The sequence below is a fragment of the Loxodonta africana genome, chromosome 22 (assembly GCF_030014295.1).
Source record: "Loxodonta africana isolate mLoxAfr1 chromosome 22, mLoxAfr1.hap2, whole genome shotgun sequence".
Taxonomy (NCBI): domain Eukaryota; kingdom Metazoa; phylum Chordata; class Mammalia; order Proboscidea; family Elephantidae; genus Loxodonta; species Loxodonta africana.
Window position 1 is genome coordinate 74,423,884 of NC_087363.1, and position 288,358 is coordinate 74,712,241.

Here is a 288,358-nt window from a genome sequence, read left to right on the forward strand (position 1 = left end):
CTTAAGGCAGAACCTTCTGGTGTGGTGAGGAGCCGCAGGAGGCCAGTGTGGCCAAGGTGGTGCCTGGGTGGAACAGTGGGGAGGTTAGAGAAGTAGGCAAAGCCAGGACGGGGCCTTCAGGAACAGTCGCAAAGACCTTGGGCCTGGCTCTTAGTGTAATGGGAGCCAATGTTGGGCTTTGAGCAGCAGTGCCCTGACCTGACTTATACTTCAGAAGGGTCCCTCTGGTCTCTCTATGAGAATAGCCTGCGTACCCCAACAAGATATGGAGAAGTCCTAACCCTGTACCAGTGAGCACAACCCTGTTTGTAAGTAGGATCTTTGAAGATGTGATCAGCTGAGTTAACACGAGTCATACTGCAGGAGGGTGGCACTAATCTAGTAACAGTGTCCTTATGAAAGGAGAGGACAGATGCTGCAGCCGCAGGCCAAGGAACACCTGGTGTAACCAAACAATGGTTCTTGTCCTGTCCTCAGCCAATCAAAATAAGACGGACACCACACCACCAGTTGTAAGGGAAACATAAAGTGGAAATTTATTTTCTGTGGAGGCAAGGAGCAACGCGGGGTCTAGCGACCATAAGGCCACGTGCTCGCTGTCTGAGCGGGTTGGGGAGCTTTTCATTTCCAATGGCATCTGGAGGTTGGGTCTAGTGCCCCAACTCTCCGCCCTTAGACTTCCCATGTCCACATTTGGAGGTCCTGATGTTGAATCATATTGGTGATGTTCAGGTCCAAGGACAGATTGAGGACACAGCTCTTCAGGTCCTGCACATGCTCCAAAATCTTGGTTTGTGCATGTGTGGGATTCTGGCACCAAATTCAAACTGCAGTTAGGGCCGCAGCATGGTCGGGCCAAACAGCAGTCAGAAACTGCAGCTTGGCGGGCTGCAAGGGAGGGGACCGTGGCCTAGAGAGGGGAAGTCTCAGCGGAGGTTTCACTGGGACCATCAGAAACTAGAGAGACAGGAAAGGGTCTTCCCTAGAGCCTTCAGAGAGCAGGGCCCTGCTGGAACCCTGAATTCAGACTTCAAGCCACCAGAAATGTGACAGAATAAATTTCTATTGTTTTAAGCCACCTAGTGTGTGGTACTTGGCTAGGCAGCCTTAGGAAACAAGTGCAAGGAGGCCAGAGTCAAAGCAGATGGACCAGTTATGAAGCGACAGCCACGGTCCATGTGGGCAGGCAGAGGCACCTGGTGGAGGTGCAGCAGCAGAGGTAGTGAGAAGGGGTCAGATTTGCTGTTGGCTCTGGAGCTGGACCTGCCAGGCTTGGACTACAAATTAGATGTAGGACACCAGGAGAGAGGAGTTGGGGAAGAAACTGACTGAAGGGTGGTATCATTTACTGAAGCACCATTTGAGAAGAATTCTGGGGTCATGGCCGTGCTATCAAGAAAGAGGGTCCTGATCAATTAATGCTGTCTGTAATGGGCCCAGGAAGAGTCATTGCGGAGCATGTGCCAAGTACTTGCCTTTGCTGATGGGGAAAGATCCTGAGCTTTGGCACCTGACAGAGCTGAGGTTCCATCCTACCTGCTCCCCACTTCCTCCACCTACCCCCCACATGCTGGTTGTATGACTCGGTTGAGCCACGTAATCTTTCTCCATCTCAATTTCCTCCTTTGTAAAATGAGCACTGTTCAGTTACACAAGATGCTCTCCACAAAGTGTGTTTTTTTCCAGCCAACCGATCAAATTGTACAGAGACTTATCCTCGAGAATGCAGACACCAATTTCAGTTTCATCATGTTCTGAGATCGAGCTGTGTTATCAACTCATCAGTGGATATCAAAGCTGTGCCCTCTGGGAATCTGGGGGCTGTTTGAAAAATGCTGAGGCAGGGGATCAACTTTGAGGGCTGCGTGGCTGTGGAACCTCTTGAAAATGTCCTGCTGAGGAATACCATTCACCTCAGGCCAGGGCCTTCACAGACAACGGAAATAGAAGTGGGATATTCCACATGACTGGAGGTAAAGCTCTGGGTGCAGGCAACAAGGAGCTGCTCCTGCTAATTGGGGAGATTGTGAGTTGCCTACAGATTGTTGTGGAAAGAACACCTCAAGGTTAGGTATGAGTCTAAATTCCCTCCTGTGCTGCCAGAACAGGAGACAGGATGTGTTTCTTTTGCAAGGTCTTGGTTTCGAAAGTCACAAGGCTCTCATGTGACAGGCTGTGACAGGGCAGAAAGGAAGGATGGAAGATGTGATCTCATAAGTCAGAGCTTGGGGGAGTCAAGGGAAGGCTCTGCTCTTCCAAGTCTGTTGTCCAAACCTCTTCCTGAGATTCTGACTCACTGGAGCCACAGTTTTCTAAAGTGGAATCTTGGAGTTTTCTTAAGAGACTCCAAGAAGGGCCTGGAGACTCATGTCCAATATTGTTCCAGGCACTGCAGGATAATTACTCATTCAAATTCTTATTTATTGAACACCATCTCTGTGCTCAGCTTTGCGCTAACCAGGAAGATAACTTAGGATCCACATAATCATAACAACATTCACCTCTAACAGGTTGTAAGGAGTAGTTAGATGGGTAGTAAAAGTGATTAACGCACTTGGCCGATTAACCACAAGGTTGGCAATTTGAGTCCACCCAGAGGCATATTGAAAGAAAGACCTAGTGATCTAGTTCCAAAAAGTCAGCCGTTGAAATCCTATGGAGCCACACCTTAGACCCAAAGACGCAAATAAGTTGAAAATGAAAGGATGAAAAAAATTCCATGCAAATAATAACAGAAAGAGAGCTGGGGTGGCAATAGTAACATCAGAAAAAGTGCACTTTAAAACAAAACCTGTTAGAAGAGATAAAGATGGACGTTATATAATGATAAAAGGGTCAATTAATCAAGAAGATTTAACAATCATAAATATATATGCACCTAACATCAGAGAACCTAAACATATAAAGCAAACACTGATAGAATCAAAGGGAGAAATAATTAGCTCTACAATAATACTTGGAAACTTCAATACACTACCTTCAATATTGGACAGAACATTTAGAAAGATCAACAATGAAACGGAGGACCTCAATGACGCTACAAACCAAATAGACTTAAACAGACATATATAGAACACTCTACCCAACAACAGCACAATATACATTCTACTCCAGTGTACATGGATCATTATCCAGGATAGACTATATGTTAGGTCACAAAGCAAGTCTTAATAAATTTAAAAAGATCGAAATCATAAAAAGATTTTCTCTAACCACAGTGAAGTGAAACTAGAAATAAATAACAGGAGAAAAAAAATAGAAAATGCACAAACATATGGCTATTAAACAACACACTATTAAGCAACCAATGGGTCAAGAAAGAAATCAAAAGGGAAATCACAAATTTCTTAGAGTCAAAGGATAAATGAAAGCACAACATACCAAAACGTATGGGATGCAGCAAAGGCAGTACTCAAAAGAAAACTTACAGCATTAGAAGCCTACATGAAAAAAGAACAAAGACCTCAAATCAACAGCCTAACTTGACAACGCCAAGAACTAGAAAGAGAAGATCAAACCAAGCCTAAATCTACCAGAAGGCAAGAACAGTGATCAAAGAATGAATAAATAAAATAAAAAACAGAAAAACAATAAAGGGAATCAATAAAGATAGAAGTTGGTTCTTTGAAAAGATCAATAAAATTGACAGACATTTAGCTAGACTGACAAAGGAAAAAAAAAAAAAAAACAGAAGAGATACAAATAGCCAAAATGAGAAATGAGAGGGGACATTACAACTGGCCCAAAAGAAATAAAGAAAATTATAAAAGGATATTATGAACAACTGTACAGCAACAAACTAGATAACCTAGACGAAATGGACAAATTCTTAGAAGTAAGCAACCTAAACGGACTCAAGACAAAATAGAAAGTCTCAATAGACCCATAACAAATGAAGAGATCAAATCAGTAACAAAAACCTCCCAACATAAAAAAAATGTCCTGGAGCAGATGGCTTCACTGGGGAATTCTACCAAACATTTAGAGAAGAATTGACACCAATATTGTTTAAACTCTTCCAAAAGATAGAGAAGGAAGGAACGCTCCCTAATTCATTCTATGAAGCAAACATAACCCTGACAGCCAAGCGAAAGACACTACAAAAAAAAAAAAAACTACAGGCCAATATCTTTTATGAATATAGATGCAAAATCCTCAACAAAATACTAGCAACCAGAGATCCAATGGCATGTTAAAAGAATTATATACCATAACCAAGTGGACTATTTGCAATATTAGAAAATCAAGTAACGTAATACACCACATCAATAGAACACAGGAAGAGAACCACATGATCATCTTTATGGATGCAGAAAAAGCATTTGATAAAATCTAAAACACTTTCTTGATGAAAACCTCGAGAAGATGAAATAGAAGGGAAATTCCTCAGTATGATTCAGGACATATATGAAAAGCCAACAGCCAGCATTTTACTTAAGTGAGAAAAACTGAGAGCTTCCCCCTTGAAATCAGGAACAAGACAAGGGTACCCACTCTCACCACTTCTATTTCATATTGTATTAGAAGTCCTAGCCAGAGCAAAAAGACAAGAAAAAGAAATAAAATGTATCCAGATTAGAAAAGAAAATTAAAATTATCTCTATTCAAGGGTGATATGATCTTATATACATAAAAAATCCCAACGAGTTCACAAGAAAACTTTTAGAGCTAATAGAGGGAGTTAGCAAAGTTGCAGGGTATAAGATCAGCAAATAAAAATCACTCGGGTTTCTATACACCAGCAATGAGAAATCTGGAAAGAAAATTAGGGAAACAAATCCATTTACAATAGTATCTAAGAGAATAAAATACCTAGGAATAAATCTAACCAGAGATATGCAGGACTTATACAATAAAAACTATAAAACACTGCTAAAAGAAATTAAAGAAGACTTGAAAAAATAGAAAGAAATTCTATGTTCATGGATTGGAAGACTTAATAGTGTTAATACTACCTGTTAGAGATTGGACTGTGTCCCCCCAAAATATGTGTTGTAAATCCTAACCTCTATGTCTGTGGTTATAATCCCATTTGGGAATGTGTTGTCTTTGTTATGTTGATGAGGCAGGATTAGGGTAGGGTGTGTCTAAAGTCAACCTCTTTTGAGATATAAAAGAGATTTAAACAAGCAAGCAAAAGAAGCAGAGATAAGGTAAGATAGATGCCAAGACACATGGAGATCTCCAAGGAACCAGGGAGCAGAAGCTGAAGAGACAAGGATCTTCCTCCAGGGTCAACAGGGAGAGAAAGCCTTCCCTTAGAGCCGGCACCCTAAATTAGAACTTCTAGCCTAAACTACGAGAAAATAAATTTCTGTTTGTTAAAGCCACCCACTGGTGGTATTTCTGTTATAACCCAGTAACCCAGTGCCGTCAAGTCGATCCTGACTCATAGGGACCCTACAGGACGGAGTATAACTGCCCTATGGAGTTTCCAAGGAGCGCCTGGCAGATAGCAGCACTAAATAACCAAGACAAAATTTGGTACCAGGAGTGGGGGTGCTGCTCTACGAAATACCTAAAATGTGGAAGTGGTTTTGGAATTGGGTAGTAGGTAGAGGCTGGAATAATTTTAAAATACCTAATAGTAAAAGCTTAGATTGCCTTGAAGAGACTGTTGGTAGAATTTACAGATGTCAAAGGCAATTCTGGTGAGGGCTCAGAAGGAAGTGAGAAGAGCTATAGAGAAAGTCTCTATCATCTTAGAGAACACATATGGGACCAGCAGCAGAATGTTGCTAGAAATACGGATGTTAAATGTGCTTCTGGTGAGCCTTTGAAAGAAAATGATGAACACGTGATTGGACAATGGAGGAAGGGTGATGCTTTTTATACAGTGGCAAAGAACTTGCCTGAATTATGTTCAAACATTTGGTGGAAGGTAGAACTTATAAGTGATGAACTTGGACATCTGGCTGAGGGGATTTCTAAACAAGATCTTAAAGGTGCCACGTGGGTTCTTCTTGCCGCTTATAGTAAAATGCAAGAGGAAAGAGATGGACTTAAAAATGAACTGTGCAAAATGAAAACAGAACTCAAAGATCTGGAAAATTCTCCTGTACAAACTAAGGACACATGACCTAAAATGTTCGTCAAGGATGCGGCTACACTATCTTCTGTTAAGGAGACTAAGCCTGTAACTGATGGATCTAACCACCTGCCACAGCAGAAAACCTATTGACTTAGACAGAAGGGGACAAAGAAAGAACAAAAGGAGGGAACACTGTCTGGCTCTTGGTGTTCTACAGGCAGGAAACAGGCCAAAGGGGCTGCCTTACTTTTATGCAAATAATGGGTGCCTTCTTCATTTGTTTGCTGGCCGCGCCCTCCCCCATGACGTATTTTCCTATGTGTCGCTAAGCTAATTTTTTTGCAGCAACATGTGAAAGAAGATTGGCATGGTGGTGCTTGTGAGGGCGCCTTGCAGGGTGGGGGGTTGCGCAGCTCACAAACAAACACAGAAAAGAACCATCTTTGGAGAAGCTCAGAGATCAGCAGAACTGTTGGAAGGAGCATGGGAACCAGAGTGCCTCAATCTCAAAGGTGAGGTCACAGCCTCTGGGGCCTCAAAAGGTGGGGCCATGGCCTCCAGATCTTCACCAACTCAGTTCCAGAGTGTGGGGCTGCCATTCAGTTTGGCCAAGAGGATGGGGCTGCTGTCCAAAGCTGAGGGGATGGGATTACCATGGACAAGGGGCAGAAGAATGGGGCTTGGCAGGGCTGAGGGGGTGGGGTTGTCTCTCACATGTACTAGGAGAATGTGGCTACCCAAAGCCAAGGGAGCAGAGTTGCCATCCCAGTGAGCCTGGATGAGGGAAGTCCAGGGCTGAGGGGCCTCCACCCTGAATCCAGAGAGTGTGGCAAACACCCAGAATCTGGAGGACAGGGCCATTGCCCAGATGATCTCAGCTAACAGAGGATGATTTCCAAGCCTTGAGAGCTAATTGTTCTGCTGGGTTTTAGATTTATTTGGTGCCCCTTATCCCTTCTTTCCCTCCAATTTCTCCCACTTGTAATGGAAATGTATACTTTGTACCTGTTCCACCATTGTATTTTGGTATATTTCACAGGTTCGTATATTTCACAGGTTCTCAGATGGAGAGGAATTTTGTCCCAGGAGGGAGTCTGCCTAACGTCTAATCCATGTTTGATTTAGATGATTCAGAACATGAGATTTTGGTCTTAGGGTTGATTTCAGACATTTGGAATGATGTGATGGGGTGAATGTGTTTTGCATGTGGCAAGAACATGCACTTTGGGGGGCCAAAGTGTGGCATGTTATGGACTGAATTGTGTCCCCCAAAAATATGTGTTGCAAATCCTAACTTCTATGCTTATAGTTAAAATCCCACTTGGGAATGGGTTGTCTGTTATGTTAATGAGGCAGGATAAGTGAAGGATGTGTCTTAAGTCAATCTCTTGACATATAAAAGAAATTAAACATGCAGAGATGGTGTAAGATAGATGCCAAGAAACATGGAGATCTCCAAGGAACGAGGAAGCAGAAGCTGAAGAGACAAAGATCTTCCTCCAGAGCCAAAAGAGAGAGAAAGCCTTCCCCTAGAGCTGGCACTGAGAAAATAAATTTCTGTTTGTCAAAGCCATCCACTCTTGTTTTTCCGTTATAGTAGCACTATAGATTCAATGCAACCTATAGATTCAATGCAATCTTGATCAAAATTCCAATACCCTTCTTTACAAACATAGAAAAACCAATCCTCAACTTTACATGGAACGGCAAGAGGCCCTGAGCAGCTAAAGCAGTGTTGAAAGAGAAGAACAAAGTAGAAGGACTTACACTTCCTGATTTCAAAACATGCTCTACAGCTATTGTAATCAAAACTGCCTGGTACTGGTATAATGAGAGACACATAGACCAATGGAATAGAATTGAGGGTCCAGAAATAAACTCACACATCAATGGTCAACTGATTTTTGACAGGGGTGTTAAGTCTGTTCAATAGGGGAAGAAGAATCTCTTCAATAAATGGTGTTGAAAAAATCGGATTTCCACATGTAGAAAAATGAAACACGACTCATGCCTCACACCGTACACAAAAACAAATCCAAAATGGATTAAGGACCTAAATGTGAAAACTAAACCCATAAAATTCTTAGGAGAAAAAGCAGGGGCAATGCTCTTAGGCCTAGCTTTTAACAATGGATTATCTAATAGAACAACAAAAGCACAAATAGCAAAAGACAAAATAAATAAATGGTGGGACCTCGTAAGAATTTAAAACTTTATTAAAAGACTTTATCAAAAAAGTGAAAAAACAAGCTTCCGACTGGGAGACTGTCTTAGTCATCTAGTGCTGCTCTAACAAATACCACAAGCAGATGGTTTTATCAAAGAGAAATTTATTTTCTCACAGTCTAGTAGGCTAGAAGTCCAAATTCAGGGTGTCAGCTTCAGGGGAAGGCTTTCTCTCTCTCTGTTGCCTCTGGAGGAAGGCCCTTCTCGTCAATCTTCCCCTGTACTAGGAGCTTCTCCACGTAGGAACCCCAGGTGCAAAGGACGCGCTTGGCTCCCTGTGCTGCTTTCTTGGTGGTATGAGGTTGCCCCTCTCTGTTTGCTCCTTTCCTTTTTATCTCTTGAGAGATACAAGGTGGTGCAGGCCACACCTCAGGGAAACTCCCTTTACATTGGGTCAGGGATGTGACCCGGTAAGGGCATTACAATCCCACCCTAATCCTTTTAACATAAAATTACAATCATAAAATGGAGGACAACCACGGATTACTGGGAATAAGGGCCCAACCAAGTTGACACATATTTTTGGGGGACACATTTCAATCCATGACAGATACTATCTTCAGAAACCACATATTTGATAAGAATCTAATGACCAAAATATACATAAAACTTTGACAACAGCAAAAGACAGAAAACCCAATCAAAAAATGGACAAAGGCCTTGAATAGACATTTCACCAAGGAGGACATTCAAATGGCCACCAAACACATGAAAAGATGCTCAGTGTCATTAGCCATCAGGGAGATGCAAATTTAGAGAAAAAAAAAAATCCAGTGGAGCACAGTGCTACTCTGACACACATGCATCGCCATGAGTCAGAGTCAAATTGACAGCAACTGGCTCTGATTAACAGGTTATAAGACACTTCCACATACATGCCCTCATCTGACCCTCTGGGTGAGATGAGGTAGTTAATGCTATATCTCTTTTCCAGAAGAGGAGAGTGAAGGCCAAAAAGTACTGTCCTTGTTCCCAACAGCAGGAGTGACAGAACCCAGGCCAGCCCTGCACAGAACCCTCTGTGCCACCCCATGCTGCCTTCAACAATGCACGGGAAACACTTAGCTGCTTGCCCAGGCTGCCGGCACTCACTGTGACATTTTGGTGTGTTCCCGGGTGCAGGTTTTCAATGGACTGAAATATTAGTCTGGGCTCAGTTAATCTGTGAACCTCTGGAGAACTAGGATAGACGGAGAAGGAAACTCCTAAGCCTAAAGAAAAGCCACATGAAGACAGAAGCATTTACCCCTGTGTGTTATTCATGTTGTGTCTCAGATTATAGTAAAGGACACCTCAACAATGGCAGCTCCAGGACAAGGCAGAAGGATATGATCTTGTCAGGAAGTTTGAGATGGGGGAGGAAAGGATCGGGAGCAGAAGAAGAAAAACAAGGATGGAAATGTCCTGCAGGTTCTAGAGTGTTTGTACATAAGTTAAAATCCATAGCACCTGTCCAGAGTGTAGCCTTAATTGGGGAAGAGAGTGGTATGGGCGGGAGGCAACTGGCTATACAACAAGAGGAATGTAACCAATGTCACTAAATAATACATATAAAATTGTTGAATTAGTCAATGTCTTATGTTTTGTTATGTAGATTTTTACCACATTAAAAAAAAAAAAAAAAAAAACATAGCTTGGAACCAGGTAGACACAAGTTTATTAGCCCTCTGATCTTAGGTAAATGACTCAACCTCTTTGAGCCTCAGTTTCCCCCTCTGTAGAATAAAGAGGACTGTTGTGAAGACTCATGATAATGAATCTTAAACACCTGCCCACAGCCCTGTTCTGTACATGGCAGCTGTTGCTATTAAGATGGGATTCCACAGAGCCTCGGTTACAGAGGAGGTCATTTGCTCCTTTCCTGGAGGAGGTGGACTGAGGCAGCTGGGTGCCAGCCACTCATCCTGCAGGCTCCTGGCAGTGGCACACCCCAGTGAATCAGAAAGTTGCAGCCAACAAGGTGGAACCTCAAACTTGATGACCTAATGGATTGTCTGTAATTGCTCTAGGACTTCTGTGCATGCAGCCTCGAGCTCTCAAGCTCAGGACACATCCAGAGGTGGGCGTCTATCATGAGCCTGTCATCAGGAAGCAATTTGCCAAATAGTCGCCAGGAGCATCTCTTTGTGGGCATGGGATTCTCAGCTTTGACATTACCCCTGACAAATGCTCAGGTCTCTTCATCCCCTAAAATTCTTTATGCCCCCCCCCCATTTCCAGGAAGTACCTTCTTCTTTAAGGCCTGAATAACCTGGTGCTTATTCTCTAGACTCCCCAGGAAATACCAGGTAACCCCACCTCCTGTTCACACTGCAAGCACTGTGCTTAGCATGTCATAATTACCTGCTTACCTGTCAATCCCCACCTGAGTGACTACTCCTCGAGGGCAGGGTCCAAGTCTTACTCATTCTGTATCCCCCGGGCCTAACACAGTACCTGGCAGTGTTAGATTTCAATAAACATGAACCCATTGAGGTCAAGCAGATTCTGACTAACAGTGACCCTATACGACAGAGTAGAACTGCCCCATAGGGTTTCAAGGCTAAAATCTTTACAAAAGCAGACTGCCACATCTTTCTCCTGCTAAGCAGTTAGTGACTACAAACTGAATGATAGTTTAGGTTACTAGTTATCAGCCCAGCTCTTAACCACTGAGCCACCAGGGCTCCTTGTTGAATAAACAAGGAGGGACCTAATAGAGCTTGATGGAAGAAAGGCTGATAAATAGAAGGAAACAATGGTTACAACTTGGGATCTTTGTCTAAGGCAATTTGGTTGTGGTAGTTCAGAGCAGACAAGGAGGGAATGTAGGACGATCCCTTATTAGTCCCAAATTTTTGACAGAAGCTCATCTTCCAAATTTGGGGAAAATAAATCAGAATTCCAGAGGTGGGGTCAAGATGGTGGAGTAGTCAGATGCTTCCAGTGAACCCTCTTGCAACAAAGACCAAAAAAAAAAAACAAGTGAAATGATTATATTTATGACAAGCTAGAAGCCCTGAACATCAAAAGCAAAGGTAGAAAACAGACTGAGCAGCAGGAAGAGGGAGAGATGGTTCAGAAGTGGTGAGGAGTTGCCAGACATGAATTGCTGGGAACCCTCAGGCACCATTCTGGGAGTGAGTGCAGCAGGCTGGTGGTAGCGTTTGGCCACATTTTCTTCAAGGAGAAACAGCCAGCTGCACAGCCTACTCATACCTCCAGAACCAGAGAAGCACAGCACTCTCGACAAAAGCTAAGTACTTGTGTATATCTTACTGTGCACCCACCCCCCAAGCCGGCTTCAGTGGCTGTTGGTTTCCCTGGGCCTGAGATAGGTCCTACTGAGTGCTCTGAGCCATTCTCTAGGCCTTGGAGAAGGAATAAATTCACAACTGGGGGAAAAGATAACCTGTCAGGTCCAGTAACCTGGGGAGCTCAGGACAGAAGCAGCTCCTGTTCAGACATAAGTGGTCCATGAAGAATAGGCCCTAATTGGCAGACTGCAACTGTTTCAGCTGTGTGGTGGAGAGGTGGGTGTTTGATGTTTCACACCACTTTGCCTATTAAACAGGGTCCTCACCTACCCACATCAGGACTGTTGGCTCCACTCAGGTCACCCAGGCACCCACAACAGGGGTCCAAGGACAACTGGTACCTCCCAGTCCTTACAATCAAAAACATTGGGTGCCCATGGTCCTCTGCAGAACCCACCCACTGGTGCCCTCTAGGGAAAAGGGAGGCATTTTCCTCACAGTCACTCTGGGGACTCTTGTCAGCCCCCTTGCTTATTCAGAGGTGACCCCCTGCTGCAACAAGATAGCAATACCTAATCCAATCACCCCTGATCTTCTAAGATTGTAGGACACAGCCTTTACCACACACTTCATAACCAAATACCTTGATGCCTGAATACATACAAGAAAAGTGAATGGGCTCCTAGACTGATATACCTGATGACAGCTCTAGACATCTGGTGACAGGATGTTAGAGCTTCAAAGGCAAAAATAATCAAGCTAGCTCACTCAAGCCACCTATTTGGGCATATCAAAACAAAACAAAGAAGCTAGGATACAGTAAGCAAACATAAAATAAACTAATACAATCACTTATAGATGTCTCAGAGACAACAGCCAATATCAAATCACATAAAGAAGCAGACGATGATTGCTTCAACAAGCTCTCAAAACAAAGAATCAAGGGATCTTCTGGATGAGGTGCCTCCCTGGAATTACCAGATGCAGAATACAAAAGATTAATATACAGAACTCTTCAAGACATCAGGAATGAGATCAGGAAGGAGATCAGGCCATATGCAAAACAAGCCAAGGAACACACAAATAAAGCAGTTGAAGAAATTAAAAAGGTTATTCCAGAACATAATTAAAAAATTTAATAAGCTGCAAGAATCCATAGAGAGATAGCAATAAGAAATTCAGAAAATTAACAACAAAATTACAGAATTAGAAAACTCAGTAGAAAGGCAGAGGAACAGAATTGAGGAAGGGAAGGCAGATTTGGTGAGACTGAAGATAAAACATTAGGCATGAATATATTCGAAAAAAGATCAGATAAAATAATTTAAGTAAAAAAAGAAACCCTAAGAATCATGTGGGACTCTATCAAGAGAGATAATCTATGAGTGACTGGAGTCCCAGAACAGAGAGGGATAACAGAAAACACAGAGAGAATTGTTGAATATTTGTTGGCAAAAAACTTCCCTGGTATTGTGAAAGATGAGAAGATGTTCATTGAACTCCACATAAGGTAGATGTTAAAAGAAAGTCACCAAGACATATTATAATCGAACTAGCCAAAACCAAAGATAAAGAGAGAATTTTAAGAGCAGCTAGGTATATATAATTAGGGATTAACAAAAAGTCACCTACAAAGGAGAGTCAGTAGGAATAAACTCGGACTACTCGGCAGAAACCATGAAGGCAAGAAGGCAACGGGATGACTTATATAAAGCACTGAAGGGAAAAAATTGCCAGCCAAGAATCATATATATAGCATAGCTGTCTCTCAAATATAAAGGGAAACTAGGACACTCCAGAAAAACAGAAGTTTAGGGAATCCGTAAAAGCCAAACCCAAACTACAAAAAATACTAAAGGGAGTTCTCTGGTTAGAAAATCTATAATATCAGATATCAACCAAAGACACTGAACTGATCAATGTCAACCCAGATATGGAAATCACAAAAATAAATGAAAATTAAAAAAGAACACTCAAAACAGGGAAACGGCAAAGTCATTACGTAAAAGAAGACATCATTAAAACAATAAAGAGGGAATAAGAAATGTAGTCATAGGTCTTTCATACGGAGAGGAAGACAAGGCAAAATAAAAAAATAAAAGTTAGCTTCAGCCTTAGAAAAATAAGGGGAAATATTAAGGTAACCACAAAGGAGACTAACAATCCCACCCATCAAAATAAAACACAAGAAAAAAATAGAGACTCAGCAGAAACAAAATTAAAAACAATGGATAAGAAGATAATACATAAAGACAAGCAACTCAGCACAAAAAATTAAGTGGGAAAAAGAAATTGTCAACAACACACAAACAAAGACTTAAAAATGACAGCACTGAACTCATGCCTATCCATAATGATGCTAAATGTATATGGACTAAATGAATCAATAAAGAGACAGAGAGAGGCAGAATGGATAAAAACACATGATCTGTCTACATGGTGCCTACAAGAGACACACTTTAGACTTGGAGACACGAACAAGCTAAAACTCAAAGGATGGAAAAAATATATCAAGCAAACAACAATCAAAAAAGAGCAGGAGTGGCAATATTAATTTCTGACAAAATAGAATTTAAATTTAAATCCAGCACAAAGGATAAGGAAGGACATTACATAATGATTGAACGGACAATATACCAGGAGGATATAGCCATATTAAATATTTATGCACGCAATGACAGGGCAGCAAGACACATAAAACAAACTCTAACAGCAATAAAGAGTGAGATAGACAGCTCCACAATAACAGTAGGAAACTGCAAAACACCACTTTTGGTGAAGGACAGAACATCCAGAAAGAAGCTCAATAAAGACACAGAAGATCTAAATGCCACAATCTACCAACTTGACCTCACAGACATATACAGAACACTCGCACCCAACAGCAGCCAAGTATACTTTCTTTTCCCACCTGCATGGAACATTCTCCAAAATAGACCATGTATTAGGTCATAAAGCAAGCCTTAGCAGAATCCAAAACATCAAAATATTACAAAGCATCTTCTCTGACCATAAGGCCATAAAAGTGGAAATTAATAACAGAAAAAGCAGGGAAAAGAAATCAAACACTCGGAAAATGAACAATACCCTGCTCAAAAATGACTGTGTTATAGAAGACATCAAGGATGGAATAAAAAAATTCATAGAATCCAATAAGAATGAAAATGCTTCCTATCAGAACCTTTGGGACACAGCGAAAGCAGTACTCAGAGGTCAATTTATATCACTAAATGCACACATACCAAAAGAAAAAAGGGCCAAAATGAAAGAATTATCCCTACAACTTGAACAAATAGAAAGAGAGCAACAAAAGAAACTCTCAGGCACCAGAAGAAAGCAAATAATAAAAACTAGAGCAGAATTAAATGAAATAGAGAACAGAAAAAAAAATTGAAAGAGTTAACAAGGCCAAAAGGTGGTTCTTTGAAAAAAATCAACAAAACTGATAAACCACTGGCCAAACTAACAAAAGAAAAACAGGAGAGGAAGCAAATAACCCAAATAAGGAATGAGATGGGCGATATTACAACAGACCGAACTGAAATTAAAAGAATCATATCAGATTACTATGAAAAACTGTACTGTAACAAATTTGAAAACCTAGAAGAAATGGATGATTCCTAGAAACACACTACTTACCTAAACTAATACAAACAGAGGTGGAACAACCAAATAAACCTTTAACAAAAGAAGAGATTGAAAAGGTAATAAAAAAACTCCCAACAAAAAAAGCCCTGGCCCAGACTGCTTCACTGCAGAGTCCTACCAAACGTTCAGAGAAGAGTTAACACCACTACTACTAAAGGTATTTCAGAGCATAGAAAAAGACGGAATACTCCCAAACTCCTTCTATGAAGCCAGCATATCCCTGATACCAAAACCAGATAAAGACACCACAAAAAAAAGAAAATTACAGACCTATATCCCTCATGAACTTAGATGCAGAAGTCCTCAACAAATTCTGGCCAATAGAACTCAACAACGTATCAAAAAAATAATTCACCACGACCAAGTGGGATTTATACCAGGCATTAAGGGATGGTTTAACATTAGAAAAACAATTAATGTAATCCGTCATATAAATAAAACAAAAGACAAGAACCACATGATCTTATTAATTGATGCAGAAAAGGCATTTGACAAAGTTCAACACCCATTCATGATAAAAACTCTCAGCAAAACAGGAATAGAAGGAAAACTCCTCAACATAATGAAGGGCATTTATGCAAAGCCTACAGCCAACATCATCCTAAATGGAGAGAGCCTGAAAACATTCCCCTTGAGATCCAGAACCAGACAAGGATGCCCTTTATTACCACTCTTATTCAACACTGTGCTAGGGGTCCTAGTCAGAGCAACTAGGCTAGATAAAGCAATAAAGGGCATCCAGATTGGTAACCAAAAAAAAAAAAAAAAAAACCAAACCCAGTGCCGTCGAGTCAATTCCGACTCATAACGACCCTACAGGACAGAGTAGAACTGCCCCATAGAGTTTCCAAGGAGCACCTGGAGGATTTGAAATGCCGGCCCTTTGGTTTAGCAGCCGTAGCACTTAACCACTACACCACCAGGGTTTCCCCAGATTGGTAAGGAAGAAGTAAAATTCTCTCTACTTGCAGATGACGTGATCTTATACACAGAAAACTCTAAAGAACCCTCAAGAAAACTACTGAAACTAATAGAAGAATTCAGCAGAGTATCAGGACACAAGATAAACATACAAAAATCAGTTGGGTTCTTCTATGCCAACAAAAAGGACATCAAAGAGGAAATCACCAAATCAATACCATTTACAGTAGCCCCCAAGAATATAAAATACTTAGGAATAAATCTTACCAGAGACATAAAAACCCTAAACAAGGAAAACTACAAGACACTACTTACTGCAAGAAACCAAAAGATAACTACATAAGTGGAAAAACATACTTTGCTCATGGATAGAAGACTTAACATTGTAAAAATGTCTATTCTACCAAAAGCCATCTATAGATACAATGCAAATTCTAAGGACATTTTTTAATGAGTTGGAGAAACAAATCACCAACTTCATATTTAAGGGAAAGAGGCCCCGTATAAGTAAAGCATTACTGAAAAAAAAGAACAAAGTGGGAGCCCTCACTCTACCTGATTTTAGAACCTATTATACCGCCATAGTAGTTAAAACAGCCTGGTACTGGTACAACAACAGATACATAGACCAATGGAACAGAATTGAGAATCCAGACATAAATCCATCCACATATGAGCAGCTGATATTTGACACAGGCTTAAAGTCAGTTAAATGGGGAAAAGACAGTCTCTTTAACAAATGGTGCTGGCATAACTGGATATCCATCTGCAAAAAAAATGAAACAAGACCCATACCTCACACCATGCACAAAAAAGAGCTCAAAATGGATCAAAGTCCTAAAGATAAAATCTAAAATGATAAAGATCATGGAAGAAAAAACAGGAATAATGCTAGGAGTCCTAATACATGGCAAAAACAGTATACAAAACATTACCAACAATGCAGAAGACAAACTAGGTAATTGGGAGCTCCTAAAAATCAAACACCTATGCTCATCCAAAGACTTCACCAAAAGAGTAAAAAGATTATCTACAGACTGGGAAAAAGTTTTTAGCTATGACATTTCTGATCAGTGTCTGATTTCTAAAATCTACACAATACTGTAAAAACTCGACTACAAAAAGACAAATAACCCAATTAAAAAATGGGCAAAGGATATGAACAGGCAGTTCACTAAAGAAGGCATTCAAGTAGCTAACAGATACATGAGGAAATGGTCACAATCTTTAGCCATTAGAGAAATGCAGATCAAAACTACAATGAGATTCCATCTCACACCAGCAATGCTGGCATTAATCCAAAAAACACAAAATAATAAGTGTTGGAGAGGTTGTGGAGAGACTGGAACACTTACACACTGCTGGTCGGAATGTAAAATGGTACAACTGCTTTGGAAATCTATTTGGCACTTCCTTAAAATACTAGAAATAGAACCACCACAGGGTCCAGCAATCCCACTCCTTGAAATATATCCTAGAGAAATAAGAGCCTTCATACAAACAGATATATGCACACCCATGTTCATTGCAGCACTGTTTACAATAGCAAAAAGATGGAAGCAACCAAAGTGCCCATCAATGGATGAATGGTTAAATAAATTATGGTATATTCACACAGTGGAATACTACTCATTGAGAAAAAACAATGATGAATCAGTGAAACATTGATAATATGGAGGAATCTGGAAGGCATTACGCCGAGTGAAAGTAACCAGTTGCAAAAGAACAAATATTGTATGAGACCACTATTATAAGAACTCAAAAAATAGTTTGAACAGAGAAGAAAATATTCTTTGATGGTTATGAGAGTGGGGAAGGAGGGAGGGAGAGGGGATTTCTCTAACTAGATAGTAGATAAGAAGTATTTTAGGTGAAGGGAAAGACAACACACAATACAGGAGAGGTCAGCACAACTGGACTAAACCAAAAGGAAAGAAGTTTCCTGAATAAACTGAAAGCTTCGAAGGCCAGCATAACAGAGGTGGGGTTTTGGGTACCATGGTTTCAGGGGACATCTAAGTCAATTGGCATATAAAATCTATTAAGAAAATATTCTGCATCCCACTTTGAAGAGTGGCTTCTGGGGTCTTAAATGCTAGCAAGCAGCCATCTAAGATGCATCAATTGGTCTCAACCCACCTGGAGCAAAGGAGAATGAAGAACACCAAAGACACAAGGTAATTATGAGCCCAAGAGACAGAAAAGACCACATAAATCAAAGACTACATCAGCCTGAGACCAGAAGAACTAGATGGTGCCTGGCTACAACCGATGATGTCCCTGACAGGGAACACAACAGAGAAGCCCTGAGGGAGCAGGAGAGCAGGAGGATGCAGACCTCAAATTCTTGTAAAAAGACCAGACTTAATGGTCTGACTGAGACTAGAAGGACCCCAGAGGTCATGGTCCCCAGGCCTTCTGTTAGCCCAAGATGGGAGCCATTCCCAAAACCAACTGTTCAGACAGGGATTTGACTAGACTATGGGACAGAAGATGATACTGGTGAAGAGTGAGTTTCTTGGACCAAGTAGACACATAAGACTATGCTGGCATCTCCTGTCTGGAGGGGAGAGAGGGTCAGAAGCTGGCTGCATGGACACGGAAATAGAGAGTGGAGGGAAGGAGTGTGTTGTCTCATTATGGGGCGGGCAACTAGGAGTATACAGCAAAGTGTATATAAATTTTTGTACGAGAGACTGACTTGATTTGTAATCGTTCACTTAAAGCACAATGAGAGTTAAAAAAAAAAAACAAACCCAGAATTCCAAGGAATTAACAGAAATTCCCACAAATCATAAGTTAGTTTATATTTTAATATGATCTTCATTTTTGTGTTTTTAAGTAATACTAACTATAATAATAATTATAGTCGACTCGACGGCACTGGGTGGGTTTATAATAATAATGAGTTATTTTTCTGTAATAGGGTCGTACTAAAAGTTTCAGAGCTTTTCTTTTAAAAAAAAATAAAAACAAATTCATGGTTCACTATAATTTAAAACATATCTGGCCAGGAGCTGATTAATTTTCTTTAGCTCTCTTAGAATACTTCCAATATTTTTCACACTCTTTATTCATCATTATGGATACCTAAAAATTTTTGTTGAAAGAGAAATATTAAGTTTGGTAGTATTTACAAAGATCTGGAACCTGTGAAAAATATTCAAAGACTAGAAAACACCAGCAAATATTATTGGGTAGTATTCTAACTCTGTAATGTCTGGATCTGCTGGCAAGGTTAACAGGCTTATACAAAATCATGTGCTGAAATTGCCAATTTAAGGATTTCAAAAACTTGTTATTTCTTGAAATACCACTCATAGGATTTATATGACAGGTTAAGATTACTAATACTTTATTTGCAAGAATGATTCACCGTTAGCATCAAACAGGGTCAGAATCACAAACTTATATCATGGAAACAGCTACAAACAAACCAGATCATGACCCGGGCTCTCCTACAGGATACCGTTCCGGTTCCAAACATGTCGATTCTGCACGTCCAGGTTTCCTCCTCTTGCTTTTGACTTGACACCATGGCATTCCTTTGAACCAGAAATGTCCTTATGTTGATTGTTATGTTTTAATTTTTGTGGGAGAATTATTATTATGGATTGAATTGTGTCCCCCCACCTTTCAAAATGTGTATTGGAAACCTACCCCTATACCTGTGGATGTGATCTAGTCTAATGTAATGTTAAGACCTTCCATAACGCAACCTAATGTAATGTGATCAGTCAGTTGAGGTCATACCCATGTAGGGTGGATCCTAAACCGGATCAGTCCTGAGTTCAGAAGAGAGCAGCATAGTCACAGAGACAAGCAGGAACACACGGGAGGCCAGCAAGGGTACGCAGACACCATGTGAGCACCCTGTACAAGTGGAGGAGACAGGGGAGCCCAGGACTACCTACAAGAAAGGAATTGACAAGGCTGAGACCCTGATTTGGACTTTTCACGTCCAAAATTTGTGAGAAAATAAATTTCTGCTTTTTAAAGCCACACACTTGTGGTATTTCTGTTACAGCAGTACTAGAAAACTAAGACAAATATATATACTTCCCAAGAATGCTAGGAAGGAGTTTCTGTATGGAAGCATGTCTTAGTGATGAAGCCTAGCCACCAGGGCAGGCCAGGGCTCGGGTAACGAAGCAGGGTGCAGGGCTTATCAGGAGAACACCGACCCCAGGCAAAGGGCTGGCAGAGGTCACATACACTGAGTTGGCACAAATGGTAGAGACTAGGCAAGCTGTTCAACCAGGTACTGCTCAACTAAGTGACTTAAAAGTCCTTTCCTTAGGATCAGTCAAGCAAGTGGGTACCACTGGGACCATCTACTGGGGACAGGAAGAAATAACTAGAAGTGCTGTTTATATTTCTTTCTATCAAAAAATAAGAGTTTCCATGCATTGCTGGTGAAAACGTAAAATGGGGCAGCCACTGCAGAAAATGGTTCGGCTGTTCCTCAAAAAGTTAAACCTAGAATTACCACGTGACCCAGCAATTTCATTCCTAGGTATTTCTGAAGAACTGAGATCAGGGACTCAAGTGTATACCTGTACAGCAGTGTTCACTGCAGCACTCTTCACAATAGCCAAAAGGTGGAAACAACTCAAGTATTCAACAGATTAGTGGATAGACAAAATGTGGTACACACATACAGTGGAACATTATTCAGCCCTAAAAGAAAATGAAGTCCTGGTACATGCCACAACACGGATGAGCCTTGAAAAGACTATGCTGAGTGAAATAAGTCAGACACAAAAGGGCAAATATTGTGTGAAGCCACTTAAATAAAATTTTTAGACTAGGCAAAGGATTATAAGTTACCAGGGGCTGGGGGAGAGGAAAAAGGGGGCTTATTACTTCAGGGGGACCAAGTTTCTATTTGGGGTGATGAAAAGCACCTGGAAATGGATAGTGGTGTTGGTTGCACGATATGGTGAATATAACTAATGTCACTGACTTATACACTTAAAAACGGTTAAAATGGCAAATGCTTTATATATATATGTATGTATATATATATAAAACCACAATAAATTTTTTAAAAGAGAGATAAAACTTTAATCCTTATCCATATTTAATATATAGATACCCCAAAACCCAGTGCCGTCGAGTCAATTCCGACTCAAGATAGACCATAGTATAGATTTTATAACACACACACGTATACCTCATGGTATACAAACAAATATTTTTATTGATTGGGGTCTCCAGTCTGGAAAGTTTGGAGATGGCTGATCATATCAGGAGCACCGGACCCCAGCCACCAGGCTAGGGAGGGGTCATAGCCTGGCACAGGCAGGACATGGCAACAGGGCCAAGGCTGACTGGAGCAACAGAAGAAGAAGGAGAGTCAGGAATAGGAAGAGGAAATGGAATGTGTGGCTAATTGCCTCCATGAACAACTGTGTCCTTTGCCATGAAACCAGAAGAACCGGATGGTGCCCAGCTACCATTACTGAACATTTTAATCAAAGCTTCTATAGAAGAATCCTGATCAACAGAAAAAATGCAGAACAGACATTCAAATTCTCATGGACTCCAGATTTTCTGGAGCTGTGGAGGCTAAACGAACCCCAAAACTATTGCCCTGAGATGATCTTTAAACCTTAAACCCAAAATATCTCCTTAAGTCTTCTTAAAACCAAACAACAGTTTAGTTCAATTACTAAAAAACGTGTGCCTTGAGCATTGTGCTTGAATGTGGTGCAGTGAATTACTTAATATGACCCTTCTAGCCAGTCTTTGTAACTCCCACCAAAAGACTAGGTAGGACTATGAAAATACGGTGCTTGTAGCCCACCAAGGGGATTGGTCAGTTTTGCCATCTCACTAGTTTTAAAGGGAGACATGGGGGAGAGAGAGAGAGGAGCTGTAACAAGGAAGACAGAGAAGACAGAAGTGGCAGCAGAACCAGGACAGAGAGGGAGAGCTGTAACACGGGAGACGGCGAGATGCATTGGCAGAAAAAGGCGGCAGCAGAACCAGGAGACAGTACAGTGGGCTTCCCGGCCCATGGAGTGAGAAAGCTGAGTGCCTCTGGCAGGAGGCTAGCTAGCAGAGTAGGGTGCCTCCAGGCGCTTGGTGGAGCTAGGTTTGCCAATTCACAGAGCTAGGGCTGAGTGCCTTCAGGCTGAGGCTTACTGAGAACTTACTGGCAGAGCTAAAATAGCTTTGTAACACTTACCTGAGCACTGCAGAGGCCAGGCCAAGGGCCAGAGAGAGGTCTGCCTGCGCCACGGCTGAGAAGAAGCTGTCCTGATGGAAGAACTGTCTCCTGAGTGTTCCTAAACCTGAACTGTAACTGTTTTTTCCCTAATAAACCCTGTAAACGTGAGTATTGTCTGTGAGTTCTGTTTGGCAATTGCATTCAATTACAAAACTCAGCAGAGAAGTAGAGAGTGCTGTGGGAGGGATGGCTGGTGTCAGAGTCCATAAGTATGGTGGAGAGAGGAAGCATGTCTGACCCCTGCCTCGTAGGAATTGGCCTTGGGCTGTTGATATTGATTCTCCTCCCTTTTGAAGTTAGAGAGATTAGATGCCTCCACCAGGACATTTTTACAGCGCTTGTTTAAGAACTGTCTTCATGGGATCAAAATGACACCAGCAAATGGAAAGATCAGATGGAAATCTTAGGGGACAGCAAGTTTATGTTAATGGGGGAGAAACAACTCAGAAAGGAGGGTGAGAATGGTTGTACAACTTGAAGAATGTAATCAATGTCACTGAATTGTATGTGTAGAAACTGTTTAATTGGTGTATGTTTTGCTACATATATTCTCAACAACAACAACAACAACAAAATTAATTAATTAAATTAAATTGAAAAGAAGAGAAAGAGCCCAGGCAAAGAGAAAACCCTGGGGCAGGCAAAGTAACTGCAAGTTTGTTCTTATCAGGACTGGGTGGTATCTCTAGGTGGAGTCATCAGTGCCTTCCACAAAGGCAGGGGCTTGAAAGACCGCTGATCAAAGGGAAGGGAGGTTATCAAGGGGTACAGCTTTACCCACAGGAAGTTATAAAAAGTGAGCTTTTGTTTTAGTAGGACACACTCAGAGATTCTTGGTCTGTAATTTTTGATGGAACAGTTAACCTCCTAGTCAGGCCAGGACCCCAGTCCCTTTGCAAGTTCATTTCTGACACCTTGGGAAAGACAAAGTATTCCCATGACCCATCTTCTTTCACCAGTTGGTGCCCATGCAGCTAGTCTGTCCGCAATCCTCAAGTTCTCACATTTTTGTTTTTGTTAAGGGCCTACTGTGTAGAGTTTACTGACCTTGGCAGGGCTGACCTTTGGCAAAATTGTGAAGCAGAGTTTGTCTCCTTGGTGACCTTAAGCCTATATCCTCCAACTCATGGCGACCCCGTGTGTCAGAGGAGAACTGTGCGCCATAGGGTTTTCAGTGACTGATTTTTCAGAAGTAGGTCACAAAACCTTTCTTCTGAGGCACCTCTGGTTGGACTTGAACCTCCAACCTTTTTGTTAGCAGCTGAGAACTTTAACCCACTTGCACCACCCAGGCACTCCCCCTTCTAGAACTCCTGACCCTTTCCCTAGACAGACATTCACCATCTCCTGCTCGCCTAGTCCTCTCAGGAGAAAGATACACACACTTGCACCATGGCATCACAGACTGAATGAGGCACCCTTTCCGGACATGCTTACATTTTAAAGGAAGCCCAAGGAAGGACAGTGCTTACCCTAAAGGTGCCAAGAACTGTGAAGGGTCTGAGTTTTTACCCTCCTTACAGCTAACAAGTTACTTGCTACAGCTTCATGGATGCTAACAGAGGACACAAGACACCTGTCAGACGTGATGTCTTTATTACAGCAATAGCAGTGGCTAAAGTAACAGCATTTTCTTAAGCTGAGTTTCCTGGGTCCCAGTTCCCACTGGGTGATGTGAAGAGGGCCAGGAAACACAGTGGACTGAATTGCAGGAGAGGCTTTAAGAACCTGAATCTTTTATAATAGGAGCAAGAATGTCTGCCCTTTATCTTCCAAGGGTATTTTCTGTACAAACATCCTTGAAAAGACAGTCTGGCACAAAAGGCAGTCAGTGCCTCTTCTCACAAGATGTACAGAAATTCGAGATCCATGGAGAGCTGCCTCCCATCAAAATGAACCAATTGGTATTAGCTGTTAAATTGAAATGATTTATAGATTTTTGTTAGGCAGTAGACTAGGGTAGAGATTTGGGAGAAAGGTCCATGAGTGGTCAAGACTGGTCCAAGGCAGGACAGAACACTCAACCCCTGCAGCCTCACACAGACTTACAAAGAACCAGAAGATGGACTCCCTGGACGTCAGACTGCCACTGGGTAGATGGGGCGGGGGGAGGGGGGATGCATAAAAATAAATGGAAGTGGGTGTCACTTCTGCTGATTCAACACCTCTGGAAAGACAGATTTGCAGGTCCCAGGCAAAACTAAGGGTTAGAAAAAGTAGAGTCTTACTGTGGAATCCCTGTCTGTCCCTCACTTTCCTCCACCAAGGATTTATCCCTGCTGGCACAGTGGTTGAGAGCTATGGCTGCTAACCAAAAGGTCGGCAGTTTAAATCCACCAGCTGCTCCTTGGAAACCCTATGGGGCAGTTCTACTCTGCCTACAGGGTCCCTATGGAGCCCTGGTGGTGCAGTGATTAAGAACTCAGGCTAACCAAAAGGTTGGCAGTTTGAATCAACCAGGTGCTCCTTGGAAACCCTATGGGGCAGTTCCACTCTTGCTATGAGTCAGAATCTGCTTGAACAGCAGTGGGTATCAATGGGTCTAAGGGTTCATCACATCCAGATGTTTCCCTGGAAAATCTGAGCCCTGAGTGCCACGCCCCACCCAGACCTGTTCTCCTGGAAATGTCCTGGGATCCTCCCTGCCCCATGGAACTGTGTCTGCCCTGAACATACCCGTCTGTCTGAGTGAGGTGGCAGCGTGTACTTGTTCACACCAGTGTATAAATGACTGAGAGCCCTTTGCAGGTGCTGGTAGCACTAAGGAAGAGTCAGTCCCTGGAATGGGCCATTCAGAAGGATTTTTTTCAGGGGCACTTGGAGATATCTCCTGGGAGGTGGTTGTACCTGTAACTGTTCAGCAGAAGTAGCTGCCTGTTCCCTGGCCCACCAGGAGCTGAATGAGAGAGCACAGGCAGGTGTGATGAGGGAAGTGCTCCCCAAGCAGTTTTGTACCTGAGGGAGAAAGGGCAGGAGACTGGAGAGGGTGGAGACCTGGTGGTGGGGAGGGATGAGTCACATAGGGAACAGCAGCAGGCTTGCTCTACATGCTAGAAGCTGGCCCCAGGGACAGCGTGAGTGCTGCTCAACAGTCAAGTCCTTTGAAGCAAGGGCCACCTGAAAGGGCTCCTGTACCCAACTATCACCTCCATCTGCTGGCCTGTTCGCTGAAATCCCCACCATCAATCATGCTTTGAGTTAAGGCATCAAAGGCTCCCAGCTAAAATGCAATTGTGTTCTCTGGAAAGAACACAGCCTGGCTGGGATACCTGAGCCTTAGTTGGCTTACCTGGAGAGGCAGCCAGGATATCAGGTTCCAGAAAACACATCTGACAGGAAGTCTAAGGGAACAGACTGGAGGGTCAGAAACACCATCTACCTGGTATGCGAGCTGAAAGCAAACAGGTGAGCCCTCCACACCTGCTGCCCCCAAGATGAAAGGGGAGGAGCTCAGGTGATGGTGCAGAGGTTACAGGCTGGTGGTCAGCAGCCTGGTCTCCAGGGCCTGAGTGCTGGCTCCACCACGAGCTGAGTATGTAACCGAAGGTGAGGACAATGAAGAGTCTGTGTTTGCCATTTATTCTTTGCAATGTGCCCAGATCTTTCCTGTTGGAAGCCCAAGAGTAAGACTTCTTACTCCGTGTGACTGGCATTTCTAAGAACGATATTGAGGCCTTTGATCCAGCTGCTTGCAGAGGGGATAAATGATGGGGGGAGGGGAGAGGACAGTGGGTGGGATGGAGGGGAAGGGTTAGAGGCACGGTAGAGGACAGGGACTGGGTGGAGGGGAAAGGGTGGGGGTGGAGAGGAAAAGATGGGGTTAGAGGGCAGGGGGTGGGGTGGAGGGGAAGGGATAGAGGCAGGGTAGAGGACAGGGACTGGGTGGAGGTGAAAGGATGGGGTTAGAGGGCAGGGGTGGGGTGAAGGGCAGAGAGTAGGGGTGGAGAAGGGGAAGGGATGTGAGTGGAGGTCAGGGGAGCCAGTAAGGATGCCAAGGGGTCTCTTCCCAGGGTGTCATACCACCCAGACAAGGCCCAGAAAGACAAGATAGAAAGAACAGAGTCAAAACAGATCTGGAAATTAAAATGACTGACTAAGAACTGGAGATAGAGGTAGAGTAACTGCAGTGGAAGTTGGAATTGTGAAGGAAAAAGGAATGGCAATTTGGAGCAACTCCTAAGTGAGGGTCTTGAGTACTGCACTAGGCACACTCTCTTTCATTTATTCTCAAAGCAACCCAGTGAGGTATCAGTCTCCTCACCTTGCAGAGGGGGAATTCAGGCTTCGGAGCTTAAACGACTTGCCTGTGGTCACCACTGGACTTCTTCACTACAGGAGCAAGGAGGTGGGAAGAAGGGGTAGGGAGTAGCTTGAAGTTATATTTGCAAAATACACTCCCTAGTTTCACCATGACCTTGTGAAGGACCCTGATGGTACAGTGGTTAAGCACTTGGTTGCTAACTGAAGGGTTGGCAGTTCAAATTCACCAGCCACTTCTCAACAGAAAGATGTGGCAGTCCACTTTCTGTAAAGAATTACGAACTTGGCAACCCTATGTGGCAGTTCTACTCTGTCCTACAGAGGTTTGGAATCGAACCCACAGCAACAGGTTTGGTTTTTTTGGTTTTGTGTTTATTTGTGACTCTGGGGTGCTAAGGGATATCTGACTGGAACCAGATTCTCCCATGTACTCCTTAGCCTGCCCCTGTGCCATAGTAGGTGGAAGGACTGTGACTTCAATCCAGGTATTTTGGAGAATTCTTGCTTAAAGCGTGGGCAATTAGGCATCACTAGAAATAAAAATGCACATCTCCTTTGTCTCAAACATCCACATCTAGCAATTTATGCTACAGATGTCCTTGGTCACTTGTTCTCAGAGTAAATATAAGGGTATTTCCTGCAGGACTCTGCAAGAGACCAGCTAATTGCCCACAGGCAGGGGCAGGTTAAGTGGACTGTGTTTTCCATATAAGAAGCACAACAATGTATTGATCGGAAGGATTGCCAGGACATACCGTTATTAAAAAAAAAAAAAAAATTTTTTTTTTTTACCGTTATAGGGAATACAGAAAAATAAAAACTGTATTTTTACACAAGCGATGCATGGTTTCTATGTTTATTTGCCAACTGCACTCTCCCCTAGCAAGGCATTTTCCTAAGCAAGCTATACTAATTTATTTTTACACATGTCTTAGTCATCTAGTGCTGCTATAACAGAAATACCATAAGTGGGTGGCTTTGACAAACAGAAATTTATTCTCTCACTGTCTAGTAGGCTACAAGTCCAAATTCAGAGTGTCGGCTCAAGGCCCTCTTGTCAATCTTCCACCTGACTAGGAGCTTCTCCGAGCAAGGACCCTGGGTCCAAATGACGTGCTCTGCTCCCAGCGCTGCTTTCTTGGTGGTCTGAGGTCCCCAACACTCTGCTTCTTTCTCTCTCTCTCTTTTTTTTTTTTTTTAATCTCTTTTAAGATAAAAGGTGGTGCAGCCAGGAGAATATAATACTCTAAAATACATAAAACAAACTGTAACAGCATTGAAAAGAGAGATAGACAGCTCCACAATAATAGTAGGAGACGATAACACACCACTTTCGGGGAGGACAGAACATCCAGAAAGAAGCTCAATAAAGACACAGAAGATTTAAATGCCACAATCAAATAACTCAACCTCATAGACATATACAGAACACTCCACTGATACCCGCCAAGTTTACTTTCTTTTCCAATGCACATGGAACATACTCCAGAATAGACCACATATTAGGCCATAAAGCAAGTCTGAACAGAATCCAAAGCATCGAAATATTACGAAGCATCTTTTCTGGCCATAAAACCATAAAAGTAGAAATCAATAACAGAAAAGACAAGGAAAAAAAAATCAAAACACATGGAAACTGAGCAACACCTTGCTCAAAAACTACTGGATTATAGAAGAAATTAAGGATGGAATAAAGAAATTCACAGAAGCAAATGAGAATGAAAACACTTTCTACCAGAACCTTTGGGAAACAGCAAAAGCAGTTCTCAGAGGTCAATTTATAGCAATAAATACACACATCCAAAAAGAAAGGGCCCAAATCAAAACATTAACCCTACAACTCCAATAGAAAAAGAGCAGCAAAAGAAGCCCTCACGCACCAGAAGAAAGCAAATAATAAAAGATAAGAGCAGAATTAAATGAAATAGAAAAACAATGGAAAGTGTTAACAGGACCAAAAGCTGATTCTGTGAAAAGATCAACAGAATTGATAAACCATTGGCCAAACTGACAAAAGAAAAACAGGAGAGGAAGCAAATAACCTGAATAAGATATGAGATGGGTGGTGTCACAACAGACACAACTGAAATTAAAAGAATCATAACAGAATATGAAAAATTGTACTCTAACAAATTTGAAAACCTAGAGGAAACTGACAAATTTCTAGAAACACACTACCTACCTAAACTAACACAAACGGAGGTAAAACAACAAACTAAACCTACAAGAAAAGAAGAGATTGAAATGGTAAAACTCCCAGCAACAACAACACAAAAAAGCCCTAGTCCTGACGACTTCACTGGAGAGTTCTACCAAACTTTCAGAGAACACTTAACACCACTACTACTAAAGGTATTTTGGAGCATAGAAAAGGATGGAAAACTCCCAAACTCATTCTGTGAAGCAAGCATAACCTTTACACCAAAACCACGTGAAGATACCACAAAGAAAATTACAGATCAATATCCCTCATGAACATAGATGCAAAAGTCCTCAACAAAATTCTAGCCAATAGAATTCAACAACATACCAAAAAAAAATAATTCACCATGACCAAGTGGGATTCATACCAGGTATGCAGGGATGGTTCAATATTAGAAAAACAATCAGTGTAGTCCATCATATAAAGAACACAAAAGACAAGAACCGCATAATCTTATCAATTCATGCAGAAAAGTCATTTGACAAAGTCCAACACCTATTCATGATAAAAAAAAACTCTCAGCAAGACAGGAAAAGAAGGGAAATTCCTCAAGATAATAAAGGGCATTTATACAAAGCCAACAGGCAGCATCATCCTAAATGGAGACAGTCTGAAAGCATTTCCCTTGAGAAGGATGCCCTTTATCACCACTTTTATTTAACATTGTGCTGGAGGTCCTAGCCAGCGCAATTAGGCTAGATAAAAGGAAATGAAGGGTATCCATATTGTTAAGGAGGAAGTAAAAGTACCTCTATTTGCAGATGACATGATCTTATACACTGAAAATCCCAAAGAATCTACAAGAAAATTACTGTAACTAATAGAAGGGTTCAGCAGAGTATCAGGATACAAGATAAACATACAAAAATCAGTTGAATTCCTCTACACCAACAAAGAGAACTCCGAAGAGGAAATCGCCGAATTGGTACCATTTACGATAGTCCTCAAAAAGATAAAATACTTAGGAATAAATCCAACCAGAGATGTAAAAGACCTACAAAAAGAAAACTACAAGACACTACTGCAAGAAACCTACATAAGTGAAAAAACAAACTCACGGATAAGAAGACTCAACACTGCGAAGATGTCTATTCTTCCCAAAGCAATCTACAGATACAACGCAATCCCTATCCAAATTCCAATGGCATTTTTTAATGAGATGGAGAAACAAATCACCAACTTCATTTGGAAAGGGAAGAGGCCCCAGACAAGTAAAGCATTACTGAAAAAGAAGATCAAAGTGGGAGGCCTCACACTACCCGATTTTAGAACCTATTATACTGCCACAGTTGTCAAAACAGCCTGGTACTGGTACAACAACGGAGACATACAACAATGGAACAGAATTGAGAATCCAGATGTAAATTCATCCACATATGAGCAGCTGATATTTGACAAAGGCCCAAAGTCCCTTAAATGGGGAAAAGACAGTCTCTCTAACAAATGCTGTTAGCATAACTGCATATCCATCTGCAAAAAAATGAAACAAGACCCATACCTCACACCATGCACAAAAACTAACTCAAAATGGATCAAAAACCTAAATATAAAATCTAAAACAATAAAGGTCATGGAAGAAAAAGTAGGGACACTGTTAGGAGCCTTAATACATGGCATAAACAAAATATAAAACATTACTAACAATGCACAAACACCAGAAGAGAAACTAGATAACTGGGAGCTCCTAAAAATCAAACACTTATACTCATCCAAAGGCTTCACCAAAAGTGTAAAAAGACAAACTACACACCGGGAAAAAAAATTTGGCTACAACAAATCTGATCAGCATCTAATCTCTAAAATCTATAAGATACTACAAAACCTCAACCACAAAAAGACAAATAACTCAATTAAAAGATGGGCAAAGGATATGAACAGGCACTTCACTAAAGAAGACATTCAGGCAGCTAACAGATACATGAGGAAATGCTCATGATCATTAGCCATTAAAAAACCAAAAACCAAACCCATTACCGTCAAGTCGATTCCGACTCATAAGTGCAAATTAAAACTACAATGGATATCATCTCACCCCAACAAGGCTAGCATTAATCCAAACAACACAAAAATAATAAATGTTGGAGAGGTTGTGGAGAGACTGGAACAGATACACTGCTGGTGGAAAAGTAAAATGGTACAACCACTTTGGAAATCGATTCGGCGCTTCCTTAAAAAGCTAGAAATAAAACTACCACAGGATCCACCAATCCCACTCCTTGGAATATATCCTAGAGAAATAAGAGCCATCACACAATAGATATATGCACACCCATGTTCATTGTAGCACTGTTTACAATAGCAAAAAGATGGAAACAACCTAGGTGCCCATCAGCGGATGAATGGATAAATAAATTATGGTATATTTACACAATGGAATACTATGCAACAATAAAGAACAACGATGAATCTGAGAAACATCTCATAACACGGATGAATCTAGAAGGCATTATGCTGAGTGAAATTAGTCAGTTGCAAAAGGACAAATATTTTATGAGGCCACTATTATAAGAACCCAAGAAAAAGTTTAAACACAGAAGAAAACATTCTTTGAGGGTTAGGAGTAGGAGAGGGAGAGAGAGGGGTATTCACTAACTAGGTAGTAGGCAAGAATTATCTTAGGTGAAGGGAAGGACAGCATCTAATACAGGGGAAGTCAGCACAACTGGACTAAAGCAAAAGCTAAGAAGTTTCCTGAATAAAACCAAACACTTCAAGGGACAGAGTAGCAGGGGCGGGGCTCTGGGGACCATGGTTTCAGGGGACATCTAGGTCAATCGGCATAACAAAGTTTGTTAAGAAAATGTTCTGCATCCCAATTTGGAGAGTGGCGTCTGGGGTCTTAAAAGCTAGCAAGTGGCCATCTAAGATGCATCAATTAGTCCCAACCCATCTGGAGCAGAGGAGAATGAAGAACACCAAAAACACAAGGAGAATAGGAGCCCAAGAGACAGAAACGGCCACATAAACCAGAGACTCCGTCAGCCTGAGACCAGAAGAACTAGAAGGTGCCCAGCTACCACCAATGACCTCCCTCAGGGAACACAACAGAGTCCCTGACAGAGCAGGACAAAAGTGGGGAGCACAACTCAAATTCTAGTAAAAAGATCAGACTTAATGGCCTGACTGAGACCGGAGCGACCCCGGAAGACATGGCCCCCAGATTCTCTGTTAACCCAAAACTAAAACCATTCCCGAAGCCAACTCTTCAGACAAAGATTAGACTGGAGTATAAGACACAAAATGATACTTGTGAAGAGTATGCTTCTTAGCTCAAGTGGACACATGAGACTAAATAGGCAGCTTCTGTCCAGATATGAGATGAGAAGGCAGAGAGGGAGAGGAGCTGGTTGAATAGTGTTGTAGGAGAAAAAATATCACAAAGTTTAGTAAAGCAAAAAGAAAGTTTTATTTGGTATATATTCAAAAAGACAAAATTGTAAAGTGGACAAGCATGTTTCTAAAGCCATGTCTACCTGAGTCCAAGGAAATATTACAAAATAAGCAAAATTGGGAAGACAGACAAGCATGCTGCCACAGCCATGTCTGCCCGAGTCCAAGGAAAGTTACAGTCATCAGTATATAGTAACGTTATAAATGGCGTCTTAGTTATCTAGTGCTGCTATAACAGAAGTCCCACAAGGGGTTTTAACAGCGAGAAATTTATTCTCTCACAGTCTAGTAGGTTACAAGTCCAAATTCTGGGTGTCAGCTCCAGGGGAAGGCTTTCTTTCTTTGTCGGCTCTGGAGGAAGGTCCTTGTCCTCAATCTCCCCCTGGCCGAAGAGCTTCTTAGGGGCAGGGACCCTGGGTCCAAAGGACACACTCTGCTCCTGGTGCTGCTTTCTTGGTGGTATGAGGTCCTCCATTCTCTGCTTCCCTTTCCTTTTATCTCTTGAGAGATAAAAGGTGGTACAGGCCACACCCCAGGGAAACTCCCTTTACCTTGGATCACAGAGGTGACCTGTGTAAGGGTGGTGTTACAATCCCACCCTAATCCTCTTAACATAAAATTACAATCACAAAATGGAGGACAACCACCCATGGCCTAACCAAGTTAATGCGCAGATTCTGGGGGACGTAATTCAATCCGCGACAAATGGGCAAAACCACTGAAAGCCTTATCTTTTCACAGGTTGGCTAGAAACGGTGATCTTACATTTTGAATTGCCTTTCTTAACAATCATTGGTACAGGTTTCAGTAATGACAGTCAGGAGGGTCTTTTCATTTGTCCAGCAAATTTCTATTCACTAAATGTTAACAGAAAAAGTAAGAGTAGAAAGTCTTTTGTGTTCTGGTTTATGTGTAAGTTTCCCTAAAAGATATTTTCCAAGATTATCCTATGTATTGTCTTTATCTCAGGGCCCAGTTAATGTATCCTTATGAGTCCTTGTGAGCCCAGATCCAGCTGGGTCATATTCTCTATGTTCGAGGACAGGGAATAATGACTCCGATATTATTTCCTAAATCAATGGACGTGGAAAATGCAGGGTCGAAGGGAGTGCGCTCTCACATTATAGGGAGAGCAACTAGCGTCACATAACAATGCGTGTATAAATTTTTGTATGAGAAACTAACTTGAGCTGTAAACTTTCATTTAAAGCACAATAAAAGAAAAGGTGGTGCAGGCCACACTCCACGGAAACTCCCTTGTCGTGGATTGAATTATGTCCCCCCCAAAATGCATGTATCAGTATGGCTGGGCCATGATTCCTGGTACTGTGTGATTTTCGTATGTGTTGTAAATCCTGCCTCTATGATGTTAATGAGGGAGAAGGGCAAGAGTTGTGTTAGTAAGGCAGGACTCAATCTACAAGATTGAATTGTGTCAACCTCTTGAGATATAAATTGGGGCAATCTCTTGAGATATAAAAGAGAGAAGTGAGCAGAGAGACAGGAGGACCTCACGCCACAAAGAAAGCAGTGCTGGGAGCAGAGCACGTCCTTTGGACCCAGGGTCCTTGCACAGAGAAGCTCCTAGTCTGGGGGAAGTTTGATGAGAAGGCCAGCAGAGAGAGAAAGGCTTCCCTTGGAGCTGACACCCTGAATTTGGACTTTCAGCCTACTTTACTGAGAAGAAATAAATTTCTCTTTGCTAAAGCCACCCACTTGTGGTATTTCTATAAAAGCAGCACTAGATGACTAAGACATCCCTTTACATTGGATCAGGGATGTGACCTTAGTAAGGGTGTTACAATCCCACCCTAATACTCTTTAACACAAAATTACAATCACAAAATGGAGGACAACTACACGATACTGGGAACCATGGCCTAGCCAAGTTGACACATATTTTGGGGGGCCACAATTCAATCCATGACACAGCAACATATAACAAAATTGGGGTAGCGATGTTTATGAAAATACTTCGTGGGGGGCGGGTGAGAGAGGTACAGCTGGCAAACAAATGTAGAATGTGCACATTATTTGCATTAAAAAAACTCACTGAAATTTGAATGTAAGGTTTATTTTGAGCAATTTTTCTATATGCGTATAGGGAGACCATTTTGATCACAGAAAAAGCAAGTGGCTGGAAGAAGGTATGTACAGTAACACAGGTGTAACAAAGGCGTAGTAGGTAGGACCAGGGTGCCAATGAGCAGTTTCTATTGGCCACCACAATTTCCGTCACCAGCTGTGAGAGACCATTCAGCAATTAACACTAATTGCCCTACGTGCTATTTTCCATGGATAGGCCCCTGACAGTGGAACTTATAAAGAGAAGAGCAGGGAGAAATATAGAAAATCAACCGCTGGCTAATCTTAACATGATTGCTTGGGCTCTGCCTTGCCCCTTTACTGAGATCACTGATACGAGTTTACTTTTTATTGTGCTTTGCTTTATTGCACTTTGCAGGTAATGCATTTTTTACAAATTGAAGGTTTGTGGCAACCGTGTGTTGAACAAGTCTATAGGCACCATTTTTCCAACAGCACGTGCTCACTTCATGTTTCTGTGTCACATTTTGGTAATTCCTGCAATATTTCAAACTTTTTCATTATTATTATATCTCTTACGGTGATCAGTGACCTTTGATGTTACTATTGTAATTATTTCGGGGTGTCACAAACTGTGTGCATATAAGACAGCAAACTTAATTGATAAATGCTGTGTGTGTTCTGACTGCTAGGCCTATTCTCTGAGACAGGACAACATCGAAATTAGGCCAGTTAATAACCTGACAATAGCCTCCAAGTGTTCAAGTGAAAGGAAGAGCCACATGTCTCTCACTTTAAATCAAAAAGCTAGAAATGATCAAGCTTAGTGAAGAAGGCACGTTGAAAGTCAAGACAGGCCGAAAGTTGGGCCTCTTAGGCCAAACAGTTAGCCAAGTCGTGAATGCAGAGGAAAAGTTCTTGGAGGAAATTAAAAGTGCTGCTCCAGCAAACACACGAATGATAAGAAAGAGACACTGCCTCATTGCTGATACGGAGAAAGTTTTAGCGGTCTGCATAGAAGATCAAACCAGCCACAACATTCCCTCAAACCGAAGCCTAATTCAGAGCAAGGCCCTAACTCTCTTCAATTCTCTGAGAGGTGGGGGAGCTGCAGAAGGAAAATTTGAAGCTAGCAGAGGTTGGTTGATGAAGTTTAGGGAAAGAAGCTGCCTCCGTAACATAAAATGTCAAAGCGAAGCAGCAAGGCTGATGTAGAGGCTGCAGCAAGTTATCCAGGAGATCTAGCTAAGACGACAGGTGAAGGCGGCTGCAGGAAGCAACCGATTTTCAATATAGATGAAACAGACATGTTGGAAGAAGATGCCATCTAGGACTTTCATAGTTAGAAAGAAGAAGTCAATGCCTGACTTCAAAGCTTCAAAGGACAGGCTGACAACCTTGTTAGGGGCTAATGCAGCTGGTGATTTTAAGTTGGAGTCAACGCTCATTTACGCTTCTGAAAATCCTAGGGCCCTTAAGAATTATGCTAAATCTACTCTGCCTGTGCTCTATAAATGGAACAACAGAGCCTGGATGACAGTCCATCTGTTTACAACACGGTTTACTGAATATTTTAAGCCTACTGTTTTGGGGTTTAAAACTACTACTCAGAAAAAAAGCTTCCTTTCAAAATATTGCTCATTGACAATGCACCTGGTCACCCAAGCGCTCTGATGGAGATGTATAAGAAGATTAATGTTGTTTCATGCCTGCTAACACAATAACCAATCTGCAGTTCATGGGTCAAGGAATAATTTCAACTTTCAAGTCTTATTATTTACGAAATGCATTTCCTGAGGCTACAGCTGCCATCAATAGTGATCCCTCTGATGGATCTGGGCAAAGTAAATTGAAAACCTTCTGGAAAGGATTCACAACTCTAGATGTCATTAAGAACATTCATGATTCACAGTCCCATTGTTGCCATTGCCCTTGAGTAGATTCCAACTCATAGTGACCCTGTAGCAACCCCATGAGAGGAGGTCAAAATGTCAGTATTAACAGAAGTTTGGAAGAAGTTGATTCCAACCTTCATAGATGACTTTGAGGAATTCGAGACTTTAGGGGAGGAAGTAACTGCCTATGTGGTAGAAGTAGCAAGAGAACTAGAATTTAAAAGGGAGCATGAAGACATGATTGAATTAATGCAATCTCATGATAAAACTGTAACAAATGAAGAGTTGCTTCTTATGGATAAGCAAAGAAAGTGGTTTCTTGAGATGGAATCTACTCATGGTGAAGATGCTGTGAACATTGCTGAAATGACTTACCAGGTAGAAACCCCAGGTTCTTACTCGGCATGACTCATACTGGCCAATAAATGAGAGACTGAGGCAGGAGAACAAGAAAAGCAACTTTATTTCATTGTACAAGGAAATGGAGTCAGTCGGTGCTTACTGCTGCCAAGACTCCTTGCCAATGGCAGGCAGGCAGGCAGGCAGGTTATTTTTAAAAGGGTTAACAAGTAGAGAGTTCATACAAGTTATATCAGCAACATTCTTAATCATGCTACACAGGCGCAATGGGGTTTACATATAACCTCCAAGCAAAAGCAGGACTCAAATGTGAAGCTGAGGGGTGGGGAGCCCTTCAAGGCAGATTACACAAAGAATAAATTAACCTTTCAGCTCAGAAATCAGAAGTTGTTTTATATTTTATTTGTGATGTTAAAGCTCCTAAAAATCTCATAAATGAAACCATTAAACTTCAGTCAGATAAAAGTTTTGACCGTATCAAATAAATTTCTTTTTAATAAACTTCTTAACCGTTGTCTTTGTTGCATACATCTTATAGGGCATCCCTTTAAATGGCAAAAACGAACACATTCATAAGCAGACCCAAATATACACATATCCACATCCTTTCTTTTGTGGTATAAAAAGCAAAAGTATATAAGAACTCAATTTAACATCAATAAGTTACTTAAAATTTCTTAGAAATTACTTTAAGCCTGTGTACCATAAAACATAAAACTGTTGTTAAAAGTCTGTTTAAACATTCTAAGTTTTCATTCAACTTTTACTGTTTCTCATATTTTCCCAATCTAATTTTAGCCCTTAAAGATTTTATCAAACTGGCTTTAGAAATCACAAAATCTCTGCTGAACTGACCAATTCATTGATGTGGATATAACCTTAAGCGTCTGTTTAGGGTAGAAAACATTCTCCCAGGCCATTTCGTGTGTGTCTCCTTGTGATTCCTATTTGACCTTGGAAACTGAGGGCTTTGGAACCCTGATGTTGTCCCACTCTATTTTTTGACTCCACGTAGAAGATAAGATTAGGCCATTCTGATTCATTTACATATGTTTAAATTGATCGAGGCATTTTGAAAGGCTATCTACCCAGTAAATACCAAAGCTCTTTAGCAATTTTATGAATGAATCCATCAATTCTTGGCCAGCAGACTGGAGGCTGGAAGGGGGGGTCATCCCAATTCATTTACATATATTTAAATTGATCCAGGGATTTTGAAAAGCAAAAGGTAACTAATTTTTTTTCACTTTTATTATTCTCTTAGAAAGCAGTTCTGCTTTCTCTTTTTCACCGCCTTTTTTCTACCCAGTAAATACCAAAGTCTTTTAGCATTTTTTTTCTTTTTCATAATTTGGAACTGTTTTACTTTAAGACAAAATTATTCTTTTTCTTTAAATAAAACACATTGCATATAATGTCTAGCTTAAGTTACTTAGAAAGGCTTTGTTTTTGTGATTGACTTAAAGTTTTTCAATATAGCTACTAAAAATCTAAACCATAAGACAGGCACAAGACACAGTTTTTCTTGGATGAGGAATGAACTGACGTTCTAAGACAGCCTTACCAAAAAACAAACAGCAGTTCTCAGCCATAACCTCCAACCTGATACAAGACAGAAACTCAGACAACTGTCTAGACCAGAGGCAAGCTCCAAGAGCAAAAGGAGACAGAAAGGTCACGTAAACTCACTGAACAATACCGCGTAAAACAAGGATATGTATATAGCAATTTTTGGTAAGATTGACTCAATTTAAGAGAAAAAACAGGTTCTAGATAAAACTTACTAACTTGCCAGAACCTCAGCTGGAGGACTATTAGACCTTTTGACAAGCAAAGTTCCTCAAAGAGGAAGAGCCAACACAAATGGGAGCTCATTTTCCCAAAGTAGTCACTGAAATTCCAAATGACTCCTAGTACACTCAGTTTATAGTGTTTTTAAATATGAACCCCAAACCAGCGTCTTCGCAGTAGGGGGAAATCCAAGCCCATTTATTGAAGATGTTAAGCTCTAAGGTTCAAGTTTTTGGTTTCCTTTTTTTTTTTTTAACTTAATTCATTCTGATGGCTACGAACCTAGTCTCTTATTTTAGACCTTAAATATACTAGTTCCTCCAATTGGAAAGTATCTACCCATGATTTTAATTTTAACATTGTGATTCTTCATTGAGAAACTATATCATAAAATCCTGGTGGCATAGTGGTTAAGAGCTATGGCTGCTCACCAAAAGGTCAGCAGTTCAAATCCACCATTCGCTCCTTGGAAACCCTATGGGGCAGTTCTACCGTGTCCTATAGGGTTGCTATGAGTCAGAATCAACTCGACAGCAACAGGTTTCGTTGTTTTTTTTTTTTTTTTTTTAATCATAAAATAGTCACGGAACTACCACTTCTGCCTTCGAATGTGGCAAAACAGAGCATTATTTTCCAGGTTTTCTCTGAGCCACGGAAAGAAACCTAATGAGGAACACCGAGGGGTTTGGACAGTGTTTCATCTAGACCAATGTGTACCTTCGTTGCGCAAGTGTTTTCTTGTGGGTGGCAGGCAGCCTAGCACGCTAGCCTGTCTTGCGGCCCCCTTATCCTGTCATGGAAGTCTTTAAAATCCATTATGAGCCCTGGCGACCAGCCTCATGGCCTTTATTGGTTGACATGCGCCCGAATTTTTGCAGCTTATAGTTGCTCAGAGCTCTCTGAAAACAGAATTACCTCTTCAATGTTTGAAACACCCAAATCTGGACCCAAACTGCAGTTCACCGTTGATTACTAGATATCACTCTTAAAACAAACAAGCAAAAATCTAAGAAAGATTCTCCTTTATAAACAACCAGGTTTTCAAACAAATATGCTGAATGAAACTTAAGAAAACACGAGAAAAAGAACAAAAAGAATAAGCAAAGGCTTGTTTTCTGAGAGCACTCACCCCGTGTGTGGAAGGGACATGGGGTGGGGACACCTGGGTTCGGAAGATGGGACCTCTCTGTGCTAGTTTCTGCTCCACAGTCCAGGTCTCCTTGAGATCAGCCAGGTTTGTGGTTCTAGATTCTCTGCAGCAAGTAACTCTTGTAGGGTGAAGCAAAAAGAAAGGTTTTATTTGCCATATATTCAAAAGGCAAAAGTGGGAGGCAGAGAAGCGTGCTGCCAGAGCCCTGTCTTTCAGAGTCTCTGTTCCCAGTTCTTTTGATGCATCTTAGTGGGCCCCATTTGGGGATCCCTTGAACATTCTCCATTCTCTAGATACACACACTTACACACTCACACAACCTAATCCCGTGCACAACTTAACAGGTACCTGAGCCCTTCATGCCCTCGGTGGTCAATTCCTCCTGCTTCTTTGGACTCTTCTAAGGGCTTACCTAGGAATTACCTCCCAAAATATGTCAGAATCCTAACCCCAGCAACTGTGGATGAAACTCTATTTAAAAATAATGTTTTCTTTGCTATGTTAATTAGATGTTAATTACCCATGTAGGGTGGTTTCTAAATCTAATCACTTCTGAGTTATAAAAAGACCTAATCAGACCCAGAGATAAAAACGCATGAGCACCTGGGAAAGAGATGCTCTGTGAGAATTCTCTATAAGCCGAGGAACCAAGGAAGCCAGGACCACCTCCAAGGAAGGAATCGTGACCGATTTGGACTTTTAGCCTCTAGAACTGTGAGAAAATAAGTTGCTGTTCTTTAAAGCCACCTACTTACTTATGGTGTTTGTTACAGATAGATTAGTAAGGTAAAAAGTATCCAGCAAAACATAGCAGGTTTTTGAGTTGGAACCCTAGACTTGCCCCTCATTTAGCTTTCTCTTTTTGCACATTTAAGGATGTAACCAAAGACTGATGTAGAAAATGACCACAAGGCAGGGTGAGGGATCACTAGGTGGTTCAGGTTATATCTCTGTAACTCTTGGTACTTTCATTGGTTCATTCTCTAAATTAATTACATTTACTCACTCACTATCACTTATTTTGATTATTTAAAAAGGAAAATTCCATTGGCTATGCACTGTGAGGGTCCTTAAACCATGGCCCATGGGCCAAATCCAGCCATGGCCTATTTTTTGTACAATGCTCAAGCCAAGAATGATATTTACATTTTCAAATAGCTGTAAAAAAAAAAAACCAAAAAACAAACAAGGAAGACTAGGTGACAGAAACCATGTGTAGCCCCAAAAGCTTAAAATATTTTCTATCTAGCCCTTTACAGAAAAAGTTTGCCCACTTTGCCTTGTACAGTTAGCACGCAGGGAGATCACAGAGTAAGGTGGAACTAGGACCTGGAGGAAGGGTCATTTTCTGAGAGTTAAACTGGTAAGAGAGCAAAGGATGACATTATAAGGGATGGTCTGTAATTACCTGACTAAGAAGCTTCGGGAAACACCCAAATCCAAAATTCAATGAAGATGACTAAAATTAGAATATAACAAAGAAACGTGTGTTCTAAGCAACTGTCTAGAAAAATTACTTAACAAGAATTTGTGTGGCAGTGTGGCGAGTTAATAAAAGTATTGGATAAACATTAAGAAATATAGCCAGTAATTCAGACCACTATTTTAATTTAAAAACAACACAGCTGTATATGTTATGGAGTAGAATACAACTTCTATGTGAATTAAACTCATTTCTCTACTTTAAGAAGAAATCTTACAGTATTTCTTCTTTGCTGACACGGTCTCAATGGAAAAGTTTGAGAATTTTTGCTTCAAAAAAAGTAGGGTGATCTTCAAGGAGTCCAGAAAAGAAGGCAAAGAAGTTTTGTCAGTGTTAATGCAGTCTCACCCAAAGGAGAGCTAGTGAATATTCCCATAAAGAAAGAGGTGGACTCTGTTGGGGGGCAGTAATGACTCATCAGATCTTCCATAATCTGACAGAGCACTCTTCAAAACTGTGTGCAGTTCTAAGAACAAAACCAAAATCAACAATAATAATCAGCAGAATTATGCAGTTCTGTTTGCTTGGGGCTGTGCTCACCAAGAAACCCTGATTACGAAGATGGCTTCTCAGAAATCTTGATACCAGGAAGTGGCTGCTCTCTGATTAGTAGAGAGCTGTGATTCGGCCACTCTAAGAGCACTGGCAGCATGGTTGACATCTGAATGTTTTGAGTGGTTTTCCTTTTCATCTGTTTATGGGGTTTTGGCTTTTTTTTTGTTTTTGGTCTGTTTTATTTTTATTTCTAGTTTTTAAAATACGTTCATATAAGAGATAAAATGTATGTTCATTAGGAATAATTCAAATAATCCACAACGTATAGAGCAGAAAAGCACCTGGGCTACAATACAGCCCCTTCAGTCCTTCTCCTTGGTGACCACTGGTAACAGTTTCACACCAAACGGAAATCTATATGTCTAACTTAGACATACATACGCTCCCCTCACGACTTGCCTTTTCACCTAACAATATTTCATGAACTACCTTCCAAGCCCTGGGTGATGCGAAGGGTTAACACGCTCAGCGGCTAACCAAAACGTTGGTGGTTCAAGTCCACTCACAGGCATCTTGGAAGAAAGGCCTAGCAATCTATTTCCCAAAAAAATCAGCCATTGAAAACCCTATGGAGCACAGTTCTACTCTGACACACACGGCGTCACCCTGAGTCGGAATCAACTCCAGGAGAACTGGTTTACCTTCCAAGCCGTAACATATTGACCCACTCACTGTTCTTTTCAATGGCTGCATATTCAGAGGCTTATCTACAGAAAATAGCACCAAAAACAAACAAACAAACCAACCAAACCCAGTGCCCTCAAGTTGATTCTGACTCATTAGCACAGCGGCAAGCAAAGCACTGAGATTGCCCTCCTGCAGGGGCAAAGTGAGGAAAATGAACACCCAGGGGCAATCTCTAAGTTGCCCCCCACCCAATTCAACCACCCAGGAATAATCTCCCTGCCCCTCAATTTGAAGAGGAATAGACATTGATGGCAGTGAGTGGTCTGGAAGAAACGCCTTCCCCCTTCTTGTCCAGCTGCCTCAGCCAGGCATCTTTCATATTTGTGGCACCTCAGAATGTCACCCAGCACCTCATCTGGTGCCCCCTTGGACTTGTGCCCAGAGGCAAGTGCGCCTCCCTGCCCCCCTCACTTCACCTCTGTGCCCATGTCCAAATCTCTGACACCCATCTTTTAGATACCTGTACCATAATATCGGCTCAAAAATACATTTCGAGCTCATTAATCTTGATATGTTATGGAGCTAGATGAAAACGATAACTACACCTTCTTCGCTCTCACTGATGAAAATTGGTCTATGATGTGCTCAAAGTCATTTTTTTTTTTCAGTTTCTTCTCTTTCTACACTCAGCAGAGCAAGATCACACAGTCTGCCTTGATCCGTGGAGGCTCTCAAATATGAAAGTATTAGATTTGTGTAAGGGAATTAAGAAATGAGGTACCTGGTAAACCTGAAATGGCTGGCTCAAGGTCTGGGTTAGATTCCCTTTTGTTAGTCTATGGAGACCTAATCATATAGCTCAAGAAATGTTTCTTCTCTGTGATAAAGCTAAGGGTGTAGAAAGAATGTCTCTGAGAGAAGACCTTGACACTGAATGGCACCGAGCCTTATCTAAATCTCCTACACAAGACCCAGAAAAAGTTCAGCTGGGGCAGGCTGTTTCTAAAGAAGGAATGTCCAGTAATTATGATTTAACTACCCTGTGAGTCCTCCTCCTGGCAAGTACCCTTGCGATTACCACACTGTAACCAATCTAAGAAAAAGACATATGTCCTTTTAAGTCAATCCCCTCTGAGCCCCAGACTCAGGATGTCTTGCCTTACAATGATCTAAGCCTGTAACTACCAATCAAATAATGGCTTGCAGTGATTTAAGTTTGTAACTGCCATTCAAGTGGTGTACTTCAAGTTCTTTGTTCTCCGCTTATAAAATGTCTCCGCAGCTTCACCATTTTGGATTGCTGGATTTCACCGTATGGAATTCAGTCTCACCACGGCTTGAGTTGTCTCTTTACTTTCAATAAGCCTTTCAATTTCATTTCAATCAGAGTACGGGTTATTAGTCTAGTACATTTCTCACTTGCTGAATGACGTCTCACAGCTGGCGATGGAAACTGCTACTGTTAATAGAAACTGCTCAGGGGCACCACCTTGAGCAACACACGTGACTTTGCCCACTTGTGCAGGTATATATGAAGAGTGAATTCAAATGGTCAAAAGGTATGCATATTTTTCTCTGAAAACTGATTGATACATCTCATACATACATGTGTTACTAATTTCAAATACACATAAATGCTCCTGTGCCTAATAAAATTCAAATTGTTTAAAAGCAAAAAAAGAAAAAGGAGGAAGGAAGGGAGAGAAAGGAAGGAAGGAGGGAAGGAGGGAGGGAAGGAAGGAAGGAGGGAGGGAGGGAGGGAGGGAGGGAGGGAGGGAGGGAGGGAAGGAAGGAAGGAAGGAAGGAAGGAAGGAAGGAAGGAAGGAAGGAAGGAAGGAAGGAAGGAAGGAAGGAAGGAAGGAAGGAAGGAAAAGAAAGATCCCACTTACATGAAATGTCCGCAATAGGCAACTCTATAAGGGCAGAAATTAGATGAGTTGTTGCTGGGGGCTAGAGAAGACAGGAATGAGGAGTAACTACTAATAGGTACAGGGTGTCTTTTGGGGGTGATAAGAATGTTCTGGAATTAGATAATGGTGACAGTTGCACAGCTCAGTGAATACGCTAAAAGCCAGTGAATTATACACTTTGAAAAAGTGAATTTTAAGGCATGTGAACTATATCTCAATTAAAAACAGTAAAAAAAATTTCAAAAACCAAAACCAAACCCACTGCCATCAAGTCAATTCCGACTCATAGTGACCCCACAGGACAGAGTTGAATTGCCCCGTAAGGTTTCCAAGGAGTGGCTGGTGGATTCAAATAGGCAACCTTTTGGTTAGCGGCTGAGCTCATAACCACTGCACCACCAGGGCTCCAAGAATTTGAAAAGGTAACGCGTATTTAAAATGTTGATGGATGTTGCTTAATTGTCCTCCAAAAGGCTGCGCCAATTTATTCTTGGCCAACATTGCAGAGAAGCCCTGGTGGCACAGTGGTTAAGAGCTTGGCTGCTAACCACAAGGTTGGCAGTTGGAATCTACCAGGTTGCTCCTTGGAAAACCCTAAGGGGCAGTTCTACTTGGTCCTATAGAGTCTCTGTGAGTCGGAATCCACTCCGCGGTAACAGGTTTTTTAACATTGCAGAACAGTGTTTTCCAGCACTCTCAGAACCCCGGGTATTAGCAATATTTATAGTCTTTGCCAGCCTGTTCAGTGAAAAAAAACCTTACATGAAGTTTGAGAGACCTTTTATTTATTTATTTATATCTGTCACTTGCATTTCTTCTTTCGTGAACCTTACTAGATTCTCTCCCGTTGGGCTAATGGGACTCGGGCCTGGGAGCCTGAGTCAGGACACAGTCAAAAGTGGGACTCCACTCTCCACTGCGAGGTCAAGTCCCCCAGCCAGCGGTAGGCCACCCGGCACTGCTGCCAGAGGCCTGTCAGAGGTCTGCAGGCGTCCCTTCTGATGCCTTTCTTTCTGTCTCACCCTGTCAGCTGGTTGTACGGCGCCTATTCATCTAGCGACAGTGTTACAGAGCAGGGCTTCCCAGCTCGGGACTAATCCCTGCCTAGGTTCTTACCGTCTTCTGATCAAGAATGACCAGGAGGGGCTCAGAAGCTCCACACAAACAAAGCTTTATCAGGAAAAGGCTCACGAGGGAGAGAGATGGAGTGGGGTTTTCACCCACACTAGCCTCCAGTCTCTCCCTGAATGAAGGATTTCTTAGGACTTATAAAAAGGCATTATCTTTATTCATTAGATGGGTGGAGATTTTCAGGTGAAGGGGACGAATTATGAAAATCATATATGCACACACAGTTGGAATTCAAGATGGATTTCCTCACAGAGGTTGCTGGAACTAAAATGGTGTCTGTCACAAAGGCTGCTGGGATGTTGAACAGGACAGGATTTTGCTCATGCATGATATCTCTGGGTCTTGGTTCGAGTCTCGGCGAGGGATCCTTGTTCATGATTATCTCATGTGGAAGGTCATTCATAGGTTACTTTGATTTTTACTGTGCATGCTCTGCACCTGGTGGGGGACTTGAAAAACAACTCAGGGGGGTTATCAGAAATTTATAGCTGGTCAAGCATGTAGAGATAGGAAATATGGCCCTTTATCTTGTCTAAGCACCTAGTTAGTCACAAGTAGTCCTCGAGTGCCAGCAGTAAAAGTTATATGGTGGTCTGCACTTAGGTTTAAATTCCAAGAATACTGAGTCAAAGGCCTTTTAATTATAGCCAGCCTGATCTCTTGCCTGTCTCAATAGGACCTGCGGTGTTTTCAGGTGCCGTCTTTGCCTTTGCCTTGCTCTCATGACTTATTCTGCCTGGTAATCTTGTTCTGGGTGTGTTCCAGGACGTGTCGAAGTATCTTTGAGTCAGTTCACTGAAACGTAAACCACCCGTTGCTGTCCAGTTGATTCTGACTCAGTACAAGGTAGGTTTTGTTAACTCAATTATGTTGCCGGAATCGAATAAGGTTCTTGCCTCTCACTGGTCAAGAATGAGCGGGTAAGGCATGAAGAGTTCCACACAAGCAAAACTTTGTTGAAGAGGCTTGCAAGTGGAGACGAGAAGGCCTAAAGCTACGCTTACCCCAATCTCACAGAACAAAAGACTTGCCTGGGTTTTTAAAAGTTTTGGGGCAGGAAAAATTCATGTTTATTCATAGGCCTATGTGGGGATATGCTAACTACGGTGCATGCGCAGCAGCTTTCAAAGATGGCTTCTGTCCCAGGGGCCTCTGGGATTTGTAGCAGGACTTATTATAGGGTGTGGTGCCTGCACAATCTCTCGCTTCCCAAGTTTGATTCCTCAGCTGCAGCCCCTCACTGCCCCAGGTGGAAGGTCGCACAGCAGTCACAGGTGGATGTTCTGTGCATGTCCCTGGGGCTGGTTTTATACAGATGCTTCTGAAAGACAACTTTAAAGAAGTTTCCAGGTTGTTTTCTAACATCCTGCCCCATTGTTCTAGGGAATGGCTTTGTTTCTGGCCCTGGCTGATTTCCTATTACTTTGTTACTTTAATTTGTTTATGTGAATTGCAGATTTGGGGTCCCCTCTGTTCCCTGTCTTAATTATACCTGCAGCTTGGGGGTGTAAAGAGCCTGCAGGGGCCAGGAGGCTGGGGTGAGGGGGCGCCTGCTCACAGGTAGGGTGGTCTCAAGTGGGCAGAGTAACACACCTAGGCACAAAGGTGATTAAGATAAAATAAAGCAAGGAAAACATAAAGGTAAAGTTGAAAATAAAATGAGGTGAAAATAATATGGGTTGCTTTTATCTGAAGAATTTCTGGCACCCCACAGAGAAAGGAACGTGACTGAGCAGTCAGTGGTGGAGGTGGTGAGCCACACCTGGGGGCTTGTCCTGGGCTCCACACCAGTGCCCTCCCACCCCCGCAAATGGGAAAGCTCTCAGGTGCCCAGGCCCCGCCCTCAGTCTTGCTGCCTCTGCTTACTCTTTGGACTGATTTCCACATTCAGGTTTAATGGGGCCCAACAACAATGAAAACTGTTGCCATGGAGTAATTCTGACTCAGCAACCCTGAAAACTGTTGCCATGGAGTAATTCTGACTCAGCAACCCTATAGGACAGAGTACAACTGCCCCGTAGGGTTTCCAAGGCTATGATCTTTATGGAAGCAAACTGCCACACCTTCCTCCCCCTGGTGAGGCTGGTGGTTTCAAATCACCGACCTTTTGGTTAGCAGACCAGCGCTTTAACCCCTGCGTCACCAAGGCTCCTCTGAACAGCAATGAGATGACGCTAAAAGCCAGGGTGTTGGAGCTCCAGTTTTGTAGAAATTGCGTCAGAATGACGGGTTATGCTTTCATAAAATGGGGCAAGAATTAGGTCTCTAAGAGCTGGTGTCGGTGCACTCATTTTGATTCTCGATTCCTCCTCCAATGAGAACAATGGGGTCCTTGTCTCTGCTCCAGCAAGCACCAGGTCTATTTCTCCAAGCTGAAATCCAAAAAATGCTTCTGCCACAAAATATTACTGTTCATTTGAATTTCCAAAAGGTGTTTAAATAAGGAAACTTAAAGATAATTTCCCCTACCTGCTGGCTAAGCCCACGTGAATAACTTCCTCTGAAAACATGCCTAGGCTACTGCTTTTGCTGACCCTCAGCCATGAACTGCATTTTGTTGACTGACCTTGTGAGATGACAGGGCATTTTACTTGGCATTCTTCCCAACTCTGTTCAGGGTCTGGTTCTGACCCGGGCCCTTGAGTTCACCTTTATCTCTAACTAGATCCCAAAGTCCAGGCCTCACGAGGCTATTTGCTTGCTGTTACCATTACTGAGATGCTATCTTAGATCATAGTTCGTAACCTCCAATAACACTTTCACAGAGGCGGTTCTCAAAGTACAGCCCCAGACTACCAGCATCAGCAGGATCTGGGGACTTACTAGAAAGGAAAATTATTAGCTCCCATCCCCAGCCCCCTCAGACCTAATCAATCCTAAACTCTAGGGGTGGGATCCAGTAATGTTTGTTTTTTACAAGCCCGCCAGGTGATTCTGATGCCAAGTAAAGTTGAGGAACCAGTGACAGAGAGAATAGGAGAGATACCTGGCACCTGGAACCAAGAAAGCACTTTTCATTTTCAAAGAGTGAGATGGTCACAACATCAATGACTATTATTATAATTTTTATTCTATATGCATCTTGCTTTCATTTTGTAAGGTAACATCCTTGAGGTAAATGTTTGAAAAATCGGTAATGAAGGAAGACCTACTGTACTAGAGTGACCTATATAGAGGGCTGTTATAAACGGTGTGGTATTGGCACAGACCCAGGCAGATAATGAACAGAATAAAATGAAGAAATCACCCACATTTACACAGGAATTTCACATATAAAGGCATCATTTTAAATTAGTGAGGGAAAAATGTTGAGATAACTGGCAATTTAGAAAAGAAAACTGACTCTCTGCTTCCTTCCTTACCTTAAAATAAATACCAGACTGAGCAAAGCTTTAAATAAATAATGTCATAAAACTACAAGATGTGTTGTAGGGGAAAAACAAAACATCGTAAAGTTTGGTAAAGCAAAAAGAAAGTTTTATTCGGGATATATTCAAAAAGGCAAAAGCGGGAAGCAGGCAAGCATGCTGCCAGAGTGGCCCCAATACTCCCCGTTATGCTTTCTCCTGTTTCAAAATAGGCGACTGAGAGCTTGACCTAACTAACGCCATAATGAACCTATTGGTTCTTCTCCTTCCTCTGCCTGCCTCCTCCTTCACTTACCTCTGTTAATGACTTTGCTTGAACCTAATGCTAATGACTTGTTCTTTGATCTGAAACAAATAACTTTTGTTCTGTCCAGGGCCATCTGTGACTTTCAACCACTCCACATAGAGATTAGAGCCCAAGTATCTGATATGTGTATCTTTAGCCTGAAAAAGAGATGTCCGGCATGTATCTTTCTAGTCTGATAGTCTTTTGCCACTATTTTGTAATGAAAAATTCCTCCGGCCATCTGCAGACTACAAAGACACTTCTAACCCTTGTAAGATTCTATATAAGCTCTAATATAAAATCGCTCTTTGAGACTCCAGAGAGATAGCCTGTGTTGCTGTCAGGTCCCCAGTTATGTATACATCTCCTTAATAAACTTTCTCACTCTATCTGACTTGGAGTACATTTCATTGGCTCGGCTGCTCCAAGGCACAGACCCTAATCAGGTAACGGAAATATTACAGAATAAGCAAGAATGGGGAAACAGACGAGCACGCTGCCACAGCCAGGTCTGCCCGAGTCCAGAGAGTATCACAGAGTCACCAGTATATGTTAATGCTGCAAAATGGGCAAAACCATTGAAAGCTTCTCCTTTTCACAGATTGGCTAGAAACTGTGATCCTACGTTTTAGATTGGCCCTCTCAACAATCATTGGTACAGATTTCAGTAATGACAGTCAGGAGGGTCTTCACTGCTCCGATAAATTTTCTATTCACTAAATGCTAATAGAAAAAGATAAGAGTGGAAAGTCTTTTCTGTTCTGGCTTATGTGAAAGGTTCCCTAAAAGATATTTTCCAAGATTATTTTAGCTATTGTCTTTATATCTCAGGGCCTAGTTGATGCGAATCCTATGCTCAAGGACAGGGAATAATGACTCCAACATTATTTCCTAAATTGGATGAAAACATGGTGAATATTTTGATAATCTTCAGGTAGGGATGGTTTTCATAAGGATCACATGAAACTCAGAAGTCATAAAGAAAAAACTTGATGAATTTGAATACTTGAAAACTACGAACTTCTTCATGGGGTGAGCAGACTGGGACTAGGCAAAGAAAGAAAAGAAAAAATCTTACAAGGGGAGACAGAGAATTAGTGTTTGTTATATGGAGAGAGCTCCTGCCCAGCAGTAACAACAACAAAAGGAATATCCCAACTGACAAATCAGCAAGGGGCTCAGTAGCAGTTCACAAAGTAGGCAACCAGAAATAAACACGACAAATGTTCAACCTCCCTAAGAATCAAAGTTCAGGGAAAGCAACAGAATGATATTTTTCCCCCATCCGATTGCTGGAGATTAAGAGGAACAAAATTGCACAAGGAAAACAGTGTAAGGGACTAGGCTTTTCCATGCATTGCTCTGTGGGAATGTAAATTAGGATGATGTTGAGGGCAAGCAATCTGACAATATGTATTAAAATAAAAAATGCATGTGTTTTTCCCCCTAGCAATTCTGCTTAGGAATTTATCCTAAGGATATAGTAAAAGATAAATTATAAAAGAGGATATAATCATCACTCTCAGATATAAAATGAACATGTGTCAGAGATTTTATTTAACTCATTAATATGTTACAACCAATTCAAAAGAAAATTCCAACAATGATGTACATGTAATTCCGAAATGAATTTTCTAATAGAAGTAAAATAGATTTATCTACAGAACGATAATCAATTGCCTTCCACTGGGCAAATGCATATTGCATTTCTATGACAAGAGTTATTGGCATTATCAACAATTTTTTACAATTATAGATCCGTAAAATAGCTCAAAACAATTAAAGGTCAAAATAGCTCTGGTGAGTGAGCTAGACAGGACACAAAGTAATTTTTTTCACCCGTTTCTAAATCTTTTACAGTATTTCCTGACAGATGAGCTCTCACTAGATTCAAAAGACAGATACAGAATATATTCTAAAAGAAAAGAAGTCTAGAAACAGCTTAAATGTTCATCAATAGGAAACTGGCTTAATAAATTTTACAATAAAATACTCAGTAGCCATTAAAAACAGACGACATCATAACGATGATTGCTGTTACTTACTGAGCATTTACTTGGTGCTAGGCACGTTCCTTGGAGTCCCTGGGTAGTGCAAATGGCTAACTCCCTGGGATGCTAACCAAAAGGTTGGAGATTTGAGTCCACCCAAAAGTGCTCAGCAGGAAACCGTGGTGATCTACTTTTGAAAAATCAGCCATGGAAAACCCTGTGGAGCACAGTTCTACTCTGACACACATGGGGTCACCATGAGTCAGAACAGAATGGTTGGTTGGAACAAAGCTAGAAAGACTGAGTATGGAAAAGTGGAATGAAAGCATGGCTTAATCAGGTAATAGACCAGAGAATGTTCTATTTTGAGGTCACCCTATTTTCAGGAGGGGCTGTTAAGAAGGAGTTGTTGGTCAAAATCCAGGGACCTGGAAAAAGAAGAGAATCAAAATTTGGTTAACAAGCATTTTGTTCCAATTGATCAGTGAAGACAAGCGGTTCAGCTGATCATTTATGAGGCAAAGAATGGGACTTTGGAGGTTCTGTGGTATCTTTGAGTCTTACTGAAGTCATATGAACTCATATTCCTTAAGTAAGCCATTTCCCAGAACACAAAAAAGTAGGTAAATTTCTTAAGATTTGCTGTTTTCTACGAGCACAGAGCTCAGGTAAAACTCAGCATCATCACCGCTGTGCCCCAGTTTTCTCCATCTCAGGAACTGGTACCACCAAGCACTTATTAGTTCAAGTTAAAAATCTAGGAATCATCATTTATTCTTTCATTCCCCTTGCCATCATCCAATCCATCAACAAATCTACTTCCGGATACTTCTCCATTCTGTCCATGCTTTTCATCCCTACAGCCCCTAACCCATGCCAACACCCACCATCATCCACCCACCATCATCCCATCATCTCTCTCCTGAACTACAGTGATGGGCTCATCACTGGCACCCCAGCTGCACTCTTAGAATTGAATCACTTTACATTCCTATACTTAATCCTAACTTTTCTTGGGATTACAAGGTATTTCCTACAGTATTAGTTAGTATCGAGTCAGCTGTGAGTAATAGAGACCCACAATAAGCGTGAGCTAAACGGGCTAGCAGTTTATGTCTCTCTCATGGCAGAAGTCTGGAAGTAGGTAGTCTTAATGTAGTGGCTCTGCTCCATGAAGTCCTTATGGGCTCAGGCTCCTCCAGCTCATTGCTGTATCATCCTGAAGATATAGAACAGTGAGGGCAGAGCTTCAGCCATCACATCTATTTTTCAGGAAGCAGCTGGCGAAGGATCAAAGAAGAAAATCGGAGCCAACTGTGTACATAGGCATCTTTTAAAGAAAATAATAGAAATCTGCCACATTACACTTCCATTTGTGTCACATTGGCCTAAACCTCATTACATAATCATGCTTAGCTGCAAAAAGTGCTGGGCTCTAGTATTTATTTTGAATAGTCAAAAACCTAGAACTAGGGATTTTAGTTTTATGAAACAAAGGGAAAATGGGCATTGAGGGACACTGGCAGTTTCTGCTGTATCCACTATGGAAAAAATTGTGTCTTCTAACTCAAGTAGGTTGAGGTTTCCATCCCAGTGCTTAACCAGAAAGACCCATTGTCAGGGCACAAGAGCGACCTGCCACCTGAGGGAGTACACTGAAAAGGATTTCAATTTCTTCCAGCTCTTCCTGGAATTCTAACCCTTCAATCCCCTCAAGGTTGTAGTTAACGTCCTTCACAATTTCAGTTTATTTGCAACTATCTGGCTCTTACCCATTGCTGTTTAGTTGATTCCGACTCATGGCAACCTTATAGGACAGAGTAGAACTGCCCCATAGAGTTTCCAACAAGCAGTTGGTGGATTTGAACTGCCAACCCTTTAGTTAGCAGCTGAGCTCTGTTCTGTGGTACATAGGTTGCTATGAGTTGGAGCCAACTCAACGGCACCTAACAACAACAATGACGTAAATATTTGCCAATTGATGAGGTGGGGAGTTCAAGAAAGAGGAAGATGCAGGAGAAAGTGTAAGGGAAGGCTGAGACCCACACTGAAAATATGATTATAGATGTGAAATGTTGTTGTTGTTGTTAGATGCCATGGAATCGGTTCCAACTCATATTGACCCTATACATACATACAACAGAACAAAACACTGTCTGGTCCTTTGCCATCCTCAAAATCGTTGCTATGTTTGTGCCCTTTGTTACAGCCACTGTGTCAATCCATCTCACTAACAGTCTTCCTCTTTTTCCCTGACCCTCTACTTTGCCAAGCATGATGTTCTCCAAGGACTGGTCCCTCCTGATAATATGTCCAAAATATGTGAGACAAAGTCTTGCCATCCTCGCTTCTAAACAGCATGAAGGGTAAGGAATGTAAAATTGGTACAGTGGTCAAAATTCTGTAACTTGGTGTAATGACAGTAGGTTTTCTTGCCTGGCAGTTTAGTTAATAATGGTACTGAGGCCAGACAGAATGGGAGCCATTGTTACGTTTTCATTAACAGGAAAAAGAAACACATGGCATCATTGGCAAGCTAGGGATGAGGACATTATGATTTCATTTCTTATGAATGAAAAACGTAATTGCCATGATTTTCCAACTTTAAAACTATTTTTACTCTGAAGCAAAAAAAAAAAAAAAGTACCAGATTAAGACAAAATGAAAGCTTGCTTTATTTTACATCTTATTTAAATTATGACTGTCTTAAATTGGAATTCTTATTTGTTCGGCAATGTTAGTTTTTCTGATGTAAGAGTTTCTGATAAGCTATCAGTGAAATTTATTTGTTATGCCCAGATATGGAAAGATTCCTTTCAGAATCACTCTGCAATTTATATAGTATTCTAAAGGATGAAAGCAAATTTCACATGTACTTTCCATACCCTTTGCTATTTCTAAAAATAACAAGCTTTGTGTAGATGTCTAACACACATTACATTAAGCAAGTACAAAATGTCTGTCAATCTTACATATTAAAGCTGTTCTTAGGTGCTGTTGATTCTCCACTCATAGTGACCCAGTGTGACAGAGTAGAGCTGCCCCCATATGCCTTTCTAGGCTATAATCTTTTCTGGAGCAGATTGCCAGGTCTTTCTCACGTAAAGCGGCTGGGGGGTTCAGAATGCCAACCTTTCAGTTAGCAGCCCAGTGCTTAACTGCTTGCTCCAGCAGGACTCCTTACATAATAAGGTAAGGAATACTTAATCTCATACATTTATCCCCGGGTAGGATTTCCTGTAAGTAAACCTTCTGAGCCTAATTGTCTGAGTTATATGTGGGGCTCATGTGACCACAACTAGAGAAGCCATTCCTTAAATATCTCCCAGGAAGCCCATTGTCTGTCAACCTATTTCCTCTGGCATGGCCGGCCACCCCAGCCTCAGCATCCTGCGGAGGGGTGGGGGGTGTGTGTGTGACAGGTCTCTCTTTTCATGAAGGTAACACAACCAAAGTCTTTGTGGGAAGGTTGCAGTTACTGGTCAACATTTCTCTGAATCAAAATGAATTGGAGGCAGGTGGAAGGGAGCAAATTAAAAAAAAAAAAAAAGCATGCCAGAAGTGGGTTATCAAGGGCAGCCTATGTGCTTTTTCTGCTGGCTGCTGGCTCTGTGCACAAGGACCCGAAAGAGGGCTCAGGACTCAGCACTGTTCCATCGTGGGGCAGCACAATTGCTAGAAAGTTACTTTGTATGTTGAACTTGTTGCCCGGTGGAAAACCCCAGGTTCTCCTTGGCGTGACTTGTTACAGCCAAGAAACTAGAGGCCGAGGTGAGAGATCAGAATGATGCCTTTATTTCACTGTGCAAGGAGAAGAGCAATCAGAGCTGTTGCCTCTAAGACTGCTTGCAGGCAGCTTGGGGAGGAGGGCTTTTACAGAGAGCAGAATGCAAATTCATCATGAATGTTCAGGATTGACCTTCATGCAGGCACTCTGAGCTTGGGGATGACTAGTCATTTTCTCTAGATAAGGGTTGGATCACCTGGGATGGAGAAAAAGGTGGATTTTCCTTTATCAGCAGATTAAGTCTTCCAGAGGCGGGGTGCTTCTCTGTAGTTTTCGCTTAATTAGTTAATACCAGAAAAACCAAACCCATTGCCGTCAGTTGATTCTGACTCTTCACTTAAAATGCCGAGATTGTATTGAAAACCTGCTAAAACCAGTTGAGGCCATTATGGCCCATTCTGTGGTTATCTTGTCAAGGACAATTTTAGAAGAATGTGCAACTTATTATGTTCAGAGTGGGAGGATAAGCCAGGGCAGGTGTCTTAGAAGGGTTGGGCTCTGAGGCTGTCTGCCTCAAACTCAAATCGGCATCCCTGGAGCCTTCACCCAGGGTCCCAGTTCTACTTCTACAGCCTATAGGACCATCAGTCTCTCACATAGGGCCAGCTGTCCTTTGGATATTCGAAAGCTTTTCACCCAAGTCCTCTCTTCTCCAGGTTAAACAACCTTGATCCTTGCTAGCCTCTGTACTATTGGTAAAAATAATCAAAACTCACCAAAACTGAAACATAAGGTTTACACTGAGCAGTTGTTCTGTATGTATATAGGGAAAACTTTCTGATTCCCCCTAAAAAGCAAATGGCTCAAAGTAACTAGTTACAACCAAACTTATAAAGAGGAGGGACAGGATTAGAAGATCAACCATTGGCTAATCTTAACAAAATTGATCGAACCCTCCCTTGGCCCTTTGACTGAAATCAGCCAATATCAGGTCAAAAGGTAGCCTCTGGCCCTTCAGCTGCCTGCAGCCAGGATACCTTTCGAAATTTAAATTAAGTAAGCCTGGCTTCAAAGAGAAAAGAAATGGTTAGCAAGTTTGAGTAAAAAAAAAAAAAAAAAAACTACTGGCAGGATTTGGTCAGGAATGTTTACAGTTAATATTTGGTTTCGTGGGTAAGAAAAACCTTAAAATCGAAGTCAGATGTCTGTTATTAATTTTTCTATTTAACATTTCCCCACTCTTGATCGTGATTTAAATAGAATCTTTGATCAACTAAGTGTTGGCCAGGTACCATTTGAGCTTCTTCCTGTCTCATAGGTATGGCTTTATGAGGTACCTTTTTGTGAAACATGTATCATTTCAGTTGGTTCCTTAACTTCTTTTCTTCATTGTCAGGTTGAATGGAGACTATTTATTGTACCTTAGATGGTCACTCACAAGCTTTTAAACCCTGATGCCAAGCAACTTACCATCCCTGACCCCGATCCCCTTGGCCGTTCTCCTGGGGACACGTGCCGGTTTCCCAGTATTCCTCAGACAGTCGGGAGCTCCCTGAGCCTGTGGTACTCTTCTAAAGAAGTAACTAGCCCCTCTGGTGTCCAAGTTGAGCTAAGCTGTTTTCCAAGAATATATTCATTCAATGAATCATCCACTCATTTATTCAATATTTATTCAGCACCTGCTCTGTATCTAAGGCTGTAGTAGGCATTGCAGATTCAATTGTGAACCAAGTGGTCTAAGGAAAAATACAAATGGAAATAAAAGGGTTTACATTTCCCTGGTAGAATTAGGGGAAGGAGTTCCTCTCCATTACTTTCTTTAGAATTCACTCTAGATAACTTGGAAATTCTTTGTCTCTTTGAAAAGTATGTAAATCTAGGTTCTGGCAGCCTCCTCTTTGAAATGTAACTTCAGGTAACCCTCTTCTACCTTCCTGCTTTTCCTGACAGGAGATTAGCATAAACTCGGGTGGCCCGGCCCTATCTCTCACCAGAAAGATTAGAAAATTAATAATTGTCTTGAAAATATGAATGTAATGGCTTATATCCCCTTAGCTATACAATGGTGAGAAGCAGTTTTTCATTCTTTTGGAATCTAGGTTTCTGGGTTACATGGACACGAGTGTCATGGATAGAGTTATGTCCTCCTACAAATGTGTGTATCAACTTGGTTAGGCCATGATTCCCAGTATTGTGTGGTTGTCCTCCATTTTGTGATTGTAATTTTATGTTGAGAGGATTAGGGTGGGATTGTAACACCACCCTTACTCAGGTCACCTCTCTAATCCATTGTAAAGGGGGCTTCCCTGGGGTGTGGCCACCACCTTTTCTCTCTCAAGAGATAAAAGGAAAGGGAAGCAAGCAGAGAGTTGGGGACCTCATACCTCATACCACCAAGAAAGCAGCACCAGGAGCAGAGTGCGTCCTGCGCCCGAGAAGCTCCTCAACCAGGGGAAGATTGAGGACAAAGGCCTTCCTCCAGAGCCAACAGAAAGAGAAAGCCTTCCCCTGGAGATGACACCCTGAATTTGCACTTCTAGCTACTAAAAAAACTGTGACAAAATTAATTTCTCCTTGTTAAAGCCATCCTCTTGCGGTGTTTCTGTTATAGCAGCACTAGAGAACCAAGACAATGAGGGTGACTCCACCCAGACCACCATTACTCTGCAGCGCTCTTTCAAAGCTTGAACTTTGAGCAGACTAACAACAACAACAACAAAAAACCCATTGCCAGGGAGTCAACTCTGACTCATACTAACAATATGCAGGAGGACAAATAGAGCTACCAGTAGAATTTCCAAGGCTGTAATCTTTACAAAAGTCAACTTCTAAACTTTCTCCCATGGAAAACCTACAACCTTTCAGGGGCATTTTGCTTTCTTGAGAAATTATCTACTTGTGGTCAGTTTCCAGAAGAAGAAACTTCAGAGTGGGAAAATAAGCTGTGTTTAAGGGTAAATTTTTTTTTATTATGTAAAAACATTATTCCCCAGCCATTTTATTTTCCATGGCAGTGTTGATGAGATGGGGTATAAGAATCTTTGGAAGTTTTTTTCTCTTTTGAACACTCTGACTCTAGTTAGAAGTATTGCCTGATTTGTAAATCATATATTAAACTAAATCAATTTACTTTATTGGCTTAATATGATTTTTGTTTTAACAAAGGTTAAGATTCCTTTCTGTTTTTGTAATCTCTTTAGCCGACTGCCTGTGATACAGCACATTCTAGTTTAGTATTTGTTGTTATTGTTGTTAGATGCCATTGCGTTGGTTCTGACTCATAGTGACCCTATGTACAACAAAAGGAAACATTGCCCGGTCCTGCGCTGTCCTCACAATTGTTGTTATGCCTAAACCCCTTGTTGAAGCCACTGAGTCAATCCATCTCATTGAGGGTCTTCCTCTTTTTGGCTGACCTTGTACTCTACCAAGCATGATGTCCTTTCTCCAAGGACTAATCCCTCCTTATAACATGTCCAAAGTATGTGAGATGTAGTCTTGTCATCCTTGCTTCTAAGGAACGTTTTGGCTGTACTTCTTCCGAGACAGGTTTGTTCATTCTTTTGGCAGTCCGTAGTATATTCAATATTCTTCACCAACACCATAATTCAAAGGTGTCACTTCTTCTTCGGTCTTCCTTACTCATTGTCCAGCTTTCACATGCATATAAGGTGATTGAAAACACCTTGGCTTGGGTCAGGCATGCCTCAGCCTTCAAGGGTGATATCTTTGCTTTTCAACACTTTAAAGAGGTCTTTTGCAGCTGATTTTGCCCAATGCAATGCCGTCTTTTGATTTCTTGACTGCTGCTTCCATGGCTGTTGACTGTGGATCCAAGTAAAATGAAATCCTTGACAACTTCAATCCTTTCTCCATTTATCATGATGCTGCTTGTTGGTCTAGTTGTGAGGATTTTTGTTTATGTGAGGTGCAATCCATACTGAAAGCTGTGGTCTTTGATCTTTGTCAGTAAGTGTTTCAAGTCCTCTTCACTTTCAACAAGCAAGGTTGTATCATCTGTATAACGCAAGTTGTTAACGAGTCTTCCTCTAATCTTGATGCCCCATTCTTCTCCACATAGCCCAGCTTCTCGTATTATTTGCTCAGCATACAGATTAAATAAGTATGGTGAGATGATACAACCCTGACACATACCTTTGCTGACTTTAAACCACTCAGTATCCCCTTGTTCTGTTCGAATGACTGCCTCTTGATCCATGTACAGGTTCCTCATGAGCACAATTAAGTATTCCAGAATTTCCTTTTTTTTGCAATGTTATCCATAATTTGTTATGATCCACACAGTCAAATGCCTTTGCATAGTCAATAAAACACAGGTAACTATCTCTCTGGTATTCTCTGCTTTCAGCCACGATCCATCTGACATCAGCAATGATACCCTGGCTCCACATCTTCCGAATCCGGCTTGAATTTCTGGCAGTTTAATGCTTATTCGTTAGTAAAACTTTTTTTTCTCGTCTATTTTTGTGGAGAGGTTTTCTGGCTTGAGAGTGGATTTCATTTTTAATAACTTTTTCCCAACAGCGGACATGATCTCTGTCCTCAAAGAACTTTAAATTTGTTGGGTAGATTGATTGGAAAGCGAGGCGAAAGGTTAGAACTGAAGGGATACATAAGAAGAGTGTGGTATCAAAGTCCCATAAGAAACAGCACACTGAGATTAAGAACAGACTGTTGTTGTTAGCTGTTTATCAAGTTGGCCCTTGTGATTACTAGGTTTTCACGAGCTGATTTTCAGAAGTAAATCGTCAGGCCTTCCTTTTTAGACCATCTTAGTCTAGAAGCTTCGCTGAAACCTTTTCAGCATCAGAGCAGGGCACAAGCCTCCACTGACAGATGGATGGTAGCTATATATGAGGTATGTCTTAGTGTAAACACTAGACTGATGCTCCAATAGAAATTAAAACAAGATTTTTATTGAAGGAATGATTTCATTCTGCAGAATGGATAAACACGTGGCATTCAACACAGACTGCAATGTGTTTTCTGCCTTGTAGTTATAACAGCAGGGTATTTAACAGGCAGAGTAAACAAATGCAAATGGTTTTGCATCAAAGAGCTTGCGGGGGAAGGAAAGAGAAATTTACAAAGGATTGTCAAACTATAAATTTTCTTAGCATTAACTTCTAGCCTAACACAAATCTAATACTCCTGATTAAGTTGACTAAGGCAGTATTTCTAAAGTGAGATATATAAAAATTCTTGATGTGGGGACTTAGCAATGGATTACAGGCTGAGTTAAGCCTAGTTGGAGTCCTTGAAATGTAAAAATGACCATAAGTTAGCAAAAAGTGAAGATTAAATAAAGTCTAAATCTGAGAACTTTTGAAATATTAACATCGCTCATCCGATTAAGAGGGAAGTGAGTTAGGGTCCTGGCATTCACAGTGAATTCCCTGAAAGCAGTTAAGATCATAAGTTTATTCACATAAGTTAAAGCCCAAATCTCTGTACTCTTTGTGTTACAGTCATGACTCTTCTAGTTGTGATCTGTCTCCTAATTTTTAACAAACTTAGTCTCTACCTAGTTTCAAATTTGCAATGAACCAGCAGAGATACAATGAAAAAATCCCAATTAGTGAAAATTACTTTGAGAGTCAGGATGTGGAATTAAGGCTTGACGTATACCTATCTTGGAAACCCTGGTGGCAGTAGTGGTTAAGTGCTACAGCTGCTAACCAAAGGGTCAGCAGTTCAAATCCGCCAGGCGCTCCTTGGAAACTCTATGGGGCAGTCCTACTCTGTCCTATGGGGTCACTATGACTCGGAATCGACTCGACGGCACTGGGTTTGGTTTTGGTTTCGTATACCTATCTTGGTTATAAAGCTATTTATAGGTTCTAACTTCATTTAATATTATCATCCCTATTCTCTAACCTCCTGTTAACCAAGGCGCCTTCTCTGGGGCCAGCTGCAAAAACATTGTTGACGGGTACCAAGCAATTCTTTATCCAGGTTAGAAATTCTGACACCTGCCTTCTTTGTTTTTCAAGCAGTAAAACTTTGACAAAAAGCTGAATGGTTTCTTTAAAAGAGTAGAAATGAAAATCTTAGTTTAATCCAGAATGGAGTTTTAATTTAGGTCTGAAGTCACTCAATTCAGATGTGCCAGCACCTCAATTTCTAGGAATCAAACTCAGGTCCCCTGCATAAAAAAAGGACGGGTAGAATTCTACCATTGATCCACCAATGCCACCATAGTCTGAGGAGGGTTTATTTACAAAGGGACTAATTACTGAGGTGTGCGCTGGGTGTGGGAATAGTGCAGGAACCTGGGGTTAGCAAAAGCACACTGTCATACACCTGGCCCAAGGGGATAAAGAGAAGGAGAGGGTACTGGCATCCCAAAGAGCAACCCTTTGAACAAAAGCAGTGTCCTTCTTCCTTAAGAGCACAGCCAACTTGAGGTGACCCCATATAAGAAAGAACCAGGCAATTAAGTATTTTGCCTTTCTTTCCTCCCCCTTCCAAATCACAGCTCTCCATTGAATGGACCCAAGGTGTTCTTCCTCCTCTACTTCCTCCTCTTCTTCTCCCTCTTTTCTTTTCTTCTTGAAATTTTTGAAAACTTTATTTCCAATTTTAAAAGCAATACATGTTTATTGCAGAAGACCTAAAAAATACAAAAAATAGAAAAGAAGAAAGTAAAAATCAGCTGCAATCTCATGAATCAAAGGTAACAATGATTAATACAGGCATACCTTGTTTTATTGCTATTTGCAGACATTGCGTTTTTTACAAATTGAAGGTTTGTGGCAACCCTGTGTTGAGCAACTCTATCAGTGCCATCTTTCCAACAACATTCACTCACTTCATGTTTCTGTGTCACCTTTTGGTAATTTTCGCAATATTCCAAATTTTTCATCATTATTATATATGTTATGGTGATCTGTGATCAGTGATCTTTGATGTTACTGTTGCAATTGTTTTGGGGTGCCAAAAACCATGCCCATATAAGGTGATGAACTTAATCAATAAATGTTGTGTGTGTTCCAACTGGTCCACTCACTGGCCATTTCCTCCATCTCTCTCATGAGCACAATTAAGTGTTCTGAAATTCCCGTTCTTCGCAGTGTTATCCATAGTTTGTTATGATCCACACAGTCAAATGCCTTTGCGTAGTCAATAAAACACAGGTAAACATCCTTCTGGTATTCTCTGCTTTCAGCCAGGATCCATCTAACATCAGCAATGATATCCCTGGTTCCACATCCTCTTCTGAAACTGGCCTGAATTTCTGGCAGTTCCCTGTCGATATACTGCTGCAGCCATTTTTGAATGATCTTCAGCAAAATTTTGCTTGCGTGTGATATTAATGATATTGTTCTGTAATTTCCACATTCGGTTGGATCACCTTTCTTGGGAGTAGGAATAAATATGGATCTCTTCCAGTCAGTTGGCCAGGAAGCTGTCTTCCATATTTCTTGGCATAGATGAGTGAGCACCTCCAGCGCTGCATCTGTTTGTTGAAACATCTCAATTGATATTCCATCAATTCCTGGAGCCTTGTTTTTCACCAGTGCCTTCAGAGCAGCTTGGACTTCGTCCTTCAGTACCATCGGTTCCTGACCATATGCCACCTCTTGAAATGGTTGAACATTGACTAATTCTTTTTGGTATAATGACTCTGTGTATTCCTTCTATCTTCTTTTGATGCTTCCTGTGTCGTTTAATATTTTCCCTATGGAATCCCTTTACTATTGCAACTTGAGGCTTGAATTTTTTCTTCAGTTCTTTGAGCTTGAGAAACGTTGAACTTGTTCTTCCCTTTTGGTTTTCCATCTCCAGCTCTTTGCACATGTCATTATAATACTTTGTCTTCTCGAGAGGCCCTTTGAAATCTTCTGTTCAGTTCTTTTACTTCATCAATTCTTCCTTTTGCTTTAGCTGCTCAACGCTCAAGAGCAAGTTTCAGAGTCTCCTCTGACATCCATCTTGGCCTTTTCTTTCTTTTCGGTCTTTTCAGTGACCTCTTGCTTTCTTCATGGATGATGTCCTTGATGTCATTTCACAACTCAGCTGGTCTGCAGTCACTTGTGTTCAATACATCAAATCTATTCTTGAGATGGTCTCTAAATTCAGGTGGGATATACTCAAGGTCATATTTTGGCTCTCATGGACTTGCTCTGATTTTCTTCAGTTTCAGCTTGAACTTGCATATGAGCAATTGATGGTCTGTTCCACAGTCGGCCCCTGGCCTTGTTCTGACTGATGATGTTGAGCTTTTCCATCGTCTCTTTCCACAGATGTAGTCAATTTGATTTCTGTGTGTTCCATCTGGTGAGGTCCATGTGTGTAGTTGCCATTTATGTTGGTGAAAGAAGGTATTTGAAATGAAGAAGTCGTTGGTCTTGCAAAATTCTATCATTTGATCTCCAGCATTGTTTCTATTACCAAGGCCATATTTTCCAACTACTGATCCTTCTTCTTTGTTTCCAACTTTCGCATTCCAATCGTCAGTAATTATCAATGCATCTTGATTGCATGTTCGACCAATTTCAGACTGTAGCAGCTGATAAAAATCTTCTATTTCTTCATCTTTGGCCCTAGTGGTTGGTGTGTAAATTTGAATAATTTTTAGATTATAGGTATAAAACTCTGTGACCTGCATTTTTCAATCAAGAGTCCTACTAATATGTGCTGAAATGCTGTTACTTTAGCATGTCACCTCTTAGACTACTGAGGAAATCTGGCCATAACCACCCCAACCAAGAGAGCAGACTTAGGATCATCAGTAATGACAGAACCAGTAATGACACAGTAATGACACAATATGCCTGTACTAATGGCAGTGTGGAGGTGTTTACCCTCCTTTAACTTCACAAGGGGGGAGGAGAATCAAGATCAACAGCTCAAGACTGATTCCTATGAGGTGGAGGTCAGACGTACCTCCTCTCACCAGTCTTTTTATCAACACTGGCACCAGTCATCCTTCCTATGGCACTCTACTCCACTGCTTGGTTCAATAATTTATTTATTTTTCACAAATAAGATCTTTTATTTGTCACCATTAAAAATCTGAATTTTAAACAGATTCTTGAACAGGTGATTCATAGCCATCAGCTCTTTCAACTTTAGCACCTGTCTCCTCTCCAGTAGCTTTTCGAGAACTACTACCTTCACCGTGAAGCTCCATGAGCTTTCTGAATTCAAACTTGGGCTTCTTCAGCATTTAGTTTTCTAACAAACACATCGTGGAGAGGATAAATAGATTGGCAAGACTTTTCTATGTCTTTCCTAATACTGTCTGAAATCAATTTGTAGACCACTTTCAAGTCATTTGTCTGCACTTCTCTGGGCATGATTTCCATCATTTTCTTCCGGGTTTGGCGGACTTGGTGCTGAGCATAAGAAGTCTTCTGAATCTGATTGTTGCATTTTTTAGTAGAGCCAACACAGAATGGATGAAGCAAATTACCATCGGTAGTCTTGACATCAACATGAGCTTCAGTCATGGTCTGCCATTTTTTGACCATGGAGCACATTTTGTCATTGGTAAGATCCATGCCATGGAAGTTGGTCAGGCAGTTTTTACCCTGAACATCCTCAGTAATTAGCTTGAATTTTCTAAATGTAACTTCATTACTGTGCAGGTTGGCAAGGCTCGCTTCACCCTTGAGACTATCAGATGCAATTTTTATACCTTGAGTTCTTGTGACTAGTGTTTTCCCAAAATTTCTTATATTAAACATAGTTGGTGCTTTCACATCATACCAATCTTTCTTAGAAAATGTATCAACCACTTTCTTCTTGGCTCCTTTTTGGCCACCTTTTGTAAGGTGCTTGTTCTTGCTGATTGCCATGGTGCTGCTCAGAAAGCCAAAAGGGTCAACAATTTATTGCAACGGCTACACAGAACTCACAGATCATACTTACAGTTATGGGGCTTATTATGGAAATAAAAAGTTACAATTCAGGATCAGGAACAGCAGGCTACAACCTGGAATCAGGATCAGGAAGCATGTAGGCAAAGTCGCCCTTCCTCAGTTCAGGACAGCACTCTCAGCTCCTCCTGGCCATACAGGGCTCCTTTCAGCCCCCTGAGGACAAGCTCCTCTTGGCCTCCTCAGTACAGGCTCCTCTCTGCCCCCTCAGGACAAGTGCCTCTGGGTCCCCTTAGGACAGGCCCTCAGCCTTTACTTGGGCCTAGCCTCTCCCCTGCTCGGTCAAGGGTAACAAAGCTCTTTTGCTCCACCAGTAAGTGCCCAGAGGCACCCTTTTCTGCCAGGAAGTCTTCTGCCTGAAGGCTTTCAGTCTTCTCACTCCATGGCCTGCCAAACAATTTAACCTGAATTTAATCAGGAGGAAACAATCAGAAAAATTCTGAGTATGGGGCTTTCGACGAGAGGACTTGCCTACACTCTTCACAAAAGTCAACGTTATGAAAAACAAGAGGCAGGGGTGGGGACTATTCTAGATTAAAAAAGACAGAAGAGACTTAGCCAAATACAATGCATGAACCTTGACAAGATCCTGTGTGTGTGTGTATACATACATACATGCATATAACCTGTCACTGTCGAGTAGATTCCAACTCATAGTGACCCTATATGACAGAGTAGAACCACTCCATTGGATTCCCAAGGAGCGCCTGGTGGGTTCAAACTGCTGACCCTTTGGCTAGCAGCCATAGCACTTAACCATTATGCCACCAGGGTTTCCATGTGTTCTCTCGTGCACGAGTGCATGTGTGTATGTATATACATGTATGTATATGTGTGTATGTACATGTGTGTGTGTATATATATATGGAAACCCTGGTGGCATAGTGATTAAGAGCTATGGCTGCTAACCAGAAGGTCGGCAGCTCAAATCCACAAGGTGCTCTTTGGAAACCCTATGGGGCAGTTCTACTCTTCCTTTAGGAAGAAGTACAACCAGAATGCTCCTTAGAAGCAAGGTTGGAGAGACTACGTCTTACATACTTTGGACATATTTTCAGGAGGGATCAGTCCCTGGAGAAGGACATTATGCTTGGCAAAGCACAGGGTGAGCGGAAAACAGGAAGACCCTCAACGAGGTGGATTGACAGTGGCTGCAACAATGGGCTCAAGCATAGCAATGATCGTAAGGATGGTGCAGGACCTGGCAATATTTCGTTCTGTTGTGCATAGAGTTGCTACGAGTCAGAACCGACTCAACGGCACCTAACAACAGCAATGTACATTTTTGAGACAATTAGGGAAATTTTTTTAATAGATTACATACCTGATTGTATTATTGAACTAATGTTCGTTTAGGAGTAATAATAGCATTCAGATTATGTGGGGAATTGTCTTATTCTTAGGAGATATATGCTAAAATATTTAAGGATGACATATCATGATATCTGTAACCTACTTTCAAATGTTTCAGCAAAGAAATAAAGAGAAGGAAAAACAAAGCTATGGGAGAAAATGGTAACAACTGAGGTGATGGGTTTATATGTGTTAATTTTACCATTTTTTAATTTTTCTGTAGGTTTGAAAAATTAGACAGTAATAGGGAGGGGAATGTTGAGTGTTGGGAGGGAAGGTTTTTTGAGCAATGGCCCAATTAGTCCAAGATGGCTTATTTGAGTCATGGACACTGATTGCCTCTACTGCCCAGCATGCCCCTCCACCAACATCCTGTTTACCACTTTGGGAAGTTTGTCAGTGCCTGCTAAATTGCTTCCCATGGAGAAACACTGTCCCGTGTCTATGGATTTCACTTCTAATTCTAGACTGCCATTTTGCAGGGCTTAAATTCAACTAGAAAAAAGAGCTTCCCAGATTTATCTAGGCTTCAAAAAAGTTGGGAAAATGTGGGCAATATCTAATAGTTTACGGGGGGAAAAAAAGAAAAAGAAAAAGCAATCTAGCCACTCTGGAGGTGAATTTTTCTCAAAAGAACAAGGACTTGCAGAAGCTTTCAAGAGCAGCAAAGGATTTATTTTAGCTTTGGTCACAGAATTTTCACGTACTTTCACTCACTTACCATTTGTGATGGTTACAGTTGTGTGTCCACTTGGCTGGGCCCTGATTCTCAGTGGTTTGGCAGTAAAGTAATGATGTAGTTTGGCAGTTATGTAATGATGTAGTCATCCTCTATGATGTGATCTGATGTGACCAGCCAATCAGTTGTAAGGGGAGTTTCCTTGAGGGTGTGGCCTAAATCCAATATATATATATGGACATTCTGGAAAAGCTGGCTTGCTTACTCTAGATCTTGTATCTGGTTCGCCACCATCTGACCTCTGGCTCTTGGGACCTGAGCCAGCAGCCTACTGTATTGCCTGCCAATCTTAGATTCATCAGCCTCTGCAGCCCTCGAGCCAAGCCACCTGCCATCTGACCTGCTGATCTTGGGTTCATGAGCCCCTGCAACTATGTAAATCAGGAGAAGCCTCCAGCCTGACCACCTAACTCACAGACGGTGCTTGCCAGCCTCTACAAAGCTATTTCCTTGATATAAATCTCCCCCCATACATATATATATGTATAAACGTATATGTGTATTATACACACATATATATACATGTACATACATACATATATATATTTATCTGCTTCACTGGTTTTGCTTCTCTAGAGAACCCAGCCTAAAACATCATTCTCGAGATTTAAAAACTAAACTGATAGATAACTGTTCTGAGACAAGTAGATTTCAGTTTTGTTGTTATTCTCAGCTGAGTGTCCTTTTGGACTCTGAAGTAAAAGAACAAACCAGTTCTGAATTCCTTGGGTATTAAGTGATTTCCTTGCATGCCCCTTCCTACCTGCTCCACTGCTTCCCAATTCTGAGAAAGAATCAAGAAAATGCCTAGGGAAACTTCTTGTAAATATCACTGGATCTCAGTTTTCTCATTTGTAAAATAAAATATCTGAATTTGATGATCTCTAAGGCCTCTTTTTGCTTAAACTTTGACTGATTCTGTATTAGGTTGAACATACAGAACCAACTTTGTCTGTGGTCTACGGCGGGAAGTGCGAAGGAACTGGTTAGGGACTTGCCGTGTTTCAGCATTTTTATTAAAATCCCACATGCCTAAGGTTATATGCATTTGTTGATTAAAATTTCCTTCTGGAGATATTTCCAAAGACACAGAGAAGGAAATTAACATATTCAGAGACAACCTGAACACACGGCTTAGTAAATAGTTCTTTAACATGGTACCTTGCTTGCTAGGTGATACATATGATTAATCCAAAAATGAGGTTTTTCCATGAATGCCAGAGATAGCTTTCTAAAATGTAAATCTGAGCAATTTGATCTCATGCTTAAAATCCTTCTGTGATTGCCATCATTTGCAGGACAAAATGCAAACAAACTGTAAAAATGTCATTCATGATATAATCAATTCTGTCCTTCACTGGTTCTGAATTTCTTGGCATTCAATAAATGTTGTTTAACTGAAGAAATGTATAAATGACTGTTATGGATTGAATTGTGTTTCCCAAAAATGTGTATCAACTTGGCTAGACCATAATTCCCAGTATTATGTAAATATCCACCATTTTGTCATCGATGTGATTTTCCTATGTGTTGTAAATCCTAACCTCTATAACACTAATGAGGAAACCCTGGTGGCGTAGTGATTAAAAGCTAAGTCCACTAATCAAAAGGTCGGCAGTTTAAATCTACCAGGCACCCCTTGGAAACTCTATGGGACAGTTCTACTCTGTCCTACAGAGTTGCTATAAGTTGGAATCCACTTGAGGACAACGGGTTTAGTTTTTTCTCTTTAATAATGTCGATGATGCAGGATTAGAGACAGTTATGATAAAGAGGCAGGTCTCAATGTACAAGATTTGTTGTACATTGAGTCAGTCTTTTTTGAGATATAAAAAAGAGACGTGAGCAGAGAGACAACTGGTTGGGGAGGCTCAATACCACCAAGAAAGAAGTGCGAGGAGCAGCGCATCCTTTGGACCCAGGGTCCCTGCACTGAGAAGCTCCTAGGCCAGTGGAAAATTGATGACAGCGACATTCCCCTAGAGCCGACAGAGAAAGAAAGCCTTCCCCTTGAGCTGGCACCCGGAATTCAGACTTCTAGCCTCCTAGACTGTGAGAGAATAAATTTCTCTCTGTTAAAGCCCTCCACTTGTGGTATATCTGTTATGGTGGCGCTAGATGACTAAGACAATGTCTAAAGGAAAGGAAACCAAATTCACTGCATCCTGGACTTCTCTGAACACACCACTGATGTCACAGCCACTTAGAATTTTTTGAATTGGCAGGATGTTTAACAATCCTCTAGTGCAAGCCTTTTTGCTTGACTTTCCTTTAAAATATTCCTGACAAATAATAGTTTATTGTTTACTTGAATACCTGCGATGGTAGGGACCACATTATTTCATAAGACAACCCATTCTATCTGGAGGAAGCTTTGATAGGATTTATTATAAACACCCTGCCACCCATTTGTCAGTTTGTCCTACTGTGGTGACCTGAGCATTGCTTTGATGCTGGGAGATGTGCCATCAGTATTTCAAATAGTAGCAGGGTCACCCAGGTGGACAGGTTTCAACATTCTTCCAGACTAAGATAGACAGAAAGAAAGACCTGGTGATCTACTTCTGAAAATTAGCCAATGAAAACCTTATGGATCGCAAGAGAACATTGTCAGACGCCCTTGTTTTGGACACATCATAGGGAGGGATCAAATTGCTGGAGGAGGACATCATGTTTGGTGAAGGAGAGGGCCAGCAAGGGTTTGGGAGTTCCTCAGTGAGACGAATTAGCACAATAGCTGTAAAGATTGACTCGAACATGCCAGCAGTCTTGAGCATGATGCAGGGCTGGGCAATGTTTCATTCTGTTGGCATCACAAGTAGGTGTGGGGTGTGCAGACTGCAGCAGGTGACTGTCCATAAAGTTTTTGTGCAGCATTTCATCAGAAATTTATTGTTTCTTATAAAATATACCTGTAGTTAGTTATAATAACAAAAACATGTCTCATAAGCCCAGCTTACATGTATCAATATACCTACAAGGCTAAAACTCTATGCTAATTTAGTTTTCGAACCTTATAACGAGCTCTGGTCAGAGCTGTCATTGTTATCCAATTACAGTGATACCTGGAATCGTGTGGTTTCGTCTGCATGTGCTACAAGTACACGCTGTTGTTTTCATTGCCGCTGGTGTTTTTATAGTCACTGATGTCAAATTTTCTGGTGTTTTAGCTGCAATACTGTGATAACTAGTATTTGTGAACTTATATCAATAACTTTTCTGATAATGAAGTAGTAATTAAAGGAAAGGAAGAAGAGTATTTATGAGCAACATTAGTACAGAAAACATTACTAAGGATTCTGTATAGTCTATTACGGGTGAATGTCCATGGGTGGGGGGGTGACACCATGAGTTACCACACTGGGTGATACCAGCTGTTGTGATGCCGCTAGCTGTACATAAGGTCTCCATGAGTAGGAGTGGACTTAATGGCAGCCATCTACTTACATATCTACTTACCTGTCTTATCTATCTCATACACCATTGCTCCTCTGTAAAGGGCCCCCTATCTCTGCTCCTTCCCCTGGCCCTCAGGGGCCAGAGCAGGGGTCTGGTGGGTTGCTCGTGGTGGCAGTTCCTAAGTGAGGATTTGAAGACCAGAGAGAGGGGTTAAGAGCAAGACCCACACTACGAGCAAAGCCAGTCCAAGAGACAAGAAGTCAGCACTGAGCTTGCAGAGTAAGTACTGTGTTCACAACTGGAGAAGATAAACTAAGGTACCAAAGCCAGGGAGATAGCTGAAGCAAACAGGAAGGTGGAAAGACGGGGAAATGGGTCAGCTACAGAACAAGCACCAGGTGCTGAGCTGCTTGTTTCACTGAAGGTTCCCCCTGCCACCACACACACGTACATTTTTGTTCCGATACTTCAGGTTCTAGGAGGTTGAAGGAGACAGCACATCCTGAATGTGCTTTGGGCTAAAACTTCTGTGAGGAGCACTAAGAACTCCAGTCACATAGACGACAATTTACCTTAGTGGTCACTGAAGTCAGGCAGTCTGCACCTGCAAAAATGTTTTCATCTCTTATAAATAGTTCTTCCTTTGTTTAGTAGGATTCTGAGGATGGTAAGCATTCTCAGCTCCCTCTTCTGTGTTGATTTTTCCTCCCTTTTCAAGTCCTTTCATATATTCAGTGATTTATTTTTCAAAAACAAGAATAAGAACATCAACCAAGGTGCTCATCAACAGATGAATGGATAAATAAATTATGGTATATTCACACAGTGGAATACTATGCTTTGATAAAGAACAATGATGAATCCGTGGAACATTTCATAACATGGAGGAATCTGGAAGGCATTATGCTGAGTGAAATTAGTCAATCAGCTGCAAAGGAGTAAACATTGTATGAGACCGCTATTAAAAGAACTTGAAAAACAGTTTAAACAGGGAAAAAAATATTCTTTGGTGGTTATGAGAGTGGGAAGGGAGGAAGGGAAAGGGGTCCTCACTAATTAGACAGTAGATAAGAACTATTTAAGGTGAAGGGAAAGACAACACACAATACAGGAGAGGTCAGCAAAACTGGCCTAAAACAAAAGCAAAGAAGTTCCCTGAATAAACTGAATGCTTCGAAGGCCAGCGTAGCAGGGGTGGGGGTTTGGGGACTGTGGTTTCAGGGGACATCTAAGCCAATTGACATAATAAAAACTACTAAGAAAACATTCTGCATCCCACTTTGGAGAGTGGCGTCTGGGGTCTTAAACGCTAGCAAGCAGCCATCTAAGATGCATCAACTAGTTTCAACCCACCTGGAGCAAAGGAGAATGAAGAAAACCAAAGACACAAGGTAATTATGAGCCCAAGAGACAGACAGGGCCACATAAATCAGAGACTACATCAGCCTGAGACCAGAAGAACTAGATAGGGAACACAACAGACAATCCCTGAGGGAGCAGGAGAGCAGGAGGATGCAGACCTCAAGCTCTCGTAAAAAGACCAGACTTAATGGTCTGACTGAGACTAGAGGGACCCCAGAGGTCATGGTCCCCAGGCCTTCTGTTAGCCCAAGACAGGAACCATTCCCAAAGCCAACTTTTCAGACAGGGATTGGACTGGACTATGGGATAGAAAATGATACTGATGAGGAGTGAGCTTCTTGGATCAAGGGCACACATGAGACTATGTGGGCAGCTCCTGTCTGGAGGGGAGATGAGAGGGCAGAGGGGGTCAAAAGCTGACTGAATGGACAAAAAAATACAGAGCGGAGGGAAGGAGTGTGCTGTCTCATTAGAGGGAGAGCAGGTAGGAGTATACAGCAAGGCGTATATTAGTTTTTGTATGAGAGACTGACTTGGTTTATAAACTTTCACTTAAAGCACAATAAAAATTAAAAAAAAAAAAAAAGAACATCCTATGTAAAGAGATTCTCCATCAAGGCAGCCTACACAGGCAAGTTACCTTTTCTTTGAGGGATTCCCACATGAAAATGGCACATAACTCAAATATTTCATAATTGAAGATTAATCCTTACCAATGTTTAGTTTATAAGCTAAAGAGCCACAACCTGTAGAAATAGTGTAACATAATAGTTACTATTAATTTGGCTTAATGGCTTTGAAATTGTGCAATTTTGGGAAGTTTTTATTTTTCTTAATGGTACGAGAGAATCCTAAGGTGGCCCTCAAGATTCCAGTCCTTGATGTATACACCCTCATCTTCAAAGTCAGCAATGGAGAACTCATACTTTGAATCTCTCTTGCTGGGAAGAGCCCTGTCCCTTTTATGGGCTCACATGATTATGTCGGCCCACCAAGGATAATCTCCCTATTTTAAGGTAAGCTGACTTGGGACGTTCATTGCATCTGAAAAATCTCTTCACAGCAGAACTTAATGTTTATACAGTTTGATGAATTTTGACAAATGGATACACCTGTATAACCATCACCACGATCAAGACAGAATATTTTCATCACCCCAAAAAGTTTCTCATGCCATTTGCAGTCAATCCTTCCCACTCCCACCCGAGGCAAACGCAAAGCTGTTTTCTATCACTGTAGATTAGTTTTCTCTATTCTGGAATTTCATATGAATGAAATCATACAGCGTGTAGTCTTTTTTGTCTGGCTTCTTTGAGCTCAGCATAATGATTTTGAGATTCACCAATGATATTGCAAGTATCAGTAGTTTATTTATTTTAATGGTTGAATATATTCTTGAAATGTAGTGTTGTCAGAAGACACCCAGTCTGCTGGCTCGAAGCTCGTACTGCTACCACAGTCTCGTTTTGTCTCTTGCTGTCTCCATTGTTACACTATCTTTGTCTCCTAAGCCTAGCAGGTACTTAGCACAGGGATACTGAGTCCAAAGGATGTGCTTCCTCTCAACTCTTCTTCTTGATGGTAGTGATGTCCTCCTCAATCTCTGTGCGATTGGTCCTTTTATAAGCCTACTCCTCCCCCCAAGATGACAAACCGACCAATCCTTTCTGTAGGCGAAGGGAAAGACAGTTTGCTTAGTAATAGATCAATCTCTGCAAGAGTTTTATGCACCTTATTCGCATAGTAAACTTCCAATCCCTTTCAAGATTGTGGTCTAGCAAATCATCTTGGCAGAACTACAGACCCAGGCCTAGAAAGGCCATATATAGAGAACCCTGTTGCACTGCAATTCTATTGGTATTCATTTATGAATAGGAACTCTGGTTGTTTCCAAAACTGCTTTCTAGAGTAGTTGTGTAATTTTGCATTGCTACCAGCAATGTATGTGTGTTCTAGTTGGTCCTCAACGTTGTCCACATTTGGTGTTGTCAGTCTGTTTAGTTTTAGTCATTCCAGTGGGTGTGTAGTATTTTCTCATGATTTTAATTTACATTTTCCTAAAGACAAGACTAAAGATGTTAAGCATCTTTTCATGCACTTATTTGCCAAATGTGTACTTCTTTGGTGAGGCATCTGTTCATATCTTTTGCCTATTTTTTAAAAAACTTGGATAGTTATTACTGAGTTTTGAGAGTTCTTTATGTATTCTGGAGCCCTGGTGGCACATTAGTTAAGAGCCTGGCTGCTGACCAAAAGGTTGGCAACTCAAATTCACCAACTGCTTCTTAGAAACTCTTTGGGGCACTTCTACTGTGTCCTGTAGGGTCACTACGAGTCAAAATCAACTCGACAGCAACTTTTTATTTTTTTTTTTAGTGTATTCTGGATACAATTCCTTTGTCAGATATATATATTGTGGGCATATTTTTTCCCAGTCTTTATCAAGAGCCAGGTGTTGAGGTGATAATTAGAAAAATGAGCCAAACTGAAAGTAACAATTAAGCCTTTATTCACTTAAACTGTGCTAATGTAAGAAAGAGGACAAAAAGAGAGGAGTAATGCCAGGGTTCCCTTAATGTTCCTTATTTCTTCACGGAACAGCACCAGACAAAAGCCAGATGAGTCATTACAGACAAGGGAATCCTCTCACTGCCAAGGGTGACTGGAATAAAAGGGTCATACTGTTTTATAGCTCTAGGGACTGGGAGCACAGAGAGAGAGAACTAGGAGACAGAAAAGTAATGAGTCTGAACAGAGAAAGGTGTCTTCAAGGCTCTCAGCCCCCATAAGGAAGTCTCAGCAGAGGTGCCTGAAGAGCATCTCAGCAAAAGCTCCTGCCCACCCCTTATAAGAAAGCCTCAGAATGATTGGCCCAGGCTAGGAGCACAGATATGAGTATGAGCGTGGCCAGCTTCGCACATCCTTGACTGTAGCTGCCTCCAGAGACTACAATGTATTGGCTGTGTACCAAAGCTGGTGTGGCCTGGGCAGCTCCACAAACCCCTATCCCTGCTTCCTTCCCCATATAACCTACCAGGTGAGGCCTTTGTGATTGCCTATGGATGGGCCTTAAAGATCACCACAGGATTTTGACCTGGAGTTAGACAATTTAGTCCCTGACTTGTCTTTTTATTTTCATAACTGTTTTTTGAAGAGCAATTTTTAAAAAATTTTGCTGTAGCCCAGTTTATTAAGTTTTTGTTTTTTTTTTTTTCTTTTATGGCCAATGCTTTCTATATCCTGTATAAAAAAACTCTACCAAGAAATCTCAAAGATCTCCTGTTTTCTTCTAGAAGTTTTGTAGTATTGTTTTTATATTTAGGCCTGTGATCCATTTTGAGTTAATTTATGTATATGATGTGAGGTATAGTTTTTTTTTGTTGTTGTTTTTTTGATGGATAGCCAGTTGTTCTAATATTTTGTTGGAAAGCCTATCCTCTTCCCATTCATTTACCTTTGCACCTTTGTTGAAAATAAATTGAGCATATATCACATCATTTCCCATTATTTCAAATTCACATAATTCAAGGTTGTATAAAATATGATTATGTTGAACCTACACAAATTAATTTGCAAACTACAAACATATCAAAAAACCACCAAACCCATTGCTGTCACATCAATTCCAACTCACAGCGACCCTATAGGATAGAATAGAACTGCCCCATAGGGTTTCCAAGGAACAGTTGGTGGATTCAAACTGCTGAGTTCTTAGCAGCCAAATTCTTAACCACTGTGTCACCAGGGCTCCAACTACAAACATAGATGAAGTTAATTTATTTATAATATGTAATTCATCTGTAAATTGTATGTTGCCTTATGTTATGAGGCAGGACAGCGCAGGAACTGAGCACAACCTTTAGAGTCAGACAGAACCGGTTTCTGAGTTCTAACTCAGAATAACCATGAACATATTGTTTATTCTGCACCGCTGTTTTTACTACTACAAATTAGGTATAATAATAGTAGCTACCTTGTGAAGTTGTTGTGAGGATTGAGATGACGTATATGAAGTGCTTAATATAGGACTTGATACATAATAAACTCTATACAAGTGTTTACATTTGTTTTTACCTTCCTTATTATATTATATATATTGAAACCCTGGTGGCGTAGTGGTTAAGTGCTACAGCTGCTAACCAAAGGGTTGGCAGTTCGAATCCACCAGGCGCTCCTTAGAAACTCTACGGGGCAGTTCTACTCTGTCCTATAGGGTCGCTGTGAGTCAGAATTGACTCGACAGCACTGGGTATTATATTATAAACACCATGAGGGCATAGTGGTTAAGTGCTACAGCTGCTAACTCAGGGGTCAGCAGTTCAAATCCCACCAGGCGCTCCTTGGAAACTCTATGGGGCAGTTCCACTATGTTCTATAGGGTCGCCATGAGTCGGAATCGACTCGACAGTGGTGGTTTTTTTTCAGGGTAAAGACTGTTTATCTATTCCTCATAACTCCATGAGTTGTTCAGTATATTGTTCTATACACAATATAAAGTTGAAAGATAATTGGTAACCCATTGACTTCTGCTCGTTTTCTATCTTTGGTTTTGGGGTATTTTCAAAATACTTGCCAGAGATCAGTTTTGTTCCCAAAGCTTAGTATTTGTTAAAACGTCCTCCATATTTTTGTTGTTGTTGTTAGTTTCTAATGAAATACTTGCTATCTTTTTCTGGGACAACATTCTTGACCAACTCATTATAATACATCCTTGAGCTCTAGATTTTTATCTTGCCAATTGAAAACTCAATTGATCATGACTGATATTCTCTGTTTCTCATGTTTTCCAAATTGGCATTCACTGTCATTTTAATAATCATCATAATAATAATGGTAGTAAGTATATAAATTTTATGTCAAAGAAGAAAATCTTGGATTCTCTTAGGAGTGAATAAAAGGAGTTTTATTGAGGAAAAATATAGCTCGAGCTGGGCAGCACTAAGTAAAAGTATACTCATAGTTTAATCAAGTTGACACATATTTTTGGGGGACACAATTCAATCCATGACATAAACCTCTCCTCCCTCTCTCCTGAATCATTTGAAGTAAGCTGCAGACAAGTGACATTGTATCTCCGGCATGCATTGTCACTCTACCATCGTCACAATCAAGATTCAATAAGATTAGCAAATATACAGACAATATTTAAATTTACCCGCTGCCCTAACAATGACCGCCAATGCTGGGCTTTTTTTTTCTGTTGAAGATGCAGTCAAGGGTCATTGAGGGCCTTGTTTCATGTCCTGTTACTTTCCTTTAACTTAGGTCCGCTTCTCTGCCTTTTTTTTTTTTTTTGTCTTTCATGACATTGATATTTCATAGACTTGACCTCAATCTGTATTTGTCTGTCAATTTTCTATTCTTAATTTCCATAGAACCATTCTTACTAACACAGTATTATTCTAAGGGACCTAAAAGAGATGCATAATTTAGATAATGATTTCTTTATATATATATAAAGAAATCTGTAAGGAAACCCTGGTGGCATAGTGGTTTAGAGCTACAGCTGCTAACCAAAAGATCAGCAGTTCAAATCCACCAGGTGCTCCTTGGAAACTTTATGGGGCTGTTCTACTTTGTCCTATCAGGTTGATGGCAACTTTTTTTTTTTTTTTTAATAATTTGTAAGGAAAAATACAAATTGAAAATAAAAGGTCTTGATTCTCCCCGTTGAAAATAAGGAAAGAGGGTTCCTTCCTCCCTTGTTCTTTCAGAATTCACTTTAGATAACTGTAATTGTAAATCTTTGTCTCTTTGAAAAGTATATAAACATGAGAGGTCCCTTCAATGATCTGGCATCTTCCTCTTTGAAATGGAACTTTAGGTGATTCTCCCCTACCTTCTTATTTCCTGGAAGCAGATTAGCATCACTTCAGGTATCCTGGCATAAAGACAGTATTCAATTAGCAATCGTATCCTAAATATGAATGTAATGAGTTGTATTCACTCAGCTGTTAAAGGATAATATTTCTTTCTGTTTTTGCAATCTCTTCAGCAGATTACTTGAGATGGATCGCATTCTAGTTTAATACTTCAATAATAAGACTTCATTCTGTTCTATTTTTGTGGAGAAGTTTGCAGAGTTGGGAGTAGATATCGTTTTTAGTAACTCTTGCCCAACACATAAAATTTGCCATTTTAACCATTTTAAGTGTACAATTCAGTGGCATTAGGTATAGTAACAATGTCGTTTAACCATCACCACTGGTTTAATCCTCTCTTTTTTAAATGCACCTAAAATTGAAACAGTAAAACCCTCTGCTATTCTGAACCCTAAATCCCTCTCTCCAGGAGCCTTTATGTACTTCTGTTTTTCATACAAAAATAGGCTCATACTATGCTTTCTGTTCTGAGCTCACCAGAGTATGTTGGAACTCTTTCCTTGGCATTACATACAGGTCTGCTTCTTTAGCTTTTATTTTTTGAGTTAATTAAAATTTTTTTGAGTAGGCAGTATAGTAACACAATTTAAAACTTCAAACAATACGAAAAATATTCGTGCGAAGGGAAAGGCAACACACAATACAGGGGAGGTCAGCACAACTGGACTAAACCAAAAGCAAAGAAGTTTCCTGAATAAACTGAATGCTTCAAAGGCCAGTGTAGCAGGGGCAGGGGTTTGGGGACCATGATTTTAGGGGACATCTAAGTCAATTGGCATAATAAAATCTATTAAGAAAACATTCTGCATTCCACTTTGAAGAGTGGCGTCTGGGGTCTTAAACGATAGCAAGCAGCTATCTAAGATGCATCAGTTGGTCTCAACCCACCTGGAGCAAAGGAGAATGAACAACACCAAGGACACAGGGTAATTATGAGCCTAAGAGACAGAAAGGGCCACATAAACCAGAGACTACATCAGCCTGAGACCAGAAGAACTAGATGGTGCCTGGCTACAACCGATGACTGCCCTGACAGGGAATACAACAGAGAACCCCTGAGGGAGCAGGAGAGCAGTGGAATGCAGACCCCAAATTCTCATAAAAAGACCAGACTTAATGGTCTGACTGAGACTAGAAGGACCCCGGTGGTCATGGCTCTCAGACCTTCTGTTGGCCCAGGACAGGAACCATTCCCGAAGCCAACTCTTCAGACATGGATTGGACTGGACAATGGGTTGGTGAGGGATGCTGGTGAGGAGTGAGCTTCATGGATCAGGTGGACACTTGAGACTATGTTGGCATCCCCTGCCTGGAGGGGAGATGAGAGGGTAGAGGGAGTTAGAAGCTGGTGAAATGGACATGAAAAGAGAGTGGAAGGAGAGAGCGGGCTGTCTCATTAGGGGGAAAGTAATTGGGAGTATGTAGCAAGGTGTATATATATATTTTTTTTTAGCAAGGTGTATATAAGCTTTTATGTGAGAGACCAACTTGATTTGTAAACTTTCACTTAAAGCACAATAAAAATTATTAAAAAAAAAAAAGAAAAATATTCGTGAAAATCTCATTTGTACCCAGGGCCCCATCCTTACCATATTTGCAGTCTCCTATTTTTTTTAATCCCCCAGTGGGAAACCCTGGTGGTGTAGTGGTTAAGTGCTATGGCTGCTAACCAAAAGGTCGGCAGTTTGTATCCACCAGGCACTCCTTGGAAACACCGTGGGGGAGTTCTACTCTGTTTTATATGAGTCGGAATTGATTCAAGGGCAGTGAGGTTTTTTTTTTTTTTTTTGGTAACCCACAGTGACTTGGGTATTATTCAAGAGTTTCTTATGCAAATACAAGCTATTCTTATTCTGTTCCCCTTTTGCCAGGAAAGGCAGCATCGTATACACACTGCTTAACATCTTGCCTATTCTTTACTTAGCAATGTATGTACTTGATGGTAAGATAAAATGATTTCTAAGAATATATGTGCAGATGGAATTGAATAATCCTGTAATACGGTGAAAGTTTCTGTTAATGTGTTTAACTAAATTGAAATTACACTATTTCTAACACAAAATGTGGGCAATTTGTTTTGAAGGCAAGAAACCTAAAAAGTAAAGTACATACAACTGTAGATTCTTTAAAGATGATGATGTCTTGGGTACTGTTTTTAAGATTTCTGATTTACCATACATTCCTGTGAGACTTTGAAGGCAGAGTTTTATTAGAGAAATTTATATTAAATATGTATGTGAAATAGCTCATTTCTCATAAAATAAAATGTCATGTGCCTTCCTGGTACCTGTTACTTGAGGGTCTCAAAGAATTATTTCCATTGCCTACATAGAGCACAGTACCAAAAACCACCGCTATCAAGTCGATTTCAACTTATAGCGACCCTGTAGGACAGAGTGGAACTGCCTGATAGAGTTTCCAAGGAGTGCCTGGCAGATTTGAACTGCCGACCTCTTGGTTTAGCAGCTGTAGCACTTAACCACTATGCCACCAGGGTTTCCAAGAAGACATAACCTTATTAAGTGGATGGCTTTAACAAAGAGAAATTTATTTTCTCACAGTCTAGTAGGTTACAAGTCCAAATTCTGGGTGTCATCTCCAGGGAAAGGCTTTCTCTCTCTGTCAGCTCTGAAGGAAGGCGTTTGTCCTCAATCTTCCCCTGGTGGAAGAGCTTCTCAGGGACAAGGACCCTGTGTCCAAAGGACGTGCTCTGGTCCTGGTGTTTCTTTCTTGGTGGTATGAGGTCCCCAACTCTCTGCTTGCTTCCCTTTCATCTCTTGAAAGATAAAAGGTGGTGCAGGCCACACCCCGGGGAAACTCCCTTTACCTTGGATCACAGAAGTGACTTGGGTAAGGGTGGTGTTACAATCCCACCCTAATCCTCTTTAACATAAAATTACAAGCACAAAGTGGAAGACAATCACAGCATACAGGGACTCATGTCCTACCCAAGTTAATACACACATTTTTGGGGGGACATAATTAAATCCATGACAATGATCAAAACCTGGACTTAGCTGGGCTCCTAGATGGTGGCCATGGTAGGCTCTTTAAACTCAGTGCTGGTTTTCCATCACCTGGTTCTACATACCAGGATCTTAATAGTAGAGGTGTTCTTATCAATCACATTGTTGAAATGAGCAGAGTTAATGTATATCAACATTTTAGCCCAAGACTTTCTTTTGCTTTTTAAGTATGTAAGACAATAGCAGATAAGTTTTATCATGCCTAATACTATCAGGATACAGACTAAGAATATTACTATTCCTTGTGATAGTGATCTAGCCCATGTACTTATTCCTGATGATAACCAATCAAATAAATCTGGTGTTTGGAGGGGTATTACAGTGTGTAACAAAAAAATTTGCTGTCTAATTCTATGTATATCATTTTCTACTTCTCCTGTGTTATTTATCAAATGCAACTAGAGGTATTTGCTATCACACAGACTTCTTGGGCTAATAAAAAATCTACGGTTATTCTGTTATCTCATGACACCTTGACTAAAGAGGTCAGAAACTGATCGCTGTTGTGTTCCAACCCACTCCTGCTATTGTGATACATTGATACATTGATACATTTAAGAAATGTATCAATCCTACAGTGATTGATACATTTCTTAAAGATTTTTCTGATTTAACTATACCATAAGTAAGAATTAAAGCTCTTAGAAATGACTAGCCCCACTCTGAGTATCGGCCCAATGAGTTTTCTTCGAACTTTTGTTTTTCAATGTATAACAATTTAACATTACCTTCCCAATATTTACTAGATCATTACTGTGAACATTAAAGGTAATCCTAAAGTTCCCAAAGTGCATTGCCCACACATTTACGGGGAATTTAAACAAGAGATTGCCCATGTAAACCCATCAGTTGGAAAGGGATCATCTAAACTAGTATAGTAGGATCCACCACACAAAAACATATATCCAGGAGTACACGAAGTTTGTCTAGAGGAAAAATGGTCTTATTAGTTTATCTAGACCATTGTTTGACTCGAGGTGACTTTTTAGAAATGAATTTCTTCAAGGCTTAAGGTTCAAAAGGATACCTAAGGGCAAATGGACTAGGTGGTCACCCCAACCAACTTCATGGACCCCAGAAATCTGGATTCCAGGGAAATTAAAACGGTTTCTCAGCCCCAAACATTTAAGGCTATTGGTGGACTTGGGGACTGAACAGAAGCCTCTGCTTGAGGAAATACCAGGAACACAGTGCTCCCTCGTCAGGGTTTGAAAAGTGACCTATGGAACAGAAAAGGAACAGAGTTGCTGAGAAAAGAAATGGTAATTTTTGGTGACCGCACTGTCAAACTTGCTCAGATGTCCAAGCACAAAGAAGCAGCTGTTCAGCTATTCTGAGTTCCTCTGACGGGCAATATCACCCACATCATACATGCCAGGCGTTGCACCACTTTTAGAGGGACTCTTCAGCTTTCTCTTGCTGTTCATACAGCCTTACTTCTGAATATCTGACACCAACGGTTCCTGACCCTTGTCAAATAGTTTATGATCCTTTTTACTTAGGTTCTGACCTATTTCTTATTCTCCCACACCTCACCATGTCCTTCAGAGCTGATGGGTACACAGCCGTTCCCACTAGAAATCTGGCTTCCCCTTGTATTCTCCCTACCCCCGTGCCCATAGCAGTTTTAAAATCAGGTTGCAAATTCTTGCTTTGGAATCAGGCTGCAAAATCAGACTACTCTGTTTGAGAGATGGGATCTATGTCACCACCTCTTGAACCTGGGCAGGCTTATGACTGCTTTGATAAATAGAATATGGTAGAAGTGCTTTTATATGATTCTGCGATTGGCTCGGATATGGCCATGCAGTATACGTCTTGTTTATTGGAACATTTTCTTTTAGAGCCCTGAGCTGCCATGTAAGAAGTCCAATTGCCCTGAGGCCCGCATGATAGAAATGCTACATGTAGGCACTCCAGTGGACAGTTCCTGCTGAGCCAAAACCTTTATCCAACTCACCAAGCCACCAGACATGTTAGTGAAGCTATCCTGGACACTCTTGGCCTGCCCAGCCTCCAGCTGAATACTGCCAAGTGATCTTTGTTGATGCCCCGCTGAATTCTTCCTGAACCACAAAATCATGAGATAATAAAATGGCTGCTGGTTTAAAAAATAAATTAATAAAATAATAAAATCATGACATAATATTATGCATTTGCTGTCTCATATTAGGCAAAAACATAAGAGGAAATACTAACATATAAATTTGAACTCAGAGAGAATCGGGTGCTTCTCTTGATTTTGACATGTTCCATGTAATTTATAACACATCAAGTAAACTTTTTTAGCATTTATCCTTTATAAGGAAACCCTGGTGGCGTAGTGGTTAAGTGCTACAGCTGCTAACCAAAGGGTCAGCAGTTCAAATCTGCCAGGCGCTCCTTGGAAACTCTATGGGGCAGTTCTACTCTGTCCTATAGGGTCACTATGAGTCAGAATCGGCTCGGCGGCACTGGGTTTGGTTTGGGTTTATCCTTTATAAAAAAATTTTTGTGAGTTTCCATAAAGTTTCAAAGTTGTCTGGAGTTTATGATAGGTTACTGGGAAACAATATATAAGGCATGTTTAAAGCCACTCGGCTTGGCTTTCCATTCAGCAATCTCATTCTAATGAGCGCTGAACCTTTGCTTTTCAGAAGGATTACACAAAGAATAAATTAACACTTCAACTCAATAATCAAAGAAAATCTTGTTATATTAATAGCGAGAAACCCAATTCTTTGTTTTATAGGCTATTTAACACTAAAGCTCCTAAAAATCTCATAAATTAAACAATTAAAATTTAGCCATACAGATAAAACTTCTGACCATATCAAATAAATTTCTTTTTAATAAGTCTCTTAAAGTTGTCTTTGTTGCATATCTCTTTAGTACATCCCTTTAAACAGCAAAAATGAAAACACTCATTGAGAGGCCCAAATACGTATATATATATACATATATATATACATCCTTTCTCTGTGTCATGAAAAGCAAAAGTATATAAGTTTAAATTATGGTGACTATCAGTAAGTTACCTAAAAGATATTGGAAATTATTTTAAGCCTATATACCATAAAACATAGTTACTGTTGAAATAAAATTCGTTTAAATACTTTGTCTTCATTCAACTTTTATTATTTCTCATATCTTTCCCCAATTTAATTTTACACCTTAAAGATTTTATCAACTGGTTTTGGAAATCACAATCTTTGCTCAACCCACCAATTCATTGATATGGATATAACATTAAGTCTACGGTTAGGGTTGGAAATACTTTCCTAGGCCATTTCAGGTATGTCTCATATTGATTTCTATCTTTTGGCTTCTTAGAGTTCCCATACATTAGAGAGAAGTTGTTAACAGTTCTTTTACAATTGGGATCCACCCATTTTCTATTAACTATTTTTATAGTAAGGTAGCAATTTTTCTTATTTTCTTTTGCCTAGAAAGGTCTCCACCTAGTTGGAAGGGGTCTTTCAAAAGCTTCCCTGGAGCTATATGACTTCAGAGGCTGGGAGCCCAGGAGGCCTGATCATGCCCTGCCTCCATATTTTTGACTCATTGTAGAAGACAAGATTACCAAAACCAAATCCATTGTCATGGAGTCAATTCTGACTCATAGTGACCCTAAAGGACAGAGTAGAACCCCATAGAGTTTCCAAGGAGTGTCTGGTGGATTCAAACTGTCGACCCTTTGGTTAGAAGCCATAGCTCTTAACCACTGCGCCATCAGGGTTTCCAGAACAGGATTATGTCATTCCAATTCATTTACCTATGTCTAAGGTGGCCTAGGCATTTTGAAAGACAAGAGATAACTAATTTCTTTTCCTTTTATTATAGTCTTGGTAGCAGTTTTGCTCTCTTTATCACAACCTTTCATCTACCCAGTAAATACCAAAGCTCTTTAGCAATTTTGTAAATGAATCCATCAGTTCTTGGCTAGTCTCTTTTTCTCCCCTTCTATGCTTGTCCTAGGCCTCTTTTTCCCCATTATACGACTGCTAGTTTTACTTGAAGACAAAATTATCCTTTTTCCTTAAAACACATTTCATAATATCTAGCTTAAGTTACTTAGAAAGGTTTCACTTTTAAGATTGACATAGTACAGAACAAAGTTTTTCAAAGTAGCTTCTAAAAATCTAAATCACGAGACAGGACAAAAGACACAGTTTTCTGGGATGAGGAAAGAACTGAGGTTTCAATACAGCCTTACAAAACGCAGCAGCTATCAGCCATAACCTCCGACCTGACACAAGACAGAAACTCAGACACAACACTGTAGACCAGAAGCAAGCTCTGAGAACAAAATTAGACAGGAAGACCACATAAACTGTAGGACCAGCTCAAAGAACAAGCTTATACAATACCACACAAAACAAGGATATGGGGAACATAGTTTCTTCAAATATGTGTAGCAATATTTGGTAAGATCAACTAAATTCAACAGAAAAAACAGCTCTTTTTTTTTTAGTTAAAACTTATTAACATGCCAGAGCCTGAGATGAAGGAATATTAGACCTTTTTTCAAAACCTGAGCATCAAACAAAAGTTCTCCAAAAGGAAAGAAAATACAACACAAATGTGAGCACATTTTCTCAAAGTGGAAAGAATTAAAAAAAAAAAAAAAAGAGCAGATTGGAACTCATTTTCTCAAAGTGATCACTGAAATTTGAAATAACTACTAGTATCCTCAGCTTATACTGTTTTTAAATATGAACCCCAAATCAGCATCCTGGTGGGGGGCGAGGAGAGAAGAAATCCAGGCTCATTTATCAAAGATGTTAAGCTCTAAGGCTCAAGGTTTCGGCTTCCTTCTTTTTTAACTTAATTCAGTCTGCTGGTTAGAGACCTAGTCTCTTATTTTAGACTTTAAATATACTAGTTCCTCCAACTGGAAAGTACTTAAATATACTAGTTCCTCCAACTGGAAAGTAGCTACTAATAATTTTAACATTGTGATTCTTTATCGAGAAACTATTTCATAAGATGAAACTCTGGGGGCAGAGTGGTAAAAAAGCTTGGCTGCTTACCAAAAGATTGGCAGTTTGAATCCACCAGCCGCTCCTTGAAAACCCAATAGGGCAGTTCGACTCTGTGCTATAGGGTCACTATGAGCCGGAATCGACTCAAAGGCATTGAATTTTTTTTTTTTAATTTTTATTGTGCTTTAAGTGAAAATTTACAAACCAAGTCAGTCTCTCACACAAAAACTTATATACACCTTGCTACATACTCCCAGTTGCTCCCCACTAATGAGACAGCCCGCCCCCTTCCTCCACTCTCTATTCCCATCCATTCTGCCAGCCTCTAACCCCCTCTACCCTCTTATCTCCGCTCCAGGCAGGAGATGCCAACATAGTCTCAAGCGTGCACCTGATCCAGGAAGCTCACTTCTCACCAGCATCCCTCTCCAACACATTGTCCAGTCCAATACCTGTTTGAAGAGTTGGCTTAGGGAATGGTTCCTGTCCTGGGCCAACAGAAGGTCTGGGGGCCATGACCACCAGGGTTCTTACAGTCTCAGTCAGACCATTAAGTCTGGTCTTTTTACGAGAATTTGGGGTCTGCATCCCACTGCTCTCCTGCTCCCTCAGGGGTTCTCTGTTGTATTCCCTGTCAGGGCAATCATCGGTTGTAGCCAGGCACCATCTAGTTCTTCTGGTCTCAGGCTGATGTAGTCTCTGGTTTATGTGGCCCTTTCTGACTCTTGGGCTTCTAATTGCCTTGTGTCCTTGGTGTTGTTCATTCTCCTTTGATCCAGGTGGGTTGAGACCAATTGATGCCTCTTAGGTGGCCACTTGCTAGCGTTTAAGACCCCAGATGCCCCTCTCCAAGGTGGGGTGCAGAATGTTTTCTTAATAGATTTTATTATGCCAATTGACTTAGATGTCCCCTGAAACCATGGTCCCCAAACCCCTGCCCCTGCTACCCTGGCCTTCAAAGCTTTCAGTTTATTCCAGAAACTTCTTTGCTTTTGGTTTAGTCCAGTTGTGCTGACCTTGCCTGTATTGTGTGCTGTCTTTCCCTTCACCTAAAGTAGTTCTTATCTACTATCTAATTAGTGAATACCCCTTTCCAACTCTCCTTCCCTCCCCCCTCTCATAACCATCACAGAATATTTTCTTCTGTTTAAGCTATTTCTCAAGTTCTTATAATAGTGGTCTTATACAATATTTGTCCTTCTGCAAATGACTAATTTCACTCAGCATAATGCCTTCCAGATTCCTCCATGTTGTGAAATGTTTTGCTGATTCCTTACTGTTCTTTATGGATGCGTAGTATTCCGTTGTGTGAATATACCATAATTTATTTATCCATTCATCCGTTGATGGGCACCTTGGTTGCTTCCATCTTTTTGCTATTGTAAACAGTGCTGCACTGAACATTGGTGTGCACATATCTGTTCCTGTAAAGGCTCTTATTTCTCTAGGATATAATCCAAGAAGTAGAATTGCTGGATCATATGGTAGTTCTATTTCTAGCGTTTTAAGGAAGCACCAAACTTCCCCCACCAGCAGTGTATAAGTGTTCCAATCTCTCCACAACCTCTCCAACATTTATTATTTTGTGTTTTTTGGATTAATGCCAGACTTGTTGGAGTGAGATGGAATCTCATTGTAGTTTTGATTTGCATTTCTCTTGTCTGGTTCCCGAACTCAAGGGGAATGCTTTCAGACTCTGTCCCATACCTGAATGTCTTCTTTAGTGAAGTGTCTGTTCATATCTTTTGCCCATTTTTTAATTCAGTTATTTGTCTTTTTGTAGTTGAGTTTTTGCAGTATCATGTAGATTTTAGAGATCAGGTGCCGATCAGCAATGTCATAGCTAAAAACTTTTTCCCAGTCTGTAGGTATTCGCTTTACTCTTTTGGTGAAGTCTTTGGATGAGCATAGGTGTTTGATTTTTAGGAGCTCCTAACAGTTATCTAGTTTTTCTTCTGCATTGTTAGTAATGTCTTGTATACTGTTTATGCCATGTATTACAGCTCCTAACATTGTCTCTGTTTTTTCTTCCATGATCTTTATCATTTTAGATTTTATATTTAGGTCTTTGACCCATTTTGAGTTAGTTTTTGTGCATGGAGTGAGGTATGGGTCTTGTTTCATTTTTTTGCAGATAGATAACCAGTTATGCCAGCACCATTTGTTAAAAAGACTGTCTTTTCCCCATTTAGCTGTTTTAGGGCTTTTGTCAAATATCAACTGGTCATATGTGGATGGATTTATGTCTGGATTCTCAATTCTGTTCCATTGGTCTATGTATCGGTTGTTGTACCAGTACCAGGCTGTTTTGACTACTGTGGTGGTATAATAGGTTCTAAAATCAGGTAGAGTGAGGCCTCCCACTTTGTTCCTCTTTTTCAGTAATGCTTTACTTCTCTGGGGCCTCTTTCCCTTCCATATGACCTTGGTGATTTGTTTCTCCATCTCACTAAAGAATGTCGTTGGAATTTGGATAAAAATTGCATGAAATGTATAGCTCTGTTTTGGTAGAACAGACATTTTTATAGTGTTAAGTCTTCATATCCATGAGCAAGGTATGTTTTTCCACTTATGTAGGTCTCTTTTGGTTTCTTGCAGATGTGTATTGTAGTTTTCTTTGTGTAAGTCTTTTACATCTCTGGTAAGATTTATTCCTAAGTATTTTATCTTCTTGGGGGCTGCTGTAAATGGTATTGATTTGGTGATTTCCTCTTCGATGTTCTTTTTGTTGGTGTAGAGGAATCCTACTGATTTTTCGTATGTTTGTCTTGTATCCTGATACTCTGCTGAACTCTTCTATATAGTTTCAGTGGTTTTCTTGAGGATTCCTTAGGGTTTTCTGCATATAAGATCACGTCATCTGCAAATAGAGATGCCCCTTATTTCTTTGTCTAGCCTAATTGCTCTGGCTAGGACCTCCAGCACAATGTTGAATAAGAGTGGTGATAAAGGGCATTCTTGTCTGGTTCCCGAACTCAAGGGGAATGCTTTCAGACTCTGTCCAATTAGGATGATGTTGGCTGTTGGCTTTGTATAAACGCCCTTTATTATGTTGAGGAATTTTGCTTCTATTCCTATTTGGCTGAGAGTTTTTATCATGAATGGGTGTTGAACTTTGTCAAATGCCTTTTCTGTATCAATTGATAAAACCAGTGATTCTTGTCTTTTGTTTTATTTATGTAAGGGATTACATTAATTGTTTTTCCAATGTCGAACCATCTCTGCATACCTGGTATGAATCCCACTTGGTCATGGTGAATTATTTTTTTGATATGTTGTTGAGTTCTATTGGCTAGAATTTTGTTGAGGATTTTTGCATCTAAGTTCATGAGGGATATAGGTCTGTAAAATTCTTTTTTTTGTGGTGTCTTTATCTGTTTTTGGTATCAGGGATATGCTGGCTTCATAGAAGAAGTTTGGTAGTATTCCATTCTTTTCTATGCTCTGAAATACCTTTGGTAGTAGTAGTGTTAACTCTTCTCTGAAAGTTTGGTAAAACTCTGCAGTGACGCCGTCCGGGCCAGGGCGTTTTTTTTGTGGGAGGTTTTTTGATTACCTTTTCAATCTCTTCTTTTGTTATTGGTCTATTTAGTTGTTGTACCTCTGTTTGTGTTAGTTTAGGTAGGTAGTATGTTTCTAGGAAATCATCCATTTCTTGTAGGTTTTCAAATTTGTTAGAGTACAGTTTTTCATAGTAATCTGATATGATTCTTTTAATTTCAGTTGGGTCTGTTGTAATATCGGCCATCTCATTTCTTATTTGGGTTATTTGCTTCCTCTCCGGTTTTTCTTTTGTTAGTTTGGCCAATTGTTTATCAATTTTGTTGATTTTTTCCAAGAACCAGCTTTTGGTCTTGTTAATTCTTTCAATTGTTTTTCTGTTTTCTATTTCATTTAGTTCTGCTCTAATTTTTATTATTTGTTTTCTTCTGGTGCCTGAGGGTTTCTTTTGTTGCTGTCTTTCTATTTGTTGAAGTTGTAGGGATAATTCTTTGATTTTGGCCCTTTCTCCTTTTTGGATGCGCGCATTTATTGATAGAAACTGACCTCTGAGCACTGCTTTCACTGTGTCCCAATGGTTCTGACAGGGAGTGTTCTCATTCTTACTGGATTCCATGAATGTGATCCTTGGCTTGTTCTGCGTATTGCCTGATTTCCTTCCTGAAGTCTTGAAGGGTTCTGTATATTAATCTTTTGTATTCTTCATCTGGTAATTCCAGGAAGGTGCTTTCATCTGAAAATCCCCTTGATTGTTTCTTTTGAGAGCTTGTTGAAGCAATTATGGTCTGTTTCCTTATGGGATTTGATATTGATTGTTGTCTCTGAGTCACCTATAGGTTTTTGTATTAGTTTATTTTGTTTGCTTACTGTATCCTAACTTATTGCTTTGTTTTGTTTTGATATGCCCAAATGTTGCTTGAGTGAGTTAGCTCGATTATTTTCCCCTTTGGAGCTCTGACGTCCTGTCCCCAGATGGGTAGAGCTGTTATCAGGTATATCAGTAGGAGTCCACTCACTTTCCTTATATGAATTCAGCCCAGGTGTCCAGGTAGCTGATCCTCAAGTGTGTGGTACTGGCTCTGTCCTACAGTCTTAGAGAGGCAGCGGTGATTGCTGTAGGTACCGGTTCCTGGTTGCAGCAGGATGTCACGTTCTGAGCAAGGCAGGGGGCTGAGAAATGTTTCCCAGGTGTCTCTGAGAAAAGTGTGTCCCTGTTTGCTACAGCGTGCAGGTGGGTGGGTTCTGCAGATGGAACACGTGCACCCAATGTTTTTGGTTTTAAGGACTGGGAGGTACCAGTTATCCTTGAACCCCTGTCGCGGGTGGCTGGATGATCTGAGTGGAGCCACCAGTCCTTAGACCTCTGATGTGGTTAGGTGAGGAACCTGTTTAATAGGCAAAGCAACGTCAAACATCAAACGCCTACCTCTTCTCCGCACAGCTAAAACAGTTGTAGTCTGCCAACAAGGGCCTATTCTACTGAAATAGACCCACACAGGTTCATGCAGGGGGGAAAGGTACTCAAAGTTCACAGACCATTTATGCCTGGACAGGAGCTGCTTCTGTCCTGAGCTCCCCCGGTTAGTAGAGCTGGAAAATTACCTTTTCCCCCAGTTGCAAATTTATTCCTTCTCCAAGGCCAGGAGAATGGCTCTAGCCACTGAACAGGCCCTATCTCAGGCCCAGGGAAGGCAGCCGCTGAAGCTGGCTTAGGAGTGGGGCGGGGTCGGGGGGTCCACAGTAAAATACACACAAGTAATGAGCTTTTGCTGAGAGCACTGTTATTCTCTGGTTCTGGAGGTGTGAGTAGGTTGTGTGGCTGGCTGCTTCTCCCTGAGGAAACCGCAGCCAAATGCTGGTACCAGCCCACCGCAGCCACTCCCGGGAATGGTGCCTGAGGGCTCCTGGTGATTCAGGTCCGGTAACTCCTCTCCACTTCTGAACTGTCTCTTCCTCCCCCTGCTCCTCAGTTCATTTTCTAATCTTGCCTTTGATGCTCAGGGCTCCTAGCTTGTCATAAATATACTCGTTTCACTTGTTTTTTTCAGGTCTTTGTTGTAATAAGGCTCGCCAGAAGCATCTGTCTATTCCGCCATCTTGGCCCCGCCCCCGCAATGGTTTTTTTTTTTTTTTTTAAATATCATAAAACAGGTCAGGAGCTGCCACCCCAACCCTCTGAATTTCATAAAACAGGTCAATGTAAAAACACAAACAAAGACAAAAGTAAAAATACAGGCCCAACAACAACAACAAAAAAATCCAAAGAGCTAAAAGGCATTTTATTTTAGCGGGAGTGTAAGAAGAATACTTCCCCCGATTTTAACTTATTTTAGATCCCTTTGCTTCTAATTTACATCTTGAAAAGTCTAATCTGACCAATTCAAAATTCCCCTATTTAGGTCATTATAACAAATCCTTTTCTTTCATTAAATCATGCCATTTTTCTAAATACTGAATTGAATTAGGCCCAAAATTCTTTAATATCTAGGCAGCATGTGTGCTGGATGGTGAGGCATTAGTTTTGCTTTTCTCTTGGTTATTTCTCATTTTAAATTTGGAAAGGGGAAGAGAAAGATGTTTCAAAACTATTTTCTGGAGCACTATCTTCCAGATTTTCTCTGAGTCACAAAAAGAAACCTAACGAGGAACACCACAGGGTTTGGACAGTGTTTGCTTGGACCAACGTGTACCTTTTGTCACACCACCTTAGCTTGTCAGCGCAGTCTTTAACACTTGTGATGAGCACTGGCAACTGCCCTAATGGCTTTTACTGGTCAATCTTTGAACAAATTTTGCGGCTTATAGTGACCCAGGGCTCTGTGAAAACAGAATTACCTCTTTCATAATTCAAATGCCAGAATCTGGGCACCAAACTGCAGTTCACCAAAAGAGTTGCTAAATGTCACCTTTAACCAAACGATTAAATAAAAATCTAAGATTGTCATTAACAAACAACCGGTTTTCAAACAATACAAAACTAATAAACAAAGGCTCGTTTTCTGAGAGAACTTATCATGTCAATGTCAAAGGGACATGGAGTGCAAATGCCTGGGGTCCAGAAGGCAGGACTTCTCTTTGCTGGCTTCTGCTCCACAGTCCAGTTCTTCTCAAGGTCCACTGGATTCGTTTCTTCATAAAAGTAGCACCATGACTATGCCATTAATTGTCCTAGGGTAAAATCACAACAAAGTTATAATAAAGCAAGAAGAAAGATTTTGTTCAGCATATGTTCCAAGAGGTAAAAGTGGGAAACAGACAATTTTCCTGCCAGAGCCATGTCTGCTGGAGTCTGAAGAATGTTACAGAATCATTAGCATATATTGACATTATAAATGGGTAAAATCATTAAAAGTTTCACCTTTTCACAGATTGGCTAAAAACTGCTAAATCATCGGGATTCTACATTTTGAACTGTCTTTCTTAATAATCACTGGTACAAATTTCAGTCAGGAGGGTCTTTAGGAGTCCAAAAATCTTACTGTTTACAAAATGCTAAGAGAAAAAGATAAAAGTGGAAAATACGTGGGCTTTTTGTGCTCTAAGTGTTTGTTTATGTGAAAGGTTTCCTAAAAGATGTGTTCCAAGACAGTCCTAGCTACTGTTTTTATACCTCAGGGCCCAACTGACGTGTCCTTGTGAGTCTAGCTCCAGCTCAACCACATTCTTTATACTCAGTGATGGGGAATAATGGCTCCAGTTTTAACTCATAAGTCAGCAGCAATTTTAACTCCTAAGTCAGAGTGCTTAACCACTGCACCACCAGGGCTCCTTCCAGTCGACTCTCTACGGTGATTACTCTATCAAAAGCCACCAGCAATTTAATCGCTAACATTTCTCAGCTCTGTTATCCAAGGCTTTTCAGAAGTTCCTTCCTTCTGTGAGGCAATGCACTATTTTCTAGGTTCTTCTGTTGTTTGTTTTTCCTTCGCTAACTTCTCTTTCTCTTCCTTCTGTAAGGCTGACTCTCAAACCTTGATTTGCAGCTTTGGCTGGTCTTTGAAGTTCCAGGCACCTGGTTACAGTGTCTGCCAGATATTTTCAATTAGATCCCCATTGTTTTGATTGAATTGTGTCCCTCCTCCGCAATCCCCAAAATGTGTGTCAGCTTGGCTAGTCCATGATTCCCCACATTGTGTGATCGTCCATCATTTTGTCACCTGATGTGATTTTCCTTTGTGTTATAAACCCTACCTCTATGATGCTTATGTGGTGGGATTAGTGGCAGTTATGTTAATGAGGCAGGACTCAATCTATAAGATTAGGTTGTGTTTTAAGCCAATCTATTTTGAAATATAAAAGAGAGAAGATAGAGAGACAGGGGACTTCATACCACCAAGAAACAAGAGCTAGGAGAATAGTACATCCTTTGGACTCTGGGGTCCCTGTGCTGAGAAGCTCCTTGACCTGGGGAAGATTGATGACAAGGACCTTCTCCAGAGCCGTTGGAGAGAGAAAGGCTTCCCCTGGAGCTGAAACCCTGAATTTGGACTGCTAGCCTCCTAGACTTGAGAGAATAAATTTTTCTGTTAAAGCCATCCACTTGTGGTATTTCTGTTATAGCAGCACTAGATAACTAAGACACCCATTTATCCTCTTTTCCTCCCCCTTCCCATCTCTAATATCTTACCTCTTTTCCTAACAAAACTGGCTCTTCCTCTTAATTACCTACCTTCTATGAATTTAAGCCCTCCTGATTAAAAACCCACCAGGCGCTCCTCAGAAACTCTTTGGGGCAGTTCTACTCTGTCCTATAGGGTCGCTATGAGTTGGAATTGATTCAACGGCAGTGGTGGGTGGGTGGGTTAAAAACCTTAACATTTCGGAGTCCGGTTTTATTTTTCCCTCTCCTTCACCCCCACCATATCTAGTCAAGCATAGATCCTGCAGATTTTTCTTTTATAACCCTGACTGTTGCCAAGTCTTCACAGTCACTGTTTCCTTTAGGTGTCAAATGAAATGTGTCCCTTTTTAAAGTGACTGCAAAAAGCAGACACCTTCCCCTCATCATGCTATGCTTTTAAGGGTTCAGGTGGTCACTTGGCCCTGTTGCTCAGTGCTGGCCTTCCAATAGTCTCATAACTGTGGCTCCCACACATGCACCCTGCCCCTTTATTCTTCAATGACAACCGTTCACACACAAAGGTAACTTTAGATTGTTGTGTGCTGTGGAGTTGATTCTGACTCATATGGACCCTACAGGACAGAACAGAACTGCCCCATACGGTTTCCAAGGCTGTAATCTTTACAGAAGCAGACTGCCATATCTTTCTCCCTTGGAGTGGCTCGTGGGTTCAAACCACCAACCTTTTGTTTAGCAGCCAAGCACTTTAGCCATTCCTCCGCTAGGACTCCTCATTAGGTTTGACAAAGTCATTTTAATTCTCCTAGAATCTAGATTTCCGGGTTCATGCAATGGGGGTGGCCCACCCAGGCCATATGCTCTTAGGTGTCTTTTTGAACTTTGAACCTTTAAGGAACTGTTTTCCTTAAGTGACCTTTGGGTCAAACAACAGCATTGTAAGCAGTTCAGGGAAGACCCCTTTGCCTGAGCTCTTTCACAGAATTATCTTTGTGCAGGTGGCTTCAAGGAGCAGGAACTCCAGGGTCTGTCAAAGGCTGTGTTTTAGGATGTATGGCCTGTCTTTAGTGACTGTGTAACTCTGAAACCGTGCACTGTGCTTTGATGCTGCCTCCTGGAAATTAATATAACAATGGCCTACATCACCTGCTTTCACTGTCCCCTCTTTGGAGCTCCTTTCTGAGTCCTTTAGGTTTAGACTCCGCTGGATTCAAATTGTATCTACTTACAATAAATATATTCAATTACACTAATTTGTGCTGTTTCTCTGTGCATTTATGCTTTTGACAAATTGTAGTGGTTAATAAACTTTCCTGAAGACTTGAGGACATCACAAAAGGAATTAAAAGGTAAAAGAAAAAAACACCTTATGATTGGACATCAGCTATCCCTGCTTCTGAAGGCTCTGGCCCTCTTCTCCAAGCCCCAGACTTTGGCTCATAGTCCACCAGTCCCTAGTTTCTGCTTTCCAAGAAGGAGGTAAGGCCAAAATCAGTTAAAATTCTGGTAACTTTTACAAAGATACTCCTCCACCCACAGAGAAGACAGTCTTTTACCATATTATATAGTCTTTTAGTCTCAATCTCTCTCCTTCAGACTCTGTTGATAGCCCTACCTTTGCACAACCAAAAAAAAAAAAAAAAGAATCTTCCTTCTGAAATAAGAATCCTGTCATCATCCCTAGCACATGGAAACAGCTTAAGTTTTAAAAATAGCATCCTTTATCTTTTTTTTTTTTTTTCGTATCTTGGAAATGATTCTTCTGTCTGGAATTATCCCTATCCACCCACTCTTTCTACTGTTAACTCCTACTTATTTTTCAAAACTCACCAATATTGACCTCTTCTGGAAAGTTTTCCTTGATCCCTGCCCTCCGTCTTTCCTCCCATCCCCACTGTGATCCTGATTTGCCACTCCTCTGTGCCTGAAGTCCTATAGGGTCGCTATGAGTCGGAATCGACTCATGGCAGGGGGTTTGGTGGGTTTTGGTGCCTGGAAGGAGCCCAGGTGGTGCAAGAGTTAAGAACTTAGCTGATAACCAAAACAGTCAGCAGCTCCAACCCACCAGCTGCTCCTTAGAAACCCTATGGGGCAGTTCTACTCTGTCCTGTAGGGTGGCTATGGTTTGGTTTTGTGCCTGGAGCATACAATCCTCACAGCATTTACCATGCAGCACCGTGGTACTGATTTACAAGTCTGCCTTCCTCACAAGACTCTAAGTGCCTCAAGGGAAGGAATCATGTCTTCTTTGACTTATCCCTAGAGCCCAGTATTGTGATGGTATACCACTACCAATTGCCCTGGTGTCCACTCCAACTCATGGCAAACACATGTGTGTCAGAACAGAACTCTGCTCTAGAGGGATTTCAATGGCTGATTTTTCAGAAATAAATTACCGGGCCTTTCTTCCAAGGTGCCTCTGTGTAAACTCAAACCTCCAACCCTTCGGTTAGCAGCTGAGCGCATTAACTGTTTGCACCCCACAGGGACTCTGTGCTGGTGTACAGCAGGTGTTTAATAAATGTTCAGTAAATGGGTAAATGAAAGGTGTTTCGCTGGGTTGCACAGTTGTTAAGCGCTAGGCTGCTAACCTGAAGGGCAGCGATTTGAACCCACCAGCTGCCCTGCAGGAGAAAGATGTGGCAGTCGGCTTCTATAAGGATTTTACAGCCTTGGAAACCCTGTGGGACACTTCTACTACCCTGTGCTATAGGGTCGGCCTCTATGAGCTGGGATCGACCCAACGGCAATACGTTTATGGGATTCTGCAACTTTATTTTGTTAAAAAGGAAAATTAGTAACAAGATATCATACTTGAATTTTAAGGTTTTTCTTATCCATGAAACCAAATATTAACCATAAAAAGCCTCATCCAAACTGCAAAAGCCTGCCAGAAACTGTTCTACAGCAGTGTAAATCTGTCTTATCCTGCTAGAAAGGATAGCTATCAAACCATTACCTCTTAATTTAAATCTCAAAAAGTCTTAGGCTGCAGGTAGGTAACTAAAAAAAAAAAAACAAAAAAAACCCAAACCCATTGCAGTCAAGTCAATAGTGACCGTATAGGACAGTAGAACTGCCCCATAGAGCTTCCAAGAAGCACCTGGTGGACTCAAACTGCTGACCTTTTGGTTAGCGGCCTTAGCTTTTAACCACTATGTCACCAGGGTTTCCACAGGTAAATGGAGGGCCAAATTACTATCAGCCAGGCCAGAGGTAACCTGATATCAGGTGTTCTCAGTAAAGAGGGGAAGGCAGGATTCAGTCAATCACATTAAGATTAGCCAATGATTGATCTTCTGTATTTCTCCCTCCTTTTCTAAGCCTCATTGTACCTAGCTCCTTGGATCCATTTGCTTTTTCTGGAATCAAAATTATCTACCTATATGCATATAGAATAACTGCTCAGAATAAATCTTATGTTCAAATTTTGTTGAGTTTTGATTATTTTTAACATGTTATTTCCCTCATAGTGTATCTTGAGTATGTCTGATGTCAGTGACCACATTGTTATGTTTAAGCACTGAGCACTGTGTATTATTTCATGGTAAGGAGGTATTGATTATTCACAAAGATGTGATCAACACCCTTGTGTGTATTCCCTCCCTCCCCCCACTCCTGCATTTATTTCCTTAGGTAAATTTCTACTAGTGTATCGTTGGATTAAAGGTAAATTTCACAGTTGGGTAAAAATTGCCAAGCTGTCATTCAGGATCTTCACTGGAGGACCCTGGACTCAAGGATGTGCTTGGGCGAAGAGGCTGTCTACAACTTCCCTTATAGTATTTGCTTATTTTCTGGGGAGAGGTCCATACCTTCCACCAGTTTTTCAAAGGGGCCTGTGACACAGAATAGCTATTATATACTGAGCATTTCTATGTGCCAGGCACTGAGCTAAGCACATACAATTAACCTTCACAGCAAGCCTATTATCCCCATTTTACAGGTAAGGAAACAAAGTCGTAAGACAATTACTAGTCTCCCTACTCTTCTATACACCCTGAAAACAACAGATTTGTCATTGTTTGGCTTTGGTCATTTCATACCCTTGCCCAAAAACCGTCGGTGGCTTCCAGTGTCTACAAGGTAAAGTTTAAAGTCCTTAGCCTCAACACAGGCCAAGATACCTTTCTGCCTCCCATTAAACCTGGTTTACCAGTTTCTATTGAGTTGATTCTGACTTATGGTGGCCCCATGTATGTCAGAGTAAAACTGTACTCCTTTTCAAGGATTTTCAAGGGCTGATTTTTGGGAAGTGAGGCACTTCTGGGTGAGTCTGAATAATCAACCTTTCAGTTAAGTAGCCCAGTGCTTAACCCTTTGTGGGACCCAGGACCCTTTGCTGCGATCAAACTGGCACACTCACTCTCTACAGGCCTATTTCGTACTTTTGCACCTTGCCTCATTCATCTTCTCCAAAGTTTTTCACCCCAATTTAAATTGTTCCTGTTCTAGGCCTGCCCCACTGTGAAGCGCTCTTCTTCTCCTTTATTTTACCACCACCATCTGGGCTAACATTAATTTGGGAATAAATATTTTATCTTTTTTTTGAAAGATGTGTTTCATGAAGCCCTGGTGGCGCAGTGGTTAAGAGTTTGGCTGCTAACTAAAAGGCTGGCAGTTGGAATCCACCAGCAGCTCCTTTGAAACCCTATGGGCAGTTCTATTCTGTCCTATAGGGTTGCTATAAGTGGTAATCAACCTGTCAGTGATGGGTCCAGTCTGTTCTAGTTTCTTGAAGAGCTTCTTAAATATAGCCATGTTCTTTAATTTTCAAGGTGTTTATGCCTGTTTTCCCTAACCACCATGTAGATTTCATCAGGACTGGGAACTTGTTTTGTGCTAGTTGACTTTTTTCATAATACAGCTCACCACATAAACAGATGTTTTAATAAATATTTTATTTTGGAGGTGGGAGAAAAAGTTATTTGCAGCTAGCCCACCACTTACTATTTAAAATGCATGTCTCTGTGCTGTCTGCATTTCAAGATTAGCTCACACTTGCTGTAGGGACTTATTTAAATGTGAAATGTCAGATGATAGCACTGTTAACACTCCAAGGGAAATAAAACTCTATCAACCTGTTGTGGCAGATATGGTTACATGTGACAATGCCAAAGTATGCACATATCTAAATGAAATTCCAGGGTCTGCTGAGATTATTTTAGGTTTTATTATGAGATGTCTATACTAAAACCAAGTATCGTTTTATTCCTTTCCATAGACCAGGCATTTACACAAACCATTAAAAAAAAAAATTGACTTAGATTAAAGAAATATTTTTTAGTTTTTTTTTTTGCTCTCATTTGCTAAAAATGATATACAATAAGATATATAATACAGTGAGTGTTTAAGAAAAACAAAAACTGAACAAATAAAGCAATCTTTTGAAGTAGAAAACTTCAACTTTTCATGTTTCTTTTCACGCCTTAGAATCAGAATTTTTAATGATACAGTAAAGCCTGAGATATATGTCTAGCTACGAAAATATACCGAGTTTTCAGGAAATTCAAAATAATTTAAAAACTGCTCCTCTACATTTTGGGTCACAGATTGCTTTCATTTCCTTCCATCGTTTATTGATTTGAGAAAGCTCTAGGTGTTTTCTCTTTGCAAATCACTGAGCTAGACAGTGATCATAAGGAATTTAATAAGTAATTAAGGGAATTCTTGGCAAGTTGACCCGGCTTGGCAGCAAGAAGGCCCGTGCCTAACTATTCATCTTCTTCGCGTGTCTATGGCCTGATTTTTTTTGTTTCCCTCGCCTTCTGGGATTTCTTACACAAGACAACACCAGGGGTTTTTGTCTTGCTTTAGGATTTCCACTCTAGGTGGGGATAACAGAAAAGAAGGCAGGCTAAGAGCGTCTGCAGAGGCTACAGTGAAGACCACCGGTGAAGGAGGAAGGCAAGGAGACAACGCCTTCACCGTTGCAGGAACAGGCTCCGTATTCACTACCAGAACGTTCCATGCTTACATTGGTGCCTCATGGCCTATTTAAACTACAGATTCTCAGGCTTCACTTCCTGGGATCTGATTCAGTAGTTCTGGGGTGAGGACTCCAGGAATCTTAATTTTTAAAAAAAGCACCCAGGAAGTTGAGAACCCGAAGAGCTGATACACTCTTCCCCGGGGAAAACCGGCGTGGAGGAGCCCTGGTTTCTTCTGCTCAACATTGGGGCGGGGTGCTCTCCCGGTGCTTCCTCCGCCCTCCCCAGATCTGGGGAGAAAAGAGCTCTTCAGTTACGACTCTACAGGCGCTCAGCGCTGTCTATCTCAAATTGTTTTTCTTTCTCCTCCCTTCTTTCTGATTTCGTGTCCATCTCGCTGATTAAGTTATAAACCCCCTGCAGGTAAGGTCCCTCTGATGCCTGGCGGCACCCACGCTGTTAGCCCGGCGGCTGTCAGCACACGTTCCATGGGCGACCTGCAGGGGTCAGCACAGCGCCCGAGCCGGGTGGGCCGGGGACCTGCACAGCGGCCAGACCCCGCACGCGCGCTGTTAGCCCGGAGGCTGTCACCACACGTTCCATGGGCGACCTGCAGGGGTCAGCACAGCGCCCGAGTCGGGTGGGCCGGGGACCTGCACAGCGGCCAGACCCCGCACGCGCGCTGTTAGCCCGGCGGCTGTCAGCACACGTTCCACGGCCGACCTGCAGGGGTCAGCACAGCGCCCGAGTCGGGTGGGCCGGGGACCTGCACAGCGGCCAGACCCCGCACGCGCGCTGTTAGCCCGGCGGCTGTCAGCACACGTTCCACGGCCGACCTGCAGGGGTCAGCACAGCGCCCGACCCGGGTGGGGCGGGGACGGCTGATGCCCCGCGTCCTCCCGGCCCGAGCGGGGGCGGGCCGCCTGCCGATTTTCCTGCTAGCCTCCCCTCCCTTTCCTGGTCGCCGCGGCCTCTGCGGGGAGGCGAGGGTTCGGGGCGGTGGGTCCTCTTCACCTTTTCAGAGCCGCCTTTCAGAACCCACCACACACTCCCAATCTGGCGGCGTTGGCCCCGAGGCCGCGTGCTGCACCACGTGCAGTCCTCCAAGCCGACAGATGGCGCCCGCCAGAGAGAGCGCGGAGGAGCCTCCCGAGGACGGGCGAGATAGGGGCGGAGCCGGGGCGAGATCTCAGCCCGAGACCGCGTCTGCGCTGCACGGCTCCGAGGCTTAATGGCCGGGCGGGCGTCGAGCGTGGCCCCGCCCCCGACGCCTGACGCACTTCCTGTTTGTTGGTGGAGAAAGGAGAGAAAGGCCAGCGCGAGGGATCGCCGCCACCGCCTCCGCCCGCACCAACCGTGCCGGACCTGAGAGGAGCCCGCGGGCCGCACTGCCCAGCCTCTGCTGCTCCCTGTCGCTGGCGGCCACCCTCCTCGGGTAAGGGGACGGCTCTCCAGGCTACGGGGCGGTCTGCGGACACGGGCCCTGCTTCCGAGCCCGGGCTCGTGGTGGATTTGACCCGGCGCCTTAGCAACAGTGTGGGGCGGATGGCCCGGGCGTCGGCGCGCCGGCGGACTTGGGCTGCGGGGAGTGGCCGAGGGAAGGCGCTAAAGACGCGGGCTGGAGGCGCTGGCTGCGGTCGGTCTGCGCGGAGGCCCGCCGCCGTCCCCGTCGCCGTCCCCGCCGCCGTCGCCGTCCCCGCCGCCGTCCCCGCCGCCGTCCCCGTCGTCCCCGCCGCCGTCCCCGCCGCCGTCCCCGCGGGCCTCTCCGGTGTCCTTGCTCCTCCGCGGCCCGGCCGTTGGGGGTGGGGCCCGGGCGGCGAACCCGGGCGACGGCGGCCGGGCCCGGACCCTCCGCGGTGCCCTGCTCCCTCTCGCCCTGTTTCCCCGCCTCCGTCCTCTCTCAGCCGAGGCTGGGGACTTGGAGAGCGCAGGCCTGTTGTTTTTAAGCCCGTGCGTAATTGACCCGAAACCCAGAAACTACGCTTTGCGGGAGGAGTAGCAATTCCGGGTGGGGAATGGTGCCGAGGACCGAGAACAGGAAGCAGGTGGTGGGAACGCCGAAACCCCCTTTCCGGAACTTCTGACGGGTTTTTCTAAAGTTTCTTGATGAGCAAACTGTCCTTCAACTGACTTTGTAGGTTGTTTTTTTTTCTTTGATTTCAGAAAACCTGTTCCGTAGTTCGTATAAGGATGCCAACTTTTGCCCAAGTAAGGAAGGAAATCCTGTTGCCACAAAAAGTCCAAGTTGCAAACCTTAGTTGTCTCGAAAGAGCCTTACGGCGGTAGTTTTTTTTTTAAAGGATGCTTTTGTAGTCGTTACTTCCGAATATACATTTCGTTACCAAGTTTCTCATGAACGATAGGAAAGGAAATGACCATTGTAGAAGGCTCGTGTCACCACCCAAGAGCCCGGCTGAAGGTTGCAGCAGATTTGGGAAGAACAGGCTGAGCGATGCTGTTTGTATTTTCAACATTTTTATTTGAATTTGGGATTTTTAGTATGCTTTTATGGTTAGGATCTCTTACGGCAACTTACTGGTTTAGTAGGAAAGTTAGACTAATTGACCACAAAAAGGAACGTTGAACAAAATCCTCACCATTTGAACTTATTTGCTGCTTGTTTTTCAGGCTTGCTCAAACCATTTTTTTAAATACTTATACATGTCAGAAATGATTTAATGCTTTCTGAAAGGAGTTAATTAATTGACCGTGTATGTCTCCCACTATCCCACTTCACCTCCGTGTCGTTCTTTCTGTATTCTTGTTTCCACGGTGGGGAGATTTCTGTTTCTCTGGGTTTAGGAACTGTCTTTTATGTTTCTTTCTACGGTCTGTAATAAGGTGAGCCCTCTTTATACGTGCATTTTATTTAATGAACTGGAAATTTTTGGTTTCCACAGAGTATGAAATTTGGTGTAGTAGCTTATGTAGGTGTGGATGATTTGACAAGAAGTGGGAGGAGAACAAAAGGTGTTGAGAAGTTGGTTTTTTAAGAATGTCTGGCTAGGGAAAATGTGGTACTGTAGCAGATGAGAAAATTGGGAATTTAAGAGCCCTGAGAGCTTCTTCCAAACATCAATTTTTAAAATTTCTTTTTTTTTGAGATTTCAAAGTGTTAGATTGGGGAGGTATTTCTGGCTGTAGGACAGAGACCAACCCGAAGGGCTGGGTGGGAAGTACTGTTTGAGGAATATTGTGAAGACTAAATGACGGATGTGGAATGGTCCCTGTCAGTCCATACCACTTATGGATATGGTGTGATACTTGCAACTGAGTGGCATACGGTAGCTTTTCTATTTAAGCATCTCCCCCCCCCTTTTTTTTAAAGAGTTAGAAGCAGATGTAGGACCAGTCTCTCCTATATTAACTTCATTTTGGAGATTTTCAAACAAACAACTGTAGCCATCATCACCATGGATGGTTTTCAATCTAGAAAACTGTAAAACCAAGTTTAGGGGTGGGATAATCTATCGGCGTTTCTTAACATTACCACATTCTTTTAAAGAGGACACTTCAAAACTTTGTAAATTATTTTTAAATTCAACTTTTCAGGATTGCATCTATGTTACAACATAAGGAATTCCGTTTGTTTATAATCGTTATGATTACATACATACATGTGATGTACAACTTATCTACAGGTGGTTTGTTTTCAGGTTAAACATCGATGTTGGTTAATGCTTAAGGATGATGACAAATTTAAAATTCTTTGATGTCTTTTGGTAAAGAGTAAATGAATATAATTAGGTATTATATTTGTAGGTTGATGTTTTAAGAGATTTCTTATTTTAATGGTAAAAGCTTTTCCACTCCCCTCCATCAGAAATAACGATTCTAGAATTTAGGTTGGTTTTCTGGGTTAAACTGGTGTAGTTTAAATTCCTTTAGGATGCCCATCTAGTGGTGAAAGGCTGGTAACTGCAGGCTTTATTGGTGAATTAGGATGGGATTAGAGAAAAGTGGCAAGATTTTAACAAATGCTGCAGTTCTACCTTGAGTAGAAGTCAAGAGAATTTCAAACTCAGAAAGAAAAAAAAAGGTTAATGAGAGAAGAAGTGAAGTGGGTACAAGTAAGAAGTGATAAAAGTAATAATGTAGGAATGGAAAGACAAAAATAAAGTGTAATTGGAGAAAGTTATGATAAAATAGGTTAGTAAAAATTGAAGTTTTTATTGTATACTGATTATGGTGTTTTGTCAAACTTTATATTTACGGGGAGAGATACAGAATCACAGCAGAGCCCTTTTATGATAATATTCTGCCTGAGAATGAAGTACATTTTAAAAATACCCTTATAAGGTAGGGAAAATTCATCTCTGAGAAAATAATCCAAGTATTTAAATTCCTGAGGGGATACTGTTTGCTCCACAGCAGCAGGTTTTAGTGGCATAGTAGGTGTGCAAGCTAATGAAACTTTGGGAATCAGAACTTATTTTTGAGGGATTTGGGGTAATAATGCCTTTACCTTGAAGGAGTACCCTGTGTATTATGTGTGTATATACCACAGACCCAATATATGCAAGTTAGTTTTTTGTATTTGTAAGATTTGTCTGGACAAAGCAAGAAAGTCAGGTGAGTGGGGCTTGGATCCTTAGGAGCTAAGCATTAAAAAAAGAAAGAAAGAAAGAAAGAAAAAGCATTAGAGATTGTTAATTATTTACAAACTGGGAAGAGAAGGAATTTCATACTCTGGTGGCCAATTACATTGTGAGGACAGAGTTTCTCTTCACTCCAGCAGCATACCTTCTTGGATTAACCAGAGCGTTAGACCACAGGAATATTTTCTGGAGTGGCAGACTGTTTGAATGTAACTATAATGAAGTTAGAATTGATGGACTTAGGCGTCATCATTCATCTCTCCGGAGAAATTATTCCATAGTCATTTGGGTACAGTGCAAGTGAAGGTAACTCCTTGAGAGTAAGAGTAGGTTAGACTATGATAAACTTTGTTCCTTTTCTGACTTCTATTGGATATGCAATAACATTTTAATATTATGCTAATTTGGCCTTAGTCAGGATTCATCCCGGTAAATGGGTTCACACTGTAAGCCAGTATTTCCACCAACCACCTGGGGTGCATGTTTAAAATGCAGGTTCATAGGACTAGTATACTGTTCTGTGAAATAGCATCTTTTGGAATGGGGCCTAGGAATTGGCATTTAACAAGTTTTTTAGTTCATATGCACTAAAGCAGCAGTCTCTGCTTTGTAGACTGTCATCTGTCTAGGTGTTGAGACACTTGGGCTGCCAACAAACAGGCTATCCTTACAATTTAATGTTGCCTTCCCTGTACTTTCCCTGACTTAGTTCTGAGTTTTTGTTATGTCAGTCATATCTCAGTAGAAACGCTATCACCTTATCTCTTTTTCCAGCCCTAGCAACATATGGCACCTAATGGGCATTACAATGTTGAAAAAGTAAACATTAGCAGACAGAGTTAAGGGTTGGCCAGCAGCGATCCCAATAAAGCATGTGTAAGATTTGGTAAAAAAAAAAATTCGGGAAGGCCAACAAGTACCCCAGGTGGTTGATAAAAATATTGGTTTACAATGTGAACCCCGAGTTGCTTGTCCATTTACCAGGATGAAATGGGCAAAGGAAGTAGACAGGTAGTTCACAGGAAATGAAATGAGATGGTTCTTAAACATGAAAAGATGCTTAACTTTGCAAGTGCAAAACAGTGAGAGATCGGGTTTCGTTTGACACGTTGACTGAAATCAAACAATTTAGTGCTGGTTTCTGAGGGTCCAGGAAAACCTGTGGCTCTCCTAACTGGTAGGAGTGTTAATTCGTGCAGCCTTTATGGAAAGTAGTACCTTTTTAAGGAAATTCTTAATTCTTTGATGTGGAAATTTGTACAACTGACCTAGAGATATACTTCCTGGAGACAGGATAGTGTTGAAGAAAGAGTGTAGGCTGTGCACCTGGAGTGCCTAGGTTTGAGTCGTGACTCCTTGCTCCTCCGTGTCAGTTATTTAACCTCGCTGTAACTCGGTTCCCCCGTCCAAGAACTAAGGACGATAGTAGTATCTACTTTGTAAGGCTGTCGTGTGAGAAATAAGTTCTTAGACTAGTGTTTGACACAGAGTAAAGGTTCAGATATTAGCTATTGTAAAGCCATTAAGTTTTGTAAATGTATAAGGGCATTCATTACAGTGTGGCTGGAGATAGCAACAGGTTGATGAACATTTGTTATTTCTAAAAAAAAAGGCTTGTTAGATTACATTTCATTGATACTGTGCAGACTTTAGAGAGAATGAGGCAGCTCTTTATGTGTTGATAAGATGGGGGTGGGGTGCAGGAAACAGGGCAGGAGTACCTTGGAAAGATGTCATTCTGAGAGGGCTAGTAAGAAGCCCAGGCATCAGGTTATGTCCATCAGGAATTTTCGTCTGTTTCCCTCCCCCCCATTATTATTTATAGTCTCTTGAAGAGAAAATACAAACCCACGAGTGTGTGGAATCTAATTCAGCATAAATGTTAGGCTGTGGGATCATAAACCCATTGTTGTCAAGTTGATTCTGACTCATAGCGACCCTATAGGACAGAGTAGAACTGCCCGATAGGATTTCCAAGGAGTGGCCTGGTGAATTTGGACTGCCGACCTTTTGGTTAGCAGCCTATATCTTAATGACTGGGTGACCAGGGCTCTGGGAGTATACCTAATAATAGAATAATAAGAAACAAGATTTGCTCAGGGAAGGTGTTGAGAGAGGGGCCTGGCTGACCAGCCAACTACTTTTAAAGTAGAACCAGAGCAAGGGGCCTTAGTGGTCTGAGGAAGTTCAGTCAGTTCTGGTTCCTTTGTTCTGGGTGTATTTCAGCTCCTAGTTCGGTGAGCTAACAAGATGTTGATGACTGCTTTTCAGGAAGAGGGCAACTAAATGCCTCTATTGAGTTTCATATTTAAATATGAAATCTGTATATCTTAAAGCTGAAACTTGATGCATGCATGATCCTGATGCCCTCTCTTCACCGCTGGGATGAGGTAGACTAAGGGAAGATTGTGTTATCCAGCTTGTGGAGGTTCACAGCTTTGATCTCATCTTTTAGTGTATTGCTGTATGGTTGTAGTGTGTGTGGTAGGTTGAGAATATTTCCAGATGATCAGATTTTAACTATCGATATTTGTAAAACAGGCCCAAACAAACAAAACTCAAACCCACTGCCATCGAGTTGATTCTGACTCAAAGCGATCCTCTATAGAACAGAGTAGAACTACCCCGTAGGTTTTCCAAGGCTGTAAATCTTTATAGAAGCGTGGAGTAGCTAGTGAGTTTGAACTGCCCATCTTTCAGTTAGCAGCCAAGTGCTTTAACCACTGTGCCACCAGGGCTTCTAATGTAAAACAGACAAGGGGGTGGGAAGATTATTCAGGCTGTTAGTGCTGACATTGATACCTCTTTGTCAGTTGCAGAAAAGACTTTAAAATACTACTGTTAATAGTTAACTCTTCCGGTTGTACAGTACTGTGAGATATTAGCTAATGCTAGTATGAAAGCATGATTGGCAGGCATATACAAATATTGTTGGTTTCATATTTACAGTTTTATTTTTGTTTTAATGTATGTAATAGTATTACAGGTATATAATTTATAAATACACAGTAAGGATATATATGTATATGGGAATGTATGCTTAATTTTATTTTGTTGGTATAGCACTCATTTGAGTTTAGATAGCACTGAGCTATATGTGATATGCTTCCTAAAGGTCCTAAGAATGAAGGTCATTAAATTTCTTAGAGGAGATATTTTTTGTTAATGAGGGTTAGGTTATGTAATTCTGTCTTTTAGGTACTAACATTGAGTTCTTTTTGTTTTTTTTAACTTGATTAGGCCTGTTACTTTTATTGGAAATTGCATATATTGACTGACTAGTTTTTCTCAGTTTTCTTTTTCAATTTTTTCATATTGAAGGGATATAAAGAATTGGTTTTCTATAGCTTCCTTAACATACAGTAGGACCTGTTTACTGGAAAGTTGGAGAAAGCTCTAAAGTTGTAGTTAGAAATGCCAATAAGGTAGTTTAAAAAAGAATATCTTCTCCCTTCTCACCCAAACTCCCTTCAAGCCTGTATTGATTTTTTTGGTTTCAAATAGTAATTTAGAACTTAGAGCGGTGCTGTCTCTGCTTTAAAACTCTCTGTGATAGTGGAAATGATTTTTGTCTGTTGTCCAATTTGGCAATCGCTAGCACATGTGCCTATTGAGCACTTGAAATGTGACTAATGTGACTGAATTTTTAATTTAAATTTAAATAGTTACAGTTGGCTAGTGGGTGCTGTTACTGGACGGCACAGTTTTAGGAAGTGCTTTCGTTGAGTACAGTTTGCGGCTGCTTGGAGTTCCTGTGGGTGCCTGTGCTTCTAGATTTTTATGTCTGATCTTTCTTGTGAATATTCTTTCGTAGAAATTACTTTCTTTGGCTCTGTATTTCAAATTGCTAAGGAATCAACTCGACGGCAGTGGGTGGCTTTTTAAGGGGGAAGATGCGTTGGTTTCTGGGTGGAAGATAGGAGCCACTTTTTACTGACAGCACTGCTGAGTAACGGAAGGCAGTGAGTATAGCACCTTAAAGCTCTCTTGATTTTAGGATTTATCCTTGAGGAGAGAAGGCAAATTTACTTTGCCTCTCAGTCCTTCTGAGGGCTTATCTTTTTCCAGTATTACCTACCTTTAGTGTATATCCAGCAAGTTAAGATGAGAGGAATGTAGGTAAAAAGATACTCCTTCCAGGACTGTTTCTTTATTGCTACAGTAGTCATGGATATTGGTAGTCTTTAAGTTTGAGACTGTCCTCTAGTAGAGAGAGAGCTGAAGAACTAGTTCTTATTTGTCCTCACTGACTGACCTGCACTTTTAGGTGGGGATCAAGGATGGTTGGCCTGTCTTGGGGGAGGTAGGTAAAGGCCATTTAAAATTTTTTATTGCTGCAGATGGAATCTGCTTGGAAATAAAAGGGTATATATGATGCTTCACAAAAATATGTCTTAAAGATTAAACTTAGTTTCTGTGGTTGGGGAGATGTTCCAAGTGATATAAAATAATGCTAATTTATACCTGCTTGTAGATCTCTTGGTTAAGCAGGGGTTTGTTTAATGTTGCTTTGGAATGCAGTAGTATTTCTAAAATTTCAGGCTGCTTTTATCATCTCGTGTGCAGTCAGTCGGACACTGAATGTATAATTTATATCATTTTTTAAAAAATACTGTTAACATTTAGAAATGTTGAGTTATATGGGGAAATTACTGGTACAAATCTATAAATGACTTATTTTTGTTAAAAATGACTGGTATCTGACCTCATCTAACTTTACAAGGGGGGAGGAGAGAGAATCAATACATATAGCCCAAGGTTGATTCCTGTGAGCTAGAGTTGGACGTACCTCCACCCTCATAACCCTTTTTACCAATTTTGATACCAGCCAGCCCTCCCATGGTAGTCTCTACTTCTCTGCTGGGATCGTTTATTTGTTGTAATGGCTACACAGAATATAGAGACCATACTCACGATTATGGAATTTATTAGAGAAGTAACAGGTTCAACTCAAGATCAGGATCAACTTGGAGGTAACGGGAACAACTCAGGATACAGTTCTTCGATCAGGACAGCTTCTCAGCTGCTATTGCTGGGCCCCCGCTAGGCCTGGGCTCTGCACTCTCATCCTCTACCCCCACTTGGCCTGGCCTCTACCCCCACTGGGGCAAATGTTACAAGGCTCTTTAGCTCTGCTGATAAGCGCCAGGAGGCACCCCACTCAGCTGCCTCACCGTGTGGGCTGAGAAGCCCACTGCACCATCTAGTGCCTGTCTCCTGGTTCTGTTGCTGTTTCCCTGCCACTGCTTTTTGCCATCCCTGGTCATCTCCGGTGTTAACAGCATTCTGTCTCCTGGGTCTAGGAGGTTCTCAGTACAGGGACCCTGGATCCAAAGGCATGCTCTCTTCTTGGCTACTGATGGTAGTGAGGTTCTCCTCCACCTCTGGGATTGGCTCTTTTTAAACCTAGTGGGATGGCAAAACTGACCAATCCCCTGCAAGGGTTTCATACACCTTATTTGCATTGTCCCGCCACAAGGGTTCCATGCACTTTATTCACATTATTAGAATGCTGTCCAATCCCCTTTGTGGGCCACAAGCACCTTATTTGCATAGTCCCACCTAGTTATTTTGTGGAAGTTACCAGGCCATGGCTAGAAAGGACCATATAAAATAAATACATTGTACTGCAATTTTGTATAAAACTTGGGTTAATCATAAATAATTTTATGGGTTTTGTTAAATTTTGAATTTTTTCATTTATCCGTGATTACTCTGAAGAAATAAAGAGCGATTAACCTCTGGCTAACACTATGTGGAGTTTGTAAATATTTGTGCCAGCCTTACAGATTTCCTAGAAAATGCCTGAGGTGTTTAGTACCTTATTTAGTTCTGTATTTTTGGACCTTAAGGTATTTTCATTTTGTTGTCCTTATTCAGAGCATATTTTTATTTGAGTTTATATTTGAATTTTGTTAGTCATCTTTTTGGCACTTGTTGAAAACTAAAGATAATGTTGAGTTAGATAGTTAAGGACTTGAAGTATTGACGTCCTGTAGCACTGAGCATTTGAATCCTCGCATTTGCAGGGTGGCTTGATGGTGTAGGCTGGTGTGCATTCTGGGACCAGATTTGGGATTTGAATTCTGGTTTTGCTGCATTATTTACTGGAACTTTGGGCAATTTATCCGATCCCTTGAGTCCGTTTCCCCTGTATAGATCATAGAATGAGTCTGTCTTAGCATGTTCTAAAAGCCTTCTTGAATTGGACCTTGTTCTGTCTTCAGCCCCCTTCCCCCATAAGCTTCATACTAAAGTTCTGCCATACTAGCTTCGTGCTCCCCACGTGGTCTGTGTGCTTTCATAATTTTGTCTGTGAATATGCTGTTTTGTCTGAAGTACTTACACATCTCTTCTCTGCTTGGGGAAATTTCTTTCTTTCTTTTTTTCCAGTTCTTCAATAAGATGCAAGTGTGCTTTTAAGTTTTCCTGCCCTGTTTCCTCCATCCCCTCTCCCCAACACTCTGTACATATTTGTCTTACATAATTGTATATGATTAATTTGCTTACATGTCTGTTCTCCCAGTAAATAAGACTTGTCTTCTTTCCAAAGCTAGCATAGTTCTTGTTATAAATAGTAAATTTGTATGATTAAATTCCATCAGAATTACATCACTGTTTTCACGGGGAGTGAATACTTGGATGACAGAATTGATGTCAGAAGGTTTGGATTGGATGGGACAATGGGCCAGCTTAACCAAGATGAAATTTAATGGTGCAAGCTGTAAGCTTCATTAATCTTAAGAGCCTCAGTTGCACAAACCGTAATGGGAAGGCAAGACAGTGACAGCATGTTTAAGAAAGACCTAGGTTTAGCAGGATTTACTGTTGATCATTATATTGTGGTACTCCTCTCAGGAGAGTTAACGTTACCGTACCACTGCACTGGAGAAATAGGGTAGCCTTAATTCTCTTCTCTCTGTGAGAGTCGGACTGTAGCAGGAGTATTGGTGTTGGATTTTGGGTACTAAGAGATTATGAAATTGGAGCTTGTTCAGAGAGGTTGGGTTCTTAAAATAAGGTTCCTGGTGGTGCAAACAGTAAAGCATTCAGTTACTAACCAAAAGGTTGATGGTTCAACCCCCACCCCCACCCCACCAGCAGCTCCCTGGGAGAAAGACCTGGCTATCTGCTCCCATAAAGATTACAGCCTACAACACCCTGTAGAAAATCCTCTGTCACATGCAGCGCTGAGTTGACACCCAGCAACAAGCAGCAGCAGAAGGAGGAACTGCAAAGAAATGTAAGGATATATTAACCCAGACAAGAAAAAATACATCAAGATAAGATCCCCAAATACTGGAAGACAACTATGTGGAAGAGAAACGTGCATCGTGTGACTCTGAACAAGGACCAAAGGGTGAAAACTCCGTGGAGACTCTGCAGTCCAGCATAAGGAAGAATTCTAGTAGCTGTCCAGAATTAAGGGCTTGACATTAAAGATATTTAGTTCCTGCCCCTGGAGTTTATTCAGGCAGGGAAAGGTTGGATAATTAGTGGTAATTGCAGTGGGGATAATTTTTGAGGAAAAGTTAAAACTTGGTGACTTTGAAGGGTCCTTTTATTTATTTAATGTATATTTTTTTATTGTGCTTTAAATAAAAGTTTACAAATCAAGTCAGTCTCTCATACAAAAATTTATATACGCTTTGCTATATACGCCTAATTGCTCTCCCCCTAATGAGACAGCACACTCCTTCCCTCTGCTCTCTCTTTTTAGTGTCCATTTGGCCACCTTCTGACTCCCTGTGGCCTCTCATCTCCCCTTCAGACAGGGGATGCCAACATAGTCTCGTGTCTACTTGATCGATGAAGCTCATTCTTTACCCATATCATTTTCTCATTGTCCAGTCCAATCCTTGTCTGAAGAGTTAGCTTTGGGAATGGTTCCTGTCTTGGGCTACCAGAAGGTCTAGGGATCATGGCCACCAGGCTGTTCTAGTCTCAGTCAGACCATGAAGCCTGGTCTTTTTACGAGAATTTGGGGTCTGCACCTCACTGCTCTCCTGCTCCCTCAGGGGTTCTCTGTTGTGTTCCCTGTCAGGGTAGTCATCGGTTGTAGCTGGGCACCACGTAGTCCTTCTGGTCTCAGGCTGATGTGGTCTCTTGATTTATGTGGCCCTTTCCGCCTCTTGGGCTCATAATTACCTTGTGTCTTTGGTGTTCTTCATTCTCCTTTGCTCCAGGTGGGTTGAGACCAATTGATGCGTCTTACATGGCTGCTTGCTCGCGTTTCAGACCCCAGACGCCCCTGTCCAAAGTGGGATGCAGAATGTTTTCTTAAAAGATTTTGTTACGGCATTTGACTTAGATGTCCCCCAAAAGCGTGGTCCCCAAACCCCTTCATGCTGGCCTTCGAAGCATTCAGTTTATTCAGGAAACTTCTTTGCTTTTGGTTTAGTCCAGGGGCACTGACCTCTCCTGTACTGTGTATTGTCTTTCCCTTCACCTAAAATAGCTCTTATCTACATCTCATTATTGAATACCCTTCTCCTTCCCTCCCTCCGTCCCGTGACCATCAAAGAATATTTTCTTCTCAGTTTAAACTGTTTTTCAAGTTCTTATAATAGCGGTCTTAAACAATATTTGTCCTTTTGCAGCTGCCTAATTTCACTCAGCATAATGCCTTCCAGGTTCCTCCATGTTATGAAATGTTTCACAGATTCCTCACTGTTCTTCATTGATGGATAGTATTCCACTGTGTGAATGTACCATTATTTATCCATTCATATGTGTACGGGCACCTTGGTTGCTTCCATGTTTTTGCTGTTGTAAACAGTGTTGCAGTGAACATGGGTGTGCATATATCTGTTTCAATAAAGGCTCTTATTTCTCTAGCATATATTCCAAGGAGTGGGATTGCTGGATCGTATGGTAGTGCTATTTCTAGTTCTTTAAGGAAAAGCCAAATCGGTTTCCAAAATGGTTGCAGTGTTTTACATTCCCACCAGCAGTGTATAAGTGCTCCAGCCTCTCCACAACCTCTCCAACATTCTTTGGGTTTTTTGGGTTCGTGCCAGCCTTGTGGGAGTGAGATGGAATCTCATTGTAGTTTTGATTTGTATTTTTCTAATGACTAATGATCATGACCATTTCCTCATGTATCTGTTAGCTACCTGAATGTCTTCTTTAGTGAAGTACCTGTTCATACCTTGTGCCCATTTTTTAATTGGGTTATGTGTCTTTTTGTAGTTGAGTTTTTGCAGTATCATGTAGATTTTAGAGATCAGGTACTGATTGGAAATGTCATAGCTATTTCCCAATCTGTAGGTAATCTTTTTACTCTTGGTGAAGTCTTTGGATGACCATAGGTGTTTGATTTTTAGGAGATCCCAGTTACCTACTTTTTCTTCTGCATTGTTAGTAATGTTTTGTATACTGCTTATGCCATGTATTACGGCTCCTAATGTTGTCCCTATTTTTTCTTCCATGATCTTTATTGTTTTAGATTTTATGTTTAGGTCTTTGATCCATTTTGAGTTGGTTTTTGTTCATGGAGTGAGGTATGGGTCTTGTTTCATTTTTTTGCAGATGCATATCCAGTTATGCCAGCACCATTTGTTAAAAGGACTGTGTTTTCCGCATTTAACTGCATTGGGGCCTTTGTCAAATATCAACTGCTCATATGTGGATGGATTTATATCTGGATTCTCAATTCTGTTCCATTGGTCTATGTATCGGTTGTTGTACCAGTACCAGGCTGTTTTGATTACTGTGGTGGTATAATGTCAGGCAGAGTGAGACCTCCCACTTTGTTCTTCTTTTTCAGTAATGCTTTGCTTATCCGGGGCCTCTTGCCGTTCCGTGTGAAGTTGGTGATTTGTTTATCCATCTCATTAAAGAATGTCGTTGGAATTTGGATTGGAATTGCATTAAATCTATAGCTCACTTTTGGTAGAATAGACATTTTTACAATGTTAAGTCTTCCTATCCATGAGCAAGGTATGTTTTTCCACTTATGTAGGTCTCTCTTGGTTTTTTGCAGTAGCCATTCATTCATTCAGCATAATTATGAATAGGTATGAATTTAGTGCCATCATTTTGATGTCTTTTTTTGTGTGTTGTTGACAGTTTCTTTTTCCCACTTAATTTTTTGTGCCGAGTAGTTTATATATTGTTTTTTTCTCTTTTTCATTGTTTTGTGCTGAGTCTCTATTTTTTTCTTGTATTTTATTTTGATGTGTAAGATAGTTTGTCTCCTTTGTGGTTACCTTAATATTTATCCCTCTTTTTCTAAATTTAAACCTAACTTTTGTTTCTTTATATTGCCTCGTCTTCCTCTCCATATGAAAGATCTGTGACTACATTTTGTAGACGCTCTTTAGTGTTTTAATGTTGTCTTCTTTTACCTAATAACGTTGCTGTTGCCTTGTTTTGAGTGTTTTTTTATTTTGATTGATTTTTGTGATTTCCCTTTCTGGGTTGACATCTGATGGCTCTGTCCATTTTTCTCATCTTGGGTTGATACCTCATATTATTTATTTTCTAACCAAAGAACTCCCTTTAGTATTTCTTGTACTTTTGGTTTTTATGAATTCCCTAATTTATTTTTTTTGGTTTTAAACTTCTTTTTATCTGGAAATGTCCTTATTTCACCTTCATATTTGAGAGACAGTTTTGCTGGATAGATGATTCTTGGCTGGCAGTTTTTTTCCTTCAGTTCTTTATATAAGTCATACCATTGCCTTCTTGCCTGCCTGGTTTCTGCCCAGTAGTCTGAGTTTATTCTTATTGACTCTCCTTTGTAGGTGACTTTTTGTTTATCCCTAGCTGCTCTTAAAATTCTGTCTTTATATTTGGTTTTGGCAAGTTTGATTATAATATGTCGTGATTTTCTTTTAAAATCTACCTTATGTGGAGTTCGATGAGCATCTTGGATAGATACCTTCTCATCTTTTACAATATTAGGGAAGCTTTCTGGTAACAAATCTTCAACAATTCTCTCTGTATTTTCTGTTACACCTCCCTATTCTGGGACTCCAACCACTCGTAGGTTATTTCTCTTAATAGAGCCCTATGTGATTCTTAAGGTTTCTTCATTTTTTTTAATTCTGATATCTGATTTTTCTGGAAATATATTGGTGCCAAGTGTTTTGTCTTCAGGTTCAGAAATTCTGCCTTCCACTTCAGTTCTTCTCCTCTGACTTTCTGTTGAATTGTCTACTTCTGGAATTTTGTTGTTAATCTTCTGAAATTCTGATTGCTGTCTGTCTGTAGATTTTTCCAGCTTATTCAGTTTTTCATTATGTTCCTGAATAACCTTTTTAATTTCTTTAACTGCTCCTTCATGATGTCTTGAAGGGTTCTGTATATTAATCTTTTGTATTCTGTCTCTGGTAACTCCAGGAAGGTGCTTTCATCTAGAAGATTCCTGGATTCTCTGTTTTGAGCACTTGTTGAAGCAATCATGGTCTGTTTCTTTATGTGATTTGATATTGACTGTTGTCTCCGAGCCATCTATAAGTTACTGTATTAGCTTATTTTTTGTTTGCTTACTGTATCCTAGCTTATTGCTTTGTTTCATTTTGATATACCCAAATGGGTTGCTTGAGTGAGCTAGCTTGATTATTTTCACCTTTGAAGCTCTGACATCCTGTCATCAGATGGCTAGAGCTGTTATCAGGTATATCAGTCTAGGAGTCCGTTCACCTTTATCGTATGGATTCAGCTCAGGTATCCAGGTAGCTGCTCATCAAGTGTGTGGTACAGGCTCTGTCCTACAGTCTTAGAGGGAGAGGGGTGATTGGTGTAGGTACCAGTATTTGGTTGTGGCAAGGGGTCACGCTCTGAACAAGGCAAGGGGCTGAGAATTGTCCCCCAGATGTCTCTGAGGAAAGTGTGTCCCTCTTTCCTAGAGCGTACAGATGGGTGGGTTCTGCAGGCAGACCATGGGCACCTAAAGTTTTTGGTTGTAAGGTCTGGGAGGTACCAGTTATCCTTGGACCCCTGTCTCGGGTGGCTGGGTGACCTTAGTGGAGCCACCAGTCCTTAGGCATCTGATGTGGGTAGGTAAAAAAGTAAGGACCCTGTTTAATAGGCAAAGTGATGTCAAACATCAATCATCCTCCTCCCCACTGCGCATTTGAAACAGTTATAGTCTGCCAACAAGGGCCTGTTCCCCTGAAATAGGCCCAAACAGGTCCACGCAGAGGGGAAAGGTACTCAAAGTTCACAGACTGTTTATGCCTGGACAGGAGCCGCTTCTGTCCTGAGCTCCCCTGGTTAGTGGAGCTGGCAAACTATCTTTTCCCCCAACTGTGAATTTATTCCTTCTCCAATGCTGGAAGGATGGCTCTAGGTGCTCAGCAGGGCTTTTCTCAGGTCCAGGGAAGTAAATCAACAGCTGCTGAAGCCAGCTTGGGGGTGGGGAGCACAGTAAAAATACAGAGGTGTGAGCAGGCTATGTGGCTGGCTGCTTGTGCCTGAGTAAACGGAAAGGCTAGTACCAGCCCACCGCAGCTGCTGCTGGGAATGGTGCCTGAGGGCTCCTGGTGATTCAAGTCCGCTAACTCCTCTCCACTTCTGAACCATCACTTCCTCCCCCTGCCGCTCATTCGTTTTCTAACTTTGCCTTTGATGTTCAGGGCTCCTAGCTTGTCGTAAATATACTCATTTCACTCGTTTTTTTCTGGTCTTTGTTGTATGAGGGCCCCTGGAAGCATCTGTCTATTTTGCCATCTTGGCCCCGCCTCCTCGAAAGGTCCTTTTATTTACAAGAACTTATGGAAGGCACGCAACATGGCGCTTTTTCCATAGTAGGTACTTGTAGACAAAAACTTTTAACCCTGAGATTCTATGGTAGTTTGCTCATTCCAGACAGTAGTCTGCTTCTTAACTTTACTCCTGTCTGAAGATTATCTGCTTGTTTCTGGTCAGAGTCTTTGATAGAATATTAAAGATCGGGTAAAAAAAAAAAAAGATCGGGTAGCTATTATCAAATAATTAAGGAAGGGACCATTGTCATTTAGAAAAGATTTACTCCAAATCAGGCAATTTGGTATTATAGAAGAGTATTACTTTAAAAAGTGTATATTATTGTGACTTACTATAAACCACTGCAGCTCCCCACATTGATCAGTTAGGTTGAGGCACGATTCACATTCAGTTGTAATTCCAAAGTTTTTCACACTATGAAAATTACTAAATTAATTTAGTGACCAAATTAACTAAGAAAAATGTTGGTAACTGCCTCAGTTTCATGCCTCCTCATTGTTAAGTGTTATCTATATTCATATCCTTATTTTCCTCATTCCCTTGTGTTTCCTTGGTGAGATGTCAGTTGTCTGACAGATAATTCACACATACATGCACTGTGTATGCTCTATTTGCTTTGTTTTTTTAGTCATTGATCCCTCGTTTTCCATTTCAGTAGTTCTAAGTTAAAATGTATTATGGAAATTTTCAAAGACAGCACAAGTTGAGAGTTTATTGTAATGAGCCCTCTGTACCTACCCATTGCCTAGCTAAACAAAATTATCAGCACTTTAGGGTTCTTGTTTAATTTTTTCCTTTTTCAAAATTTGCTGCAGTATTTTAAGTTATTATCCCAGACATTTCATCTGTGAATATCTAACAGTATGTAACTCTAACAGATAGACTTTTAACACCCACAATACCATTATCGTACCTAACGAAATTAACAGTAATTTCTTTAAAATGATCCAACACCAGGTCTATATTCAGAATTTCCTTATATCTGTGCTAAATGTCTTACTAACACACCAATGACCTCAAGACTGTTATGCTAAATGAAAGAAGCCAGACACAGAAGGCTATAATATAGTTCCATTTATGTGAAGGAAGGCAAGTATGTAGAGACAGGAAGGAGATCAGTGGTTGCCTACAGCTAGGGGTGGGAATGGGATGTGACTGCAAATGGGATGATAGAAATGTTCTAAAATTGTTGCACAGTTCCCTAAATATACTAAAGATTATTGAGTTGTGCACTTGAACCAGGCGAATTTATGACATTATGCTTCAATAAAGCTGTTTAACAAAAGCGTCTTGTAATTGGACCGTTGGTATCAGTATCCAGGTTTCACACATTCCATTTCATTGTTAAGTCTCTTAAAAAACCAAAAACCGTTGCCGTTTGTTCCGAGTCATAGGAACCCTATAGGACAGAGTAGAACTGCCCCATACAGTTTCCAAGGAGTGCCTTGTGGATTCAGACTGCCGACCTGTTGGTTAGCAGCTCTAACTCTCAACAGCTACGCCCCCAGGGTTTCTGTTATGTCTCTTAGGGCTCTGAAAGTCTGTTACAGCCCTCTTCCCTGTTTAACATTTAATACTGTTTATCGAAGACATAAATCATTTTTTTCCTAGTAATTTTCACATTCTGGAATTTTGGATTTGACTGGTTGCATTTTTGTGGTGTCATTTGACGCAGTTCTCTGAGTGTTGTATTTTCTGTACATTCTGTACGTTGTATTTTCTGTAACATTGTCCAGGTTAAAAATTTTGACCAGAATGCTTTGTATGTAGTTCTGTTTACTTCAAGTTGCGTCACATCACTAGACACATCACATCCGGTATGTCTTCATCGTAAGACTGATCCGTTGCTCCAGGCTTATTAGTCTGACAGCCTTTCATCTAATGGTTTCAGCATCCATTAATGGTCCTTTCTCAAACTTTAAGCTGCACTGCAGTCACCTGGAGGGCTTCTTAATGCGTGGTGTGCTGGGCCTACCCCAGCGTTGCCGATTCAGGATGTCGGAGGGATGCCGATTGTGCTTTGAGCATCACTGCGTTGGAGTTGCAAAGTAGTAATTTTCCAATCCTATCATTTCTTCTGTATTTCTTAGCTGGAATTCTATAGAAAAGAGTGTTGGCTTATAAAGTATATAGTTTGTACAGGTAAGACAATGTAGTAAATTCTTGATTCTTAATTGCTTTTTTTTTTTAGAATAACATCATGAACTCAGAATTTTTAAAATTTATGTCTTCCAATTCATTGCAATCAATTCTTTTTGATGCTCAGATATTCTTCTTTTAGGTTAGTGGCAGTGCCATCAAGTTTCCTATGTCCTTTTGACAGAGCTATACTTTTTTTTTCTTAACTTACCACGAGATGTCCTAGGCTGATCTTGTACATTTCCTACCGCAGACCTAGCATTAGCCAGTACAGTAAATCTGCTTTCCATCTAGTCCCTAATTGACCTGACAGTACCCTTTACTTCTGGTTTTGTCTAGTGCCGGCTGTATACTGTACCTGTTGTGACACCATCTGCATATTTGTAGGCTTAGGTAGGCTGTCAAGGAAAGGGGATGTGATTAAACTGGGAGAATCCTGTAGATTAATTTGTTCTTTGTATGTGGTAGGTGTGGTGATGTTAATGAGGGTGAAAGTTTTCAGAATCAAGGAGCTTGGAACTCCAGGTCACTAGAGAAAGACCAGGTGTTGGGTGGAAATGGGGAGGAAAATGTTAAATTTTGATCATGTTATATTTGGGTGTCTGTTAGACATCCAAGTAGCTATGTCAAGTAATCATCTCTGTCTTTGTGTCTGAAGCTCCAAAGAGCTTTAAGACCTAGGGTAGAAGCTTAAATTTGGGAGTCATTGCTAAATAGATGGTATTTCAATAATGAGAACTGCTGAAAACCCATGAGTGTAGAATGAGACAGGGCTGGGCCTTGAGTCCTGAGATTCCCTATCATTTCTTCACAGATCTAATTGAGAGGAAGCTGACACAGACAGAAGGAAAACCAGGAAACTGAGATGTGATATGCAAGCCCAAGTGTGTTTAGGGTTTCTGGTGAAGACTGAAAAATACCTGTTGGATGGTAATGCAGAGGTCTTTATTATTGATGTTAAACAGGAGTAAGTTTTAAGATATGAGGTGAGACTACAAAAAAAAAAAAACCCAGAACCCAAACCCGTTGCCATTGAGTTGATTTCGACTCATAGACTAAAAAAAAAAAAAAAGGGGGGGTTAAATCAAGGTGAGGAAGTAGAGACTGTAAATATAAGGAGTTTATTTACAAAAGAAGGGGCAGAAGTTGAAGTTTTTGGCTCTTCAGATGATTGATTTCATTTTCTTTTTTATAGTTTTTTTTGTTGAGTGTGTAGGTAGCAGAACATACCAATTAGCTGTTTCTACATGTACAATTCAGTGACATGGTGATTACATCCTTTTGAGATGTGTAGCCATTCTCACACTCCTTTTCTGAGTTGTTCTTCCCTCATTAATATAAACTCACTGTTCCCTACGTTTTCTTTCTGATCTTTCAAGTTGTTGTCAGTTTGATCCTGTATAAACCAAACCTGTTGCTGTAGAGTCGATTCCGATTCATAGCAACCCTATAGTACAGAGTAGAGCTGCCCTATAGGGTTTACAAGGTTTTAAATCGTGGAAGCAGACTCCCACAGTCTTTGGCCTGAGGAGTGGCTGGTGGCTTTTGGTTAGCAGCTGAATGCTTAACCAGTGTGCCACCAGGGCTCCTTTGATTCCATGTAGATAAATCGTAAAAGAGCACAATGTTCTAGGCAAACCTTACTTACTAGCTAAACTGTTTGGTTTTAAGAACACTTCAGGGAATATTCTTGGTTTGAGGTTTAAAGCTATCTCAGTGCACTAGTTTCGGGGCTTCATCTAGCCTCCATGGCTCTAGAAAGGCAGGATTCTGTGAGGATTTGAAATTCTGTTCAGCATTTACCCTTTTGACCACGATTTTTCTGTAGAATCTTTGATCAAAATGTTCAGTAATCGTAGCCAGGCACTGTCCAGTTCTTCTGGTGTCATGGGCAAGGAGACAGTTGTTCATGGAAGCAATTAGCCATACATTCCATTCCCTCCACCTGCCCTGACTCTCCTTCCTTTGTTGCTCCAGGTGAATACAGAACAATTGTTGTATCTTGAATGGCCATTTGTAAACTTTTAAGACCCCAGCCACTGCACAATGAACTAGGAGGTAAAGTAGAAGCACTAGAGATGTTATTAGGCTGATTAACTGGGATGTCCAATAAAACCATGACCCTGAACCTCCAAACCACTCTTTTTTCGATTTTCCCGTTGTTGTAAATACGTCTATCACACAACTTTTGCCAGTTCAACTTTTTGCAGGTGGACAACTTATTGACAGCAATTACATTAATTGGCTCTGTGACCTTACCCTTAATCAGTGTGATTTTTCCATCACCGTAGACCGAAAGTCAGTACTCCATAAGCAATAATGTCCCCTTTCCCTCTCCTTCCTGCCCCTGGTAACCACTAAGAAACTTTGGCCTCTATACATTTACCTGTTCTTGTCTTTTTATAAGTGAGGTCGTTAATTTTTGTCTTTTTGTGATTGACTTATTTCATGTGGCATAATGTCTTCAAGCTCCATCCATGTTGTGGCATGTATCAAGACTTAATTTATCTTAGTGGCTGAGTAGTGTTCCATCGCATGTATGTACTACATCGCATGTTTTGTTTATCCATTCATCTGTTGATGTGTGTTTAGGTTGTTTCTACCTTTTGGCTGTTGTGAATAATGCCGCAGTCAACATTGGTGTACCGGTATCTGTTTGAGCCTGTTTTGAAGTCTTTTGGGTACGTTCCTACGCTGGAATTGCTGGGTTGTATGGTAGTTCTAGTTTTAGTTTTTTTTAGGAGCCGCCACACTGTTTCCCACTAAGGCTGTACTCTTCTGCATTCCCACTGGCAATGGACAAGGGTTCCAGTTTCCTCACATCCTCACGAACATTTATTTTATTATTTTTTTTCTTTTTTAAATTTTACCCATTCTAGTGGGAGTGAAAGGTGGCTTTGGTTTGCATCTCTCTGATAGCTAATGATGTTGAAGATCTTTTCATGTGTTTGGTGGCCATTTGAATGTCTTCTTTGGTGGAATATCTGTTCAAGCTCTTTGATGATTTTATGGTTGGGTAATTTGTCTTTTGTTGTTGTCGAAGTTTTATATATATTTTGGTCATTAGATTCTTATCAGATGTATGGTTTCTGAGGATATCCTCTCAGTCTGTAACTTGTCTTCACTTTTTTTAGCATAAAGTCTTTTGAGAAACAAAAATTTTAAATTTTTGTGAGGTCCCATTTATTTTGTCTTTTGCTGTTTGTGCTTTTGTTCTTTTTGGTAATCCATTGTGAAAAGCTAGGCCTGACAGCATTGTCGCTGCATTTTCTCCTAAGAATTTTATGGTTTTAGTTTTCGCATTTCGGTCCTTAATCCATTTTGAATTTGTTTTTGCGTATGGTGTGAGGCATGGATTCTGTTTCATTTTTCAGCATGTGGAATTCCTGATTTTCCCAACACCATTTATTTGCCATCGAGAGGACTTGTTAGGTGCTGTCAAGTCGGTTCCAACTCAGAGCGACCCTATGTACAGCAGCACAAAACACTGCCTGGTTCTGTGCCATCCTCACAGTCGTTAATTTCTCTGTTTATCATGATGTTGCCTATTGGTCCAGTTGTGAGAATTTTTGTTTTACGTCGAGGGTGTAATCCATACTGAAGGCTGTGGTCTTTGATCTTTATCAGTAAGTGCTTCAAGCCCTCTTCACTTTGAGCAAGCAAGGCTGTGTCGTCTGTGTATCTACGTATCACGGGTTAATGAGTCTTCCTCCAATCCTGATGCCACGTTCTTGTTCATACAGTCCAGCTTCTTGGATTATTTGCTCAGCATACAGATTGAGTAAGTATGGTGAAAGGATATAACTTTGATGGCACACCTTTCTTGACTTTAGACCACGCAGTATCCTCTTGTTCTGTTGGCGTGACTGCCTCTTTGTCTAAGCACAGGCTCCTCATGAGCACGATTAAGTGTTCTGAAATTCCCATTCTTCACAGTGTTGCCCGTAATTCGTTGTGATCCACACGGTCAAATGCCTTTGCATAGTCTATAAAACATAGGTAAACATCTTTCTGGTGTTCTCTGCTTTCAGCTATGATCGACCCGACATCAGCAATGATAATCTCTTGTTCCATGTCCTCTTCTGAATCAGCTTGAATTTCTGGTAGTTCCCTGTCAATATACTGCTGCAAGCGCTTTTGAATGATCTTCAGCAAAATTTTACTTGTGTGTGATATTAATGATGTTGTTTAATAATTTCCACATTCTGTTGGATCACCTTTCTTTGGAATGGGTACAAATATGGATCTCTTCCAGACGGCTGACCAGGTAGCTGTCTTCCAAATTTCTTGGCGTAGATGAGTGAGTGCTTCCAGCGCTGCATCTGTTCGTTGAAACACCTCATTCATATTCTGTCAATTCCTGGAGCCTTGTTTTTTGCCAATGCCTGCAGTGCAGCTTGGACCCCTTCCTTAAGTACCATCGGTTCCTGATCATACGCTGCCTTCTGAAGTGGTTGAACATTCACCAGTTCTTTTTGGTACAGCGACTTGGTGTGTTCCCTCCATCTTTTTTTGATGCTTCCTGCATTGTTTTCACCATAGAATCCTTCAATATTGCAACTCGAAGCTTGACTTTTCTCTTCAGTTCTTTCAGCTTGAGAAATGCCGAGCATGTTCTTCCCTTTTGTTTTTCTAACTCCAGGTCTTTGCATATGTCATTATAGTACTTTACTGTGTCTGCTTGAGCTGCCCTTTGAAATACTCTCTTCAGCTCTTTTACTTGGCATCATTTCTTCCTTTCACTTTAGCTACTCTGTGTTCAAGAGCAACTTTTCAGAGTCTCTTCTGACATCGGGTTTGGTCTTTTCTTTCTTTCCTGTCTTTTTAATGACCTCTCGGTTCATATATGATGTCTGCGATGTCATTCCACACCCTGTCTGGTCCTCAGTCGTTAGTGTTCAGTACATCAAATTTATTTTTGAGATGATCTGTAAATTCACTTGGGATGTACTCAAGGTTGTACGTTGGCTCTCAAACTTAGAGAAAAAACTAAAAAACCTGTTGCTGTCGAGTCGATTTCAACTCATAGTGACCCTATAGGACAGTAGAACTCCCTTGTAGAGTTTCCAGGGAACACCTGGTGGATTCGAACTGCCAGCCTTTTGGTTAGCCATAGCTCTTGACCACTACACCACCAGGGTTTCCCGAATGGACTTAGATCCTTGTAAATCAGCTGCCCATAGTTGTGTGGGTTCAAATGATTGAATTTATTCATTAAATTTTAATTCTTCTTAGAATGTTACCTTCATTTAATAAAAGTAGCTTAGCAGTTGCGTTACCTGTGTGCCAGGCGCCATTAATTGGTGATGGTATACATATGCTACTTTAGTTAATCCCAGTCAATGACTATCTGATAGAGGATGCATTTTTCAAGTGAGTTTTTTTTTTTTTTTTCCTTTCTTTTTTTCTCCAAAAGGATGATTAAGTAATTACAGCATTCACCCAGCTGGCAAGTTTGACTTAACTCTAAGCCCTTGCTCTTAACCTCTCTGCTGAACTGCCTTGCAGTATCTTGCTGCCAAGGCTACCATAGTCACAGCCACGCACAGGTACATTATTGAAAATATAAGACAGACCGTTCAGATTTGCCAGAGAACGCGTGTTTTGAATTGAGAGCAAAAGCTACTCAACAGTGTCATCTTTCATACTGGGTAATCCCTAGGTACATATGGCTCAGAAGTGGTGGGTCACATACTTGGAATTGGAGATTAGTCCTGAGATTTCTACACTTGTTCTGTTAATAAGAGTGGATTAGCATAGTGTTTTTTCTGTGTTCAGTATTTATAGTGACTTCTGATACTGCTAGGTATTGCAGTTGGTGGTATTACTAACGTGCCACTTCAGAGCCTTCGCAGCCACAGTAACAGCTCAAGAGCGAAAAATACCCTTGCGTATTTATTTAGCCCTTTGAATTAGAGCTAAAGGGACGCTGATTTTTCTGCTGTTACTTGGCAACTTTTGGGTTTTTGTAGTTGGTGGTGAGGTTTTTAGTTCCTGGAAGGTATAAGATTGCTATTGTTTTTAGCTAAGTATCTATCTTACCTTGGCTACCTCTTCTGTTGCTAGTAACTCTGAGATTAAAGTTGCTTGCTGCACTAACCATCCAGAGCTCAACCCTTTATGTTGCACTGTCATTGTAACTACCACGTAGGAAACTTTAATGTTTTGTAACTGATTGACTTTTTAAAAGTTTCTCCAACATGTATGTTGAACACATTCAAACAGTTGAGAAAACTGTGTGAATAACCGTATACTCACAGGTACATTCCACAGTTAGTATTTTGTTCTTTATTAGGTATCTATCAAGATAATTAGATATTAATGTTAAGTTGGAGTAGTTACAAGAAAAAAAAAACCGTATAGTTTATCTTCCTAAATTCTTTTGAGTTCTGGGAATAAATCTATTTAAGACAAAACATTTTGATTTTATAAATGTCAAATCTTGTAGTCCTTTTCATGGTTTCTTAAAGCTTATACCCACCCACCTTATAAGTCCCTTTTATATGTTATTTAAGGTTATGTGTTTCTTAATTTCACTTCAGTGAATCTATCAAATTGATACATATAGTTAAGTCTTTACATCTAAGTACATTGAGGAAACCCTGGTGGCGTAGTGGTTAAGTGCTATGGCGGCTAACCAAGGGTTTGGCAGTTCGGATCCGCCAGGTGCTCCTTGGAAACTCTATGGGGGGCAGTTCTGCTCTGTCCTGTAGGGTTGCTATGAGTTGGAATGGACTCAGCGGCACTGGGTTTGGTTTTTGGTTTAAGTACGTTGAAACTTGTGAGAACCGGAACTCAACGGGACTGCCTTGTTTTTCCAGGTCTCGCAAGTTTTGCACCTTTGACAGGGTGCTGCCTTATTCTTTTTCTTTTGTTTGTTTTAGTGAAAAATATTTGTGCTTTCTGTCTCTGACAGGGTTTTTTTTTTTTTTTTTTTGCCTTACACGGGTTCCAGTTTTTGCAGGTTTTACCGTATATCCTAATTTCCTTTATGGTTTATTTGATCCAAGAGCTTTTTGAAAAACAAGAGTTTGAAGTTTACACAGTTGTTCCTTTGTGCGTTTCTGATATTATTTTTGTTTTTTTGCTTTTGTGAGTGTTCCAGAATTGGTGTGCATGCTCAATTGTACGTGTATGTGCTTGACCCTGTTTTATGTCCATCACAGCAAGCGTATTAGCAGTGCTCAGATTTTTTAGGCTTACTTTGTGTCTGATTTGTCACAATGATGCAGTGATTGTGGGTGTGTGCCTTTTGCCTTGTAACTCTGCTTTTGCTTTAGATGTTCCATGAGGCTGTGTTGGGTTCAGGATTCCCTGTTTTTTCATTGGGAAAAAATTGTTCCTGGTACTGCATGTTGTATTCACGTATGTCCTTCCTGGGGGTTTAGTACTGCTGAACGTTTTTGGTATTTGCCTGGTGAGTCTTTTCCATCCCATTAGCCCGAATTTTGTATGCGACTCTCGGAAACAAGGTAATTTTAAAAGTTCAATTTGAAAATGTCTTTAATATATTTGCAGTTATTGTGTTTAATAAATAATATTTATAGAGCACTTAGAATTGTGCCTGACTACCATATGTTTGTCAAATTAAAAAACACAGCTTCCCTGCCTCCTCCCTCCCCTTTCTGCATTTTGTGTTGTTAGTGCTTGTCCTTAGGATTTTAGCATGCGTGCCATAGCTCTGTCTTCTGCCTCCCAAAGAACGAAGGAACCTTCAAATGAGCTCTCCTTATCCTGTGATTACTAGAACTTTGTTGAATCTTGTTTTAAAACCTCCCCAAGTTGGTCATAATTATGTATCACTTTTTTAAATCACTTAAAAAGAAACTGGTATTTAGGGCTACCAATCTGTTTTAACAGTGTTTTTGCTAACCATTGCTGTTCGGTTACTACATTCTTTAGAAAGGGTTCTTTCAGTAAACTTTGTCTTAAAATATCAGTCTGGTCCTTCCTTTGACTGGTAATTTAGTTACAAATAGAGTTCTAGGTTGATAGTTATTTTCCTCTGCATTTTTCAAGGCTCTTTCTTTATTTGCCTTCTGGCCTCAGTTGTTAAAAATCTATCCCAAAACCTGTTGCAATCAAGTCAATTCCGACTCATACGGCACCCTATATCTTAAAAAAGAAAAAAAAAAGATGTCTGTTATCTAAATAATTGGAGTCCTGATGACACAGTGGTTAAGAGCTACATCTGCTAACCAGAAGATTGGCAGTTCAAATCTACCAGCTTTGGAAACCCTGTGGAGCAGTTCTGCTCTTCCTGTAGGGTCGCTATGAGTCAGAATTGACTCGATGGCAACGGGTTTGATTTTTTTTTTTTTTTTCTAAATGACATTCTTTCGCAGATAGTCTTTATGGTTGCTTTTAATATCTACTATATAAAGTCTCGGAAACCCTGGTGGTGAAGTGGTTAAGTGCTACTAAGAGGTTGACAGTTCAAATCCGCCAGGTGCTCCTTGGAAACTGTACATGGGGCAGTTCTACCCTGTCCTGTTGGGTTGCTATGAGTCGGAATCGACTCGACGGCAGTGGGTTTGGGTTATTATCCTGGGTGGTGGTTAGTTGTTCATGGGGTCGCCATGAGTCGAGGCCAACTTGATAGGAGCTAACAGTAACATTTTCTCTCTGATCTTTCCTTCTGATTTTCTTCAGATTTATGTTGAACCTTCTAATTCTGTATCCATGCCTCAATACATTTGTGTACTCTCCTGGATAATTTCCTCAGGTCTGATTCCGAGATCACAAACTCTGTCTTGTTGCTAGTTGCTGTTGAGCTTCACCAAACGTTGCCTGGTTCTGCGCCATCTTGATAATCATTGGTATGTTCGAGTCTGTTGTTGCATTCGTTGGGTAGTTCCTTCCAACCTAGGAGGCTCATCTGCCACCACTATCTTGGATAAGAGCCTGTTGTGATCCTTAAGGGATTCACTGACCAGTTTTTGGAAATAGAGCGTCAGGCCTTTCTTCTAAGTTTGTCGTCTCTGCTGAAGCTTGTCCACCATGGGCGACCCTGCTGACACTTGAAATACTGGTGGCATAGCTTCCAGCATCATAGCAATACACAAGCTACCACGGTAGGACATTCTCTCATTAGTTCTTTTTAACTTGCTTTAAAATCCCAGTGGTTAGTAATAATTACGATTTTGGATTGTTTTCCTATGACCTGATTGTTTTCTGTTTACCTGTAGCGTAGCTGCTGTTCCTTTGGTTTATCTTAATTACTTTATGCATGCTTCATTTTCTCTTTCAGGTTCTTATTTCAGTTTCGGGGGCGGGGGGGGGGAGTGTTGTAACTTACGCATCCTGAGTTCTTTCTTCGTATTTAGGATTTAGTTATGAGCTTGTCTTTGGCAGAATTTGTGTTTTCTGTGGGAATCTTTGCGACGTGGATTGTGGAGATGTTTCTCCTCCACACCTTTGTTGCGGCACTATCCTGGGGTTAATATTCGTTAATTTTAGGAAAGCTTGGGGCACTGCAGGGTAATGCAGGTAATAAAAGTCAGTTTAGCTTTTAGGGCCTCAGGCTCTCTGGGCTGCCTTCTCCTTTCCTCTTAGTGGTTCAGTGGGAAGAGCTTTTCTTGCCCCTCTTTTTTGGAGTTGCAACCCCGTAAGTCTTGATGAGCCCACGTTTATGTAGGAATCTTAGTTACAGCCACTGGTTTCTTGTGCCTGCAGAGCAGGCCTTCAGCCTGAAACCCCAACGCCCTCCCACTCCTCTGCTTCCCTCTCACACAGATGTACAGGCTACCTCAGGATTACTGCTCTTGCTTGTAATTCCTGTTTGCTTCTGGCCCTTGAGCTCTTTCTGTCTTTTAAAAAATTGCTTTATTGTTGTAAAAATATATATAACAGAACATTTGCCAACTCAACATTTTTTAAGTTTACATTTCAGTGACATTGACTATGTTCGTTACATTGTACAGCCATCACCCACTGTTAACAGAAGGTCAGTGACCCTAAGCAATGAATGACTCCCCCTTTTCTACTCACCTCCCATCATTGGTAGCCGCTTATAAATTTTGGTCTCTACATTTATTTGCTTATTCTATATATTTCCTATTCTTTCTCTCTCATTGGGAGCTAAGTTGTCTCTGCAAGTTTACTTTTTGTAATGTGTCTACATTTCTAGGTACTTGTAGTAGGAAGTCCTGTTAGCTCGCTGTGTGACTTTTGGAGTTAACTGTTTTGGTTTACTAGCTTCTGGATTGGTTAGAAGCGAGTCTGAGCTCTGTATGCTTCTTCCTAATCTGTCGTATAGTAGGTACTAATCTGTCGTGTAGTAGGTACTAATCTGTCGTGTGGTAGGTACTAATCTGTCATGTGGTAGGTACTAATCTGTCGTGCAGTGGTACTGATCTGCCGTGTAGTGGTACTGATCTGCCGTGTAGTAGGTACTGATCTGTCGTGTAGTAGGTACTGATCTGCCGTGTAGTAGGTACTGATCTGCCGTGTAGTAGGTACTGAACTGTTGTGTAGTGGTACTGATGTGCCGTGTAGTAGGTACTGATGTGCCGTGTAGTAGGTACTGAACTGTCGTGTAGTGGTACTGATGTGCCGTGTAGTAGGTACTGATGTGCCGTGTAGTAGGTACTGATCTGCCGTGTAGTAGGTACTGATCTGTCGTGTAGTAGGTACTGATCTGCTGTGTAGTAGGTACTGAACTGTCGTGTAGTGGTACTGATGTGCCGTGTAGTAGGTACTGATGTGCCGTGTAGTAGGTACTGATCTGTCGTATAGTAGGTACTGATCTGCTGTGTAGTAGGTACTGAACTGTCGTGTAGTGGTACTGATGTGCCGTGTAGTAGGTACTGATGTGCCGTGTAGTAGGTACTGATCTGTCGTATAGTAGGTACTGATCTGCTGTGTAGTAGGTACTGAACTGTCGTGTAGTGGTACTGAACTGTCGTGTAGTGGTACTGATGTGCCGTGTAGTAGGTACTGATCTGCCGTGTAGTAGGTACTGATCTGTCGTGTAGTAGGTACTGATCTGCCGTGTAGTAGGTACTGAACTGTCGTGTAGTGGTACTGATCTGTCGTGTAGTAGGTACTGATGTGCCGTGTAGTAGGTACTGAACTGTCGTGTAGTGGTACTGATCTGCCGTGTAGTAGGTACTGATGTGCCGTGTAGTAGGTACTGATCTGCCGTGTAGTAGGTACTGATCTGCCGTGTAGTAGGTACTGATGTGCCGTGTAGTAGGTACTGAACTGTCGTGTAGTAGGTACTGATGTGCCGTGTGGTAGGTACTGATCTGCCGTATAGTAGGTACTGATCTGCCGTGTAGTAGGTACTGAACTGTCGTGTAGTAGGTACTGATCTGCCGTGTAGTAGGTACGGATGTGCCGTGTAGTAGGTACTGATGTGCCGTGTAGTAGGTACTGATGTGCCGTGTAGTAGGTAGTGATCTGCCGTGTAGTAGGTACTGATCTGTCGTGTAGTAGGTACTCTGTAAATGTTCTGGTGTTGTACAGGTGGAAGTGTATATGTGTTTGGAGTCACGATGTAAAATTTATTTGTTACCATAGGTTGCTTCCCAAATCTGGAAAGCATAAATATAATAAAACTGTGCAAAATGGAATAACTCATAATTTTGGCATTATTTGACCTCGACATCATGCAGCCTCAGCAACGTGGTGTATCTGCCTTAAGAATATATGATCTCATGTATTCTTTTGTAATCAGAATATTTCTTTTGAAAATTCCTGGAACCATAGTTTCTGGAAAGGCTACTGAAAGCCTAGCTTCAGTTTGGCTGAGTGGATTTATAACAGAACTTGCTTAATTGGTTGAAGTTATTTTATACTTTTGCATGTAGTAGACCTGTTCTATGGAGTTTCTTGTTCATAGGTTTAATAAAGTGATTTAGCTAGTCAGATTTGAAGAAGTAGGAGAGCTTACACTTTAATACTGCTGCTACCACTTGCCAGCGCTGAAAGGGGCAGCATGTGTGTAGTTCCTGTCTGGTTTATGGGACCAGAGGCTGCAGCCTCTCAAGTAGGGAAACAGAACTGCTTTTTACTGTGTTACCCCGTGACGTAAGAACCAACTGAACCCACCGGAGGTGAAGCAGAATTTGTGCTCCTGTTTTCTGCTGAAGGCATTATCTGTACTAATAACTTGTAATTAGTATTGACAACAGGAAAATATTGTTTTTGTTTGATAAATGGATGGAGAATTTGAGCCAGGGGTAAAATTACACTAATAGCACGGTAGTCAGATTTCCATGTTATCTCCCAGGAAGACAAAGCAGGGGTGTGTGTGAGAAGACTTTTTCTATTTGGGTAGTGAGAGCTACAGAAACCCGGAAGAGTGTCTTTATGTCATTCCCATTTTAAGTTTCCTGAGGACAGGGACAGTGTGTTCATCCTTGTAGACCCAAAGTCTTGCACAATACCTGGCACATGGAACGCGTTGGGCGGATGAGGTAACTGAAGGTCTGCCTGTGTCTAGGAAAACAAAATGAGCCTGCCGGTTAAGTGATCAAGTGGGCAGTGCGTCTCTCTGCCTCAGAGTCACCTGTTAGTTTTATTTAGTTTAGGCTATTATTAGGCTATTTCAGAACTTTTTTCTCCTGTATCAAGAAGGGGTTTAGAGCATGAGACCTGGAACCTGTTGACAGCCTGACAGGGATAATGGTTAGCTAACAAAAATTATTTCTGTCATGTAGGGCCAGTAGTTGCTGAGATGTGGTCCACCTCACCCTTCCTCCATTTCCTACCCTGCACCCATCCCCCATTATGTACTGAAACTTGGCAGTCTTGTCATTGACCAAAGATTTTTAATTACAGGATTCGTTCCAACGATCTGGTAAAACATGGTGGATTACTATGAAGTTTTAGGCGTGCAGAGACATGCCTCACCCGAGGATATTAAAAAGGCGTAAGTAATTTTATTCTTGAAATAATAAATTTTTGTAATTTTACATTGGTAATTGGGTAGTGTAATTTTGTATATTGCCTATTAAATGGTTTTTGATGTATTGTAATAGCCTTTTAATGCCACACAGTTTAATTTTCACTTTAACAGAACATTCATAAATTGACATTTGTATTCTCAAACCTAGGCATAACCTAGTGGAATTCTGTTTCTGCTTTATAAAGTTCAAAAAAATTACTGATCATATGAAGTAATGCAGAAGAACCTGGACACTGGGTTTTGAACTGTGATTGACTCGGTCCTCTTAGGCACCTTTTCTCGTAGTGCGGACCCAGAGCGTAGCACCGTAACTTACTAGGTGTAATTGCTTAAAGATCCAGGCTGCTAGACTGCATCCTAGACCATTTGAATCAATTCTGATTGACATTAAAGCTGGAGAACTACTCATTGCCTGTGGTACCTTAATGTTTCTGACCAGGGCTTGTCTGATTTGAGGAGGGCAAGTCCCGGGTGACAGAACAGTTTGTAGGTTGGCTCTGAAGGTAACTCAGATCTGTTCACTTAGATGTTAATGATAAATATTGAGCGTACAGCAAAAAGGTCATTATTTATATTTTGTAGATTTTAGGCATAGCTAGAGAGACCAATTAATAATCCTGAAAGAAGTGGAAATTAGGTTTTAGTGTATGTTAGAGGAACCAACTTTTTTGTTTTTGTAACAGTCGTTAATCCGGAATGGAGTTTATGTTACTAGACTTAGTGGATCTTCACATGAAAATAAAAGTTTTTTGGGGGGGAACCAAGTAGTTCACTTTAAAATGCTAAATTAGGATGATTTCTGTGTGGGGTAAACTCAGCCAGGGAACCAGTGGAGAATAGCCTATTGACCGGATGCCAGCTCGGCACCATAAATGGATTAGTGCTGTGTCACTAGGAGAGCTTGGGGTTTTCGCACAGAATTGCCTGCTACATATACTTTAAAACCCGTTGCTGTAGAGTCTATTCTGACTCATGGCCACCGCATGTGTGTCACTAGAACTGTGCTCTGAAGGGTTTTCAGCAACTAATTTTCCAGATGTCGGTTGCCAGGCCTTTCTTCCGAGTTGCCTGTGGGTGGACTTGAACCGCTAAACTTTCGTTTAGCAGCCTCTTTAAACCATTGAAACCAGCCAGGGAAGCTGATACATACTTTAGGTCCACACTGATCTCACTAATGTATAACAGTTAATAGCAGATAACAGCTTGGTAGATTGTATGACAGAGAGACAGTTGCAAAATTTTACTATTCTTGACTAAACTAACGAGTAAACGTGCAATATTTTTATTATTAATGCTGTAATAACTTGCCAGAGGTAATTGGAAAGTAGCTTTGGTTACCTGTGAGAGCATATAGGTTGTTCATAGTCTTCAGAATGACTGTGAAGTATGGATTTAGAAAAAGCTGTTAGTGGACAGTTGCATAAATATTGACTTAGACCAGATTTAGTCTTACTGTTTAAAAATGAACAAAATTATAGCCATGGGGTGGTGTGTAATATAGAATGGTTGTGAACTACTGGTTTTGTTACTGCGCTGCCAAGCAAAACTTTGAGAACTGAGGATGTACAAGTCTGTCTCTCCAGAGACACTGAGAATCTTGTGTGAATTTGAATGACAGATGGTGTGGTTTCTTCCCATTGGAGGAGTAGTCTTTTCTCTTTGATGCTGAAGTACTGGCACGTGCAGTCAAAACTTAAGTCTTTAAAAGATGTGATAGTTTTGTACTTACTATATTTTGTGTTCTTGGTTTTTTTAAAAAAATTTAGTAGCCGACCACAGGAGGCACATGACCCTTGGAATCTCGTGTATTTCTTAGTTTTCATACCAGTATGCTAGATGATTGGTACTAGTGCACATAAATTGTTCTTTGTCTTAGTCCTTGTATTACCTGTCATTTTTTTGAGGATTCATGGCACTAGTAGAGGTTTGGTCTGTTACTCCACGTGTAGATGGACTGTAGTATGGGAATAGAATACTGTTTTAGCGTTGAAGGTAACACCTGTAATCGGATCGCAGTGCAGCTGCGTCCAGAAGCCAGAGTTTCTGTTTAAGTGTTGAAAATCAGATTGAGCCCCAACAGCCTTACACTGATAACTGCCCAGTGTTAGAACAGACGGTCGGGCCTGGCATCCTCTCCCCCTTTAAATGTCTGTGTCTTAAGTTGTGCTGATTAGTGGTAGAAGCTTTTTCCTTTTGTATTTGCAAAGCGTGCAATCATTATTTTATGTTGGAACCTTAGAACAGCCTATGACCTTAAAAAAAGTCACAGGTTATTTGCAGAAGTCCGTGTTTTAACTTGTAGACGCGAAAGTGAGTCTTATTGATCTAAAACAGAGATGACTTTTTGACAATGCCGTGGTTGTCAGTTCACATCTGACACAATAGTATATTAAATAATGGTCTGAATTAGGAAGTACATTCTTGGGAATCAGGAAATAAGGATAACGTCAATCATGATTGTATTCTTATTGCTGAAGGTATCCACACCCCGTCTTTCCTGTATACTTATTTAGTCTAATCACCATTGAGTCCATATTGTGGACTTTTGAGTCCTCAAGCATCTTTAACATTTCTCTCTCTCTAGAGTTTTGTTTGCTTGTGTTATGTTTACAATCTGGAGTTTATTTGGGGGGAGAGGGAGATTTTACAGTTAAAGTTGCTATTAATCTCACCAGTTTGCAGCTTTGAAGCCATTTTGTTGCTTAATTCTGTTAGTTTCAGAAGCCCAGTTGATTTTGGAGTTGAAATATGACCAGCACCGTTTACTCTTTACTAGGTACCGTAAATTGGCACTGAAGTGGCATCCTGATAAAAATCCTGAGAATAAGGAAGAAGCAGAGAGAAAATTCAAACAAGTAGCTGAGGCATATGAGGTGTTATCAGATGGTGAGTAATACTGCACTTGTTAAGGGCTCTGACTCGATTGGTGAGAATAGGGAAAGGCTTAGACTCATCCTTAGGACGAGCAGAGCATGTCCAAAAACGATTTCCCCCCACCAACTGAATTTTGGGACCACTGAGAAGAAAGGTTTTTATTTTTCTTTTGAAGATTTGAATCTCATGTTCCTGTGAGCCGTTCGGTAACAGTTAACCATCAGTGTTGGGTTTCCAACAATTTCCCTTAGGACAGATATTTTAAAACAGTGTAAGCTATGCTGGGGTGTGAGGAATAAGGAAGAGAGAAGGTTACATGAATCTTTCTGTCACTGTTCATGTTGGTGGTAGTTCTCTCCCATCCCCCCTTGGTAATATTTGACCCTTCTGACCCCTTTGATCACCATTGCCATACTTCATGCCTTCCTAAAGTAGTGTTTTTTTTTTTTTTTTACTACTTGGAAGGATTCTCTTAACCTCCATTGGAGTAGCACATACTAAATGTTCAGTTTCTATGTCGAAGTGCTTCATTGTATTTAAGTGAGGGTCAAACGCTCATCTGTAAGTGTTCACTCAAAGCACATTACAGCTGCTGAGCGTCAGGGACCTTAAATATGTAACTTACCTTCACAGGCATTCTCTAGTTTTTGGTTTTCCCTAATAAAATTTAAGAGTGTATGTGGATGTGATGATACAACCAAACTGATAGCATAACAGCTTCATAAAATGTACATTACCAATTTGTAACAAACTGTCAACCCAAAACTTTTAATTTTGTATAATGTCAAAAGATAGGAGAAGACTACTAGTGTGGTGTTAACAAGATTTATTCCAAGACCACTGGTAGAAGTAAGGCCAGAAGTAGTGAAGAGAATTCATAAAGTAAAAGAGAGTAGGAAGATGAGAAAAAGCAAAAAAAAAAAAACAAAAAACCAAACCAAAAGCTCCAGTGGCGACATGGCAGAGGGTTTTTGGGAGCATTCGCCCGAGCACCGCCTCATCACCTTGACCAGGTCCCTCCGTCTGAGCCTCAGGGTCACGTGGACTTAACAACACAAAATTAAACGAAACCACGAGGCACTTCTTAAACTTGAACCGAGACTTCTTTTGATACTCATGGTCTTAACTCAAATTTTGGGGGGAGTGAATAGGCTTAAAAAAAAAATATTCCCTGGGCAAAGACATTTTATTTTATTTAAAAAATTTTTTAATTTATTCCTTGGTGGCAGTACATATAGCCAAAAGTACATGCATTCACAGTTGCCACGTGAGCAGTTGTTTATTGTTGGTTACCTACTTCACATTCTGATTCCACCTGTATTGTTTCCTAACCATTAACTTAGGCTCTCTGCCCCTTAAAGTTCTCTTCTGTACGTTGGATTAACTTTGTCAGTTAGCACTCATGGATAATACAAGAGGGCTGTGCTTCAGGCAAACATCATTAATTGGGCTAAACTGTTGTTTAACGATGGCTTTATGGGATAGTTTCAGTTCATGATTTAAGGGTTATCTCTGGGCATATTAGATTCAGGGTTCCCTCAGCCTCAGTGGATCCAGTAAATCTGGTTTCCATATGATTTTTAAAGTTCTGTTCTACGCTTTTCTTCCTTTTGTGCAGGATCCATCTATTGGGTTCTTGATCAGAATGTTCAGTAATGGTAGGTGGGCACCATACATTTCTTCTGGTCTCATGGTAATGGAGGTAATAGTTTATGGAGGCAATTAAACCTGTGATATATTTGCAAGAGACCTTTTAATTAGATTATAGTAGGATGTAAAAATGGCTCAGGGGAGGTGTCTGACCTCCTCTAACTTCGCAGGGAGGAAGGAGAATCGAGATCAGCAGCCCAGGGGCTGATTCCTATAAGGTGGAGTTCAGACATACCTCCTCTCGCCTTCCCTTTTTACCAGTTCTGACAGTTTGGTAATTTGATGCAATGGCCACACAACTCACAGACAGTACTCACAATTATGGGTTTATTAGGCACATAACGGGTTGCAGCTCAGGCTCAGGAACACTCGGTATACTTCTTGCATCAGGACAGCCTCCTCTTTCTCAGCTATGTCTGCAGGCCAGGTCTCTTTCTGGCCCTGGGCCCCTTGCTGCAGCACCCCCCCCCCCCCCGCCCCTCCAACCTCTGCCCTCCTCACACAAGTGCTACAGAGCCAATAAGTGCTTGGAGGCATCTCAGTCTGCCAGCAAACCTCCTGCCCGAAGGCGTTCAGCTTTCTTGCTCTGTGGGCCAGGAAGCCCGTCGCAGTGTCTCCTGCCAGTCTCCTGGTACTGCTGCCGCCATTTCTCTTCCACTGCTTCTCGCCATCTCCGGTGTTACAGCTCCTACTCTCTCTCAGTGTATCCCTTTAAGCCTAGTGGGATGGCAAAACTGACCAGTCTCTTCTTTAGGGTTCCATATGTCTCATTTGCATAGTCTCACCCAGTCATTTAGTGGGAGTTACAGAGACTAGTTGTAAGGGCCATATCAGGTAATTCATTGCACTGCATAGGGGTTTAAATGCATGCAGGAATAGATGTAGTCCTGTTTGAGTTTATCAATACAAGAAGATTCTGCTTTAGCCACCCCCCCCGCCCCCAATTTAATCCTATATAACACAATCATCAGTGATACACAGTGGCAAATAAAAGATTTCAGCAAAAACACTACAACTAGGTAGGTCTACAGAAGTCCATGCTGATCTTCTTCCTGACGAGCTTATCTTGAATATCTTTGCAAGAAGGCCCTGTCACTGTTGCGCATAGAAAAAAGTTTTCACAAAGCCAGCAGGCAGCAGAACTATTTAAAGCCACTGATAAAACCAGACAGCATCTTGAAGGTACCAACTTGGTAACCTTAAGAATTGATAAAACCTCTGCGACCCCCATTTTTTAAACTATAAAATGGAAATTATATCACATATTGGACAAGATGGGCTTATCCTTGACATCAAGGTAGTAAGAGTGAAATGCTGCCGTGCACAGAATGTCTGGAAAAGTGTCTGGCATCTCACAGGGACTCAATGCTGCAAGAACTTCATTTTAATAATCTTAGAAAAGCCTTTCCCAGGATTTAATAAAAAATAATTCTCTTTTATCCTAGTATTAAGCCATAAAGCACTTCTACATAAAGACAGTGTTTTAAAGTAGTAGCAGTAAAAATGACAATAAAAGCATGTTATTTAAGTAGGGCAACGGGGATGAAGAGGGTCAGAATGACTGCGTGTAGACCCCGTGAAGTTCTTTTTGACCTACTTTCCTCCTGAGAACACGCTACATTAGAAAATTAAGGTGGAGCACTGCTCTCTTGTCTAGGCCCTCTAGTGCTGTAGTTTGATTAAGTCTTCACAGCTGTAAAATAGAATTGCCAGGACTAGCAGTCCTAAGCTGAAACTTGTCATAATTTGGTAACTACTGGGTGTGCATACATCTGCCTCCTTCCAGAAAAGTTTTGAGGTAGTTACAGATTAGGTCGTGTTTAAAAGATGGGCGAGATTCTCTGTCTACAAAGTAGAGGATTCCTTAGAAGTCCTTTCTTAATAAGTCGTATAAAAGCTTTTTGAATTTTTTGTTGTAGAGATGCTGATAAACGTGATGTACAGTCATTCACTTGACAAAACTAACTTGCGTCTTGACAAGTTTCCTTATTACCTCAGTGCTCACAGTGTGCCATGTGTTACGTTAGGTGCTTTGTCCGCACTATTCCATTTAAAATCATCTTATTTTCTTCATTTTATAGTTAAGGAAGCTGGCTGACAGTAACTTGTTCACGTCCTCCCTAGTGGACAATAGGCCTGTGTGAATTAAGCCAACAGGTCTCTTAAACTGTCTTTATTCTTCATGTAAGCCACACTGCAGTTGGAAATCCTTCCTGATCATTGTTAGCAGAGGCTGCTAATGGTTATGCTGCCTTTCTCCATAATATATGCCATCTATTAATGTGCTCACAGTACAGGTAAATGTCCTATAGTACACCTGTTTGGGCAGCATAACACCTGTTCAGGCAACATCTGACCACATATACGTCCGTGGTCCCGTAAGGCTATGATAGAGTTCAGAAAACCCGATCAGAGAATGGGAGGTAGTGGATAGTACTTTGCTAGTTACCATAGATCCTGTCTGTCTCTCACTAGCTCTCTGGGTTCCTGACCAGCCCAGGCCCCGGGGGTGGGAGTGCTGGCACCCATCCATGGCTGTCTCTCCCACCACCCTCACCTCAGGCAGGGGCTGCTGCCCTACTGCTGGGTGGTAGCCACCTAGCAGTTGAGTGGGTGGGGCTAGAAGAGTTTAAATTAAAGCTCATTAGGGTGCGGGCAGGAGCCCTGGTGATGCTGAAGTTAAGAGCATGGCTGTTAAGCAAAAAGCAGTTTGAATCCACCAGCCACTCCTTGGAAACCTCATGGGGCAGTTCTGCTGTGTCCTATAAGGTTACTATGAGTTGGACAGCAACGAGTTTGCCCCCCCCCCCTTTTTAGGGGCTGGGGAAGGTGAGCAGGCAGGAAGGAAATAAGGGAGAGGAACCAGGTGTGCATGGAGGCAGGTGGCTGGAAAGTGAGTGCAGACTGTACAGTCACCACATAGGGACCACCGGTGGTGGAACCGAAGTTTTCATGCAGACCCGCAGCACAGGCGGTGGTGGCGTGGGTCCTGGACTCATCCAGCGACCATCCTACACGATTCCCTCCTGTATGTGAGTCTGAATCAGATAACATCCTATTTCACAGAATGTATTGTGGACACTGAGCGACACGACCTGTGCATGAAACAGTAAATCACATTAGAACCAATGTGTATTTTGTTTTGAAAGTCAGGAAGTAAGGAAATGAACATCCAGTGCAGATTAAGACTTCACACTTTCAGATGAGTTTTTTCCACTAGTAGGTCTAGAGCTTGAATGTCACTGGGTTGTCAGAGCTGTTGGCCTAATTTAATGAGTCAGGTGAAAGGTTAGCTGGATAGAATCGGCGATTTCATGATGAAGAAAATCGTGTATGGGTTGTGGGAGAACAGTGTAACACTGTGTAAAAAAATGGAAAACCACTGAAAAGGTGTCGGCATGAGGTGATGCTGGATGACGTCATGTGAGTGAAGGCAGAGGCGTTTAGAAGATGAGAGACCTGCACTGAGTACAGGGAGTGGACGCAAGCTCCAGGTGTATCTACGTGTAGTGAAATAATAGGTCACTATTTACAAAAGGTTTTGCTTTTAGGACGAACCCCATAACCATCATCCAGCTTCAACAATCATTAACACATAACCAACCTTGCTTTATATATTAACACCTTTCCCATTATTTTAAAGGAAACCGCAGACATCTAATTTAATAAAAATTTCCTACACAAACATTGTTGAATCTAAACACAGAAACACTAACTTTTGAAATCTCTTGAAAATGTGGGATTTCCCAATAGCTCAATTTTTTTTTTTTTAGAATTTTTATTGTGTTTTAAGTGAAAGTTTACAAATCAAGTCAGTCTCTCACACAAAAACCCATATACACCTTCCTATATACTCCCAGTTACTGTCCCCCTAATGAGTCACCCCACTCTCTCCCTCCACCCTCTCTTTTTGTGTCCATTCTGCCAGCCTCTACCCCCCTCTACCCTCTCATCTCCCCTCCAGGCAGGAGATGCCAACATAATCTCAAGTGCCTACCTGATCCAAGAAGCTCACTCCTCACCAGCATCCCTCTCCGACCCATTGTCCAGTCCTATCCGTGTCTGAAGAGTTGGCTTAGGGAATGGTTCCTGTCCTGGGCCAAAAGAAGGTCTGGGGGCCATGACGACCGGGGTCCTTCTAGTCTCAGTCAGACCATTAAGTCTGGTCTTTTTATGAGAATTTGGGGTCTGCATCCCACTGCTCTCCTGCTCCCTCAGGGGATCTCTGTTGTGCTCCCTGTCTGGGCAGTTATTGGTTGTAGCCAGACACCGTCTAGTTCTTCTGGTCTCAGGATGATGTAGTCTCTGGTTCATGTGGCCCTTTCTGTCTCTTGGGCTCGTAATCGCCTCGTGTCCTTGGTGTTCTTCATTCTCCTTTGCTCCAGGTGGGTTGAGACCAATTGATGCATCTTAGATGGCTGCTTGCTAGCCTTTAAGACCCCAGACACCACTCTTCAAAGTGGGATGCAGAATGTTTGGTTAATAGATTTTATTATGCCAATTGACTTAGATGTCCCCTGAAACCATGGTCTCCAGACCCCTGCCCCTACTACGCTGGCCTTCGAAGCATTCAGTTTTTTCAGGAAACTTCTTTGCTTTTGGTTTAGTCCAGTTGTGCTGACCTCCCCTGTATTGTGTGCTGTCTTTCCCTTCACCTAAAGTAGTTCTTATCTACTATCTAATTAGTGAATGCCACTTTCCCACCCTCCCTCCTCCCCTGCTCGTAACCACAAAAGAATGTTTTCTTCTCAGTTTAAACTGTTTCTCGAGTTCTTATAATAGCGGTCTTATACGATATTTGTCCTTTTGCAGCTGACTACCTTCACTCAGCATAATGCCTTCCAGGCTCCTCCATGTTATGAAATGTTTCACAGATTCCTCACTGTTCTTTATCGATGCGTAGTATTCCATTGTGTGAATATACCATAATTTATTTATCCATTCATCTGTTGATGGGCACCTTGGTTACTTCCATCTTTTTGCTATTGTAAACAGTGCTGCAATAAACATGGGTGTGCATATATTTGTTTGTGTAAAGGCTCTTATTTCTCTAGGATATATTCCAAGGAGTGGGATTGCTGGATCGTATGGTAGTTCTATTTCTAGCTTTTTCAGGAAGGGCCACATCGATTTCCAAAGTGCTTGTACAATTTGACATTCCCACCAGCAGTGTATAAGTGTTCCAGTCTCGCCACAGCCACTCCAACATTTATTATTTTGTGCTTTTTGGATTAATGCCAGCCTTGTGGGAGTGATATGAAATCTCATTGTAGTTTTGATCTGCATTTCTCTAATGGCTAATGATTGTGAACATTTCCTCATATATCTGTTAGCTACCTGAATGTCTTCTTTAGTGAAGTGTCTATTCATATCTTTTGCCCATTTTTTGATTGGGTTATTTGTCTTTTTGTAGTTGAGTTTTTGCAGTATCATGTAGATTTTAGAGATCAGGCGCTGATCAGCAATGTCATAGCTAAAAACTTTTTTCCCAGTCTGTAGGTAATCTTTTTACTCTTTTGGTGAAGTTTTTGGATGAGCATAGGTGTTTGAGTTTTAGGAACTCCCAGTTATCTAGTTTTTCTTCTGCATTCTTTATAATGTTTTGTATACTGTTTATGCCATGTATTGGGGCTCTTAACATTGTCCCTATTTTTTCTTCCATGATCTTTATCGTCTTAGATTTTATATTTAGGTATTTGATACATTTTGAGTTAATTCTTGTGCATGGAGTGAGGTATGGGTCTTGTTTCATTTTTTTGCAGATGGTTATCCAGTTATGCCAGCACCATTTGTTAAAAAGACTGTCTTTTCCCCATTTAATTGTTTTGTGGCCTTTGTCAAATATCTACTGCTCATATGCAGATGGATTTATGTCTGGATTTTCAATTCTGTTCCATTGGTCTATGTATTTGTTGTCGTACCAGTACCAGGTTGTTTTGAGTACTGTGGCGGTATAATAGGTTCTAAAATCAGATAAAGTTCAAAATTTTAAGAGTATCCTTTGGTTGAGATTTTCGAGTTGGGCTGACATTGAAAACCATGGCAGTTTTTTTTTTTTTTTTTAAGGAAGAAATTCTTTGTGTTTATTTCAGTGGTGAAAAATAATTTTTTTTTTTTAGTTTTTATTGCGCTATAAGTGAAAGTTTACAAATCAAGTCAGTCTCTCATAGAAAAATTTATGTACACTTTGCTGTATACTCCTAATTGCTCTCCCCCTAATGAGACAGCACCCTGCTTCTTTCCACTCTCTATTTTCATGTCCATTCTGCCAGCTTCTGACCCCCTCTGCCCTCTCATCTCCTCTCCAGACAGGAGCTGCCCGCATAGTCTCGTGTGTCTACTTGATCCAAGAAGCTCACTCCTCACCAGTATCATTTTCTATTCCATAGTCCAGTCCAGGAAACCCTGGTGGCGTAATGGTTAAGTGCTACAGCTGCTGACCAAGAGGTCGGCAGTTCTGATCTGCCAGCTGCTCCTTGGAAACTCTGTGAGGCAGTTCTACTCTGTCCTGTAGGGTGGCTATGAGTCGTAATCGACTAGATGGCAGTGGGTTTAGTTTTTGGTTTTAGTCCAGTCCAATCCCTGTCTGAAGAGTTGGCTTTGGGAATGGTTCCTGTCTTGGGCTAACAGAAGGTTTGGGGACCACGACCCCTGGGGCCCTTCTAGTCTCATTCAGACCATTAAGCCGGGTCTTTTTATGAAAATCTGAGGTCTGCATCCCACTGCTCTCCTGTTCTGTCAGGGGCTCTCTGTTGTGTTTCCTGTCAGGGCAGTCATCGGTTGTAGCCAGGCACCGTCTAGTTCTTCTCACCTCAGGATATGTAGTCTCTGGTTTATGTGGCCCTTTCTGTCTCTTGGGCTCATAATTACCTTTTGTCTTTGGTGTTCTTCATTCTCCTTTGATCCAGGTGGTTTGAGACCAATTGATGCATCTTAGATGGCCACTTGCTCGTGTTTAAGACCCCAGACACCACTCTCCAAAGTGGGATGCAGAATGTTTTCTTAATAGATTTTATTATGCCAGTTGACCTAGATGTACCCTGAAACCATGGTCCCCAGTGCCCTGCCCCTGCTACGCTGGCCTTTGAAGTGTTCAGTTTATTCCAGAAACTTCTTTTTGTTGGTTTAGTCCAGTTGTGGTGACCTCACCTGTATTGTGTGTTGTCTTTCCGTTCATCTAAAATAGTTCTTGTCTACTATCTAATTAGTGAAGACCCCTCTCCCGTTCTCCCTCCCCCCGCTCATAAGCGTCAAAGAATATTTTCTTTTCTGTTTAAACTGTTTTTTTTGAGTTTTTATAATAGTGGTCTCCTACAATATTTGTCTTTTTGCAACTGACTGATTTCACTCAGCATAATGCCTTCCAGATTCCTCCATGTTATGAAGTTTTTCACAGATTTATCATTGTTCTTTATTGGTGTGTAATATTCCATTGTGTGACTATACCATAATTTATTTATCCATTCATCCGTTGATGGGCACCTTGGTTGAGTCCATCTTTTTGCTATTGTAAACAGTGCTGCAGTGAACATGGGCGTGCATATACCTGTTCTCGTAAAGGCTCTTATTTCTCTAGGATATATTCCAAGGGGTGGCATTGCTAGATCGTATGATGTTCTATGTCTAGCTTTTTAAGGAAGTGCCAAATCGATTTCCAAAGTGGTTGTACCATTTTACATTCCCACCAGCTGTGTATAAGTATTCCAGTCCCTCCACAGCCTCTCCAACATTTGTTATTTTGTATTTTGGGGGTTATGCCAGCCTTGTTGGAGTGAGATGGGATCTCATTGTAGTTGATTTGCATTTCTCTGATGGCTAATGATCATGCGCATTTCCTCATATATCTGTTAGCTACCCGAATGTTGTCTTTAGTGAAGTGCCTGTTCATATCCTGAAAACGAATTTTAGTTTGAGCAGTTTTCTTAATTTTCCCGTTTGATGGTATTTTTATTTTTTGTTGTACCTTAGATGGTTTACAGAACAAACTAACTGCTCATTAAACAGTACACACATTGTTTTGTGACATTGGTTAACAACCCCACAACATGTCAACACTGCTTTCTCAACCTTGGGTTCCCTATTACCAGCTTTCCTGTCCCCTTTGCCTTCTAACCCTTGCTCCTGGGCCTGTCTAATCTTTGAAGGTTGAACCTCAGGAGTGACTTCATTACTGAACTAAAAGGGTATCTGGGGGACATACTCTTAGGATTTCTGCAGTCTCTGTCAGGCCAGTAAGTCTGGTCTTTTTTTTTTTTTTTTGCAAGTTAGAATTTTGTTCTTCATTCTTCTCCAGCTCTGTCCAGGACCCTCTATAGTGATCATTGTCAGAGCTGGGCACCATCTAGTTGTGCTGGACTCAGTCTGGTGGAGGCCATGGTAGATGTGCTCTATTAGTCCTTTGGGCTAATCTTTCCCTTGTGTCTTTGTTTTTCTTCATTCTCCCTTGCTCCCGAAGGGGTGAGACCAGTGGAGTATCTTAGATGGCCATTCATATCACTTGTAAGACCCCAATTGCTACATACCAAAGTAGAATGTAGAACATTTTCTTTATAAACTATGTTATGCCAGTTAAGCTAGATGTTCCCTGAGACCATGGTCCCCGCACCTCTCAGCCCAGTAATTGGGTCCCTCAGGGAGCTTGGATGTGTCTGTGGAGCTTCCATGATCTTGCCTTGGAACAAGTTGTTCTGGCTTCCGCCAGATCATGTACTGAAGACCGTTCCATCTGACTGGTCTTTATTTTTTGCATGCTTATACAGTATTTCTAGAAACCATGTACCAATAACACTAGAAAAATTGAGAATGAAACAGAAACTTGTTAATTTGGCAGAAACAGAATCTTTAAACTACCATAAAAAGGCTTGTCCTTTTTTTTGAAAGAGGGCATATTTTTCATGTACCTGTAGTCGCCTTTTGGCCCACCTGGGCTATTCCAAGTTATTTTCAAAGGCAGTTTTTGTTTATTAGTTCCCTGGTCACAAAAAATTAGTTTAAGTGGTGTGCCTCTAAAACTTTACCCCACGAACCCATTTATTTTAGTGCAGGTTTTGCAGAATATAGGGTTTTTGGGGAGGGGGGACACACATGGTGTATTAGAAATACTGCTGTGTCTAAGCAGGGCCACATTTAGGTATTCAAGGATGTAAAAAAAAGAACTTGCTGCATTTTGTGTGCTGTCTTGTTAAGCACTTCCCTGGTTCTAAAACTGCCTCATGTGCTTACCTTCCTTACTAGATCATCTGTAGTGAACATGTGAAATTGTTCACTACAGAATACTAAGTAAGCACAAATAAACCCATGCCTACCTTGCTTTTTTTTTTTTTTTACCTTGCTTAGTGGGTCATCTGTCCCTGTCAGGGACTGTAGATTTGAAAAGAGGCTTTGATTCTGTAGGGAGGTGTTGTGCGGTTGGGAGAGAGATACCAGCCATATCTAAAAGCAGAAAGCGTCAGTGGACAGTTAAGCCTTCCATTTGGCTGCTGACTTCCTTAGGGTGATTCAGCCTGTAGGACTTAGGGTTGGCTCCTTCCTTCTCCTGCTTTTTGTGCATCCAGTTTCTACCTTCAACTCGTCATGAAGCAGTAGACCTCAGTTTTGTGCCACAGATCTTTTAAACCGGACTTTGTAGTGAGAAGGTACGCTTCCAGGGTTGTCATAATTTTGTAACTTTGTGACGTGATTTTAATGGGCTCTGTGAAAGGTAGAGTGAAATAACTGATCTGATAAAATATTTTAATATTTGTAATAATTTTCAGAAATTTAAAACACATAAAACTTTCCTAATAGATTCTAAGGAGAGAGGAACATAGGTTCCCCTCCCCCCTTTTTCTTTTAAAGTAAGTGCTGGCCTGACACCTTAAAATTTATTAGTTGTGAAGGAATTTCAAAAAAAGCTGTATTGGTTCTTTGATTTACAACTTGGGAAATACCTTTTCTATTGAATTTTAAGGGAGAAAAACTTAATTTACATCTTGACTTTTTCTTTTAATTATAGCTAAAAAACGGGACATCTATGATAAATACGGCAAAGAAGGGTTAAACGGTGGAGGTGGAGGTACGTAGACCTTACTGAAGGACACTGTGTTTCCTTTATTTGCATATTAGTGATGAGGCGATCTGGAGATAAAAAGCCTTGACAAATCAGTTGAACTTGTTCTGAATTATAAATTAATGAGTTGTATGTTGTGGAAATAAATACAGAAGCAGCCTAGAGAAGGTGGTCTGAATGGGAGGGAGGAGGGAAGAGTTGATAGCGTTTTAAAACCTATTGTTAGACTAGGAACTACGGAATGATGTACTTCCATAGATAGGAACTAATTTCAAGTCTCTAATGTATTGTATTTTGGGTTTATACCCCTAGATCAGTACCTGATGTTAGTCAGAATATTCCTTACAATTTAAAAAACATTCTCGGGCCCCACCTGTACTGAAAAAACGAAAATAATTACCTCTGGGTTAGGGCCTAGACATGTGTAGTTTTGATGAAAAGCTTTCTTGATCTGGTGCCCAGCAGGCCCAGACTGCGACCTTTGCCACGACAGTAGGAAAGTTTTATGAGTGAATATTCATCTGCGTATTTCTTAGAAACCTTCCTAACAAGTTTGTTTTATTTGTGTGTAACACCATGTGCTGATTACAGATTTCAATATGGTGGAAAAGTGTTAACTGTGAAAGGGATTTCTACTAGGAAATTCGGGAACTTTGAAGTCTAAGTATGCTCTTATTAACCCCAAGCACAGATCATGTTATTAACTCAAGGCAGAGCTCATATTTTGAGTTCTAGAGAGCCTCAGAATTATGAAATATTTTCCTTTCTTTAGGTCATGTTTTATTTAGTGTTGTCTAAATAAACAGTTGTTTATAAAACACTGGAATTCACAAACTAAAAATTATGTTGTGTTTGTATAGGTGGAAGTCATTTTGATAGTCCATTTGAGTTTGGCTTCACATTCCGTAATCCAGAGGAGGTCTTCAGGGATTTTTTTGGTGGAAGGGACCCATTTTCATTTGACTTTTTTGGTAAGTCCGTCGCCTGTGTAGTGGCTTACTTGGTGTGTAGCCTACGTAAGGACTGATGATGCCTCTGTTCAGTTATCATTGTATCTTGTCATTAAACTTTCTGTATAGGAGTTGGAAATTCCTTTCTCACCTTCTCCTGAAGATTTTTCTGAATTTACAACTTGCACATAAAAATAATGAAGGTTTTAATGCATTCTTTCTTGTCGTCATGTATGACCCTAATTCAGCTTCCTTTTGCAGTTTCAAATTAGAAAGTGGTGAGGAATTTTATGCTGGTTGCTGTTGAATGTTGTTGCCTGTTGAAAACTGATTTCTGCATGAATTTGCCATGTCATTTTCTTCCTAAAATATTAAGCATCGTAACAGCTATTGCTCAGAAGACATTTGATCTATAAACCTGCTTTTCTTTTTGTAGTTGTGGTGTGCTATGACTATTGAGTTTACAATTCCTGAAAAGAAAGGACAACTGTAGAGCAAAGCAATGGAAGTATTCTTTGATATGCAAATAGTTTAATTAAATGAGATGGTGTTGTGCCTACTGTTTCACACTGGTTGGGAAAATGTATTTTATCATCAACTAAATCTCTTATTTTTAATTCCTGATACAATGTTTTAATATATGTCTCAGACATAGACTGCCAGGAACTCTTAGCTGTTGTTAGAGCTTCCTCTTGTTTTGTTCTTGGCTACTGGAACTGTCAGTGTGTTTAATGCACTGAATGACATTTGGAAGGTCAGGGTTACAATCTGTGTTGCCGCAGCCATTTTTGTCTTGGCTCACTGAGAGGCAAAACACATCCTGTGTCTCCCTCCCTCATTCCCTGGAGCCTGGAGGAAGAGACTCAACACAGCTGCAGCCCCTCAGGAGGGAAAAAAGAAGAGCAATTCTGTCTACAGAGAGTACAGGGAAAGCAGAGTGGAACCTGCCCTGCCTGTCCTAGGCATGAAGAGGAGTTAAGTCACCACTAGATCTGGTAGGTATGAGGCTGTTTAAACAGCGCAGTCCTTTATCTTAGAAGGAGGTTAAAAGAAAATTTCCACATCCTTTATTTTAAGGCATGGCCTGGTGTTTTAAAACAGTACCTTATTGAATTAGGGAAGGGCCGCTAGTATATATTAGCTTTTTCATCAACAAATGTAGTGGCTAAAGCTAAGCAGGGAACGTTGAAGTTGTGGTGTGGGGAATGGGACTGTGTGCAGTCTTATCCGAAGACTCCCTTGCTTTAATTCCAGCTGCCATCAACATAGAAGTATGTTTTGAGAAGGTTCCCTGTAAATATTAATATGATGTGACACATTGCCATATTTGTATCTTCTATCAGTTGGCCTCGTATCCAAGAAATCTTACTCTATGTAAAATGTGAGGAATTTACTGATAGATCTTTCCTGTCTTAAAAATTGCTATTGTGTCTTATTAAAGCCCTTTGCAAATTCCAGTTTTGTTGGTGTTGGGTTGGGGAGGGAGAGCAGTGCTTGTATTGATCTCTTGTGTGTAGATATGAACGTGAGGCTCGTGGTAGCCAGGGGAGGAAGAAGGCCTTACCTTCTCGTTGCACCTTGTTGCTTCAATTCCAGGGCTACACACCTTGGGACGAGTTGTGGGGGCAGCAAAGAGAAATGAAACAGGCTGACTTCTCAAGTTTTTGCCTTTGAGGCTGAGGCCTGGCATTTTGAACATGCTTCATATGATTTTTAAAAATAGAATAAAAGGGAAGAGTCACTCAGTAACTAATATAATCATAACATTTATTTTCCTTGGGAAAAATATCCAACAGGCCAAGGTTCCCGATCAAAAACGATTTTCCTCGAACACGTCTTTCTATAAACAGTATCAATGAGTTACTTCGAGTTGGTTTCCACTCATGGTGCCTCCTGTGTGTCGGATCAGAACTGAGCTCCACAGGGTTGTCAGTGGCTGATTTTTCAGAAATAGGCCCCCAGACCTTTCTTCCCGGGTGCCTCTGGGTGGACTTGAACCACCAGTCTCTCAGTGAGCAGCTGAGTGCATTGCCTGTTTGCACCACCCTATAGAGATCATAATTAGATCTGAATAATAAGGTTTTTCCCACTATAAATTGTTTTACTCTGTTGTACCATACTCTGACATTTCTTTAAGTTGTGAAATTTGTGTACGTAAAGGGAATCTTGATGTGCCCGTGTATTTCTCTTAGAAGGGTTACAAATCGCAGACATTTTGGTGGAGAGCTCTTTTTTGGCTACGCAGAGTCCCATATAGGAGACAATAGTATTATGATTCTTCACTGTTAGGCACTCAGTTTTACGTATTGAGATGCTCAAATTTCAAATTAAAAAAAAAAAACTACACCTTTCCCATATTTTGACTTTCATTAGTTTGGCAGTGATTCTTCTTTAATCCATTTTTGTAGGTGTTCTAGGTGACTACCATTTTCAGGCACTAAGGATTTACACACAGGAAAAGAATCTGCTCCATGGCTGCTCCATGTATGAAGTAACTGTACAACCTGCTGGTGGTATGTTTAGTGGAGATTTCAGTGAATCCAGAACTGGGGGTTGTGTGCCTTTTCAGTGATTCAGCACCCATATCATGTTTGTTCAACCCATTTATAATGTTCATTTATTGTAGCAGATTATTTTTTGGTCTTGATTTTTGTCAGTACCAACTGTTGCCCCTCATGTTCTGACTTTTAAAGTTCAAAACTTGTGAAGTATTTCAGAGCTCTGCTTTGCATTTATCAGAATATAGAATCCTGGGCCTTATTTAAGATCCCCAAATGAAATGGGAGGAAATCTCCAAGAAAACTAACAGGGAAAGAAATTCAGATGTGAAAGGTGTTGCACAGACTGTAAGCAGTTCTGTCTCTGAGCGCCAAGCTGTAAAAAAACAGAGTTGTTATATTGTGGCAAAGAGGTCTTGGCTCTGGAGTTTCTTCTGATGTTGAACCCATCCTTGATATTAGAAACTCCCAGGAGATAGAGTAGAAGTTGATTCTAAAATGAGCACTGAATACAGGCGCCAAAATGTATGGGTATGATCTAACCTTTTGAGGCCAGCTTTGTTTAAATTCTTTCCAAAATACGGCACGTAAAAATGAATGCTTGTCCGAATGTTAATTGGAAAAATCAGTAGAGATTGCACTAATTAAAATCAGGATCATCTTTTCCATTGTGTATAGGGCAGCATTTCTCAGAAAAACTGATACTCAAAGATAGAAAAATAACCTAATATTAGTACCTTTTGATCCCATTAGAGTCATAAGCAGTAATTTTAGTTTGGGAAAATTGTTTGGACATAACATTTTTTCCTGATAGCTTTACATTTTTATATATTTGTTTTCTCCTTTTGGGAAGCCAAAACTAAACTTCATAATGATTTCCACAGAGCCTTTTTATTTTAACACATTTTCTTTTGTAAAGGCTATGATCTTACAAGCCTTGTTGAATGAAAAAGTTAATGTTGAAATGGATAAATATTATGATACATAGATCAAAGGGAAGCATGTTTTTAGAGGGAAATATAATTTAATTGAGGGTGATTATAGTTTGAATTTCTGAGCCATAATTTTAATTTTGACATACTCTCCCAGGGTTCGAGGAACTGACAAGTGAGGAGTTGGAGCCTAGTGAAGAATTAGATCAGCCCGGTTTTGAGGAGACAGTAGAAGACATTTCAAGTGAAGATAACAGTGAGGTTTTGGATGTGATTTCCAGTGAGGAACTTGATATCTGTAGTGAAGATGAACCAAGTGAAGTCAATAGCCAGGGCCAGGGTGAAGTTCTGAGTGAGGAATTGGAGCTTGTGTCCAGTGAGGAAGAAGCTAGTTACGGCGACGTGGAAGAACTCAGTGAAGTGTACGAAGAACTGCTTAGTGAGGAGGAATACAGCACGGCGGAACTTGAGGCGCTACTCGCTTAATAAATTTTAAAAGAAACTGCCCTGAGTGTCTGGTTTATAAGAAATTTTAACTTTTATGAAGTGTATCTAGAATAAAAAAAAAAAAGTTTTATACTAGTGCTTTCATTGATGTTGTGCTTGGTTGGATAGTCCTGCCTGTCTTGGAAATAACCGAAGAAAGCAGAAAGGGGTGGGGGATCCCAGGAAGCATTGAAACAAATGTCCTATATGTTGCCTTTCACTTGGAAGTGAGTACTTACATATCCTGAAAACAGGTTAGTCTTTTAGTCCTTCTAATAGAGTTAGTTTCTGCCCCCCCCCCGCCCCCCGTAGGAGTTGCTAGTTTAAAAGCAGTAGATTTTGAAAGGGAAACCTTGAAAGTTGCCAAAAAGTTAGGTGTTAGAAAATGATAAAATATAGAAGTGGGAAGGGCCTAAGGAGTTGAGGTTAATTCCACACAGGGACTTGGCACCCTGAAGCTGGCACAGTTACTACACGGTGCTACCATGATACCACGACTTATGTTTGTAACAAATGTTTCTTGATCATTTGAGGACAAAGTTTCTCTCTCTCTCTCTCACATATAATTTAAAAGATGGCAAGGGATAGACTTTTAAAGGCAACATAAAACCATAATGTTCTAGACTAGTTTCCAATTAAAGTATTTAAAATAAAAACTTTTGCATATAAATAACATAAAACTTTTCCACGGAGCATATGGTGCTGAGTGAATGAGGGTGACTGGTAAATTCTGCTTTCACTTGGGTTCTCTGCTTGTTCTTATGTAGGAAGTAGTTTAGTTGCCTGACTTCTCCGGTGAGATTTTCTTAGAGACTATAGCAAATTAAGGAGCCCTGGTGGCACAGTGGTTAAGAACTTGGCTGCTGACCAAAAAGTTGGCAGCTCGAAACCACCAGCTGCTCCTTGGAAGCCACAAGGGGCAGTTCTACTCTGTGGCAATGGGTGTGGTTTTGGTATACCCAGTTAAAGTATTGTTCTATGCATAGTTTGAGAACTCTTGCTATTGGAATATGAAACTGGCATTTGAAAATACTTTTTTTTTTTTTTTTTACTTAAAACTGTCCTGACAAGTAACTGAGAATCTGTATGGTGATTCCCAGCCCTTTTTTCAGTGTCTGTTTACTGATTTCAAGGTATTTGTTTCTTCTGACCTCCCCAGAATAGGGAGAGGAAGTGGCTTAGTGAAAAGATCATCAGGAGGATTGTTTTCTTAGCCACGGAAACTGTATTGTTGGCCATCCCCACAGCAAGCTTGAAACTTGTAATAAAATTTTTCATGTAGTTTCTAAAATCAGACTTTCAACCAGTCCCTACATTACAAAATTTCTGTGGCATTTCTTGATTGTCTGTGTCTAGTATCAGCATCTGTATCCTCCCCAAACTGAAGGCGTTATCTAGCAGTTGGTTAATCTGCATTTAATATAATTTGCCTGGTAGTCACTTAGGCAAGAATTTTAGAGAGTATTGTGTAGGTTTTGCTTGATTTTCTGTTGTGGAAATTTAGTTCCTGGTGTTAGGCTTTTTGGGCAAGTTTAGCAAATACCAGTATTTATGCAACTCTCATTCTTATATATCTAGTTATGACCCCAGGAAAGTTGAACAAGAAGTACACAGTGTGAAGGGAATGACTAGGCAGAAGATACAGTGGTAAGAAGAAGGAAATAGTGTCATTTTTAGAGTGTCGTTAGTGGCTGACAAGGCGGCACTGACTCATTGCAACCTTACGTGTAACAACGAAACCTTGCCCAGTGATGCAGCGTCCTCACAATCACCTGTATGTTCCCGTCCATCTGGGGCTGTTGGGCTAACCCGTCTCACCAGGGGCCTCCCTGGGGCTGCTGGGCTAACCCATCTCACCAGGGGCCTCCCTGGGGCTGTTGGGCTAACCCATCTCACCAGGGGCCTCCCTGGGGCTGCTGGGCTAACGCATCTCACCAGGGACCTCCCTGGGGCTGCTGGGCTAACCCGTCTCACCAGGGGCCTCCCTGGGGCTGCTGGGCTAACCCGTCTCACCAGGGGTCTCCCTCACACTTGTTGGCCCTCCTCTTCACTGAATATCACAGCCGCCTCTGTAGCATCCTCACTTCTAAGGAGCATTCTCTTATGTTCTTAGAGTTGGTGTTCATAGCCTCAAGTCTCTACAATGCATGCAGAGTAGAACTGCGTCATAGGGTTTTCAGGGCTGTGCCCTTCGGAAGCAGGCGGCCAGGGCCGTCTTCTAATGCACCCCAGGCAGTTTCTAACAGCCAGCGTTCGGCCAGTAGTGTAGCGCTTAACCAGTTGTACCGCCCAGGGACTCCTGTTCTTGGAGTGGGGAGATAGAAAAAACGCACCTAGTAGGTTCCTTCCATGGAGAAAAGTTACTTCTTTGGGAATGAAGATTCAAATTCTTCCTGAGTCCAGGGCTTCTCATCTAAAATCAGATTTCTTTGGATATTTGAGGAAGTTTAATTTGGATCCAGTATATTTTGGATCCTTGACTTTGGATAGATTTTTGTGACTCTTAGGAAATACAGTGCTCCAACCAGTTGAAGGGTGCAGCGAGAAATTATTATGTTTTGTAACCAAAAATATTGTAAAAGAGTAGAAAATGATGATGATTTAGTGCTCAACAAATATTTGTTACACACCTCCTGTTCAGGGCCAGGCCCTGTCACAGGTGCTGATTTAGCGTGGGGAAATACACACACACACACACACAAAAAATTCCCGCTCTCTTGGAACTTGTCCCTTAGTTTGGTGATATGGTTGTGTTTTTTTCTCACACTTTTGTTTATTCTAGAGTGCTTCCAAATATGTTATGTTCTGCTTATGACTATGTAAACCTGTTACCATTGAGTCGGTTCTGACTTACAGCAACCCTATGTGACTATGTAAGAAATACCATTTTTTAAAATTTAAGTTGTAATAGATGATTGCTTTAATTTTAGTTCATGGTGTTTGGGTTAGTTGGGAGATTACAGAAAGTCTTGTCTGCTGCAGGCTGCATTTGACCTTGACTTTTGAGTATTTGCCCTTTTCTAAGGGTTGCTGCATAGTTTAGCTTTGAAACTCTAGTATAGTTTGTAAACTGCAAATTAGAGTGGGCCTCTACTGTTCGGGTTTTCTTACTGAGATGCCTACTTTAGGGTGGTGGGGTATGAATGGTATTTAAAAACGGTAACTCCATTTTGCTTCTGTGCTTTTGTTTGTTGTGAGGTTAAAACGTTTGATTTGAGTTACTTTTCAGTGGTTATTCTATCAGATTCTCTTTGTAAAATGTAAGAAAATGTATGATTATAAACATCTTTTTTTTTCTTAAGATTTTTTATGTAAGCATTGTTACGTGTTTTGTGCTTTTTTTTTTTTTTTTAAACAGCATTTAGTTCAATGCATTTTATTGTCCTAAGTTTGACATTTATGGACCCCTTCAGGGATTGGGTCCAGAATTTCTGACAGTACAGCAGGATCTTACAGAGTGTACAGAACCATTTGCTATAGGGTGCCTGTAATACTTGCAGACGAGCCCTGATGGCTCGGCTGCTACCAAAGTGATTGGAACCCGCAGCCACTCTGCAGGAGGAAGATGTGTCAGCCTGCTCCCCTAAAGACGATAGTTTTGGAAAAACCCTGTGGGGCAGTTCTACTCTGTCTCATAGGGTTGTTATGAGTCGGAATCGACTTGATGGCAGTAGGTTTGATTTTTTTTTTTTTGGTGGGGGTATAATACTTGAAAGGTAAGTCATATTACAGGAATGTACCTGTTTCAAGCAATTTTTGAATCTCAGGATGTTGTGTTAAGGTATTAAAAACTGCCTAAATACAATTGAAAATCATCAATAATTTTTCTTATATAGGTGGCAGCATATTTGGTTATGTTAAAGTATATTTCTAAAGTATAAAAGTATTAGTTGCCCTTTTAAAACTCAAGAATAATGCATACTCTAAAAATTTGGAAAATGCAGATAGAGTGAAAGGAGGAAAAGTCACCCTTTAGTCTTATCAGCCATTGAAAACCCACTGTTAACATTTTTTTAGATTATAGCTGTGACATGTTATGCTTTTTTTAAAAGCTTAAACTCTATGAAAATTAAAAAAAAAAAAAAAACTTTAAGAAAATTAAAAAAAAATGCATCTTACGTGTTCTGCATTTACTAACTAGTCTTATGCTGGACAATTACGTTTATTTTTCGATTTTCATTATAAATACTTTGAGCTCTTAGTGCAGTAAGTTATTTCCATGTTTGGGATGAATTTAGTTCCCTGAAGTAGAATTGCTGAGTCAAAGGAGTGGTTTATGCTTATTTTTTGATTGTTTTCTTATAGTTGAAGGTTTTTAAAGGTCATGATACATAATGCCAAATTGCTTTTTAAAAGGCCAAAAATCAGTTACCAGCACGTGATACGAAGTTTTCTGTATAACTTGTCTAACAGTGGCAACTTTGAACTACATCATCATAAGTATGGCCGTTATTTTCTTTTTTAAGAATTTGTTTCTTAGCGTTGCCACGCCTTTTAAAAATCTTGATTTTCAGGGTAACTTGTTATTTTAATATTCGAAATTATGTGAGTTAAAATTCAGTAAGTACCTGAATTTTTGAAAGTCATATTTAGGCTACAAAATATCAATTGAGAAATAAGCAAGGTAAAAGAGGGTTATTTTAGTTCAAGGAAGTGTTAACTCAGAAGCCACTGGCTTTACTCTTTATACTTTTAAACCAGCTTTTGAAGTAGTAGTTTCTCTTAAAGAAGTTGTTTCTGTAAGTGTGTCTGAATTTAGCTTACAGCGTAACAATTTCTATGAAAATAATATGTTTAGTAGTGACATCACATGGCACTGGTTTAGGATGCTCGTGAACAACTGTCAAGGATGTAGTTGCCATAGGAACCTGAAGAAAGTGTAACTGGAGGCACTGTCTTAAAAGCAGCCGTAAAAGGGGTTGCAGAAGGGTACACAAGCACTAAGGTTCAGTGTCAATAAAACTTTAGGATGTGCAGTGACGAGGGGTTCCTGTGTGGGTAGTAAGTGGGTAAGGCTGGACATAGAAATGTTAAAATGTCAAGTTCCTTGTAGCGGTGACTTTAGGGTAGAAGAGGAGGAGTGCTGCCCTGTTGGTTTTCATTGTGTTTGTCAGGTTTACATTTATAATCTGGGCAGTGGGTAAGGGTGTTCATTGTCCTCTACCATTTTAATAGATCTGATACATACAGAAAAGTTAAACCACTGTCAGAATTGATATGTAGCAGTGTTTCCGGGGCATGGTAGGTAGTAAATTTAAAAGTTACTTAATAGAATGTTTGGATTTCAGTTGAACTGGCTGAAGTCTTTGTAGCTGCCGGAGAAATTCACAAATTGGTTATATGATTTAACTTCTTCCTGTTCTTACTTTTAAATATTGTTACAATGGGCTGGTGGTGAGACCTGTTTACAAAGTTGCTTATAAAGGGTAGTGCTTACTATGGAACGTGGAGACTAAATTGCAAAAGCTGTAAAATTTTGGTGTTAACATCTTGCTGATAGTAAGTTCTCCTCTTGAAGTAAGTTACCTGTGACTCTTAAAAAAACCTCCGTGCTCTGAGTTTGGTGTAGCAGGTTTAGGCCTCCACATTAGGTTTTCATGCGATACTGATGAACACACCGTCTGCTTCTGCCCTGTCCTTCCTCTTTCAGCTCTTTTAACAAGCCTTCACTAACCACGTTTTCTAAATATTCCCTTCCTTAGAGCTCATTTTCCTTGGTGTAGCATTAAAAACCAAAGAAAACCAAACCCATCGCCATCGAGTCAATTCTGACTCATAGTGATCCTGTAGGAGTTTCCAAGAAGTGTCTGGTGGATTTGAACTGCTGAGCCTTCGGTTAGCAGCCATAGCACTTAACCACTACGCCACCAGGGTTTCCTGATGGAGCTTTAGATATAGCTAAATACCCAATTTCTATTCAAAATAAAAACCAAACCCGATGCCGTCAAGTAAATTCCAACTCATAGCAACCCTGTAGAACTGCCCCATGGGGTTTCCAAGGAGCAGTTGGTAGGTTCGAACTGCTGACCTTTTGGTTAGCAGCCTTGGTTAGCTGTAGCTCTTAACCACTGCACCACCTGGGCTCCTCAATTCAAAACAGCTCTCTTTAAAAGGCCACGTTCTTGCCATTTCTGTTTGATTCCTAGCGTTCCTTAAATTTCCATCTTCCTTTGCTCTCAGCTCATCATTATTCAAGGTTCCTGTGAAGAACAAGTGTACTTAATGGTTTTAGCTTTTATTTTTGTAGCTCGTTTCTAGATTACTATGTCTTTGCTGGCTTTTTTGATAACCTTGCCAGTCGCTGCCAGAAGTGCTCAGGCACTTAAGGTGCTACCTCTTGCATGTCGCTGTTAACTTGTAAACGTCACTTGTCTCATGAATCCCCATTTCTGCTTGGGTTTCAGTGCTTACTGTATGCTAACCTCTTGTGTTTACTCCATCGTTCCCTTGATTATTTAGATGTATCAACTCCCAGGCTCTAGACTCTGCTCCTGGCCAGTTATTTGTGTCATAGGTTGCTTTTCCCTTTCCTCTGAGTATATTTATATTTTACCCATCCATCAGGATTCCCCACTTCTGTTTTCACACAAATCTCCTCACGTAGGAAAATAAAAAGAAGTAGTGGTTTCTATAATTAATATGTTATCAGCAAGTACTTGTTGATTGATAACAGCAACAAAGACAAACTGAACTGCCAGCACTAATCCTCTGTGTATTTTCAGGGGCATTTTGGCATCTCCGGTAGCGATATGATGCTTACTTCTGTCAGTAACTTTCTATTAAAATAACACAAGCACACATTGTGTCTACCAATTAATATGTGTTCAGATTTGACTTCTACTAAAACTTTAAAAAGTTCTTTTTGAGACATCAGACTTACAGAAAAGTAAAAGAAACCCCTAAAATCCTGGACCCAGATTCACCAGTTTATGTTTGTTATGCCACCCTCTCCATGTTGTGTGTATTGCATGTTAGATTAACCCGTTCTTGTGTCTTCTTTCTGAGTTACCGTGGAAAAGCCTTGTGGCCTCAGCAAGATGAGATGACCTGAGTGCACGCCACCTTAACCTTTCCCAGTAGCAGCAGGCACAGTCACTAACGTGACGCCACATGAAAGGCTATATTAAAACATCGCTCTTTCCATGAGTTTCTATGTGTGTATGCACTATCTTAACAGCCTGCTTGTGTATCCTATAATGTCTTCTAGCCTCACTGTAATTAAACTAGTAAGTAAAGGTGTTTGGGGAAGTGGCCTTCGTATATAGCTACGTAACATTAACTTCTCGTTGGAAAGGTTTCTGTTCCTAATGGAGTAGCATGTTCTAAGGCGATAACCCATTTTTCCTTTTCTCAGATCTCCCATGAAAAAAGAAAATTAAAAAGACTTCACAGTATGCATTTATGCTTGTTTGCAGAAGACCCATTTGAGGACTTTTTTGGAAATCGCAGAGGCCCCCGTGGAAGCCGGAGCAGAGGTGGCACAGGATCCTTTTTCTCGGCCTTCAGTGGGTTTCCGTCTTTTGGAGGTGGATTTTCTTCTTTTGATACAGGTACTAAATTCCTAGTTTAATATCTCCTGTATCTGAACAAAAATTGGGTCTTTAAAACTATCCATTTAGTTAGAGAAGATTTGAAGTGTGTCTATTCCTTTTAGTAGACTTGTACATTTGTTGGTATTTTTTGTATTACAAATATGTGCTTAATAAACTACATTTCTTCTTACTCTTCCAAAGAATGTTGCATTTGAAAACTCAATTCTAATCTTACTATTAAAGGGCAAAATGTAACGATTTTTTTTGTTGTTGTTAAAAGTAGTAATGTGTTTTTTTTGATGAGTGCTGAAAAACCCACCTAGCTGATCTCAGTAAACCTGCCCTAAGCGGTGTTTTGGGCCAGTAGCGTAGTAGGAGAACAGGACATGAAGGAGCCAGGTTGGGCTTTAATACTGACTGCACGGTCTCAGTGTGTGAGCAGGCTGGCCGCTGAGCGCTCATTTTCCACACTAGTAAAGTGCAGCAGTTAACGATCGCCGACTATACACACGGTTGTTCGTGGTTAGTGTGTATAAAGGCAGCTTATGACTGGAGTAACATGCGTGTATCACGATAGAATCATTTGCTTCACCTAAAGAATTAGAAACTTGATCTGCTACCTCTGTTTTTGAGGAAGCTGATCCAGTTCTCTTTTACTGGAAGAGTTTTTTTGTTTTTTTTTTCCTCCCTTGATTATCTTGTTTTTAAGTCTTTGTGGTAAGAATTGGCAGTGCATATTATAGATGATGTTCTCTTCGTAATACAGCTGAGATTTTACTCCCTTTCTAATATTGTGCAGATATTTAATATTTAGGTAGTCGGCTCATTTGGTTGGACTTCAATACACAGAGCAGTTTTTGACATACGTTTCACCCAACAAATCTTTTATTAGATGCCATGTCATACACTAATCACAGGGTAAGGGAGAATAACTGAATTTAGTTGGTAAACATATCTGGAAAATAGTGTTTTATTTAAGAAATGACTGGCTAATAAGCGGAGTAGAGTATGTGAGGGTCAAGTGGTCCCTGCCTTCAAGGAGCCTTGTAAACCAGTGTGAGAGCCCAGGCTCACTCCAGACCTGTGCTATGGGGAGTGGCCACCAGCTGCGTGTGGCCATTGAGCGCTTGAAATGCGGCCAGTTACAACTGCGATGTGTTACAGATATAAAATATATGCTGGATCAGCTGGCTTGTGCTTGACTCTGACCTAAGGGTTGGTGGTTCAGACCTGCCCTGCTGTGCTGCAGAAGAAAGATCTGACAACCTGCTTCTGTAAAGATCACAGCCAAGAAAACTGTGGAGCGGTTTTACTCTGTAACACGGGGTCACTGTGTGTCAGAATTGACTGGAGGACAATGCGTTTGGTTCTTTTTGTTGTTAGTGTTACAATTGCAAAATATGTGCTGGGTTTTGAAGATTCAGTAGGAAAAACAGTAACATCTCAATTTTTTATATTACATGTTGAAACAGTATTTTAGATAATATTGGGTTAAAATAAAAGCAACTGTTTTCTCTTTGTATTTTTCAATGAGGCCAGTAGAAAATTTAAAATTACTGCTGTGGCTCATATTATATTTCTTTTGGACATCAGTGGTTGTAGGTAGTGGTTGAGGTTACTGAATCATGTTTAGAGTATTTGGGATATTTGTTTTATATGTAGGTATTTTGGAAGTGGGACAAGTATTAATCTCTTTAAACAAGCCAACTAGCCTTAGAATATCAGAGATGGCCAGATTTAGTGAGAAACAGTGATAAGTGATGACTAATGTAGATTTTTATCCCTTGGAGTCACAATGCAAGGAGAAGGTAAGCAGAAGTTAGGTTTGCCACGTGTGGAGGTGAAGTCACTGTGTAGAATAGAGCTGCTGCATATTGTCATCTCGCTCCAGCTGTAACGCATGGTGCCAAGTAGATTATCCATAAATAGGACAAATCTTTAGAATTTGGAAATGCCAGCAAGTTTCAGCAAAGCACTGGTATGTACAGGAGAAAGAGAGCACAAGAGAATATGACTTAAGAAATAGCTGGTTCTCTGGCTGATTCCCCAGAGTACACATTTAATGGTTCAAAGCAGAATACAGCAGTCTTCTTTCCTTTGGGTACTGTTGCAGTTCAGCTTCAACATGGACTCTTGTGCACTTTTGATCCATTTCTGTACGTGTTTGTTACTCATTGGTTCCATGCACGTCTTTCTTAAATCAGATGATCTACAAAATTTGAAACTCACTGATTGTGTTAAATTAATATTTTCTATATTAGTCTCTAATTGTCTTTCTTTCCTGTTTTCCTACAGGATTTACTTCATTTGGTTCACTGGGTCACGGGGGCATTACTTCATTCTCCTCCACGTCATTTGGTGGCAGTGGGCTGGGCAACTTCAAATCTGTATCAACTTCTACTAAAATGGTTAATGGCAGAAAAATCACTACGAAGAGGTACAGTGGTATTATCTATTTTTAATATTTTAAAATAAGTATTCATTGATGGCCACGTTTGCTTTGCGTGTCGCCGCGAGCTTGCAGACTAGGCTGTACAGTAAACCTGGCGTTATGAGAGCCCTGTCTTTAATGTCTGAGTTAGGCGGCCAGAACTTTTCCTTTTTAATGTTTGCTTAATATTATTCATTAAAAGTAGTCTTTATTTAGGTTCATGTATAGTGTGTAATAAGTTTTCCTGGCATTGTTAGAACGGTAAATACAACTTTTTAAAACTTTTAAATTATTGATTTAGCAGTATCTCTGCATGTATTTAGTCCTCAGCTATGTAGTATTTCAGGCAAAACTTTTTACTGGTGGTATAAATTTATTTTAGGAAAGATTCATTGTCCATAGGTTGGCTTGTTGTGTTTTTCAGCCTGAAAATTAGTTATTTCATGTATGTGTGTGTCCTTTAAAATTCTGGATATGTTCACATATATTTACGTAAAGAAAGGTTTTTAAATGAATTTTATCCTGCAGAATTGTTGAGAACGGTCAAGAGAGAGTAGAAGTTGAAGAAGACGGCCAGTTAAAGTCCTTAACAATAAATGGTAAGGAGCAGCTGCTACGCTTGGATAACAAGTAAATTCAACGCACGCATTTAACAGAAATGTTAAACTCTTACAAGCACCATTTGAGGATTAACAGGAACATTTTTTTGAAGATTTCAAACGAACTCTACTTTCAGTATAATTGTACCTAATCTAAAGTATTTATAAACAGCTCGTCGGAGCACCTATTTGTCATAGACTTTTGAGTTTATTGTTGGGACCACGTTAATAGGACCATTTTTTTTTTGTCTTTAAAATTGTTGTAAATTTATGTATGCACTTTGCTTTTTTATTAAACTTAATTGAAGGTGAACCGTGATTCTTGAGTAGAGCTAGGAGAAAATTGTACACTAACACCAGCATGGATCTTGCTTTTTCCATTTTGTTTGAAATGTGAGCCAAGTAGTTTCAGTCTGCTGTGAAGTTAACATTGCCAGGATGAATCTTCTACAAAAAAAATTGCAGTTTTTTTTTTTTAAACCCCCCCCGCCCCGTATTGAGTAGTGAAAGATATTAATACATTAATAGTAATGACATTTCTGGTTTAATATAAATTAAGGATGTTTTCTAGTTGTGCATGAATGCTGGCAACTTGGCAAGTTTTGAAAATTGTTTAAATATGTAATGTTAAGCTTAGGTTTAAAAGTAAAGCTGGTAAACTGGGTTTTTGTCATTTGCTTAAAAAAAAAAAAAAAAAAGAAAATAAATGCTCATGTGTTTGGTGCACTCTTTCATGAACGGGATCCGTAGCCTTCTTGTGTCTGTGTATGATTTTTGTGCCTGAGGTTCCAGTGTCACTTGACTGGCATTTCATCTCCTCATCGTAAGTGAACGCAGAACGCAATTTACGTGTAGACATTGAATTCAGTGTATTTTGAGAGTGTTTGAAAATTTTCCTATTGATGTTAAGGAGTGACTTGGCAATTTATTAGGGTAACATACCTGTGGGGGTGGGGAAGAAACAGCTTCTTAAAAGTATGTCCTGGTTCTTCGGGATCTGTGACTTGGTGTAAGTTACTTAAGGAGAGTGTACATGGTGAAGTCATGGAATGATTTAGATATGGGCCACAATAAAGGTATGTCTTTTGTTTTTCAGTCTGTAAAATCTGTCATGGTCACCACTGATAATTAGAATTCCAGCTGTAAAGAGTATTAAACTAGATTTCAGTTACGTTTAAACGATACCAGTCTGTTTTATTGTCTTGGAAATAAGCAGTGTGAAAAGCTGCTGGAAGGATGGGAAGTTTCTTTGGTTATACTCAACAGTTTTCTGTCAACTAAGATTGATAAGAAAGGATATGGAAATTGCTGGTCGCAGTGTCGTGTCTTTAAAGAACATGATGTATTTAATAAGATGTTTTAGAAACTGAAAATAAGCAGAAGGTATTTTAAGCAACCTCATAAAAAAAAAACAAAAACCCAGTGCCGTCGAGTGATTCACAATCTCTTAGGAGCTTAAAAAAAGCAGCAGAAGTTGGTATTTGGGGACAGTTGAACTAAAGGGAACAACAGTGAATGGTATCTTAAATACGCTGGACTTAAGAGTAGCTCGTCTCAGCGCCCCACGCCTTTAAGTAAGATAGGTGTTTAGCCATGCCACACATGGGGAAACCAGTAAAAATTTTCTCTGTGTGTAGTGTTGTGAAATCTAGTTTCCCAACTAGACTTTTAGTGCCTACTTTTGCTGGTGATATCAGGGTAGCTTCCTTCTTTGTTACTAAATGAGAAATTCAGGTAGATACCCTAATTAGTAATTAATTCAAGTAGATACCTAATAATACCAAATAGTACTGAAGCTGTTTGGATTTGGAGTTTTATGTTTTTCATTAATGGGTGTGATGAGCCAGTGTTATAGAGCAATCTTGAGATATCACCAAGGAGGAGACCGGGTAAATGAAAAGTGTTTCAAAGGAAAAGAGGGCTGATCTGTCCCATGATTGTTAAAGTACACCAAGAAGCATTTTGCTATAATTTTGATGTTTTTCAACATTTTTTTAACATCCTGCTGTGTTCCAGACGTGGAAATGTTTAATATAACTTTAGCTGTAAACAGTTTACTTAACTCGATGTTGCTGGTAAAAGATGTTTGCCTCTAAGGAATCTTTTTGTGAAGATTTTTTCATTTTTTTGAGGGGAGCATCACAGTCAAATGTTCATCCTTTACGTTTGACAACATTTTCTTTATTCTGCTCTTTTATTGATAAAGAATTTAATTTTACTACATTATTAATAAGGTAGAAAAAGTATTTATGAGGCTTAGTAGTATTATTAAACTTATTAATATTCTATTAACTGAAAAAAACAAAAGGAAACTCAATTTCCAGCTCCTGTGATGTTTTTTTCTGTTGTATATAGGGTTGCTATGAGTCGGAAACGACTCGATGGCACCTAACAGCAACAGCAGCAACATGTTGTTAAGGAACCCTGGCTGTGTGTACAGTGGTTAAAGTGCTCGGCTGTTAACTGAAAGGTCAGCGGTTTGAACCCACCAGCTGCTCCAGTAGGAGGATGTGGCAGTCTGCTTCTGTAGAGATTACATCCTTAGAAACCCTGTGGGGCAGTTATGCTCCATTTGTAGGGTTGCTGTGGGTTGGAATTGACTCAAGGACGATGGGTTTTGGGTTTGATGATGTTAGAAGATGGCTGAATTCTATATTTGGTCAGGGGTGGGGTGGGTTGTGATGGGACGGGGGAGGAAAGGCAGTGTCGAATGCACCATTGCGGAGATTTAAAAAGTTCCTGCTTCCCTGGTTAATGTCTCTTGTTCTTCCCTGCATTTCTTATCACCATGCAACTTAAAGAAAAAAATTAATGTTTGCCTAAAAAATATTTGAATGAATGTGACTTTTGACTTACAATAGGAATACTTATAGTATTTATCATGAGAAACAATTTATCAGTGATGCTGTGTTCGAAACATAGATGGAATTCTTCTTTGGGAATATGATATTTTTACCGCTGTTGAATCTTGTTTCTCTGATTTTGGGGGAAAGAAATCAAAGGGATTGAGTCCAGAGGACTCTAAAAAGAGTTAGGAAATTGTTTTGAGCATTGGTAGCATCATTGAAATAAATGATTGGGAGGAACAGAATTTAATTGAAACGAAAAGTTCTGGTAAATTCGTCCCTTTACTTGGTGTTTTTAAAAATCATGTTGCCATCGTGAATGCCTATGAAAATAGCTCACTCTGAATCCTCAGCCCACACGTGCCTGTATCCAGGTGTGCACAGTCCAAGGGCGGGACCCCACCTCACTGTGAGGTGCTGTCTGTTATATTTGCTTTGTGTTCGCTCCTTTTTGGGAGAGTAGGGTGGACTCCTATTGTTCATTAAAACTGAGACGAATTCTGTTTTAATTTCCCAAAGCGAAGTTTTGAGGGGACGTCAGTTGGTGCGTGTTCCATCTCTATGCTATTCCCCTCTGTCCTGTAACCTCTCCCGGTTGGCTGGATTCAGGGTTCAGTTCTGGGTTTTCCCCATATTCCCATCCTTTTACAAAATAAAAGCCTAAAATCCCAAGGAGTCCAGGTTTGATTTTAGAAACTTAACAACTGTTTATTCATGTCACAAAAGATGTCAGTAGTGGCGTTAATGGTGATTCATTTTTTTTCCTTTGAACCTCTTTTAAGGTGTAGATTTTTAGAAGTTTGTAGAGTTGTCTTTAGAATTTACTAAAGTTATTCTCATATACTGAATTTTCAGAACCTGTGTACATAGTTTGCTGAAGTAGATACTCATTACAGTACGGTAAAATTTGAGGAATACTTTTTGTGGGAAGATTGATTCTTCAAACATAGATGGAATAAAGGGTCTTTTCAGTTCATTTTTGTTGTATTATCTGCTGAAGCTGATTTTGTCTTGATCATCTGCTAGCTTCTGACCTGTCATCACTCTCTTTGAGGGGAATGCTAATCTTTTTTTTTTTTTTTAAGCAGTGTGTCATTAGAGATATTTCCTTTTTCAGAAGATCCAACAGTTACTTAGGATTACTTCTTCTTACCTGCTGTTGCTTCTCAGTGATGACCTAACTTAATTATTAGCAAGTTTAATAACAACGGAAGTAGAAATTATCATTCTGGAGGTTTTCAAATGCAAAATTATGTTCGATGAGTTTTAGCATTTGGTATACTGTGTTCTTTAAAGGGGGGGTTGGACTATAACCCAGATGTACATCTACATTGGTTGGTTTAATGGTGAAGTCCTCTAACAAATAATATTGTACGTTTGCTAAAATTATTAAATTCTTCCTCTATCACCATTTCCTGAGTCTTATTTTGTTTTAGAAGCTTCAAGAACTAATCTACTTTATAAAGCAAGACTTCTGCGCGTATGTTGAATGTGGTCATGTGGGCAATTTTCAGTGCTTGTTTCAACACCACAGAGAATGCTCATCCTAGCAAACGTAGTAACTTGGGGAATGAAATACAGATCTTAGTGCTGAGTTGTGACAAACAGCTGAAATACCACATGCAAAAGTTTCTCTTTTGTGATTGAATTAGGTACTTCATCTTACTATTTGAAAAGAATCAAAGGAGGGAAAGTTACAGAATTTTTAACGAATCTGTGGCTTATCTTAATGGGAAATGTAGAAATCACTGTGACTAGTAACTTCCAGAGACTTGAAAACTCGCCCTGATTTTGGAGTCGAATTAGAAAGAGGGAAGTGTAGCTTGGCACTGAGGGTGGTCTGTCACTGTTAATCTGCTTTTGTAAATCTTTGCTTCCTTGTGCAGTGTGTCAGTTGATCTAGTCAAAACTATTTATTAAAAGTTAACTATATAATCTGGGTTGGTTATGTACTTAGTGGAGAACCCTGACTAGGCCTTTTCCCCTTTTAAACCTCCTGCTCTTGAATTCAGAAAACAGAAGAACCCTGTTTCTGGAGACCAACCCCTCATAAGAATATGGCCAGGAAAGACAGGAAATTTTTGTCTGATTTGTTGCTGCTGTATCCCCGCAATATGTGTCCTTTAAGCTTTCGGTCATATTGCAGAATAAGTCCAGAACAGTGATCATGTCACACCTACTTGTCTCTGTAGTGTTCCCTGGAACATTGACTTGTTACAGTTTATCGAGGAGCACATTACCTCTCATTCTTTAAATATGCCAATTAATGACTAAGTCAGATTTTGGAGGGCTCATGTCATGGTCAGTATTGCAAGGAGATGTGTCTTGATTTATGGCATTTCGCTATTCCTTGGAGAGTATTTATATAGATGATCACATTTTATAGCTGATTATCCTGGTAGGATTGATCTGTTTCTCGTAAAAAGAGAAAAACTCTGTCATCCCATTCTCACCCATTCACTTGTTCTTTCTTCTTTCTGCCGGCCTGTGACCATACACCGTTATTGACGGGCACTTGGGGCATCACTAGAAAATAACCTAGAAAAAAAGAGAGAACAGGCTTTTATTATTAGCAACTTATGGGGAGATTTCAGAGAAGCCTTGGAGCTCTCAGGAAACCCTGGTGGTGTAGTGGTTAAGTGCTGCAGCTGCTAACCAATAGGTCGGCAGTTCGAATCTGCCAGGCGCTCCTTGGAAACTATGGGGCAGTTCTGCTCTGTCTTGTAGGGTCGCTGAGTCGGAATCGACTCGATGGCAGCGGGTTTTGTTTGGAGCTCTAAATATTGCAGAAGCTGTATCGGATCCTTCTTCCTGCCACTTCTATGAATAAGACACTTGTTAGCTTCCTGTGAGATCAGCATTGTACTCAGACCTTTGAGAAAGAAAGTTTCTTCTGCCTCCCAGGAGCTCAGCTGAGTTGGAAAGCGGCAGCATGCCTGATAATGAGGCATGGTTGAATCATACAAGTAAATACTACAGAAGTTGAGTAGAGGAAAGATGGCTTACGTGAGAATGAGAGGCATTTAAGCTAAGTCCTTAAAAGTGGGTGAGAGTTGAGTAGTTAAAAGTGACGGCACTGGTAGGAACAATAGCTTAATAAGTAAAAAGATGACAGCTAGTTAGTGTAAGGCTCATGGGAGAGGTGGCAGATACAGTTTGAATAGTAAAGATGTGGTCATCTCTCCATCCCCAAATGAGCAAAAAGTGAAAATATGTTTTATGGATTTTGTAGCCTGTATGAGACTTGTTTCTGATATATTTCCCCAAAATGTAGAACATCGATGCTAATGAGCCCGAAGCCAAAGCAGAAGACATCTTTCCTGAAACTTTAGGGGTTGCTTTACGTAATGCCAGCAGTCTAATAAAACTAGTAGTATCCAGGATTCAAAGGAAGTGAGTGCTGTTCTCCACGAGTCATTTCAGCAATCCCTTGCACGATCTCTTAGTGGGTCCATGGCCTATTCAGTGGATGCCCACAGTTATACACAAATGAGCTGAGATAATCTAGTCAAGGGCATTGGAAAACATGAAGTGTGCTGTATGAAATGGGATTGAAGGAAAAGGCTCCTTAAGGTCCAGAGAACGGAATCCTGGCCTTCCATTAGCGTGGCGGACTGAATTCCCAGTCCATCGTCTGTGATGGTGGCCGAGATCAATCTACCTAGTCAGTGGCTGGGGACACAGAACTTTGTTTATTGGGTTGATGTATGCACACATTTAGAATTGATGCACAGTCATGTATTACTCACCATGAAGAGTAAGCTCCCAGCAGCAGTGGATTAGAGTGGGACTTTCCTTACACACTTTCTCATGTTACCTGTTAACAGTTTTTAAACTGTGCGTTTCTTCGGGTAATTAGGCTGAGCACCTTGTTTATATGTGTGTTAACCTATATGCCTGTAGGGACCCATTCTGTAATACTTTGTTAAACCTGTGTTGTTGTGTGAAAGTTCTGTGAAGCCGTCATTTATTCTCATAGCTTACTAATACGATAGTCTTTATTTTTCATTATAGACAGATGTCATGTGGGGGGTGGGGGGTAGGGCCCTGGTTTTAATGATGTCTTTCCCACACATGAATATTTCCTCATATTTGCTTTTTACTTTTACCTATGTTCGTTTGCTTCTTTAATTTTCTGAAATGTTCATACGTGTTAAATATCTGACTTATGTCCAGATTTCTTGCCATTGTTATTAGCTATTGAATTTCTGTTAGGGATACGTCTATTTTTGGAGTCTTCAGTTCTTTTTGTTGTTTATTTCTCTGCCACGATCACACTGTATCAATTATAGTAGTTATCTAAAAGGGCAGTTATTTAAAAAAAATCTTGGCTGTTTACATTTATAATTTCAAATTAAATGTTCAGTTAGTTTAAGTACCTCCCCACCATTTCAAATTAATAGTTTAATTTGGGGGAAATCTTGATACTCCAGGAAAAGTATGGTGATGGTTATATTTTTCCTTTTTGAAAAAACTTTTACATGTACATATAAAATCAATGCTGTCTTCATATAGGTGTACACATCTTTGGCCGGTGTTGCTAGTTGAAGCTGGCATCTTTGTGTGTGTTTTCTCAGTTGTTGTTATTGATAATGGCAAGAAAATCAATAAGCCTTTATGTTGCTTTTATCCTTCCACTCTACTATTGGGTTTCTCTGAATTTTTGAGGAGGAAGGGAATATCATACACTTTTTAAACTAGAAAATCCTATTTTTTTTTTTCACTTTACCTCTCATTTTTTCTTACTATTGCTGTCAGGCACTTTGTCTTGCTGATTTTAGTATTGTACTTTGTGACTCTTGCTTTCTTTGAAGAATTAGTTATTGTGTTTAGGACTAGAAATCTCACATTTTACAGTTTTTACCAGAAATAGCTGCTATAATTTACTCATTAACTTCCTGGGCCTTTTTCAAGTAATACTGTAATTCCTTGTCTTTCTGTTTTAAAAAACTACATGGCACTGTGTGGTTCTATTTGCCTTAAATTTTACTTAGAAATTTAGATTGGCCTGATGAGGTACGGCTCATGATCATGTGTTGGTATTTAGAATGTTCTGGTTTCTCAGAGTCAGTTGGGAAGTATTCCATGTGTTTCCGTTCCCAAGACGAGAGTCGACTGGTCTGTGTAGTCACCTGGACAGGACTTATTTTATACTTCTGACCTTTAAATTAAAAAAAAAAAAAAAAAAAAATTTTTTTTTTTAAAATTCTTCTATTACTGGTTTGTTCAGGCTTTCTTGTTTTTATCAGTTTTGTGGTTTATATTTTAATTGAAGTTTTCAATTGATCTGTGAGGGTTAGGGCAATGTGTGGTTATATTCTTTCGGATTCCTTATATTTGTTTTTTTTTATCCTGAGGCTTTTCAAGTCTTAACCTGTTTTATTAGTCCCTCCTGAAGAACTTGAATGAATGTCTAAGTTTTATTTTAAATTCTTACTACTGTTGTTTTTTGGTTAATTGTGCTTCTGCACAATATTTGTAGCTTTTTATTTATAAACATAATAATTTTTACAATTAAAATTGCTTTTGAGTTTGACTTTGGCTATGTTTTGATAGGATTTGCATAGTGGTTCAGAGCTACGGCTGTTGACCCAAAGGTCAGCAGTTCGAATCCACCAGGGGCTCCTGGGAAACCCTATGGGGCAGTTTTTCTCTGTCCGGTAGGGTCATTATGAGTCGGAATCAACTTGATAGCAACAGGTTTTAATGGGTTTTGAGATTGACTTTGGCCATATTTTGATTTTGATATAAAATATTTATTTTTCTGATTTCTAAATTATTTTCTCTTTTATTTCCCTTTTTTTTAATTCAAAACATGGTTTATAAAATATCTATTTCGGGGGTGGGGTAGAGAGTTTGGGGCAGTTTTTATCTTGTCAAGTCTACCTTTGTTGGTTTTTTTCCTATGTACTCCTGTCTAGAATTTTTTTTAATGTTTAAAATATTAATCCATCTAGAATTTTCATGTCTAACTTTTATGAATGACTATTTTCATCCTTTTCCAACTATGACTTAATAATTTTAATAATTTTCTTCTCTTTTGCAGGTTTTTTAGGGGGGGGGAGGAGTTTATCGAGATTACTTATGGTGACTGAGAGTCCCTGGGTGGTGCGAGTGGCTAAAGCCCTTGGCTGCTGACCATAGGTTGGACGTTTGAGTCCACCCAGAGGCTCCTTGGGAGAAAGACCTGGCTGTCTGCTTCCCCAAGATCAGCCACCGAAAGCCTTAGGGAGCACAGTCTCCTCTGACAGACAGGGGTCCCCACGAGTTGCAGTCGACTAGGCAGTGACTGGTTCTTATAGTGAATAAATTTGTTAAGGAATGATGCTGTTTAATTATTTTAAAGGAGGGAGAAACAGCATACCTTGGCCCTTAAATGATCACAGAAAGAACAATTTTGTCTTTACTTTAAGATGTAAACTTAAAAACGTATGGAAGGCGAGGATTTAGCTATTTGTCTTTCCACTAGTTGTACCAGTGTAGGAAATTAAAGCACTAAGCATTCCTGGCGACTGAGGTCCCGCCACTGTAGTGTATAGTGATGTTAAAAGTATAAAACTCGTTGGCCCTCAGGTCACTTCCGACTCACGGCGACCCTGTGTGTGCATAGTAGGACTGCACCATAGGCTTTTCAGAGCTGTCACCTTTTGGAAGCATCCCCAGGCCTTTCTTCCAGGGCACCTTGGGTGCATTTGAGCTGCCAGTCTTTGGTCAATAGTCAAGTGCTTATCCATTTATGCCACCCGGGGTCTCCTGTATCAAGTGTAGCAGATAGCAATATCAAGTGAAAAATCTTGAACATTTAGAATTTGACTTGTAGAATTAACGTTATCTATTTTTGCCACCCCCACCCCATCCCTTATTTTGAGAGGGATAATTCCATAGGAACCTCATTAGGTGAGTGGTCTACTGCCCTGTTCTCTGTGGACACGGGAGCTTAGGAGAGAATTGTTTGCACTGACTGATGCTAGGGTGACTTTGGTCTGCTTGCTTTGTATTATTTTGTTTAAAATAACGACACAAATTCCTTGGCAGACATCTTGCTTTGTCTAAATACTTTTTTTTTTTTTTAAATGTGCTTTTTAGGTGAAAGTTCACAGCTCAAGTTAGTTTCTCATACAGAATTTTGTACACATATTGTTATGTGACCCTAGTTGCTACCCCTGTAATGTGACAGCACACTCCCCCTTTCCACCCCAGGTTTCCCATGTCCATTCAGCCAGCTCCTATCCCTTTCTGCCTTCTCATTCTGCGTCCGGACAGGAGCTGCCTGTTTAGTTTCATGTATCTGCTTGAACTACCACACTCTTCACAAGTATTGTTTTATGTTTATAGTCCAGTCTAATCTTTGTCTGAAGAGTTGGCTTCAGGAATAGTTTTAGTTCTGGGTTAACAGAGAGTCTGGGAGCCATGTTTTCAGGGGCTTCTCCAGTCTCAGTCAGAACATTAAGTCTGGTCTTTTTACGTGAATTCGAGTTCTGCTCCACACTTTCCTCCTGCTCCATCAGGGACTCTGTTGTGGAACTTAAAATCTTCCCTCTCTTTGTCACCAGCAACACACATGCCCACACACTTTTACCATCTTCTAAATTGATCCTGTCCTTCTCAGGCCTGTGTCTCAGCTAAAGGATTGTGTGGCACCTGAGTCATTAGACAAAATTAACTTGGAGTAAGAAGAGGTACAGCGTGAACTGACATGGGTTTCATGTGGTTGTGAGTTGAGAGACCGTGGAGACTGAACTAAAGCCTGGGTGCTTCCAGGGGGTAGTTAACCAGTTCTACCTAGAATCTGTTCCTTTTTGCCCAACATACCGTATTCCACGTCTCCTACCGCTTTCTGGATTTTACGAAGGGAGTCAGTTGGCAGCTATCGTACGGTATCTTACTGTGTCACAGTACCAGAAGAGGGTTGTAAATATAATCCCAGGCTGTGGCTTCATACTTTCTAAAAGGGCTGGAACCTTTTCTTCAGGATATATTATTTTCCTAGTAAATAAAAGCAAAGAGACCAGCTCTGGAAAGAGATGCTGAGAGGTTTCCTCTGAGACTTAGGAACCTCAGACAAGTCAGTTATAAGTGGGTTTTCAGATGTAAACATGAACTATACTGTCTACCTTTTACAGACGAGAAAATGAAGGCCCATATTGCTTCTGCTTGCTTTGATTTTCATCTTAAATTTTCCTCAAACCAAATCAAACTCCCCAAGATAAGATGATAATAACAGCTAACAGTGCTGGGTTCCAGGCACCATGACATTTATCATTGCAACAGTTCTTTTGGGTAGATAGTGGTGTTACACTCATTTTACAGATGATATCGGCACAGAGTGGTTACATGGAATCCAGTCAGTCAGGCTCCAGGGTCCATGCTCTTAATCTCAGGATTCTGCACTGCGTATGTTTTCCCTAAGGACGCTGGTGCCTAAAACCGGCCACGTGCTTCATGAAAAACCCTGTATGGAGTAACTGTAGCTGAGTGTTTATCAGAAAGTTGCTGAACTGCACTGTCTTGTGGTAATAGAACACTTGGCCTAAATCACAAATGAACCTTTGGTGTTTCAGTCAATGCTGGTTGTGTGCAAGCCCCTTGCAAGCTGCTAAAAAGACAGAGACCCAGCCCTGTTCTTCTGTGCAGTCACAGGTAAGGGAGAGGTGATATGTATAAATAACTACATTGAAGAATACATATAAAATGCTAGAGTAGCAAGATTGGGGAGTTCCATTCTCTGGATATTGACAAGGTATTATATACACAAAATCTTAATGTGGATTCTGTATACTACACCTCTGAAGACTTTTCTTTTTGAAGTTGAGAGGGGCTTGGAGAGATGTGCTTCTTCCCAGTCCCCCTTCACTTCTTTCTCAGTCCATTTTTTTCTACTCTGTTCATGTTTCTGCTCCCAAAACTACCATCCGTTATCTACAAAGTCAGAGCCATTTTTAGTTCTTTTTCGTCCTTCATGTAATACTTCCAAGTATATTAACCAATAAATGAACTATGAAAAATTAATTGTAACATCTGTACCATGTAACTATTCTCCTACTCCTATTCACCTGCCTTGCTTTCTTGATTCATCTTCCAGTGAATTCCAGTGAAAATGTTCAGATTTTGTCTATAAAATGGCAGGTAGAATTAAATATTTAAAACCAATTAGGGGACTCTCCTTGTTGACAGGCGCCATTGAGTCAGCTCCAACTCATGGCTGCCTTATGTATAACAGAATGAAATGTTGCCTGGTCTTGTGTCATCTTGGCTTATGAGACACTATAATCTAGTTTCTGCCCACCTTTTGTACCTTCTGTCCCATTCCTTCTGCATACCTACTCTATATTACTTGCATTTAGTCAGACTACTTGCATTTCCCTAACTGGTCCTAGTCTGTACATTTTCACATGGTTTTCCCACATTCTTTTATGTATTGTTTTTCTTCCCCATGCTGGCAAATACATACTTGCATTTCTATACCTCAGCTCATATTTTGGTCTTTATATCACTAGCAGTTGGTCTTCAGCCCTATGTGTCTGCATAGCTTGAGGTAAGTTGCACTTATCCCAATATATTACCATTTTTTGCTTGCATTCATCCACCATTCACTCCAATGAATCTTCTCATGGGCCAGTGATATATTTTGGGATTTGAGTAATCTCAAATTGTGTTAGAGGTATTCGTGATTTGAATAAGTATGGAATTAACGCCCCCACCAAAAAAAGAAAGCAGCGGCAGTGGCCAGCTCCTCTTGAATTGTGCATATTTGGATAAAGTGATTCTGTTTTTATCTATGGAAGTTTGTTTTCATTTGCATATTATCAGCCAGACTCCTCTGCTATATTAGGACTCCATTTGGGGAAAGAACTGAAGCATTTGATAGGAGGGTTGAGCACATGCAACAGCTGCTGGTGCGTGCCTTTAATAGCTTCTAGATGATTTCAGTGTGTTTTGGCTCAGGGCGATACTGGCAGATCTTGTTTTTATTTTTAAGATTTACTGTTACAGGCAGGAGGTTTCCTAGTATATTTAGTTTCCCAAATGAAAAAGATGCTTGAACTGTTGTGACCAACCTAAACTTGAGTAATTTACAAGTTTTATAAGTTCATTTTGCGTAGGAAGAAGCTAGTGTAAATTATACCATAGATAAATCTGTAGGTTGTAGAATTAGAAGTCACTGTTTCTTCTATAATTAATGTGTATTGCTTTTGTAGTACAAAAATTGTTTAAACAATGAGTGGTAAATTTCCAAAAAAGAAGAATGGTTAAGTAAGTTCATGGAATACTGTGGCCAGTTAGAAAAAGTCTACAGAAGGAAGCAGACCGGGTGGCTGGCTCTCAGAAAGTGGATTGTGAGTGATGTCGGGTATGGAAGGGTGAGGCACCAGTGACAACGGGCAATTTTTGTTTTTTTATTAGGGAAATTTTAGATTATGCCAAGAGGAATCTTGTGGCTTTGTGAGACATTTACTTGATTTTTTTAAATGGACATTTGCTGGTATTCCGTTGACAAGTTAGGCAGTAGAATTCTTCAAGAGAAATCTTGCACAAGAAAAATAAAACGTTATGACTAGAACATTTCCTGAATTTGCAGCAATGTATGCCTAGGGATGCCTGTTTCTTCACCGACATGACCTGCCTTCTGTTATCAGGGAGTGATGGAAAGCCTTGGCTGAACTGTCCCCAGTCTGTGAAACAGTGTAGGTATTGCAGCTACGAGGCAGCTTCTCCTTCTCTGAAGCAGCCATATCATTTTAAGGGAGGCTCCCCCCTTGTAATTACTAGGTATTAGACGAATGGTACTACCTAGGTTTTGACTCTAAGATGGTTTTAAGGTAGTTTTGCCAAGGGAATGTGGGCATGGATTTAATTTTTAATATGGATTTTCAAAGTTGTTGTTCGGAAACTGTGTAGTACTTTTGTACCTCCCAGAAAAGTCTTCGTAAAAGTTAAAACAGGGTTTCCGAAGAGCAACAGATGGATTCGAACTGCTGACCTTTTGGTTAGCAGCCAAGCTCATAATCACTGTGCCACCAGGGCTCTGAAATGTTACATATGTTCGTTGTTGATAAGATTTTAATAAGATAGCTTGTTCTTTTTTCGGTTTTACTGTGAGGTGAATTAAAGTGAAAGAAGTGCTGGGAAAGGCCCGAACATTACTCACTGTGGGATAAACATGCCCTGGACCATATTTTAATAGACCATATTTAATAGTTGTTTGTGGCTTAATATGGTTGTGAACTCTGAAATGGACCTGGTAATAATAACCATTGAGTTGTTGAGGGACAAGCTGTTAATCTTTATCATTTTCTTGCAGGCCCAAACCCATCACCCATTGCTGTCAAGTTGATTCTGACTTGTAGCGACTCTATAGGACAGAATAGAACTGGCCCAAAGAGTTTGCAAGGAGCGCCGGGTGGATTCAAACTGCCGACCTTTTGGTTGGTAGCCATAGCACTTAACCCTTACACTACGACGGTTTCCGTGTAGCAGGCAGTTAATTCTTCCAAATGGCTTTTTAGTTCTCAGAGGCCCAGGATCAGCCATGACTTCAGTAACCGTTCTGAATCCCTCAGCACCACTGCTTTGCAGGTAGACCCACTGAATGGCTTTTCTGCATAATATAGGTTACAGTTGTTAACAGCTTCATTTGAAAGGTTAAATTGAAATTTAAAGATGGATGGGTCCTAAAGTTGGCAGTAAGTGAGCCCCTTATGAAAAAAGATGTGGTTGTGATACTGAGTTGGGTAGTCAAGATGTGGTAATTTTTTCTGGAACAATTTAAAAGCTTTTCCTCTTGCCATCCTTTGCCCTTTTTGTTTTAAAGAACTGTAATAATTTTTGTAGCTGATCTAGTGGTGTACATCATCATTTTCAAAGTGAAAAGTAGGATGATCTCTGCTCCAGAGGCGTTGAACTTACCACATGCAGTCCTCGTGAGCATTTTTTTGGGTGAAAGCCCTATTGAAAATGGTGTATTTTCATTACTTTAAACCATCGTTTTTGAAGGCCTAAGATCTGACTCTTCAAATAGACATATAACTTTGATTAGGTGAAATGTCAGTTGGGGCATAATAAAATTATTTCAATTTAGTAAATAATACTTAAACGATCATATGATCATTTTGAGCCCCCTACAGAGTGGCTGAGCCGCTTACTTCAGGCCACACAGGTGGTACGTCCACAGCTAGAGCCCAGGCCCTCCAGCTCCTGGTCCCGGCACTTGTTTCTTTATTGTGTGGTGCTGTGACTGCCAAGATATTTAATTTTTAGGAAGTTAAAAAAGTTTGATAACCTCTTCCTTGTTTTAAAATTGAGGCAAGGTAAACCAATTCTGATTGTATGAGAACAGTTCCTTTCTTAGAAGCTCACCGTTGCATCAGCATTACTTAGAAGCAATTGCGAGTGTGATATACTCTAAATTATTCCCACAGTTACTGTGGGCCATGTAATCACGGGTTCCTTAGCCTCTAAAGGGAGAAATGCTGATTTCCTTGCGGCGTTCTCAGGTTGCTGTGATAACCCACAGCGACATTTCTCTTTAATGGGTCTTTTCCGTTCTTCTAAACTGCTTCAACATACATTGTCACGTTCAACCCTGTTAGCTGCGTATTGTTCTTATTTTAAAGGTAAGGAAAGTGAAACCTCAAAGAAATACGAGACTTCCTCTGATTCTCACCGCTGCCCGTGTGGCTGGGCAGCGTGGCTGCGCGATGCAGCTGCCTCTGATCCTCACTACCAGCCCGTGGCAAGCAGTGCTGCGGACCTGCTGAAGTCACGGCTCCAGCCTCAGCGTTGCCACGAGTGGTGCCGTGTGGTTGCGTTTGTCTACACTCTTGGTACTGCCTACTTTTGATATTTCTTGTTCAGTTCTGTATGACTTACATACCTCCTCCCTTACTGTTAGCTTGTTTAAAATTGCTTGTAATGTAGGCCAGTTTCCATTTGGTGAAAGTGTTATGTGTACTTTTAATTTCTGAAGAAACCAAAGATACTTGGCAGTGAAGCCAGGTGTTATTGATAGGTAATACATACCATCCATTTTAACTTAGAGAATACCAGGAACTTCAGAAGCTCCACCTTTGCCATGGTAGTTGGATGGCACCATCATTCAAGAAGTGTGACGAAAACAGGCATGGAAAGCATCCATGGAATTCTGTGAGTGCTAAATGCAATGAGGCAAGAAGCTCGTCTTCAGTGAACCAGCTTGTAGGATTTGTGTCATTAGGGACAAGATCTCACTTTAAAACAATTGTTTTTATCTTGAAGGAAGTAGAATTTTCAGTCCATTTCTTCAGTAACAGGTGACCTAAAGTGGACATTGTTGATTCTGATTTTAAAAATATGTAATGCTCAGTATGTTGTTGCTTATTTGAACTAAGCTTCTTTTTGGCCAAATAATTTTTGCTTGGTTAGAATAAACAGGTATATTGTCTTAGTTCAGAGCAGCTCATTTTCCTTACTGCAAGATTTTCTTGCCAAGGAAAACCATTTTTGGTTTACATCATATGCACTGTTCTCCTCTGCTGGAGATCAGCAGTTTAGAAACTTAAAAGAACTTCCCATCCCCCTTTTGTCATCAGGCTTTTGGTCTACTTTGTGTTACTGTGCTAACCAAATTAGGAACCAGAATTTTTTTTTTTCTTTGGTAATGGGACTCCTTATGGAAAGATGGTATTTGATGCTGTCTGAATTCTTACTAGCCGGTTCTCGCTGCCAGAGAATCCAGGGAAAGGCTTGTGTTGTTTTGTGGGGGTCCTGGCCAAGCTAAGAGGTCGACGTGGTGACAGCAACTAATTGGATTCTGCTGCTTCAGCGTCTGCAATTTAATAGTAGGTTTCCTTTCTGAGGAAACCCTGGTGGCATAGTGGTTAAGTGCTACAGCTGGTAACCAAAGGGTCGGCAGTTCGAATCCGCCAGGCGCTCCCTGGAAACTATAGGGCAGTTCTACTCTGTCCTGTAGGGTCGCTATGAGTCGGAATTGACTCGACGGCACTGGCTTTGGTTTTTGTTTTCGGTTTTCCGTTCTAAACTTCAGGGTGCATCGCTGGATGCTGGGGTAGGAAGGGGATAAGGGAGCAGAAGAATATAGCAAAGAAATGTAACCCAGCGGCTACATTTTCTAAGCTTATGAGACCATTTGCATTCGTAGGGTTAGGAATTAGTGATTTTTGCTCTATTACATATTATTTTTAAAAGGTGTAGTTTAATGGTTATTTGTTTAAATATCAAACGGTAGTTTACCTATACCTTTATATGGTTTGAAACCTTCCTCAACACAAGAGGACAAACTAAATCCTAGAAACTTAAGCATAAATTTGTCTAGCTCGTGAAGTAGATTTATTTGGGTGGCATGGCCCGTAGATCCTACAAAATGCCGAGTGTCTCAGACTTCAGGCACACTGGAAGCAATGAAGTTAGAAATACGGAGTGTAGCATGTTGGGGAGAACTGGGAAGCAGAGAGGGATGTATTGTGGAGTAGTGTGTGAAATTTGCATAAATTAAAGCAAGCTTTTTGAGAGCAGCTTTGTTTTTGTGAGCTCCTTGGAGCCCTCAGACCATTTTGCGGTTGTTTTATTTCTGTGGGATAACTTGATAAACTCAGTGAGTTCCTTAAAGCCACTTTTGCATGCAAGTCCTATTCCAGGGTTTGTGTAAGGGCTGCTTTTTTTCAAATCCTAGGCCAGCAGACAGGAAGATCCTGTCTAGTGAATTCTCACAAACTCTTTGAGATTTATTTTCTCGTATAAGCAGCCTCAGCTCCCTCCTTCACCATGGTGAGTTAGAGGACAGTAGACCAGGATAAAGGTAGTCTAGTAGTATCCCAGGTTACTCTCTGTGGGGGCTTCAGAATTAATTTCATGTCATTCCTTGGCCTGTATGTGTGCCGTCTCTGTGGTGCTGTCTGCCTCAAAGGCATAGAGCCAGCCCTACTTTGACTTTGCATCACTTTCCTGGCTGAACTTTTAGGTTTGAGACATTTAGAACTGTCTTAGTGAAGCCCTAACAGGTGTGCTTGGTGCAGTGGTTCATTATTGGGGTGCACATTACAGTTACAGTTAACTAGTGACCTTTATAGACTCTCCATGCCAGTTTGCATCTTAAACCAATTAAATCAGAACTTGCAGCAGAACCTAGGCCATCAGTATTTCTAAAGCTTCCTACCTAGGTGATTATGGTGTGTAGACAAGATTGAGAACTGACAGCAGCTTGTTGTTATTCTAAGATGCCGCTTGGATCTGGGGGCAGAAATCTGGTGGCAGGGAAGCATTGTTAGAACAAGAAAGGTTATTAGATAATACTTGTTCCAAGACGTTTTCACAACTCTTCTGATTTTGTCCATGTGCCTCTAAGTGCAATATCACTACTCTCCTTACCCACTTACCCTTTTCTTCTCATTTCTCTTGCTCAGAGTTGTAGGAGGCTGTCTGATAAATTCAGGCATTTAGCAAGTGAAAACTTAGGAGCAGCGGGTCTTGAGCAGTCTTGAAATTTTGGAGAACCAGAGCCTGCCAGAGTGTTTTTGGTCCCGAATGGTTAAAATGATTGCAGTTGATCTTGCTGTTATCCTTCTTAAAACAATGGTATTCCTTTCTTTAGACATGCTTAAGAAAAAAAAAAAAAAAAGTTAAGTAGTACGTTTATGTCACCAGCAGCTCGATTATCAGTTTTGGGAATTGTGGCCTCCTGTTTTCTAAAAACACCTGTCAGTAGTACTGTGCTATGCATTTAGTATGTCCAAAAAGAGTGCTTGAATGAATGGATGGCTGCTGAGTGATTCTTTCCAGAAAATGTCCAGTGAGGATTTTGGATAAGGAAATCACTTAAACTGACTTGATTGTCCTTGAATAATACATGCCCATCTTCAAAACATGAGAATTACTGACTTGGGGCATGGAATGGCAAGTCCAAAGGAATATATAAAATGACGTGGTGGTGATGGTGGGTTACAGTTGGGGTGATACGTAGAGATTATATTTGCCCTCCCTAAGGAGCAGTCTACTTGGGTAAGTAAGATACTGTCATATGGAAGAGTTAGGTGCTAAATTATGTGTGTTCCTACCACTTGTTTCAAAAAGGGTTACTGTGGAGACTAGAGAACAGTAGCTTTCAACCCCAGCTGCATGCTGTAATCCCTTGAGAATTCCCACTGTAGTCCAGTAGGAGTTGAGACAAAGGAGTTCTGGCTTCCCAGAGGTGAGACCAGCAGCCTGAATGTTGAAGAGGATTTGCATAGGATGAGAGGATTGGGGACGGAGAATTTCCCTAGTAAGAGAAGCAGCTCAGGTAAGCATTCAGAGACCTATTAAGTTAGTCTTAAAGCTTTCCATTGGGCAGTAATAAGTAAGGAATAGGTGAGTTGGGGCCGTAATGATGGGACTTACAGGTAAAAATTGCAGTGCTACTTAATGATGGTGTATCCTTAAATTACTGGGATGATCTAAGGCCTTTGGCTTTTTCCCCTTTAGAGACAAACTTTATATATTGCTCCATGGTTACCCTGAATTCTAAAATTAAGTAATCTCTCCAGCCATTTGAATACCTTCTTAATGCCAAGTGTATCGTAAGAAATACAAAGTCTTCACCCAAAACAGGTATCTGTCTAGTTTGGGGAAATAACAAAAAGTTAACCCATAAACGTTCAATGTGTATATTTGATCCATTTGTCTATTTGGTTTCAAAATATCAAGCTTAACGTCATAGGATTTTATTTTCTATACAGTAAGTAAACACAACACTTACAAAACAATTCCGAAAGCCAGCCCGTTTCCGTGCATCGTAGGCATGGGAAAGATAGATAGCTTACTTAGTACAACCTGTGATGGTAGAAGCCACATCCAAAGGCTGATTTTTCTTAAGTAGATTATGACTTGCCTAGCCCCAGATGGACCCAGCCAAACTCTCGAGATGCAAGAAACTGAAAACGTTTGTCCATCAGTATTGTTTTAACTTGTAAACTAGCTCCACCAAAGACCAAGTAATAGAGAAGAACCAGATGACAGGCTTGCCATACACTGGAAATGAGGAAAACAAAAACCAGCAGTTACCTATGCAGATTCAGGTTTGATTCTTAAAGCAGGGGAGGTAAGTCTCAACTTGTAGTTGCAGCTGTGTGTGCAGAATTATGAATGACAAATAGTTGTTGGAGACTGAGCCGGGAGCATTCCACCTCTTTCTCGTGGAATACGACTGAATGAATGGTAGGGAAGGCTTGGTCCTGAGTTGACTTGAAATATCTGAGACTTCATGGCTGCTAGTGAGGTAAGTGCGATGAGGTAAAGAGGGCTGCCCCCAGCTCTGCAGTAAATCACAGTTGGAAGGTTGTAATGCTCACACTCCACTTAAATCGAAGAGCATCATTATTGACAAAACCAAAGTGGATTTTAAAAATACTGAATTTAGTATTCAGTCTGTCATATACCTAAAGCTTAAAAAATTTTTTTCTTAAGTACTACACTTTACTTGGCAAAGTATAATTTTTAAAAATTGCATCAGAATTTTTAGGTGCTTTTTCTTCTGCCGAGAAGGCAGGGGATGGGCTAGGAGACCTTTGAACCCAAGGAATCTGAACATTTTTAGTCCGTGTTCTACGCTTCCTGCTTTTATTTACATGGGATCCAATTTCTTTTTCCTTCCAAGGTGGAAAGAAGCTGATCATATGCCTTGGGTAATGTTTAATGCTAAAAGCATTTCTCCTTGGTTTCTGGGGTGACTGTTTGCCAACCATAGGGTGCCTAGTGACGGGGCTGTGACTCATCACCAGGGGGACACATGAATCACAGGATGCAGCCAGGTGAGCGCACGGAAACCTCACAGCCAAAACCTCTCTCCCGCTCCTCTCCCCCCTTCAGTTTCCTGGTATACTTTTGAAGTAAAATCCCGAACGGTCAGTTTTAAGAGCCATGTAACAGTAATTTTCATTATACCGTGGATCCCACTCCCTCACAGGGCTCCAGGTAGTTGGGAACATACCTGTGTTTTATTGACTGTGATGCTTAATGCTGGGTATTGCATTTCACAGAAGCCCCGGGGGGGCGGGGGGTGAAACTGCCCCCTAATTGCTATGGCAGCTTTTGACATGGAATTCGACCTTCCCCAGGAAACCTTTTTGATCTTCCCTTAAGCATTTCCCTCCCGCTGACAAGGATATTCAGTAGTGCTCTGTATATGGTTTTTTGATGCCTAAGTTCAAACCTGTGATACCCTTCATTTTGCTTGTTAGTTTTCCTTTACTCAGCAAAGCCAGAGAATTGTAGATTTGTGAGGGTCTTTGAAATCACCCAGACCAAATTGCTTATTTTTTTACAGGTGAGGAAACGGTCTGTGAGTGAAGTACTTACCCAAGATCAAAAAGACAGTCAGTCAGGTCTAGTGCTTCTGTTTCCTCTCAGCTCAGTAATGAGATTTGATTTTGAGACAAATGCAGTGAGTTCCTATTCTCTTGGTGCAGTACACCTTGTCAGGGCTTCTCAAGCGGGGTGCGGGAGGACTTGTGGCATGGGATATTAAAAATGTGGTTTGGACAATAGTGACATCTGTGAATGTCGTGTATAGGGTCACCAATCACTTCCTCTCAGCTTGTATGACCTGCTGGCACTGCTGAAAATAATTTGTAGTTATTTTGTTAAATGGCTCCCAAAATAACAACTGTTGCTTTTTATGTTCAAATGGTGGGGAGGTATGATTGGTATAAAAGATGAAAAATTGAGACCTGTTAATAAGTCGAGTCTTTGTCTTCAGTGGTGCAGTGTCTGAATTCTAGACAACAGTGGGACACATCTGTTGAGCACCTGCTGTGCTCAGTGCTGTAGGGGATTCAAAGGTTTTAATAAACTTAACACCCTCCTCTGACCAACTTGACACTTAATTTGGAAAACCTCTAACCATTGAAACCTCTAATTTAGAAGACCTCTGAGCCCCGGAATACGTGTTACATGGAGTCTTAGTATTTCTCAGAAATGGATTTCTGTACTTTGTGTGGTTGTATGAGATACTCTGTAGGAAAGCTGTCCTTTTCACCTGTGGTCACTATCATGCTCTCCAATGGCCAGTGCTTCTTGGAGGAGCTGAGAGCCAGATTTCATTTGAGGGCCAGTCGTTTCAGTTCAGAAATTATTGTGTTGATGAGGTGTAGCTTAATAATGCTGAAGGCTTAGTTTAAGCTAGGCCTCCTGAGGGCAGGCCCTTTTTTCCCCAGCATGGTACCTGACACTCAGGTCCTAATCAGTGGTATACAAATAATTATAATATAAAAAATTACATTTATTTCTTTTTACATTTCATTTCAGGAGTATTTAAATCAGCAAATACTCCTTTGTATAATGGCTGAGGGAGAGCCAGTAAATGGGGAGAAACTTTGTATTGTGAAGAATAAGACTGCTGTGGGCTGGTGCTCTGCCTCAGTGACTTTCCAGATCACTTTCTTGTTAAGTGCTGTCGAGTCGGTTCTGACTCATAACAACCTCATGGACCTCAGAATTAACTGCCGCAGTCCTGCACCATCCCCACCATCGTTGCTCTGTTTGAGCCCGTTGTTGTAGCCACTGTGTCAGTCCATCTTATTGAGGGTCTTCCCCTTTTTTGCTGACCCTTTACTATACCGAGTGTGATGTTCTCCTCCAGGGACTGGTCCTCCTGATAACGTGTCCAAAGTAAGTGAGACCAAGTCTCACCATCCTCGCTTCTAAGGAGCGTCCTGGCTGCACTTCTTCTAAGACAGATCACTTTCTTAGGGCCCAGAATATTAAGCACTAGGCGTAATGATCTGGTATTTAAAAGGCGTTTGACAACAGCTGCTCATTAGAAGATAGACAGGAATTTCCTTCTCTGCTCCTAAGGAATGGAATTTTTAAGAGGTACGAAGAATTCTGCCCCTTTTTGTTTTACTGTTCACGTCAGGTGGATAGTTCACAATTCTAGTATTGGAGTTCTAACTGCTTTTTTCTTCTGTATCCATGATGTGACTGCCAGCCAGAGACTTCCAGAGAATCAAAGGTGAAATCAGTAAATATTATGATTCGTTTCCTTATTTTATTCCTAGTATCCACCCAATGTCCAAAATTTTTTTCTATTTTCAAAGGATTAATAGAAATAAAATTTAATACCAAATATGTTTTGACTGCGTATGTGATGCTATATAGATGACAAGCACATAAGCCTGCTTAGCTGAGAACTTCTAGTACATCTGCTAGGAATGGACTGGGAAACAAGCATGTAATTTGATAGGATAGCTTGATATATACAAATCTTGCAGAAGTTTTGTTTCTCATAGGCCATCACCTCTACTGAAACATGCATGTTTTTATGTCTGATGGGGATGTAATATCGTCTCTGCCAGTCAGTGCGCACAGATCCTAGAATTAAAGCTGTATGGAAGTGAAATCTCTGGGTTCAGTGCGTTCTTTTCCAGGAAGAGACCATTAGATTGACTTTTCACAATAAATTTGTCAAGAATTGCCATCCTTGACAATGATTTTGATAGTATATAATCACTCTAGGAAAAGATCCAAGTCAGTTGTGCCTTTGTAAGTCATTTCTGTGCCATAAGGGGTGTGGTTGGTGAGCTGTTTATTGCTGTAGCAGAGATACATTTGACTTTCAGAGGACTTTTTTCTCTTTTCCTTCTGGAAGGCAAAGCACAGGTCCCGATAGTGCAATTGATGCAATGAGATCATTTTTTTCTTCTCCTGCTGCAGAAATGTGGTTGCTGTGGTAGTTGATGGTGATCGTCTGGGAATATGTGATTACCCTTTAGCTTCAAAACCAGAGAAGTATAATTTCCATTGCCTTTGAGTGGAGTGACAGCTGTTCGCCGTTTTGCCAAGCTCATGTTCCCCTCTTGAATTATATGCTTTCAGGTGTGGCTGACGAAGACGCCTTTGCAGAAGAATGCAGGCGAAGAGGACAAAATGCCCTGCCCTCCCAGTCGGCCAGTGTCCGCTCACAGAAGTCTCACAGACCCGCTGCCTTACCCAAACATGGATCTCACTATATTTGTGAGGACGATGATGAGCAAGAGAGACCTCGGGTCACCAGCAGCTGGGATCCCTCCGTGTTTTCTGCAGGTGTGCAAAGGGAAACTAATGTGGAGCATACCAAAGGCGACGCTTCCCTTAATTCACAAGGAAAAAGAGGACAGAGAGCATCCCTGTGCTGCTGTGTCCTGACCTGAACAGGGTGAGATCGGGGGAAGTTGTGGGGAAAGAGCAGATCAAAGGCTGGTGAGGAGAATGGGTAGGAGGTTCGTATGCTCCTTTGCTCATTCACCTCCCAGGACGTCCTTCAAGTAATCTTTTAACTGCAGTGGCTCAAAGCTTCCCCCACAATTAAAATGGGGTCACAGTCTTCTATGTGTATGAAGTGTATTGTTGTCTTGGGCAAAGGTGCTAATTTTACCTTAAATGCTCCCAGATTCTGCCTTTTATAACTTTTAATTTAGTGCTTACAGTCTAACTTACCCCTGACACATGCCCCAGAGGGCAATCACCAGGGGCAGAAGGTGAAAAACAGGTGAAATTGTGCACTACAGATAGTAAGTAAGCACAGGTAAGCTGGTGTGTACCTTGCTTATTGAGTTATCCGTCCCTGCCAATCACCACCTCTTGCTGGCCTATCCAGGAGAGGGCATGCAAGTGGACAAGGATTCTTCATAAGATGTAGCCTGGGACCAGGCTCTCAGTAGAAAGCTTATATATGACTAGTGGACAATTTGTGGAATCTCAGTGCCAAAACGATTTGTATTTGTTTTCTACCCTTCCCACCCTTAGGTGTTCAATTTTACCTTCTTCAGCCTTCATTTGTGTTTGGTTCAAAACAAAACAGAAACCCCCCCCATCAGAGTCAGATCCTATTGAAAAAGTTTGATTTGTGCTGATGGACTATACAGTCAAAACATAAATGAAGTTTGAAACCTTGAGCCTCCTTCCAGCTCTGGCAGGTGCTGCAGGTGCTAATGACCCCGTTTATCTACAGCCTGAGCTGTGTGCCCTGTCCAGGTGCCGAACTGTAGATTTCTTAGAGAGCACACGCACTGAGTTCACCATAGTCATCGCTGGATTATCTTTGAGGGTGTCGTTACGCATATACGTTTGAACATGACTGAGCTCTAAAGCCAAATGTAAATTTTGCTTGAATTAATTCATTGGTTTGAAGTACCCGTTCCCATCACTCGAAGTAGCGGAGTTGGCCGTATCGGATTGTGTTTTGGAGAAATGTATTGATACTCGTGCTTGCTTTTAGGTATAGGTAATGCAGTTAATTCTGTGGATTTAGGGCAAAACGATATTGTCTAAACAGAAAATTAAAAGAATGAGGGTTTATTTGTTTCTTCTCCCAGAACTTTTTATGGGAAAATCAGTGCCTGAAAGTCCCTTAATGTCGGTCCTTCTTAGACAAGGCAGAGTTTCTGTATTCATCCCTTGCCCTGGTCGTATGTTAGGTTTTGAGGTGGGCAGTAACAGCAGTGGTCTGCTCTGGTGCACGTCTTCCCCACCTGTAGGTGTGGGGCTTTGTGACGGTAGACAGGTAGCCAACTGCTGTGTGCCGCAGACACCACTAGGCTCTGTGTGGAGACATGGCAATGAAAATAGATGGACGATTTGGAGATAGTAGCCTTTTCGTGTGTGACAAATGGACAGTAGAGGCATGTGTGAAATGCAGAGTGAATTTAATTCTGCACAGAATGGGCTTGAGAAAGTTTTCCCAGGAGTTACTGTCGGCTCCTGGTACTGAGGATTTGAGGGTGGGTTTTGAGAAGAAAAAGGCAGTGTTATATTAAGGGGTCTTAGCAAGGGACAGGATAGTGCAGGGTAGTGGATTTAATGTCCTCAAACAAATGCTGTATGAGTCGTCATTAAAGGGCCAAGTCTGTTTAGTTTGGAAGGACACCGTAACCTGGCATGCTACGTCATAATTTCTCCAGCCCCCGAGAAGAGGGTATGTGGGTACTGGCCTGCCTGGAGGAGCCTTGTTTTAAACGTCTAGGAAACCTACTGGAATAGGAAGAGTAAACGCTGCCAAGGGCACGTGATTATGTCAGAAGCAAATGTGGGCTTCTCAGCTGTGGACAATCTTTGTATAGAGTCCCAGACCCTGTGCCTGTTGAACGAGGGACTTGCTGCCCCAGCTGGGGGATTTGGGGAAAGTAGGTGTTAGGAATGAAAACAGAAAAAGTAATTCTTCCCCCTCAAATCGAGTTTTTGTGTCAGTCTTTTTCATCTGGCTTACTACTACATATTTTTTTCAAGTGGGGAAAACTGGTTAACTTGGGAATCCAAACTCAAATCCGTATACACTTAAGCTGAGCAAGGCATTAATTTCTCAGACTCTTCACTTGGCTGTAGATAAGGCTGACGTTCACCTTGTATTCCTGGATCTTTAGTCCTTCTACGTGTGTCTAGAGGCAGTCTCTCTTTTTTTGTTGTTTGTTTCCTTTTCTCAATCGTGTTGTGAGGCCTTTAAGAGAGTGATAAGGTAAAAGCATCAAGTTAGAAACATAATTTTCGTACAGATGCACAGTGAGTACGAGTTGAAGATTTCTGTTTAACTCACTGAGAATGACAAAGCTGCTTCAAAGGAAGATTCAGCAAACTGATATAGAGTAGAAAAAAGAATGTTGGGATAAAATTGCAAAGTTATGTGCTTTAAACTGATTAATCCTGACAGAGCAATAATACCATACGGAACCGGGAGGTTATCTTTTTCTACCAGCTCTACCACACAGAAGTCATTCTTCATACCTTATTAACCCAACTTCCTGTCTGGGTACTACCTGATACTAAAGATGAGTTGAACAAAGTTCTCTTCCCACCTGGAGACTCATATTGAGACTTTCTTGAAATTCCCCAGTCACGGAAAACGGATGGTTTGGTCACCCTAGACTCAGATAACCCCTAGGCAGCCTTCTCTCTGCTCTAATGTGGCCTTGAAAAGTCATACAGTAATCTTTTTGCCTTATTTCCAAGTTGTGCATAATTTTTCTTAAACAGAAACACATAGTAGGGAACTTAGTTACCCTGGAAGTGTCGGGTAGCCCTGCTTCACCTATCAGACCAATCACCAGGCTGTAAAAGGGCTCTGCCTGACATCAGCACCCGTGAAGCTCCTTTCTGCTTGTTGAGTTACCATGAGATATGGACACACACTGTCCTGGTAGCTTCCAGAAGTGATTCTTCTAGGCTAAAAGTTAACTCTCACTTGAGGTGCACTACTCACAATATCGGCTATATTGCTTACGGGAGAATGTCCCGGATCTGCTGTTCAAGATAACAGTGAGTGGTAATTTTATTTTCAGCTAGAGCGAGTTTATTGTTCAGGTAACTTGGTGGTGGAATGAAAATGTAATGCAGATTTGACTTGCTGGTATTTGACGTTTTATTGGATGTGCTATTACGTGAAATTGCTAACCTTCTTTAAAACTTGCTTTGTTTTATTTTAGAGGGTGGAGGCAATTGTATGGCATATTGGGTGTCACTTGGAACCAGAAAATCATAAAGTAAAATTTCAAAAAAGGATTACAGTATTTTTCATGTATGAATTCCACACATATTGTAGGTCCATCAAAAACATGTAACCATTAAAAAGGAGAATAAAATTATTCAACATGAAAAAAAATTCATGAATGACAGAATAAAATTGATCCTTTAACTCTTTTTTTATTTGAAGAAAGCACAACTTACCCAGGTATGCTGTAGAATGTTTCTCTTTTTCTAAACAGAGCATGGAACTTAGGGAAATAATGATTGGTGCTTAACCCTGTGGTTGGCTTTTGGCTGCTTGAAGTTTGTCTTTTTAATGAAACTGATTTATGTCTTTACACGTGTTTCTTTGTTGAGAGTTTCCAACAGTTTTTTAAAAGTATTTTTCAATGAAGGCCTTTAAAAAGAAAGTCATTGGTGTGAGAACTTTGTTAAAATAAGCCTGAAGGTTAACAGTTCTAGCGAAGGTCTATCACTGTTTAATAAATCCTGGACAAGCGAGAAGGAGGCAGTGGACAGAGGCGGCTCTGTGTGTTACTTCCCTGCGTGGTGCAAACATTTAAGCGCTTGACTACTAGCCAAAAGGCTGGCAGTTAAATCCACCCAGAGGTGCCTTAGAAGACAGGCCAGCGATCTGCTTCTAAAACCTCACAACCTTGAAAACCCTATGGTGCATAGTTCTACTCTACACATACGGGGTTGCCGTGAGTCGGAATCTACTCGATGGCAACTAACAACAAGTTCAGGTGAAAGGATTTTTTTTTTTTTTTTCCTTTTTTAAACTTAAATTTAAAAAAATTTTAATAATATACCACAGTAATTCTACTGCATAATAATACACCAGAGTAATGGACCCGTGTGCCCACTACCACCGCAGCACTTACCAGCTCCTGGCCAGTCTTGTTTCATTTGCACTCTTAACTCACAGCCCCCAACTTCATATTATTTTGAAGGAAATTCCAGACAACACAGCATTTTATCTATAATACCGGGGTATTTGCTTCTAAAGATGAGGATGCATTTTGGATCATAACTGTAACACTACTATTATCTTTTAAATTGTGTTAAAACAAAACTGCCAATTCAGCATTTTTTACACATACAGTTCAGTGAGGCTGGTTATGTTCGTCATGTTGTGCAACCTTCACCAATATATCGTAACTATTTTAAAATTAAAAATAACACCAGAAAGGATGATTATTATTAGTTTTTTTAATACGCACATATTCCTTTGTTTCAGGCTAGGGACCATGGCTAAGACTTGTTTTGCTGAATGTTAGGCATCTGAAACAACCACATCTTTGGGTAGGAAATCAAATATGCTTTGGTTTTGAACTTAATTTACCTCAAGGTTTATGAGGGCGTACTGTGGCATGAGCCACGTCTTAAGGCAAAGAGCTTCCAGAAAGACCTGGTTTGAAGAAAGGAAAGCTTGCGTGGTGTGCTGGCTGTTTCTGGCAGTCTCGCCTGTGGGCCACCCCTCCTTCCAGTTAATTCCTACACTGTCCCTCACGTACTTTGCATTTCACAACCTAGCTTCCTTCCTGTCACCCAGGATGCTCCAGACCTGCCTGGTTAGGGAAATCCTCTTGTACCGCAGCCCCTTCCTCTGGAGTGTGAAGAATTTAGAATGAGCCAAGTTCTTAATACATGAATTGGTATACATTCAGTGGATACAGAGGTCAGGTATTGGAACTGGAAAATCACATAGTTTTAAAACCAAAAGACAGCTCAAGTTTTTCTCTTTTAAAGTACTTGTATTCTTGGTCCCTTCCATTTACCCAGATAATTAAGTTTATTTTTATTTCATTTCTTTCAATTTGAGACTGTTACTAAAAATACAATTTATATCTTGGGCCTTTTTGAGTTCAACGACAGAAGTATTTCTGTTAAACTTTTTTTTTTTTTTTCTTGTTTGCTTTTATTTTTAATAAGATTTCGAAGGACCTTTGCTAAGTAGAGAGTGGGCCCTAGGGATAAATTAAAACTTCTTTTTCTCAGTTCAACTCCAGGCACTTATTTCCATAGTGAGGAGAGAGTTCTGATCACCTAGAGGTACTTGGGTGCCGTGGTGGCACAGTGGTTAAGAGCTTGGCTGCTGTTCCAGAGGTCGGCAGTTTGAATCCACCAGCCGCTCCTTGGAAACCCTATGGAGCAGTTCTGCTCTGTCCTGTAGGTTTGCTCTGAGTTGGAATTGACTCAGTGGCAATGGGTTTGGTTTTTCGTTTTTTTTTTTTTTTTAAGAGGTACTTGATCAAGGTGTTACTACTTGTACTAAAACTGTGTAAAATGGTTAATTATTTGAAAGAAAAAAAAACTTGATGGAAAGGGATAATTTAAAGTCTGTATCTTTCTTACCTGAGTCTATTTTGAGTTGTTCCTGGTAAGTTTAAGGATCCACTTAGCCAAACAGTGAACATCCAGCATGCTCAGGAGGACACCCAAAACATTTCATATCGTCCTTCCGGCCTTCTGGCCTGTGTGCCTGTGCACAGCTGCCATCCCCACAGGCGAGGCACCTGGGGGACGGGCAAGTGTGCACCAACTCACATGCCCTGGAATTCTGTCATTTGTGCTGAAAATCCTTTAGTTTGTCTGAAGGTATTATTCGGTGGTCTTAAAATTCAAAATGCCTCCTAGGATAAGTAGCGTAATAATAAATTGTACTGAGGAATTAACTCCTCAGCTTCTCTATGCTGTGGCCGTCAGACGGTCTCCTGGGTGAATTGTGCGAAAATCCAATTTTCTTGATAGGCGCTGTCTGGTAAATTACTTTGGTCTCTGGCCCTCATATTCCAGGTTTATTCAATGAAGGGGCTTTGAGGTCCCTTCAATCAAATGTTAGGACTTTATGACAGGAGACGGGGGTGCAGGTGCTCAAGTGGAGGTCAGAGACCCTACAGACTTGTTCTGTGGTTCAGTCATGGAGAGAGGTAGGGGAGGAGCCTCCCTGCTCCTGCCAAGGCCCCCCTCCACCAGGAGGCCTTCCACCTGCCGGTCCACCCCCTCTCCTTCCTCAGTTCCAGGAGAGGTTTTTGGGAAGCATTTCCTGGTCCTTTTGCTGCCACTGTCCTCAAGCTTTTCCACCCTTTGGTGGTCATCACTGAGTTTGAGCATGACAGCTGAGTTAAATGGCTGGCCCGTCACACATCTTGGTCACAGGACCATGCAGGGAGTGTAGGTAGAAAGCACTTTAATTTTCTTACTTCCTCCTGGATTGACTTTCGGAGCCTCGGGAAAGTAAATGGAGTGAAAGATCAATCAGCTAGTGGTAGGTTAGTCGGTTTTTTCCTTTTTTTTTTTTTGTAAGTGTAATTGAGTCTACTGGGAGTAAGAGTGGCCCCCCTCATGTCTCTGGGAAATCTTAACAAAAATTCCACTAAGATGAGCCAGCCAGGAAGCCACTGTGGTTTGATATCTCTGTCTTACCTCCTAGTTCTTGACTTCAGCCCCATAATCAATTGGGTTTCCAGATAATTATACATGAGGGCTTTTTAATGTAATTCACTATTAATGTTAATGGAGTCATCGACGTCCTTAGCTTGCCATTATTTGTAAATTTCTTCCTTCTTTGAAAACCACTTAACCTTCACTTGGTGACTCAAAGCTGAACTTGGGAACTAATTACAGAAACAATTCATTTTGGAGGTTTTCTCCACTAAAGACTCATCTGGGACCAAATATAGATTTTCCTTGATGTCACCCTCCATTTGTATCTATTGTCTTTTAATGAAGGAGCTCTGGTGGAGTAGTGGTTATGGTGCTCAAATGCTAACCAAAAGGTCAGCAGTTCAAAGCCACCAGCGGCTTGTCAGGTGAAAGATGTGGCAGTCTGCTCGCATAGAGATTTACAGCCTTGGAAACCCTACGGGGCCGCTATGAGTGGGTGGGTCTTTCAATGACTAGATTTTAATCCGCGGAAGCAGTTTTGGCTTGAGCACCTGAAGCCTTCATTGTTAGTTTTTTTGTGGTTTAGTCACATATGAGACAAGCATGTAAAACTCAGCAAGATAGTTTCTTAGGGTCCCATCCAGGCCTAGGATATGGAGGGTCCAAAAAACATGGACAAGTACACAAACCAGGCTCTGTCCTGTCACAGTTTCAAGGTTAAAATAGTTCTGCGTTTGCTGCCTTGAAGGGTGTTATTTCTTGACCTTTCTTCTTCCCTTCTGTTGTTCTTAGCATCACCACCTTTTCTGAAGTGCACAGCCTTTTTGACCCCAGATTCTATACTAGAATCAGTTGCAGGAAGCTTCCAGAGAGTGGGATGAACAACCAGAAGTTGGGTCTTTGAATATCCAAAGTTTTTATGGGTCAGCTTTTGTATTCCAGGGTTTGGAAGAGTTACTAGGAAGACAGGATAAGAAAAAAAGAGCTACTTTCCCCCAGTCTCTCACGGACACTTGCTTCAAGCCCAGATATTCTCCTTTCCCAGGGACATTAAGATCAGAAAGTAGCTTAGAATATTGATTTTCAACTTTTATCTTGGTTATAAAAGTAGGGGCCCTTGTTGCTGTCTCTGCCGTCCTAAGCCAGCACTGTGTTACTGTCTAATCCTTACTTAACTGTATGAGGTCAAGTTGCCTCCTGGGGCTGGGGCTTTGGAACAGCGGCCCTCAGTGGGCTTTTGCCCACAAGCTAACCCAATTCGTGGTGCATTGGTATCGGCTTACCTTAGCCATTTGTCTTTTTAGAACTCTGAGCCAACTTTCCTAAATGTATGGCTTAGAACAGTATTTTACAGGATATATATCCTATTATGCTATTATAATAGGGCGGTTAAGACACAAAGATTGCATGGAAACCTGAGAAAAGTACAAGCTCCTACGTGCACACCTTGTAAATAAGTGCGGTGAGTGGTTGGTGGGGACTAGTGAGTGTGGAATAGATCTGCATCTAATTAGATGAGACCTTGAGGGAGGCCATCAGAAGCCTTGTGTTGTTTGAGGTACATGGAGTAACCATCACAGTTGGACAGGGTTGCAGTTGTTTCTGAGCAAAGGGCTCTGAATAGGGCTCCCTGCTTGAAAGGGCCTGAGTGTGTATTTCATTTCAGTCCCTTAACGTGAGTAAACCGTACTCAGTAGACTTTTCTATTGTAACAAAGGCAGGCGCCCTTGTTTAGTAACGTGATGGTCATTAGCCAAGCACAGGCATGTGTCCTGATGAAGTTACAAGTTGGCTGTATGCATTGGGGCCTACAAAACAACCCATCGCATTAAAACAAGAAACCTGGTCTACGTAGGGACTGAGATTCTACGATGAGGTGAGTTCCTAGGTGGGATGACTGAGTAGTCATGCCCGGTTACAGAGAGCTCAGTAACACATCTGAGTTCTGCCCGGACAGTAGACACAGGTGATTATGCTTCCAGGTAGCTCCTTACAAGACAGTAACTGTAATTTTGAAATTTGAGAATGCTTGAACATGATCTTTTCAGCAGGCTTGGGGACCATGTGTTAAACCATAGGCCTGCAGTAACCCTCTCTTGGGTTCGTAATGTGTATTTCAATCAAGACATTTAAATTGGGCTCCTGTTCTTATGTTATCCACATGAAACATCAGTCCGATTTCCTGTCCTTGCTTGTGCAGCTTCACCGCCCAAATCAGTCTGTACTGATTGAGGGGAAAAACATTCTAAGTCATTTGCTGCAGATTTGAAGTCAGAGTTCTTTATTTCTGGCTTTTTGGACAAAATTTTCAGAGAGTGAATGTGCACTTCGTGACTTCGGCTAGGTAAGTCAGCCATGCACTTGTTGACTTCAGGCACATAAGACAGGGTGAATGAAAGGTTGTAGTCCCCAAATAAGACATGCAAAACTTTCTCCTGTGGCACCGCACAGAACCCATGAATGTGAGCCTGATCCACAGCGAGGCTCACACCTGCAGAGAGGGATCTGTGGCCTAGCCGGTGCTCTCAAACCCCGCCAGCAGATAGAGAGACAGCTCTGCCATCAACTAGGCTGCTAAGGAGGTTTTCTTTGCATTTTGAAGGTAGGACCAAGGATGCAGAGTCTGAGGACTTCTTGTTAGTAGTTAATTCAGCAGAGTTGGCTTCTTAAACCTTGCTGCTTAGGTGATAAAGGAAGCTGTTCTTAAAATGCTTAGCTGTGTTTGGCACATTACAGAAAGTAAGACTGGTTTTGAAGTTCTTTGAATAATATAAAGGTTTTTGATGTGTAATTTGAAAAGTCAATTCATGTTTTAATTTAGGTTTAGATGTAAAAGGATAAAGATGAAGATATGAGACTTTGTTTTTTTGCTTTTTTAACATTGGGGAATATTTAGAAAACACGTTTGCCTCTTAATGGGGAAACAGCTATTATTGTGAACAGTGTTTTACAAGCCATGTTTTCTTAGGATTCAAAGAAGGTGCCAAGAGGAAGAAGCAGAAGCAGAGAGAGGAGCAGAAGAAGAAGAAGTCGACCAAAGGGAATCACTAGCCTGGACTTCCCAGACACATGCACACTTTTGCACCACATGCTCGGGCAACTTTGAGCACAATCCTGTGTTCTGTGTGTGTCTTGGTTTTACACACTTGTTAGGTAGAAGACCACACCTATTTGTAACAGGACTGTGGACATTTGATCACTGCTTAGTCAGATTAGGGAGGTCAGAGGTGAGGTGATGGTAATGGTTAGCAGTGAATGACATTTGGAACACACCGTAGACGTTCTTACTTTGCTTTTCCCCAGCACTAAATCTCTTAGGGCTTTTTTCTAGAGTTATTAAGGATCTCATTCACTTTTTCCCAAGGGTCTATCTCATTCTTTCAGCTAGTCAACCACTATACAAACTACTGAAATACTGATAGCTTTTTGTGTGTAAGATGGTACAGCCAGATATAAAGTATATATCCAGGAAATGACCCCCCTCCCACCATGGCAGTAGAGTGTTTAAAGTTAGAATATAATAAAGTGTAGCATAAATCAAAGGTAATGTAAATCACACATTGAATCATGAATATCGGGTACTTTTTCCTAAGTTTGAGGTAGTCACACCTGAGCATGGATCCTTCAGAGCCATCTGGCTGTGTACATGGTATGCTAGCAGTGAGTCACTTCTGATGTAGAACCATTCCTTATATTGTTTTAGTTTTTATTCTCTCCAAGTAGTCCAATTCTATCTCACATACTGTTTAATTTTTGCTAAATTCCGTCTTTTTTTCTTAGATCTGTGATTGTTCTTTTTAGCACGTACACAGGATTCTGCAAAGTTTTGCTCTGCAGTACCATCTCAGGCTCTTAGAATTTAGGGTCATGTTGGGGAAAAGTAGATGAGTTGTTTATAAACATGTATACATATAAACACACATGCACCGATTCAGATACTGAGCAGTTAGGTTGGACTAAATATTTCAGTTGGCAAACATTGGCTCCTTTTAAAAAAGAAAAATCATTTTATTCTAGCAAGATTATCCCTGGCTCCCTGTAATTATTTTGTTTGCATGATATGTTGCTTCGTAACCTTTCATTTTTATTGAACACTGAATAGAATTCTGTATTGCCTTAACACTCCTGCATGTTCCTGTTCAGTGAAATTTCCCTCCTTTTTAGCGTAAGAATCTGTTCATACTGCTTTTTGCTTTGTTCTCTTAGAAATGAGGACATCGTAAAAAGCTTGGATGTGATTTTAAAAAGCCTACAATTTTAACCTAGCAGTGTTGAATCCCAGGCATTTTTGGCACTGTGCAGCAGTGCCGTGGGCTTGAAAGCCAGAAGCGAGTACAGTCTTTATAATTTTAAAGTGACTGTTACCAAAAAGTGTGTTTTTTTTTTTTTGATTTTGGTGGGGAGGTGGAGCTGACTATCGGGGAGACATGTAGTTGGTATTTAATGCTTATTGTGGAAAATGTAACCATAAAAGCATAAAGTATTTTAAGTGCTTCCAAAATAAAATGTAAGCTTTACTTAGTTCAGCTCACTTGACGTCGTTTGTAAGTATCAGTAAGTTGCATTGTTGTTAATAATTAGAAATAAAAGCAGTTCTTCTCCATCATTTTCAATTATGCATACTTTAGAATCGTTTCAGTTATGGAAGATAAAGTGATATTTTGGGGGGCACAAGGCTAGACTCCGAGTTAAACGTAATAAGATGAAGATGTTCTTTTAATGACAACATCCCTCCTGAATGTGTTGTGTAAAATCAGCAGCCTGTGCTGCCGTCAATGGCAAGCATTAGAAACAACTGGAACGTTCTTTCTGGGCTCTCTTCTGGCCTTAGAGCATGATCATGATAAGACTAGACCCATGTCTCCTGTTCACGATATAAAGACATGGCTTTCGTGGTAATGAAGAGGAACAGTTGTGATAAAACCGTTCCTGGGAGTTAAAATCATCTCCTTAGTAATGGATTCACTACAGGTGATACTCACATGCCTGTTGGAGTTTTGCATTTTTAAAAAGAGATTGTTTAATCTCAGCTGCTCAAATATCAGAATTTGAGTGCTGTTCAAATAGCAACTCAGGGAGGTAGGTAGTTTGAGGTTGAAAACATTTCATAGCTCATTGAAACTGTAGCACTTTACCCTCGTTACACTTACCTCAAGGTCTGTCACACAAAAGAGTGCACTGATCTGCCCACGTAGTAGGTGCATGTTGTTCACTGAGTATCATCGGAGCCCTTGAGTAGCTTCAGGCCATGCCAAGCCATGCACTTAACAAACGTTGATCAGCACAAATGGGTGCCCCATACGTCTTCACGCACTAAACTCAGACCCTCCTGTGAGGGGTCCCGTTACCTCCCGAGGCATCTTCTGCTAAAGGGCCTTCCTCAGTGTCCAAGTGAGTTCAGTGAAGTGGCAGAGGCTCCACTGACAGACCCTTCAGGAGGAGGAGGAGTGACTACCATGTACCGATCAACAAGGTAGGTGTCTGAACTTTACAGGTGAGGAAATGCAGGCTTATCCCTACCAAACAGAGGAGCAGAATTGAAACCCAGAGCAGCTTGCCACCAGAACTCCTGTACCACAATGCCACCGGGTTTAGGGGATTGAGGCATTCCTAATTTGAGCATTTGATCGGGGAGTTGGCTGTGTGTGCAGATTACACGTGCCTCTGTTCATACCACTGGTTATAAGTTGAGATGGCTTGAAAGACGATGCTTGTCCATATGGTAAGCAATATCCCCCTGTCCCACTCAGAAGAGACTGGTCTGGAAAGGGCAGCAGTGGTGGGGGGGGGGGTGGGGGGTGTGGGGAAGACTGGTAACGGAAGCATATAGTAGATTTTCAGAATTCTTTTGGCCAAATGATAAAAGCTATTGAAATGATTGCCAGGGGCTTGCATTGGTGCATTACTTTGTGAACTTACAGGTGATGTGTCTTGAAGGCTGGACAAGAAATCCAAGGGTCATGGAAGATAAAATGGAAGGAGGGGCAAGGAGAAGGGAGGGGAGCGGAAGGGAGGGAGTTAGGCTGCCAGCTTCCAGTCGCACCTCCTTCATCCCCAGGAGCTAGTTTGGGCTTGCAGAATGGTGGGATGGGGGGCTGGCTGCAGAGGGGATCCTAAGTGCACTGCAGAACTCAAAGGAATCCCTCCTGGGCCTGAGCTCTGCTTACCACCCCGGGCTAGCCCGTCATGCCCTCTTCCACCTTTGTTGTAAGAATAAAGAACTAAAACTCACTTTAAAAAAAAATTAACTTTTATTTTGAAATGCTACATATTTACAGGAAATTGCAAAAAACAGTAGAGTCTAGTGCGCCCCCCTGGCATCCTGCCCAGTACTGACCTCATAGAACTGTAGAAGAGTCCAAACCAAGCAACAACTGCACGGCCCAAAGGACAGCTCACTGTAGACTAGTGCTCAGAGCCTTAAAGTGTAGCCACGGGATGGTCTTCGTCATTGCCCCTGACTTCCTGTTTTGCCTTTGCCAAGATAAAGTTTCATTTTGAAAATCATTTGTAGGTCAGGAGATTTGAGATTAATCAGGTGTGGATTCCAAATTCATGTTCTCTTTACCCCTTGCCAGTGATTGTGGTCACTAAAAGGTTGCTTTCTTTGCTAATTTCTGTATCTTTGCACAGAGATCTTTTCCCGTGAGCTCTTTTTTGCTTTTTCTTTTTGTAGTGTAGATCTTTATTTCCAGAAAACAGTGAGTTGGGTTTTTTTTTTTTTTCAACAAAGTAATGTATGGTGGTTTTTGGTAGGTGAGGGAGCTAGCACTCAAGCAGAGGAAGAGGAGAGATTGCCAGTATTTGTCTGCCCCCCTGCAGGCAGACTCTACATGTGCGAGTGCCATCAGGGATCCAGCCCGGCCGGAAGCTCCCCGCTCTGCATCATGAGTGCTCACCATTGGGCCTCTTCTGAAAGTCCCTTCGGTCAGATTGGCAGCTTCTCCTCTGGACTTTAGTCTTGAGAGGGGGGTTCTGTGGTTTTAATGTTGACAGCAGTTCCATAAATTACCGGAAAGTGGTGTTCGTTTTCTTCCTCATGATTTAATCTGTCATATACAATGCCACTGAGTGCCATCCTGTCCTGTCATTCAGTGGGAAGCTGGTGCACGCTAGCCCTCCACATTTGGGGTCTTTGATCTCAGTGTGTCAGCTGTGTGCCTGAGTGAGGGTCACGGTGTGTCAAGTGGTGCATCATGAGAACCCACAATAGAGATAGGACCATTTGAGGGGCTTGTCACTGGAAGCTCTTTGCTCAGTATGCACAAAGCTTGGAAGCCCCCTTTCCTCCGGAGGTCGGTGGACACAGACAAGGTCCCTGTGGCCTGTGAGTCAAACACAATGCTCCTTGACCAGTTAAGGTGGTCCTGGGCAGACCCCAGGTGGCAGTGGCATCTGCAGCCCCAGGGCATCCTCCACCCCGCCAATTAAGGACAGTCACTGTTCTGGACCACCAACGTGCTGATCACTCAGGAGCTCCTTGCCTTGACATTCCAAACGCACAGCAGTGACCAGCATCCCAGCTGTTGAGCTCTCCACAGTGAGTTAATAAGCAGAGTTGAGTGGCACAGCCAAGCCAGGTGTACTGACCAGGGCTGGTTTGGTACAGCTGGCTCCCTGGACAGAGCAGAACCCCCTCTTGTCCCCATTCCCCTGTTGACCATTAAAAAGGAAATAAAAGCAGTGTTTCCCTTTCCACCTGTCTCATTTTTCTTCATGGATGGAAGAGTAGAGAAGAAAGCTGAGCTCAAAGAGGCCTGGTGGTGCAGTGGTCAAGTGCTTGGCTGCTAACAGGTCAGCGTTTGGAACTCACCGGCTGTTCCTCAGGAGAAAAATGTTGCAGTCTGCTTCCATAGATGCAGCTTAGGAAGCCCTATGGGACAGTTCTACTCTGTCCTGTTGAGTTGCTACGGGTAGGGAATTGACTGGACGGCAATGTTCTTTTTCTTGGGGGGAGCAGTACGGAGGCCCAGGCCCAGCTCTGAGACAACAAGTATGGCAGCTTCTAAGCAGAGTGTGGGTGTGCTCAGGATACAGGGCAGCCGGCGATCTGAGGAGAAGGAGGCAGCACTGTGCCAGAATTGTGTCTAAGCAGATGGTTGGAATGGAAGGGTAACTGGCCGTGAGAAGTTGGTGGAAAGAAAACTGACATCAGGTGTGTAAAGAACGTCAGGGCCCAAAAAATAAAGTCCGACTAGAAATTAAAGACCTGCACTTTGATGCATGGGGCTGGGTGAGGGTAAGAACCTCAAGGGAGAGGAGGCAGAGGCCTGTTGGGGCCAGAGAAAAGCTAAAATGGTCTCTGGTACCTGAAACAGGTCACCGTAGGCTCTGCCGTGTCTCAGCTGTAAAAGGAAGGGTTACCTGGGCTGGGCCGCAGTGGGTCACCTCCCACGTCCCCATCTTCCTTAGTTTCAAACTTAGCGTGAGTTGAGACAAGATTGGGATGTCTGGTGTTTTCTTTCCACTACTGTTTGTCTTTTTTTTCACCCCAACATCTTCTGCGTGTATAATTGAGTGACACATTCTTCAAGTTGTGCAGCCATTCCTGTTACCCTTTTCTGAATTATTCCACCAGCGTTAAAATAAACTCACTGTCCCCAAGCAAAAACTCATTTTTTTTTTTAAAGCTGAGAAAACCCCTGACAGTTGGACGGCCTATAGTGGTGAATCTGACTCCCTTCTGGAGGGGGCCTGCCCACCCCTTAGTTTTCTGGGACAGGTTATCAAGTGATTGAGGTCCTATCTTCTGCTCCACCCTAAAATACTGCCTCAAGCCACCCACCTGGGTGCACTCCCGGCTTTCTGCCCCTCCGTACAGTCCCTGGCCAAGTCCTTCAGGCATCTCTGGGACCTGATTGAGGAGAGGCCGCGGGCTGGGGTGAAGGCAGGACTGGTACTGTGGTTGCCTTTCTTGAGAAGAGAGGGTCCCCCCCTGCTCACGTTAAGAGGCTCTTCAGTTTCCGTGCTCGGTTTCCCGCAGAACGAAATGCCGTCCGCCTCAACTTTCTGGGCCCTACCTACTGAACTTCCACCCCTCAAAAAAAGGACGGTTTGGGCCTGGCCTTATTTTCCAGAGCCCTGCTGACAGGGCCTCTACCGAATGAGTTCAGGTGCCTGTCTGGTCAAGGTACCCGGCAGGCGGCATTCCAATTGCAGGGTGGGGCAGCTGGCCTCTGCCTGCCCAGGGACTTGGCCCTCCCCAGGTGGCGTGGCATTTTCTCAGCTCTGTGCAGGTGTCCCTGTTCTCACCCTAGTTTACCCAGGTTAGGTTGCTGAGGCTTGGAGAAAAATGAGATATGGAAAGCTTCTGAGGCCAAAGCTAAGAACAAATGGTGTAGGTGTCCCACAGTGGATGTCTGCACTACTCCAGCTCCTGGGGCAGCCCCTCCCCACAGGGTTTGTGGAGAGGACCTTTCAGGAATTGGGGCACACCTGTGGTAAAGAGCAGGCTTCCTTCAGGGCAGCGTGTTCTGCATGGCCCAGCCCCTTTCCGAAGGGCTGGTGCCAGTGCAGGCAAGTTGGTGGCGGGGACTTAACTGCGGAGGGAGGGGCAGCCTGCTTCTCTGCAGGGGCAAGGACTTTGGGATTTCTGGTGGGTCCATCTGGCTTGAGCCATCTTGCTGATACCGACTGCTGCTCTCAGGAAGCTGCGGGACAGGAAACAGTTAAGGAAGGAAAGTCACGACCAGGTTAGGGAACTAGTCTCGTGATTAGGCTGAACTGTCACTAAGTCAGTCACCCCAGTGAGCTGAGGTAGGAGGTGAGAGCATCTAACCCTAAAACCACCCCACACTTTACATTTCAGTGCCCTAGCACTCTGGAGGATGCTGATGCTGCTCACGATGCTATAGACCTGGTTACGCCTGTTAGCCGAGTTCCCTGTACCAGGCAGAGCCCAGTGGACTTGCTCAGGAAGTGGACAGAAGCAAATACCGGCTTTAGAAGGACAGGAAAGACAAAGCTCTAATTTCAGTCCTCCCAGCAGTCTCACTCCCCATTGGATTAAAGCATTGAACTGTTGAAATGCGCATGATTCAGGTGGTGGGAAATCCTTCTCAACTGCTAACATCTACTAACATCCCACCTCCCCTCACAGTTAGGTTGGAGAGGTGCAGGTATGTGGCCACAGGACCAGAGCCCGCATGGTCCCACCTCTCTCCCACAGGGACTTCGTGCTACAGTTGGCTCTGCCTTTATAGCAGGGGAAAGGGCTCTGGTGAGTTTTGATAGAATGACAAATATCTAGCTCAATGCTTTGTATACCACTAGCAGTTGCCATCAAGTCGATTCTGACTCATGATGACCCCCCCGTAAGAGGAGAACTGTGCTCTCTAGGGTTTTCAGTGGCAGATTTTTTGGAAGTAGTTCCCTGGGCCTTTCTTCCGAGGCTCCTCTGGGTAGACTTGAACCTCTAACCTTTTGGTTAGCAGCCGAGCATGTGAACCGTTTGCACCACCCATGGGAAAAAAACAAAACAAAACAAAACACTGCAGTCGAGTCAATTCTGATTCATAGGGACCCTATAGGACAGAGTAGAACTGCCCCATAGGGTTTCCAAAGAGCGCTGGTGGATTCAAACTGCCAACATTTTGGTTAGCAGCTGTAGCTCTTAACCACTACCACCACCAGGGCTTCCATACCACCCACGGAGATTTTTTCTTTTGTGATTTAAGTGAACATTTACAATTCAAGTCAGTTTCTCATACAAAAACTTGCACACACATAGTATATGTGACCCATGTTGTTCTCTCTACAATGTGGCATCACACTCCTTCTCTCCACCTGTATTTCCTGTGTCCATTCACCCAGCTCCTGTCCCCCCTCTGCCTTCTCATCTCACCTTCAGACAGGAGATGCCCACATAGTCTCATGAGTCTAACTTGAGCTAAGAAGCACACTCCTCACCAGTATTATTTTATGTCTTATAGTCCAGTCTAATGTTTGAAAAGTTGGCTTTGGGAATAGTGTTAGTTTTGGGCTAACAGAGAGTCCTGGGGTGATGACCTCTGGGATCCTTCCAGTCTCAGACCATTAAGTCTGGTCTCTTTACTAGAATTTGAGGTCTGCGTCCCACTTTTCTCCTGCTCCATCAGGGATTTTCTGTTGTGTCCCTTGTCAGGGCAGTCATTGGAGGTAGCCAGGCACCATCTAGCTCTTCTGGTCTAAGGGTGATGGGGTCTCTGGTTTATGTGGCCCTTTGTCTCTTGGGCTCATTTTTTCCTTGTAATACAGGTGTATTGAAGACATGAATGACAAGGAATGAGTGAGAGTCTTGCCTGGGAGGCTGAGGTGCGAAGTTCCTGGGCATCTCAAGACTCCAACAAGCCTTTGGTGGAGAGAACTCATGGGAGATGGATGTGGCCGATTGCCATCTATTTCACGGCACACCCTGGGCTGCTTTGACCAGGGTCACAATGGATAAGCAGCAGCAGCACCTGTTCTTTTTCTGGAAGCACCTTATTTCTCTTCTGTAGAAGATGTGTTGCCTCCTTCGTTCCTGTGCCCCCTCTGTTGGCTGTCAGGGCCTCCAGTGAGTGCAGGCTGGCAGTGAATGGTTGGGTGTGTCATTGCAGGCCCCAGGAGTGTCTCAGGTGCCAAGTGAGTGCTGAGTTATGCTCACGGTGCTGATGCAGGCTGGCTGGGACTTGCTCCACCTACCAACCACTGCAGATGTTCTGAGAGCCTTCTCACTCCTGCCTGGGGCTGCCCCACCCCTGAGCCCAGCCCTGCTGGCCAGCTGGCTGCAGAGGTAAGCCCTTCTTGCCCCGGTGGCAGGGGCAGGAACAAGTCTGCGGAGTGAGTGACTTGCCTTCAGGCTCGGCTCTGGATGGAAGGGCAGAGCCAGAGCTGAGCTCTGATGCCTTGTCTCCACCCATTGCTGACTCTTCTTCCCTTTCCCATTTCCGGAGTATCCTCAGAGCACCCAGGGCTGGCAAGATCTGAGTAGGGCTAAGGGGAATGTTCCATTGTGCCCCTTGGCAAGAGTGGCTTTGTGTTGATGTGCAACATGGGGGGGGGGCACACTGGGCCCCTTGCCAGGACTCTCTGCCCCCTCCACCTCTCATAGGCCCTACTGTCTGCTGGTCGCCCGGAAAAGCCCACCCCTGGGGAGTTCTGTGTGTCTTTCTGCCATCCCCACTTGGCCCATTAGAGCCTTCCAGTCAATACGGCTGCTCTCAGATGAGTGTCAATAGCGGGAGTGGTGGAAAGCTGATTGAAGTGTGTGACCTCGAGCCTCATTCTGGGGAGTGGTGGTTGCACATTACAAAGGTCTCAGGCTCTGAGACTGTGGGGAAGATGTTCTGGCTCTGGGATGACCCTGGGAGTGATGGTGGGACTCCAGGGGGCCAAGGCCCTGCCGGTGAGGTCAAAGTGTCTCTCTTGTAGAGGCATCTACAGGCCAAGAGGATGGCATAGACAATCATGATTGGACTCAGTGGAGAGAGAAGGGTCTGGTTAAGGTAACTCTGTTCTCTTACCTGACAGGTGGGGGGTAGATGAGTAACCAGTTTCTCAGATAAATCTTAATCCTGTTAATGCTTGTCAGAAAATTGCTTAAATATTTTATCACAACTGATAATTTCCTTCCAGAGGGAAGTTATGAATCAGCCATGCAAAAATGTTCTGCCCAGACCAGATTTGGAGCAATCTGTATTTTACAGGAGCACATGGGCAGCAGTAGGGTTTATTGGTAAAGTTATGTTACTTGTCTAAGGTAACGTGAAAAGTGGACACACAGGTGATGATTGTTTTACCAAATACCTCTGCACTGAGTTCTTTTAGTTTTAGGTCTTCTGGTTTGGGCTTGCGGTTGGAGCCTTGTCCACTGAATACACAGAGGGCACTGACCCAGGTTCCCGTTACCTCGGAACGCCAGAGTAACTCTCAGGAGGTGGGGCTAGAGCAGAAAGATCTGGTCATACAGAAAGAGAATGTCCTATTCTGCATCATTTCTGAGTGTCCAATACTCTGAAGAAGAATTGACGCCTTTGAATTGTGTTGGCGAAGAGTGTTGAATATACATGGACTGCCAAAAGAACTAACAAATCTGTCTTGGAAGAAGTACAACCAGACTCCTCCTTAGAAGCAAGGATGGTGAGACTGTGTCTTACATACTTTGGACATGTTGTCAGGAGAGATCAGTCCCTGGAGAAGGACATCATGCTTGGTAAAGTGCAGGGTCAGTGGAAAAGAGGAAGACCCTCAAGAAAATGGATTGTCACAGCGGCTGCAACAATGGGCTCAAACATAACGATGATTGTGACATGGTGCAGGACTGGGCAGTGTTTCATTCTGTTGTACATTGGGCACCTAACAACAGCAGTACTCTCAGAAATGGAAAAGTCGCACCACAGAGAGAAGGCTTAGCTTTTTTTTTAGAGTCTTGAAATCCCTAATGAAATGTGAAATCTGGAAAGGTGGCCAGGGGTGAGGAGGACAGGATACAGCTAGATGGGCCCTTTTGAGCGAGCATAGTCTTTTAGACCTGCAAAGGTCTAATTCTAAAAGTGGTAAGAAGGGACCTGGGAACAGATGGGCAAAGCTAAGAGTACAAATACCCAGTGTCTTCTGTGTGTGCGTGGATGTACACAGTACACCTTTGGCATTTCAAACACTTCATGTCATCAGTCTAGTCTCAACAGCTGTTTGGGGGGTAGATAACCTTATTTCTTTTCACAGTTGAGCAGACCAAGGCATAAAAAGTCAGATGACTTCCTCGCTACTCCAAGCGCAGGTGACACAAGGAAGATGAGACTCAAGCTCAGTTCCTACCTGCTGGGGACTCAGTCTTGAGGATGAGGCAGATACAGCTACACTCGCCTGGGCTGCAGTGGGAGGGCTTTTCTAGAGAGCTGTGTGCGCCCCCACCTCCCGCCAAGGGAGACTTCTTCCTGCCCCACTGGCAGGTAATAGCAATCCGTGTTCATTGCATGGTGTTCCTCAGGAGCTGTTTTAGGCGCCTTCCCTGCCTGATCTCAGGAAGTGGCAGTGCCGATCGGAAGCCTGGCAGGTGACTTCTGCCTTGCCTTGATGTCAGGCCAGTGGGGGGTGTGCCCAGTGCAGGACTGAGCAGGCTGTAAATCCTCCCACTGCTAAAAGACATGGCTCATAAAATGTCTGTCAACAGCTGATCTATCAAGCTTAATTCCTCGCCTTTTGTCTCTAGGGTTTTATAGGTTTTCGCTTGATCAACAGCATTCATTCATACTGAACAAACAGAATTCAGTTTTTATGGTATAAAAATTACTGTTCCTCTGACTGACTAGCCGTTACCCAGTGACACCGGATGGCAGGGGGACAATGAATCTTCCCATTACTGAGAAAGTCATTTGATTTATGGGATGGCCTGAGGCTGGATGGATGAGACTGAGCTTGCAGAAACCCTGCATAGTAGAAGCTCAGAATGGAGAGAGCAGTGACCCTAGAGAAGGGGTAGAAGACCCACGTTCCACTGGGCAGCCCCCCAAGATTCTAAGCTTTCCCCCTAGGGAGGCCAGCATGTTCCCTTGTTCTTTTGTTGCTGTTCGCTGCCCTTGAGTGGCCCCCGACTCGTGGCAACCCCATGCACAACCTTATGGAGGTTGTGACCCACAGGGTTTGCACTGGCTGATTTTCAGAAAGAGATCACCAGGCCTTCCTTCCTATTCTGTCTTAGTCTGGAAGCTCTGCTGAAAGCTGTTCAGCATCGTAGCAACACACTAGCCTCCACTGGCAGATGGGTGATGGCTGTGCGTGAGGGGCACTGGCTGGGAATCACCCAGGTTGCCCACATGTGAAGTGAGAATTCTGCCACTGAAGCACAGCTGCCTCTCCTTACTCTTCCCTCTGATAAAATGCAGTGCTATCCGGCCCAGCCACACCAGCCCAGGCCCAGGCCCGTGAGACGGGACCACATCAAAGCGGAGACTGCAGTAGACACATGGAGAGGGCAGGAAGAGGCCGAGGAACAACGGTGGTGCCGGGACCTGCCCCCTGGAGGGGGAGCCCATGGGAGCCAGGGACACCCACAGCTGGGCTCCCCTGAGGGTCCTGCTGCGGATGGCCATGCCCACGCCCCCCCACCCCCCCACCCCCCGTTTCTGGGGAGGCTCACAGTGTGGGACACTGTGGGAGGTGCTGTCGGGCGTTCACACACCCTCTCAACAACAGCCCTGTGAGACAGCTTTATCTTTTGTCCTTTACGCTCCAGGACAGCAAGACGCTTCCCAAAGTGCACAGACCCAAACCAAAAACCAAACCTGTTGCAGGTTCCAACTCATAGCGTCCCTATAGGACAGAGTAGAACTGCCCCATAGAGTTTCCAAGAATGCCTGGTGGAATCGAACGGCTGAAGGGCTGAAATGAGGATTGCGTTCAGGCCACCACCTGTGATACTGCCACCCTCAGCTACGGAATACTGGTCATTTTGCCAAAAACTGGGTGAAGTTACCTTGTTTGAAATGTGAGTGGGGTAAGATGGGAGATGGAACTGACTCAATTCATGCTGGTGGCTTTGACAGGCTTCCTGTAGGCCCCTCACTACCCTCTGCTCCAGTGTCCCAGCTGTGTCTGCAGCCCTTCTAGTCACATTCATTAAGCACCTACTGAAGTCCCTGGGTGATGCGAATGACTGACATGCTTGGCTGCTAAACTTGACAGTTTGAGTCAACCCAGAGGCTCCTCTAAAGAGAGTCCTAGTGATCTACTTCCAAAAAATCTGCCATCGAAAACCCTGTGGGGCATAGTTCTACTCTGACACACATGGGGTTGCCATGAGTCAGAGCCAACCCAATGGCACCTGGTTTTTAAATGTTAGGTGTACTGCTAGGTGCTGAGGATGTGAAAAGAATAAAGTACCACCCCTTCGTGGCCCACCTGGATGGAATGCCTGCTTAGTTACCCTGAACAGCACTGTAGTTAGTAAGACAAGCCCACCAGATTACTCGGGAAGTAGACTTTATTGCTCTGATTAGCTGACTCTCTCCAGACTGTGAGAACTAAATACCCTCTTAAGTTTATGGGCCCCGAGAGAGAGGCTGAGCTGCTCCATTAAGTTTAATGACTGCTCCGTGGGCCTGGTGGGGAGAGTTCATAAATAAATTGGCAGCGTTCAGAGCTGGACTCTGGCTGGGCAGCTTGGAGGGTGGTTCTTAAGATGTTTAGGGTTTCCGAGTCTGCACATGTTGGGAGAATCATCCATCATCTCTTATGTTTACCTTTCAACCTGATGCAGTCCTGGAAGACAGCAAGACGCACAGCAATTTCTGGGCTAAAGGACAACAGGTAGCTAGAAGGATGAAAAGTCACCCTATTTCAGGTGAATACACATGGATTATCAGTGGACTGAAAAATTCTGAGCTGTTAGACTTTTTTTAAAACTTTGTATTAAAGAAATTTTCAAACATAAGAAATGTAGAAAGTATCTACCACCTAGATTCAACAATTGTTCACAATTTTGTGTGTGTGTTCATGTATAGATGCATGTGTGTATACATATACACATAATCTTTAGAACCATTCTAAAGTAAATTAAATGCTTTGTCCCTGAAAACACCAGTATCTCCATCTCTAAAAATATCAGAACATTCTTCCACATAATCTCAATACCATTATGGCACCGAATAAAATTAGTATATTTGAAATGTATAATGGCATAAGAGAATAGGATAACAAACCCCCTTACCCATTCACCAGTTTTAACAATTATCAACATATGTTCAAACTTTTAAAAACAAATTTTTGGTAAAAATACAACCAGACATCCACCTATTGAACCATTTTTACACGTATGGTTCATTGACAATGGTTACATGCTTCACATTATGTCACCGTTCCCCTATCTGCACCCATGTTGTTTCACCGCCCTTAACTTGGACCCCCTGTCCCTTCAAGTTCTTCTCTGTGCTTTAGAGTTCCTGTTGTTCATTTCATCTCATATAGACAATTCCTTCAATGAACACAGTGCTCAAGGAGAACATTATTAAATGAACTAAATTGTTTTTTAGTTTAAAGATGACTGTATGGGATAGTTTTGGTTCAAGGCTTACAAGTTTCCAGACAATAGATTGGGGGTTTTCTAGAAAGTGTGGTTTTCAATAAGAATTTGAAATTCTGTTCCACATTTTTTCTTCCTTTTGATCAAGATCCAACTATTGGGTCCTTGATCAAAACATTCAGTAATGGTAGCTGGGCACCATCCATTTCTTCTGATGTAGCAAAGGAGGTAGTAGTTCATGGGGGCAATTACACTTGCAGTCTCATCCTCTCATACCCGGGCCTCCTCCTCCCTCTGTTGCTCCAGGTGAGTAGAGACCAATTGTTGTATCTTGGGTGGCTGTTCTCAAGCTTTTAAGACCTCAGACATTGCTGGCGTTGCTCACTGAAGTAGGAGGTAGAGCAGAAACTCTAAGAACCACTTTAGGCGAATTGACTGGAGAGCCCCACGAAACCATGCTTCTAACTAAACCTGTGAGCCAAGAAGTCTATTCCCATGAGATGTCAGACTTTAAAAATCTATACCTCCGGTTCCCCCGACGTTTTCAAGCACATCCCAGACATATCATCTGTAAATATTCAGTATGTTATTCCTTCTCTATAAAGAAGAATTTTCCCTCATCAACTATTTTGTTCCCTTAAATTCAGTTTGTACAGAAGGGCATGATAAATGCTTGCTTCTTTTCCTTATTTATCTGTTTCCTGGATAATTAGTTGATTCCCTGGCATCCTCCAAAGATATCCAAAGTGACCAATTAATTTCTCTCCTTTTCAGTCTCATGATGAACTCATAGATTTTAATATATTCGTTATATTCAATTCACTGAAATCACTATTTTTTGATGCTCAAATTGTCCCGTCTCTCCATGCCAACTCTTGAGTTCTTTCGATGACCACACAGACTTTGACGCTGCAGATCCTTCTTGTATCTTTCTTGCTCTGGACATGGAATTAATCACTTTCTAGGGAGCCCTGGTTAATGGAATCTGTCTTTAGAGATCACAAGTCTGGGTGCTAGGGTAGGGTATTTATTGTTACTGGTTGGTCTTAAGAGACCTTTTCAGTGGACAAAGGTAGAAAATATTTTTTTAAAAGAAAACACATCAAGAATTCAAGCTAACATTTCCAATTCAAATTTAGGATTACAGCCAGTATTTTGAATTTTATATATGATTTTTTTCTCTCTGAAAATTTTAGTTTTTAATACAATAACATATTGAACTGCCAACTTTTCATTTAAATGTTTGCACCAGCAGGGACTCCTTTGTTTGCTATATAAAAAATAATATGATTACTTTAAAATTTTTTAAATTCATCCTTTTTTTCTTAGGCTATCACTCTGGGAATGTAGTATCTAATTGTTTAAAGTCGTTTTAAATAATTCCTCTTGGTGTGGTTAGGCCAAAAACTTGATATACAGTGAGGTTCATTTAGTTCCTTTTGCTTTCAAATTTTTCAAAATTCAGGGATTGCTTTTGAAAGAAATTTTGATTTACGTATGTATGCAATTCCAAAGTAAAATCTACAAAAAAACAGTGTATTCAGAGAAGTATAACTTTCATTCCTGTCTTCTCTGTACCCCATAGGAATTCATTTTTATTAGTTTTTGGTTTGTCTTTTCATTTTAATATGTATATTAAATATATAAAATATAATTATATTGTCATAATGTAATATTTTATATATAAATTATATAATATATATTATAATATTGTGTGTGTTTATATATGTACGTGTGTGATTACGTATATATGTGCACACACACACACACCACAACCCCCATTCTTGCTTTTGTTGTACATTGACTTGAAAAGACCAAGGCAGTTGCCTCGTAGAATATGCCCCACATTCTGCACTGGTCTGTTGTTTCCTTGTAGTGTTATTTAACTTGACCTATTTTCTGCATTTCTCATCAAATGGAACTAGACCTAATGGCTTGGTTATATTCAGATGGGACATTTTTGGCAAGTTTGCCTCACATTGCATCTCACTAGGAGACGCATGTGCCTCTGTTGCATTATAACAGCGATGTGTGCTGTTCCATTAGAGATGCTAAGTGTGGTCACTAGGTTATGCTGTTGGCAGCCAGCTCTCTCCACTGGAAAGTTAAGTTTTTCTCTTTATAGTTAGCAAGTAATCTGTGAGGTGATACTCTGGCTGTCTGTGACTCTCCAAACCCAAACCCAAACCCATTGCCATCGAGTTGATTCCAACTCATAGCAGCTCTATAGGACAGAGTAGAACTGCCCCCTAGGGTTTCCAAGGAGCACCTGGTGGATTCGAACTGCCACTGTGACTATCCAGTAGCTCACTTATCTCTTACCAATTTATTATCCAATGATACCTTTAGTGTATTATTTACATTGTTGCTGTTAGGTGCCATCGAGTCAGTTCCGACTCATAGTGACCCAGCGTACAACAGAATGAAACACTGCCCAGTCCCACACCATCCTTACTATCACTGTTATGTTTGAGCTCATTATTGCAGCCACAGTGTCAATCATCCCACTGAGGGTCTTCTTCTTTTTCACTGACCCTCTATGTTTTTAGGTGGTGCTGAGTTGGTTCCAATTCATAGCAACCCTATATGTACAGAACGAAACACTGCCCGGTGCTGGGCATCCTCACAGTCGTTGTCATGCTTGAGCCCATTGTTGCAGCCTCTGTGTCAGTCCATCTTGCTGAGGGTCTTCCTCTTTTTCCATGACCCTCTTCCAAGCATAATGTCCTTTCCTAGGGACCAGTTCCTCCAGATAACCTGTCCAAGGTATGTAAACCGAAGTCTCACCATCCTTGCTTCTAATGAGTGTTCTGGCTGTACCTCTTTGACTCTCAAATTTATATATATATGTATATATAACCCAGTACCCAGTGCCGTATATATGTATATATATATTCTTTTTTAATTGTAGTTTACAACCCCATGGCACTCTCCCTTCTCAACCTTGGGTTCCCTATTACCAGCTTTCCTGTCCACTCCTGCCTTCTAGTCCTTGTCCCTGGGCTGGTGTGCCCCTTTAGTCTCATTTTGTTTTATGGGTCTGGCTGTACTTCTTCCAAGACAGATTTGTTCATTCTTTTGGCAGTCCATGGTATATTCAGTATTCTTTGTGAGTGCCATAACTGAAAGCCATCAATTCATATTCAGTCTTATTCATTGTTCAGCTTTTGCATGCATATGAGACGATTGAAAGTATCATTGCTTGAGTCAGGCACACCTTAGTCCTTAAAGTGACATCTTTGGTTTTTAACACTTTAAAGAGGTCTGTTGCAGCAGATTTGCCCAATGCAATGCATCTTGATTTCTTGACTGCTGCTTCCATGGGTGTTTTTTTTTTTTTTTTTAATTTTTATTGTGCTTTAAGTGAAAGTTTACAAATCAAGTCAGTCTCTCACACAAAAACTCATATACACCTTGCAACATACTCCCAGTTGCTCTCCCCCTAATGAGATAGCCTGCTCCCTCCCTCCACCCTCTTTTTATGTGCCCATTTTGCCGGCTTCTAACCCCCTCTACCCTCTCATCTCCACTCCAGGCAGGAGATGCCAACATAGTCTCAAGTGTCCACCTGATCCAAGAAGCTCACTCCTCACCAGTGTCCTTCTGCAACCCATTGTCCAGTCCAATCCCTGTCTGAAGAATTGGCTTTGGGAATGGTTCCTGTCCTGGGCCAACAGAAGGTCTGGGGGCCATGACTACCGGGATTCCTCTAGTCTCAGTCAGACCAGTCTGGTCTTTTTATGAGAATTTGGGGTCTCCATCCCACTGCTCTCCTGCTCCCTCAGGGGTTCTCTGTTGTGTTCCCTGTCAGGGCAGTCATCGGTTGTAGCTGAGCACCATCTTTCCGTGGGTGTTGATTGTGGATCCAAGTAAAATGAAATCCTTGACAATTTCAATCTTTTCTCCATTTATTATGATGTTGCTTATTGGTCCAGTTGTGAAGGTTTTTATTTTCTTTTGTTGAGGTGTAATCCATACTGAAGGCTGTATTGTAGTCTTGATCTTTATCAGTAATTGCTTCAAGTCCTCTATGTTTTCAGCAAGCAAGGATGTGTCATCTGCATAACGCAGGTTGTTAATGAGTCCCCTTCCAATCCTGATGCCCCGTTCTTCAGTATAGTCTAGCTTCTTGGATTATTTGCTCAGCATGTTTATGAGTGCCTGCAAAATGCCGATTACCTAATTCTGTTATTCATCTTGCATTTTTAGCTTGGTTTCTCTGGAGACAAGGGTTTTCTCTCATCGACTGGGTATTCAGTTATACTGAAATGTAGTTTCATGGACTGTGTGTACATCAAAAGTATTAAATTAATTTTTGGTGCCTAAAAAAAAAAGCCACACTAATTAACTGGAATGTATCAGGAGCTAAGTGTCTAAGAGAGGAAACCATGTCAATGGGAAGAAGTTAAAGGAACAGTCAATGTTCAGCTTGAAGAACAATCACTCATTTAAATAAATTTTTTAATGTCTTGTTTTTAAATTTTAGAAGTAAAATCATTATACAATACATGATCAGTTTAGAAAATTTGGAAATGTAGGTATGAGAAAAGAAGAAATTATTCCTACCAACTAGAGACCCCATCTTGCCAAATACATAAGAGTCTGTATGTATTTTTACTCAATAATATATTGTAAAAGACTTCATGTCAGTAAATATAGATTCGAATAACTATTTTAATGGTGAGAAAGTATATTCCTTTGTATTGATAGCAATTCATTATAACCAGGTCCCATTTTTGTTCACATACAGTAACTGTATTTTTTTTGCTGTGCTTCAGGGACATTTTTGTACATGTACTATTTCTTTGTATACTTATCTACTGTGTTAGTATAAATTCCCAGGGATGGGATTGCTAGGTCAAAAGTCATATGTCAGACTTCATATTTCAAAGATCACATGTCAAAGTTCATAGACTTTGGAACCTATTTCCTAATCACCCTCCAGAAGCATTTATGCTCATTTACATGGAAAGGTTCCCCCTACATGCACCCCTACAATTTTCTCTAGTTGCCATTATTTAAAAATTATTTTTAATGTTTAGTGTTCTTTTAGTTTTAACATTTAATTTTCTGTTTTTTTATTTTTTAAACGTATGCTTCTCACTTTCATGTCATGTACTTAATTTCTTGTCTTATTAGTTCTTTTTATTAGTATTATCCTAAATCATATTTTTTATATCATAATTTCTAAATTTTCTCTTCGTGGGGGTTAAAAATCTGATTTAGAAAGTTTTTATTCATTGTTGTTTTAAATTTCTTTTTTTAAAATTTGGAAACCCTGGTGGCGTAGTGGTTAAGTGCTATGGCTGCTAACCAAAAGGTTGGCAGTTTGAATCCATTAGGTGCTCCTTGAAAACTCTATGGGGCAGTTCTACTTTGTCCGATAGGGTCACCATGAGTCAGAATAGATTTGACGGCAACGAGTTTTTGGTTTCAGTTTTTTAAAACGTGTTTATCCTTAAATTTTAATCTCTTCATAAATTTCCATCCCTCTTTATTATCTCATCTAATTTTTTTCTTTCCCCTCTTTTATTATTACTTGCTTCATGGTTCCTATGTGTAATGGCACCAGGGTGAGCACGTGTAACCCATGGAGCCACACATCACAAAGCAAGCGAGGGGCCTTCTCTCACCAGTCCCTTCAGAAGCTTCTGGGGCTTCCCTGTGGGTCCAGTAGCCATTTCAAGAATCAGAGTAAAAGCCTGCCAAAATGAGATAAATGGAGTCCCAAGTCTTCAATCCTGTTTCCAGATGGGTAAAGCAACCAGGGTGAGCCTGGCTGAAGGCAGGCTGGGTGCTCCTGAGCCGTGGGCAGTGGGATCTACATCTTCCTGATGCAGTTTGGAGCCACCAGATGGCCATTGTCTGCCCAGGTTTACATATTAATGGTGCTGATTCTGGGTCCTGGGGCTGGTCGTCTAGGGCAGGTTGAGGAATATTAGCTAGATCTGGCAAAACTGGGAACTTGTTCCTTGTCTACCCACTTCCAGAGTTGGGTTTGCCTGCCATCTCTGTGCCTGGCCTTACCTGACCCACCAACTCTCCGTCCTCTCAGCCTCACCCAGAAATAAGAACTTCAGGCTGCCTCTGATTGAAAACAGGCAGGAGCTGGGGGGCACTGGCCGCCAATTGTTGATATCCAAATTCACATTCTATATGAATTCCCATTATTGCAATTTTTGTGTGGCGTTTTATTGTAGAGTTTTATGCATCCTCACACCAGGGGACTTGACAACTGCAGCTCTGTAGCAGCCCTGTTGTATTTCTCAGAAGACGTTTGGTTTCCCTGATCATTGAGGGTTTTCTGAAGGCTGATTGGAGAATTTCTCTTGGCCTCAGATTAGGAATAACTATGCCTCTCCTGAGCCTCTGGTTCTTTTCTGTCTTCTGAACCATGTGTCAGACCTGGCGGATGATGCTTTCTTCTTCCCATTGGCTTCTTCTATATCAACCATGCTGTTTGTGTATTTCTAAATTTATGATTTTCAAAATTGTTATTTCCATTTGTTTGTATTCCCTCAGTCTTATTTTAAATCTCATGTTAATTTTTATCTTGCGTTGTATACAGCTTTGTGAGCCTCTTTAGATTGCTTTGGGAGGGATAAGATGACATATAAATGAATAAATAGATAGACCAATAGGTAGTTGTGCTGCCTGCTCTCGTCAGTTCCTTCCTCATTCAGTATTGAGGCTTGGAACCCTTTTATCAGGGGATAATGTCTTTCATTCCACATAAGGGAGAGAAGGTTAAATAGGCTAATGCTCCTTGTTAGGAATAACTGTTAGGTTCAATTCAGAGAAAGATGTGAATGAGCAATACCAGATCCATTTCTGAAAGCAGCTTCTCATGTGGAAAGGTGGGACAGAAACAGCGACCACCACTAAACATACTGTGTGCTCCCCTACCTTTCTTGGCTCCCTTTGCAGTCAGCTGATGCCACAAGACAAGCCCTGGCTGATGGAATCTGAGTGGAAGTGACTGAGAAGAATGTGCGTTCCAGATGGACAGCTGCAGAAAGATGTGGTCTTCTACAGCTTGATCCTTGAGTGACGTAGATCGAGCACGGAATAAACTTGTGTTAAAGTCACTGACATTTTTGGGTTGTTTGTTACTACAGCATAACCAAACTTATCCTGACTAACTCAGAAACATACTGGTCACCTCAAGTCAAGGGGAGGAACTGCATGTGCAGAAGGCAAAGTCTCCCGCACATATCGTTTTTCCAAAGCTGGTGTTCATCCCCAAACAACTTCTTATTTCTTTGTGCATATATTGATTGGATTCTAACCTCTGTCCTGCTGATCTCCTCACTCTGTAAAGGATTGATAAGTGGCTGGCTTGTGATAGCAGTCCACATTAGATGTGCATATTCAGGGTCCCCAAGAAAGATAATCTTGACATATTTTTATTTTAGATAGAGATTACTGGCAGTTTTTGTTATTTGGGAAGAAGCATTCAATTACATCTGAAACAGACTCCAGGACAAGTCCTTCAGTTCGACAGAAGAAAAGTGAACACCATCTATTATTCATGGGAAAAAATGATGATATCACCTGATAGTGCAGACTGAGATTTTCAGTGTTCTGTATTCTCAGTGATGTCAAATGGGGGCATAAGCAGCTAACATGTGCCATTGAAGAAGTTGAGGCATGTTTTTCTCGAATCTGGAGTTAGCCTGGGCCGTTGGTGTCTCCATTATTGTGTTCTTTAACATCACACGCCCTGACTCTTTCTACCCTTACTTTGGAACAGGGCAGAGGACTATGACCTTACTCACGGGAACCTCACAGAGGTACAAGTGGCCTGGAGAAGTCGACAGTGAGCAGGCAAGGGGTCTGGGAGTTCGGGTGCAGCAGCAGTCCAGTGTGGATGGATGGATGGAGGGTGGAAGTGACAAGCAGAAATCAGGATAGATTCAGGCATGGGTAAGTATCTCAGAGAGTCCATGGGTGGTGCAAACAGTAAACATGTTTGACTACTAGCCGAAAGGTTGGAAGTTCAAGTCTACCCAGAGATGCCTTGAAATAAAGGCCTGGTGAACTACGTCAGAAAAATCAGCTACTGAAAACCCTTGGAGCATAGTTCTAGTCTGACACACAGGTATCAACTTTTTTTTTTTTTAAGTATTCCATAGGGTTCCAAGAAATTATATGGGATGGAAGCCTCTAAAGGAAGACTGCAATTCCTGCCACTTTAGGCAGCTTGGAGGCCCAAATCATTATGGGTTGAATATTCAAATAAATGAGATGTTATTTTGTACCCCAGGCTGGTGACAACCCCAGGCAAGGGTTACCTGTGGCAAGGAAGATCAATCCTATGCGAAGTGGCACTTTCTCCATCACTAGGCTCTTCATGGGTTTCCCCTACTCTGACTTGTTCATCTTTTCTCACTACAGAGAACAGGAACAGGAAATACCATTTTATAAGACATAGGTCACTGCACAACATGGTCAATGTTTTCGCTTTTGGGGGGTATTGGCTTTTAAATTTCATGACTGCATTTGTGTGGGTCTAGAACCATACGGGCAGTCCCCACAAGTCAGGGTTGGGTGCGCCTCAACCCTGTCAATCATCCAGAGACCAGGAAGTTGGAGTAGGAGTCAGTGTCAACCCCCAGATTACTATGGGGATTCAATTAGAAATTGGGAAAGTAGTGTCTGGCTGACAAACCCAAACCTAAATGGAATCAAGGCTTTACATTATGCTGGAAGTTCCACACTGAGTACCTGTCATTTCCTTACCTTACATATGGATGAGTAAGGTGAGTAGGGTGAGGTAACCTGGGAGAGGAGGTCTGAGGGGAATTGAGGGCTCTCCTGTCACCCCAAAGCTCTAATGACTGACCTCCGGCAATCCGAGGGCCTTTCTTCCTGGAGTGTGACAGAAGGAGCTGGGGAGGGGAATGGAGAGACGCTGAGGACAAGGGTGTGCACGACCAAGAGCAGACCTTCCCAGAGATGTGGGTGGCCCCGGGGGCATGCCAGCATGACCTCACCTGGCACATATAGCCTGCTGGACGGCTTTCTGCCTGGGCGCCAGGCAGGGCTGCCACTGGAGGGCTGTGAGTGGAGGACAATCTCCCTGAGCAGGAAAGGTTGGGGGTGGAGAGCATATGCCCAGAGCCAGACACCTGGCTCCCAGCTCTTTCACCTGTGCCCAGGTCCTCTTGCACCAGACAACACCTGAGATGCCCAGTGGTCATGGCTGGTGTGCCTTCTACAGGAATGACAAGGCCAGTGAATTTCAGCCTGGCTTTGCAGAGGGAAGAGATGGACTGGGCCATGCCTGTCAGGTGTGAAGTAGACGTAGGAACGCAGAGCCACTACATAAACCCAAATGTCCCAGGCCTTACCAACTGGGGGGCTGAGTCAGGTCAACTGAGCACTTGGCGGCTTCCTGAGGCAGCCCCTTGGTGTCTATTTCTCTATAGCAGAGACTCCAGGGCTCCCCAAGCCAGGTGGTAGCTTCTGCTCTGCCACAGGGTTCAGCGGGGCTCCTGCATGTCCCCTCCCACACCACCTCCCACTGGGCATCCGCTGCTTCTAACCTTAACATTCCTGTGGGGCCAGAATGGCCCCAGGGTTCCCTCAGCCCTCTCTGCACTAGAGCAATACCTTGGATTTTGCCCAGATTTCCTCCTCCTGATCTCTCCCTACACTGACCACCACTCTTCTCCTTAGGACTGGAAGAGTGATTCTTACCAGATCTCAATTTGGTGACAAGTTGGACTGCAACATCCACACACATTTAAACCTTCCTACTAGTGGGAGCCCTGGTGGCGCAGTGGTTAAGAGCTTGGACGCTAACCAAAAAGTCAGCAGTTTGAATCTACCAGGTGCTCCTTGAAAACCCTATGGGGTAGTTCTACTCTGTCATAGGGTCACTATGAGTCTGAATTGACTCGATGGCGGTGGATTTGGTTTTTTGGGTACTGGTCATTGGGAAACCCTGGTAGTGTAGTGGTTAAGAGCTACGGCTGCTAACCAAAAGGTTGGCAGTTCAAGTGTACCAGGCACTCCTTGGAAACTCTATGGGGCAGTTCTACTCTGTCCTAAAGGGTTGCTGTGAGTCGGAATCGACTTGACGGCAACAGGTTTTATTGGTCTTTGGGAGCCCTGGTGGTGCAGTGGCTGAGTTTGGCTGCTAAGCAAAAGGTCGGCAGTTTGAATTCAGTAGCCGCTCCTTGGAAACCTTATGCGGCCAGTTCTACTCTGTGCAAAGGGTTGCCATGAGTGGGAATTGACTCAAAAGCAATGGATTTGTTTTTTGGTTTACTGGTCACTGGAGCCCTGGTGGCACAGTGGTTAAGCATTTGGTTGCTAACCAAGCCCTGGTGGCAGTTGGAATCCTACCAGCTGCTCCTTGGAAACCCTGTGGGGGCAGTTCTACTTTGTCCTGTAGGGTTGCTGTGAGTTGGAATCACCCCGGTGGCAGTGGGTTTTCTTTACTGGTTACTGGTCGCGAGTGGGCAGTGGTGGTTCAGTGGTAGAACTCTCACCTTTCGTGCGGGAGACTCAGGTTTATTCCCCGCAGGTGAGCCTCATGCATGTTGCTATGATGCTAAACAGGTTTCATTGGAGCTTCCACCTAAGACAGAAGAATGGCCTGGCAACCTATTCCCAAAGGTCAGCCAGTGAAAGCCCTATGGATCACAACAGTCCCATCCTGTTGGGCATGGGGTTACCACGTGTCCGGCTGACTCCATGGCAACTACAATAACAACACTGGCCATAGAGTGAGGGTGGTCTGACCAGCGGAGGCACATGTGCAGTCAAGACTTCAGGTACAAGGCCAGCACCCTGTGGGGCATTTGCTATGTGCCAGGGCCCTGGGCCAAGCACTCTGTGTATTTCCTTTGAGCCTTACGATAACCTTATGAGATAGACGCATTCTCTGCCTTTCTCTGACAAAGGAACTTAAGCATTTAGTAGAAGCCAACAAAGGGACCAGAGGGCACCTCTAGTGACCACAAGAGCTGGGGTTAGAGCCAGGACTGATTCCAGATTCCGTGCATTTAACCACCCCACAGAGCTGCCCTCCAGAAAGCAGACAGGGCCCGCTTGGGGAACAGGAGGGGTGTTAGCTGGTAGATGGTGCAGCAGGAGGGGGAGGCTGGCAAGGAAGTAAGGGCAAAGATTGGTACCTTTGACTTATTTATCAAGGACACACTCCTATATCCACCTGAGCCGGAATCCACCTGGAAGAAGGTAGACGTCAAGGTGAGGCGATGCAAGGAGACGAAGGAATTTCCAAAACTTTGAAGGAAAAAAAAGCCCACACTTCAGAATGCTGGCCTTCTACCTGGAGTGTTGACTTCACACATGTCTCCCCTTGTAAGACCTCCATTACCTGTTCCCATTCCCACTGTCCCTACCTCTTTTTTCAAGGTGGCTTATTTCCCTGTACCTGTGCTCTGGTATCTACATATGTAAGAATGGTGTCTTAGTCATCTAGTGCTGCTATAACAGAAATACCACAAGTGGATGGCTTTAACAAAGAGAAGTCTATTCTCTCACAGTCCAGTAGGCTAGAAGTCCAAATTCACAGTGCCAGCTCCAGGGGAAGGCTTTCTCTCTCTTTTGGCTCTGGAGAAGGTCCTTGTCATCAGCCTTCCCTTGGTCTGGGAGCATCTCAGTGCCAGAATCTCAGGTCCAAAGGACAGGCTCTGCTCCAGGCATTGCTTTCTTGGTGGTATGATTTTCCCACTGTTAATGTATCTCTTGCAAGATAAAATGTGGTACAGGCCACACCTCAGGGAAACTCCCTTTACGTTGGATCAGGGATGTGATCTGAGCAAGAGTGTCACATCCCACCCTAATCCTTTTAACCACAGGTAGAGATTATGGTTTGTAACACATAGGAAAATCACAAAATGGAGGACAACCACACGTGGCCCAACCAAGGTGACATTTTTGGGGGGACACAATTCATTCCATGACAAATGGGTAGAGAAAAAATCAAACCAAACCAAAATCCAGCCCTTTCTTTGCCAGCTTTCTTGGCTTCTTTTTCTCTCCCTGTGAGAACTGCCTCCTTTCCCGTCTCCACCTCCTCTCCCAGTCCAGCCACTCCCGGGGGAACTCCTTTCCTCCAGGCACCTGAGGTGATTGTTTAGGCAAATCCCTGGCTTCCCAGATCCTTTTAATGCTGTCCTTGCCCACAGAAAGGTGTGTGTTTGCCTGTTTTCCAGCAAGGATGGGTGGCACTGAGTCACCCAGACTCCCGAGCACTCCACAAAGCCCTGTAGTGTTGTCTGCAGGGATGGTAGAGAGCCAGGTGAGGCATTTCTCTTCTGGAGCTCAAACTTGCAGCCCTGGCTTCTTGCCTAGAGCTCTGAGGTGAGGAGTCCTGGCCATTACTGCAGCAGAGCATTTTCTGTCTCAGTGACATTTCCCCTCTCTTCTGGCCCACCAGTGCCCCCAAACATTCACATGCATACACAGCAGGTAGGCACAGGGCAGATTATTGTTCTATCTCATCACTCCCTTGCCACTCACCCTGGCCTCGGCTCCACTCTCAGTAATTTGGAGGTTCCTTGGCCTTTCTGTGCCTTAGCTGGCTCATCTGTGTAATGGGCCACTGGTTTCAAGGATTCTGAGATAATGTGTGAGAGTGCCTGGTGTAGTATCAGGGAAAGCAGAAGCTCACCTAGGGGTCATTTCTCCAATTCTCTAATTCCATTCTCCAGAACCAAGTGCCTCTGAGTTGATACAGATGTGGGGGAGAAAGAAAAGGGGGTGTTATGTATGGAACTGTGTCCCCTCAAAAGGTGTATTGAACATCTAACCCCTTACCTATGAATGAGACCTTGTTTAGAAAAAGGGTCTTTGAAGATGTTATCAGTTAAATTAACATGAGGTCATACTGGAGCAGGATCCTAATCCAATATGACCAGTGTCTTTATAAGAGTGAACAGACACAGAGACGCATGGAGGGAAAAGGCCCTGTGACAATGGAAGCAGAGATTGGCGTTATGGTGTAGCTGCAAGCCAATGAACGCCTGACCCTACCAGAAGCCAGGAGAGATAAAGAAGGATCTTCCCTAGAGCCTTTAGAGAGACCAAGGCCCTGATGACACCTTATTTTGGACTTTTAGTCTCCAGAATTGTGAGATAATAAATTTCTGTTGTTTAAAGCCACCCACTTTGTGGTACTTTGTTATGGCGGCACTAGAAAACGAATACAAACAGTGTCCCCCCAAAAGATATGTCTAAGTCCTAACTCCTGCATCTGTTCATGTGACCTTACTTGGAAATAGCATCTTTGTAGATGTAATTAAGGTAAGGATCTTGAGATGAGATCATTTGGATTCAGGGTACGCCCTAACTCCAATGACAAAAACCAACCAGTTGCCATCTAGTCAATATCCACTAATGGTGACCCCGTGTGTGTCAAAGTAGAGCTGTGTTGATTTTCAGTGGCTGATTTTCTGGAAGTAGATAAATAGGCCTTTCTTCTGAGGTGCCTCTGGGTGGACTTGAACATCCAGCCTTTTGGTTAGCAGTTGTCATGCATTGAAATGTGTCAAAAATGTGTGTCAGCTTGGCTAGTCTATGATATGATTTCCAGTATTGTGTGATTGTCCACCATTTTGCCATCTGTGTGATTTTCCTTTGTGTTGTGAATCCTATGATGTTAATAAGTTGGGATTAGGGGCGATTATGTTAATGAGGCAGGACTCAATCTACAAGATTAGATTGTGTTTTAAGTCAATCTCTTTTGAGATATAAAAGAGAAGAGAGTAGAGAGAAAGGGGGACCTCATACCACCAAGAAGCAAGAGCCAAGAGAGTAGTGAGTCCTTTGGACCTGGGGAAAGATTGATGACAAGGATCTTCCTTCAGAGCCAACAGAGAGAGAAAGCCTTCCCCTGGAGCTGGCGCCGTGAATTTGGATTCGTAGCCTGTTAGACTGTGAGAGAGTAAATTTCTCTTCATTAAAGCCAGCCGCTTGTGGTATTTCTGTTACAGCAGCGCTAGATGAGTAATACAGCAGTCAAACCATTTGCACCACCTATGGACTCAACTCCAGTGACTGGTGTCCTTAGAAAGGAGAAGGAAGTTTGAGACGCAGAGAGAAGGCAGCCATGTGAAGACAGAGGCAGAGACTGGAGTGATGAATTCCCAAGCCCTGGAATGCCCAGGATTGCTGGCAGCCACCAGAAGCTAGAGAGGCATGGGACAGAGTCTCCCTCAGAACCTCCAGGGAGAACCAACCCTGCTGACACCTTGATTCTGGACTCCGGAACTGAGAGACCATGAGTTTCTGTTGTTTTAGGCCACCCAGCTTGTGGTACTTTGTTATGGCAGCCCTAGGAGGCCAATATGGAGTACCTTGGTGGCACGAATGGTTAAGTGCTCAACTACTAACCAAAAGATTGGCAGCTCAAACCCCACCCAGAGGTTCCTTGGAAGAAAGGCCTGGCAAACTGCTTCTGAAAGGTCACAGCCTTGAAAACCTTATGGAGCAGGTCTACTCTGCACACACAGAGTTCCCATGATTGGCATCGACTCCATGGCAACTAACAACAACAGGAGACCAATGCAGGAGATGCCTGTGTGTCTAACCCATGGGAACAAGGAGCCCAGGCGAAGGGGTGCAAAGAGTTGGCTGGAGGTTGGAGGTGGCATCCGAGGCCTGGGGGCATCGATGACCGGGGCAAAGCTGATGAGGCGAGGCAAGCTTGGCCTCCACACGTAGGGATGGAGCTTCCATCATCCTGCCCCCAGGTCTGGGCCAGGGACACGATTCTCAGGGCACAGAGCAAAATGAAAATGCTGCGCATAGAACCAAGTGTTGGTCCTTCTAAACACAGCACCCTGTGCAGCCACATTGATCACATGGCCAATCTAGAATACAGGTTATCTGCTTCCAAAGGCACAATGGTGCAACAGGCAGGTACAAGCTAGACGTTTTCGTTACAAATGGGAGAAATTGGAGGGAAAGAAGGCATAACAGGCACCAAGCAAGTTAGCAGAACACATTTCATTAACTCTAAAGTCTTGAAAATAATCTCTGTTCTCTGAGACCATTCATACAAGGGCCCTGCCCTCCAGAGTCTAGGTACTGGCCACACTTTCCAGATTCAGAGTGGAGGCCCCTTGGCCCTGGGCTTCAGCTCCACCTTCCAGACCCACAGGAATGGCAACTGTGCTCCCTTGGCTTTGGGTGACTCCATCCCCCTGGCAAACCTTAACAGCCCCACGCTCTGGAACCAAGTTGGTGAAAATCTCACTCTTTGAAACCTAGGAGGCTATGGCCCCACCCTTTGAAGCTGAAAAGGCCCTGCTCTGGGTTCTGCTGTTCAACTGATCTCCAGCTTGCTCCAGGGATGGTCCTTTTTTTTCTTGGAGGACAACACTTGTAGCTTCTTCAACCTGTTTCCTGACTATAGAATCCCAAGAAGCAGACAGTATTCTTTCCTTTAGCCCTTTCTCTGTCCTCTTTGGTCTAAGCTGGTAGGTTTTCTGCTGTGGTAGTTGGTTAGATCCATCAGTCACAGGCCGAATCTCGTTAACAAAAGATTATGTAGCCACATCCCTGGTGAACTCGTGTCCTTAGTTTGTACAACAGAATTTTCCAAATCTTTAAGTTCTGTTTTCATTTTGCACAGTTCCTTTTTAAGTCCATCTCTTTCCTGTCACACTTTACTATAAGCAGAAAGGAGAACCCACGTGGCCCCTTGAAGATTTTGCTTAGAAATCTCAGCCAGATATCCAAGTTCATCACTTATGAGTTCTACCTTCCACCAAACATTTCAACATAATTCAGGCAAGTTCTTTGCCATGGCATAAAAAGACACAATTACGTCACCAGCTAGGTGGCCATACTTTTCAGGATTGGGGCAATGTTTTCCAGGAGGCGTATGTTTTCTCAACCAACATCCAATATAACGTGCTGTTTCTCCTCTAGCCAGGATTCATGGGTCCAGATACCAAGGGTGGAAACGGGAGTGGCACGACTCACTATCATCCCTAGTGTCTCACTTGCAAAATTTTTGCTTCCTGTCCCCACGACCCTATGCTCTGTGGATCTAGAGATCTTAATTCCAAAGGGACTAATAGTCACACCTGGACATGCAACATTGATTCCATTGAACTGGAAGTTAAGAATGTCACCTGGCCACTTTGGGTTCTTCATGCCTCTGGATCAATAGGCAAAGAAGGGAGTTACCATATTGGCTTGTGTGATCAATCATGATTACTAAGGAGAAATTGGATTGGTATTGCACAATGGAGGTAAAGGAGAGTAGGTCTGGAATACAGGAGACCCCTTATGACGTCTCTTAGTACTACCATGCCCTGCGATTAAACTCAGTGGAAAACTACAGCAACTCAATTTTGACATGAGCAGTGGGTTTGGTTTTTTTTTTTTGACTAATGGCCCAGACCATTCAGGAATGAAGGTTTGGATAACCTCACCAGGCAAAGAACCACGACCAGCTGAGGTTCTTGCTGAGGGTAAAGGGAATATGGAATGGGTGGTGGAAGAAGATAGTTTTAAATACCAGTCGCGGCCACGTGACCACTTGCAGAAACAAGGACTGTAATTGTTATGAGTATTTCTTCCTTGTTTTATTATACTTGTGGGTATGCATATATGTATATGTAAATAGCAAATTTTGTTTTGTTTTCTTCACTTATAATATAAGATGTAAATGGGCTAGTGCATTTTCTATCATACACATGCTGTTGTATTATGTTAGGTGAAAGTATGATCTTAATAATTGTCTTTATTTAGAGGTTATATATGATTTAAGATGTATACCAAGTTGACAAGGGGTCGACTGTGATGGTTAATGTTATGTGTCAGCTTGGCTGGGCCATGATTCTCAGTGGTTTGGCAGTTATATAGTGATGAAATCATTCTCCATTTTGTTATCTGATGTAATCATCTTCCATTTTGTGGTATGATATGAGTAGCCAATTATTTGAAAAAGGAGTTTCCTTGGGGCTGTGGCCTGCATCCAATATATATAGATGTTCTTGCAAAGCTTACTTGTTCTGGATCCTGCATCCGTCTCAACATCATCTGACTTTTGGTTACTGGGACTCCAGCCGGCAGCCTGCTGTCTGACTTGCTGATTCTGGGATTCACCAGCTTCTGCAGCCCTGTGAGCCATCAGCTTTCTGTCTGACCTGATTCGCCAGCTTCCCTAGTCCCATGGGCCAGAGGCCTGTCATCCAATCTGCCAAATTGGGCTTGGCAGCCCCTACCACCATGTGATTCAGGAGAAGCCTCCAACCTGATGCCTAATCCATGGATTTGGGTCTTGCCAGCCTCCACAACCACATGAGATATTTCCTTGAGATAAATCTCTCTATGTATGTATGTATGTATGAGTCAGGGGCAGACTCAATGGTAGTTAAGAACAGCAATAGGTGAGAAGACCCTGGTATGGAAAGTGAAACCACTTGCTGAGGTCCCGCAGGCAGTGGCACAGCCAGGTATATGATCACAGCCTCAGCTCCTAACCCCTGCTCTGCACAGTCCCTTACTGGAGTGGCAGTGTGGACCAGGGCTGATTTTCAGTGCCAGGCACTATGTGCCTCTGTGCTGGGCCCTGTGCCTGGGTGCTCATACTTTCGAGGCTGGTGAACCCCTCGATACTCCTGAGATCTGACAAGACCCTAAAGCCTCATTAGCCAAATGTCCTCCATGATGACTTTGTTCTGGATCAGTACATCAGCAGGAGAGTCCCCTGGGTTCTCATCATGTCCTTGTGGTCCCTTCAGTGTGCTGAGGGCTGCTCAGGGCTCTGTGAGAGATCAGAGGGAGAACAACATTCCCAACGCAGGGGACAGGGTTGCTTATGGGGAGGGAGTATTTGGTAGCTCCTCCCCCAAATTCCCCAGCAAAGGCAGAAATAGTCTCCAGGTTAATGGGGGGTGAGCTGAAATAGCCACAAAACCCAGGTGACTGGGCTGAGTGACGGAGCAGGTAGGTCTGCCAGGAAAGAGAGATGGTGAGCAGTCCCCACCCAGCCCCCACCAAGCCCCTCACCCTCACTAAAAACACGCAGCATCTCAGCTGGTAGGGGAGGGGGTTAAGTTCTGTTCTAGATTAACTGTGTTCTCCAAAAAGATGTGAGATATGTCAAAGTCCTCCAGCACCCATCTGTTAGTTTGTGGTATGATAGCAGCTTGCGTGTTGCTGTGATGCCGGAAGCTATGCCACCAACATTTCAACTACCAGCAGGGCTACTTGTGGTGGACAAGTTTTAGCAGAGCTCAGACTAAGGCAGATTAGAAAGAAAGGCCTTAATCTATTTCCAAAAATTAGCCAGTGAAAACCTTATGGATCCCAACAGAACATTGTCTGATACAGTGCTGGAAGACAAGCCCCCTAGGTTGGCAGGCACTCAAAGTACACAGTGGCTGCAACAGTGGACTCCAGCATGCCAAAGAGCGTGAAGGTGTTGGAAGACACTCAAAATACACAGTGGGTGCAACAGTGGACTCCAGCACGCCAAAGAGCGTGAAGGTGGCACAGGACGTGGCGACATTTTGTTTTGTTGTACATGGCGTTGCCATGAGTAAGAGCTGGCCCCATGGCAACTAACAACAACAACATGCTAAAGTCCTAATCCCTGTACCTGTGAATGTGGCCTCGTTTGGAAATAGAGTTTTTCTTTGAAAATATTATTAGTTAAGTTAATGAGGCCACAGGGTGTTGGGTGGGTCCTAATCCCTCTGAAGGTGTCTTATGAAAGGGAAAACAGACATGGAGACAAACACAGGTAGAAGATATATCTCCAAGCAGCTGAGAAACACAAAGGATCACCAGCAGAAACTAAAAACTAGGACAGGGACATGAAACAGAGTCTCCCTCAGGAGGAATCAGTAGGGCTGATACCGGATTTGGACTTCTAGTTCCCAAACTGTGAAACAATGACATTTCTGTTCTTTAAAGCCACCCACTTTGTGGTGTTTTGTTATGACAGCCTAGGAAACTAAGACAGACCCCTTCCTTCTAACCGTATTTCACATGCCCAGAGAAAGCCCATAGCTGGCTGGGAGGACCTTGCGTAGAACTTGTAAGGAAATCGAGGAGTACTGACCCTGTTGGAGGGTTTCCAGGAACTGAAGAGTTTGAACAGGAACAAATACAAAATGCCCTTCAACTGATAAAGCCACGTGATCAGAGGATTGCATACGAAGTGTGTTGTGAAGAAACCACGATGCAGCTCCCTTGAGATATAGTTCACACACCAAGCAACTCACCCATTTGAAGTGCACAATTCAATGGTTTTCCGTATATTCACAGAGTTGTGCAACCATCACCACAATCAATATCAGAACATTTTCATCACCCCATTAGCAGTCACCTCTCATTTTCCTCAACCCTCTTCTTCCCCCCCAACCCTAGGAAACCACTAATCTACTTTCTGTTTCTATAGATTTCCCTATGCTGGACATTTCATATAATATAATAAAATCATATAACATGAGGTCTTTTGTGACTGGCTTCTTTCACTTAACTTGATGTTTTCAAGGTTCATTCATGTTGTAGCATGTATCATTACTTCATTCCTTTTTATTGCCAAATAATATTCCATTATAACACATTTTGTTTATCCATTCATCCGAATTAATGGGGTGTGAGATGAAATAGCCATACCCAATAGATGGACATTAAGGCTGTTTCAGCTTTTAGGCTATTATGAATAATGTTCTGAACATTTGTGTACAAGTTCTTGTATGGACATATATTTTTATTTCTCTTAGGTAGATATCTAGGAATAGAAGTGCAGGGTCATATAAAAACTCTATGTTTAACAATTCGAGGATCTGCGAAGCTGTTTTCCAAAGTAGTTGCATCACTTTACATTCTTACCAGCAGTGTAGAAGTGTCCCAACTTCTCCACATCCTGCCAGCACTTCTTATTCATCTTTATTATTATAGCTGTCCTGGTGGGTGTGCAGTGATATCTCATTGTGGTTTTGATTTGCATTTCCCTGGCTAATGATGCTAAGCATCAAGGCTTGTTATTCATTTGTATGTCTTCTTTGGAGAAATGTCTATTCAGATCTTTTGCCCATTTTTAAATTGGGTTATTTATCTTTTTATAATTGAGTTTAGGAGTTCTTTATATATTCTGGATACAAGTCTCTTACCAGATATATGATTTGCAAATATTTTCTCTAATTTTCTGGATTAGCATTTCACTTTTTGATGACATTATTTGCAGCTCAAAAAATTTAAAATTTTGATAAAGTCCAATTTATCTATTTCTTCTTTTGCTGCTTGTACAATGCAAATTTTATAAACTCTTAACTGGTGTGAGGCTGAACAAATGCTGACAGAAGCCCAGAGCACTCTTTCTCTTAATCGCTCCTCAAAAAGCCTGTTTCTTTAAGAAGCAGGTAGCCAAGGACATCTGAGATGCAAAGTATTGACACATAAGGTGACCGCATGGCGTGGCAGATGAGAAGGTGGCTGAGACAGAGAGCGGGGCCTGGGAATCCGGACCGGTGGCCTGAGCTGGGCCAAGGGGAGGTGCACATGCTCAAAAGGCCACCATGATGCAGCCTGGCACAAACAGCACATTCACCAGTCACGGCTGAGAATAGACAGGGAGAGGGAAGGGCCAAGCAGAGCTGTGAGAATGTGTACGGTTATTCAGCTAAGAGCTTCCCAAACCCGGGGTTGGGGGGAGCGTGGGGACAAGCGTGCTCAGGCACTTCAGAAGTTCCTTTTTAACTTGTTTGGGACTAAGCACTTTCCCACAGGAACAAAGCAATGTATCGTAGTTGGAGCCATGAACTGGCCTGGAAAAGATGATTTGACCCATGGCGTGCTGGCGATTACACCACAGACCCGACCGCCATCCTCCAGAATGCTTCCAAAGGAGGGGTTATCAGTACATGTGGGGTGCTGCAGCCCTGCTCCCCTGCCCAGGGAACAGACTGTGACTTCCATGGAGGCACAGGTTCACCTGGAAAGGAAAAGGAAGAAATATGTGGGACCCAACACTTGTCATCCACACACCCCGTGCCGGGAACTATCCCTGGGGCACTGACACGTGTTATTTCATTTAAATGCAACAAGTCTTTTTTTAAAAGTCATGATCCATTTTTTGTAATTGTGGTAAATATATAGGTAACAAAAAATTTACCATTTCACACTCTTCACACTTACAGTTTAGTGACATCAAATGTGGCCATCATATGTAACAACAGTATCTTGAAGTAAAACCTGCTTACCTTCTTGAGCCATCTGCTTACAGGTTCCCCAGCTGGGAGTTCAGGGTAAGCCTGACTCCAAAGCCCGAGGTCTGTGTGCTGTGCCATATGGCCCGCGGGAGGCGGGGAGCACCGGCAGGCCTGCTGTGTGGCCGCTGGAGGTGGGGAGCACCAGCAGGCCTGGTTTTAAAGTCAGTGTCACCTTTACGCTGTCTCCAAAGTCCCAGTGAAAAGGCTCATTCACGTGTGACTGTTTGGGGGTGAAATTTATTTGCCAAACTCATGGGAGGAGGTACTGTCAGGGCTCAGGGGGACCAAGCCCAGCAACTGGAAACCCATCAGGAATTGTGGTCTGGCTCTTCTCCCCTTCCGTGGTCACCGGCCCCTCCTCTCTGCAAAAGCCTGCGCCCTTGGCTTCTTCAGCACGTGGACCAGGACCGCCACCCTGTGCTCACAAAGATCTAGTTCAGGATTGTAACAGATTCTCCAGGGTCCGGTCCAGTTCCAGCCTCCCAGGGGAGAGAGCCTCTAGCTGGCCTGGCCTGGTCAGATGTGGCCCCGGCCTAAAACCAGTCTGCTGTGCCAGGGCCTACCGCACAACAGGGTGAGCTGCTGTGGACACTGAAGGGCCAAGGCTCATCAGCTTTCAGAATATGCCCACCTCTGTGTGCAGGCAGAGGGGCAGGGTGGGTGGAGGCATCGTGGTAGGAGCCTAGTGATAAGGGCAGTTAGGGGTCAGTGAGTGCAGAAGATGCCTGATGGTTTTGCCTGCCCAGCTGGCTTTTCTCCTTTTTGGTAAAAGCACTTTATTTTTTATTTGGGGAATGTATTAGTTAAGATTAGGCTCAGCTGACAGTGACATGTTTTTGTTGTTATAGTTAGGCATTGCTGAATTGGCCCTTGACTCATACAACCCAATGCACAATGGAAGGAATTGCATTTGGTCATGCACCACCACCAAGATTTGTTGTGGATAGGATCATTGTGATGCTATAGGGTTTTCACTGGCTTATTTTCAGAAGTAGATTGCCAGGCCTTTCTTCCTAGTCCATCTTAGTCTGGAGGTGCCACTGAAAGCTGTTCAGCATCATAGCAACACTCAGGCCACCACTGACAGATGGGTGACGGCTGCACATGAGATGCGTCGGCCAGGCAATACAATGTCTCACAAATAAATAACAGAAGACAAATCAGTGTAGACAGTGCCTCATGGTATAAACATAATTAGATCGACAGTCCAGGGCCAACACCTTGTAGCACTCTGTGTGTCCGGGGCCCAGGCTCCTTCTATCATTCATGCTGTTTTGCCAAGTGTGGCCTTGACATTATAGGTCCTTTGACCTTAAGGAACTTACCTTTGTCCCTTCACCAAGGTAGTTAACAATACAGGGGGATGGAGTAGGATCCTGGGAGGAAGAAGGCAAATGGGATGAGTGACTTATTTCTTAGGGAAGGTTCCTGGGAGCCACCACAGGACCTATCCTCCTGTAATCCACTGACCAGAATGGGCTCACCTGGCTGCCGACAGGGCCATAGGAAAGACAGCCTTCATTTTGAGCCACCATATGCCCAATTAAAAGTGTTATTAATATTGGGAACAAGACAAGTGTGCCTGCTCTCACCACTTCTATTAAATATTGTATTAGGAGTCCTAGCCAGAGCAATAAGATAAGAAAAAGAAATAAAAGGCATCCATATTGGAAAGGAAGAAGTAAGATTATCTCTATTCACAGATAACATGATCCTATATATAGAAAATCCTAAAGAGTTGGCAAGAAAACTCCTAGAGCTAATAAAGGAATTTAGCAAACATGCAGGGTACAAGGTTAACAAACAAAAATCAGTTGGGTTTCTATACACCAGCAATGAGAAATCTGAAAAGAAAATTAGGGAAATGATTCCATTTGCAATAACATCTAAGAGAATAGAATACCTAGGAATAAATCCAAGCAGGGTTGTGAAGTAGTTATACAATGAACATTATAAAACCCTGCTGAAAGAGATTACAGAAGACTTAAATAAATGGAAAGAAATTCTATGTTTATGGATTGGAAGACTTCATATTGCTAAGATGTCAATACTACACAAAGTGATCCATATATTCAATGCAATCCCAGTCAAAATTCCAAGAGCATTCTTTACAGAAATAGAAAAACCAACCCTCAACTTTATACTGAATGGCAGAGCTAAAGCAGTGTTGAACGAGAACAATGAAGTATGAATACTCACACTTCCTGATTTTAAAACATATAGATATCTACAGTAATCAAAACAGCCTGGTATTGGTATAATAATAGACACATAAACCAATGGAATGGAATTGAGAGTCCAGAAATAAATCCACACATCTATGGTCAACTAGTTTTTGACAAAGGTGCTAAGTCCATTTGATGGGGAAAGGAGTCTCATCTACAAACGGTGTTGGGAAAATTGGATTTCCACATGAGAAAAATGAAACAGGATCCAAGCCTCATGCAGTACACAAAAACAAATTCAAAATGGATTAAAGACCTAATGTGAAACTCGAACCATGAAATTCTTAGAAGAAAATGCAGGGGCAATGCTGTGGGGCCTAGATTTTAACAGTGGATTATTTAATAACAAAAGCACAAATGGCAAAAGACAAAATAAAAAAATGGGACCTCATAAAAAATAAGAAAACTTTTGTATATCAAAAGACTTTACCAAAAATGTGAAAAAAGAAGTTACCTACTGGGAGAATATCTTAGGAAGCCACATATTCAATAAGAATCTAATAACCAGAATACGTATAAAACTTTGACAACTTCACAACAAAAAGACAAATAACCCAATCATAAAGTGGGCAAAGGACTTGAATAGATGTATCACCAAAGACAACATTCAAATGGCCACCAAACACATGAAAAGATGCTCAGCGTCAATAATCATCAGAGAGATGCAAGTGAAAGCCACAATGAGATACCATTTCATTCTCACTAGAAGGAGCCCCGGTGATGTATTGGTTAAGCGCTCAGTTGCTAACTGAAAGGCCAGTGGTTCAGACTCATCTCTGGGGAGAAAGCTATGGCAGCCTGCTTCCATAAAGATTAAATACAGGCAGTTCTGCTCTGTCCTACAGGGTTGTCAAGAGTCGGAATCAACTCGAAAGCAGTGTTTTTTGTTGTTGTTGTTGTTGTTTGTTCTTTTTAGGATGTCTAATTATCTTAATAATCTTTTCATTAAAAAAAAAACAGAAAATAGCAAATGTTGGTGAGGATGTGGGGAAATTGTAACACTTATCCATTGCAGGTGGGAATGCAAAATGGTACAGTCATTGTGAACAGCGTGGCGGTTCCTCAAAAAACTACCAGATGATCCAGCAATTCTACGCCTATGTTTGTACCAAAAAGACTTGAAAGCAGAGACTCAGAGACTTGTACACCACTGTTAATTGCAGCACTATTCACAATAGCCGAGAGGTGGAAACAAACTAAATGCCAAAGAACAGATGAATGGAGAAACAAAATGTGGTACCTGCATACAATGGAATACTACACAGCCAGTAGGAGTGGAGTCTTGACACATGCTACAATGTGGATGAAGCCTAAAGACATTACGCTGAGTGAAGTAAGTCAATCACAATAGGGCAAATATTGTATGGCTTCACTTAAGTAAAAAGACAAGAACAGACAAATGTATAGAGACCAAAGTTTCTTAGTGGTTACCAGGGGCAGGAGGGAGGGGGAAAGGGAATATTATTGCTTATGGAGTATTGACTTTCTGTTTACAGTGATGAAAAATCTAATTGATTAAGGGTAGGGCTACACAGCCGATTACCGTAATTGCTGTCATTAAGTTGTAAACCTGCAAAAAGTTGAATTGGCAAAAGTTGTATGATAGATATATTTATAACAACAAACAACAACAACAGAAAGTGACTGCTGAGGCTTCTTACGTACAGTGAAATGCCACATGGGATTTGGTTCCTTGGTTTGGGGGTTTATGGTCATGGTTTCATGGGACATCCCAGTTCATTGGCCTAATATTGTGTTTAGTGCTTCTGTTCTACCTCCTAGTTTGTTGTGTAGTGCTTGGGGTCTTAAAAGCTTGCAAGTTGCCATTGAAGGCACAACAATTAGTCCCTATTTGCCTGGAGCAACAGAGGAAGGAGCGTCAAGGATAGGAGGAGGAAATGATGTGTGATTAATTGCCTCCAAAAACAACTTCCTTCTTTGCCACGAGCCCAGAAGAACTGGATGGTGCAGTGGTACCATTACTGAACATTTTGATCAAAGGTTCTATGGAAGAATCTTGATCAGAATTGGGAAAACGTAGAACAGCATCTCAAATTCTCATGGACTCCAGATTTTCTGGAGCTGTGGAGGCTAGATGAAGTCCCAGAACTATTGCCCTGAGATAATCTTTAAAACTTAAACCAAAATATCTCCTGAAGTCTTCTCAAAACCAAGCAATAGTTTAGCTTAACTAATAAAGAATGTCTGCCTTGAGCATTATGCTTTTTTATGACGTAGCTATATGGGATTAAAGAGCCCTGGTCTTTTTTTGGTGGTACAGTGGTAAAGAGCTCGGCTGGTAACCAAGAGGTTGGGGGTTCGAAACCACCAGCTGCTCCTTGGAAACCCTACGGGACACTTCTACTCTGCCTTATAGGGTCTCTATGAGTAGGAATCGACCTAACAGCAACTGATTTGGTTTGTGTTTTCACATGGGGTTAAATTGACAAGAGCAACTCAAAAGGTTAGACAGGAACCTTAGGGGACAGTGAGTTCACGTTAATTGGAGAGGGACAACTCAGAAAAGGAGGGTGAGAGTGGTTACACACTGGAAAGATATTCAGTAATCAATGCCACTGAATTGTACGTGTAGAAACTTGGTGTATGTTTTGCTGTGTTATTCTTAACAACAACATAAAACAAAAAAAAAATTTTTAAGTGCTATTCCTATGGAAGAAGGGAAGAACAGATGTGGGGATAATGACCCCTCCCCTATTCCCTGAACTTCCGGGACAAGGCAGGGGTTGACCCAATAAAGGTCAATCAGATTTTGTTCGAGGAGTATGATCTTGAACCTTGTAAAGACCTGGAGCTGAATCATCACTCTCAGGGCTCTGGAGAGCTGGTCCTAGCTTCCAGTACTCAGGTGCTTGGATATGTCCTGGTTTCTTCCCTCCTGAGGCTGACTGCTCAACCTTCCTTCAGCTGATGTGCTGCCAGCATCCCCCAGCAAGCCCCTCTTTCACGGCTGAGAGGCAGAGTTGGTTTCTATGGTTAGCACCCGTGAACCCTGACTAGCATTGAGGGTGGTCGATGTGAGGGGCTGGAAGGAGAGTGTGCGGAGAACAGGAGTGCCAAGTCCTCTCAGAAGCCACCCTGCCATGAAGGGGCCTGGGATGAGCAACGGGAGGTTCCCTGTCGCACGCAGCCCGCCATCACCTGAACTCAAGGATGCTCTTATAAGTCCTGGTGCCTCTCTCCTGCTCAGCACAAAGATTGGTGTGCAAAAACATCCCCGGTTACATGGCTTCCTGAGTAATTCACAGCCTGGTGTCTGCGTGTGCAGGTTGCCAGTGGTACAGCTGCAGCCACAGTGAGGAGCCAGGGGACCCCAGGTCTTTCTCTTCCTCTTCCTCTTCCCCGGGGCCCCTCAGTGCTGCCTCTCCTTGGTGCCCACAAGCTGAGCTGCTCATGAAGGACATTGGGGGCCAACTCCACCGCTTTCTCCTGCTTGCAACTTCACTGCAAATTGGCGCAAAATGCTTACCTCATGCAGTTTTTATTTGGGTAAATAACCTCTAGAATGGAGGCTTTTAATAGGTGATGATTTTTACAATGTTTTGACCCAGGTTCAAACTAGCAGTGGAAATCATACTTTAAAAAATTAGTAACTCCCCCCCCGCCCCCGCACCAAAGAGTAACCATTTATTGGTGCAACTTGCCTTGGGGACCCAGCCTGAGGATTAACTGCTTCCTGTGCCCTCCCCACCCCCAAAATCTGGCAATGGAAAAAATCCTACTCATTGGTTTGGACCTGGGCTGTGTTCCACTCTCTCCCTTCAGAGGTAGGAGAAGGAACAGGTACTGAGGGTGGGGATCTGGGGGCCTCAGTGGGCTCCTAGGAACAGGAAGAAAGGCAAGGTCAGGCTGAGCAAATTCCTGTGCTCTCTGTCCAGCACAGGAGTGTGGGTCGGGGTTTAACCTTGAAACAGGAAACGTGTAGATAGTTTGTTGTTAGTTGCTGTCAAGTTGGCTCTGACTCATGGTGACCCCATGTACAACAGAGGGAAACGTTGTCCCGTCTTACACCATCTTCTCAAGCACTGGTATGCTTGACTCCACTGTTGCAGCCACTGTGACTTCCAACCTGGGGGCGCATTTTCCAACACTGTTATGGATTGAATTGTGTCCCCCAAAATGTGTGCCAACCTAGCTAGACCATGATTCCCAGTATTGTGTGATGGTCCACCATTTTGTCAACTGATGTGATTTTCCTGTGTGTTGTAAATCCTGCCTCTATGACGTTGATTAGGTGGGATTAGGGGCAGTTACGTTAATGAGGCAGGACCCACTCTACGAGATTAAGTTGTCATCCTGAGTCGATCTTTTTTTGAGATATAAAAGAGAGAGGAGACCAGAGAGACAAGGGGACCTCTTACCACCCAAGAAAGCAGCGCATCTTTTGGACCCAGGGTCCCTGCACTGAGAAGCTCCTAGACCAAGGGACAATTGATGACAAGGACCTTCCCCCAGAGCCGAGAGAGGGAGAAAGCCTTTCCCTAGAGCTGGCAGCCTGAATTTGGACTTCTAGCCTCCTAGACTGTGAGAATAAATTACTGTTTGTTAAAGCCATCCACTTGTGGCATTTCTGTTACAGCAGCACTAGATAGCTTAGACAAACACTGTATCTGACAATGTTCTGTTGTGATCCATGGATTTTTCATTGGCTACTTTTCAGAAGTAGGTCATCAGGCCTTTCTTCCTAATCTGTCTTAGTCGGGAAGCTCTGCTGCAAACTGTCCACCATGGGTGACCCTGCTGATATTTGACATACTGGTGGCATAGCTTCCAGCATTGTGGCAACATGCAGACCACCACAGTACAACACACTGACAGATGGGTGGTGGTGAGCAGCTCAGGGAGACTTTATGCAAGGCACCGAATTTGTAGGGGTGGAAGAGCAGGGAAGTCCAGGAGAGCAGGTGAGGCACCCTAGAGATCACTAACAGCAGGGAAGCCACACCAGCCCTAGGCAGAGGGACAAAGGGAAGAGGTGGTGTTCCAGAACCTGGGGGTCAGCATCCTTCAGGAAAAGCTGGGATGATGATGGTCTTACTGGTGGAGCCGCCCTGGAGACCAGAGACATGGCCTGGAGGTGTGGTAGTGAGGTGGGTGGAGAGGGGAGCGCCTCCCATTGGTTAAACCCAGCTGGAAGCCAGTTGAGCAGGGAGCCTGGACTGGGAGTAAAGGGGTGGGGTGGGGGCGGGGGGGATAGAGCAAAAATGGCTCTGAGGACAGGACAACACACAGGTTAGCTCATTCACCCTCTGGGGTCACCCGGGAGGAAGATGAGCTTGAAGGGGAGAGAGAAGCAAGTGGAGGTTTGGGAGCCGTTTCAGTTACTGAAATAAAGAAGGTGTCTGAGTCTGTCCTGCCCTTTTCTGGCACTTTTTACAAAGGCAGCAGTCGCAGTGAGCAGTGCAAAGCGGAGCCCTCCTTCCTCCAGCCCGCACTCGTGCGGAGGTGGAAGTGGGGAAAGCCACGTCGAACGGCTGGCACCCTGGGACAGTGCCACGGCCTGGGTTGAGGCAGGTCAGCAAGCTGAGCGGGACTCACTGTGCGCTGGCTGGCCGGCGCTGCAGCAGGCGGGGCTCGGCAATGCACCGGGCCACCTCGCTGCCTGAGTGCACCCTGGCAGCCGCCGGTGGGTGCAGTTGGGAAGGCTGCCATGGAGGCTGGCACGCAGGACTCTCAGGAGGCCATGACTGGGTGTCCTGGGAGCCCAAGAGGGCGTGGTGTCCCCAGGCCTGGACTGCAGCTGCAGGCTGTCATCTGAGGCCTAGAAGTTTGATGCCTGTAATTGTGACAGAGAAAAGAATGAGAATGGTAATTACTGAAAATGTTTTTAGCTCTTAGAGTGCGTTGCTTGGCTATAATCACTGTGTAGACACCAATCGGCACAAATGGTTATTGCTCTCTCCTTGCAGGAAATAGAAGCTGCCATTTGGTATCTATGGAGCCAGAAGGTGTCTCTGCTGAGCTGAGCACATTTCCAGGTCCCCTGGATGGGACAGTGGCTGAGCATTCACCCGGGAGCTATGGGCCTGGTTCCTTCCTTAGCAGTTGCTGAGTCGACTCTGACTCATGGTGACCCACGTGTGTCGAGCAGAACTGTGTTCCATGGGGTTTTCAGTGTCAATTTTTGGAAGTAGATTGCCAGGCCTTTCTTCCAAGTCACCTCTGGGTAGATGTGAACCTCCGACCTTTCTGTTAGCAGCCCAGACCTTAACCATTTTCACCACCCAGGGACTCTGGTTTATTCCCCACAGGTCCCTTTTCTGACTTGCAGGACCTCGGCACTGTTGTCTGTCCACAGGACCTTCCAGTGACGGGCTGCCACCTGCCTGCTCTCTTTCTCGTCTCCCTGGCTCTCTGGCAAGGCCACAGCAGGGAAAGCCTCCATCTCCCCCGCCCCCCCATCAACAAGAGATGAAAATCCAGCCTCCTCCGTGGGGCCCCACCTGGACCAGGATGCACCTACCTCTCCACATGCTTTCTGAGGGAGTGAGGCTGGGCCTGGGCTCCAGATCCAGAGAGGAGCCAACCACAGCCTGAAGATCCGGCCTGCAGCTCGACACTCCTAGGAGGAATCCGGCTGGCAGGGACCGGGAAAGGATCCTGGCTGGCTGGTGCAGTGTCAGGAGACCTGGGCTGTCTTTGCAGCTCCGACATGGACTTGCTGAGCTCCCTGAGGAGCAGCCAGTGCTTCTCTGGGTCCCTGTGGTCTCATCTGTCCCGGGGGGATGACAGTGTTGATAACTGTGAGCAGTACCTGTATTTAACGCAGAGTTATACCAAATCTCACAGAGTGATTCTCAGGTGCGGAGCTGGGCCGTGTGTGAGTGTGTGAGTGTGTGTGTGTGTACACGCACAAGAGACAATCAGAGAAAGAGACTGAAAGTGGGGGGGAGAGAGAGAGACAGGTAGCAGGGAGAGAAAAAAGAGAGAGAAGGAGAGCAAAGAGGGAAAAAGAGAAAGAAGGAAGGAGCAAAGGGGGAGAGAGAGACCATTTCCGCAGCAGCAGTTTCTGGGTTACTGAAGCTGCAGTTGGTTGTTGGTTCATTTAGGGACACGGGGCACTGAGAGGTGGACATTCCAAACCTCTGTCTCTGTGGCTTGCTGCCCACTGGTGGCGGGGACACGGGGGTGCATGCGTAGGGGCTGTGCCTACAGGTCATGCAGTTGCACCCACACTCTACACACAGAAGCCAAATCTTAAATTGTGTTCAACTGAGCCCTGTTCTCAACTTAATTAAACCTTCACGCAGTGGCCAGCTCATCAGATTGCTCATATAATATTATAACGAGCCATGGTAATGTGAGGACTACTCAATTAAAGCCATCAGCTGTTAACCTTCACAAAATGGACGCCAGCTTGCCTGCCGCAAGCTAAATAGGAGGCCTACAGTGGCTGAGGGTGCGGAGGGGGCTGTGGAGACGTGGGGACTGGGCTTCTCACAGCTTCTAAGCTGATGTTGGGCTGCCAAGTCCTGGGAACAGGGCCACTCTTCTTCCCATACAGGGGCCCCTAACAAATATGGATTACATACCTGCTGTGTCTACCCCCCGTCTGTCAGTTCGTTATACTGTGATAGCTTGTGTGTTGCTACGATGCTGGAAGCTATGCCGTTGGTATTTCAAGTACCAGCAGGGTTACCCATGGCGGACAGGTTTCAGTGGAGCTTCCAGACTGACAGACTAATGGTCTACTTCCAAAAATTAGCCAGTGAAAACTGTGGACCACAATAGAACATATAGTGCTGGTATAGTGCTGGAAGACGAGCCCCCTAAGTTGGAAGGCACTGAAAATACACAGTGGTTGCAACAATGGATTCAAGTGTATCAGTGATCATGAAGAGGGTGCAAGACCAGGCAATGTTTGTTTTGTTGTATACAGGGTTGCCATGAGCCTGGCCAAACTAATGGCAACAATAACAACAACCTGCTATGTGCTGGGAGAAACCCAGCTGGCAAAGATACAGGAGTAGCCCTGGGTCTTGTAGGTTAGTCTAAGAGTCTAAGAGCAGCATGTGTGATAGGAGCTCTGCAGGCTTCTGGAGTCTGTAGTCCCAGGTTCAAACCCTGGCTCCACGGCTCACAGACCAGAAAGTTGCTGACCTCTCCAAGCTTCAGTTTTCTCCTCTGTGAAATGGAATACCCCCCTTGTAGGCTTGTTAGGAGGATAGAACAAAGGGGGAATGCAAAGTGCTGTACCTGATACGAAATAAGTTTTCAATGAATATGAGTTAAAAATCAAACCCAAAACACATGAGGTGAATTACTGAGTTGAATACTGTTCCCCCAAAATTCATGCCCACTTGGAACTCAAGAATGTGACCTTATTTGGAAATAGGGTCTTTGTAGGTGTACTTAGTTAGGATGAGATCACGTTGGATTAGGGTGGGCCCTAAGTCCAGTGACTGGTGTCCTTATAAGACCACCACGTGAAGATGCAGAGACACCCACAGAGGGAAGACGGCCACGTGAAGGCTCACAGACACCCACGGAGGGAAGACGGCCATGTGAAGACAAAGGCAGAGACAGGAGTGGTGCAGCTACAAGCCAAGGATTGCTGATAACCACCAGAAGCTGGAAGAGGCAAAGAAGGATTCTCCCTGAGAGCATTCACAGAAAGCATGGACCTGCCGACACCTTGATTTTGGACATCTAACCTCCAGAACTGTGAGAGAATACATTTCTGTTGTTTGAAGCCGCCCACGCAGTGGCACTTTGTCACAGCAGTCCTAGGAAGCTGAAACACTGAGGTAGGCATTGACCGGTTATCTTGGCAGAATGGGAGAGGCAGGGCAGGGCTGTGAGGGCCTGGGCTCAGGAGTCAGGCTGTGTGCCTTAGTTCCTCCGCTGTGAAATGGGGTTTTACCAGTTGAAGTGAGTTAACGGCACTAATAATGCCTGAAACGTAAGAAGACCCAGTAGTTGTTAGCCTTTCTCAAAAAAGTGGAGAAGCGGTATAATGTTGAGTGTTTACGGTTTGCATCTTGTTAAGTAAGGTTATGTTGTGCAAGCAGCAAATTAATCTCATAGAAATAGTACATTAGGCTACAGTTTTTGTTATCTAGGAGCCCTGGTGGTGCAGTGGTTAAGAATTCAGCTGCTAACCAAAGGATTGGCAGTTGGAATCAATCAGCCACTCCTCGGAAACCCTGTGGGGCAGTTCTACCCTGTCCTATAGGGTCGCTATGAGTCAGAATTGACTCAATGGCAATGGTACAGTTATTCATTACCCAGGGCTGCCATAACAAAATACCACAAAGCGAGTGGTTTAAACAACAGAAGTTTATTCTGTCACACTTCTGGAGGCTGGAAGTCAAAATCCAGGTCGTCAGAAGAGCCGTGCTCTCTCTGCAGTCATTAGGGGAAAATCCTTCCTCGTCTCTCCCTGCTTCTGGTGGCACCAGGTGGTCCTTGGTTGGTGGAAGTATTCCTTCACTCTCTGCCTCCATCATCGCATGGCCCTCTTTCATGTGTCCGCCTCTGTGTCTCTCTCCTCTGTTTTAAGGACACCAGCCAGATTGGATTAGAACCCAACCTCCTGCAAATTTTTAAAGACCCTATTTCCAAACAAGATCATGTTCACAGGTACTGGAGGCTAGGACTTCAAAAAATTTTTTGAGGGGACACAATTCAATCTGTAACAGCCACTCTCACACAAATGTCACCATGAAAAAAATCCAGTAGAACAAAAATCAAAACCAAAAATTGGCCTGTAGGAAACACCTGGAACACATAGTAGCTAAAAGAAAGACACTCCACCCTCACCCCATCCTTCCAGACCCAAGCATCTGGATGAGCCTGCAGCCAGGACTCAGGACAAACAAGGAAAGCATTTTCATCATGTATGAGTGAGGAGTGAGACCCGTAGCTCCCCACTCTCTGGACTCTCTTTTGTCTCTTATAGCCAATCATCTCAGTCCTTGGGGAGGGAGGAATGTCCTTATTTCTGATACGCTAGGAACACATGTCCCTTTCTCTTTTCTCACCCTCTGCAGTAGTCACTGCAGACTAGCTGCTGTAACGAATAAACCCCAACAAACGAAGGCTTATCTCTCACACGCGCCACAGTTCAATGTGGAGGGACAGAGGAGTGGGTGTGGAGGAGCAGGGGCGTTATCATTCAGGGACTCAGATTTCTCCCATCCCCACTGTCCACCATATCCTGGGCATCCTCCCTGGATCCCCTGTATCTGGCCAACCAGTGAGAGAAGAGTGACTAGAAGGCTCCAGAAAGGCATTTTAAGGGCCTGGAAGTGTTCTGCATTACCTCCTTCACATGCCATTGGCCAGGTGCAGTCACATGACACCACTTGCCTGCAAGGGAGCCTGGAAATGTAGTCCAGCCATGTGCCCAGAAAGGAGCAGGAACAGGGGTACAGAGAGCACCCTCTCTCCCTCCAAATTCCACTTGTTCTCCAAGAGCCTGAGCAGGTAAGGATAAGGTGCATCCGGGGTGACTCATGAGGAGAGGAGAGGTAAAGGACATCCAAATGTTCTGTTCAGGCCAGACCTGGGCCCTTCCGAGAACTGAGATTGAATTCCTACCAGCCCAGCCAGTAGACGAGAGTTGGAGTAGAATTTTACTTGATTATGCAAAAATCAAGCAGGAAGTCATTTCTTGCACATAAGTCATGATTACTTTAAACCTTTTCAGATTCATGTAGCGTCTCCCAAACTCCTAACACACTTCTACTCTGCCCTGTGGTGCTGATGGGGGCTTTCCAGGTGGATTATAAGCGTCTCTGAGTCTGGGTTGTTCTGCAACTTCTTAGTAACTCCTGTTCCACAGGATAGCACAATGCTGCAAGGGCACAATAAATATTGTTGAACAAACCTTGGACGGTAAGAAAAGAAAGTGGATTATCAGAGGGAGCACAGTGAGTTCCTCCCTCCCCCTGGATGAGCAAGGGCAGCCCAGGCAGAAAATCATGCTCAGACTCTCTTCCTCTTCCTACAAGTCTCTGATTTGTACACACTGGTGGGAGCAAGCACTTTGGTGTCACTGGGAATGCCCAGTGGCCAAGGACAGGAGGGACTTGGGAAGGCAAGGTGCTTTGGATTTGACCTGGCCTCAAACTTAAGGAAGCAATGCTACAAGGCTTTGTGTGATGATGCAGGTCCTCTTGAACTGTATTCATGGGCTCAGAGATTCACATCACAGGACACCACAGTTACCCTTGTTGGGTAGCTCTGGATGTCACAGTGTGAGATGGATATTGGCAAAATAGTCCCTGAATTGGCAGGGGTATCAGGAGTCATTAATTAAATAAATGAATTTATTAGGTCATTCAAATCTTTATGGAGCATCTACCCAGGGTCACCAGAATCTGGTGGAGTCTATGGGCGAAATACTGATCGACATAGGAAGTGTTAAAAGAAGATGGAAGGAATACACAGTCACTGTATCAAAAAGAATTGGTAGATGTTCAACCATTTCAGGAGGTAGCATATGATCAAGAGTGGATGGTATCGAAGGAAGAAGTCCATGCTGCACTGAAGGCACTGGCGAAAAACAAGGCTCCCTGAATTGATGGATACCAATTGAGATGTTTCAACAAACAGATGCCACACTAGAAGTGTTTACTTGTCTGCCAGAAATTGAAGCCAGATTCAGAAGAGGATGTGGAACTAGGGCTGTCACTGCTGATGTCAGATGGATCTTGGCTGAAAGCAGAGAATACCAGAAAAATGTTTACCTTGTTTTATTGAATATGCAAAGGTGTTCGACTGTGTGGGTCATATAACAAATTATGTGAAGAATGGGTATTCCAGAACACTTAATTGTGCCAATGTGGAACCTGTACATATAGACCAAGAGACAGTAGTTCGAACGGTACTAGGGAATACTGCATGTTTTAAAATCAGGAAAGGTGTGCATTAGGGTTGTATATTTATTCAGTCTGTATGCTGAGCAAATAATCTGAGAAGCTGGACTATATGGAGAAGAATGCGACATCAGGATTGGAGAAGACTCATTAACAACCTGTGATATGCAGATGACACAGCCTTGCTTGCTGAAAACGAAGAGGACTTGAAACACTTTCTGGTGAAGGTCAAAGACTACAGCCTTCAGTATGGGTTACATCTCAACATAAAGAATACAAAAATCCTCACAACTGGACCAATAAGCAACATCATGATAAAAGGAGAAAATATCGAAGTTGTCAAGGATTTCATTTTACTTGGACTGACAATCAACACCCATGGAAGCAGCAATCAAGAAATCAAACAGTATATTGCACTGAGCAAATCTCCTGCAAGACCTCTTCTATGTGTTAAAAAGCAAAGCTATCACCTTGAGGACTAAGGTGTGCCTGACCTAAGCCATGGTATTCTCAACTGCCGTGTATGCATGTGAAAGCTGGACAATGAATAAGGAAGCCTGGAGAAGAACTGAGGCCTTTGAATTATGGTGTTGATGAAGAATGTTGGATATTCCATGGACTGCCAGAAGAAGTACAGCCAGGATGCTTCGTTTCACATACTTCGGGCGTGTTGTCAGGTGGGAACAGTTTCTAAAGAATGATATCATGCTTGGTAAAGTATACCCCCCCCCAAAAAAAATCAAACCCATTGCCGTTGAGCTGATTTTGACTCATAGTGACCCTATAGGATAGAGTAGAACTGCCCCAGAGCTCCCAAGGAGCGCCTGGTGGATTCCAATTGCCAGCCTTTTGGTTAGCAGCTGTAGCACTTAACCACTAAGTCACCAGGGTTTCCTGGTAAAGTATAGGATCATTGAAAAAGAGGAAGACCCTCAATGAGATGGATCGACACAGTGGCTGCAACAATGGACTCAAGCATAGCAAAGACTGTGGGGATGGGGCAGGACTGAGCAGTCTCTTGTTGTTGTTCATAGGGTCACTATGAGTCAGAACTGATTTGTCAGCACCTAAGAACAACAACCATGTGCTAGGTTGTGAACAAAATTGATAAAAATGCCTGCTCTAATACAGCTTCTATTTTAATAGGAGGGAGACTGACATAAGACATTAAAAAAAATGCAGATAAATATACAGTGAGTCATACGGGCTAAATGTAAGAGAAAAATCCAGCAAGGAAGGAGGATAAGGCGTGCCGGGGTGAGGGTGGGCTCAGCTCATGCCTTGTGGTTGGGGTGGCAGAGAGGAAAGGCTGGAAGGAAATGAGGTCAGAGCTATGTCGATATGGGGGAGAGCAGGCCAGCCTGGGGCCTGGCCGTGGCAGTGTATCTGGGAGGGGGCACCTGTGGGACAGGACCCAGTTCAAAGAACAGGAGTGCTCAGCTCAGGGAAGACCAGGGGCATGATGAGAGCTGTCACATCAGAAAGGGTACAGCCATATTCTCTAGAGGTGGAGTGTCCTGTGGTGGTGGGAGCAGGGCAATCTCTGCTACAGGCCCCTTAGCTGGGATAGACATCAGACCTGGCAGCTGCAGAACATCTCTTGCCTGAGGGCAAAACGAACTGAACAGGACCCCCCTCCAAGGCTGCATTCAGTAATAACACTCTTCTTACCTCACCCTCCACGAGGGAGTTCCTGGAGCACAGGGACTTCTTGTTAAAACACAGGAAACTGTCTTAAAAAGGGCCTGAGAAGAGGTGGTGCAATCATGGTTCTACCCACTTGACCTCTGAGAACCTTAGTTTTTCAGTTTGCAAAAGTACATGAGTAGAATCTCTCATCAAGTTCTTTTATCAGGAAGAACAAACGATAATGGAAACCCACCTACAGTCTGCTTGCCCCTGCAAAGTTTGACCTCAAGTTCCTCCGGTAAGCAAGGGGGTTCTCCCGGTGATTGGCAATCACCACGCACTCCGCCCTCTACTGAGTGCTCGCTGCTGGCCCAGTGTCGTGCTGCTTCATCCTGTAGGGCTGTGTTTGCCATCTCATCTATGGAACTTTGTCCTCTCACTATGTGTGTTGACAATGTGAATTTAAGGAGAAAATATCCATTATCAAGATGCTAAAATGAGAACTGAACGTTCTTCACTTTCTTCTTGACATCATCCTCCAGCCAGAGAGATCAATTCCTCCCCTCTCCTCACCCTATCGTCGTCTCATCCTATGGTTGCTTTCCTGGTAACAGCCCTTGGCTTGGGAAGCTGCATTTTCTCAGAACGTGAGCAGGGAGAACATGAACTTGGGTAGATGGTGGTTTCTGAGCTTTTCCACAGTGGGATGTTCAGCAGAGAGTGATGGGGGAAAGAGCGCCTTTCTCTGGGCGCCCCGCCTCAGAAAGAGTGGATGAGAGGAAGGAGAGGCCCTTCCCCCTCAGGAGCCCTGGGGTGGGCCGGGTAATTCCCTTTTGGGCAGAATGCGGCACGAAGAGATTGTGTTTCCTTCTAGCTGGTTCAAAATGCTTTGCTCTTTTTCTTACCCATCAATCTTCATTGATAGCAAAGCCACAGAATAAGTCAAGTCACCAGGTTTTATGAAGGACCTGCCATGTGCTTGTTATTGGGCTGGCCAATGCCAGTGAGTTTCCTGTGTGTATGGGTGCCCGTGGGGCATTCGAGAGAGGCTGTTGGCTCTCTGGCAGATGAAAATAGCGTTGGGAGAGAAGACACATGAAGCAACTGGAGAGACCCAGCCTCTGTTATCCACGTCCCCAAGGCTTGCCCTGAGCGAGAGTGTGCAGGGGCAGCATGAACTTTGGGGTCATCAGGCCTTGGTTTGAATCCTGCTCCAGAGATTCACTGCATGTGCTGAACTTCCTGAGCCTCAACAACCTAATCTGTGAAATGGGGTTATAAATACTTAAGATGATGTATGTGAAGCACCTCCTTAAGTGCCTGGCACATAGTGGGTGCTCAGCCTGCGATAACAAGAGCCATTTATCAACCTATTTGATTCTCTCAATCAGGAGAGAGGCTCAAAGGTGGGAAAGATCACCCTGAATTGTGGAGGCTGAGGAGGGGATGGAAGAGAGGCTTGAAATAGTTTTGAAGAATGGAGAGAATTTGGGTGGGACAACCATTCCAGACATTGGAGTGTGACGAATTCTCTGTGGGGTTTCCCAAGAGAATTGTCTGTCCCTGCTTCTTCCTAGAGAAGACCTCTCGTATCAAGCAGACGTATAAACATGTACCACCTAGGTCTGTGATGGGAAAGAAGGGGTGTGGGGTGTGGGGGGCGGAGTGTCCTAGGGAAATGACACTGTTCTGAAGACAAAACCAGGAAGACAGAACACGAACCATAAAGAGACCAAAAGGCATTTATCAACCTGTTGGATCTGTCCACGGTTGATGAGTTCAGGCAAGTTCCTTCACCCTGCTCTGCCTCAGCTTCCTCCTCTGTAAAATGTGCAGGATTGTGTGTGTGTGTAATGCTACCACTTGTGTGAAAACAGGAGCAGAGTGGTGGGGAGCAACACACATACGTGCTTATGTATGCATACGATATCTCTGGCAAGTATGTCCACACAAAAACTTGTACATGAATGTCCTTAACAGCATTATTCATGATAGCCAAAAGGTGGAAGCAACCCAAATCTCCATCAACTGACAAATGAATAAACAAAATGTGGAATATTGCTCAGCCATAAAGAGAACTGAAGTCCAGATGAATGCCACAACGTGGATAAGCCTTGGAAACACTACGCTGAATGAAAGAAGCCAGGAGCATTCAACGCATAACACTTTCATATGCCCGACACTCAGCATGACACCTGGCACATCACAGAGATCAACAAAGACATAGAGAATGAGCGAATGAATGAATGAATGCCTGCACACCTTTTCCCCACATGATCAGGCTGTGGAGTGGACAAGTTGCAGGGAGAGTTGATTTTAAAATGACAATAATGTCAGCTATCCACTGGAGGACAGAGGAGGCACAACTTGCCATGAATGAGCAGGTGGATTTAGACCTCCCTGGGCAGCCTGTGCTTGGAACTGGAAATGCTCAGATGGTGACAGCCCCAGCTTTTCAGGATTCTCAGTTATGAAAGAGAGGTTAAGTTCTGGTCACTCTCTTCTGCTCTTGTGCAAAAAGGGGGACTTTGGCCTGTTGGAACGATGAATAATAGTAGCTTAATTATTATGAGACTGGGCTTTGGGGCCTGGGAGATGGGGTTTGGTCCTGGCTTTGTGGTGGTGGACATCTGTGAAAACAGTTTCTGTACACGAAACGTCCACTACAGACCCTGCCCGTGGGAGACCCCCAATACATGGCGGTGAGCACGATGAAGCTCAACTACGGGTGGGGGCTCGGGTTACCTGTGTGCAAGCTAGGAGGATCCCTCCTTCTCTCCATCCAGCAGTAAATGAGTCAAGGCTGTGTGCTCCCTCCTGACTCTGCTCACCTAGGGTCTCCACGGCCCTGAGCCTGGTGAGCCCACACTGGCCCGGTTGATGTCAGAAGATACGCACTTCCCCACATGGCTGGGTCGGGCTGGGAACTGGAAGCACAGTGGAATTGCTTCGTAATGCCAGAACTGACTGAGTTCACACTTTCTTTACTGGCTAACAGCCATACTGGGTTGCCACAACCTGTGGGCTCTGTCTTGTGGGAGACACTGGCTCAAGGCTTTTCTGTAGCAACGAGCCACTCATGCGACTGGACCGGAAAATCATGTTTCTGTCTGGCCTGGTTACTGCCAAACAGACCTTGCCTAAGGGCTGCATACAAATGTGATGACTGGTCATTCATTTGTTCAGTGTGTATTAAATATGTGCAGGAGCCCCTGGGTGGGGCAAACGGTTAACACGCCAGCCTGCTAACTGAAAGATTGGCAGTTTGAGTCCACCCAGAGGTACCTCAGGAAAAGGCCTGGTGATCTACTTCCAAAAACTCAGCTATTAGATCCACCAGTTGTCTTCCGGAGGGCAGACGTTGTGGGCAGATGCTGTGGTAGGAATTCAGAGGATTTGGGCTCTACTCAGCAGGCAGAGGTGGGGAAGGGGCATTCCAGGCAAGAAGAATGGCAGAAGTAAAGGCCTGAGAGAGCCCAAGGTGGATCTGAGGTGAGCGAATAGGTGGGTTTGTTGACTTTTGGACAGCAGCAGAAATCAGGAGGCTGGTAGGGTGATGTCTTAGTTATCTAGTGCTGTTATAACAGAAATGACACAAATGGGAAGCTTTAACAAACAGAAATTTATTTTCTCATAGTTTCCAAAAAAACCGAACCTGTTACCATCAAGTTGATTGTGACTCAAAGTGACCTTAGAAGACACAGTAGAACTGCCCCGTAGGATTTCTAAGGAGCACCTGGTGGACTCAAACTCCTGACCTTTTGGTTAGCAGCCCAACTCTTAACCACTATGCCATCAGGGTTTCCTCTCACAGTTTAGGAGGCTAGAAGTCTGAGTTCAGGGTACCAGCTCTAGGGAAGGCCTTTCTCTCTCTTTGCCCTGCTATAAAGTCCTATTCCTTGGCTCCTTGGTGATCTTCAAGTAGCATGGCATCTGTCCTCTCCCATCTCTGCTTTCTCACTTTCTTATTTAACCTTTTTTATATTTCATAAGAGATTGACTGAAAATACACTCGATACTAATCCTGTCTGATTAACATAACCAAGAAAACTCACTCCCACATGGGATTATAACCACAGATGCAGGGGTTAGGATTCACAACACATGTTTTTTTGGGACACAATTCAATCCATAACAGGTAGGTTGGGGCCAGATTGTGGGCAGCCTCAAAAGACAAGCTAAGTTTTGATGCGGTGTTGAAGAGGGCAGGTACCCAGCCCCTCCAAGGAGAGAGGGACGGATTGACTTCTCTCCTGCACACCTTCGTGACGCACACTTCCTGTCTGAGTGAGCAACAGACGACGGACCAGCACTGGACAGTCTGGAGGTAGCTCCCTGAGGGGACTGCTGCCTCTGGGGGTGGGCACAGCCCTGCTGAGCTGTGGCAAACTGTCCCCATGGAATCCTCTCCTCCAATGCCATAGAAAGGCAGCTAGTGAACAAAAAGAAGTGGATCCCTTGAGCTGAGTTCTGTGCAGTAGAAGCGGCTGGAACCAGAGTGGAAGCTGGAGAGGTGGCTTCACGTGCTGCCTCAAATCCTGACAAGGAAGCATTAAAGTGAGTCTGCACTTTACAGAATCCCTGACATCGGAATACTCTGAGGTACAAATAAGTCAGGCTTTTGGGCAGAGGACCTGGAAAAGTTCATGTAGTACTTCCTTAAGACGTCAAGCCCTCACTGCTGCTGAATCCCATAAACACATAGAGAGAGGGGACACCCTGGGTCCAGCGGTTCTGTGTCATTTTCCTGCACCCATTCTACAACACATGACCATCCACCACCACACCAGCCCCTCCCGAGGTTCCCATGCCATCAGTAGTGAGTTAAGTGTTTTGTTAGCTGCCATCGAGTTGACCACGACTCATGGAGAGCCCAGCAAAATGGGGTGACATGCTGCAAGGCCCTATGCCGTCTTCAGGATTGGTTGTGGATTGGACAGCTGTGATCCATAGGGTTTTCACTGGCTGGTTTTCACAAGTAGGTTGCCCGGCTTTTCTTCCAAGTCCATCTCTGTGTGGAGCTCTGCTGAAATCCGTTCAGCATCATAGCAACAGGCAAACCTCCAGGGACAGATGGGTAGTGGTTGAACGTGAGGTCTATTGACTGGGAATCGAACCCAGTCTCCCACATGGAAGGCGAGAATTGTACCACAGAACCACTGTGCCCTCTAATGGGTTGAGTAGTGGCCCCCCCCCAAAGACATGTCCAAATCCTAACCCCTGGAACCTGTGAATATGATGTTGTTTGGAAACAGGGTCTTTGCACATGTAATGAAGTCAAGGATCTCGAGATGAGATCATCCTGGATTTAGCGTTGGCCTAAGTCCAGCAGCGGGTATCATTGTAAGAGAAAGGCAGAAGAAGATTTGAGAGACATTTGAGAGACAGAGACATAGAGAAGGCCAGGCGAAGTAAGGGGCAAAGGTTGGAGTGATCAGGCCACAAGCCCAGGAGTGCCTGGAACCACCAGAAACTGGAAGAAAGCAGGGAGGGTTGTCCCTGAAAGCTGCAGTGTGAGCACCGCCCTGCGGATGCCCTGATCTCAGGCTTTGGGTCCCCGAATCTTGAGAGGATAACTTCCTGCTGATTGAAGCTACACAGTTCATAGCAGTGTGGTGCTGTAGACCTAGGAAACCCATGCACCATCCATTGGCCATGAAGAGACACTCTTTACTCTTAGAAATCTGGGTTAGAATATGGTTTCTCTGCTTAATATTTAAACATCCCAGCTTTTTAAAACGCAAAAGATAGTGTTTGAAAAAAAATTACACCTATGTAGCTTAGTGGGACTTTTAATTTATTTAAGTGAAAATGTAAATGCTTCATGTGCACCATATTAAAACTAAAACCAAACCTGCTGCTGTCAAGTCGATTCTGACTCATAGCGACCCTACAGTACAGAGAGCTGCCCTATAGGGTTTCCAAGGCTGTAATCTTTACTGAAGCAGGCTGCCACCTCTTTATCCCACGGAAGGATGGGTTCGAACCGCCGACTTTTCGGTTAGCTGTCTAGCGCTTAATACACCGCATTACACGATGAAAACTAGCACTATAAATAGTATATGGGACTTAGCGTGGGCCCCAGGGGTATTTTATGATGCAATATTTTCAGTGGCCACAGGAGGGCGCCTCCATAAAAGAAAACAGAAAGGTGCGAAGGGAACTCCCATCTCCACCCCCACCCTGACACACACACACACACACACACACACACACACGCACGCACGCACGGAGTAAATTAGTCAGTCTTACTTTAATTATGTTCAAGCTAATCAAGGCTCAAATTGAGTTGAAGGGGGAGGGGAGCCAAGCACATTACAGACATTGTCCCCTTGGTAGAATAAAATAGTTTTACTGCAGATTGGGGAGTTTTCCTTGTTCAAAATTTACCATCTAGTCTAATAACCTTATAAATAACACATCAAAGGGTTCACAAGAACACAATGTTCAATGATAAAATCAGGTTCAACCGAAAGTTCAGGATCAGTTTTTTTCCTACACTTACCCACCACAAAAATTTCCACATCTTTTACTCAAATAGCGTCTGAAAAGTGGTAATTTGTGTTTTCCCGGAAAACCTATTGTTAATATTTCCAGCACTTTTTAGCTAAAATAATCCCCTAGCCCTCTGACCCCGGCACCGGCCTTGAACGCGTGGTAACGCGAAGGAGGCGCAGCGCCCTGACCCCCTGACCGAAGCCCAGAGCAGGGCTCCCTCAACGCTCCGCCTCGCCTCCTCGCTGCCCCAGAGCCCAGGCAGGCCTGTCACCTTTGTACTTGTCAAAACCTGTCTTCCAATTGTGTTGGAAGCTCTTCCTGGGAACATGCGATTGTCTCATTAACACTGGTTTTAGGGTTAGTGATTTCTCCAAGGTGCAGTTTAACCGACCAAGAGACAACGCTGATGTGGAGAGGTCTGAAGTTTCCATTATCCCCTGTGTCTTTGCTTTTCCTTCTCACCTAAGCTTATGGCGTTGCCGTTGCTCACTTCGGACACTTAATGTAACACTAAAGTGTGTGATAGTGTCCCCAAACTGTCCTTTCCTTCTTTTCAAATGGTTATGAAAACCAAGGTAAAAAAAAAAAAAAAAAAAAAAAAATGAGCTCATGGAAGAAATGAAATAAAGGGGGAAAAAAAAGTCAGAACCAAAAAAATCCCCACCCTAATAATATCTGTGAGAAAAGTCATCAACGGCTCTTTGTGTGGCGCCCTTCGCTTCCTAACATCCCTGCCTCGGTCTCTTCCCCCAGACAAAATTCCAAACCCCAAACACCACCAACTTCAAGACTCAAGAAAACCCACCGTTGTCACTAGCAGATCTAGGAAAACCATCCTCGTGTAGGTTGATTTCAGTTTTGATGTAGGCCAATCGATTTATATGACTCTTTTGTTAACTTAAGATTTATACTTAGTTTTCTCGTTTGAATTGAAGGTAGCAATGTGTGATAGTAACAGTGGGACTTCAAACACCCTTCTGTGTAAAAACGGCTTCATTCATGAGAGAGAAGACCTCCAACCTTGACCGTTCCTAGCTCAGCCTCTCCAGACTCGCACCTGTGTTATCTCTGTGGCTTAGATATGACAGAGGCCCTGACAGGTTTGGTTTCTCCGTGCATCCAGATTTAGGAAGTAGAAAAATATGCATAGTCTAGAAAGAAATTCATTTTTCCATCCCTTTTGTGTGCGCTTAAATCTGGCTTCATTGAACACTTAGCTGCATTAACAGGTACTTAGCTCTGAGTAGAGGGTAGATGTGTGAGGACGTGAAAATAGAGCCAGCTTTGCCAGCTAAAGAAACTCTGACCTGTCTTTGAGACATTTCATGTCTAGCTAGGCAACCAATTTCATTTCAAATTAAGAGGCTGCCTGAGGAATTCTTGTATTTTATATACCATCTCTGTAGTTTATATATTTTTATATGCAATATCTATCATCAGATCAGAAAAGCAGGACGGATCCCAGCACCAATCGGTTGGTGGAAGTGAATTTCCTTGGCTGTATCTAGCTCTGAAAAAAAAAAATATATATATATATATATATATATATATATATATATATATATATATATATATATTTATCTAGCTCACCTTTGGCTGCTGTATAGCTTTGCCAGCAGTGACCTGACGATCTCCTTAGTAAAGGTTGTATTTACCACAGGTTACCTTTAGACAGAATGCAAATTAATTAGGGAATGTGTCAAGTGTCAGATCCTTAAATGAAACAGTAAAAAGTAAATTATAGTCTTTGGCAAGAAAGTAACAATGGGATTGAAAGAAATAAGACCCCTTGAACGAAATGGCAACTGCTCTGAAATACATACTTTTTTTTTTTTTTTGCCGCTTTTAGGGACACAGATTAACAATCTGAAAATTTTAAATTTAATATGAAGAGCAATGTATTATAGCTGCCATAAGAAATCATGCAATAAGATGGCTAAAATATTAGTAGTCAATGAAAATATAGTGCTGTTAGAGGTGTGTGTATGTGTATCTAACATCTGCCAGATGTTCTTTGTTTTTTGTTTTATTTTTCAGATGTTCTTTGAATTTTAAAAGCCACTTACAAAGAGTCAGGCGTGTGGATGATGTGGACAGTATTGAAAGCTGAGATTAAGCAATACAGGAAGCTTCTCTGAGATAAACGATAAACTGGCAGGGGGTGACCTGGGGCAGTGGACACCGAGTCAGGCGCCTTGAGAACCAGGCGTGTTTCCCCTTGTCACGTGCCGTCTGTGGTGACTAATGAGGAAAACGATTACCAACAATTTCTGCAATTTTCCCAAACGGAGAATCCCGTCTCCTTTCCGTGTTTGATTCTGATGACACAGACACAGTTTCTGTTTCGACGCGTTAATGTTACTCACATTAAACAAACTGTGACAAACGGCTCCGGAGCAGTGCACGTGGGTGTGCTCTGGCAATTTTTCCTTTTTTTTCTAGTGGATTTTAGTTGAAAACACTTCTTTTTTGGTGAGGAAGGAATGTCTATAGAAGATATGAGAAACGTGTCTAGAAGAGAATGTGATGCTAGTATGTCTGGTGGTTCAGGGGTAGAATTTTTGCCTTCCATGTGGGAGACCTGGGTTCAATTCCCAGCCAATGTGCCTCATACAGAGCCACCATCCACCCGTCAGCGGAGGCTTGCATGTTCCTATGATGCTGGACAGGTTTTAGCGGGGCTTTCAGACTAAGAGGAACTTGGCAGAAAGGCCTGATGATTTACTTCTGAAAACCCTGTGGATCAAAACAGCCTGATGACAACCGATCACGGGGACAGTGCAGGACTAGGCCGTTTCAGGGGCAACTTGACAGCAGCTAGTGACAACAACAGCATGTGTGTACAATGCTTGTCACCCAGGGCCTCAGACAGAACTGTTCGGTGTGTTTTGTCTTCGATAGTCTAATAATGTTGGGTATTTCTCACCCAGCCACAGATGACCTGAGGCCTACTTATGGAATTGTAGGCAATTAAGAAACCATTCTCACAATTAGAGAGAAGAGTTTTTTTCTCAGGTGGAATGGTATGGGAATTTTCTATGGGATGCAGTGGCATCACTAGGTTGGTGTCACCCAGGGTGGTAGCTCATGGTGTCGCCCTCCCACCCCACGGGCCTCCTCCCATACCAGCCACACAGAAGCCTCAGTAATGTTTTTTTGTACTAATGTTACTTGTGAAACATAATTCCAGTACATCACTACTTCTTTTCTTTTAATTACTACTTCTTTCTCAAAAAAGTTATTGGTATAGGTTTACAAATACTGTCACAATTTGTAGCTAAAACACTAGAAAATTTGACAAAATGAGTGATTATAAAAATACCAGCAGCAACGAGATGCTCGTAACGCGTGCAGATGAAACCATGTGACTCGAAGTGTCCTTGTGACACTTGACACTTCAGTGGACAATGACAGCTCTGACCGCAGCTCATTAGAAGGTTCAAAAAGTAAATTAGCATAGAGTTTAACCTTGTAGGTATATTCACACATGTAAACTGGGCTTAGGAAAAAGTTTTCTGTTGTTTACAGGAATATTTTAATAAAAAATAATAAATTTCTGCTGAAACACTGCACAAAAATTTTATAGACAGTCATTTTGGTGTCACCCCCTCTGACAGTGTCACCTGGTGCGGTCTGTACCTCCTGCATCCCCCTAGGGATGCCACTGATGGAATGATAAAGCCTAAGTTTAGAATCATGTTGATCTGACCGGATATGTCGTATTTGTAGAAATGGATGGCTGCCAATTGAAACAAGCGCAAAGCTCACTTTTTAGGTATGATATTTTCATACTTCTCAGGTGTCGACATTTGTAAGCTGGCAGTTTATCAGCACAAAGTTATAGGAAAGGAATGGCAAACATGTCATTACTGCATTGTTATCGTTGTTAGGTGCCGTCGAGTTGGTTCCGACTCGTAGCGACCTTATGCACAACAGAACGAAACACTGCCTGGTCCTGCGCCATCCTCAAAATTGCTGTTATGCTTGAGCTCATTGTTGCAGCCACTGTGTCAGTCCACCTTGTTGAGGGTCTTCCTCTTTTCCACTGACCCTGTACTCTGCCAAGCATGATGTCCTTCTCCATGGACTGATCCTTCCTGACAACATGTCCAAGGTATGTAAGATGCAGTCTCACCATCCTTGCTTCTAAGGAGCATTCTGGCCTCACTTCTTCCAAGATAGACTTGTTCGTTCTTTTGGCAGTCCATGGTATATTCAATATTCTTCACCAACACCATAATTCAAAGGCGTCAACTCTTCTTTGGTCTTCCTTATTCATTGTCCAGCTTTCGCATGCATGTGATGTGATTGAAAATACCATGGCTTGGGTCAGGCGCACCTTAGTCTTCAGGGTGACATCTTTGCTCTTCAACACTTTGAAGAGGCCCTTTGCAGCAGATTTACCCAATGTTATGCGTCTTTTAGTTTCCTGACTGCTGGTTCCATGGCTGTTGATTGTGGATCCAAGTAAAATGAAATCCTTGACTACTTCATTCTTTTCTCCACTAATAATCGGAACTTGGAATGTACGAAGTATGAATCTAGGAAAATTAGAAATCTTCAAAAATGAAATAGAATGCATAAACATTGATATCCTAGGCATTAGTGAGCTGAAATGGACTGGTATTGGCCATTTTGAATTGGACACTCATATAGTCTACTATGCTGGGAACGACAACTCGAAGAGGATTGGTGTTGCATTCATCATCAAAAAGAATGTTTCAAGGTGTATCCTGAAGTACAATGCGGTCAGTGATAGGATAATACCCATACGGCTACAAGGAAGACCAGTTAATACAACTATCATTCAAATTTACGCACCAACCACTAGGGCCAAACATGAAGAAACAGACGAATTTTATCAGCTGCTACAGTCTGAAATTGATAGAACATGCAATCAAAATGCATTGATAATTACTGGCGATTGGGATGCGAAAGTTGGAAACAAAGAAGAAGGAACAGTAGTTGGAAAATATGGCCTTGGTGATAGAAACAATGCTGGAGATCGAATGATAGAATTTTGCAAGACCAAAGAAGACTTCTTCATTGCAAATACCTTCTTTCACCAACATAAACGGTGACTATACACATGGACCTCACCAGATGGAACACACAGAAATCAAATTGACTACATCTGTGGAAAGGGACGATGGAAAAGCTCGATATCATCAGTTAGAACAAGGCCAGGGGCCGACTGTGGAACAGACCATCAAATGCTCATATACAAGTTCAAGGTGAAACTGAAGAAAATCAGAGCAAGTCCACGAGAGCCAAAATATGACCTTGAGCATATCCCACCTGAGTTTAGAGACCATCTCAAGGATAGATTTCACACACTGAACGCTGGTGACCAAAGACCAGATGAGCTGTGGAATGACATCAAGGACATCATCCATGAAGAAAGCAAGAGGTCACTGAAAAGACAGGAAAAAAAGAAAAGACCAAGGTGGATGTCAGAGGAGACTCTGAAACTTGCTCTTGAGCGTCGAACAGCTAAAGCAAAAGGAAGAATTGATGAAGTAAAAAAACTGAATTATTGCATTAACTGGTGTAATATAATATCGTAATAACTGTTAGCTGCCGTCGAGATGACTCCGACTTGTGGGGACCCCATACACAGCAGAGAGAAACATTGCTTGGTCCTGCATCATGCTCATGATCCCCAGCATGCTCGAGTCCATCTTTTCAGCAATTGTGCTGATCCACGGGTCTTCCTCACCCTCACTGGCTCTCTGCTTCACCAGACATGATGCCCTCCTCCAGCAAGGGATCTCTCCTGATGACGTGTCCACAGTAAGTGAGTCAGACAATGTACTGTTGTGATACACAAGGTTTTCGTTGGTTAATTTTTGGAAGTAGATCAACAGGCCTTTCTTTCTGGTCTGTCTTAGTGTGGAAGCTCCGCTGAAACCTGTCCACCATGGGTGACCTTGCTAGTATTTGAAATACTGGTGGCATTGCTTCCAGCATCACAGCAGCATGCAAGCCCTCACAGTAGGGGAATATTTTAGCCACTACAGGGAAAATAAAAGGTGCTTGCTGCTGAGCACTTCTAGATGTTTCAGTAATTGCTGGCCACAAGGAACTCCCTTTAACGTGAAGTAGATTGTGCTGGTTCAAAAGGCCTTTTGGTTTTCAGGGAAACCTTTAATCACCCCAATGTAAGATGCTTGTTCAGGACTAGCAAAGGAGGAACATCTTGGGGAAGCATCTATTACGTATTCCTAGATAGCATGGTAGGCATAGTCAAACACATTTGGAAAACCAAAGTCTTTGGGTTTCAGTCACATTATGCACACACATGTGCACACACACACATCCATGCACACAGTGTGTCTCTAAGAAAGTCATGGCCATTGTATCAAGAATGAAATTATATACCCAGATGTATCGCCTTGAGAGGGAATATGTTTACCCAGTGATGAGCTAACCAAAACTTCTTCTGAGTGGTATTAGTAGGGAAAAACCTTTGGTCTTTGGTGAGACTGTCTTTGAACTTGGAAGCAACCAGAAGCTATTCAAAGGCAAGGCTGGTGAGTCAGGTGAATGGGACACATGTCTCAGCAATGTGACTTGGAAGGTCTTAGGGCACAATCAATGTCTGTAAAATTAACGAGCAGACTACTGCGGGGTGAACTTCCCTGTACTATTTGGGGGAGCGTGATGGGAGAGAAGGAGATATTTAACTTAAATGGCTTTAATCCAGCCAACAATGAGATTAGTTTTTGTAAAGACCCGTAACCAAACCTGTTGCCGTTGAGTCGATTCCGACTCATAGTGACTCTACAGGAGAGTAGAGCTGTCCCATGAGGTTTCCAAGGCTGTGATCTCTACAAAAGCAGACTGCCACATCTTTCTCCCATGGAGCAGCTGGTGGGTCCCAACCACCGACATTTGTTTAGCAGCCAAGCACTTTAACCACTGTACACTCACACACATACACAGATATCCACAGGCACTCATACAATGCACACTCTCACACACACAGATATCCACACACACTCACACACACACATATCCACACACACTCACATACACACACATATCCACACCCACTCACACACCACACACACATACCAATATCCACACACACAACACACACTCACAAACATACTCAGATATTCACACACACTTGCACACTGCACACTCACACACATACACAGATATCACACACACTCATACACTGCACACTCACACACACACACAGATATCCACACATACACACACAGATATCCACACACACTCACACACTGCACACTCACACACAGATATCCACACACACTCACACACCACATACTCACATACTCAGAGATTCACACACACTCACACACTGCACACTCACACACACACTTAAATATCCACACTCACACACCACACACTCACACACATACACAGGTATTCACACACACTCACACTCTCACACACACACACAGATGTGCACACTGCCTCTCCAGCTAATATCCTACACCTGCCCCCCATCTCTCTCTCCACCTCCGTCTGTCTGTCTGTACCTCCCTCGCATACACACTCACCTCCATTTCCAGTAATACTGATTTTTACTGGCAACGGGATCTGGAATCAACTCTGGGTCTTCAGGAATTCTCAGAATCAGATTACTGTAACTGGCTGGCTTACCCCAACCTTACTTTCTATCCAAACTTATCTGAATTCTTATTTATCCTCGAAGACCTATCTTTTTAGTTGAAAGAAAAAACAAACGACAGTCGTCTGTGAAGATGACCATATAAATTTGGCCCTTCGGATTTTGCCCTTGAATTTTCCTTTATTAACAAATCTGCATGGCTTCTTGAGAATGCAGAAGTCCATCAGGGTAACTCCAGCCCCCCTCCTTTTTGTTCTTTGAGAAGCCCAGGTCATGTTCGTGGATTCATGTTATTTTCCACAGCTGAGTCAGAGTCACTGGTTGGTTTCCCAAAGAATGATGGTAATTGAAGACTCACACTTTTTAGAACTGAAATGATCTGAGGGATTGTCTTCCAGGGTCTTCAGCTGGGGTCAGAGCTGGTTCTTAAGGCCCTGGGTGGTTCATGTGCTCTGATTTTCAGAGCATGAGATTGCTGGTCGCAATACCTGCCTGAAGAACAACCAACCAAACCAGTTGCCACTGAGGTGTCTCTGACTCACGGTGACCCCGTTTGTGTCAGAGAACTGTGCTGTAGAGGGTTTTCAGTGGCTGATTTTTCAGAAGTAGATCGCCAGGCCTCTCTTCTGAGACACCTCAGAATGGGTTCCAACCACCAACTTTTCTCTTACTATCTGAGTGCTTAGCCTTTTGCCCCACCCAGGGACTTGTAGCAATACCTGGCTAGTCTCAATTGGCTGACATCGTTCACCTGCCACTTCCCAAGTTGGTCCCAAAGTGCCAGATACGTTGTGTGGTGACCCAGTGACGCACTGGCCTCATAGGCTGTGGAGCCAGGGTCCAGGGCCTGGGTGAGCTTCTCCGAGGCCATGGCTTCAGTAGGAGTATATCTCCTACCAGAGGCAAGTGTCCCAGAAGTGAAGACAAATTCCTTTGCTTTGACTGCATTGCTCATTTCCCGGCACCGGGATATTTTATTATTGTTTTTATCCTCGATGCTCATGCTGGGGTGAGAGGTTTTTTCTTGTCTCCTCAGCCTATGCCCCCAAAAAAGTGCAAGACAAAAATGAAAAATGAATAGCACTGGAAGAACTGAACGTTATGGACGCAAGGCCCATAACTCTGAGAGAATGGGCTTGCTCTGTGACTGAGTCAGGCTGGGGAGACAAGTCTATGAAGCGTGCAAGGTATCATATCCTGGTTTCTGTTTCATGGACTCTGTTGGTCTAACCTCTGCGTTTATCCCTGCCCCCTTGACGGGAGCTCTGCCCTGTTATCCCCTCTCCCAGACCTCTCTGTCATTTATCAGCGTTAAGGACAACAAAGGAGCATCTCTTTAAGGCCCCTTTGCCCTTCCATGTGCTTCCAAATAAATACTTCTATCTCCCAGGCCGCAAGTACTCCACTCCGTCTCTCTCTCCGTGTCCCTGTACTTGCTCACAGCCCAGTTAAAACGACAGGAGAAGAGTTGAAAATGAAAAGATTGTGCTCACGATGCAGTCGCGAGTCAAATATGAGATATGAATTACCCATCCCCAAGCCATGTTCCTGTCAAAGAGGAAACCAGGGCCTCTGAGTTTGTGGAGTTCCAACTCCCAAAGCAACTTCCACTTCTAAGCCCTGGAGTTTCACTTGTCCTCCAATTACGTGACTTGGGAGTTTAAAAAAATATTCATTATCTGGAAACAATAGCCCCATCTCACCGTACCCCAGAAATTGCCCTAGGTGGGAATCCATTACAGATGTATTTTTGGCTATTAGTGATTCCTGAACGTTATACACAATCTGTTCTGGCAGGCATTATTGCTTCTGTTCTGTTTATGGCCAACATAATGCTCTACTAAATGCTAGAGAATTAAAGGGAAAGGATTTATTTTTGGGGTGGGGGGGAAGGTGGGCAATGTTTCTGTAAGGTGGTGACTGTTTTTTCCAGAACACTACATACTATTTTGTTCTCTCAGGTTGTTGTTTTTTTCATGTGTGCATGTCTTCTCTTCCCTCCTAGAGACTGTAAGATGTCTAAATGTTCCTAGTGTCAGAAACTGATACACTTGGATTTCAACCCCACTCTTCCACTCTGGGGAGGCTTGGTGGCTAATAGAAAGGTCAGTGTTTCGAACCCACCAGCCACTCCATGGGAGAAAGATGTAGCGGTCTGTTTCTGTAAACATTTACAGCCTTGGAAACCCTAATAGGCACTTCTACTTTGTCCTATAGGGTCACTATGAGTTGGAATTGACTCGACGGCAATGGGTTTGGTTTTTTTGGTTCTTCCACTCTTTCCACTACCCATGTGACGTTAGGTAGGTTAGTTAGTCATGCTGGACCTCAGGCGTCCTATTTACAGGAACTCTCTGTTATTGAGTCGACTCCTACTCACAGTGACCCCATAGGGTTTCCAAAGCTGTAAATCTCCATGGAAGCAGATTACCATGTCTTTCTCCCACAGAGCAGTTGGTAGTTTTGAAACACCGACCTTTCAATTAGGATGGGGACGATAATACCCACCCCTCGTGGTGCTGTGGGAATTCAGTGAGACAGAGAGATAAGTGATGGGCACAAAACAGGAGCGTGATAAATAGTCTCTTCACTTCCCTCCCTCCGTCTTTCTCTTCTTTCTCCCTCCCTCCCTTCCTTCCTTTTTCCTTTCTTTCCTCGAAAAGATATAGGCTTACTGAGGATAGAAATGTGTTACACCTTTTGCTATCCTCCTGGGTACCTCACATCATATTCACTGGTTAGATTAAAAAATATATTCAACAAAATGTGTTCATATTAGTTAGGATTAGATTTGGCTGCACGTGTCTGTCAGTTTGTCGTACTGTGGGGGCTTGTGTGTTGCTGTGATGCTGGAAGCTATGCCTCCGGTATTCAGATACCAGCAGGGTCACCCATGGAGGACAGGTTTCATATGAGCTTCCAGACTAAGACAGACTAGGAAGATAGACCCAGCAGTCTTCTCCTGAAAAGCATTAGCCAGTGAAGACCTCATGAACAGCAGCGGAACACTGTCTGATATAGTGCTGGAAGATGAGCCCCCCAGGTTGGAAGGCACTCAAAAGATGACTGGGGAAGAGCTGCCTCCTCAAAGTAGAGTAGACCTTAATGACGTGGATGGAGTAAAGCTTTTGGGACCTTCATTTGCTGATGAGGCACGACTCAAAATGAGAAGAAACAGCTGCAAACATCCATTAATAATCAGAACCTGGAATATACGAAGTATGAGTCTAGGAAAATTGGAAATCATCAGAAATGAAATGGAACACATAAACATCGATATCCTAGGCATTAGTGAGCTGAAATGGACTGGTATTGGTCATTTTGAATTGAACACTTATAGTCTACTATGCTGGGAATGACAACTCGAAGAGGAATGGTGTTGCATTCATTGTCAAAAAGAATGTTTCAAGATCTATCCTGAAGTACAAAGCTGTCAGTGATAGGATAATATCCATACAAGGAGGATAATATCCTACAAGGAGGACCAGTTAATACAACTATTATTCAAATTTACACACCAACCACTAGGGCCAAACATGAAGAAATAGACGATTTTTATCAGCTGCTACAATCTGAAATTGATCGAACATGCAATCAAGATGCATTGATAATTACTGGCGATTGGAATGCAAAAGTTGGAAACAAAGAAGAAGGATCAGTAGTTGGAAAATATGGCCTTGGTGATTGAAACAATGCTGGAGATCGAATGATAGAATTTTGCAAGACCAAAGACTTCTTCGTTGCAAATACCTTCTTTCACCAACGTAAATGGTGACTATACACATGGACCTCGCCAGGTGGAACACACAGAAATCAAATTGACTACATCTATGGAAAGGGACAATGGAAAAGCTCGATATCATCAGTCAGAACAAGGCCAGGGGCCGACTGTGGAACAGACCATCAATTGCTCACATGCAAGTTCAAGGTGAAACTGAAGAAAATCAGAGCAAGTCCATGAGAGCCAAAATATGACCTTGAGTATATCTCACCTGAATTTAGAGACCATCTCAAGAATAGATTTGAAGCATTGAACACTAGTGACTGAAGACCAGGCGAGTTGTGGAATGACATCAAGAACAATCATCCATGAAGAAAGCAAGAGGTCACTGAAAAGACAGGAAAGAAAGAAAAGACCAAGGTGGATGTCAGAGGAGACTCTGAAACTTGCTCTTGAGCGTCGAACAGCTAAAGCAAAAGGAAGGATTGATGAAGTAAAATAACTGAACAGAAGATTTCAAAGGGCCTCTCGAGAAGACAAAATAAAGTATGATGATGACATGTGCAAAGAGCTGGAGATGGAAAACCAAAAGGGAAGAACACACTCGGCATTTCTCAAGCTGAAAGAACTGAAGAAAAAATTCAAGCCTTGAGTTGCAATAGTGAAGGATTCCATGGGGACAATATTAAATGATGCAGGAAGCATCAAAAGAAGATGGAAGGAATACACAGAGTCATTATACCAAAAAGAATTAGTTGATATTCAACCATTTCAAGTGGTGGCATATGATCAGGAACCGATGGCACTGAAGGAAGAAGTCCAAGCTGCTCTGAAGGCATTGGCGAAAAACAAGGCTCCAGGAATTGATGGAATATCAATTGAGATGTTTCAACAAACAGATGCAGCACTGGAGGTGCTCACTCATCTATGCCAAGAAATATGGTAGACAGCCTCCTGGCCAACTGATTGGAAGAGATCCGTATTTATGCCTATTTCCAAGAAAGGTGATCCAACCGAATGCGGAAATTATAGAACAATATCGTTAATATCAGATGGAAGCAAAGTTCTGCTGAAGATCATTCAAAAATGGCTGCAGCAGTATATCGACAGGGAACTGCCAGAAATTGAGGCCGGTTTCAGAAGAGGACGTGGAACCAGGGATATCATTGCTGATGTCAGATGGATCTTGGCTGAAAGCAGAGAATACCAGAAGGATGTTTACCTGTGTTTTATTGATTACGCAAAGGCATTTGCGCGGATCATAACAAACTATGGATAACACTGCGAAGAATGGGAATTCCAGAACACTTAATTGTGCTCATGAGGAACCTTTATATAGATCAAAAGGCAGTTGTTCGGACAGAAGAAGGGGATACTGATTGGTTTAAAGTCAGGAAAGGTGTGCATTAGGGTTGTATTCTTTCACCATACCTATTTAATCTGTATGCTGAACAAATAATATGAGAAGCTGGACTATATGAAGAAGAATGGGAATTCAACATTGGAGGAAGACTCATTAACAACCTGCGTTACGCAAATAACACAACCTTGCTTGCTGAAAGTCAAGAGGTCTTGAAGCACTTACTGGTAAAGATCAAAGACCACAGCCTTCAGTATGGATTACACCACAAAATAAAGAAAACAAAAATCCTCACAACTGGACCAATGAGCAACATCGTGATAAACAGAGAAAAGATTGAAGTTGTCAAGGATTTCATTTTACTTGGATCCACTATCAACAGCCATGGAAGCAGCAGTCAAGAAATCAAAAGATGCATTGCATTGGGCAAATCTGCTGCAAAACAGCTCTTCAAAGTGTTGAAGAGCAAAGATGTCACCCTGAAGACTAAGGTGCGCCTGACCCAAGCCATCGTATTTTCGATAGCATCATATGCATGTGAAAGCTGGACAATGAATAAGGAAGACTGAAGAAGAATTGACGCCTTTGAAATGTGGTGTTGGCAAAGAATACTGAATATACCATGGACTGCCAAAAGAAAAAACAAATGTCTTGGAAGAAGTACAACCAGAATGCTCCTTAGAAGCAAGGATGGTGAGACTGCATCTTACAAACTTTGGACATGTTGTCAGGAGGGATGAGTCCCTGGAGAAGGACATCATGCTTGGCAGAGTACTGGGTCAGCGGAAAAGAGGAAGACCCTCAACGAGGTGGATTGACACAGTGGCTGCAACAATGAGCTCAAGCATAACAACGATTGTAAGGATGGCGCAGGACCGGGCAGTGTTTTGTTCTGTTGTGCATAGGGTCGCTATGAGTCGGAACCAACTCGATGGCACCTAACAACAACAACAACAAATAGGAAAATCCAAAAATAGCAGTTGCTTAATCAAGTTAGAAGTTTATTTCCACATACAGTATAAGAAACCCAGGACTTTCAGTCCAGGGCTGGTATGGCACTTTCCTGTGTCAGGGAGCAGGCTTCTTGCATTTCCAAGGTCACCTCATGGCCCAGGGTGGCCCCTGGAGCACCCGCCAGTATGTCAACATTCTATTCAGCAGGAAGGATGGAGAGGTGAAGGATGGCATGCTCCCCTGACACTCTAAATACTTCACGCATCACTTCCACTTATGTCTTAGTGCCAGAAGTTAGTCTCATGGCCTTATCTAGTTGCAAGAGAGGCTGAGAAAGGCAGTCTGCGTGAGGCAGCTGTTATGGATTGAAATGTGTCCCCCCCCCCAAGTATCTGTTAGAATCCTAATCCCCATACTTATGGATATAATCCCATTTGGAAATAGAAATTTCTTTGTTATGTTAATGAGGCCATATCAGTGTAGGGTGTGTCCTAAACCTAATCACTTCTGAGTTACAAGGAGTGCCGGAGACACAGACAAGGAAGCATGAAGGGGGAAAACAAATGGTACAGTGAGGATTGCCACAGAGCTGAGAAACACCAGGGCTGCAGAAGCAGAGAGTCAAGAGTCTTCCCCCAGACCCGACAGAGAGACAGCCTTTCCCTAGAGCTGGTGTCCTGAATCCAGACTTCCAGCCTCCTGAACTGTGAGCAAATAAACTCTGTTCTTCAAAGTCGCCCGCTGGTGGTGTTTGTGTTTCCACAGCACTAGGAAAGTGAGACAGCAGCCACGTGCTCACCCCAAAACTAGAGGTTCTCCTTCTGTGGAAGAAGGAGAGTGGAGAGCCACAGCCCTCTAACAGGTGGGAGTCCCTGTTCATGTGCATGGCCCACACAAAAGGACCTAGGTGTAGGGTCTGTCTCTTCATCTCTCTATCCATTTGTCCATCCCCCCTCTTTCCACCTTATTCCAAGTAAAGGATTTGAATAAAAAATAAAATAGCAGGAAGAGGGTGGAAAGTTCCGGTCTGTGACTCAGAAGACTTGGTTTTTAGATTGGGCTCATCTACTTTCTGTTATTTGAGCATATCCCAATTTTCTTGTCGGAGCACTTAGTATTTCCTGGCCTGACCTCCATCCTAAACACTCTATATGGGTTTTCTCACTTAACCTTCATGACAAACCTAGTAGATGTAATCATCATCTCCATTTTGTTGTTGTTGTTAGGTGCCGTCGAGTCAGTTCCGACTCATAGCGACCCTATGCACAACAGAACAAAACACTACCTAGTCCTGTGCCATCCTTATAGCCCACTGTTGCAGCCACTGTATCAATCCACCTCATTGAGGGTCTTCCTCTTTTCCGCTGACCCTGTACTTTACCAAGCGTGATGTCCTTCTCCAGGGACTGATCCCTCCTGAAAACATGTCCAAAGTATGTAAGGCTCAGCCTTGCCATCCTTGCTTCTAAGGAGCATTCTGGTTGTACTTCTTCCAAGACAGATTTGTTCATTCTATCGCTGCTATTCATGAGGTTTTCACCAGCTAATTATTTTCAGAAGTAGACAGTTGGGTCCTTCTTCCTACTCTGTCTTAATCTGGAAGCTCAGCTGAAGCCTGTCCTCCATGGATGACCCTGCTGGTATTGGAATACCGGTGGCATAGTTTCCAGCATCACAGCAACATGCAAACCACCATAGTATGAAAAACTGATAGACATCTTCATCTTAGAGACAAAGAAATTGAAATTTAGGAATACTAAGAAACTCATCCAAGGACCAAGTGGCTAAAACCCAGCTTTATTCACCTTCAACGTTTGTTCTCTGAATGTGCATGAGAAAGGGCTTAGAATCCTAAGGCAGTGAGGGTAAGTAATACCTTCGGGGCCAGGCAGGTGAAGAGAGAGTGGAGTAGGTCCCGTGTGCGAGGGTCCCTGTCCCAGGAGCCCCTTGGCTACATTTCTCTTTGTGACACTGCTTAAAGTTCAGCACACATGAATATTCTTTCCTCCATCTACTGAACAAGATAAACATGAAACTTTGTGATTGTGAACTTCTCAGTAAGTAATGCCAGGATCTGTTGTACCTTTTCAGAAAGAAAATAAATGGAATTAGGAAAGCTTGTACAGTTCCTATAAGGAATGCGTCTCTAAAAACTGCACACTCTTGCAGCTATTTAAAGCCAGATGATTAAAACATTCTATGTAAAAACATGCTGCTGTTGTTAGAGGCTGTGGTGATGGCTCCAACTCACTGCGACCTTATGTATCACAGAATGAAACATTGCCGAGTCCCGTGCCTTCCTTGTGATCCTTGGTGTGTTTGAACCCACTGTTGTGGCTCTCGTGTCATGGAGCGTTTCCCTCGTTTTTGCTGACCCTCTGCTTTACCAAACATGATGTTCTTTTCTAGCAATTGGTTGCTATTAAACACACACACACACACACACACACACGCACACACACACACACAGAGATAATCTTGCCCATTATAGCTGCCTCCAATGAAAGAACTGATGCTCAATCCCTTGAGTCATGTTAGTCCTGGGAGAGTTTTTAAAAGTCAGAAGCCCTCGCATTTTGAGACAGAGACTCATTGCCAGGTGGGAATTTGGGTTCAGGGTTGCCAGATTTTCTGACTTTTCAAGAGGAGCCAGAAAGTAGATTTGTATGTGAAATTTGTAACTTACGGGACAAACAAAACAAGTGTGTGGGACTGGGTTATAAGTTGCTGTCTTAGTTATCTAGTGCTGCTATAACAGATATACCAAAAGCGGATGCCTTTAACGAACAGATGTTTATTCTCTCACAGTCTAGTAGGCTAGAAGTCCAAATTCAGGGCACCAGCCCCAGGGGAAGGCTTTCTGTCTTTGTCGACTCTGGAGGAAGGTCCTTCTCATCAATTTGCCTGTGGTCTACGAGCTTCTCTGCACAGAAACATCGGATCCAAAGGACTCGCTCTGCTCCCAGCACTGCTTTCTTGGTGGTATGAGGTCCCCTATGTTTCCCTGCTTGCTTCTCTCTTTTATATCTCAAAAGAGATTGGCTCAAGACAAAATCCAGTCTTGTAGATTGAGTCCTGCCTCATTAACATAACTGCCGCTAATTCCATCTCATCAACATCTTGGTGATAGACTTTAAAACACATAGAAAAATCACATCAGATGACAAAATGGTGGACAATTACACAATACTGGGAATCATGGCCCAGCCAAGTTGACAGATATTTCTGGGGGACACAATTCAATCCATGACAGTTGCTAATTGGCTTTATTCTTTAAGTCATTGAATAAATGAATGCATCAATCAATGAGCAAATGAATTTATTAGTCTTTGATAGCCTCCTACGTGCGAGGCTGAACAAGAAAAAATTCCAGCAGTTCTAGGAACTGGTGGTCTAGTGAGGCAGAGAAAGAAATACATAGCCTGGGGGAGGAGTAAGCAGAGAGAAGATGAGGCAGAAGACAAGGAGGAATGAGTTTCAAGGATATAGTAACCAGCAATGTAAAGTGACACCACAAAGTCCAGTAAGAAGGATTTTAAAGTGTTCCCCACAACTGACAACTAAGAATGCATTGTAGGAGTGATGCAGGAAGTGGAGGGTGTAGAAATCAGATTGCAGCAGGTGGGGGGAAATGGGAGGGGAGGAATAGGTCCTGGAAAAGACAGAGGGAGCAGGATTGAGGTGAGGCTGGTGTTTCAGCAAGGGGAGGGAATGCAGAGGATGCCTGAGGTTCCACAGGAAGGGAGGGGCAGGGCCAGGACAGGTGGAATTTGGACTAAAGAGAAGCCCAGCCCAGTGTGGGGATAGGAACATACAGTAGGGCTGAGGCCTGGGTGTGAAGGGAGGGGCAGGGCCTGAAAGGCAGAGACCAGTGAAGTGGGGGAGGAAAGTGCCTCCTCTAAGAAGTCTTGGACTGTTTCCTTAAAAAGGTGGAAGAATTCCAATAGGAAAAAAGAACATGTTTGCATATAAGGGAGCCCCTAGGTGGTGCAAATGGAATGCCTTTGGCTGCTAACCAAAAGGTTAGAGGTTCGAGTCTACCCAGAGGTTTCTTGGAAGAAAGACCTGGTAATCTGCTTTCAAAAACTCAGTCATTGAAAACTCTACGGAGCACAGTTCTACTCTGACACACATGGGGTCACCATGAGTAGGAACTAACTCAATGGATGTGTCTATGGAGCTTCCACGACCTTGCCTTGTATAAGTTGTGCTGGCTTCCCTGGTATTGTGCACTGTCTTACCCTTCACCAAAGTTACCACTTATCTATTGCCTATTTAGTATTTTTCCGTCCCCATCCCTCCCCTCCCTCATAACCATCAAAGATTGTCTCATTTTGTGTGTAAACCTTTTCATGAGTTTTTTATTTTATTTTTTAATGTTCATTGTGCTATAAGTGAAAGCTTACAAATCAAGTCAGTCTCTCATACAAAAACTTATATACACCTTGCTAGGAAACCCCAGTGGCATAGTGGTTAAGTGCTACAGCTGCTAACCAAAAAGGTCAGCAGTTCAAATCCACCACGTGCTCCTTGAAAACTCTATGGGGCAGTTCTACTCTGTCCTATAGGGTCGCTATGAGTCGGAACCAACTCCATGGCAGTGGGTTTGGGTTTTATATACTCCTAGTTGCGTTCCCCTTAATGAGACAGCACACTCCTTCTCCCAACCCTGTATTTCTGTGTCCATTCAGCCTACTTCTGTCCCCCTCTGCCTTCTCATCTCCCCTCCAGACAGGAGCTGCCCACATAGTCTCACGTGTCTACTTGATCCAAAAAGCTCACTCCTCACCAGTATCATTTTCTTTCTTATGGTCCAGTCCAATCCCTATCTGAAGAGCTGGCTTTCGGAATGATTCCTGTCTTGGGCTTACAGAAGGTCTAGGGACCATGACCTCCGGGGTCCTTCTAGTCTCAGTCAGACCATTAAGTCTTTTTTTTTTTTTTTTTTAACAAGAATTTGAGGTCTGCATCCCACTGCTCTACTGCTTCCTCAGGGATTCTCTGTTGAGTTCCCTGTCACAACAGAGATTTAGATGAAGCCAGGTACCATCTAATTCTTCTGATCTCGGGCTGACGTAGTCTCTGATTTATGTGGCCCTTTCTGTCTCTTGGGCTCATAATTACCTTGTGTCTTTGGTGTTCTTCATTCTCCTTTGCTCCAGGAGCATTGAGACCAATTGATGTATTTGAGATGGCTGCTTGATAGTGTTTAAGGCCCCAGACGCCACTCTCCAAAATGGGACGCGGAATGTTTTCTTAATAGATTTTGTTATGCCAATCGACCTAGATGTCCCCTGAAACCATGGTCCCCAAACCCCCACCCCTGCTATGCTGGCCTTCGAAGCATTTGGTTTATTCAGGAAACTTCTTTGCTTTTGGTTTAGACCAGTTAGCTGACCTCTCCTGTATTGTGTGTTGTCTTTCCCTTCACCTAAATTAGTTCTTGTCTACTATCTAATAAATGAATCCTCTTCTCCCTTCCTCCCACCCTCCGCCCTCTCGTAACCATCAAAGAATATTTTCTTCTCTGTTTAAACTATTTTTTGAGTTCTCATAATAATGGTCTCATGCAGTATTTGCCCTTTTGTGATTGACTTATGTCACTCCACATAAGGCCCTCCAGATTCCTCCATGTGATGAGATGCTTCACAGGTTCATCGTTGTTCTTTATCGCTGCTTAATACTCCATCGTGTGTATGTACCACAGTTTCTTTATGCATTCATCTGTTGATGGGCATCTAGGTTGTTTCCATCTTTTTGCTATTGTGAACAGCGCTGCAATGAACATGGGTGTGCATTTGTCTATTCGTGTGATGACTCTTATTTATCTAGGATATATTCCTAGGAGTGGGACTGCTGGATCATATAGTACTTCTATTTCTAGGTTTCTAAGGAAGCGCCATACTGTTTTCCAAAATGGTTGTATCATTTTGCATTCCCACCAGCAGTGCATAATAGTTCTGACCTCCCTGCAGCCTCTCGGGCATTTGTTATTTCCTGTTTTTTGATTTGTGGCAGTAATGCCGGGGTGAAATGGTGTCTCAATGTGGTTTTGATTTGCATTTCTCTGGTGCCTAGTGATCCCGAGCATTTCCTCATGTGTCTGTTGGCTGCTTGAATTTCTTCTTTGGTGAAGTGTCTGTTCGTTTCCTTTGCCTGTTTTTTTAATTGGATTATTTGTCTTTTTGTTGTAGAGGTGTTGGATTTCCTTGTATATTTTAGAGATTAGATTTTTGTCTAGTTTTGTAATAGCCAAATTTTTTCCCCCAGCCTGTAGGTTCTCTTTTTACATTTTTGGTGAAGTCTTTTGCTGAGCATAGGTGTTTAATTTTTAGAAGATCCCAGTTATCTCGTTTATCTTCTGGAGTTTCTGTGTTGTTGGTTGTGCCTTGTATCCTGTTAATGCCGTGTATTAAGGCCTCTAGCGTTGATCCTATTTTTTCTTCTATGAACTTCATAGTTTTTGCCTTTGTATTTATGTCTTTGATCCATTTCTAGTTAGTTTTTGTAGATGGTGTGAGGTATGAGTCCTGTTTGATTTTTTTTGCAGGTGGACATCCAGTTTTGCCAGCACAATTTGTTAGAAAGACTGTCTGTTCCCTGTTTGATGGACTTTGGGTTGAAGATCAAGTGACCATAGGTGAATGGATTTACATCTGGGTTCTCAATTCTGTTCTGTCGGTCAATGTATCTCTCGTTGTACCAGTACCAGGCTGGTTTGATTACAGTGGCTGTATAGTAGGTTCTGAGGTCAGGTAATGCAAGTCCTCCTACTTCGTTCTTCTTCTTCAATAGTGCTTTACTTATCCAGGGCTTCTTGCCTTTCCATATAAAGTTAATGACAAGTTTTTCCATCCCTTTAAAAAATGTTGTTGTTTTTTGGATTGAGATTGCATTGTATTTGTAAATTGCTTTGGGTAGAACTGTCATTTTCACAATGAGCATGGTATGTTTTTCCATTTATGTAGATCTCTTTTGGTTTCCTGCAGTACTGTTTTGTAGTTTTCTTTGTATAGGTCCTTTACATCCCGGTTAGATTTATTCCTTAAGGGACTATTGTAAGTGGTATCGTTTTTGTGATTTCCTTTTCATCATTCTCTTTATTGGTGTATAGGAATCCAACTGATTTTTGTATGTTTATCTCATATCTTGCTACTCTGCTGAATCTTTCTATTACTTCCAGTAGTTTTCTCATGAAGTCTTTTGGGTTTTCTATGTATAGTATCATATCACCCACAAATAGGGGCAGTTTAACTTCTTCATTACCAATTTGGATGCTCTTTATTTCTTTTTCTTGCCTTATTGCTCTAGCCAGAACTTCCAGCACAATGTTAAATAGGTGTGCTGATAAAGAGCATCCTTGTCTTGTTCCTGTTCTTAAGGAGAATGTTCCAGCCTCTCTCCATTAAGGATGATGTTGGCCATTGGTTTTGCATAGATGCCCTTTATTATGTTGAGAAATTTCCCTTTTATACCTATTTTATTGAGAGCTTTTATCAGGAATTGGTGTTGGACTTTGTCAAATGCCTTTTCTTTGTCAATCGAGATGATCATGTGATTCTTTTCTTTCCTTTTATTTATGTGATGGATTACATTGATTGATTTTCTCATGTTGAACCATCCTTGCATACCTGGTATGAATCTTACTTGGTCATGGTGTATTATTTTTTTGATATGATGCTGAATTCTATTGGCTAGAATTTTGTTGAGAATTTTTGCATCTATAGTCACGAGAGATATTGGTGTGTAATTCTCTTTTTTTGTGGTGTCTTTGCCTGGTTTTGGTATCAGGGTTATGCTGGCTTCATAGAACAAATCACTTCCTTTTCTGTTCTGAAATAGTTTGAGTAGTACTGCTGTAAACTCTTCTCTGAATGTTTGGTAGAATTCTCCAGTGAAGCCATCTGGGCCAGGGCTTTTTTTGTGTTGGGAGTTTTTGTTCTTACCTTTTCAATCCCTTCTCTTGTTATGGGTCTATTCAGATTTTTGACATCATTTTGTGTTAGTCTGGGTAGGTAGTGTATTTTTAGAAATTTGTCCATTTCCTCTAGGTTTTCAAATTTGTTGGAGTATAGTTTTTCATAATACTCTTATGATACTTTTTATTTGTGTTGGTTTCTTGTAATGTTCCCTATTTCATTTCTTATTTGGGTTATTTGCATCCTCTCCTGTTTTTCTTTTGTCAATTTGTCCAGTGGTTTGTCAATCCTTTCAAAGAACCAGCTTCTGGTTTTGTTGATTTTTTCTACTGCTTTTCTATTCTCTATTTCATTTATTTCTGCTCTGATTTTTATTATTTCCTTTCTTCCAATGGCTGTTTTGCTGTTCTTTTTCTATTTGTTCAAGTTGTGTAGCTAACATTTTGATTTTGTCCCTTTCTTCTTCTTTGATGTGTGCATCTACAGCTATAAACTGACCTCTGAGCACTGCCTTTGCTGTTCCCAAAGGTTTTGGTATGATGTGTTTTCCTTCTACTTTGATTCTAGGAAAGGTTTTGGTATGATTTGTTTTCATTCTAGTAATTTTTTGATTTTACCTCTGATTTCTTCTATTACCCAGCGGTTTTTAAAAGCAGGGCATTATTCAGTTTCCATGTAATTGATTTTTTTTTTCCTTGCTTTTCCTGTTGTTAATTTCTACATTGATGGTATTGTGGTCAGAGAAGACACTTTTTTTTTTTTTATTAACTTTTATTGAGCTTCAAGTGAACGTTTACAAATCAAGCCAAACTGTCACGTATGTTTATATACACCTTACTCCATACTCCCACTTGCTCTCCCCCTAATGAGTCAGCCCTTCCAGTCTCTCCTTTCGTGACATTTTTGCCAGCTTCCAACTCTCTCTATCCTCCCATCCCCCCTCCAGACAGGAGATGCCAACACAGTCTCAAGTGTCCACCTGATACAAGTAGCTCACTCTTCATCAGCATCTCTCTCCTACCCACTGTCCAGTCCCTTTCATGTCTGATGAGTTGTCTTCGGGAATGGTTCCTGTCCTGTGCCAACAGAAGGTTTGGGGACCATGACCACCGGGATTCCTCTAGTCTCAGTCAGACCATTAAGTATGGTCTTTTTGTGAGAATTTGGGGTCTGCATCCCACTGATCTCCTGCTCCCTCAGGGGTTCTCTGTTGTGCTCCCTGTCAGGGCAGTCATCAGTTGTGGCCGGGCACCAACTAGTTCTTCTGGTCTAAGGTGATGTAGGTCTCTGGTTCATGTGGCCCTTTCTGTCTCTTGGGCTCTTAGTTATCGTGTGACCTTGGTGTTCTTCATTCTCCTTTGATTCAGGTGGGTTGAGACCAACTGATGCATCTTAGATGGCCGCATGTTAGCATTTAAGACCCCAGATACCACATTTCAAAGTGGGATGCAGAATGTTCTCAGGATTATTTTGCCAATTGACTTAGAAGTCCCCTTAAACCATGGTCCCCAAACCCCCGCCCTTGCTCCGCTGACCTTTGAAGCATTCAGTTTATCCTGGAAACTTCTTTGCTTTTGGTCCAGTCCAGTTGAGCTGACCTTCCATGTATTGAGTGTTGTCCTTCCCTTCACCTAAAGCAGTTCTTATCTACTAACTAATCAGTAAAAAACCCTCTACCACCCTCCCTTCCTCCCTCCCTCGTAACCACAAAAGTATGTGTTCGTCTCAGTTTATACTATTTCTCAAGATCTTATAATAATGGTCCTACACAATATTTGTCCTTTTGCCTCTGAGTCATTTCGCTCAGCATAATGCCTTCCAGTTTCCTCCATGTTATGAAATGTTTCACAGATTCGTCACTGTTCTTTAGCGATGCGTAGTATTCCATTGTGTGAATATACCACAATTTATTTAACCATTCATCCATTGATGGACACCTTGGTTGCTTCCAGCTTTTTGCTATTGTAAACAGAGCTGCAATAAACATGGGTATGCATATATCTGTTCGTGTGAAGGCTCTTATTTCTCTAGTGTATATTCTGAGGAGTGGGATTTCTGGGTTGTATGGTAGTTCTATTTCTAACTGTTTAAGATAACGCCAGATAGATTTCCAAAGTGGTTGTACCATTTTACCTTCCCACCAGCACTGCATAAGAGTTCCAATCTCTCCACAGCCTCTCCAACATTTATTATTTTGTGTTTTTTGGATTAATGCCAGCCTTGTTGGAGTGAGATGGAATCTCATCGTAGTTTTAATTTGCGTTTCTCTAATGGCTAATGATCGAGAGCATTTTCTCATGTATCTGTTAGCTGCCTGAATATTTTTTTTAGTGCAGTGCGTGTTCATATCCTTTGTCCACTTCTTGACTGGGTTGTTTGTCTTTTTGTGGTTGAGTTTTGACAGAATCATATAGATTTTAGAGATCAGGCGCTGGTCGGAGATGTCATAGCTGAAAATTCTTTCCCAGTCTGTAGGTGGTCTTTTTACTCTTTTGGTGAAGGAGAAGACACTTTTTATCATCAATGTTTTGGATTTTGTTGTGGGTTGCTCTGTCTAAGAAGTGATCTACTCAGGAGAATATTTCACGTGCGTTTTAAAAGAATGTGTACTTTGCGCTTTCGGGTGGAGTGTTCTATATATGTCTGTGAGGTCAAGTTGGCAGATTGTGCTCTTTAGCTTTCTGTATCTTTGTTGAGTTTCTTTCTAGATGTTCTGCACTTTACCGAGAGTGGTGTGTTCAAGTCTTCTACTATTATTGTGGGAATGTCAATTTCTCTTTTCAGTGCTGTTAGGGTTTGTTTTATGTATTTTGGAGCCCTGTCATTGGGTGCATAGATGTTTATTATGCTAAAGTCTTCATGATGGATCATCCCTTTAATCATTATATAGTGCCCTCCTTTGTCTTTTATGGTGGATTTTTAAAAAAGTTTTGAAGTATTGCCACTCCTGCTCTTTTTTGGTAGTTATTTGCTGATATATTTTTTCCATACTTTGTTTTTAAATAAATTTACATCTTTCTTTCTAAGATGAGTCTCTTGTAGACAGCATATTGACGGATCTTGTTTTTTTTTTTTTATACATTCTGTCACTCTTTCTTTCTGCATGGATTTAGGATGTTTACATTCAGTGTAATTATTGACAGGTGTGAGTTTATTGCTGTCATTTTGTAGTGCTTTCTTTTTGTGATGCTGACAATATCTTTGTTCCTTTTACTCTCCTGTGCTGATTCCTTTTGTTTGTGGATTTCTTTTGTTTTTGTAGCTTTTGTTTTTATTGAGACTTTATGTTTTTCTTCTTTATTTTGATGAGTAGGTTTGTTAACTTTGTGGTTACCTTGAAATTTACCCTTATCTTCCTAGGTTTGAACCAGTCTATTATTACTTTGTTTATTTATTTATTTTATTATTACTTGCTATTATCTTGTCTTCCTCACCATTAGAAAGTCCTATACCTACACGGTTTATTCCCACTTTTATTGTTCTGACATTGTTGTCATTTACAGATTAACCTCTCTGGTTTCCTGCTGTAATTCTTTTCATTTTGGATAGTCCTTGAGAGTTCATTTCCTAGGTTGGTATATGGCTGGGACAACCTTGCATCCTAGATTCAGGCTGTGGTCTGATGTCGTTTGTTCTCAGACCGAAGGACTCCCTTTAATGATTCTTGTAAGTTTGGTTTGGTTTTTACATATTCCCTTAATTTCTGTTTATCTGGAAATGTCCTAATATCACCATCATATTTGAACAAATGCTTTGTAGAGGATATGTTATTCTTGGCTGACAATTTTTTTCTTTCACGGTTTTATGTATGTCATCCCATTGCCTTCTTGCCTGCCTGGTTTCTGCTGAAAAATCACAGCTTAGGCTTATTGCTTCTCCTCTGTATGTGGCTTTTTGTTTTTCTCTAGCTGCTCTCAGAATTTTTTCTTTGTCTTTGGTTTTAGCAAGTGTGATTGTGATATGTCTTGGTGATTTTCTTTTGGGGTCTATCGTATATGGGATTTCTTTGAGGGTCAGCTTTTCATCTTTCATGATATTAGGGAAGTTTCTGTCAGCAATTCGTCAATTATCCTCTCTGTGTTTTCCATTTTCTCTCCCTGTTCTGGAACTCTGATCACTGGGAAATTTTAGCATTTGATTTTATTCCACATAATTCTCAGGATTTCTTCATTTTTCTTTGTCCTTTTTTCTGATTTTTCCTCAAACAGAGTTGTATCCAAGTGTTTGTCTTCAGTTTCACTGATCCTGTCTTCTGTCATTTCAAACCTACTCCTTGGTCCTTCTATGACACTGTCCACTTCTGAAATCTTGATATCTTTTGGGTTTCTAATTGTTGTTTTTGTATGATTTCTAGTTGTGAATTTATTTTGGCATTTTGCTCCTGTATTATTTTTCTGAATTCTTCCATTTTTTGGTCTGTATTTTCCATAATTTTGTCTGTCTTTTCCATGAATTTGTCTATTTTTTCCTCATTTTTGTCTGCTTTTTGCTTCAACTGTTGGATAGCTCTGAATATTAGAGATTTGAATTCCCTATCAGGTAGTTCTGGGGCCTTTTCTTCCACTGAAAAGTTATCTGGTGTTTTATTTTGGATGCCTACTGGAACCATCCTGTCATGTTTTTTTTTTCAGATGTTTTGATATTGTCTGCTATCTTTGGGACACTCAGTAGTTATTTTCTTCATTTATTGATTGTAGATCTGTTTGTTTCATCCTACTTTTTTGTTTCATTTGGTTATGTCTGAGCAGGTGGGCTGTGCGTTCTTTGTTGTTTTCTTGTCTGTGGTCATGATACTTTTCACCTCCTTGTCCAATGGGCAGGCCCAGTCACTCAGCTATGGTGCAACAGGGCAGGTCCAGCTCAAAGGAAGGAGCTGGGATAAGTTGTTTGTGGCATGTACTAGGGCTGACAGGGCCAGCTGGGAATAAGTGCTAAGCAGGTTCCGGTAGGCCAAGCCTATGTTGCTCGGGGGCATGGTGTTCAGCACACAGTGTAGGTAGGCAGGAAAAAAAAAAGGAAGGGGGAAATTGTGGTGTGTGGAACTAACATGGGTATGGGAAAGAGGAGGCAGAAAGAGAAACCCAAAACAAACAACCAAACCAAAAAAAAAAAAGCACTAAGGGAGCTTGCCTTTGGAGTGGAGAGTTGAGAAAACAAGAAATGGAGAAAAACAAAAAGGAAAAAAAGAGAGGGAAAAATTAGACTAAAAACTTGGAAGAAAAAAAGGAAAGAAAGAAAAAGAAAAAAAAATGTCCCTAGGGGTGTCTCCAGTGCAGCAATAAAGGCCAGGGAGTGGTTTCCAGGCTGCACAATATAGGCTGGCTAGATGAGGTATAGATTTCACACAGTGCCGAGTATTCAGGAGCCAGGAAAAGAAGGTAAGTATAGAGAGACAAGAACTAAGAAATGAAGAAAAACAGAAAGGAAAGAAAGAAAGAAAAAAGGAATGCCCCGGGGATCCCACCTACATGGCTGTACACTTTAGGCGAGTGGCTCCTGAGCCATGCAGTGCAGCCCAGCTAGAAGGGGCTCCCAAGCTGAGAAAAGAAAAAGAAAACAAAGAAGCAAAATAAAACAAAGCAAAATAAAAATAAAAGCCCTGGGGCTCCCCCCAGAGTGGTGTCATGGGCTGGGGGAGTGGCACTTTGAAGCCTTTTAAGAGGAAGGAAAGATTGCACACAGAGGCAAGTGTTTGAGAGAAAGGATGGGAAAGTGGTGGGAGGAACAGAAGAAAACAAAAGAAATGGAAAAAAGGAACATCAGCAACAGACTAATGGCACCTAGGGAGCTGACTAGTTTGGACAGGGTGAATCCAAGCAGCCCAGGGCTGAAGCAGTTGCCTCCTAGCTAAGAGACTCTGGCTGGTGGGAAGCAGAGCAGACTGGGGTGGGGGGGTGTGAGTGAAAGTTAGGAAAGTGTATATCGTTAGTTCCTGGGTGCTCTGTCTCCTGCTGGGAACTTCATGAAGTTGCTTTCCTGTACTGCCTGTCTGCCGATCTCTGATGCGGGTGGGGTGAATCTAAGTGGCACAGATGCTGCACTACCTGGCTAGTTGAGCCAGGAAGAAAGCACAGAGGAAGAGCAGTGGGGAGAGGACAGGTGGTGGGAAAGTGCGTGTTGCTGTTTACCAGGTGCTCTGTCTTCTGCTGGGAGCTCTGTGAAGCTGCTTTCCCATGCTCCCTGTCTGCTGAGTCCAAGTTGGTGCATCCATGTTGGGTTAGCTGATAGGGGATCTCTGCATGTTTCTCTTCTCGCTCGCCATCCTCTGTCAGTTTCTTATTCCATCTGGTGCTTGGCTGAGTTTTTTTTATCTCTTCATTTGACACTTGGAGTTCCAAGACTGATGTTCATCTCTGTTTTACTTAGTTTTTCAGGTCTTTGCTGTGGTGGGACAGCATACTGCTTCTGTCTATGGTGCTATGTTGCCTGGAAACTGAGAGAGAGAGAATTTAATACAAAATCTGAAACATGGGGAAAACTTAAGCATGTTATGTGCTCAGGCCACCAGTGTGGGGTATTGTCGCTGTTAGGTGTCATTGAGTTGGTTCTGACTCACAGTGACTCCATGTACAACAGAATGAAACACCGCCCGGTCTTGTGCCATCCTCACAATCATTGTTACGCTTAAGTCCATTGTTGCAGCCACTATGTCAATCTATCTCATTGGAAGTCTTCCTCTTTTTCACTGACTCTCTACTTTACCAAGCATGATGTCCTTCTCCAGGGACTGATACTTCCTGACAACCTGTCCAAAGTATGTGACACATAGTCTTGCCATCCTTGCTTCTAAGGAGCATTCTAGTTATACTTCTTCTAAGACAGATTTGTTTGTTCTTTTGGCAGTCCATGGTATAAGAATATATTCAATATTCTTCGCCAACACCACCATTCAAAGGCATTAATTCTTCTTTGGTCTTCCATATTCACCGTCCAGCTTTCACATGCATAGGAGGTGATTGAAGACACCATGGTTTAGGTCAGGCACACCTTATTGTTCAAGGTAACATCTTTGCTCTTCAACGCTTTAAAGGGGTCTTTTGCAGAAGATTTGCCCAATACACTGCATCTTTTGATTTCTTGACTGCTACTTCCATGGGTGTTGATTGTGGATCCAAGTAAAATGAAATCCTTGACAACTTCAATCTTTTCTCCATTTATCATGATGTTGCTTATTGGTCCAATTGTGAAGATTTTTGTTTTCTTTATGTTGAGGTATAATCCATACCGAAGGCTGTAGCCTTTGATCTTCATCAGTGAGTGCTTCAAGTTCTCTTCACTTTCAGCAAGCAAGGCTGTGTCAATCTGCAGAATGCAGGTTGTTAATCCTGATGCCTCTTTCTTCTTCATACAGTCCAGCTTCTTGGATTATTTGCTCAGCATACAGATTGAATAAGTATAGTGAAGAGTACAACCCTGATGTACACCTTTCCTGACTTTAAACCACCCAGCATGGTTTAAAGTTTAAAACAAACAAACAAAAAACCCCAAATCTGTTTGCCATTGAGTTGATTCTGACTCATAGCAACCCTATAGCACAGAATATAACAAGGAGCATCTGGTAGATTCGAACTGCTGACCTTTTGCTTAGCAGCCATAGCTCTTAGCCACTACGCCACCAGCTGTTCCACAGTATGGGATAGAATGGCTTAATGGTAGTGGTGGTCTTTCAGGAGACAGGAAGACCCAGTGGCTGGGTGGGTTTGGGGCAGGAGGGTGAGCTCCTCCTTCCTGGGGCAGGGGGTAGCAAGACCAGGGAGGCTTCTAGCAGGTTCTAGAGTTTGGCTGAAGGGGCACCTCTGTTCCCTCTGGGAAGTAGGAGGGCCATATAATGGTGGGATGGATTGGCATGGGTGGTGGAAAATGGGGAAGGAGTAGCCAGGGAGTGGAAAGAGTACAGGTTTGAAGTAGCCATTGTGGGGAATGTAAAGGGCACACAACTCCTTATCATTTTGTAGATCATGGAGTGTTTCACGATTTCCTTCTGAATAGGAGCTTTCCTTCTGAGAAGCTTAAACCACAGTCCTGGGGGGGTCTACTCTCGAGCCAAAACCCCTGGTGCTCTCTTGACCTCTTTAGGGTTTATGATTAACTTCACCCAAAGAATTTGGCCTTTGTCCTTGATTGCTGAGAGATAACTTCTAAAACCTTGGCATTTCCCCAGCAATTAGAGTCTTTGTTATCCTTGAGGGCTCGAGACCATGTCTGAGGGTTTATACGAATGAGATGACTCTTGGGTGGGGACTGAACAGGCCAGAAAGACCTGCCACAGGACATCAGCTTGACCTCTGGGGAGGGGGCTGGAGAGTGTGTTTGACCACATTGGCCATGATTCAATCAATCATGTCTATGCATTGAGGCCCCAGTAAAGGCTCTGGACATGGAAACCCCATGGATTTCCTGGTTGGAAGGACATTAATGCATGTGGGAGGGAAGAGGTACATGGGGGCATGGAAACTCTGCATTGGCTCCCAGGCCTTGCCCTATGTGTCTCTTCATTTGTATCCTTTCTGCTATAATAAAACTGTAATCATAAGTCTAGCACTTCCCTGAGTTCTGTGAATTATTCTAGAAAATTATTGAGCCTGAGGGAGGAGTGGGATCCAGCAGATAAGACGTGAGGGGAGAACTGGGGATGTCCCCAAGCTTACACCTGGCATCCTGAGGGAGTAGAGGGAACCCCTGAATTTGTAGCCAGCAGATCAGAACTGAGGGTATTGTGGGGACCCTTTTGTGCTTACAGCTACCGTCTGAGGTCTTGGGCAGACTTGGAAGCCTGAAGGACTGTGCCCTTTACTTTTGAGGCCTGACCTTGCCTCAGGTGGATCGGGTCAGAGGAAGATGCGCTGTGTGCATAGCTGGTGTCAGAACAGAATTGATGTGATTCTTTCCATTGGCATCAGGAGGTGAGTGTGGAGAGAATCCAGGCTCTGCCTTGGGAGCCTGATCAGGGGACCCTCACTGCCAGCTGTGTTCCAGCTTTTAGGAAGCATTTAGAGGGCCCAGAGGAGCCTGATCCTGCCAGGCAGGACCTGGAGAGCAAAACCAGAAAGTAGAACCCAGAAACCCCCAGCTCAGCAGGGAGAATGCAGAGCCAGCGTGAAGAATGCTGAGGCACACTGAGAAACCAGAGGGAAGGAAACGGGAAAACTGGCAAGGGATAAGAGTTAGGGGGGCACCCAAGCTGTTTCTGCACCAGGGCGCCAAGTGCATCAATCCCTAAGTAAAACGGCTGAGTTTGAGTTGGCAGCCTGTTCACATTCTTTCTCTTCCACGTCCTCCTTGTGTCTCTGGAGGGTCTTTTTACCGACCAGCCCTGGCTGCTCAGGAGGCCCTGCTACACATAGTAGGCCCTGCCATGGAGGAAATACATGGAAGAGGCTGGTCAAGGGTTATCCCTGAAGATGACATCTTTGAGACAGTGATTTGCAAACATCAACCGTATTAGGGTCACCTGGAAGTCTTGTTAAAATGCAGATTGCTGGGCCCCACCTTCAGACTTCTCATTCAGGAGGTTAGGGCTAGGTGGGAGAGTTTGCACGTCTGACAAGTTCCTAGGTGCTGCTGCTGATCCAGGGGCTGCACTTTAAGAACTTCTGCTTTAGTATGTCCAGAGGGAACTGCCAAAAATTCAAGCTGGATTCAGAAGAGGATGTGGAACCAGGAATATCATTGCTGAGGTTGGATGAATCCTGGCTGAAGGCAGAGAATACCAGAAAGACGTTTACCTGTGTTTTATTGACTGTGTGGATCATAACAAATTATGGATAACATTGTGAAGAATGGGAATTCCAGAGCACTTAATTGTGCTCATGGGGAACCTGTGCATGGATTAAGAGGCAGTCATTCAAACAGAACAAGGAGATACTGCGTGGTTTAAAGTCAGGAAAGGTGTGTGTCAGGGCTGTATCCTTTCACCATACTTATTCAATCTGTGTGCTGAGCAAATAATCTGAGAAGCTGGACTACATGGAGAGAAACAAGGGGTCGAGTTTGGAGGAAGACTCACTAACAGCCTGTGTTCTGCAGATTGACACAGCCTTCCTTGCTGAAAGTGAAGAGGACTTGAAGCACTCACTGATGAAGATCAAAGGCTACAGCCTTCAGTATAGATTACATCTCAACATAAAGAAAACAAAAGTCTTCACAACTGGACCAATAAGCAACACCATGATAAATGGAGAAAAGATTGAAGTTGTCAAGGATTTCATTTTACTTGGATCCACAATCAACACCCATGGAAGTAGCAGTCAAAAAATCAAAAGATGCATCATATTGGGCAAACCTTCTGCAAAAGACCTCTTTAAAGTGTTGAAGAGCAAAGATGTTACCTTGACCCAAACTATGGTGTTTTCAAGCTCCTCCTATACATGTGAAAGCTGGGTGATGAATATGGAAGACCGAAGAAGAATTGATGCTTTTGAATTGTGGTGTTGGTGAAGAATATTGAATATATTCTTATACCATGGACTGTCAAAAGAATAAAAAAATCTGTCTTGGAAGAAGTACAACCAGAATGCTCCTTATGTCTCACATACTTTGGATGTGTTATCAAGAGGGACCAGTCCCTGGAGAAGGACATCATGCTTGGTAAAGTAGAGGGTCAGTGAAAAATAGGAAGACCCTCAATGAGATGGATTGACACAGTGGCTGCAACAATGACCTCAAGCATACCAAAGACTGTGAGGATGACGCAGGAGCGGGCGGTGTTTCATTCTGTTGTACATGGGGTCAGTATGAGTTGGAACCATCTAGATGGCACCTAACAACAAAAACATTCTGTAATTATGCATTGACCTTTTGAATCCAATTGAAGAACTTTACATTTATTTCTATTAAATTTCATCTTACTAGATTTGGCTGATCTCTGAATGTTTTAGATATCTGTTTTGAATCTGATTTTTAATTCAGTATATTATCTCTTCCTTTTAGCTCTATGCCATCTACATATTTCATCAACATTTCTGCCTTTGAATTATTAATAAAGATAATTGAATAGATATTAAAAAAAAAAAAGAACCTTTGCTCCGAGACAGTTATGCAGGGTTCCATAAGGTGTCCTGTGCTGGAAGGGATGAGGGGGAGGCTTGGACCTCCAGTTAAACTCTACTTCAAACACAAACAGGAGCTGCTGCAAATTCTAATGTCTTCTGCAGAGACAGTAACTGTGGGCTGGCACAGGTTATGACAAAAGCAGAAAAGAAATTACCTTTCAAGAAATTCAAAGTTCAGACAGTTCTGCCACAACTTCAGTGGTTTGGGATAATACCTGAGAACACAAAATAACCCAAAAACCGAACCTGATGCCGTCGAGTTGATTGCAACTCATAGAGACCCTACAGGACAGAGTAGAACTGCCCCATAGGGTTTCCAAGGAGTGGCTGATGGATTCGAACTGCTCACCTTTTGGTTGGCAGCTGATCTCTTAACCACTGTGCCACCAGAGCTCCGGGAACACAAAATACATTGGTGGAAAAGAAAGGATGGTGAAGAATGTGTGTGAGAACTTGTGTTTTTTGATGGTTTTGTTTTTAAATAAAAACTGTCCCCGTTTCTAAACCACGCTAACTGCATGTCTTAAGGTCCACCATTTTATTCTGTCAGGACATTTTAAAGACAAGGAAAATGTGTTAACATTTGATGGGAAAAAGAAGCAGTTTATTTTTTGTTTACAGGGAAATTTTATCACATGTGGTTTTAACATTTGCTCGTTATGTCACTTACCTGGGATAATTTAAGCCTTGTTTGACATCTTCCATGGGCTTTCAAATGCCTTGGATGGTACTCTTATAGCTAACAAGTAATTAGTAAAAATCTGTATGGCTTTTTATATTGTCAAAGAGCCATTAAAAAAAATAAAACAAAACAAACCCTTTGCCATTGAGTTGATTCTGACTCATAGCGACCCTACAGGACAGAGTAGAACTGCCCCATAGGGTTTTCAAGGAGAGCCTGGTGGATTTGAACTGCCAACCTTTTGGTTAGCAGCCAAACTCTTAACCACTATACCACCAGAGTTTCCTCAGAGATCCACATGGCAGGTCATTTCACAAAGTCTCAAACATTGACAATGCTGATAAGGAGAGGTAGGACATTTAAAAAATATCATACATTTCTTGGATTCTCATCAGGATGTAAGGTTCAGTTTTCCAGTTTCTCAAGCCCTGGCACTGTTCTAGGTGTTCAGGACACACCTGGGGGCTAGATGGACAAAGATCCTGCCCGTGTGAGGCTCACGTTTTGGCCTGGTGGGTGTGGGTGCACCCGTGTGTGGGTATTTGAGATGAGAAACACTTAGCTCAGTAAAAATGGGGATCATAAAGGTTGTAGAAAGACCTAGAGAAAAACATCTCACAAGGGAAGGAATGTGGGGTGTACTTGGGGAGAGCATGGCCCAGCTGGGGGACTCATTGAAGAGATAGCCCTGGAGTAGATGTGGAGGAGGTGAGGGTGTGAGTTCTGCAGATACATGGAGGAAGAACGCCCTGGACAGAGGAGCCCTCATCTCTAAAGTGAGGTGATGATGATGATGATGATGATTACGCTGTGCTAAGCACTTGACTTGTGCTGCCTTATTTAACCTTCGCTAGAACACCACTGAAACCCTGGTGGTGTAGTAGTTAAGAGTTCGGCTGCTAACCAAATGGTTGGCAGTCGGAATCAACCAGTCGCCCCTTGGAAACCTTATGGGGCAGCTCTACTGTGTCCTGTAGGGTCTCAATGAGTCAGAATCGACTCGACGGTGATGGGTTTGGTTTGGTTTTGGTAGAATACCTCCAGCCATCTGTCAGTTTGTTGTACTGTGGTGGTTTACGTGTCGCCATGTTGCTGGAAGCTATGCCGCTAGTATTTCAAATAGCAGCAGGCCACCCATGGTGGGAAGGTTTCAGCAGAGCTTCTGGACTAAAACAGACTAGGAGGAAAGGTCTGGTGATCTACTTCTGAATAGTAGCTAAAGAAAACCTTATGGGTGACAACAGAACCATTGTCTTGCTTATTTTGGACACGTCATCAGGAGGCATCAAATGCTGGAGGAAGACATCATGCTTGGTGAAGCAGAGGGCCGGCGAGGGGCAGGGAGATGTTTAATACATGAATTGACACAACAGGTGAAACAATAGACTCGAACGTGCCAGAGATTGTGAGGATGATGCGGGGCCAGGCAATGTTTTGTTCTATTGTACCTGAGGTTGCCATAAACTGGAGTTGTCTCAACAACAGCTATCTGTCTGTCTATCTATTTACTTATCTGTCTGTCTGTCTGTCTATCATCTATCTATCATCTATCTATCCATCTATCATCCATCTATCTATCTATGTATCTATCTATCATCTATCTACCTACCTATCTATCATTTATCCATCTATCTGTTATGGATTGAATTATGTCCCCCCCAAACTCTTCAGATAGGGATTGGACTGGACTATAAGGCAGAAAATGATGCTGGTGAGGAGTGAGGTTCTTGCATCAAGTAGACCCATGAGACTATGTGGGCAGCTCCTATCTGGAGGGGAGATGAGAAGGCAGAGGGGGACAGAAGCTGGCTGAAAGGACTCCAAAATAGAGGGTAGAGTAGAGGAGTGTGCTGTCTTATTACGGGGAGAGCAACTAGGAGTATATAGTAAGGTGTATATAAATTTTTGTATGAGAGGCTGACTTGATTTTTAAACTTTCACTTAAAGCGCAAAAAAAAAAAAAGGTGTTGCAAATCTTAACCTCTATGCCTGTGGTTGGAGCCCTTGTGGCATAGTGGTTAAGAGCTTGGCTGCTAACCATAAGGTTGGCAGTTCGAATCCACCCTATGGGGTATTTCTCCTCTGTCCTATAGGGCCGCTATGAGTCGGAATTAACTCAACAGCAACAGGTTTGGTTTTTTGGTTTGTTTGCCTGTGGTTATAAGCCCATTTGGGAATGGGTTGTCTTTTTTATGTTAATGAGGGAGTGAAGGGTGTGTCTTGAGTCAATCTCTTTTGAGATATAAAAGAAATTAAACAAGGAAACAAGTGAGCAAAAATGGGGGAAGATCGATGCCAAGCCACACGGAGGTCTCCAAGGAACCAGGAAGCAAGCTGAAGAGACAAGGACTTTTGTTCAGAGCTGACAGAGAGAGAAAATCTTGCCTTAGAGCTGGTATCCTGAAATCAGACTGCTAGCCTCCTAAACTGTGAGAAAATAAACTTCTGTTTGTTTGAGCCATCCGCTTGTGGTATTTCTGTTATAGCAGCACTGGATAAAAAAGACAGTAT

General features: G+C 42.2%; 1 protein-coding gene and 1 pseudogene across 5 annotated transcripts; one reads left to right on the forward strand and one right to left on the reverse strand.

The window, feature by feature from the left end:
* Positions 1-63,483: 63,483 nt before the first annotated feature.
* LOC100668490 (small ribosomal subunit protein eS1-like) lies at positions 63,484-64,331 on the reverse strand (annotated as a pseudogene).
* A 36,099-nt stretch (positions 64,332-100,430) lies between these two features.
* On the forward strand, positions 100,431-216,100 carry DNAJB6 (DnaJ heat shock protein family (Hsp40) member B6). 5 transcript variants are annotated; one of them, XM_064275140.1, is made up of 10 exons: positions 100,431-100,545; positions 131,348-131,438; positions 134,251-134,360; positions 145,993-146,052; positions 146,907-147,017; positions 158,328-158,462; positions 160,740-160,881; positions 161,404-161,474; positions 185,165-185,371; positions 216,078-216,100. In XM_064275140.1, the coding sequence occupies exons 2-10, from the start codon at positions 131,374-131,376 to the stop codon at positions 216,083-216,085; spliced, it is 909 nt and encodes a 302-aa protein (XP_064131210.1). In that variant the 5' UTR covers positions 100,431-100,545; positions 131,348-131,373; the 3' UTR covers positions 216,086-216,100. The 5 variants fall into 5 exon arrangements, with proteins under 5 accessions (XP_064131210.1, XP_003420776.1, XP_064131211.1 ...); XM_003420728.4 differs by lacking the exon at positions 216,078-216,100 and adding an exon at positions 195,141-196,689; XM_064275141.1 differs by lacking the exons at positions 134,251-134,360; positions 216,078-216,100 and adding an exon at positions 195,141-196,689.
* The last annotated feature ends 72,258 nt before the right edge of the window (positions 216,101-288,358 follow it).

Bases quoted from the DNA above. Each gene is read 5' to 3' on its own strand.
- DNAJB6 (XM_010600285.3), top strand. From the start codon at position 131,374: ATGGTGGATTACTATGAAGTTTTAGGCGTGCAGAGACATGCCTCACCC. The intron at 147,018-158,327 runs GTAAGTCCGTCG...GCTTGTTTGCAG, and splicing joins ATTTTCATTTGACTTTTTTG to AAGACCCATTTGAGGACTTT. The intron at 160,882-161,403 runs GTACAGTGGTAT...TTTATCCTGCAG, and splicing joins AGAAAAATCACTACGAAGAG to AATTGTTGAGAACGGTCAAG.